The sequence below is a fragment of the Cibotium barometz genome, chromosome 65 (genome assembly GCF_041138505.1).
Source record: "Cibotium barometz isolate CiBa-2024 chromosome 65, ASM4113850v1, whole genome shotgun sequence".
In the NCBI taxonomy this organism is placed as follows: domain Eukaryota; kingdom Viridiplantae; phylum Streptophyta; class Polypodiopsida; order Cyatheales; family Cibotiaceae; genus Cibotium; species Cibotium barometz.
The window spans coordinates 13,024,702-13,274,605 of NC_141110.1; the positions used below are offsets into that span (position 1 = coordinate 13,024,702).

Sequence of the window (249,904 nt, forward strand, 5' to 3'; positions counted from 1 at the left end):
GCTAAAATGTATGTATAATATGTCAAAGGCGATCAATTCAAAAAGTCTCTGCATATATTACATGTGCAGTGCAAAGGTGTTTTTGATAAGAGATATTGGAAGAAGGCACTAGATAGGCACTTGAAAGACCCAAATTACAAGCTAGTTCTTGATTCCATTGTCGAGAGTCTATATTTGTACAATGTATGCTCCTTGCAAAATCATCGAAAAACTCTTGTTTTCATACATATGTTTTGCATGGACTCTACAGTCTAATACAACAAAGGTTAAATCCATCAAGGCATAAGAGAGTTCTACGAGACATTGACTTACATGGTGGACATGTAAATATTGAGTAAGATAAAAAAAGGTCTAAAAATGGAAAGGATGTATCTAAGAAACCTTCCATTGTGTGAGTTAAAGTAAGAAGGTTTCTATCTCCATTAACACCAAAGGATAATCCTCGTGATGGAAGAAGACAATCATTGTAGACTGTGAAATACAACTGATGGAAGGGCATTCACAATGCAGTAGTAGACCATGCAGACAATGGGGAAGCAAGAACACATAAAGCCAACGTGTGAAAATCTGTAAACACTATGTTTAAGCTCTATGACAAGAATATGTCGAAGAAGACGGACCATGACATCTTTCAAACAGCGTTAGACGAGTTCAAGAGATCAATGATTGATGCATGGATAGATCAACACATTAGTGATTATATAGTATCCAGTGGATTATACATTAAATAAATTTTTATATTGTATGTTGAATAATATACTAATTAATGTATTGTTTTATTCTTTTACAGCACATTATCTACAATCATACTCCTTGGTTTGCAAAGAAGATATGTTGTTTATCAATATGGTCAACACAAGGAATAGAGAAGACACATTATCAAGCACGCTTCGATTGTTTTAACCATATAAGATATGGTGGAGGAGCAGAAAAAGCTAACATCTTAGAAGAATTGCATCAATAGACATATAGGAAGCTTCTTCACTGAGCCAAAAAGAAGGAACAATTTAAAGCATTAGAAATTAATCAAGCAGTGAAAATTATGAGCATAGAAAGAAACCAAGATATATGAAGGAGATCTAATACAAGTATTAAGCATACGGAATGGCGACGCACAAAACAAAGACATGGAAAGTTTTGGATACCCATAGATCAATGATTAATATTTAAACTTTTGTAGAAGTGGTTATTACAAGAGATAGGAGTCTACTACTACTTCTCATCTTGATGTGCATGAACCCTTGTCCTTTTTGAAGATGGATATGTAACATCTTGTAATTGTAAAACTGAAGGAACCCTAGGTTTTTAAATCTTAGAAGCTTCCTTTTTCCATAATCACTTAGCATCTTGGGATCCTTGATCCCACGTCAAACCGTATGCAGTATATGTTAAGAAATATTTACTCCTTAGTGAATATACCCCAAGGCCCTGCCTGAAGATTCTTCGCAGCACTAAAACTACTTCTCCAAAAGCATAACTTTGTCTCCATTCCACTTGACGGAATATCCTCCAAGGTATCTAGATAATGTCTTGATTGTAAACAAAGGGGATTCTACATTGTCCTTTGAGAATTTACTGTGAAAAATGATGAGTTGTAAAAATTTTAGTCGACTAATGTACTCTTTTTCTTCATATCTCATTACCACTTTTCGACCCTATTTAGTTATACGTCTCTGGGTACTTGCTGATGCATGATTTTATACCTTTTTAATAAATAATTAGAACGCAAGGTTGAATGATGGCTGTGCCAAATCACTATAACGCGAGAAGGGCATGATAATTTTGTCTAATGGCATCATATTGTGTTGTTATTATCTTTTTTTTAAAAATAGTTTCAATGTCATTTGTCACCAATTAATGCATTGTTATGCTATTAGGGTACTTTTTTATTCAAATCACTACAACGTGATATGATACCTCTCAAGAATCTCGAAGACCTCGTATCGCGTTGTATTGATTTGTCTTTTATTCTTATCCTTTAATGTTTCTTGTCTCACAGATTCTTGTGTGATGATGCATTTCTTTCTATCTTTTAGATAGCTCCGTTTAGTTATACGTATTTGGATACTTGCTAATGTATATGTTTACACCATTTTAACAAATAATTAGAATGCAGGGTTGAATGATGGTTGTGTCTGATGTCTCCATATGACAAATCACTACAATGCAAGAAGGGCATGATGATTTTGTCTGATGACCTCATATTGCGTTGTTATGATCTCTCTTTTTTTGATAGTTTCAATGTCATTTTTGACTAATTAATGCATTATTGTGCTATTGGGGTTCTTTTTTATTCAAATCACTACAACGCGATATGTTGCCTCTCAAGGATCTCAAAGACCTTGTATCGTGTTGTATTGATTTGAGTTTTTTCTTGTCCTTCAATGTTGCTCATCACTTAGGTTCCTGCATGTTGATGCATTTTTTGCCTTTTATCATTTATATGGCTCCGTTGTAAATTAAGATCAAGCCTGATGTTGATGTTGAAGAAACCCCTGAGGACAAATTGTTCGACTTCTTGCACAAAGTTCACTAGCATCATCGCCAGCTGAAACTTTCACACGTTTGACTGTAATTTTTCTATCAAAGACATGATCTTGTTTGTACGCTTGTATCTCCAAGAAAAAGAGCAACGATTTCAAGAAATCACTTCAACTAATGCAATCATTATGACAATGTTCAATATATGCATGTCGATGATCTTCTGGTTGCAACATCCCAAAGACAGAAGTTTAAAAGAGATATCTTAAAGGTGTCTGAGGATAAGAAGAAGACAAACAATAAGTGCCTCGGTTCACAATAAAAAATGTCGTCTCTTAAACTATCACTGCGATTTTATTTGCTATCTTCATGTGCTACTTGAGGATGAGCAAGTTGGGAAGGAAAATGTTGAGCGAGCAAAGGAAGCTCCGAGGACAAAAGATGATGTTCAAGAGATTGTGAAGGATATGAACTTGGCTCTGCAGAGAGGGAGTTACGTGGACAGGTTAATATTGATGCTCTCAGAAGAGAAAACACTGAAGTGGTAAATAGGTGATGAGAGGAGGCATCAGTGGAGGAACAAAGGAAACAAATGGCTTTTCCCTCCCGCTCCTCTTTGTATTTCCTATTGATGATAATGAATATGTTTTAACTACATATATTCAAGTTGTGTTTAACATAAGGGAGGACTACTATCTTGCCATCATTGCACAGAATCTTGAGAAAGGTGAAAATTTTATCGATCTAAATCTTGATAAATATCTCTTACTAGATTCAAATGTCAAGGACAGTTAGTTCCATTCTTCTTCCAAGACATTAGCTATGATGTACGTGGATGTAGTTTAGTATGAAGCCAAACTTCCCACTGAGAGGAGTTTCAAGCTATTTTGCGAAGACTGAATATTTCTCATATGAGAAAGAAAGGGGAGTCCTCATCAGTCCACAAGACCAACTCAACAATCAACATATGGACATATAATTTACTTGTTAATGACGAGAATTTGAAGGTATGTTTACAGCAATGTTTATTATTGTGCTGAAGTTCCTAATTACATTTGTTATGTTGACTCATGGACACTACGCACAAAAAAAATTAATGAGAGTAAGAATGACCTTAGTTCATGCAATCGAGATAATGAATGTGGGTACGCTTTATGTAACGGCAGTCGTGCATTGGCCACTATACCTCACGTAATCTTTCACACGTGTTGGAGCCACGTCTCAACCATGCATTGTGGACACATGTTACACATGCATTGGTTATAATCATTTCACATCATAACTATTTAATGCGTATACGTGTCATTCTACTTCTCTCTTTCACTACTTCAACTATTCTACGATCTTGTCTATGCTTCGTGGGCTCCACCTCTTTATCCTCAACACTTACTTCAATCAAGGTAACTACAAACAAATCACCACAACACGAGATAAGACTTTCAATGTTTTTTGAATTTTCTTTTCACATTATAGTGTGTTCGTTCATTTTATGTATTTCGATAAATTTATGATTTATTTTATACATTTGTGATACATTTAATACATTTTTGATATATCATTAAGTGCCGATCACTACTACAGCGCAAAGTAAGTGGCATGATTCCACCTAACTTACGTCCTCGCATTGTTTTTATCTTATATTACCAATTGCCACACAGTGATAGATATTTGTTTCTTGCGTTTGTGTGTTAATTCATTTGAACTGATTTGCATGAGAAATGGCTATGTTGTGTGTTAATTCATTTGAACTCCTTTGCATGAGAAATGGCTACGTTGTTAGGATTGCATGATGGTTTTTTCTGACATCCCCATGTCAAAAATCACTACATGACAAATCACTGTAACGCAAGATAAGGCCTTATAATTTTTTTGAAGATGGAAGAATATGTCTACACTATCGACAATGAGTAAATGGAGGTATGAGCAGCATAGATCCATCCTCCTTAAGCTGAGAAAGGTGCAGAGACACATGCAAAGCGCCATCCCGAATCTCCCTTTCCAATGCCTCGTAGAATCCACTTTTGCAAGATTCCCTCCTTTCCACTGTGTTGATTTCACACAAACTTCCCTCGTAGATGTATACCCATGGTTTAGATCCATTAATTTTGATATAGCTCAGCTCCTCCTAATGGCATATCATCAAGAGTAAGTGATATGAAATCTTAGTATAGTGATATTGATTTACTTTGTATATTTTTATGTCTTTTTCTTTTTCTTCTTATATGCTTAATTGCCTTCCATAGTTTGCATTGAAGTTTAATCACTTATGATATATAATTGAAGCATTATTACTTGGCCAATTCAACCAAAGGCTATCATGGCACAATTAGACAGTAAGTCTACATAATCATTTTTGATATATCGGAGAGAGAGAGAGAGAGAGAGAGAGAGAGAGAGAGAGAGAGAGAGAGAGAGGCTTTCAGTATTTATAACCATGAAGTTGTGTAGATCAATTAGAAAGTTTATAAGCAATCTCGAGTCCATCATTCTCTCATGGAACGTATCTAATTTTTCACTTTTGTGTAGAATCCATCATTTTCAGGCTACACGGATTTGGATTTGCACTTGTTCAAGGCCTATACGATTGAGAACTTTATAAACAATATTCAAGATCGGTCTCCTCCTGTCCTAGTTGCATTTGTCCCATCTCCGCTACGGTCATGTCCATGTCCACATTAGGAAGTTTTTGGACCCAAAGAGGGCCTCTTGGATTAACTTTTGATTAGGAATGGACCAATAGGAAGAGGGCTGGGTGCACATTTTTGACTTCTTTGACCCTAGGGGGCCTAGGCTTTGGCTTGCTAATGGGGCCTAATTACTACTCTTGTCCCCCTACCTCTTGGGCCCAAACTTAGAGGTCTCCCCACCTAGAATCGGGCAGATGAAAAACCCTAAAAATTGAAAATTTTTAATTTTTTCCCAAAAGTGTGTTTTCCCTCTCAAACTTCCCCCCAACATACTCTAGGTTTGGAAAGCTCATTTTGAACCTCTTTCTTCCTCTTCTAAGCTCTCCATTGCTCTGCAAAAACTCCATACCTCTCAAGCTCTCCCTCCTTGTCAACAAGCTCCCTCTATCTCAAGCTCCCTCTCAGAAACTCCATCTCTCTCAAGCTCTCCCTCCTTCCCAAGCTCCCTCCCTCTCAATCTCCCTCTCTCTCTCTCTCTCTCTCAAGCTCCCTCCCTCTCCATTGCTGCAGAAACTCTTATCCCTCTTTAGTCTACCCTAGGTTCAGGAAGCCTATTCTCAAACTCTAACCCTCTTTTAAGCTTTCCATTGCTGCACTGAAAACCTTGAACTTTCTCTCCTCTCCACTCTTCTGTTGTAAAACAAGCTTTTCTTTTCCCTTCTTCTCTTTTCTTACCACCATGGGCTCTTCCAGTAATGTGAGAAGACCTAGGGAGAAGGTGGAAGAGCTTGTGCTGCATAACACAAGAGATGAGAAGACCTAGGGAGAAGGTGGAAGAGCTTGTGCTGCATAACACAAGAGATGAGAATGGAGTTTGGGCTCCAACAAGATTCAGGGTTGGGGCTTGGGTCTACATGCAGCCAAGCTCTAAGGGACCACATCGAGTGCGTCAACTGGGGAATATGCTACATCATTGGAAGGGGCGACTACAAGGCTTCAAGCATACTAAGAAGGAAGGATTGGTTGCCATAGTGCAACATGTGTATACCCTAGGAGACCTGTACATTCAAGGCCAACGACCAAGGTTTCCTTCAAATTGTCAATGTAACATAAACACAGCTTTAACAACATGCTAATATTGGATTTTTTTGTTTCAAATTTTCTTATGATTCTCCATTTTCTTATGTCTCTCTATAGATATTTTTCCCTCTAATTATGTTGAGGAACAACGACTACAAAGCCTCACTGGAGTTTTCTATGCTATGCATGCATCCATTGGAGAGACAATGTTTGTATCTCAAAGCCCAAGTGATCTTGTACACAGAACAATATCTTTTTCTTTTCTCACTCATATTTTGTAGATAAAAAACCAAGTTTATTTGGCAAGCTAGAAGAGATCCCCAACCCCCCTCTTAACAATCTCGAATGGCCCAAACCTGATGCTTGGACCATCTTATGCTTAAAGTTTAAGATGGTAAGTGATATCAAGACATCACTCAAGTTTTCAAAGGCATCTAGGTTAGTAGGGCTAAATTAGTTTTGTCCTTTACATGTTTTTGTGCACATGTTCAATTCCATGCCAATGCACCAAACAAAAATAATGTATATTTGTAAGGAGGTACGGTTTGACCTCATTCAAGGATTACTAGGAGAGGGTTGGGAGGTTAATGAGGGGTCACATCAAGGTGATGTGTACAAGTGCAAAGTAGTAGATTCTACAGTGTCTTTCAGGTTCTTGAAGGCACGCTCTATTTTGTACATGCATCTGCACTACCAAAGATGGATGCAAAAGCACGGGACATGGATCCCACTTCAAGCCTCAGAAGAAGAAATTATGCCTATTGAGGTAGCTGTGATGATGCAAAATGGATGGATTAAGCAAGTGGCAGCAAGCAAGAATTGGAGCCCAGCAGACCTGCGTCAACACTTTAGCATCATGGGCTTTGACAATGTGGAAGAGTCAAGTTTCAAGTTGATGAGAAGAAAGGTATATCTGATTCCACTACATGTCTAGAGTTAACCCTTACACTTTCTGGTTATTGTGCCACTTTCTATATTTTTACAGATTGGGAAGCGTAAGGAGAAGACAACCATGGTCTCAGAATCATGGCAAATGGGGGACCTTGAATTTTCAGCAGCAAGGTGCATAGCCCTACCAACACATAGTAGGCATGTGGAAGAGCTTGAGAAGAAAGGTATATCTGATTCCACTACATGTCTAGAGTTAACCCTTACACTTTCTGGTTATTGTGCCACTTTCTATATTTTTACAGATTGGGAAGCGTAAGGAGGGGACAACCATGGTCTCAAAATCATGGCAAATGGGGGACCTTGAATTTTCAGCAGCAAGGTGCATAGCCCTACCAACATATAGTAGGCATGTGGAAGAGCTTGAAGATGAACTGAGTATATGGAAAAATAGCGTTTGTTCTGATGCACATGAGGGGCAAGAGTTTCAGGATCGAGGTGAAGGTAATGACAAGCTTTCAAGTCAACAAGGAGATGGAGATCAACATGAAGTAAATGTCACAAGAAGGGCAAAAAATGAAGACATTATAACAATTTTAGATTAGATTACATGCTTGTAATTTTGTAGCAAGCTCTTTTTTAACCAATCTTTATTTAATTAAAATCTTAATATTTTTGCAAACTGTAATTTTTTTATCTAGCGGTCTAGTGTGAAAAGGCCAAACTTTAAATTTTAACTATAAATAGCCAAAGGTGCCTTCTTTCTCATTTTCACGCGATAGAAACCAAGCACGAGCTCACACTATCTCTTTGCATTCACATGGCTACCCACTTTGACAACTTCTGTGAGTTCCTCTCCACCACCCTGTGGGCGGGCAAGAGCAAGCTCTTTGTCATGTTCTCTCGTGAAATCGACTTTGAAAAGTCGCTCGCCCTTGCATCCCAACATTATGAGACGCAGATTGCATACATGGAGCAATACTTGGCTCCCCACTCCATCTCCTTTCCCCATTGCCCCAATGATCAATGGGTGCCTATTGAGTTGCTTAAGTACATTCAACAATATGCCCGCCCCTACATCCAGCACCTTGAATGCTTCATCGACATCTGCATCCCCGCAGGAGCTTAATGTACCTACAATAAGTAAGAGGTGAAGAGGTTGGGGAAGGGCAATTTAGGAACTAGGTTCCTCTCGTGGCTCGCCACTTTTGCGTTCCTCATCAGCGAACGATGAGGATTCAGATGAGAAGGTAGAGATGCCTGCATTGCAGTTGGTAGGGTATTTGAGGGGGATGACAAGGAAGTGAAGGCAGTAGGAACGAGTGTTGGTGTAGAAGAGCAGCTTGCATATCAGAGCACTTTCCACAGGGTGCACAATCTGCAGCTGAACAGCCCACTGTAGTAGAAGATGCGAGGCCATCTTCCCCACACCAGGAGAGCAAGGTGCTGCCAGAGCTTGAGATCAATCTCTTGAGCACCATTGTGGTGGAAGGTGAAGAATACTTATTTCTTCATGACCTTGAAAAGACAGCTGGCTTGAGAATGGATGAATGCATGGGCATTATATGCACACGATGTGAGGTGGACCTTGATACGTCCAACCTTGGTCCTCACCTAGATAGTGCTATATTACCCCTTGGAGAACCTATCTCGCAGAGACATTTGCTTTGGTCAAGGAAACTGTGGTTGGGACCGCGGAGCAAGCCCTAGTTCCAGAGGAGGAATTCACAACCTTACAAGACAAGCTAGAGGCTGAAAAGGATACCCTTGCTCTGTTGGAGCAATGGAGGAGACAAAGCACCAAAAAAGGATGAGGCTAAGTCCTCGATTGACCTCTCAGCCCCCACCAGCACTTTGGCAAAAGAAGACATTGAGCAAGAGGTAATAATCGACCTTTTACAACCTAGAAACATTTGTAATTATGTATAGGAAAATATTTTGATTTTTCCTTTGATTGCAGAGGGTGGTTGAAATTGACGCATTTGCTGGGAGAGGCGGCAACAGCAGAGACTAGGCCAAGGTCCATGGACATGTGATGCTGCATTGGCGCATTATCTTGGTCGACTTCTTGTGGATGGCATCACCATTATCCATAGGGACTACACCTCTCAATCTGCCTTCACTCTCTTCTTTTTGAAAGCCTTCTCTAAGGTGGTCTGTGTAGCCTCTATGGCACAAAAGCACCAAATGTATGGTTCTAATTAAGAAATCCCTTGCCTTTGATGTTTTTGGTTTTGGATTTAGGGGTAAGCTTCTTGCTCGTATAGGTATAGCCAAAAGCATAGGCATAGAGGATCCTCAAGAAATAGCCCAATCACTCCTTCAGCAGACTCTGCGCCCAATAACAAGAGAAGGAAGCTCAATATTGTACGAAAGCTTTTGTACGAAAGTATAGGTATAGCCAAAAGCATAGGCATAGAGGATCCTCAAGAAATAGCCCAATCACTCCTTGAGCAGACTCTGCCCAATAACAAGAGAAGGAAGCTCAATATTGTACGAAAGCTTTTGTAAAGATGTATCATTTCTTATTATGAATACAATTAATGCAATTTTTGTAAACTTATTTTCATCCAGTATATCATTATTTTTTTTGTTTGTACCATCAATGTTTTTGTGAATGCATCAGAAATGACCTTGGGAGCCTGGGGGAGTAGTGCTAGAATAGCTTCCCCAGCCCTCAAGAGCATGCATTGGATGATAAATAATGTATTTTTACACATGATTAAAGGTATTTTTATCTTGTAAATTATTGTTTCTCATAATCAATATACTCAACTTGATTATAAATGCATCAAAAATGATTCTGTGTGGCTAATTTGTCTTCAAATCTCCCCCAAGATGCCAATCCACCTTGAACTTTCCTATGTTTTCTACATCTAAAAGTTGACCATCAATTTGCTTTTTAATTACATCTGTTATCCAGGGAGTCCTTTCAAACATCCATGTCAATACCTCATGTGTCTCCTTCGGTACCTCGAATGCACCAAGCCACCAGACCTCTTTCTCAAATTGCACACTAAAACTTAGTTTGGTAGTCTTTTCCCATGCACAAATCATGGCCTCATTCATCATGAGCGTAATGCTCATACGTTCTAGCTTCTGACCTTTCACAATTTGGCACTCATCTAGCTTGAGCACAAATGAAAGTGTGCTCCCCAAAATTGCAAATAAACGGTAATTTACAATATTCAAAACAAAATAATCGTCTTCATTTTCTACTAAAAACATGAATAGTAGTAGCAATTGCAAGTTCTCACCTTCTGGTGAAAGACCATAGAACTTCACCATAGCTTGTAGTCTCTCAATATGAACAAAGATGTTATTGTAAACATCATAGTGAAATTCTATACTTGTTATCTTGATTTTCTTTCTGCTTAACCCTGTGTCTAATGTTAGTGTGTCCTCAATGTGATAAAACTATCCTATAGCTCGTTGCACATCATCATTATTGATACGCTTGACATTGTGAATCACCTTGAGTGTAGGAAATAAAGTGCCAGTGATTCCTTGTCTTAGAAATGCATCTTTTACAACCTGAGGATTGCTTGGTACCCTTTCATGCTGATTCCAGCCTATCACAAGCATGTTGAATTAATGAAGAATCGATGGAGGTGGTAATCTCGCTCACTACATTGCTGATAATAGCTTGGCATATTTTAGGATGATGAGGGGGGTCAGTAATAATTGAGAGAATATCCTTGGTATTCAGAATGGCTTTGACCAAATCCTTCCATCCCTCTTCATTAGAACCACACACCTCTTTCCTGGCAGAACACAAATCATGACTATTTTGTCATAATGAAAGTTTATGTTACTTACTTTGTTGTACGAATCCTTTTCTTCCGTGCTCCACCTTTAAACGCAAGAGATTCTATACCAGTCCCAATGTCTTTTTGCGTTCACGGAGCACCATTTGGCGTTGCTTTGAGTCATTCCTCTAGCCTTTGAATCTTTGCATCTTTCTCCACATTCTCTGCGAGGATCTCTTTCATTTTATATGATGATGTTTAAAGTCCTTCTCTTGACATTGTAAAAGGCTGAATTGTGATGCTTGCAATTGAGATTTGAGAATATGGGTTTGCCAAGCTCCACTTGTAGTCAATTTTCTACAGTATCCTAACAAGCCAAGCTCTCCTTCACCAACAAATTGCATAAAAGATGATAAATTATGGAAAGGAGGGTTTGCTCTTAATGGAGGGTCAACTTGATAGAGATGCCCATCAACCCAAAGATCTATATTTTTCTCCTTAGCTATCCTACGAGCTTGGATAGATTGTGCATCAGTAGGATGAGTTTTTTTAGAGCTGCCATACTCTTCAGGAATACGAATGTGTAAATCAACCTTCCGTTTTCTAGCTTCACAAGGGGCTATACACACAGCTTGCAAACAAAGGCTCCATAGCTAAGCAGAGGAAGAAGCTAAAGCAAAGAGAGAGAAAGAGAGAGAGAGAGAGTGAGAGAGTGAGAAAGACTATTAAAACTTTGCTGTTGTGTAAGTTTAACACAAATCCGTTTTTCTAAGTAGAAAATGATCTTTTTGATAGACAAATATACTAACATGGAGTTTTTCATTAATAAATTACATTTATGAGAAAAATTAAAAAATAATAATTTTTGGGGTCCCCACAATTTCGAGATGTGACAGTTAGTTATGTTTATGGAGTTGTGGGGACCTGGCAGTTAGTTATGGATGTACTGGCTCCAGACAGCAGCAGGCTTCTGACGTGACCCTTGAATTACAAGCTTTTTGGAGGGAAAATTTTATTTTCATCATACATATTGGTTGGGTGGTTGTTACATATCCGTAGTAACGCCGCTACGGGCATTACCACAAGTGGGGACGGGGCCTCTGGCTCACCACCCACCAGTCATAGAGGAAGAATGAGGATTGCCCCTCATCCCCCAGGCTATATAGTGTGTGGCCTGCCGTCCACACTAGCCTGGCCACCCATGACTCCACACGGGCATCCTCTCCCACTGAACCCCGGACATGGCCATCCGGTCTGCCGGCCGCCGCCGCCGTCGGTCATAGGCATTACAGCCTACGTGACATTATCCCCCCCTTAAGAAGAGTTTTCGTCCTCGAAAACAAACTGGGGAAACCTTTTGGAAATTGCACTACGGCGTTCCCAGGTAGCTACCTCCTCATCCCTATCTGTCCATTTAACAAGTACCTTGTGGTACACTTTATGTCGGGTTTGTCTGTCTCGATACCCAAGAATCCTTTCCGGTTCATGTGGTATCTTTGGTGGAGTGATCAATTCCACCAAAATATCTAGAGAAACTACGTTCTCTAACCCGTGAAACTGATTTCTTCAGTTTACTAACATGGAAGACAGGATGGACTTGAGAACTCTCCGGTAACTCAAGTTTATATGCTACGTCCCCAATCTTCTTAAGGATTTTAAAAGGACCACAATATCTCGGAGAAAGTTTATCACACTTTCCTGTTTTCATGGTTTCTGACTGCGCAGGAACCTTGAGGAATACAAAGTCACCTTCTGCAAAGGTCACCTTTCTTTGTCCTTTATCGGCATAAGTTTTAGCACGATCCTGAGCGCTACAAATGCTCTCTCGTGCGGCTCTGAGCATATCATTCATATCTTCAAGGAAATCCTTGACAAATCGAATCTTCTCCTTTTTTAGGCCTACAGCCATCGGAGATCTGTTTAATATCATATGTTATATTCTTGAGTCCTTCCAAGAAACTCTTAAACATCTTGCAACGAAGATGTGGTATAGTGTCTACGCACATATGGTGGTACTATTGATAAACTGCTTTGCAAAAACAGATCAGTGGTTTCACACTTGTAACAAAGTGCTTCATTGTTGCATATTATTACCCTTCATAAGTGGTTACACACTTATGAATTATATGGGTGGGTTGTACCATCTATCAAGAAAAAATCCAAACTACTAATAACCACATTATCAATCCACAGATAATGACTGAGCTTGCTACGAAGCCATAGGTTGCTAGATAATTGATGGTAATTACACAAGCCCAATGTCTCATTACATCATATATTCAATATAAATGCAAACATCATAGTACTTCGTGATGATGAACATATGTTGCTATGTCTTCTACTTCTTCTTCATGTGACACATCACTTGTGGTAATCAAAGATCTTGATACGCATACTGCGGATGAGTGGATTGCCGACAGTGGTGCTACCTCTCACATGACAAATAGTTCTTCCTTATTGGAAAACCATAAGTCTATCTCTTCATCAGTACACATTGGTGATGCTTCGTCTCTCCCTGTGATTAGTATTGGTGATGTTTCGTCTCTCCCTGTGATTAGTATTGGTGATGTTTCTTTTGGAGATGCTATCTTACATGATGTTTTGCATGTGCCTAAGATGTCTGCCAACTTATTTTTTATCTCTAAGGCTACTTCTAAAGGTCTTGGGGTTTACTTTGATGATGAAGTGATTGAAATCATTAATAGACAATCACTTTCTTGTGTGGCACATGGTTATCAAAATGCTGGGCTTTATCATATAAGCTCTTTTACAGCATAGTTGCCACCACATGAGTCTCATCGTCATCAATTATTTGCTTCTCCTAAAGCACTTGTTTCTGAAATGAAGATAGTGATCTATGGCATTTCCGCTTTGGCCATGTTCCTCTTGCTACTTTGCAACATCTTGTCTCACATGAAATGGTTACAGGTCTACCAAAGCTTCAGAAACCTCGCCATCACATTTGTTCTTCTTGTGCTCAAGGAAAGTAACATCGGGCTTCTTTTCCAGAGGAGGCTACTCATAGGGCCACACGCATACTTGAGCTTATTCATGCTGATCTTGCAGGACCTATGGTACAATCGCTTGGTGGATCCAAGTATTATATGCTTCTTGTGGATGACTTCTCTCGCAAATCATGGGTTTATTTCTTACCTAAGAAGTTTGATGCTCTTTCTCGTTTCAAGGTTTGGCTTGCCCAAATGGAGAATCAAGCAAGTCAAAAGGTATCTTTTCTCAAGACTGACAATGGAGGTGAGTTACAGCATTTGAGGATTTTCTAGCTTTAAAAGGCATACAACGACAAAACACCATACCCTACACTCCTCAGCAGAATGGTGTGGTTGAAAGAAAGAATAGAACAGTGAAGGAAATGGCCCGCTCCCTCTTACATCATGCGATGCTACCTTCCTCCTTTTGGGGTGAGGCTATAGCTACTTCAGTTTATCTTCTCAATCGCTCTCTTACAAAAGCAGTGGACGGCATGACTCCAGAGGAGGCTTTCACACACGGGCCACAAGCCTACTATAGAAGGGACTCTTAACTAATGCATGAGTACAACACCTCCATTATCCCATTTGTTATGTCATTATGCTTTTCATTTAGTTGATCATGTGATTAGCATTAATCTCTCTCTCTCTCTCTCTCTCTCTCTCTCTCTCTCTCTCTCTCTCTCTCTCTCTCTGCTTTGAGAACCTGAGCATTGTCATTAACATCATGTGCTTAACTCATTAATTGGCCTTGTAATGCTTTTCAATTCAAGGCATCTATCTCTTTATAGCCTAATGATTAGTACTAAGATTATGAAACTCAAGTTCTATAATATTTAATCTAGCATGCTCTACATGCATCTCTAAATTTAGGGATCAATCCAATGCTCATGCATTTATACTCAAGTGATATCTTTGGGCTTGATAGAATCATATGAACATGTCCTCTCCTACTAACACAAATACTTGATTTTCAGTTTGATCTAGCCTCTATGAGACTTGTACGATTAATACGTTGCCACTAATTGGTCTTAGGATAATAATCTTAACCATTTAGTTCTTATTTCAAGACTCTCTTTAAAAATCCATGAATTGTTCAAAATCTTGACTCACCTTGACAGAGGTTACAAACAGGGTAGTGTTTAAGAAGCCTACACATACATCAATTTTACTTAGTTCTAACTAGTTTATCTTTTGGATGGATGCAGGAGAGTTGCTACCCCTGGGGTGACAAGTGGTCAATTTGTTTGGAAGGTTATTGAATTTTGCTAGAACACATTGCAAAGTGTTACCATAATCTCACCAACCATGCTAGTGGCTATAAGTGCGAAAGCTATCACCCAAGCAGGGCATCAATGTATGTAGCACTAGTTGAGCTCGATATCTCAACAGTACAATTGGTGAGGTTATGGTTGATATATCGCTAGTGGATGACAAGCTGTGTGACAACTAAAGCATGGTATAGTTATAGCGCTCGTTCATATTATGGATTGACCTTGTATGTTTTAGTAGGAGAGTACTCTCCCTGTCAAATAAGGAAAGTCTATGAACTTTGTGTACATACTTGCTTAAGACTAGTACTAGAGGCTAGTTATGTTTGAAGATTGGGCAACCTAGTGTAAAAACTAGTCATTTATATATAAGACATTTTTTGTAATAAGCAACGGCTAATCATTCCCTTGCAATAGAACACTTGTGAGCTCTTCTCTTCCCTCTTCTTGCTTGCATATATGCTATTGAATCTTGCTTGAGCTAGTGTGAAAACTAGTCATTTATATAAGACATTTTTACAATAAGCAATGGCCAATCATTCCCTTGCCAATAGAATACTTGTGAGCTCTTCTCTTCCCTCTTCTTCTTGCTTGCTTGATGGATGCATACTAGATAGGTTTGTTTGTAAGTTTCCCTTTAACAATATATTCCCCTTCCTCCCTCGTCTTTTATGAGAGAACCGCCGCAAAGATGAACCTCTTTTTGCCTCCATTTACAAAGAGCTCTTTCTTCACCCCATTGGCAAGGAGCATTTCAATGATAATGGAGACGTGATGGACAAGCTAGAGCACCCACATCAAGAAGTTACATTTACACATGATTCGATAAGGCTAATGTAAGCTCTTGACTTGAATACCATGAGGGTTGAATTGACGAATGCCTATAAGCTGGGGTATTAAGGGAAAGAAGGGTCGCCTTTGGGCAAGGAAGTAAGGATGCAAGGCACTTCTTAAAGGATGAACCTTAATTGACACTCAAATAAGACCTAGTTCAATGATTTGATTTAAGCAAGTTTGAGACTTAGATTGTGGTGCTACAAATGTCCTATGTCATTAGACTCATGGTGGTTACATTAAGCACAAGCTTGTGGCTTGATACACAATAACAAATTAGACCTAATCACTTCAAGATGTTTTAACATAGGTTGAGTCTTGGTCTAAGGCCATTACACCCCTCAATTATGCTTCATTGGCTGAGTGTTGGTATAAGACCTTTATGCACCTTAATATATGCTTTATTATGCCATACACTTGAAATTTAAGTGCTTAGCCTTGACATAGTGCTAAGTAATGAAAATGAAGTCTCAATCTCTTGAACCTATACCACCAAGAGGACATGTATTTTTCCAAAGAAAGTATTTTTTCAAAGAAAAGCACAAAAGTTCCATTTTCATGTGACTTCTATGATGACTCTCAAGATACACATTAAATTTCCTAAAAGATGTAGTTTAAGTGTTATAGATACACATGTATCAATTTTCTTATTTATGTCAGTTGAGAGAAGGGAAGAGAGATAAAGAAAAAATATATATAATTATTTATTGCTTATATACACACTAGTCCTCAACCTACACATTGCTACGATATGTAAAAGGGAGGCAAAATAGCTCCAACAATTAAGTGTTTCAGATTTTTTTGGTGAGATTCATTTTAATTAGGCAACCGATTGCTTCACATACCAAGATTTCTCTTTTCTCTACTCTCTTTGTCCCAAAGTTGTCCATGGCTAATATGTGATAGATATGATGAAAGAGATCAACTACTTTTACACTCCTTACTGTTTATGTACTTACCTCTTCCACTAAAAAAACGTTCTTTCAATGCGTCAATTTTCTTTGCTTGTTGCTTGTACATATTTTTCTTTTCAAATTGCATGCTACTTTCTAATTTTGGCCTGTTATTTATTACTATAGTTTCTTTTTTTTATATTTCCAATATAAAATCTCACCAAGGTTCGAATTTAAGAAACTTAGGTACAAAGCTATGACTAAGCTCACATAGATAATTGTTAATAGCTAATCCATTTAAGAGCACTTAAGCAGAGACTTGCTGAAACAAACCATCTTCCTTTTACAGAAACGGCACTTGCAAGCAAATTTAAGAAGAAACCTGCTGAGACTCAAATTTCTTGAGACTTAACATCCTATTACAAACGCTTTTACGGGCTGACCAAAGCTCTATGCCGTCTGCGTCTAGATTCACAGGTAAAAATTTCGCCCTTTTGACACCATTCAAGCACGATTGTGTTACTGTCCAAGATACATGCAGCCTTTCAGATGGGCTGTGTGCATTAAGAGTTAACCTCTTCATCTTCCTCAATCTTGGGTGCCAGGTAAAATCTAATGTAGCCCATTTCTGCGATCTTGTACTCCACCACAACAGGCAACTCACTAGACATGCTCACGGTCACCGTGTTGGAGAGAGGGGTGGCCTTTGTAAATGAGTTCATGTAGCGAAGCGCAAACGTCAAGGAGACAGGCTGCTGGATCTGAATGACAGTGGCATCCTCAGGCTGCAAAGAGAAGATAGAAATGCCATTCATGCAATAAATAATAATGTTCAGTGTAGACATAAAGCTCGACCGCTTGGCCAATGGACACAGCCTTTGATCTTTTATACTAATGAAGGGCAGCTCATACCTTGTCCACTGAGGTGTTTTGTCGGCACACAATGTTGGCACTCCCTATGTCACCCTTTGTAGAGAACTTGACTCCCTCTTTCGTTGCTGAGATCACAACTGCCAAAACAAGAGCCACATGCCTAAGCACACATAGGGACTGTAGCACATAGGCATGGGTGAAAAAGGCCAAAATGAGCATCAAAGCATCCCACCAGTGTCCCCAATTGAGCTAAGATCCCGGCAAATTCTTGCAAATTCCTGAGATGGCATCCTTATGATGGCCTCATACTCTGTTTCTGGAATGCCCAGATGTTCACTATCTATGTCCATCAACTTCATCTCAAAATCTGAGATCTTATCCTGGTCTGCACAACATCAAGAAAACTCACTGGATCATACTTTTGCAGTGGGCCATTAACATTCAGCATGATTTTCTTCATCCAGAAAGCAAGACTTGCTTCACACAAAACACACTTTGAGACCTCACAAGAGTGGACCCATTGGAGACTACTTCTGCATAAGAAACCTCCCAAAACAATCTCCCACAAAGGACTTCACATGCTCCCACAGACCAAAGATAGGCATCTTAGAGTAGATTACAAAATATGGTTTTCAGTCCTGAGGATCATAAGCATGCATTAAGGAGAGTAATTTGCAAGGGCCCATATATTGCAAAGTGAAGAGTTCAACCTCAATCTCGTGAAGGTCCACTGTCAGCTTTATGATTCGCTTCAACACAAGACATGTAGAAGCCTAAATATTCAGATGAAGCCCATGATATTACGCATGAAACCCCAATAAAATGTTCAGTACTCAGTTTCCAGCACATCAGAGAAGAGGTTCACTAGGCTTACACCATTCTTTAGATAACCGTGGTTTGAACTATGAGAGAAATACAAGCTTTAGGGGACCAAGACAAACTCTAGATAAAGCAAACATTTAGCCTTCCAAGCCATGGATTATTTCCTACTTTAAAACCTTAACTGTAGTCAGTTACAAACTGTCCCTAGGTATGCACAGACTAACAAAACCCTGGACAATGAAGCTACCCATGTTTCTTAGCTATGAAAGGTGCCCTAGATGTAGAGAAATCAAAAGCCCAGACTATTGAAAACAGACCTTAGACTTGGACAGCACAGCATAACCCTAATTCTTTGAAAGCAGGAACCCTAACCATGATCTGTAGCAATAATATGATGGAGCGCATGCCAAAATCATCTGGAAAAAGAAACCCTAACCCTGTCCTGTAATTCAAACCCTACTCTGTTGCATTCTGAAAGCATAACTCTACTCTGTTGCATTCTGAAAGTATAACCCTACCCTGTAATTCAAACCCTACTCTGTTGCTTGAAAGCATAACCCTATCCTGTTATTCAAGCCCTACTCTGTTGCATTCTCAAACCCTAGTCCTATCCTGTAATTCAAACCTTACTCTGTTGCATTTTGAAACCCGTACCAAAACAGAAACCATGTCCTAAATCAATTAAGAACAGAATCCCTAGCCCCACTGTGTTGAAAACATAGACTGTAACCCGAGTCACTTAAACAGAAACCCTGACCCTAACGTGTTGGTAACAGAAATTGTACACCAAATTTGCTGAAACAAAAACCCTAGCCCTGACCCAAACCCCGATCTGTTGAAGAGAAGAACAGGAGACATACTTGGGCTTTCGAACATGAAAGTGACTGTATCACCGCCATCATCGGCCTTGATGGTAATGATATCATCGTTTCCGGCACATTTGAGCATCTTGGCCATGTTGTTGAGGTTCATGCCCATGGACAGGTTGCGGTCACAGCGGTAGTGCTCGAAGCCCTCAGATCTGAGGAGGAGGGCCACTAGGGCTACGTGGCTAGAGTCCATGGCCTGCAGGGAGAAGCCAGTGGCAGAGCAGTCGAAGTTGGCATCGGTCACGAGGTCCTTGATGGCCTCCAAAACTTTCTTCAGGAGGCTGCCTTGAAGCAATCTCAGTTCCAACATGGTGGCTGAGCCTGGTGGGCTGAATAGGAAGAGATGGAGAGAGAGCTGGAAGGTGAAAGATACAGGTGCCCAAATCAACTGCGCAGCCCCCTCTCTCTCTCTCTCTCTCTCTGTGCTCTGGGTCTATTTGAACCCAAAGACAAATGCGCGGGAAAAAGCGGCTCTTTTGGGAGGGACTGGCCTTTGAGAATATGTTTTGGTCCTGGCCCAAAATGGTCAGTTGTGAAAGGGACCATTACGTCCTAGGCTTGTTTTTTGACTTTAGCTTAAGCTTTGCCAAATTTTCCAATGAAATACATTGAAAACGTACAATAATCAATGCAAACCCTATGTGCAAGACAGTCTTTGTAGAAGTGGCTTTCTGGTTCAAGATAGACAAATTTATGGTTGATTCTAGAATTTGATCTTAAACTAGGGGCGAGTAAGTGTAAGGGGGCGTTAGAGAGCGCCCACTTGCCTGCAAGCAGAGACCCACACAAACCTGGCAAGTTTGTACCCTCAATGCATGCACATGCCGTACCATGCACCCCCAGTGCCCACATGATTGTTGTCATTGACTAATCACAAGCTGGGTCCCTTGGGAGGCCCCTCTCCCAAGCTAGAGTTCCACACACAGAGTCCCATAGAAATGAGCCACAATCCCAATTACATAGCCCAATAACTAGTTCACACTACTATGAGAATTGTGTTCACTCTGATCACGACTCTTGCTATGTCCAAGCACAAAAGACTAGGAGATAAAATCTGGATACTGGTTATGCTAAGATTGAGGCCTCCCCTTATGCTACCTTTTTGATCAAGGTCTAGAAAGACAACATTGGACTCTCATATTGGCTATGCTCAGATTGAGGCATCCCCTTATACTGCCTTTCTAATCAAGGTCTAGAAAGACAACATTGGACTCACATAATGGAACTGCGTACCCCATTTGGTGGTCTTATTTGTTCAATCCCCCTCTAGTTGAGATTGACAAATCTGTTGCTCTAGAAGGCTTAATAATTATGGCATTTCTCATTTTAAAGACTTGTGAGATGTCAAAGTGGCTGGCTGGAGGGAGCTTGAACAAATTAAAGATTGTTACAGAGTTACTAATAGGAAATGTGGGTGATAAGATTGGCAGTGTGCATTGGGTTAAGGATTGGGGGACACCCATGGGCAAATGTACTACTAGTAGAATTTACAAGGAGACTGTCTTCTCTATTTACCTAATAGAGTAAATAGATTTGGAGGTTGAACTGGGTCAGGCAGTCTGGCAGGTGTGGAGGGAGAGATCAGAGGATCATGATGGGTACTGATTGGTGAGAAACTATGCAATATTAGTGGAAGGTGCCCCAGATGGAAACTATGCAATAGGAGATGGATTGGTGGAAGGTGCCCCACATGGTTGCTTTGAAAATGTCAGCTCTTAGAGGGGTTTGGTCCAAGGTGAACAGATTTGTCTCCCGGGTGCTGCAGGCTAGAATTTCTTGGACTCGCTCAGTTTTAGGCTAGAAAGTTGGCCTTGCTCTAAAGTCTCAAACAATTTTGGCTTAATGAGATTTAAAAGTGTTATGGGAAATTTGGTGTTCAAGGAATGAGCTAATGTATGGGGTGTTATGCTTGACCACACCTCCAAGAGGGAACTCTACACATTCTTCACCTAATGGATGAGCAATGAAACACAACCGTCATGGGGTACTTACCAATGCTTCGAGCTCGTGTCTCTTGAAGCCTCCAAGCTCGCATGTATGCTCCAAACTCCAAGCTCCACCTCCACACTGTCACCGTGGAGTTGCTCACACCATCACATAGGCCAATCACACTCTCTCTCACTCTCTCATACACGCATAAACACACAAGCATGAAAGAGGCACAATGCTAGAATGCTCTCACTCCTCACTCTCTCACAAGTACAAGGGAAGAGCTCTCAATAGCACAAAGGGGATTGTGTCCTTTCATTATGAGAAAATACCTTATATATAATTGGCTCTTATTCACACTTGGGCGCCCAAGACTTACTAACTAGGCCTTGGGTGGCCAATGTCTCATAATGTACAACCTTTATAGTGCCTTTACATGACACTTATTAATGTCCTCAATTGAGGATCATGGTGTTAATCCAAATGGGATTAACATTCCCCCTTTCTTGAAGTAGGTTCTGTCCTCAGAACCTGGTACCGAGGTCTAAAGACCTGGACATCGAATTCGTGGCGCTCGATAGAAGTTGTAGCGAGACTGAAGTTTTCTGAGTGTGCGACGGAATGCCGAATGGGATTTCCAAAACCCGGTGTTGATCATGTCTTCAAATGTTCTATGCATATAACCTGGAAGACATCTTAGACGATGGTAATATAGCATTATACCTCTGTTTGATGGCCCTTGGTTCATGTCGAACTGTAGATGCTGAGCCTCATAACCATCATAAGGTTCTCTAGGTTGGTCTATCAGAACCACTAATAATTTCATGAACTTGACACTGGATTGCAGGATCTGGTATTTTTCGCCAAGCTCTGATCCAATTGAGCAGTTGTTGTCTTTGTGCTTGAATATTGGCAAATCTTGTTGGGTTGAATATTGGAAAATTGTAGCAGATATGAGAATCCCTTTCTTTTGCAGCTTGAAACTCCAGCGGTGTCCACCTCCTCTTGATAGGCATGTAGAGTGGATCCACTCGTAATGTTGGCCGCACACTCATGTAAATGCTACTGTATATTCAGTTACTGTTAAAAATTCCTTTCTCCATGAAGGTTGCACTCCAAATTCCTGCAGCTGTGGTGCCTCTTCAGTCGTGTGGATGGTGGTGTATCCAACTCTGGATGTTTCCTGCTCCATCTCCTGTAACAATAGCTGATCATGAAAGTGACCAGGCGAATTTCCAACAAGTCTGAGAGGTGGGGGTTTGCCATCCTTGTGTGTTTTGCGACATTGGCCCATAATTTTCCCTCTCCAGCCACCAACGGCAGTAATTCCTCTAATTCTGGACGAGTGGCCCAGAGGGGGTACGGCACATAATGTTGCCGTGTAGGGGTGACTGCAAAATATGCCTATGGAAGAATCTTTCTGGTAGGATCGAACGGGGTAATCTGCATCAGCGCCTTGAATATAAGCTCTAGCTTTAACATTGGATTGCCTTGTTGTATGCACTCTTCATATTCTCCAGCTGCATGGAATCCAAAACATTATTGTCACTGTAAGGTGTAACATTATCAACTGGAGGCAGATTACGTACCTCCTGAGGTTGCCTTGGTGGAGATGGAACATGTGCCAATATCTCCTCGGGGGCAAGAGTGTTAGTGGGAAATTCTAATTCTGGTGGGGAGAAGGAAGAGTAGATGCATCTAGCTTGTGAAGAAGTAGTAAGAGGTGTGCTTGGATAGGGATCAAGAAGCCTACCGGTGATATTAGTATACACAGGGTAGGTGTTGGGTTAATTCTTTTAAACCTATATCTTCAGCTAAGTTAATGTCATATTGAAGTAATGAGAGTGTTAGTGTAGACAAAAACAAGGTAAGAGTTTGAGAAGGGACCCGAGGAGTTACTGGCAATTGTCCCAATTTCGAGGCGCGCTCAAGGAGGGTACATAAGTCATCTGTAGGCTCCGGCCTTTGACTCCTTTCCTGTGTGGCCAGTTGGCGGGCCAATTCTTGCATGTGGATATCAGCTCTTGCATGCAGATATCAGCGTTGTTGAGTTTTGTAGAAATGGTTGTTTCTCTGATCATCCGTTCAGCATCCAGCGTTTCGAATCTTCTTGTTGCCACTTCTTGTGCTCTTCTGGTAGTAGCTTCTCTTTAATTGGCTTCAGTAATTTGAAATACCTATTGTGTTGCCAATCTTTGTGCATCCTGTAAATAATTGGTTTTCTAGTTGTGATATTGTTTCTTAGCTTCTTTGCGCTGCTGTTTGGTTAGTGATGATTATTTCAGTGAGAACCTTGAGTTTTTCCGCATGTGCTTTGTTAACCTGCTCTCATTCCTATTGCAGTCCTTGTACTCTTTCTTGTTCTTCTTTGAGGTTGTGAGGGGCTCTATTTGTTGTCGAAGCATATCCTCGGTACGCTTTGCGCTCTCCTGGTACTCCTGCATTTCCTTGGCATGCCTATTTGTTAGGCTCTGTGTGTGAGCTATCTCCTTTTGTATCTGCTCCTTTGCTTGCTCTAGCCTTGCATTCAAGTCAGTATTCTCATTTATTTTTTGTATAATGGTTTGACTCAAAACCAAGTTATTGCTCTCCAATGCGCTGTATCTTGTTTCCTGTTCTTCTGCAGCATGTAAACTCTTTATGATTACTTCTTTATGAGTTTCCTCTGTTGCCGCCAAGGTATCTTTCACATTTTGTGTTTGCGCATTGGCCTCTTCTAGATGCTTCCATAGGCTGGTGTTCCTGTCGTGCAGCATGTGTGTTGTCAACAAATGGCAACGCCATAACCTTTGTTCCTGTTCCTAGTTTGTACTAGTGGCTACACTTATTTTTGTAAGGGGATCATGGAGGAGTGTGTTGAGGCCTTCCAAGGTATCTTGGAGGAATTGTTGAGAATCCACCTCCTTGAAAGAAACAAGATGCGGCAATGGCTCGTCTTGATCCAATCTTCTTTGTTTGGCATGGCTCTCGGGGGGGTGTGGCCTCTTACTAGATTCTGCTGGCTTCTCTAATTCTTGTTATGTAACTGATGCCTCCTCATATGCTGGTCCTTCCAAGGTATGATCTTTCTGTGTTTGTTCTCCAGCTTCCTCTGTGTGTATCTCCGCTAGTTGTGAATCCTTGAGTGGGGAGAGGTCTTTGAATATTAGTTATGCAGGGCTCGTTTTGGAGGGGAGAGCTGTTGGTGTTATTCTTGCATAGTAGGGCTTTGTAGTTTTTCTTGGAGAGTCTCTTGGTATGTCTTGATCTTTGATGCCACGACTACTTCCAATTGCTGAGATTATGTGGTGGCATCCACTAGTAGCCCTCTTATCCTTTTATCAGTCTTCTTCTTTAGATCTTTCTTGATTGACTTTATGAGTTGTTCTGTCTCCATTAGCACTGCTTGTCCTTCATCCACCCTTCCAGTAGATTCGGTAGGTTGACTAGGGGATTAGGGCTAGCGATAGGTTTTCCTCTAGTTCATCTTTCACCCCACTGGCCACTGTGCCACATGGTTAAGTATTTGTGTTAATAGGTATGGGTTGCTAACCTTGGACTGATGTGCCTTGAGATAATTTTCCATTTCTTTGTGCATAAAAAAGACCCAATCGTCCTCCTTTTCTTCATGAGCTTTGGCAATCCTGTCTCAAGGCTGACCCTGTTATACCTGTCAACTGGTTTGATTTGCATCATTGTTAACCCATGACGGACATTGAGACGTATTATGTTTTACGTCATTAATTTAAATATTCTGAGTCATGGGCCGGGCTTGTCGGCACCATATGTTAAGGATAAAGGGATTGGGTGATCGCCGATGAGAGGCGCACCTTGAATATCAGCAGGGTTAGGGTTAGGATTGGTCGGCCATGTATGGGCGCCCATGTGTGAACGGCCAAGTCACCTATAAGAGTCAAATGTAACCCTAAAATCCTCATTCTCATGTGTTGTGAATACAAGAGTGCTCTTGCCTTATCTCCTTGGTTTCCTTCTCCTGCGCGTGTGTGTGTGAGAGAGAGAGAGAGAGAGTGAGAGAGCGATCGAGCACTGTGTAGCGGCACGGCGGCGGCGGCGAGGCGGTAGAGCGACGACGGCGGCTCCTCCTTCACGGCTACGACGCGGGAATCCTTCAAGGCGGCAGCTAAGCGGTGAGTGACACACCTTTTTGCATTCTGTTTGAGCTTGCCTTCCTGGTTGTATGCTTGCAGCCATTCGTGGCTCGCATACGGTGTTCGGCAAGTCCCCAGCTACGACCTGTGCGGCAAAAGCGCACATTTTTAGCGTTGCTGCCGAGGAGTTTCCCTGCACCAAGCTCTAGTTTGCAGCTCGGCTGCTGCGTGAAGTTTAATCTACACTATAGGAAAGCGACTGTGTGTTTGTTGTTGAGGTGTTTCTGTGTTTTGCAATCTGTTTCTGCAATTTGTCTTCTGCATTTCTGTTTCTTTTGTTATTTTTCTGCTCCGCGCGTGGGCGTGCATTCTGTTATCTAGTTTTCTGCATGTGGGGGGGATTTCTAAATCCCCAGATCTGTGCTGTGTGCGAACTGTGCCGCGGCCTAAAGAAACCCTAGAAAACTTATCTTAAAAAAAACAGAAAATAAAAACTAAAAATTTTTTACAAAAAACAAAAAACAAAAAATTAAATTTTATTTTTAAAGAAAGAACCAAACGTGTGGAGAGGAAAGATTTTTTAATTGGAAAAAAAAAATTGAAAAGAAAAAACCCCCAATTGACCCACGGCCCCAGCCTCGGTCTCGATCATTTGATATATATATATATATATAGGAGAGTGAGCCTCCATAGCTTTCTTTCAAGTGAGAGCTTATGGGAAGTTGTGCCCTATATGTAGCCCACTCCCCAAGGAGTAAAGTGAGCATATGGGATAAAGCCCTCACCCTTTCCTCCACAAGCAAATAGGCTTTTGCCCCTTCCCCCATAGGGAAACGAACTGTTTTGAGGACCACAGGAGCTCTGGATAGGCAAACACCGTGCTGTAAAGCACGCTAGGACCCTTTGAACGATACGCTCGTTTTCGAGCTATCACACGCTGTCGTGACGTGTGCGGTCTAGCTGGGAACACACTGGGTGTCTGGCTATGAGAGTTACATCCAAAATCCCAGCAAGGAAACCAAAACATGTAACTCTTCAAGAGGCACCACCAGCAGAAGCTTAATTGCTTTTGTCCTCCTTCCTAGTAGGTTAAGAGTGCGAGTAATGGCAGCTTTCACTCCATCCAAATGAGTTTCACCATCACTTGTACGAATACTATTTGCTTAGCCCAAAAAGTGTATCTGTATAAGCATCTGCACACCATTGAAGAACTACATCGACTATTATTTTGTCTATCTCTTTTTTAAACGAAATGGGATCATTCAATGGTTTATTAGCCAAGGTGGGCAAGCCCTATTGAAAGCTACGATCAAAAAGGCCTCATAGCAAATACACCTTATGGCTTGGATTAAGCCTCAAACAATACACTGATTAAGGTCGTTTACAGATCAATCCTTCATTTTTTTTATGGGAAGCACGAGCAGGCACGAATAGGTATTAGTGTTGTGGGCTCAAGGCATAAGCTTGATTAGTGTAGAGGAATCAGTTGTTGGGTGATGAAGATGGGTATAACAGCTTTGTGTGAAAGCAGCCGACTGGAAGTTGCCTTGAGTTGATACAGTGCCCTACCTCAATCATGAAAGCCTCCGCCACCTTTCAGCTTGCTGCCGGCTCTCCTCTTCAGAGCCCCCACAAGGCGATTCTTCTGTGCATACCTGCAGCAGCTGCGCTGCTCTTCAGAGTCGCCTTCCCTTAGCCCTCCTTTTTCTCTGTCTTGCAGCCGCCCAGAGAGCCTCTCAGCACCCGTGACCTTCTTCGCCTTGCCCAGCCAAAATACCCCCAATTCCCTCTCAGGCGGCATACACCCCCCTTCACTGCTGAACCCCGGCTTCCCAAAAAACCAGGTAGCTCCCTTGTCCTCCACGCCTTCTGCGCTAGCTCGCCAGCCTTCTAGCCAGTTCTCTTCACGTGCTGGCGGCTACGTTGGCCCCTCACAAAGCTTCAATGTGGCCCTTTATATTATTGGCCACTTGTATCATATATTTCATTTATTTTTCTTGCCTCAATAATGGCCACTCACATCAATGCTCCTCACACATGGTAACCAAATCCCACTTTATCTCCGGGTACAAAAATGGTACCACAAAACCACCGCTGGCCGCATCCACATGAATTGGAGTGTCCCATCCTGTACACCTTCATACAGCTTCCAATGCCACTGTATCTGAGTGAATACCTTCCATATCTGTCCTTGCTGCTCAAGGCCCAGATTCCACATAAGTTGTTCCATGAACATGCTTTCACTGCATAGACGTGCCACAGCACGACATCGACCCCCTCTAAACCTGCACATCCTCCGGTATGTGCCACCAAGTTGCTATATAGGCTAATCTTCATTCAAATTTATACTGATTTGCCTTCATCTTTATATTGATCATCCTGCTCATAAGAAGCCTATTTTCAAGGGTTGTTAAAACTCCATCTCCATTCTCTTTGCCAGCTAATGCAACTTGCACAAGTGTTGGTTTGGCATCCCCCTAGTTGAAATCCTCACAGCTTTTACTTTCATAAGATACAGTTTGATTGTTCTCAGAGCAGTCCACAACTGTGTTTCTAGATTCCCCATGCGTGTTGAGAATATCTGCAAAAGATAGCATTGCATCGTAGTATTGCCCATCTTGCATGGTTAAGCCAACATCATCCTCGTTCAAACCTTCTAGTGATAATGGGGTTGAACCCCCATTGATATTAACCTTCCCTGTTGTCTCAGAGGCTGGTGCCTTACGCTCAGGGTAGTCCATAAGACCACATCTCGCTCTGACAGTTTAACAAACGACACCCATACATCCTCCACACTTGCACACTTGCCGTACATGGTAACAATAGCTGTCACCACTGCAAGCATATAGTCAAACCCAACAGCAACAATATGGGCATGCAGCTCCTGGCCTTCCTCAAGTGATCCTTTGCTTGCACATGCCAAAAGAAAGTTTATATAGGTGGTCCTGTCTCTTTTAGGCATTTCATCAAGTATACTTTGAGCATGTTTTAGCCTGCCCCAGTTTTCGTACATGTTCACAAGGGCATTTCCCACAGCAGTATCTAAATAAAGTCCTCTGCCAAAAATACTAGCATGCAATCGCTCACCGTTACCTTGAACAGCCTGGCTGCCACATATCTCAAAAATGCTGACGAGTGTGATACTGTTCGGCAGTACTCCCTCTTGCTGCATTTACTCAAAGCTTTGGAGACTACGACTATCTTTGCCATGCTGGGCATAGGCTGCAATGATGACATTCCATGAAACAACATCACGATCGCGTAAACTGCAGAACATTCTTCATGAGCCCTCCAGATTGCCACATTTTCCGTACATATTGACAAGGGCATTCCCCACCATGGTATCTGAATCAAATTCACGCGCTGAGAGGAGAGCATGAAATCTCTTGCCTTCTGCTAGAGCCCCTTCATCAGCACATGCAGATAGAGTGCTACAGAAAGTGAACTTATCCAAGACTAAATCCTCCTGCCACATTCTGCGAAAAAGCTGAAGGGCGGCCTTACTCTCACCATTCTGCACATATGCTGCAACCATGGCATTCCAGCATACCCCATCCCTCTCGTGTATCTCATCAAACATCCTCCATGCTTTGTTCAATACACCACATTTTCCATACATGTTCATGAGGGCAGTCCCCACCACAGTGTCTTTTTTGTACTCACTAAACAAAACATGCACATGGATCTGCTTGCCTTCACTTAGGGCCTCCATGCTACTACATGCATCGAGAATGCTGATGAATGTAACATCACTCGGCAATGTTCCTTCCCATAGCATTCTACAGTAAAGCTCCAAAGCATCTACAATGAGCCCATGCTCAATATAGAGAGCAATCATTGTATTCCAGAAGATGGCATCTTGTTTTTGCATTTGAACAAACACTCTCCGTGCATCTTCCACGCTGCCACATTTTCCATACATGCCGACCAGTGCTGTGCCAACATAATTATCATCCATGCACCCACTGCTTACAACTTGGACATGCACTTGCTGGCCTTCAGATAAAGCCGCTTGGCTGGCATATGCAGATAAAAGACTAGAAAAAAAAAATGTACTTGTTTGGCATCAACCCTTCTGCTTGCATTCGTCGGAAAAGGAGAAAAGCATCTTTGCACTGCCCCTGCCGGGTGTGTGCTCTTATCATGAAATTCCAAGAGTATAGATCCTTTTCACCCATTTGAGCAAAAAGCCCATCTGCCATCTCCACAGAGTCGCATTTTCCATACATCTGCAAGAGGAGGTTGTTAAGAGGTAGAACTTGATCAAGCCCATTTCTGACAATGTGATCATGGATGTACTTGCCATCACATAAGGCCTTTAAGCTGTCACACCTCTTCAAAAGAGAAGCATAGGTGGCAGCATCCCATGGAGACCCTCGTTGTTGTGACCGACACATAAGGTTTTGATGGGTATGTAAGGCGATATGCAAAAACCTCCTCCCTTGATGTGTGTCACATGATTTCACATATGTGTGAAGAAAGAGAAGGACAAGTGCCAAGGAGGCAAGGGTGGCAAATGTACCATTAGTCGTGCTGTCTTCTTTTATACTGCCCCACTATGTACTTCCCTTCAGGCTTAAACAGCTTTGCTGCACAATTGCCTCTGCACACTGCGCTATAAATATTTGATAGTGTCACATATGGTGAGGCCTTCTCCGGAGCCAGCTCATACACATTCTCTGCAGCGCGTTCACCTCTTGGTACATCAAACTGGTCCTTGCATGCCCCAAGCAGAGTTGTCCAAGTTATTGAAGTGGGAGTATAAGGCATTTCATTAATAAGAGTCTCTGCTTCTTCAATCAGTCCTACTCTCCCTAGGAGATCAATCATGCAATTGTAATGATCCACCACCGGTGTGATGCCGTAAGTTGTCTTCATGGATCTGAACCGCTGGCGACCCTCATCCACCAAACCAGAATGGCTACATGCATTAAGTATACTAACGAAGGTGATTTCATTAGGTACCACTCCTTCCTGCCTCATCTGGTCCAAAAGTCTCTGGGCATCCTTGGCATGCCCGTGCTGAGCATGTGCTGCAACAATGACTGTCCATGCAACTGCATCCCGCTGGGGTATATTCTTGAATACTCTGCGAGCATCCTCCAACATACCACACTTGCCATACATGTTCAAAAGAGCTGTTCCCACAACAAGGTCTGACTCAAATGCATTGACCATAACGTGGTTATGCATGCGCCTGCCTTCCCCTTCCACCGATGCCCTGTACTGCTTCAAATCACCATGAGCTTCTTTTCAAAGACTCTAACTGGTTGCAGCCATTAACTGGCACATAGTTTATTCACGTATTACAAATGAGCATTCCATGTGTACATATAATGCCATCATATATGGCTTTCCTGAACAACGAGTAGAGCTTTAATCTCCATGTTCATACACTCAATTCTCCAGCCTTCTGCATTGGCATTCCTTTTATCCTTCTGATGTTTTGGGCTTTCTCTATGTCAAACAATTCATTCAGATTATCATTGCATCCATTTAGCCCTATTTTTCAAAGAGTTTCTTTCAGATATTCCGACAATTAGAGTACAAAGAAGTGTCCACCTTTCCGGCATTCATAAGTTCTTAAGCATTCTAACTGTTTTGCAACTTGTAGGGAAGACCTCAAGTCAATACAAGCTCCTCACCTTCTATCAAAAAGGTGAGTGTCGTAAGCCCTTGAGACAAAGGGTTAGCTTCAAGTCACTACAAGCTCCTCTCTATCCTTGGTTATTGGAATAGATGAGTGTCATAGGCCCTTGAAGTGGCAGGAATGGATCAAGTCATTGCAAGCTCCTCTCCTTCCTCAGCTGTCGAGAAGGATGAGTGTCACAAGCCCTTGTTGCCCATTCTACAGTCCTAAGAGAGAACTACAAGTCTATACAAGCTCCTTGTTATCCCCTTCTCTTGAGGTGAACAAGTGTCATAAGCCCTTGTAATCCTTCTTCTTCCCTAATCCACCTGGGTCAAATGGTACCAACAAATCATACTGGCTCTGCTGCCTGTACCCTTAAGGAATACCCTCTAGATCATAGGCCATCAAGGTTTTCTGCCTCATACATATGCTGAAATCATCACATACATAGTTCACGGGGATTTCACCACACTCTCACCCCAGCAGTTTCACGTCGGGTTCACCAAAGCTGTCGTGACGTGTGCGGTCTAGCCAGGAACACACTGGGTGTCTGGCTGTGAGAGTTACATCCAAAATCCCAGCAAGGAAACCAAAACATGTAACTCTTCAAGAGGCACCACCAGCAGAAGCTTAATTGCTTTTGTCCTCCTTCCTAGTAGGTTAAGAGTGCGAGTAATGGCAGCTTTCACTCCATCCAAATGAGTTCCACCATCACTTGTACGAATACTATTTGCTTAGCCCAAAAAGTGTATCTGTATAAGCATCTGCACACCATTGAAGAACTACATCGACTATTATTTTGTCTATCTCTTTTTTAAACGAAATGGGATCATTCAATGGTTTATTAGCCAAGGTGGGCAAGCCCTATTGAAAGCTACGATAAAAAAGGCCTCATAGCAAATACACCTTATGGCTTGGATTAAGCCTCAAACAATACACTGATTAAGGTCGTTTACAGATCAATCCTTCATTTTTTTTTATGGGAAGCACGAGCAGGCACGAATAGGTATTAGTGTTGTGGGCTCAAGGCATAAGCTTGATTAGTGTAGAGGAATCAGTTGTTGGGTGATGAAGATGGGTATAACAGCTTTGTGTGAAAGCAGCCGACTGGAAGTTGCCTTGAGTTGATACAGTGCCCTACCTCAATCATGAAAGCCTCCGCCACCTTTCAGCTTGCTTTCGGCTCTCCTCTTCAGAGCCCCCACAAGGCGATTCTTCTGTGCATACCTGCAGCTGCGCTGCTCTTCAGAGTTGCCTTCCCTTAGGCCCTCCTTTTTCTCTGTCTTGCAGCCGCCCAGAGAGCCTCTCAGCACCCGTGACCTTCTTCGCCTTGCCCAGCCAAAATACCCCCAATTCCCTCTCAGGCAGCATACACCCCCCTTCACTGCTGAACCCCGGCTTCCCAAAAAAACCAGGTAGCTCCCTTGTCCTCCACGCCTTCTGCGCCAGCTCGCCAGCCTTCTAGCCAGTTCTCTTCACGTTCTGGCGGCTACGTTGGCCCCTCACAAAGCTTCCATGTGGCCCTTTATATTATTGGCCACTTGTATCATATATTTCATTTATTTTTCTTGCCTCAATAATGGCCACTCACATCAATGCTCCTCACACATGGTAACCAAATCCCACTTTATCTCCGGGTACAAAAATGGTACCACAAAACCACCGCTGGCCGCATCCACATGAATTGGAGTGTCCCATCCTGTACACCTTCATACAGCTTCCAATGCCACTGTATCTGAGTGAATACCTTCCATATCTGTCCTTGCTGCTCAAGGCCCAGATTCCACATAAGTTGTTCCATGAACATGCTTTCACTGCATAGACGTGCCACAGCACGACAACGCCCTAGTCCAAGTTTGTAAGGGGGTCAAAAACGAGTTAAAAACAATCTAAAAACAAGTAAAAATGGGGTGCGGAACACCTAAGAAACCACTTGTGTGAGTTTCAAGGATAGTACCAATGCACATAGGGTACCCACGTCACATGCATCTATGTTCTGGTCGGGTGCTAGAGCCTGAACCACTAGAAAGTGTTTCAGTTTACGCAGGCTCACACCATCCCTCCACGTTGGCATCTTGGCCTTCGGCTGGAACCCATCGGCTGGAACCCAAGGGAGTGCAACCCAAGATCCACGAATAGTGGATAGTGACTCGTCCTCTGACTCAGAAGCCATGGAAGGGCACCCTACCAAGAACCCTGAGGAGACAAGCCAAAACATGCCAGTTTGGGCCCTACAACTCGGATCTAGCATGTTTAGTCGTCTAATAGAGACCTTTAGTAGAGCTACACGCTCTGAGCATGCGACAAGCGAAGTAAATGAAGAAGGAGGGGTAGTAGATTCACCATTTATATCTTATGTAGACCCTACCCTCCCAAAGAGTGTCCATGTGGATATTCTACCCGCTTTGTTTGAGGGCCCTACTGAGCTACCAACTTCGTTTAATGAGGGCTCTCTACTGAGCTACCAACTTCCGATGCTCTTCCTAAAGTAGAGGTCCCTAGAAGCCAATCCATAAGAAGTGAATTTGCGTCCACTTCAAGAGAACCGTTTGGCACACCAAGTCTGGATGGGATATTTCTCAATGAAAATTGGGAATATGATCTACACACAGAGACTCTAACTGACCTATACACGGGTTACACATATCATGTAGGTTGGTTAGAAGTCCTATGATCTACATCTAGCGCCACTAATCTAGAGGAGCAACAACAAATGATATGTGAGGTTATTCATAGAATAACCAAATTGAGAGGCAAAATAAGGAAGTGAACTTAGTTTCCACTGGCCCTATGAGATTTTTGGATACGGGCAAGGCCAAACAACCAACCCTATCACAATTGAGTCCCATAGACCCTTCGTATGTTGTTTCGCTTGGAGTCTCAATGCACGTTGAGCCCACGAGCAGTAACTTTAGCTTTCCAACCTTGGCTCAAAGGAATCCACAATGCCTACCCTAATGATGAGCATGACAGAAAGCGCACCTGTTACCACTGTAGTTAGTACGACACCGCTACCTAGTGGAACAGTACCTACAACAGTGCGTGCCAGTGCCTATCGACCCTATGTACCTATCGCTACTCATGCTCATGTAGCTCCTACGCCTCTTAGTATGCCAATGGCGTATGCTCCACGACTGCCCTATCACAACCCTTATCCAAGAGGAGCTAGGCCTAGCCACATATCCTACGTCATTTGCCAACATACTCAGACCAACGCCAACTCCTATCAGCCAGGCTATCCCAGAAGTGCCTCCACCAACTATGCTTGCTCACCTAGGTGATCTCGCAGCGTTTGCTCAGACGATTGGACGATCTATTGCGGAAAACATGCGGGGTATGCCTGAGAGAGAACCTAGAAGCAAGGCAGTACAAGTAGCTAAGCTTACTCAAAACTTTAGTGGTGGTAACGAGGACGTTAGGAAGCACATTGAAGTCTTTGGTGATTCCTTGGAAGAGCACAATGAGCTGCATAAGTGTAAAGCCTTAGGCTTAACTTTGAGTGGGAAGGCCGGAGATTGGTATCGAACCTTAAGGGTTGAAGAGCGCACTCACTACCCCACTCTCAAGAGATTGTTCTTGAAAGAATACATACGTGAGGGTGTGCTTTGGGGAGTAGCATCTCAACTCCAAAAAACTGAACGCGAGGAAGGGGAGTCAGTGAGAGACTTTATAAGTCGATTGAAGCATCTAAATTCTTGCTGCACTCCCGAGCGCTTCAATAATAACCAACTGCTTGATAGATTCATCCGAGGATTGCGCCACGAGGACATTTACAATGGCCTAGTCATTAGAGGTCTTACAACGTGGGAAGCAATCTTTCACTGCCAATGCAATCCAGTTAGAAGACAACTTGATGATTGCAGGTAAAAAGGTGTCTTCGGAGACCCAATCCGTTAGTTCGCAAGTATCTGGGCACGAGCCAATGACGGTGAAACCTATTGCCAAGGAGCCCAAGATATCTGAAATGTCTGTGATGACCGACCTTACTAAGGCTCTCCAAGAACACTTTAGGGGTAATCGAGCTCCTCAGAATAGCCATATGTACCCAAGGAGAGAGCAACAATGGTGTTCGGTGTGCTTAGGACCACATAGCACGAGTGAATGTCCCACATTCAGAGTCAAATTCAATGGGAATTGCAATGCATGTGGTAAGTATGGCCATCAATCTAAAGATTGCCTAGTACTTAAGCGAATGTTGGCGAATCAGGCACCACTAGCTTGGTCAAACACACCTCAAGTACCCGCGCTAATGCCTGCACAACCTGTTGAGCAATCGTCACAGCACATAGTTCCAAGGAATCCGAATGTAGTCCAGTCTGTGTGCCGTTACCACCGCCAGTGCTAGTACCACAACCTTCACATCCAAGGATTACCCCAATAAACCAGATGGGTTGTGAGTCACATAGTGCGTGTGGGGATTATGAAGAGGAGATAGACCCCACTGCTCCATACGGGATTGATACGTTTAAAATGATTCCCCAGTACTACATGGAGGATCATTTCTAGCAAGTCAAGCATGTATATCAAGCGGCTGCTCTCGCCACAAGAGGACAAAACCTTAATACCTTGGCGAGGAGACCACCTCTTCAACGCTATGATTGTGGTGGACCGCATCGTGTAGCGGAGTGCCCTAATAGGCTACAGATCGCTACTCAAATGCAACCAAATCAAGGAAGCACATCGGGAATGCCGGTACTTACATGTAATCGTTGTGGCATAGATCATTTGATCGCTCAATGTCCACATAATCCTAATGCACCCAAGATTATGCCATTGAATTTGGTTGAGGTCACCAACCAAGCACGAGGAACCACACCCATTGTACCTGTGAATGTAGTTACACGCTCAATGCTTCAAAATCAAAACTACATTCTTGAAGAGAGGGATACTACAATCGCTCAGGCAAAGAAAAAGAAAACACAGTGAAAGAGATCGCTTAATGCCACGAGCTCCAAGCCCAGTTCAAAGACTAACATAGGGACAGGAGACGACCCCGTGTATATGAATGATCCTGAAGATGATTCTGATTCAATAGAAACCATGGGGACCAAAGCCACTACCTTAAGGGAGGAACCCACTTGGGAGCTCAATGAAGGAGAATCAAGCAAGTACATAAATAAGGGGAAACAGAAGGAAACTTCCTCGGCCCCACAACCAAGTCAGTTAATGCCCTCTCGACCACCCAAACTGACTGAGACTCCCCAAGACAAGCCACGTGGGCCAAAAACCCTCAAGAAAAAGATTGGAACTTACCCAAACCCAGTTGAGGAGATTGAACAAGTGCAACACTTAAGGGGTGTGGTGGAAGAAACACAAAGAGAACTGGAGCCAAACTCGAGAAAAATCAAAATTCCAGACACAGTGTTTCCTACGCAAGTTCAGCCTCACCGGAACCATAAACCGTTAGCTATACCTAGTATCATTCGGGAAGAAAGTGAGGATAGGAGATCAGGAAGTGGGCAAACATCCTTTTTGCTTGAAAGAATGTTTAGTGAGGGAATGCCTGACCCCATCTAAGAGGAAGTGATTCCATCTTCACCAGTCCCTAGTCAAGGGGTGATATCTCAAAAAGTACCGTTGAATGTGTCCAAGTTAATGGATTTCATGTCCTCAAAAATCAGAACCAAGATCATATCCAAATTATACGGAGATCCTGAGCTATTCTTAGCTCTTCGGGCATTTCTCAATGGAGAACTAAAGGCGGGGCTACCACAATTTGTAAATATGGATAGACCCGACACACTTCAAGATGAAGGGGAGCATTGGGATCTACAACCCAACTTAGATGAAGATTCGGTCGTTGAAATACCTGTTAACAAGTTGGGACAGTACTTTGAAGGTGACGAATCTAATGCAACCCTCCCCATTACTACCAAGGGATTAACTTTAAAGGGAATCCTTGATGGTGGTGCTGGCGTGAGCATTGTGACGAAAAACTGTTGGGAATCTATGGGAAGACCTCACCTCGAAGTCACAAACATAGTGGTTAAGATGGCAAACGGAACTATTGCTAAACCTATTGGAATGTTAAGGGACCTTAAGATCAAGGTCCTGGGATACAAGGTAAAACATACCTTCATTGTAATGGATTTCTCCAAGCATCCTATGTCATATCAAATGATCTTAGGACGTCCTTTCATGAGGGAAGCACAAATGGTGCATGACTGGTCGAAAAACCATGTCTACCTACAATTACAAGATTCTGTCATTCGAGTTGATCTCGAGAATGGTCGTGCACATCCTTTAGAAAGCAAGGTTATCATCGATAATCGATCGGATACCACTGTTCACTCCGCCCCATTAAGGTATTGCTATACATGCAAAAAAGAGACTGATGATGGGAAAGATTCTCCTTATATGGATGTCCTATCGAGTATGACTGAGTCGGATAACGTGGATTGGGTACACCTAGCGGCAACCATAGACACATGGGGAAATAGAGGCACAAGTTGGGTAACACCTGAGGGGCAAGATATGCCACCGTTAGTGCCAATAAACATGATAGGTGTTATGCACTTGACTCCTGATGGCAAGAAAGTGGCAAACTCAACTGACAGTAGCGAAGACTCTGACCAATGCAACTCTGAGTATGAATCTCAAAAAGAAACTGACTCTGAGCCTAATGGGGGGGATAAATCAAATATTCACCCAAATGTGGAAGCAATGTGCTCAAGGCCTAGGACAGTGACCTCCTGCAGTTCATCCGAAAGTGAAGATCGACCAAGTGAGTCCGAATCTGATGATAGAAACAAAAATCAACAACTTGGCAAGAAGAAAACGAGACATAAGCGCCAACGCTATCGAGCTAATGTACGAATTGCAATAAACAAGGAGCGATCCACTGCAGAATGGCTTAGTTATGTAGGAGCTATGGATGCTCATCGGAAGATAGCGGATAATTGGGGACAATACCTCCAAAGTGTCATGTGGTGTATTCCGCAACCTCATGTCGTCGCCCAATTAGAAATCAAAGAGAAGCCGAAACTAAGTCGTACTGCAAGAAGGCGGCAAAACCAAGAGTTGGCTCAGCAACAAAAGGAAGCAGAATTGAAAGAAAAAAACCTAGCACAACAAGAACCAGTAGACTTACACCCTGCACTCGAGCATTTCAAATCATTTACCACAGGGGAACGTAAAGTGGTCTACACAAAAGCCCAACGAACGCCTACCAATGGGAGTAGCGGTGTCTACGATGGCCCTGCGGTAGTTAAGGAGATAGACTTAGCAGATCCGGGTGAGGAGTCTAAACCAGTTTTTATTGCTCAAGACCTCACCGAGGCAGAGGAAGTTGCACTTACAAAGCTTCTTAAGGAATTCAAGGACATATTTGCTTGGACATATCATGATATGAAGGGTGTTCCACCCTCGGTGGTGCAACACACGATTCCAATGATTAGCACTGCTAAACCAGTCCAGCAACGTCCCTACCCAATGAATCCTAAGTACGCAAAGATTGTACAAGAGGAAATTGAAAAGCTTATAAAATGTGGATTCATATACCCTATTGAGCACTCAAAATGGGTTTCTCCGATAGTCATCGTACCAAAGAAGAATGGGAAACTCAGAGTGTGCGTTGATCTCAAAAAGGTTAATGCAGCCACCAGAAGGGATCATAACCCCTGCCATATTTTGAACATGTGCTTGAAAGAGTGGCAGGCAAGGAGGCATATAGCTTTTTAGATGGGTACTCGGGTTACAATCAGATCACAATTGCAGTCGAGGACCAAGCTAAAACAGCATTTATCACGGAGTTTGGAGTGTTTGCCTTTCGCGTCATGGCCTTTGGCTTGACCAATGCACCTGCAACATTCCAACGATTGATAAACACGGCCTTTAAGGAATATCTAAGGGACTTCTGTGAAGCTTTCTTAGATGATCTTTGTGTTCACTCCTCTTGGGATGAGCACTTGATGTGTTTACGAAAAATGTTTGAAAGGTGTAGATTGTATCGCATCTCCTTGAATCCTTTCAAATGCCAATTCTGGGTTAAACACGGAGTTATCTTAGGGCATATAGTGTCCAAAAATGGGATTTCCACGGACGAGAGTAAAATCAAGGTCATCTGGAACTGCCACCACCCACCAACTACAAGGGAGTCCAACGCTTTATGGGCCACGTTGGTTATTATCGAAGGTTTATTCTCTTCTTCGCCAAGATTGCTCGACCATTGTATAAGCTTCTCATCGAGTTTATTTGGACCGAAGAATGTGACCGTGCCTATGAGCTATTAAAGAAGGCCTTGGCGAGTGCTCCAATCTTGAGAATGCCTAACTGGGATTTACTCTTCCATGTGCATATTGATGCATCAAACTTTGCTATTGGGTGTGTGTTAACTCAACCTGGAGAACACAAGCTAGACTACCCCATTAGCTTTGCCAGTTGCCAGAGTTGAACGATGCTGAGATGAACTACACCACTACGGAGCGAGAAGAGTTGGCAATGATATATGCAATAATGAAATTTCGTTATTACCTCCTTGCCACCAAGTTTGTTTTCTATGTGGATCATCAAGCATTGTTGTATCTGGTAAACAAACCATGCTCCACAGGAAGAATCACACGATGGCTATTGATTCTTCTTGAGTTTGATTTCACTGTTGTTATGAGACCTGGCAAAAAACATGTTATGACTGATCATTTGTCCGCATACCTAATGGTGAGGCTCCTATGGGAGTTGATGATGACTTACCTGACACTTCCCTGTTCATGGTGGAGACCATGCCTGAATGGAGTGAGAAGATTGTTAACTTTTTGGTTAATGGCTTTCCACCCAAGGAGCTTCGTAAAGATCTAGCTCGAAAGCTGATCACAGAATGCGAACCCTATTGCCTGATAGCAGGGACTCTTTATAAAAGAGGAAAGGATGACGTTCTTAGGCGTGCTCGAGAGGATGAGTATCTATACATTTTGCAAGAGGCACATATGGGCGTAGCCGGTGGTCACTTCTTAGGAGACTTAACTGCGCGAAAGATCTTACAATCAGGGTATTGGGGGCCCACTATGTTCCAAGATGCATCACTCTTTGTGAAGGGTTGCGAGATGAATGCCAACGATACAAGAAACCCCAACGGAAAGATCAGATGCCCCTACATCCAATCAAAGTAAACCAACCATTTGAAAAGTGGGGTTTAGACTTTGTAGGTCCAATTAGCCCAACGGCCCGAAACACACAATCTCGCTATATTATTGTGGCCACTGACTATATGACCAAATGGGCTGAAGCGAATGCGACACGTAAGGCAGATGCGAGGACAACAGCCAAGTTCCTCTTTGAAAATATAATCACACGCTTCGGTTGTCCTTTTGAACTTGTGAGCGACAATGGTATGCATTTTATAAATGAAGTGATTAAGGAGCTCACAACAAATTTCATGATATCCCATCATAAATCTACTCCTTACTATCCGCAAGCGAATGGCCAAGCCGAGAGTACAAACAAGACATTAATCTCTATTTTGACAAAGACAGTTAAAGCTCATCACACGGATTGGGATCTAAAGCTTACGACAGTTTTATGGGCCTATCGTACTGCGTACAAGGTGGCTATTAATTGCACACCATTCAAAATGGTATATGGCCAAGAAGCACTCATGCCATGGGAATTTGTCATTCCTAGTCTTCGTGTTGCTACTCAAGAGGGTTGGGATGGTAATCCCTTAGTAGAGCATCTATATATCCTTGAGCGGCTAAACGAAGAAAGACAATTGGCTGTGTACAATGCCCTTGTGGAGAAGGATAGAAGGAAAAAATGGTTTGATCGCCACCTAAAGGACAAGGACATCAAGGTTGGGGATAAAGTCCTGATGTATGGAGTGCGAAACGAAAAGAAGAAGCTCAAATATGCTGGTAAGGGACCGTATAGAGTATGTGAAATTACCCCGCAAGGTACCATCAGAGTGGAGACTCTCGACGGAGTTGAAACCATTGGATTCCTTAATGGGAGTAAATTCAAAAGATACTATGACCCCCTGAGCCAAGAGGAATTACATGCAATCCATCAAAAGAAGGCAGCTAAAGAACAAGCTGAGCTTAAAAAGATACAAGCTGAGCTTAAAAAGATACAAGCGAGAGTCAAAGCCAAAGAACATCAACAGCGTGCTAGGCGACAAAGAGAAGCCAACTTGGGAATTACACAAGCATTTTTCGAGAAGGCAGACGAGGATTCACTGGAATCTGACCCACCTCTAAGATACCCAATTGAGTTACAGAGTCCTTACGGGGAGGTGCTGTATAATGCATTATTAGATACAGGAGCGCAACACAATTTGCTATCATATGGCGTGTGGTGTCAACTGGGAAAACCACCTTTATCCAAGAGTTCTATCCAAGTTCAAGGAATCAACAAGAAGAAAACCCTTGTCTCAGGAATTCTACACACTTCGGTTGCTTATGACAACAGAACCATAATTCAAAGCTTTTTGGTTATGCTCTGCTGGTACCATGGAAGGGACTGTAAACTTAGGGCGCAAATGGATGATGGCCACCAAATGCAATATCGATTGGGCAACCAGACGAGTCACGATGCAAGAATCAACACTAGGTCTGACCTCTCAAAATCCTGTTCCTAAGCCATCGACTCTGGACAAAATGTTGGATAACGAAAAATCACAAAGTCCAGTGGTAAAACCATCTTTGATTGTTTTCCACCCCTCTAACGCTTCAACGCCAAGAGTGGAAATAGGCAAGGTGGTCTCTAAAGCTCCGCTTACTATGCCAAAAAACACATACAAATGGGTCCCAAAGGCTTCGTTAATAGCTACTTCTCCCCTGCTCAATCTCGTTCAGCCACCAAGAAGCCTCGTAAAAGGAAAGCAGCTACCTACCCGAGAAAGGGCAATGTAACATCGCGATGGATCCCTAAAAAATTATTAGTAGCCCAAGGGTACTACGAGGGGAATGACCAGATTTGGGTCCCTAAACATAAGCTGAATCCCTCTACATCACCTATAAAACCTTGCAAACCAATTGTTGCCACCCCAACGACAATTCAAGACCGTGGTAAGGAAAAGGTAACAGAGTGCTCCGCACCACTTCTTCCAGAGCTAGTTTGGATTCCCAAACGATATCGATCAATACCACCTAGCTCATGAAGGGGGGAGTCACATGAAGCTTCTAGCTCTTCATGCCAAACACACATTGATATAGAAGTTTCTTCATGCTCTACACCTACTCTTGTCAACACCCAACAAGAGACCAATGAGTCTATGTCTCCCTTTGTAAAAGTATCATCGGAAACCATTTCCTCCATTCGTCAATGGGAGCGTACACTACCATCTCTGCAATTGGATGTGGCTACAAGGGTCATAAAAAGCTATCTGTCCACATCACAACCTATGACCCGCTGGACAAATTGGTTCCAATAAGCTGCAACATCATTGTAGAAAATATGATCTACCCAAGGAAAGTGGGAGCATGTACTCACGCTTAACATTCTATTGCTTCCTCCCTAACCTTCTCCCTTGACCATGTAATTGCCAAATTCAAGGGGATGTATATTTATAGCTTCATACACAGAAAAGAAAAGAAAAGCAAAAAATAGTAAAAAGAGCAAGAGCACAAAAACAAGAGAAATATCCGTATACAATTAAGAACTAGATTGACTTGTCATAAACCTACTGATGCTATATCTGTGTTTGCAGATATGGAAGATGCCCGATCATCATACACTTCATCCACTCCTACCTTTGGTGAGAGGTATCATCTGTACCTTTCTCAGATATTCCACATGTGCTATCCTGTAATTGAAACTGAATGGGATCATATAGATGTACTAGCCAGAGAGAAAAATGTTGAGGAAATAGAATGGCTAATTTGCCTATTGACCATGACTGACCCCTACTTTGTAGAGGACATATCCCCGATAGCCCAATGCTTTCCTTTTCCCCACAAGATGACTATCCTCGCATGGTTACATTCTTGATGAGTTTATGTGGATGGGAAAATGAAAAGGAAATATCTGACAATGATGAATGGACGGATGAAACTCATGGCACTACTGAGGTTGACTTTATTTGTTTGGATGATGCGGATAGAGGCTAGCCTTAGGGCTAGAGCCAGGACTCTACAACATCCTCTTACCGTATCCTCAGTAGTAGTGTGGTGACTGGTAGGTAGGTTAGTGTTTTCAAGTTTTTTCTAGTTTAGATTCCTTAAACGAGTCTTGAAATTTTCACACTGATGTGCCTCTCGAGGTATAGTGCTTGTTAGTTGATTGTACAGGTTGAAAAGTTTGAGGTGGGTTTGCTTTCTAGTCCTGAGATAGCCGCAACGCTCATACATAAATATCTCATCAAATTGCGGGCATTTCTCTCATCGCATCAAGGAGATCTCCAAAATACAGGTGTAATTCTTCCATACCCACTCTCTTTCGTTTTTTCTGTTCAATTAATTGCATGAACTATAATGCATGCCCACATGGAAATTGTCAATGCAATACTTAGTTTGTGAAGTTGCTTGACGTGCTAGTGTAAATCATTAATGAGCTTAACCTTATTGGATATATTCCTGAGAATGCAGGACGTCTTTAGTTAACCTTGGAATACGATTGTCTTAGGTCTAGGGTCGAACCATCTTAATGTTTGACACCTGGCCATGTGTGTGTTGACCTCTAGGACATAGCTTTTACCCCTTTGTCGAAAGAATGCAAGACAAATTATAGTTCAGGAGCGAAGATCAAAAGAAATTATTTTTTAAAAAAAAGAGCCTACAATAAATGGCAAGACAAGTCTATGATGTGCTTTAATGTTGGCCTATCGCCTTATTGATACTTGGTAGGCGAGGAGTATTCTACTCCACACCGATGCCTTGGTTGATAGGGGGTAGCCTTGCCTAAAGTGAGCTAATAGATTCCTGGATAATGCCTTGTGTTAAACATGGTACCAGGATCGATGTTAGTTTTGCCTTGTTGTTGGTTCATTGATCCTTTATGTTCCTGTTCTATCAATGGTAATTAATCTTGACCGAGTAAGCAAGTCCCTCATTCTATTTTGATCTCTTTTTACATCAGGTGTTTTAAACTTCTTTTTTTTGTATGTTTGTATTGGCGATATCATTCAGCCTGAAGATTTCTGTGCACATTGCTTTGGCAGCACTATCAACACTAAGTACGGCAACGTGAATACAGATCATATGCTCTTTATTTGTAGTGGTGCTTTTCACTCTTGTAAGCCAAGTGATACCAAAAAAAAAAGGCAATAGGCTCCTGTAACTCTGATGTTTCTTGTGTCCCTAGGCTCGTGGTATTAACTTGTTCTTAGAGTAGACACAGTGTGGTCATCTGTTTATTTATTAAGCTTGGTTATTTTCCTTGACTTAGGCCAGTTATAAACCTTGATTAACCTTTGACACCTTGCTAACTCTTGCTTTACTTTCAATAATTTTAAACTACTGTTAATTTGCTACACTAGCTCATTCATGTGACCCTTAAACTAAGTTCTCATAGCAACATCCATTGTGGTCTAACATGCTTGAATTTATACACTTTATATCTTTTGAATTCCAGCATACTTTCACTCTACTTCCCTGTTTTGCAGACGGTCCACCACAACAACCCTATCGAGCTTACCATACCATAGCTTCCGAGGACGGAATCTACATCAAGAAGGGGGGCATGTTAACCCATGATAGACATTGAGACGTATTATGTTTTACGTCATTAATTTAAATATTCTGAGTCATGGGCTGGGCTTGTCGGCACCATATGTTAAGGATAAAGGGATTGGGTGATCGCCGATGAGAGGCGCACCTTGAATATCAGCAGGGTTAGGGTTAGGATCGGTCGGCCATGTATGGGCGCCCATGTGTGAACGGCCAAGTCACCTATAAGAGTCAAATGTAACCCTAAAATCCTCATTCTCATGTGTTGTGAATACAAGAGTGCTCTTGCCTTATCTCCTTGGTTTCCTTCTCCTGCATGTGTGTGTGTGTGAGAGAGAGAGAGAGAGAGAGAGAGAGAGAGAGCGATCGAGCACTGCGGCGGCGGCGGTGGCGAGGCGGTAGAGCGGCGGCTCCTCCTTCACGGTTGCGACGCGGGAATCCTTCAAGGCGGCAGCTAAGCGGTGAGTGACACACCTTTTTGCATTCTGTTTGAGCTTGCCTTCCTGGTTGTATGCTTGCAGCCATTCGTGGCTCGCATATACGGTGTTCGGCAAGTCCCCAGCTACGACCTATGCGGCAAAAGCGCACAATCATCAACGACATTGCCCTACAAGCTTTCTATGTGGCTTCATCCTTGATGTTCTCATACTCTACCCCATTGGAGTTATAAGAATCTCAGCTGTAAAGCGTCTCTGATGAGGTCTTCTATTATGAGTAGCTCTTCCGTGGTACCATCTGCATTTGTAATTTTTCCTCTCTTTGTCTACTTGTCATATGTACAGAGATATTTTGCGCAGAGGTTTGTGTCGATCCCTCTAGGTAGCACTGTAGCCATTCTGTCGAGGCTGACTTTTTCCAGCTTATCCTTTACTTCCGCATCTTCCAATAAATGGAGGCACTCCTTACTGTGGCACTGCAGAGTGATTTTCCCATGTGGTGTAGTGACATGTCTTCTGATGAGAGTTTCCTGGAAGGACTGGGCGTAAGGGCCCAAGAAGTTGCTCCTCAGCTTGTTGGCACTCTGGGACCCTGTCACACTGCTAGTGTTGCCATTACGATTTCTTTGGCCAGCTATCTTCCACCAATGGTCCCATCTCCTCTACAATGTTGGTGAACTCTTTTTTCCTCTACAATGTGAGGAAACACCTTCTTGTAATAATAGTGTTGCCATTACGATTTCTTTGGCCAGCTATCTTCCACCAATGGTCCCATCTCCTCTACAATGTTGATGAACTCTTTTTTCCCAATGAAATGTGATGAACCACCTTCTTGCACTAGCGCTGCTATTATGATTTCTTTAGCCACACACATTTGTACCTTCCTTCCCCCAGCATTGCAATCTACCCCTAGCACCCTGGACACCATTTGCCTTGTCCTATCAGTTGTGCCTTTGATGTGCCTGTCCGTACATTATGTTGATGCAAACCTATGTGTATCATTAATCAACTCATCGTCTCGTCGGAGGGCATCACTTAATAGATGTAGCAATGCATGTTGCCGGCACTAAGCAATAATCGCAAAGGATCTTTCTAGACACATTGCTGCACTCCTCTCCGGTGGTGGTCAGTGCCTTTAGCATGCTTCCAATAAAATGTGATGTATTTGACACCCTGTGGTTCTTTAAATGCGAGCAAAGTTCATTCACACACTTCAAACTACCTAGGCAACTCCAAGAAAGGCAATGTTAGAGGTTTGCGACTTTGACTACAAGTGGGGATCATGCTTATGCTCCATGGAGTCCATTCATAAATGTGTTCCCATGGTTCATGGGAACTCAAATGCAATATCACCATTATACTGTCTAGGAATTTCCACGGCCTTGATAACCTCTTTGACATTCAACAAAATCTTTGTTAATGGGTTTCCCTTCTTCATGCTCCAAAGGTATTTTAAAATGCTCTTACCATCTCCTCTTGCAATAGTGGATGAGCCTGATGCATCGGTTTTGTTGTTATCTTGAAAGGGGCTACATAAATCTATCACATTAGTCTGAGTTGGAAGTCCTCTGGGCGGGCGGGGTGTCTAAGATGGCTATTGGTTGTGGTTTTGAGTTCAACAAAGCATCAACTATTGCGGGAGTAATTGGCTGAAAGAGAGTCAAGTATATAAAACTCCTCGTGATTAGAGGTTACCTCCAGAGGGACATGCAATTCTCTAGACCCAATATTTACTATGGCTTGCAATCCATAGAATGAGTAGGGAGCTACTTGTCCTTGTAAAAACTTTACACTCAGGAGAACTCGTCCATTTCTGAAACTTAGATTCTTCTTAAAACTTTACACTCAGGAGAACTCGTCCATTTATGAAACTTAGATTCTTCTTAAAAGATGGGAATGTTATTATACAACTCATTGTATAATAGGAACAAAAAGGAATACACAAGAACAAGAAAGAATAACACAATAGGTACCAAGTACACTAGTAATGAATGGTGATTAACACCCTTAAATAATTTGGCCATTTTTAATTCAAGAATTTTGAAATAATTATTTTTAAAAAATATTAATTCTAAAAAAAACAAGTTCTTATTATTTTTAAAAATTAGCATCCCTACATTCTCTCTCTCCCTACATAATTCCATGCTCTTAATACTTATAGCATAGTCAATTCTAGATATATATATAAAAATCAACACTCATGTCTCTCCCTCCCTTCTCTCTCTCCTTAATAGTAAGAACTACCTTGCCTCCCTTCTCTCTCTCTCCTTAATAGTAAGAACTACCTTGCCTCCCTTCTCTCTCTCTCCTTAATAGTAAGAACTACCTTGCCTCCCTTCTCTCTCTCCTTCTCTCTCTCTACCTTGCCTCCCTTCTCTCTCTCCTTAATAGTAAGAACTACCTTGCCTCCCGTTCACATCGTCATCAAGTGATTATGTAAGTTTGGTTCATGCCTAATCATAATTAGTGTCTTTTTGTGTTCATCTCAAAGCAATTTCTACATATACTAGTTTATGTCCCTCATGTTCATGATGTTTTGTACAAGCTTTGATCCACCTTGAGTATGTTTTGATCAATATTCATAGTTGAATTATCATATCCAGCATCTCTCTCTCTCTCTCTCTCTCTCTCTCTCTCTCTCTCTCTCTCTCTCTCTCTCTCTCTCTCTTCTACACTGCCTATGTGGATAAAAGTTTCACGCAACAAATGCCATGTGTAATGCCCGAGTTAGGGCATTACACGTGGTTGTCTGCATGGAAAGTGCTTTCCACATAGGCTGACATGTGTAATGCACATGGTCGGGCATTACACATGGTGTCAATGATTTGGCGCCACATGTAATGCCAAGCCACATGCATTACACGTGGCCAGGCACTCCACGTGGATTGCCCAAGGTCATGCATTACACATGGAAATATCGCATGGCATATTGCCACGCATATCCAATGGCTTTAAAGCTATTGGACACCCACATAAGGGCTCACAAAGCCCTTTGTGAGCCCTCCCTGAACGCACCCCCTCCTTCATTAACGTGCCCCCTCTCCTTCCTAAATGCCCCCTCTCCTTCCTAAATGCGCCCTCGCGCCCCCCCTCATTCCTCAACGCGTCCTCATGCCGCTCCCTCATTCCTTCAATGCGTTGTCCTAGATTTCACTCTTCCAAAAAGGCACCCCCGAATTTGTCAACACTCGACACGACATCGTTCAAGGCGACATCTTTCAAGACAAAATGCCTCCCCAGATTATTTTGCAATCGAAGGGGTTCACTGGAAATCAAGATGAGATAGCAATATTGCAAGATGTGGGCATATCACAAGTGGCCACATCAAGCGAGGTAACGAACACCTCTCAATATTGCAGTTGGCTTTGGGGGCTGTTTCTTCAATGCTCGCCAACAATCGTGTGGCCAGCAGTAGTGCCACGATTGATGAGGAGTCCATAAAAGAGAGTTTGGGCCAAGTGGTTGATCGACACATCTCCAAAAATTAGGTGGAGGACCACTTGGTCGATAATCATAACCGCCTTCCTAGAGTGCCACTTTGTCACCAAACCCAGTAATCCATACGAACGAGGATTCCACGAGGGGTTAATCAAAAGCATGGAGGAGAGCACATACCAATCGACAATGGCGGCATTCATTGTCTCTGAGGGATTCCCTGACAAAGAGCCCTTTCCATTCAACCCGTCGAAGTGTAGTTGGTCACACGACTTATCGTTGTGAGTTGAACTTGACATGATACTAGAGGAGACGGAAGGATGGCAACACATGGTTTGGAAGATGTTTGTTGTCTGGGATAACCATCGACTCAAAGCATGGCAAGAATGGGCAAAAACCAATTGAGTTGAAAGAGAGAAGGTTCCCAAGGTGATTTGTAGAGTGGTCCAATTCCTTGAGGAGGAGGAGAGGCAAAGTTCTTGTTGGTGTTGCGCATGATAAACAAGTAAGTGGATTGTACATTGTTTTTTTGTGTATCAATTAAACAAACATTTTATATGTCATCATTTACCTTATTTTATCAATTAAACAAACATTTTATATGTCATCATTTACCTTATTTTATATGCATTCAAAATTTCTAGGGTCACTACCATATTTATAATGGGCCTTGTCGATCCACAATCCTTGTTGTCAAAGTTCAATGACATTGATCATGCATAGGCCGAGAAAGCTATCACTCATCGGGGACCTAAAAGATCAAAGTGGCTGAAGCTTCCCATGGCATTCCTCTCACAATTAGTTTTCAAGGTATGTGCGCTCCTCATTCTCAAACCACAATAAAGCCATGTTTTGATTTTGAAATATGTTTCTTAAACATAAAAGCATTAGAGTTGGAGTTCAATGCTACATACCAAGCTAAGATCAATGGCTTGCCTGAGCGAGGGAGTAGAGAATATCTTTTGAATGTAGAAATGTTCGACAAGAACTACAGAGATGCCGTGAAGGAAATAGAGGCACTATTTACTAAGAGGGGACATGAACTGGCACATATTGCCAATCCCGACTGTGGAAAAGAGTTTTTCAAAAAAGTGATCTATATTGAAAAGGGTATGACCCTCACCTTGTAAATTACAACCATAATCCCTACCCTTGTGTAAAATTTGAGGTCATATCTACATGGTGTGCCTATTGTATAAAGGCAACTAGAGTGGGTCCATTCATGGCAAGTACTTTAGGGTGTAGACTCTAGCACATGATAGAGATAGGAATTCATCACTTGAAGGGGGTGGATGAAGGGAACAATAATTTTACACCAAGGGAGGGCATGCAACCTTAGGATATAATGAGGTAGATTTGATATAGCTTGTGTGCATAAAAAGGAGTACAATGTGATCAGCCCCAAACTAGCTCAAAAGTAGGTGGTGTTGAGATTCAAGCTCGATGTCAGTGTGAGCCAGCTGTGCTATGTGCTAGCAGATTAGGTAGGAACATGTATGAGACATAAATGACCGCGTGTCCAGCTGGTCATAGTGTGTGGAGATGTCAGTGTGAGCCAGCTGTGCTATGTGCTGGCAGATTAGGTAGGAACATGTGTGAGACATAAATGACCGCGTGTCCAGCTGGTCATAGTGTGTGGACATTAGCTAGGGTTAGATGAGTATGGACACAACTCATAGTGTGTTGTGTGGATTATGGATTAGTGCATTATGCTTTGTGTGAGAGTGGACATGGCTTCCCTCTATGGTTAGGGTTTGCAATATACATTAGGGTTTGCTCCTGTGTGTGTGTCTCCTTCCCCTCTACCGTTCTTTCAACATGGTATTAGAGCCTTGTGCTGTTTATTAGGGTTTATGAGAGTGAGTGAAGAGAAGAGGGAGAAGAAGCTGTGAAGCTTGCCATTAGAGCTATGAAGCTTGCCATTAGAGCTATGAAGCTTGGAGCACACCAAATACTATCAGATCTGAGAGCTTGGCCTACCGGGTAAGGTCTTCTAAACATCCTTGAGCGGATTGCAGGTGATACAGGCAAAAACAAAGCAAGTTAGAGCAAATTAAAGCAAAGCAAAATTCTGTTTTTTGGAAGCTTTCCATTAAAGCTTGAAAGCATTGATGTATGGTGGAAATACATGTAAATCTAGCAAAGCAAACATGTATCTGACAATGAGGGATGTAATGGCAACTTCTATGCAAGCCCTATTGTGTTTTTGGAGCAATTTACATGCATTTGATTGTGTGAAAAACTCTAGTTTTTGAGCTCTCACAAAACAGAGAAAAGGAAGTCACAAATTGATGCATTTAGAGTGTGATTTCACCAAAAATCCGACCATTGGTGGATTGCACATGTACCTAGGTGTCTTGGGGACTTATTACCATCATCAATTATCAACACAAACTCTCCTAAACCCCCATACAGCAGGCGGCACAGCCAGAACAGAGGAAACAGAGCAGTTTTTTGACTTTTTGGCTACGAGGAGATCGATTTCTACTTGGGTGCTTGGTTCCTTTCACAATTGCTTTAGCAATTGGTTGCTTTATACTTTGGAGAAGAGGGCTATGTGATTTGTTTGGTCAATTATGCCTAATTGAGCTGGGAATGAGCTGATTAAAACAGGCTGTCCACTGGTTGCAGAGAAACAGAGCATTTTAATTGAGCAATTAATTTTTGGTCTTATACAATTGGACAAATTCCTCTTATATGGAGTTGATGGACACTATTGCTAAGCTAATGAATGCCTGGTTGCTCAATTTGGACAAATATTGAAGAAATTAGAGCCAAATTACTACTGGTTTTTCTGGTTTTTCCCAAAACAGAGAAAGGGGTTTTTAAAAATTGATATGTACACATGTCAGATGGTGTTGATACTCTACATTGAGGTTGATTAGGTGTCAATGCAAGTTTCCCATACTTGATTGCACCATTACATTGTGATTTGGAGCCGTGGAAGCGCATCAAAACAGGGTATCTCGGACTACGTGAGACATTCATCTTGGATGCATACAGGTTGATTTTTTACATCAAATTTGGAGTTTGTTGGCTACCTTAGAGTATCTGGAACATTCATTGGAGTGTGGTTGAGTTGAGGAAGGCTCATTTATAGATTTGAAGTGTGCGGAAGGTGTATGCATTGAGCAAACATGTCGGACAATCCAGTTCAGATTGTTGGTGAAAAGCTAGATAGGAAGAACTTCCAGGCATGGAAGTACAAGATAAAGAGTTTCTTGAAAGGGAAAGGATTTTGGAATCTCATTACATGTGCTGAGCCAGAGCCTGAGCTACCTCAACAACCTACACAGCAGCAGCTTATTGCTCATAAGCAATGGTCAGAGAGAGCATTCAAAGTGCTGCATTATTTGTCTATATGTATTTCTGATGCTATGCTCATACACATACAGGATGCTGAGAATCCCAAAGATGCATGGGATACTTTGGTCAAGATGTTTGATACAGATACGAGTGCTCGCAAGTCTTAGTTTGATACAGATACGAGTGCTCGCAAGTCTTAGTTTGCGATAGCAGATACATAATGTGAAAAGGAATAAAAGGAGCATACATGATTATGTGCAAGAAATCAAGAAGTTTGCAGATGCATTGGCCACAATAAATGCCCCCATGCCTGATGATGATTTGGTGGATATTACCTTGCGTGCTCTTGGCAAGGAATATAAATCATTTGATACATCTATCTCAGTGAGGAGTACAGGTTTACCCGACTTCGATGAGTTGGTTTCACTCTTGTTGGTTGAGGAAATCAAACTCAGTGATTTATTTTTGGATGCATCTACTAGCCATGATGATGGCAGAAATCAGGCTTTCTACCGCAGAGAGGCTTTAGAGGCAAGGGGAGATTCGCATCATGTGGACGTGGTGGTAATGGTCGTGGATGGCAGGACAGGCCTCCACAATAGAATTTTCAGCCTTCATATGGTGCTCGAGGTGGTCGTGGATATACCCCTCAAAGAGACAGAGGTAACCCCCGTGGTCGAGGACGTTGGCAAGGCCAACAAAATTCTATGCAAGATGTTGAATGCCATTATTGTGGGAAATATGGTCATATGGCAAGAGATTGTTTCCACAAACAGAATGATTTGAGAGGAGGTAGAGCACAACGTGGTGGTCATTATGGTGGAAATTATGCACAACATGGTGGAAACTATGCATCAAGCAGTAATGATGGCACTGCAAATCATTTGTTTGCAATGAAGCATGTTGTGGGTTCTATGACGACAAATGCTGAGAATGATGACACATGGTATATGGACTCAGGAGCATCAAACCATATGACATGTCATGGTGAATGGTTTGAGCATATGAAGCCTATGGATGTAAAAGACTATGTGGAAACAGGTGATGATACCCAGCATGTCATTACACATGTTGGAAGTGTACCATTGGTCATGCATAATGGTCAAACAAAGTCTATGTCTGATGTGTTATACGTGCCTTCTATCACAAAGAGCTTGGCCTCAATTGGTCAAATGGTGGAACAGGGATTACAGGTTCGTTTCAACGAGCATGGATGCTTCGTTGAAGATTTCAAACATGGATGTAGAGTAATTGCTAAAGGCAAGAAAGAAGGCAGGTTGTTTAAGCTGGATGCTAGAATTCCTGAGCTAAAATCAGCCATGTTCTCCAAAAGTAAAAATGTGGTACATGACATTGATATGTGGCATAAGAGGATTGGACATGTCAATATACAGAGATTAAAGAACATGCAAACAAGAGGCATTGTCAATGGATTGCCTAGGTTCAAATATGATGGACATATGCATGTTTGTGAAGCCTGTCAGTTTGGAAAGCAGGCAAGGTTGAGGTTTCCTAGAGAAGGAAATATGAGTAACAGGCCACTTGAGATCGTACATAGTGATGTATGGGTTCCTGCACAAAACTCATCTATCAAAGGCAATCTATACTATGTGACATTTATTGATGACTTCAGCAGGATGACATGGATATACTTTCTGAGAGAGAAGAGTGAAGTGTTGGAAAAGTTCATGGATTTCAAAGCTTTTGTAGAAAAGCAATATGGCTGTTGGATTAAATGTTTGAGGACAGATGGAGGTGGTGAATACACCTCAAAAGCTTTTGAGCATTTCTTGAGGAAGCATGGAATAAGAAGACAGTTGACTTGCAGGTATACACCTCAGCAGAATGGTGTGGCTGAGAGAAAGAATAGAGTTATATGTGAAGTGGCTAGTGTTACCATATTATAGTAGTGATGTGTGTGAACACACTTAGGACCGCCGGGGCACTTTTTCCCTCACTAGGAGGTTTTTTCCCCCGTGCATTGTATATACGCCCATTATCTTCTAGGGCTTGTTATCTTTCATTTTTGGCACTCATAATACACTACTGTGTTGTGCTCAAGCTTCCTCATCTTCTTGAAGTTGTGTGTGCATTCCTGCAACCCTAATTCCAACAATTGGTATCAGAGCAGGCTTCCTCCTCCCGGGCAGCATCACCGGCACCTGCCGCTTCATCTCCTCCGATTGCGACGAGGTTTCACGAGCGTCTGCAGGTTAGTATATGCCGTGGGAGTGCCCGTAGGGCTTGGTCGTTTCAGAATTTTGATCTGAAGTCATTTCGCCCTCCGTTTTTGCATTCCAAGTACTGCGCAGGCAAAATCGTCCTACTGTGCAGATTTTCTGTCAAGATCAAAATCTGCAGGACAGGTGCCCATTCGTTTGTTTTGGGCTGTGCTGCATAGCACAGGTCGATTTTATACAGGTTTACCTCTTACAGACAGCATTTACATCTAGTAGTACAGTCATTGGCCATGGCTGACAACAATGATGTGTTCCGCATGTTGGCTGCTGAGGATAAGTTGGATGGCACCAACTATCCATTGTGGGCATATATGATGCGACATGTATTGGTAGCAAAGGGGTTATGGAACATTGTGCAGGGTATTGATGCACGTCCTACTGTGGCTGGGAATGCTGCAAACACATCAGAAACAGGTACTGTTGATGATGGTGCAGGCACAAGTGCTGTAGCAGCTGTTCGAGAACCACCACTTTCAGCAGAGCAGATTCGTTGGGATGGTAGAGATGCGCAGGCTCATGCCTTGATTGCGCTGTCTGTCAAACGTACCATTATCCCACATATTCGCTCATGCAGGACTTCTAAGGATGCTTGGGATGTACTTGCCACATTGTATCAGGCAAGAAATGAGGCTCGTGTTGCTTACCTCCGAAAACAGTTGGAGAGTGAGCATATGAACGAAGGTGATTCTATGGATAGCTTTTTGACAAAGATCAAGGATTTCAAAGAGCAGCTCATTTCTGCAGATGAAATCCTATCAGACAGTTCACTTGTGCAGACTGTTTTGAATGGTCTACCAGATTCTTATCAGGGTTTTGCTTCCACTCTTCGCTTGATGATGAAAGGCAATCCCAATGCCTTATCATTTGAGGAGTTAGTTTCTGTTTTGCTGCAAGAAGACCAGTCAAGGCAAAACAGGAATATTATGCGTGTCGCAGATCAAGCTTTCGTTGCTAGTCAGAGAAGCGGGAAAGGTAAAGCTGGCTTTTCTTCTAGTAAGCAGAAATCTGCAAATGCTGCGCAACCAAAGAAGGAAGACAAAGATGAGAAGAAGGGTGACAAACAGAAGACATTTTGCAAGTACTGTAAAGGAAATGATCATGTCATCAAAGCGTGTCCTAAGCTGGCTGCGAAAGAGGCTAAGAAGAAAGAGGCTGGTATGGCTGTTGCAGATGCCTCTCCTTCTAACAATGAATCTGCTAATGTTGTGCTAGATACAGAATGGGCATTCAATGCGCAGTGCAGTTATGACCCATCTTTGCATGACACATGTATGTCTGCAGTAGATTCAGATGTATGGTACTTTGACAGTGGTGCCACTAAGCATATCACCTCGCAGCGCAGTTTATTCACTTTCCTTGAGTCTGCTCCCACAGGGAATACTGTCACTTGTGCCAATAACTCCTCTTATCCCGTTGAAGGAGTTGGACAGATTGTGCTGAATGTTGCAAATGGCAACACCTTTACACTTTTTGATGCATTGTATGTGCCAGGGATCAAAAAGAATCTGCTGTCAGTCTCCGCATTTGCCAAAACAGGTTTGGTTGTAAAATTTGTGGATGACAGATGTACTGTTCATGATCTCTCTTGTGGTGACATCATTGTAGCATCTGGTTCACTATGTCGAGGGCTGTATAAGCTCAATATGGATGGCAAATGTGTAGAGGATTCAGCATGTGCTATTATGGATACGCAGGCTATTTCAAATGCAAAACTGTGGCATGCACGTTTTGGTCATCTGAATTTTGCAAGTTTGCTGCGCCTGCAGAAATCTGAAATGGTGTCTTCTTTGCCTAAGCTTGAGGCACCTGTCAAGCATGTTTGTGAGGGCTGCATATTGGGTAAAATGCAGCGTGCTTCCTTTCCCAAAGATGGATCAGTGAGAGCTGAACGCAGATTGCAGCTTGTTCACAGTGATGTTTATGGTCCCATGCAAACTCCATCATTTGGAAACTACCTTTACTTCGTGACTTTCATTGATGATTTTACCAGGCATGCATGGGTATATCCTTTGAAGGCAAAGTCCGAAGTGTTTTTGTGCTTCAAACAGTTTTTGGTTATGGCTGAAAATGTGTCAGAATGTAAGATGGGCACCCTCCGTTCAGATCGAGGGGGGGAGTATATGTCTTCAGAATTTAATGCATTTCTGGCTGAGCGTGGGATAAAACACCAATGTACAGTGCCGTATACGCCACAGCAAAATGGTGTGGCTGAGAGAAAAAACAGGTCTCTCATGGAAATGGCAAGATGTATGGTTAAGAGTCAAAGTCTACCACATGGTTTTTGGCTTGAGGCTGTCATGTGTGCCACTTATGTACTAAACAGGTGTCCCACCAAAGCATTACAGGTTGTCACTCCATATGAGGCTTGGCATAACCGCAAGCCATCTGTTGGCCATTTACGTGTTTTTGGTTGCCTGGCATATGCATTAGTGCCTGTGCAACATCGCAGGAAATTGGATGACAAAGCTGTCAAATGTATTTTTGTTGGATATAGTGCTGAGAGCAAAGGCTATCGTTTGTATCATCCACAGACAAAAGCGCATTTTGGTTAGCCGTGATGTTGTATTTGTGGAAGATGCAGTTCAGCCCTTGGTTTCATGTACTAAGGAGACAGATATCAGCTCACGTGATGTCTATGATACATTGTTGCCTCTTTTCAGTGGTGCACAGTCAAGTGCAATACCTCATGAGGCAGTTTTTCAGCCTATGCAGGTTTTAAATGATGGCACAGATCAGCCTATATCTGATGCAGATGTGCATGATGCACTTGAGGATGAGAGACAAGAGATTGAGGGCTCTAGGAACATGCCTAGATGGCTGGTGCAGACTTTGCGTGACAGCAAATTGGATGCCCCTTTGTCTAGTCGCACTCGTTCTGGCTCTCATGGTGCCTCTTATGCGTCAGATTGTTATGCATTGGCTGTTTCTAGTATGTGCGATGAAAGTGAGCCTGTTTCATTTGATGAGGCACAAAGTTCAGAAAATTGGATGGCTGCTATGCAAGCAGAATACGATGCTATTATGAAGAATGGTACATGGTCTTTATGTGACTTGCCCCCTGGCAAGAAGGCCATTGGCACTAAGTGGGTATACAAATTGAAGCGTAAGCCTGATGGCACAGTGGATCGCCATAAGGCTAGGCTTGTTGCAAAAGGTTATGCTCAAGAGAAGGGCATTGATTTTGATGAGACTTTTGCTCCCACATGTCGTATGACCACTGTTCGTAGCATCTGTGCATTAGCAGCTCATAATGGTTGGAATGTACATCAGCTGGACATAAAGACTGCGTTCTTAAATGGCGATTTGCATGAGGAGGTGTATGTATCGCAGCCTCGTGGTTTTGTTCAAAGAGGGCAGGAAAACAAAATGTGCAGGTTAAAAAAGGCTTTATATGGTTTAAAGCAAGCTCCACGAGCTTGGTATGAAAAAATACATGCATATTTGACTGCACATGGGTTTCAGAATAGTCCAACAGAAAGCACTTTGTATGTTAAACGTGTGGATGGTGTACATCTAATCATTGCTCTCTATGTCGATGACATGCTGCTCACAGGACCAAATGAGAGTCATATTGCTGATTTTAAGGCTGATTTGAATGCCTCTTTTGAGATGTCAGATTTGGGGCATTTGCATCATTATTTGGGGATACAATTTAAGCAGTGTGATGGAGGTATTGCTTTGTGTCAGACAAAGTATATTGAAACATTGTTGCGGAGATTTGGCCTTGAAGACTGCAAGCCTATTGCTACTCCAATGGAGACAGGTTTGAAGTTGAGTCTTCATGATGCTGGAGATCACTTTGATGTCACACTCTATCAGACAGCTGTTGGTTGCCTCATTTATGTATGCATTACGAGGCCAGACATTCAGTTTGCAGTCTCACAGGTGAGCAGATTTATGCATAGCCCAGGCACTAAGCATTGGCAGGCAGTGAAGCGTATCTTTCGCTATTTGAGTGGTACTCGGCATCTTGGGTTGTTTTATCCCAAGGGGGGATCATTGCCGCCAGATTTACATGTTTTTTCAGATTCTGACTGGGCTGGTTGTTATGACACACGCGTGTCCACGAGTGGTTTTTGCTTCATGCTTGGAAGCTCATGCATATCATGGTTGAGCAAGAAGCAGCCTACTGTGGCCACTTCTAGTTGTGAAGCTGAGTACAGGGCAGCTTTCACAGCTACGGTTGAGTGTGTGTGGCTCAGACGCCTTATGGCTGATTTGGGTGTTGGGCAGCCATCTGCCACCACCATCTTCACTGACAGTCAGAGCGCATTGGCAGTTGCGCGGAACCCAGTGTTCCATGCTCGTACGAAGCACATTGAGGTGCACTACCATTATGTCAGGGAGAGACTCTCTGCAGGAGAGATCAGTTTGGCTTATGTGCCAACACAGGATAACCTTGCAGACCTTTTCACAAAGGCTCTGCCTCGTGAGAAGTTCGAAGCTTTTCGCAAAGCTTTGGGCTTACTCCCTTTTGTGGATTCGTCCACATAGCTAGACACTTCCCTATACATGAGTGCTAGCTCTTGTTCACCGCATCACTCCAGGGGGGATTTGTTACCATATTATAGTAGTGATGTGTGTGAACACACTTAGGACCGCCGGGGCACTTTTTCCCTCACTAGGAGGTTTTTTCCCCCGTGCATTGTATATACGCCCATTATCTTCTAGGGCTTGTTATCTTTCATTTTTGGCACTCATAATACACTACTGTGTTGTGCTCAAGCTTCCTCATCTTCTTGAAGTTGTGTGTGCATTCCTGCAACCCTAATTCCAACAGCTAGGGCGATGCTCAATGAAAAGAGCATGCCAGATTACTATTGGGCAGAAGCATGTGCTACTGCAGTGTATATATTGATAGCCATTCATGGAAGCACGCCAAAGATGCAGCTTACAGGTTACAGGCCAGACATTGGACACCTTAAAGTTTTTGGATGCATAGCTTATGTACATGTGCCTGATGAAAGAAGAAGGAAGTTGGATCCTAAGGTAGAGAAATGTGTATTTGTTGAATATGCACAGGATCGAAAGGCATACAAATGTTATAATCCACAAACTAGACAAGTGGTCATCTCACGAGATGTGTTTGATGAGCTTGCTAGTTGGTACAAAGCAAAAGATGAGGGAGTCATTGAGTCACTTGAGGCTAATGTGCCTGTGAACTTGCCACAAGCAAGTTCTAGTTCTACTACTATGTCTGGGCCAGCAAAAGCTGAGAGTAGCAGTGTACATCCATGGTCAGGACGTTTGAGGCATGAGAGTGTGAGCACTGGTGGGGGAGTAGTGCTATGGATAAAGACAAGAAGAAAGTCGAAGGAATTGGAATCACAGGTTATGAGTCATCAGAGAGTTTGGATGAGGAGCTTGGCATACCTGTTTTACGCACACCTGGTGCTAGGCAGGACAGATATGTGCCACCACATGCTAGAGTTACAGGCAAGAAGAAAGTCGAAGGAATTGGAATCACAGGTTATGAGTCATCTAGTTCAGAGAGTTTGGATGAGGAGCTTGGCATACCTGTTTTACGCACACCTGCCTGGTGCTAGGCAGGACAGATATGTGCCACCACATGCTAGAGTTACAGGTGTACAGAGTGACCCGCAGGCATTGCGGAGATCCCAGAGAGTCAGATATCCTGTTGAACAGGTTGACATATAGAGATTTTGCCATGCACTATGCATATATGACATCTATGGTGAAGCATGTGGAACCTACATGCTATACAAAGGCTATTGAAGAGCATGTATGGGAGAAAGCAATGGATGTAGAGATGGACGCATTGGTCCATAATGATACATGGGATTTGGTTGCATTACCAAAGGACAAGAATGTTATTGGATGTAAATGGGTTTACAAAGTGAAGTGCAAATCTGATGGTTCTATTGAAAGACATAAAGCAAGATTGGTAGCAAAGGGTTATGCACAGACCCAAGGTTTGGACTATGATGAAACCTTTAGTCCAGTGGCTAAGATGGGCACAGTGAGAGCAGTCATTGCTATGGCTGCAACTAATGGCTGGGAAATGCATCAGATGGATGTCAAAAATGCATTTCTAAATGGAGATCTACAAGAGGAAGTGTACATGGCACAGCCAGAAGGGTATGTACCCCCAAGATATCCCACTCACGTATGCAGATTGAAAAAGGCATTGTATGGTCTGAAGCAAGCACCTCGTGCTTGGAGTGATAAGATGAGCTGATATCTTATCTCACTTGGTTTTCAGATTTCTACAGCAGATTCTTCACTTTATGTGAAGAAGACACAGCATGGGATTGTTTTACTAGTCATCTATGTGGATGACTTGATTATCACAAGTGATCATGGTGCAGATGTGATGCATGTCAAGAAAGCTTTGAGTGGGCAATTTGACATGAAAGATCTTGGTGAGTTGAGATACTTCCTTGGAATTGAAGTGGTAAAAGATCATGCAGGTACTTGGTTAGTACAGCGTCAATATGCATTGGATATGTTGGCAAAGTATGGCATGAGAGGGTGTAAGCCTATGAGTACACCTTTGGAGCAAAATGTGAAGTTGCGGGCTGATTATGGTGAGGAATTGGATGATCCTTCTATGTACAGGAAGATGGTTGGTAGTCTCATATACATGACTATCACACGCCCGGATTTGAGTTATGCTGTGGGGCTAGTAAGCCAGTTTATGCAGAGTCCCAAAAAACCACATTTGGATGCAGTGAGACACATCATGAGATATGTGAAGACCACTGCACATTATGGTCTACTTTATGAGAGTGGTAAAAGCTTGAACATACATGGCTACACAGATGCTGATTGGGCAGGTAGCGCATATGACAGGAGGTCTACTAGTGGATATGCTTTTACACTTGGAAGTGCCGTGGTGAGTTGGAGTAGCAAGAAGCAACCTACAGTTGCTTTATCCAGTACAGAGGCTGAGTACAGAGGTGTAGCCATTGCTACTTGTGAGGCTATATGGTTAAAGAGTCTCTTGACAGATTTATGTGAGCCTATTGATGGCAAAGTTGTCATTCATTGTGACAACATGAGCAGTATACGGTTGGCAAAGAATCCAGTGTTTCATGCGAGGACCAAACACATAGAGGTCCATTATCACTTTGTCAGAGAAAAGGTGCTGGATGGTACAGTTGATCTTCAGTATGTGAAGACTGATGAGCAGGTGGCAGACATCTTTACGAAGCCACTTAGTAAGGAGAAGTTTGAGTACTTCCGGACTATGTTGGGAGTACATGGGATGAGCTTGAGGGGGAGTGTTGAGAGTCTTGATATCCCAAGCTCATCTACATCTTCATCGGCAGTACATCATGAGCTTGAGAGGGGCTGTTGAGATTCAAGCTCGATGTCAGTGTGAGCCAGCTGTGCTATGTGCTGGCAGATTAGGTAGGAACATGTGTGAGACATAAATGACCGCGTGTCTAGCTGGTCATAGTGTGTGGAGATGTCAGTGTGAGCCACCTGTGCTATGTGCTGGCAGATTAGGCAGGAACATGTGTGAGACATAAATGACCACGTGTCCAGCTGGTCATAGTGTGTGGACATTAGCTAGGGTTAGATGAGTGTGGACACAACTCATAGTGTGTTGTGTGGATTATGGATTAGTGCATTATGCTTTGTGTGAGAGTGGACATGGCTTCCCTCTATGGTTAGGGTTTGCAATATACATTAGGGTTTTCTCCTGTGTGTGTGTCTCCTTCCCCTCTACCGTTCTTTCAACAGGTGGATGAGTTGACATTTATTGCACCTAAAAGTGGGGGAAGTGACCCTTGATTAGTGGGAGGAGGTGGCTCTTTCTTTGCCGACTCATCTACTAGTCCTTCAAGTGGACTAGTAGATGAGTCGGCATTTATTGCACCTAAAAGTGGGGGGAGGTGGCCCTTGATTAGTGGGAGCTTGATTAAGCCTGATTATGAAGCCAAATTAGTGGCTACTTATGATGTATTCTTACCCTATTTAAGAGACTATCGTCTGATGCAATGTATGTGTGTTCATCTCAAATAATTGCCTTGTTATTTTACTACTCCAATTGTTAATTATCATTAATACTCTATTATGCTAAAACCACTCCATAGTTTGCTTCGAAGGTGGATTTCCACAATTCTAATAGGTACCCATTTTTAAGTAGAAGTAACAACATCTAGAGAGGATGGACATTAATACTCATTCTAGAAAAAATGAGAACATCCATCGAATCATGAACACAAGACAATACAAGAAAGAAAACACAACTTATATTGGTTAAAAAATACAAGATGAATAATACGCATTATCTCTTGCAATATAGGCTTATAGATGACTCATCCATTGAGATTTTACATGATAACTTGTTCAAGGATTTGAGAACATTGGAACTCAAACCATATAATAACTCAAACCAAGCATGAACACAAGACAATACAAAAAAGAAAACACAACTTATATTGATTAGAAAATACAAGATGATAACAATCAAGAAGTGACTAATTAAATCAGTCTTCATCTATTTTTGAACCAATACTTACTAATTGATTTGAAAGTATTAAGATGACTATCAAGAGGTGTGGAGGACTTCATTGCCAAAGCCAAAAACTGTTGTTTCAGAAAGATCTTTGAATCCTTCACCTTTGCTCCAAATATTTTATCAAGGCTCTTCCACAGTTCCTTGGTTGATTTGCAAGGTCTACATTGTGTATGAACTCATCCAAAATGTAAGTATTGATGCAAATGGTTTGTTTTGTTGCTTTTCTAACTTTTAAACAATGCAAACAACAATTTCAAATGCTAAAACAATAAAAAATAGCTCTTCTTTTTCTTTTTGCTCCCTCTTTCCTCACAAACTTATCCACAACTTATCCTTTTATCAACCAATCACACGGCTTCAAGGAGCCATAGTAAGGGAAAAGGGGCTTGTAAGAATATGACATGGAGTGCAAATAGAGTAGAAATAGATCGATAGCATGGCGCCAAAAATGTTACAGGCTACACCATCCCTCTCTTAATGCAATGGACAATGCTTACCTCAACACGTCATTGGAGAACTTGCCGGTATCCAAGTTTGTATCTTTGAAGACTCCAAGTTATGCTAGTGGTAGCTAGCTCCACTCCTTTGCATCCTCCTCAAACTGTCATCATGAGGTTGCCTCTTTACACAATGACACTCACTCCTCTCTACTCTTACACTCATAAACACAAGCATAAGAGGAACATACACCAAGAACAAAGCTCTCTCTCCTCTCTCCTCTCTCCTCTCTCTCTCTCTCTCTCTCTCTCTCTCACCATAGACACAAGGGAGCATGGAGATAACACTATACTCAATTAGCACAAAGGGGGATTGTGTCTTACAATATGAGAATGTTATCATTTATACAATTGGCCCTTATTCACACTTGGGTGCCCAAAACTTAATGAAAGATGAACTAAATGATTACAAGATACATAGTTTTGTGGCACTGCCAAACCATTCTTATAGTTACAATGTTTATAATGCCATTTTATTATGCTATCTCTCTTATGTAACAAGAGATGCTAGGTTAACCTCAAAATGGAGTAAGGGCCTCAAAATAGCAGTTGTGGACATCAGTGAGGGAGACCCACCTTTGCTCGAGACTCACTTTCACAACTCCGTAAACATGCCTAGGTTTGTCCTTTAGACTCCTGATTTGATATGTGGTGGCTAGTTTAGTATACGAACTTGATGCTGCCTAATGGGTCATGCAACAAACTAGGATGCTTGAAATAATAATGTGAATCTCCGTGGTCTTGAGGTCTCTCTTGACCTGGTCCATAATCGTTTGTTGTAGACCCATAAAAACCTCATTTATGTGTGAAGGGAGATGAGGGTAACAGAGTTGTAGCAAGGTCCCCTTTTGGTCGAGGGGGTATGTATTACTGTTAGATACCCGTAACACCACTACGGGCGTTACCACGAGAGGGGACAGCCTCTGGGCTCACCACCCAGCCATAGAGGAAGAATGAGGATTGCCCCTCATCCCCCAGGCTATATAGTGTGTGGCCTGCCGTCCACACTAGCCTGGCTGTCTGCCCATGACTCCGCATGGGCGTCCTCTCCCACTGAACCCTGGATGGCCACGTCCTTGGCCATCCAGTCTGCTGCTGCTGTCGGTGTTAACCTATCCAGTACCACCCACACCGAGTCATTCCCTCGACTCGTCTTGGGTAAACCGGTAATGAAATCCATGGAAATGCTTTCCCAGTTCCCTTGAGGAATCTCCAGTGGTGGATGGAGTAGTCCTCCAACCTTAAGACGTTCATGTTTATTGACCTAGCACTTATTGCATTTCAGCACATAAGTCTGGACATCCTTAAACAAAATAGGCCAATAAAACTGTCTTTTTACTAGTGCATAGGTCTTCTGAATCCCGGGATGACCCGCACTTGGACTATCATGACTTTCTTTAAGAATTTGGGCCCGAAAGTCACCAATAATTGATACACATACTCTACCCTTGTAGACTAAGTACCCGTCGTCAATGAAGTAATTAGCAGATTTCTCCCCCCGACGAAGTTTATCACTTCCCTTTGAAGCCGTGGCAGTCAAAGGTGATGAAGGGCCTATGTCAGAGCTCTCCGGCTCCAAACTATACCCAGAAGACACGGCTGGTCTCTCCGGACTAACTCTCGCTTCCCTTCCCGTTGCACCTTCGGCCAGTCTCTCCGGACTAGCAATCCGTGCCAATGAGGGAGGTGGTCGCGTCTACGAAGAAGTGCATACGCATACAGCGCCAGACCTCTGTAAAAGATGGATTGTGCTCACATAAACCACGTAGTGACTCCAAGAAATCATTCTTGAAGACTGTGAAACTAAGTTCATTAATCTGTGGCATGCAACTAAGTGCATCTGCCACCACGTTATACTTACCTTTCTGGTAACGTATCTGAAGGTCAAACTCCTGTAGAATCTCCGCCCACCGAGCTTTTCTACCCTTAAGTTCATTTTGACTTGAAAGCCATTTCAGACTTTCATGGTTCGTCCGGATCTCAAAAGAAGCACCATACAAATAGTGTCTCCACTTTTTCAGTGCATGAACTATCGCTAGTAACTCTCGCTCATAAGCCGAGTAGTTACGCTGCGCACGATCTAACTTTTTACTCTCAAATGCAATTGGGTGTCCCCTTTGCATAAGTACGGCCCCAATGGCCTCATTACTAGCATTTATTTCCAAGACAAACGGCTCATTTGGATCGACAATAGTCAAAACAGGTGCAGTTGCTCTACGGTCACCTTGAGCTTATCAAAGCTCTTTTGTTGGGACTTCCCCCCAACTAATGTTTTTAGTTTTTGACCGTAAACTGGTTAGTCTCAACAACGAGAGTGCGATCTTCGCGTAGTCCTTCACATACTGTCGGTAGAACCCTGACATGCTAAGAAAAATCTGCAGTTCCTCAAGATTCTTCGGCGCTGGCCATTTAAGAATAGCCTCTACTTTTTCTGGCTCCATCCGCGTACCATCGGCGGATATAATATGGCCAAGGTAGTGAATTTCTGTTTCAAAAAATTCACATTTGCTCTTCTTTGCAAATAGTTTGTGCTCTCACAACAACTCGAATACTAGACGCAAATGCTCTATGTGTTCTTTCTGTGTCTTACTGTACACAAGAATATCATCCATGAAAACTACTATGAATTTTCCCAGATATGGACGTAAAATGCTGTCCATCAGCGTCATAAACGTCGCTGGAGCATTGGTTAGCCCAAATGGCATAACCAAAAACTCAAAATGCCCGAAACGGGTCCTAAATGCTGTCTTCGCAACATCTTCTGCTTTAATTCTAACCTGATGATACCCTGATCTCAGGTCTATTTTTGTGAAGTATCTCGATCCATAGAGTTGATCAAACAACTCATCCATGCGTGGCATCGGCGGATACTTGTTCTTAATTGTTATCTGATTAAGAGCCCTATAGTCTATGCACATCCGCATAGATCCGTCTTTCTTCTTTACTAGAAGAATAGGTGATGCCCACGGACTTGAACTAGGCTGAATAAAGCCTTTGTTCAAATATTCCGTTTATTGTTTTTCCACCTCCTGTGCCTCGGAGTGGCTTAATCTATAAGCATGTTTGCTTATAGGTTTTGATCCTGGCATAACTTCGATGCCATGGTTTACTTCTCTCGATGGTGGTAAACCATCTGGCAAATCATCAGGAAAAACATCCTGAAATTTCTCTAATAAATCCATTAAAGTATCTACGTACTTTTTCTTTAATGTCTCTTTCACGGCTGCTGGCTTTGGTGGCCGCCTTTGGGCGTGGTTGTGGTTGGGCCTGGCCATCGTGGCTGGCCACCGACTGCTGGCTTTGGTGGCCGCCTGTGGGTTGGCCGCCCAGGCCGCCCGCTAGGCTAGGCCAGCTGCCCTCTCTCAGGGCTGGCCCCGCCGACGCGTGGCCTGGCTAGGCCTAGTCGTGGCTGGCCGTCGGGTGTGGTGGCTAGCCCCCACATATAGTGGTTTTTGCCCTCTCTGCATAGCATTTTTCAAACAGCAGTTTGCCGTTTTCATGGTCGCCCTCTCTGCAGCCACCAGGTTTTCTCAAGCAAGGCTGGCCGCGGAAGACTGCGGTTCCGACGAGAAGCTGGGCAGCCATAAGGATCAACGGATTATAAGGGATGGAGAAGCTTAGCCTGCCCCCCCCTAACATGATTCGCTTAACAATACGGCTAGCTTGCTCGGGCTCGTCGGAATAATAATCGAGTTCGCCGGCGACCTGGACAAACTCAACTTCCCTAACGAGAACGCACGCTGCTATCATGGCCAGGCATGCGGGGAGAAGGAAGCTCCACATACCCTGGACCGCAATCTGACGGGTCCTCTCCCGGGCAGAACACTCCAGGGCTCTTCCTTTCCCGGAGACCTTGTTATAGGCAAACGCGAGCGGGTATGCCGCGTAACCCAGAAGATCGCGAACACCTTCTGGGACAGCCTTTCTTATGAGCCATAGCGGGGGAGAGGGCTCGCCGCCGCCGCCGCCGCCGCCGCTGCGTGGTCTGGCTAGCCGGGTTGGCCACCAGCAGCAGCAGGCATACTAGCGCCAATTCCCTCCAGCACCAGGCCTCCTCCGTTCTTTCTCTTCGCATCAAGGCTGGCAACATTAGGCAGCCGCTTAGTTTCTTCACAGCCGACCTCATCGACGTCTCTCTTCAGCTATTCTCGCTCTACACCAGATGACCTCTCTCTCTACACCAAAACGAAAACGTTTTTTTTTTTTGCAAACAAGCTTCAAGCAAAAAAAAAACGAAAATGCTTACCTGGCAGATTATCGCTTTGGTGTGTGCGACGGACGGAGAGAGAGAGAGAGAGAGAGAGAGAGAGAGAGAGAGAGAGAGAGAGAGAGAGAGAGAGAGAGAGAGAGAGAGAGAGAATTCTTCCTTTCAGTTCTGGCCGCCTCCCTCCACACAGTCCATTGTGTGGATAAGGATAAGAGTTTTGAATGGTTGAAAACCATTGAGTGGGCTCCGATCCCCCTGTCACGCACGAACCTTAACCCAATCAAAACTCACGCTCTGATACCAGTGTTAGATACCCGTAACACCACTACGGGCGTTACCACGAGAGGGGACGGCGGCCTCTGGCTCACCACCTAGCCATAGAGGAAGAATGAGGATTGCCCCTCATCCCCCAGGCTATATAGTGTGTGGCCTGCCGTCCACACTAGCCTGGCCGCCCATGACTCCGCATGGGCGTCCTCTCCACTTGAACCCCGGATGGCCATGTCCTTGGCCATCCAGTCTGCATCGGTCTCACAGGCGTTACAGCCTACGTGACAATTACAAAAACCAATGAAGATCATGTTGAAATATACAAGTGAATGGGTGTGTGCGGGAACAAGACCTTAGCAAGAGGCTGTAAAAGAGAGTCTATAAATAAGTGAGTAGCAGTGAAAAGGTGAGAGGTATCTATTGCGAGAGAATAAAGGGTAGAATGAGAAGATCTAGGATGTGTGGAGATATTCTGGGAAAAGTGAAGAGGTGGAGAGAATCAAGCAAAAGAGGTGGAGTGAATCAAGGATGAGGTGTCCCCCCAGATGTAGGGGAGGTGGCACAAATCAAGGAACAAATCAGTGGAGCGACAAACTTGTATAAATTGAGGCATTGGCCTAATGAGTAATTTTTTGGTTTTTTAGTATCCATGCCTACATTAAGCTATTAGTTAATTACTCACTAATCTTGTCTTAATCATCATATAATCACTTACTAATGATGTTGATTCTTGCATTTGATCCATCATAGCTCATCACTTTGCTTGCATTTTAACATGGTATCAGAGCCTAGCTTAGGATCCATCCAATTTATGAGCTTATTTATCTTGCTAATCACCCTATTAATTAGGATTAAGAGATAATCAAAATTTTAAACTATTTTTAAAATTTTAAACTATTTTCAACTAAACCCCTGCACCCCCAGCTGGTGGAGGGGCTTGATCTCCCTCTAGCCTCAACATTAGGCAAAGAGGTCTTAGGTACACATAGCCAGCTCATCCACACTCCAGCCCATCATGTCAGATCATAAAATCACCATCGGCTGCTCTTGATTTTCGCTGATTTGCAAGCGCTAGAGTTTTGAAGCAATTTGTAAATCTTATCTCTTACAAATGGAATTGGTCTAATTCCTCTTGGCCCTAGAGGTTTTCAAGGGTTCTCTACATGTTGGTGATGTCAGGTTTGTGAAATTCCTCAAGGAGAAGTGGCATCAAGCTCTGCATCAAATCTGCACAAGTGACTTTAGTAAAACAGAGATTAATCATTCAATGTTTGGTCAAATCTTTTGTTTCTTGGCTTGATCCTCTACTAGACTAACTGCTATTGACGCCTTTGAAAGGATTTGAGCTCATTTGAACTCTAAGGCACTAGATTTGGCCTCCCTGCACACACTGTTTTTTTACACATAAATAGGAGATTATTTCACTAATCAATGCATTAATCATAGTATTTTGGTGCAATTGAGGGTTCAAATTTACCATTGGGTATCTGATACATATTCCTATAACTTCAGATTACAATTCAGAGATGGTTTGATACTCCAATCATTCAGTACAGATTTGTTACCCTCGGCTCTATGTAATTTTTGGTGAATTTATGCTGATAAATCTGTTGTAATCATCATTTAACACCAGATTTGAGTTGTAAAAGGGTAGACACTGCCCTTGAATCATGAATTGGATCAAGATGTAAGACCCCCTTCACATCATCACGAGCATGGCACAAGAAATAGCTAAATTTAATAGGGAGCAGTTTTATACATGGCAAACAAAGTCCATGTATTTGCTCATGAGAGAAAAAATCTGTGGGGGCTAGTTGAGGGAAGAGATGAATACCGAGAGGTGATTGGGGAGAATAAGTGGAAGAGCAGGAATGAGAAAGCATTAGGACTCATTGCACTCACTTTAAATGATGAAATCATTTAAAGCATTAGGACTCATTGCACTCACTTTAAATGATGAAATCATTCACAACATCACAGGGATACAACGGGCCAAAGACGCATGGATGAACTCAATAAATTATTTGGCAGTCAAGGAAAAAATTCAAAGATAAATCTAGTTTCCCTCTTACTTGGTATAGGGTCCAGGTGTGCTAGGATTATTCTCTCCCAGTAGATACCTCTCATCTTTTCACTACTACTCACTCATTTACAAACTCTCTTTTACAGCCTCTTGCTAAGGTCTTGTTCCCACGCACACCCATTCACTTGTATATTTCAACACCTTCCCTCAAGTGAATAATCCTAGCACACCTGGACCCTATACCAAGTTTCCCTCTTACTTGGTAGCCCGTGACCAATGCCTCGAGTCCCTAACTCATAGCCCTTGACACTCTCTCTCTATGTGTCCAAGGCTTACTACAAGTGCCCGTGACCTTGACTAAAGTGCTCACATATACATCTACCATATGGCCTACATCATCGGTGGCTCAGAGGTGGTTTTACTCTGTTGGGACAAGTTACATTAGGTTGTGGGGTTTCTCTTTCTTTTTCTCTCATGTGTCCTGGCTTCCCACACTTGTGGCAAGTGAAGGTCCTTCCTCCTCCCCTGCCTCTTCCTTATCCATGTCCTGGTGAGAATCCTCCTTGGGTGAAGAATGCTTTTTCCTCTCCAGTTGTTGGGTCCACCCCTTTCTTCTCTTTGACCTTGGTCTCTTGCTCTAGTAGAGCTCCTTCTATCTCATGCAGCTTCAATTCAGGTACATTCTTTAAGGTTGCCACAATGTTTTCATATTCTCCTTTGTCCACACTCTTCAGAAGCACTGCTAATGTCTCATCATCCTCTACCTTCTTACCAATGGTGGCTGCCAATTGTTGCTTAATGCTTTTGTATTTGTTCAAGTGTGTGATTAGAGGTTCACTTTCCTTCATATCAAGTTTGTAGAATTAGCCCTTAGCAAGAGGCTATAAAAGAGAGTTTGTAAATGAGTGAGTAGCAGTGAAAAGGTGAGAGGTATCTACTAGGAGAGAATAAAGGGTAGCATGAGAAGATCTAGGATGTGTGGAGATATTCTGGGAAAAGTGAAAAGGTGAAGAGAATCAAGCGTAAAAGAGGTGGAGTGAATCAAGGATGAGGTATCCCCCTAGATGTAGGGGAGGTGGCACAAATCAAGGAACAAATCAGTGGAGCAGATCATGGACAAACTTGTATAAATTGAGGCATTGGCCTAATGAGTAATTTGCTGGTGTTTGAGTATCCATGCCTACATTAAGCTATCAATTAATTGCTCACAATAATCTTGTCTTAATCATCGTCTAATCACTTGTTAATGATGTTGATTCTTGCATTTGATCCACCATAGCTCATCACTTTGCTTAGATTTTAACAGATCCCCTACTAGCATGTGAGCAGGGGTTAGAGACAGAGAGGAGTGCTTCCCATTGTTTGAGGGGGCACATGCTATAGAAGGTGATAGGCCCCCTAGCGCTTGAGGGGTTGGAACTATATCAATGGATAGAGGCCCTCCGTTGTTGGGGAGGGCCAGGTCTTCGGAGGTGGCAGCCTCCCGATTGTTGGAGGGGACAGCCTCTGATTGAACACCAAACATAGCAAAGTCGCTCATGAAGGCCGCATATATGGGAGGGCCTTCCTTTGTTGGAGGGAGTAGATGCAACAGAGGCTCGGTGGGTGGATGTTGCAAAATCCAGGGGAGGCCCCTCTTCGTAAGAGGGGGTAGATTGTGGTGTCACAAGGTAGAGCCCCTTTTTGGTGAAGGGGGCTGGGCATGCAGATTTGATCAAGATTCCCCCTTTCTTGGAGCTAGAGGAAGCACTGCATTTGAGGTGGAGACCACCAAGGGTAACGTGAAATTGGTGACTTTCAAGGTGCTTGTTAGTAGGGTGATCGATCAATTTGAGGCAGATTTGTAGCTTTATGAAAAAATCGTAGAGGTGCTCCATCAGGTGAGGCAACAGAAACAAGTGAGCACCCACGATAACCCATGAGAAAGCTTTGAACCATGTTGGAAATAGTGAAGGGGCTGGGCACTGGTTAGAATGCAGCCACCACGATCTGTATGCACAGAAAGCAACAAGTTGATAATGAAGATCAAGATAGGATTAATGTTGTGAAGTACAAGTTTTTGTGTCCAAAGGGCACCTCTCCTAATATAGGGTGAGTGTTGGTTACAAGGTTGTTGCCTAACGGACAAATGTCCCAGAACGTGTGTGAATGCATGGGTATGCTCTATCTATCTATCTATTAACTGAAGGTTCGAATTTTGAAATTTCTAAAAGAGAAGCTAACACGCTTGGGTATGCTCTATCTATCTATCTATTAACTGAAGGTTCGAATTTTGAAATTTCTAAAAGAGAAGCTAACACGCTTGGGTTCACACCTGGGAAAAAATATATGCCATTCTAGTAGCAAATTAACTCCTTGAGGTTCTCTGCTCAGCAAATTTTGCCTGAAGAAAGAATGGCTCCCGAACCAGAAGACGGGTTGAAGGACAAGAATCCTCCCCCTCTGGACGAGGACGACATCGCGCTCCTCAAAACCTATGTATGTCGTCCCCTGTGTCTGTGCGTACTTTAGCGCGGATTCAGCACAGATTCTTTCGCCGTCTTCTTCTTCTGCTGATTGTTGTTTCTCATGCTTGATTTCTATCTCCTTCGCCAGGGCCTTGGTCCATACGCCACGCCCATCAAGAAAGTAGAGAAGGAAATCAAAGACATGGCGAAGAAGGTTAATGATCTGTGTGGTAAGTGGCTTCTCTCTCTCTCTCTCTCTCTCTCTCTCTCCCCTTCTTTGCGTGCATTTGATCTCCGCTGTGAGATTTGGCCGAACTGCAGAGGCTTTAGAAATCTGGAACTTATAGTTCTTGAAACTTAAGGCAGGGTAGATTAGGGCTTTAAATGTCGGATCTAAAAATATTTTGCTTTGATGTCAAGGTCTAATTTCATTTAGGCTTTTAGTCATTATTATTATTGATTTTGATTGGATTTGATTAATTTGTTTTCTCATTTGTTCATTTTTTGAAAATGTAACTTAGGGTTTTGGGTATTTGATTTGGGTCAAGTATGAGAGTTGACACAAAGGGAGAAGAGGTTAATGTCTGAGCACTTCTTCGATTCTGGGAAATGCCTCTGACTGAAGTAGTAGTGCAAGTTTTCGGAACCGGAGACAGTGCAGTGTGCTGAGTATTTGCTAAGAGTTGGTAAATGCCTTTCATTGAAAGGCGTTATTGATTTGGTCTCAGGGAAATTTCATGGGGAAAAAGCATAGCCAGGTTAGAATTGGACCTTGATGCTGTTTGGCTAGTTCCAAATTTTCCTGGTCCCTGGCACGTCAGCTTACAATCGCCAGTCTTTAGCCTTTTAACCTTGAAGGAGTGTTGAAGGCAATCCACGTTTTTCAATTTCCAGGTGATGTAGCTATTTTGAAAACAGCCGAGACAGCTTTTTTGACGTCGGTAAGTTTGTTGAAGTTGGCTGTGATTAGTGCTCTAGCAGTTTTTAAGTTATGCATGTTTGAGCTGAATATAGTTGCAGATTTGGGGAAAGGAAAGGCAAGCAGTCACATAGAAAACATGGCAGGTCGAGTTACTCCAGAGAAAGGAGTTGTGGTCATAGTTGTCAAAACGTCTAAACATAATGGAAGCGGCAACCTTGAAAGCGAATGAAAACAGAAACTGATCCATGTCATAGGATTGGTCGTATTCCATAGACATACTTACATGCACAAGTAGGATTTTGTGCAAGATTACAACACGATAAGAAGTTATTTGAAGGTGCACAACAATGGCAATGCCATAGTTGGGCTTGGTGCGATGCTCATGATCTCTCTATTGACAACTAGGTAGGACATTATTTTCACAAGTGAATAATGCAGACTTTCCCAACTTGCCAACCAACGCTTCCACCGTTGCTATCAATGGGGTTGGAAAAGGTTTGGTGGCAAGTTGGGATGCAAATGTCTCAACGCAGTTGGCAATGGCTTCTCTTGGGCAAAAACGTGAGAACAGGGTTTGGTTGCCAATTCCAAGTTTTGACAACTATGGTTGTGGTATCTCTTCAAGAAACTTGGACACCCATCCCCTCCCCCCTCTCCTCCACTAGTCGTCACCAGGATCCCTTCCTAGATCCTTGCTTTGGTTATCTCCGTTGAGGAGTTAACACAGCATTCTTGAATTGTAGGTACGGGAAGTAGAGCTTCACATAGGCGGCAGCCTGCGCTGTCGCACTAGAGGAATGGTGGTACGTGGAGCACTAGCGATACCTTGCAGTTCTCAACGTAAGGACAATACTCGCAACTTCTTTGACTCATCTTCACGAGAAGGTGAAATTTAGTAAATATAACGGTAAACTCAATTTCACAACTCTGTGTTCCTGGAGTCATTAGTTTAAAGCCTACTTTGCTGATGGTAGGAAGTCAGACCTAGAGAAGGTGGTATTAGCTAGTTGCTACATCGGGGGGAGGCCATCTCATGGTGGACTCATTGGGCCTAGGGCAATTCCAATTATGGAGTTTCTGCCTATGAGTGGGACCATTTGTCATTGACCTCAAGAAGTGGTTTCTATCGTCTCATTATCTTAAGTGACTCGAGAACGAGTATCGAGGATTGCACTAGAACGTGCTACCTGTCCTCCAATTTGCAAATAAAGTCTCTCATTTGGTTTTACAGTTGTAGAAATCGGATGCGAACAAATGTGGTCAATTCCTCTACGGTTTGGACACGCAAATCTAGTGGGATGTGTGCATGTTTGAACCAGACTTTTGATTGGGCACTTTCGCTTACGCAAAGTGCCAAGTTGAAGTATGACGGAAAACTGAAAACCTCCCAGCCCGGAGTAGCCAAGGCAGCCATTGCCTTTGCCAGGAGTATAAACGAAACGAATTGCTCAAGTCATTTGGCTACATAGGTGGCAAATGAGTCGTCTTGTTTGACAGTGGTAGTACAAAGGACATGGTCATGAAGTAAGCTGCTCGCCGAGCCTGTATTTTGTTGATCTCGGTGGATCAGAAAGTGGAGGGATTTAGCACGGGCATGACAACGAGCATTAAGTTTGAAGCTTGCAGTGCAAAATTGGTCATCCGGGACACATAATTTGTGCGCGATTTCATGGTTGCCTCTTGTAGGTGAGGTGTATACATAATCTTAGGGATCCAGTGGTTTCACAAGTTTACCCGAGACATTGACTGGGACTAGCGCACGGTTCGTATTACCCAAAATGTGTCAAGGGTGCGTGTGTTGTCATCCCCAGATGGACTTTCCCATGCATATTCATGCTTGTATCTGGCTCCATATGAAGCCTTGCATTGGCATATCTTAGCAGAGATTTTTCAACATTTTTTCTATCATTTTTTGGGTATTTTTAAGGCACTTTATAGCACTTTTTGCTACAGCTGGCCGACCAGCATACTGAGGTACTATAAAAGGGCTGCCCTCATATCATCTCATTTTTCAGCTTTTGCAGTGATAGGCAGCATCTACGGGACCTCCCTCATGTTGCTCCACATGATGTACTACCTTTTGTGATGATATTCATCAGTAGTGATCCTTCTTTTCTCCTTTATGCTTGGTGTCCATATACAGTGTTGTACAGTTCTTGCAACATTTTTGAGTGGGTATCTTAGCATAGTACCCATTCTTTCAGCGTGTGATCATTAAGTGTGAACCAGGGATACCTAAACTTTCCTGTCATTAGCTATATCCAGGCTAAATGGAGATTCGGAAAGGGGCACAATGTGTGGTGATCAATGTTCAGACTCTAGATAGTGATGAGTGGTTTGGAGAAGTACAAGGCCCTACATGACCAATTTCAGAAGATCTTTCTTTGGGACAACTTGCCTCCCAAACCTCCCCCATCTAGATTGGAGGACCATAAAATTGAGCTCCTCCCAGGTTTCAAACCCCAGAGTAAGTTTTCATACTGCTTGCCATGGAGATGGATTTGGATCGGTTATCTCCATGAATTGTAGCAATCTGGTTTCATGCATTCTAGTGTCTCCATTCATTGCCCTGATCCTTTTTTTCCCCCTCCTGGCTTTGCGTAGATTATCGAGCGCTCAACAAGCTGACGATAAAGAGCAAGTTCCCTATGCCTCGGATTGATTACATCTTAGAGAGGCTGAATGGAGCAAACGTGTTTTCAAAAATTGACCTCAAAAGTGGATACCATCAGGTAAGAATTGTGGACAAGGACATTTCCAAAACTGCATTCCAAACTGAGCGGGTCCACTACGAGCTCGTGGTTATCCCTTTTGGATTAACAAACATCTAGCTACATTTAACTGCATGATGATGCGGGTTTTTAGGGACTTGACAGAAAAGTGTGTCTTTCATTTTTTTGGATGACATTGATTTTTTTAGCTACGGAAGAGCAGCACGACATTGATGTTGAAAAAGTGATAAGCAATATCAAATTGGCAGATAAAACTGAGGGTTTTGTCTGTGTAACCATAAGCACCATCATATGGTGTAAACAACACCATCCTTCCTGCTCCTTTGAACTCCTCTCCTTTGCGCTTACCTTTCTTCCCTTTCTTTCCATGCCGTGGAGAGGGTGACCTAGAAGGGGAAGAAGAAGAAGAAGAAGAAGAAGAAGATGATGAGAAAGATGACAGCTCTTGCACCTTTTTCGACCATGTCGACTGTAGCGTGCAGTAGGTTGATCGTCGTAACACGCAACAAAGCCTTCTTTATACCTGTGAGGCTGTGCAATGTTGGTCATGTCCGCCTGGCCTGTTTATGGTGTGAACTCGCTCTATCCCCGGGCACTTTTTACCTTGACTGGACATGGGTTTTTTCCCGTGGGAACACACTCTTGTGTGTGGACACTTTGCCCTAGAGTACTTTAGTACTCATCCTTTGTACTTTTATAGTATCATTATTGAGTACATCTTTTCCAGCATGCATGTTTTTTTGTGCTTGAGGTTGTGTGTGTGTGTGTGTGTGCAGGCTAGCTGACCTCCTACCCAACATTGGTATCAGAGCTTGGTTAGGGTTAGGGTTTGCTACTCCTGCAATACATTTTCACAGCTCGTCACTTTGTTGGCATTGGATCTTTGCTCGTCGTCATTTCCTCTACTGAAGCCGTCATCGCTTGTTTCCCATTTGCAAGAGTTGAGTGCAAAAGGCTTACTAAAAAGCCTCTAAATAAGGCTTTCGTAAGGTTTAAAAAACCTTAAAAAAACGCCAACTTCAAAGCTGCCGCCACCTTCACCTGAAGCAACCGTCAAGCACCTCGATTGAAACTATCGCCTTCTGCGCCACATTGTCTGCAACGCAATCAAAACCTGTTGCCTTCTCCTTGTGCCGACTGTAGATTTGTTTCTGTGCGTGCCTTCTGCACCTCCTCGAAATCTGTGCCGATTGCAACAATTCAGTATTTTACTGTTATTTTTGCAAATTTTTCAAAAATTCAGAAATTGCTAAAACAATTATCAAATTAGGTGCATTAATTTTGGGGCTTTTCACCGCTGAGCCTGAAATTGTAATATTGGCACACATTGGCATTGATTTCATCAGATCTGGTGCATCAATGCACTAGAAATTTGTGGATTTTGCAAAAATTGGCACTATTTGTAGGTCTATTATAGACATTTGCAGACATTTTGAGTGATACAGGCACATTCACTTGACATTGCCAATTTTTTGGGTGTTACAGCATTGGTACAGGTGATAAAGACACTTTTAGGACATTTCTCCCAATTTTTCAGGTGTCTCAGCATTGGGTTACTGTGCAGATTTTTTGCATTCCAGTTGATGTGGTTTATGCCTATGTATTGAGCAAACACAGTGGTACACTTGAATCATATTGTAGTTGACGCCTTGATTCAGTTACACTACCTGTTTGTACACATTTGTGACAGCCATGTCTGGGAATACTAGTGATTTGTTTGGTATGCTCTCCATTGATGTGATAAGTTAGATGGCACCAACTATCCTATGTGGGCATATATGATGAAACATGTACTAGTCGCAAAGAATTTGTGGGTCTATGTATCAAGGATTGATGTCAGGCCTATTGTTCCTGCACGAGCAGCAAGTACTTCAGGCACTATTGATGTAGGTGATGATGTATCTTCAGGTGGTGCTACATCTTCTGCACCTTTGCCATGCACTCCAGAACAACTAAGATGGGATGCCAAGGATGCTCAGGCACATGCTTTGATTGCCCTTTCATGCAAAAGGTAGGTTATACCGCACATTCGTTCATGCACTTCTGCTAAGGGTGCATGGCATGTACTTGCTTCTTTGTATCAGGTTCACAATGAGGCTCGTGTTGCCTATCTTCGTAAGAAGATTGAGTTTGAGCATATGGATGAGGGTGATTCAATGGACAAGTTCCTTATCAAGGATGTGAGAGCAACTTATCAACACTGATGAGGTTATTTCGGATGGTTCACTTGTATCTATAGTGCTTCAGGGTTTGCCAGAATCCTATCAGGGTTTTGCTACTACTCTTTGTCTACTCATGAAGGGTAATCCAAACTTGTATACCTTTGATGAGTTGGTGACTCTCTTATTGCAGGAAGAGGAGTCTCGTTCTAACAAGACTACTATGCTTTCTACTGACCAGGCATTTGGTGTCTTTGATTGAAACAAGGGTAAATCTGGGGCTTCATCTAGTGGTAAGCCTAAGGGCAAACCACCTGCCCATTCAGATTCTACCTCGTCTAAAGAGGGTGAAACCAAGAAAAAGAAGAGATGCAACTATTGCAAAAAACCTGGCCATCTCATTGAGGAATGTAGGAAGCGCATTGAGAGTGAATGGCCAGGGTTTTTGCAACTATTGCAAAAAACTTGGCCATCTCATTGAGGAATGTAGGAAGCGCATTGAGAGTGAAAAGAAAAAGAAGCAGCAAGGTTTGGCTGCTACAGTGGACACTAAAGAAGAGGCTAACTTTGCTCATGAGGGCTATGCATTAGTAGTTACATGCAATTTACCTGCTTCTTGTATGTCTATCTCAGCTGGAGATTGATACTTTGATAGTGGTGCTTCTAATCACGTCACTTCTTGCAGGGATCTATTTGCCACTTTGCAGGATTCACCTCCAGGTGGCATAGTTATGTGTGTCAATGATGCCTCTTACTCCATTAAAGGCATTGGCAATGTGGAGCTAATAGCATGTAATGGGGACAATTTTACTCTTAGTGACACTTTATATGTACAAGGCATTAAGAAGAATCTCATTTCTGTTTCAGCCCTTGCATTATCTAGGTTTAAGGTTTAGTTTTCTGACCATTGTTGCTCAGTTTTTTGACCATTGTTGCTCAGTGTATGACAGAAGAGATTCAACTTCTCTTATGCTTTCTGGAACATTATGTAGTGGCTTGTATAAGCTTGATTTGTATGACAGGAGTACTCATTCTCATGATGCTATGGTTGTATCCACCTCTTGTGTGTTGAGTGACACTTGAGTTATGGCATGCTCGGTTTGGTCACTTGAATTTCCCATCACTCGTATGCTTGTAGAAGCAAGGTATGGTGCATGAGCTTCCTCCTATGCAGGTTCCATTCAAGCATGTATGTGCGGGATGCATTCTTGGAAAGATGCCCAGGAATTCCTTTCCTAAAGATGGTACTATGAGGGCTGTTCGTCCATTACAGCTCATTCATAGTGATCTTTGTGGTCCCATGAGGGCTCCATCTTTTGGAGGACACTTGTACTTCAGCACTTCATTGAAGACTACACTCCGTTTTGTTGGGTGTATGGTTTGAAAGTGAAGTTAGGTGCTTTTGCAGCATTCAAAGACTTCCGTCCCATGGTTGAAAATGCTTGTGGACACAAGCTTGTTACATTGCATAGAGATCGAGGGGGGGAATATTTGTCAAATGAGTTCACATCTTACATGGTATTTCCCATCAGTGTACTACCCCCTATACTTAGCAGAATGGAGTTGCAGAGAGACGTAATCGTACACTTATGGAGATGGCACGTTGCATGCTCAAGAGCAAGGATCTGCCCAGTAAGTTTTGGCTTGAGGCGGTTGTGTGCGCCAATTATGTGCTTAACCGTTGCCCCATTAAAGCCTTGAAATCTGTGACTGCCTATGAGGCATAGAATGCCAGGATTCCAGTGGTGACTCATATGAGAGTCTTTGGGTGTTTGGCATATGTGCATGTGCCCACAGAACAAAAACATAAGCTTGATGCAAAGGCAATCAAATGCATTTTCATATGCATCTCAACCACTTCTCTCATGTACAAGACAGCCATCTATTGGGCAGGACGATGTGTTTGATACTTTATTGCCTTTATTCAATTCAAATGTAGATAATGTACAGCCAATTTCGGCTCATTTACCCCAAATTGATCTTGAAATGCCAGCAGTTGAACTTGCCCCAAATTGATCTTGAAATGCCTTAGATTGATCAGGATTCCTTGGGTGATGCATTGGTAGAGGAAGATGCAGATGCTAGGAAGTCAAAAGTTGTTCCTAGATGGCTGGTTGAGACTTTGTGTGATAGCAAAGAGTCTACATTTATGCTAGGTCGTACACGTGGTGCTTCTCGCCATGCATCTTCACATTATGTGGATTCAGCTCTTCTTGCCACCGCATGTTATGAGAAACCTATTTCTCATATTGATGCATTGAAGGATGACAATTGGGTAGCAGCCATGCATTCGGAATTGGAATCCATTGATAAAAATGGTACTTGAGAATTTTGTGACTTGCCTCCTGGCAAGCGTGCTATTGGCACAAAATGGGGTAAGCCTGATGGTTCAGTTGATCGCCGTAAGGCTCGCTTGGTCACCAAAGGGTATGCCTAACGTGAGGGCATTGACTATGAGGAGACCTTTGCTCCCACTTCGCGTATGACTACCATACGTACTGTTATTGCATTGGTTGCACACAAACAATGGCATGTACACTAGTTGGATGTCAAAAGTGCCTTCTTGAATGGCCATTTGCAGGTATGTATCTCATGTCAGAATGCACAGCGGAAATGAAGACAACTGCTGAAGAGAGCAAAACACAGATGAGAGAGAGAGAGAGAGAGAGAGAGAGAGAGAGAGAGAGAGAGAGAGTCATGTGCATCATAGATGCCATGGACAATCTCAGGGCTAGATCCAGAGGGGGCAAACAGATAAATAGTATGAACCATATAGAGTCAGAGTGTGGAGCACAAGATACAGAAGTGGCCAGGTTGGACTTGGAGAAGCACCAGGGGGCAGTTGGCTGAGTACAGGAGCTGTCGGCTGTACCAGGAAGCAAGGTGGCTGAAGGCGCATGATGACAAGGCAAGATAACCAGTCGGCTGAATTAAGAGGCATTTAATTCATGTATGACTGGCCGACCAGCAGTCGGCCAGTTTACCAGCAGTCCAAGAAGTCCAAAAGGAGGTATAAAAGGCAAAGGGTGCTCCTCATTGTAAGCATTCAGCCCACTAGGGGTTTGGATCAGTAGGGTCCTAGTCTAGGGCAGAATTTTGGGTGTTTTACCACCTTTTCAGGAAGGCAGCCAAGGGCTCCAGACATGTACCCTTTTTGTACCATAGATTATACTGAATTTCCAGCACTTCTCTTGCATATCATGATTGTATACTCCATGCATATAGCTTTGCATTCTCCTAGTAGTAGAGCTCCATCCCCTGCACACCCAGATTCAGCTTTTTTTTGTTCAGTACTTTTTCATTTTTTTGGGATGACAGAGGATACCCCATACAGGTACTCCGATTTGTCTCATAGGCCGAGTTCGGTCTTTTGGAAGACGTTAATAAAATCTTTCTTTCTTTCTTTCTCTCTACTCTCTCTCTACTTGCGTTTTTGCATCAGATGGTGCGTTTTTGCATCAGAAGGTTTCCAAGAGTGTTTAGGGCTGAAAGAAGACTACCTAGAGCTTCCGCACGTTACAGAGAGAGAAGCTGTGTAACTCTGCTATATACACATAAGAAAATCCCGAATACGACAATGGAGAGTGTGGGGGGCAAGGGGCCATTTTATATGGCCCCAGGCTGCTGGTCGGCCAGTCTAAAACAGGCTGACAATAGCAAATGCTGACGACTAGCATAAGGGATGCTCACAACCAACAAAACCCTGGTCGGCCATGACAACAGATTAGGTCGGGTAGCAAACAGACAAGTCGGCCAGCAATAGAATCAACCGACGGCCCAACCACACCTCAAAAAAACGGGAAAAATACATGGAGAGTGACGAAAAATGGGGAGACACCAAAACTGTGCGGGCACACCCACAACAGAGGCCATGGTGTCCTGTACAGACAGGAGATGATTGCTGCTGGATGTGGAACCAACCTCAGTGAGCTGGAGTGCCATCGGAGCATAGTGTGAGGTAGAGACTTCGTGAAGAGGTCCGCCGCATTGTCCTCCATCGAACAATAAAGAAGCAAGATGTCACCAGCCAAGATCTTCTCACAAACAAAGTGATATTGTATCTTTATGTGCTTGGTTCAGGCATGGAAGACCGGGTTCTGAGCAATAGCGATACAGCTCTGGTTATCGCACTGGATGACCGTGGGCTCCTTATGTGGGAACCTAATCTTGCCAAGGAAACTCCGCAACCACACAACCTCGCAAGCAGTACCACAAGCAGCCCGGTACTGTGTCTCTGTAGACAACAAGGCAATAGTCGGCTGCCTCTTGTTGCTCCATGAAACAGCTCTTGAGCCGAGGGTAAAATTGTAGCCTGATGTAGATCTGCTCGTGTTTGGATCTCCTCCCCAATCTGAGTCACTCCAGCCTTGGGGTCGGGCTCGGTCCTTCGTTTCACCTCCAGTGTCGTAGAAGAGTCCAAGATCCTTCGTACCCTGCAGATACGGCAAGATTCGCAATCCTGCATCCTAGTGAGACTTAAAAGGCGTCTGCATGAACGAGCTCAACAGCCCCACAGGAAAGCTCAAGTCCAATCTGGTGTTCAGTAACTAGATCAATGAACCAACCAGCTTCCGGTACACAGAGGCATCAACCGGCTCACAAGGATCATTCAGGGTAAGCTTTGTGTTCGGGTCCATCGGTGACGTGATAGGCTTGCAGTTCTCCATCCCAAAGGTTTCAAGCAACTCATGGACATACTGTTGTTGAGAGACAAAGAACCCCCTCTGGGTCTGCTAGATCTCTAATCCCAAGAAGAAGTGGAGTAAGCCTAAGTTGGTCATCTCAAACTCCTTTGACAAGGCAGTTCGTCACTGAAATGTGCTCCACATGACCGCCAGTGAGAATGAGGTCATCCACATAAAGGATGATCAACGTGACCAAACCGCGTTCCCGAAAGAGATATAAGTTAGGATCTGCAATTGATCTCTGAAATCCAATCCGTAAAAAGAAGGAATCAATCTTCTGATTCCAAGCCCTGGGAGCCTGCTTAAGACCTTACAAGCCCTTCCGCAACCTGTAAACCATTCCCTTTGATCCTGGAGCCTCAAAGCTTGGAGGCTGCCCAACATACACCTCCTCTTGCAGGTCACCATTAAGGAATGTGGATTTCACATCCATCTGATATACGGGCCACTGATGAGAAGAGGCAAGGGCAAGAACGGTCCGAAACGTGGTCCTCATAGTCGATGCCAGGCCGTTGAGCATAACCCTTAGTCACAAGTGAGGTTTTGTGTTTGTCCACCGACCCATCTGACGTATACTTAGTCTTAAAGACCCACTTGACACCAATGACTGACCGTTTTGACGGCCTCGGTACTAACTCCCAAGATTTATTCTTCTCTATGGCATCCAGTTCCACCTGCATGGTTTTCCTCCAAGTATCCTGTGAAAGGGCTTCCTTGACGGAAGTGGGCTCTTTGTCCTGCATGGTACGAGACATCAAGTCATAGTTTACCTGTAAGAGCTCCGTTGTATGTGCGATCTTCGAGGTCTGTTCTCTGTGGTCCACTCGGAGGGAAGCTCCGTAACACCTGACTCCCGAAGGGTGTCTAACAACCACCTGGGTACTCGAATAGAACGCGGAGCCTCCTGCCATTGCGGGGGCTCATCTCCAGCGGCGGGCTCAACCTCCTCAATTGACTGAGGCTGTCTAGCTGGAACAATCGACTGGGAATCATCATCAAACTCATCTAGGTCTCCAAGAAGTGGTGGCTCATCGACAATGGATATGGTACGGCGGTCTATTTGGTGGGATACTCCCCGGAATAAGATCAATAGCATGATCTTCTGGCCTTTCTAGAGAAAGTTCTCCTGGCATTGACTCGGAAAAGCAATCTTGATACTCACGTAGGAAATCAGTCCTGTCTTTATCTAACATAGATAAATTAGATTGAGATTCATCATCTTTTGTATCCTTTACAAAAACCAAGGACGCGGAAAGATGCTTTTTCATTACTGATGAAATGGCTGAAGCCGATACAATAGGAACAGATTCCCCTTTAAGCTTTACATCCAAAATATGCTCTTTTCCTCTATGAGTCAAAGTAATCTTCTTGTTGTACGTATCCACCACCGCATGTACTCTATGACACCATGGCATACCGAACAAAACATCACACCCATCAAGTGGCATGATATAGAATTCCTCACTGTCCACATAACCTTGCACATGAAGCCTCAGCTTCCCAATAATAGAGCTAATGGGTTCTGCATACCCAGGACAAACCATATTAGCCTCATACAAAGGCCCCATCTCCTCTGCACGGATCCCCAATCTGCCAGCCAAATCTGGTGAGATAAAGTTGGCTCTAGCACATGTGTCAAAGAAAATCAAAGCATTCTGATCTCTAACTTTGCCCCATTCTCTGCACAACTCAGTCTCCTCACCACCTGGCTGTTCCCCAACAAGATCAGGAACTAACATTGCAGAAGGCTTTGCTTTCTTAGACTTGGGCTCCCCTTTAGTGTCAGAGTCCTCATTGGACTTACGCTTGGGACAATTGAAAGACATATGTCCCTCTTCGGTACAGAAAAAGCATTTCTTGGCATCCAACAAGGCCGCCTTCGAGTTCTCTTGGGCATTGGTAACATCTTACGCCGCTTCTCTGCAGGCACTGTTGCATCACGCGATGCATGCCCTAACTTCTCAGTTTTCTTGCCAGTGCTTTCGTTGCCCTTAAATCCAATTGAAACCTCAGTGAGTAACACGTTTGCCGTCATGGCATTTTCTATCATCTGCAACATATATGTTACTCAAGTCTTAATGCAAGTCACGCACTTCCTTGGGCAACCCACAACAATACTTCTCAACCATGCCTCCCCACTCCATTGTATCTTATTTTCAGGAATTTTCTTGTGTATATAGAGCAGAGTGGCACTCTTCTGGGGTTGCCCTGATTTTGGCGTGGGGGACCCTAATTAGACTGATACGAGGGAGTCTGTCTCTGAATTCTAGGACCCTAGCTTCCTTGGCCTACAGAAGGAGATGGGCAATCCTTGAGCTGGTGCCCAAACCCCTGACATCCGAAGCACCTATTCTCACTTCGAAGCTCTTCCCTCTGCATTCTTGAAAGAGCCAGAGTTCCTGAGAAAGAACTTCGAGGGAAAGGTCTTCCTTCATTCCTAAAACTTCTTGACTCCAGATTCTGGTTGGGACCTTGGTGTCTCTTTCGAGGCGGAAGTTTTGGAAGAACTTCCCGGTGTCTGGGATCTCTTGAATTTACATGTCTCTCTCTCTCTCTCTCTCTCTCTCTCTCTCTCTCTCTCTCTCTCTCCATTGCTGTATTTTTTCTGCACTTACTCGTGTTCTCAGATTTTGTCATCATCTCTGCTACATATTCTGACTTGGTATCAAAGCCAAGGTCACCGCGAAACGTTTCACTATCGAAACGAAACGATGCTGAAACGATTTATTTTGCAACAAAACGTTTCAACACTAGGTAGGTGGACAATGAAACGTTGGACCAAAATGATCATATACATAAAATGTGAAGGTATTGGCCAATAGTTATAAGATGATATTAGCATATTTATCATCAGTAAACAAAGAAGACATACAAAAGAGAAGAGAAAAGAACAAACAGGATGAAAGAAGGAAAGAGAAAGAATAATAAAAGCTAAAAAGCACACAAAATCACAACCTTTTTTCCCACATGAAACGATTTGGTTTCAATGTGCACATGAAACGTCTCAACACTGAAACGTGAAACGAGTTTCAAAGCCACCGAAACAAGTTTCATGGTGACCATGATCAGAGCTTTAGGCTCTTGATAGATCTTGGGAATTGTGTGAGCAAGAGGGGGACTATTGTGTTGCTAATTGGTGGACTGTTTTGGACTGTTCGAGAAGAGGAGAAGCAAGAGGAAGGCGGGCTGATTTGCTGGACAGCCACTTGCAGGTTTAAGCTCTTCTTTTTTTCCCACCCACCCACCCTTTTCAGTTACTTTCCTGCAAATGGCAGATTTACTTGAAATGGCTGAGAAGCATGTGAAGATCCCGACACTCCCCACGTTCCCAGTGGACGGTCAGTTAGACGGGAATAACTACGGCATCTGGAAGGTAATGATGGAATCTGTTTTGGAGTCTTATGACCTTGCTGATGTTATTGTTGTTGGGGTTCTACGGTCGGAGGTAGAGGAAGGGGAGCTACCCTCGATTTGGAAGGACCGCGAGGCACAGGCACAGTTGTGGGATCGTGTCAGTGCTAGGGTCCGTTCCTTCATCTTCCTCAACTGCACACCGCAGGTAATCAATCATATAAAGCATATGACGCTGGCGAGAGGTATATGGTAGCATTTGGCTTCTCTTTATAACAGGGTATCGCCCATGAAGAGGATTTCCTTGGAAGTACAGATGCGGGTTATGGATCCTGCAAAGTCATTGACGATGCGGGAGCACATTAACAAGCGGCAGGCTCTTCAGCAGGAAGTTCTTCAGGCTGGGAAGGAGATCTCGTTGGAGGATATGGCCATAACGTTGCTGTCACATTTGCCCTCTCAGTACTGAGCATTTTACTCGTCTTTGATTACTAGTGGGGCAGGCTCCGCACTATCACGTGGGAGGAGCTTGTGCCCATGGTCTTGGACCAGGAGGAAAGATTCTCGAACCCTCCATAGGGCGGAGGTTCGGAGGTCTTAACTGGTCAACGATCGAAAGGCCGTAACATGGGCAAAGGGAAGGCTTCATCGGAGAAGTCTTATGAGAAGAAGTCCGACTCAGACCGCGAGAAACTGAAGGCAGAGAGGACCTGTAATGATTGTGGCGAGAGGCCACTATTGGAGGCAGTGTCCCAAGTGAAACACCGAGAATGGTGCAGAATGAGCAACCATGAAGACTCCAGCTTTTGTGCACTTAGAGGTGATGAACACCGATGTTTCATTTTCTTCAGGCAGGGAGGAGGTTGGAGGACTCTCCGCTCTACGGATACTTGGGAGTGGATTCTAGACAGTGGTGCTTCTAGGCACATGACTCCTTCCCGTTCAGCTTTACAGGATCTCTGCAGGTATTTTGGTCTCATTCTTATTGGGGATACATCCACTATCCCAGTTCATAGTGAGGGCAGGTTGGAGATAGTTCCTGATGTGGCAGAGGGGGGAAGCATTCCTCCCAGGTGTTGTATGTTCCGTCACTTGGTTTTCATTTGTTGTCAGTGCATCAGGTTTGCAAGACTGGCGTACGGGTGGAGTTTGATGAGCATTTTGTTGCTCTCCGGGACAAGGCAATAGGCCAGGTAGTTTGGGAAGGCGGAGTGGAGAATGGAGTTTACAAACTTTTAGCACTCTCTCTCCGAGGTCCTCAATTTTGTGATGAGTGGCAGTCTGGTAATGGCCACTTAAGTGTGGATACGCTGCAGGTGCAGGCTTTCTGGGACCAGATGGAGGATAGCTTGCCAGTGGATGGTAGCAGTTGGCAGGAACTTTCCAGTACAGATGTTGGTAGTTCTTGTGTTCGTCAGTCAGAGGAAACTTTACAGGTAACTTATGCTCTGATGTCTCGTAGCATTCGGGACAAAGAAACTCCTGTAGATGAGGAAGTTCTTTCCACTAGGACCTATTGGAAGGCTAGGCAGGTAGCAGTTGATTACTTGCAGGTGAAGGTGGATGTTGCACATTCTCCATGCTTTGTGGTTCCGGATTCAGAGGGGGTTGGTCACAGGTTTCCAAAGGCCTTGAGTGGTCTTCAGCAGGTTTCCAGGACATGGCATCCCACCGTAACAGTTGTTGATCCTTGTGAGCTGTATGGTGCCTCTTTGACTCGGAAGCAGATTCCAGAATGGTTCATTGATTTGGTTGATGATTGCCCGTTGAGGCTGTTGAGCTCATGTTTGCAGAGGACTCTTTGGGAGGCAGGATTGCATATCTTGTGGTTTCTACAGCATGCGAAGGATCTTGGACTCTTTTACACAGGAGGGGGATTGATGGATGGAGTCAGACTCCACGGTTGGAGTGACTCAGATTGGGGAGGAGATCCAGACACGAGGAGATCTACTTCAGGTTACAGTTTTACCCTTGGCTTAGGAGCAGTTTTATTGAGCAGTAAGAGGCAGCCATCTATTGCCTTGTCGTCGATAGAGGCAGAGTACCGGGCTGCTTGTGCTGCTGCTTGTGAGGTGGTGAGGTTGCAGAGGTTACTTGGAAGGATTGGGTTTCCACTGGTGGAACCCACGGTCATCCAGAGGCATTTTGTTCGTGAAAAGATTGTTGCTGATGACATCTTGCTAGAGTTTTGCTCGACGGAGGACAATGCGGTGGACCTCTTCACGAACTCTCTATCTCAGGCTCTGCTCCGGTGGCACTCCAGCTCCCTGGGGTTGGTTCCACAACCACGCGCTGAGAGGGGGTGTTGAAGTCATCTCCTGTCTATACATATACACCAGGGTCTCTGTTGTCGATGTGCCTGCCCGTACTAGGTGTTTTCTCATTTTTCCCCACTCTCCATATTTTTTCCCCATTTTTCCCTATTTTTCCATGGTGTGGGAGGATGCCTATGCTGACAGGATGATCCAGATGCAAGCCGACTACTGGCTGCTGTGCCGGCTGCAGCAGGCCGACTTCACAGGTGCGCATCTTGTCCATTTGCTGCTGGCCGACTGGAGCAGATGCTGGTCCATTGTATCTTGTTTTCGGGATTTCTTTTGTGTATATAGAGCAAAGTTACACGTCTCTCTCTCTCTCTCTCTCTCTCTCTCTCTCTCTCTCTCTCCATTGCTGTATTTTTTCTGCACTTGCTCTTGTGTTCTCAGATTTTGTCATCATCTCCGCTGCATATTCTGACAGAAACAGTCCGTAATCTCCTTCAAATCAGTCCAAAAACTTGCCCTGTTTCCACCCTCCAAACTGCCAAACCCTCTTCTCACAAAGGGCCAGGGAAAACAACTCCGAGACAGTCACGAGCCAGTGAAAAGAGACACCCGGATAGGCACTTCCTGCAGTCCCACCTGCTCGCAAAGAGAGAGAGAAACTTAGTCATTGTGTCGCTTTCCCCTAGAGAAAGAAAGAGAGAGAAGCCTGCCAGTTGTGCACTTCTGTGGCCACCAGCAAACTGCCCACCTGCATGCATCCGGTAGAGAGAGAGTAAGAGAGAGAGAGAGAGAGAGAGCAGTTGAGTCCTTGTGCTTGCAGCCAGCCAATAGCCAAAAAGCACAGGGAGTTCTGTACAGTCCACGCTTCTCTGTGGTCCAGCCGACTTCAGCCAGAGAGAGAGAGAGAGAGCTCCCTCGCGCAGCGGACTGTGTGCCCAAGGAGAGAAGACAGCTAGTCGCATGTCTGCTGCCCCGCCCCTCACAAAAGTGTGAGCAAGAAAAACACCGTATGCTGCAGCCCTGTGCGCCCAACCGAACAGCTCCTCTCCTCCGCAAAAAAGCCAGCTCCCCCACGTATGCTGCAGCCACCTTTTTTCCAAAGAAACCCCAATAATAGCGTGGAGCCTCCCAAAAGGGCCACGATGCTCTAAAAGTGGTATTATATTATTTTTAAAGGTTTTAAACCTTTATTCCCTTGTCCCCTCCACACATGGGGTTGTTTAAATACCTTGTCCCCTCCACACATGGGGTTGTTAAATTACCTTGTGCCCTCCACACATGGGGTTGTTTAAATAAGACCTTTGCCCCAAGTATGAACCTTAAACATATATCTTGCTCACCGACCACCATGCTCACACTTATGTTGCACAAATTCACAGGGTCATGACATTATGTAACATGCAGAAGCTTCGGGGGAGATCGGTGACTTCAATGCTCAGAAATCAGCACACGTTTCACGACGAGAATAACGCACAAAACTGAAAATAGATGTGTAGAAAAATAGAGAGAGAGAAATGAAATGAAATGATATATTAACGCCCTCAAAAGGCCAAAATGACCTATGAGACCAAAAAGGTTACAACAATTGGTGGATCTGATACAATGTCTGTGAAAGAAAAGCTAAAACAACTAAACAACTAACTGAAACTGAAACAACAACTATGAGGAAAAGTAAGGTACTAGGAGCTCCTAATGGATAACATTTGGGAAGGAAAACTCCAGCAAGAAAGGTAAGCATCATATACATTGACAAATCCTGGCCTCAGCTGGTACTCCTCTGAATCTGCCAGTCTCAATCTCTGGCTGGTGTGAGGATGTGCGTATCTGACCAATAGCACACCGTACCCCATGAGAAAGATGAGTATCCATGTAGCTGGGTCTAATCACAAACCCATCCTCCGTGAGCTGGAGAAGATGATCTCTATAGAAAGCCATCTTCGTACCAAGCTCGTGTGTCGGCTGTATCCATGTCCTCCTAGTGTCCAGCTGAGTCAAGTCCTGCCTGATAAGTCTGGTAATCTTTGCCCGTGTGAGAGAGCGGGAGGGTGCATCCAGGGAGTATTGAAATGGAGGTAGCTTGTCCATACTAAAGCCATGCAGTTGGAACCAAGCTGTCATCTGTGCATACCAACATGATCCGTCTCCCTGTGATGCCAACTGTCGTGAAGACTCCAGGGCTAAGCGAGCATATCTGTCTCTAGGGAGAGTCCAAGTGCTATGTATAAAGGAGACTGATCGAGTGAGTGCCTCTACTACCAATGGGGGGGCAGCCATCTCTGCACGGATAATATCATGTGGTACGGAGGCCTTGGCCCTAATCATCCGGGAAATCATAGAAACCAAGGGCCTCTCCAAACATCTCCATCCATCAGTGCTACCAGCTCGGCTGTGGTGATCCACTGAGGGTCCCCATATCTCCATGAGCCATCTTGTCACCATGCACTGAGTGCAGAGTGCATGTGACATGGCTACCAACAAATTACGGATCATGACACTCCAGAGGAAGTAGTTAGATCAGTCCAACTTGTCCTCCTGGGTGAGCACACCAAATACATCTGTAGCATTTTGAGCCATGTCAACAAAATATATCTACAAGCAAACCATTAGATGAGCTCACTCAGACATTGATAGAGACGCTTCATGCTGCAGCATCAGAGGCATATCCCCATAGTCAACCTACACGGAGACGATCTGGGAACATGCCCCAGAACAGCTGGTATGATGAGGAGTGCAGAGAGATGAGGATCAGATTACAGAGAGAGGTGCTCATGGGTGTTACCACTCACAAACAGTCACGGATTACCTTCCGGCGCCTAGTGCAACGGAAGAAGAGGGCTTATCTTGCTCAATTAGAGAAGGATTTGTATCAGTTATTTATGAGTCAGGACTCAGGCGAGGCATGGAGACTATTCCATGAGCATTCACCATCACCAGCCATTACCTCCACAGAGATTTGTGGTAAGTATGCAGCATCCCTGTACACAGCACCAGGACACCCGCCCTTGCCAGACCCATCGGAGCCATGCCCAGAGACATGTGCTTTCTTTACTGCTGAGATGGTAAGGAAAGCTATTGACAGGATGAGGACTCAGAGAGCATATGATCATGATGGTTTGGTAGCAGAGCACTTTATTCATGCCAGAGATATGCCTACAGAGCTTATTGCTATGATGTTTAACCGAGCCATGTGTGAGGGTTTTCCTGAGACTTGGAATATGTCCACGATTGTGCCTATCTTCAAGTCAGGGGATCCCATGCTTCTTGGGAATTATCGTACCATCATGATTGGTCACACATTGGCTAGATTATATGCATCTATTCTTGAGCAGGAGTTGAGTAGATGGGCAGAGAGAGAGGGCATACGTGCATCAGGGCAGGTAGGGTTCAGGAGAGGTTTCTCCACTCTTGACCATATCTTGACACTCAGAGCTATTATTGAGAAGGGCAGATTATATGGCAGGAGGATTTATAGTTGCTTTGGGGATTTCCGCAAAGCTTTTGACACAGTACCGAGAGCCAAACTGATGCGCAGACTACAGGAGATGGGAGTGCCCACAGAGCTGATTTGGGGAATCATGGCTTTATACAGGACAGTTGTGGGTACGTACTACTCAGGGTATATCTGAGATGGTTCACTCCACTATTGGGGTGAAACAGGGCTGCCCCCCTTTCTCCCACCTTATTTGGGATGTGTGTGGATGAGGTTTCAGACTATGTAGAGTGGGAGGGTGACAGAGGAGCACAGCTAGCACGGACATGGATTCCGTTGTTATTGTATATTGATGATATTGTGCTGATCTCAAATTCTCCAGAGGGGATGCAGCGTCCTTTGGATGCATTGCACACGTTTGCACAGGACAGTGGATTGTCTGTTAACCTTGGTAAAACCAAGGTGATGGTGTTTAACACCACAGCACAGACATATGGTCAGGAGACAATGGAGTATACAGATGCATATACTTACCTTGGTGTGGTTTTCAGTGGCCCACTATTTTCCTTGAGGAGAGCAGCGGAGACCAGATTGACCAGAGCTTATGCAGCATTGGGGAGACTAGAGAGGATGTGTTCGCAGGTTTAGTTTCAGGAACCTCGAACAAAGCTCTGGCTCTTTGACACTTTGGTGGCCTGTGCCTCTGGATCCGCCGCCCCAGCCTCGCTGTGTACTGAAAAAAGGGGGTGCCTGGGCTGGTAGGGGCCAAATAGGGTCTCGCCAAAGCCACTCGCCTGGATCCCACTGAAGGCGAATAAGAGGCCTGCTGTCCCAAGCCCATAATCTCCAAGAATAGTCCTCCCCTATCGAGGCCGGTGAGGGGTCTACATGCCACTGTCTCTGATGAAAGCCGACCACCCGCACCCGCTGAAAGATACAACCCTGGAACTCATCCAAATCTAGTCGGGTCCTCTAAAGCTGGCCTCCCTCTCCCACCTCGAAGGTGAGTGGGGCGACTCTCTCTGCTGAGCCGCAGACCGCTAGAAGGATCTCATGCCGAGTAAAGACGCCCATCCACTGTGGAGGTGGAGGGTCCTGTACTGGAGTCCGCCACTCCCGGGGGATGGCCGCCTCAATGTCCTGCCTCATCAACTCTCTGCCCCTCATCCCGCTAGGCCTTTATGACAGCATACGGCCCACAGTATCTGGGAGAGAGATTTTTGTACTTCCCTAAGGATAAGGAACTTCCTTGTACAGTTTTAGAACCCAATAGGATGCTAATTGTCGTACGCCGTGACCCCATTGTACATCCTCAGTCCAGGATAAGTCAGGCACGAGCTACGTAGGTCATTCCTCAGCCTTAGTGGGTCAGTTAGTCAGTCAAGTCCCTTAACCCACTTGGAGAGAATCATTCATGCATGTAGAGTCAGTAGAAGCCTTAGGGTTTGCATCAGAAAGCACTCTGCATCCTGCATAATATGCATTCATATGCCTGTGCATCATTTAGAACATCCCCGAAGCCTTAGGGAATTTACTGGGATTTATTTGGTATTTTTTCCATATTTATTAGTATTTATTTAGCATTATTTGCATTATTGGGCATTTATAAATATAAACTTTATTAAATGACCAACCTCTAGTTAGTATAAATAGGCTTGCATAGGGCTTGTTTTCTCATTCAGTCTTCATTGTGCTAAGAGCTCTTCTCCTCAGTCCTAGGAGCATCCTTGCCTTCAGCCCTAGACTAATCCAGCCCTTGGAGCTCATAAGCTTGCTTCTCCAGCCCCCTAAGATACCCTTGCTTCAGTCAGCCCTAGGCGCCTGCCTTCAGCATCCTTGCCTTCAGCCCTAGACTAATCCAGCCCTTGGAGCTCATAAGCTTGCTTCTCCAGCCCCCTAAGATACCCTTGCTTCAGTCAGCCCTAGGCGCCTGCCTTCAGCATCCATACAGCCCTGATTCAGCATCGATTCAGGCCCAGATTCAGCATACAAACCAGCCCAGTTCAACGCCAGCAGATCTGCGTTTCTGTCCAGCCGTACAGCAGCAGTCTGCAGCCTCAGTTTTCTCATGCGTTTCAGTCCAACAGCACCTCTGTAGGTCTGCGTTTCTGTCCACAGCAGCTTCCAGCCCTGAATCAACAGTCTACAGCAGTTTCCAGCCCTGAATCTGCAGTTTGCATCAGTATCCAGCCTTCTGTGCATCATCCATACATGCAGCAGTCATCTGGTGAAGGTAACACAGCATTCATAAGTGTTTTCAGCATTCTAACATAGTGTAGAACAGTCCACCTTCTTCTTTTCTCAGCCTCAGGTGTGCAGCCCTTCCTCATGCCCTTGGGAAGAGTGCATAGGCTCGAGATCAGGTCATCGAGGTGTTTCTACAGCAATGTACAGATCAGCCACTCTCCGATCCTCCGAGATCTTGCGTTTGGCTTATCTACAGTCCATAGTCATTCTCTCTAAAGACATAAAGCAAATACTATCTCGTTATTGGGATAGGGGGCCCTTCAGTGGGTAATTCGGGACCCAATCTGGTGTACAGTTCTCATCTATCTCTCTCATCTCTCTTTAAAGTTTGAAGTATTAAAGTGGATTGCTAAACTCACGAAACTCAGGATAGAGAAGACGGTGTGAGCATTTGTGTGACAGGATCTTCCAATACAAAGACTTCCGTTGCATATCACATTGGTATCAGATTCAGATTGTCCACACACACCGTATCCTAGCGTGGGGGCATCCTTGGATGGTTAGATTGCGTTCCGGCATGACCACCGACTTCAGCATCATATGTCTACAATAGAGAGTACTCATCAGCCGGAAGACGTCTACCCCGAAGGAGACCTTGTTCTTCCACCTACAGCAGAGACCATAGCTCTTCTTAGAGCTCAGAACCAACTACTCATGGAGCGTCTCCAACTCTTGGAGGCAGCGTCCTTCTACATCTCCAGCAGCACCCGACTACATCTCCCTCTTCTTTCAGATGGAACAACAAAGGAGGGAGGACGAGGCTCGAAGGAAAAGAGAAAAAGAAGAAAGACGGGACTATGAGGAAGCCCAACGCAGGATCGACGAAGACTGGCGTCAGGCTGACCTCGTCGCGCTGGGGAACACCAACGTGAGCTTGATCGAGAACGTATGTTACTCGAACACCAACGGGAAAAGGAGGCCACACACTCGAGGTATCAGCAGCTCTCCTCAGTGCAGCTCTCCCCAGTCATAGGTGTCACCAGCCAGCAGCCCGCAGCAGCATCAACCACCATCATTTGCAGTCAACCAAATTTCAGTAAGTATGATGGTAAGTGTGATCATTCATCAGTTAATCAATTTATTCATCAGTTTAATGCTCATTTTCCATTAGCTAGGATCACAGACCCTCAAGACAAAGTCCACTTAGCGGCTCCTCATCTCACTGGTGAGGCAGTCACTTGGTGGCAGCATTGGTCTAGTATTCATACTGACCAGGCCACAGGTGTCACAGCCTTTGACTGGGACATCTTTGTCCATGATCTGAAGACCATATTTCTCCCACCCTAGTACATGACCGGTCTGAAAGACGAGTTCTATGGACTCAGACAGAACGGATCCCCAGTGCTTCAGTTTTTCGGTAAGGTTATTACTTTAGCACAGCAGTTAGGGCTATTTGAGCAGGCCAAGATGGAGCAATTCATTCGTGGATTGGACTCCAACATTTGGTTCACAGTTCGTAACTTTGAACCAAGTATATATGACCGGGCTCTGACTCTCGCTCAGAATGAAGAAATGAAGCTGAACGGAGGCAAGCCCAAGCAGTCATCTCAGTCCAGTGTACCAAACCCCAACAGGGGAAGGGTAATTCGTCTTCTAAAGACACTGAGACAGGCAACAGTCCTAGCTCTAATTCAGGGGGTAAGGAATCCAAGCCTAAGAAGACCCCTGAGGAAAAGGCTAAAGCAAGCACTGGAGGTTATCTTCCTCCAGAGGAGCAAAGACAGTATCAGTCAGAAAACAGATGTTTTTTTTGTCTTACCATTGGGCATGGTAAGAAGGATTGTCCAAAAAGACAAGCGGAGCAAGCCTCCAAAGAGCCTTCGGCCACAGTTGCCGCAGTATCCCCCGCTCCTCCAAACCTGCCTGCTACCACCAATGCGGTTCAGATCTTACCTTCTATGCATTCCGTGCCATCTGTGGTACTTGATGCTAAGCAGGAGGGTGAGGCAACAACCACACAGAAAAGCCTGATCCGAGCTTATGGCTCTGCCAAGGGTCGACAGTTCATAATCCTTTTTGACATGGGCAGTTCTGAGGACGCCATCTCTCCCCAGTTGGCTACCAACATGAGCTGTATCTTAGTGCCCTATCATTTGGAGGTAGACGGGTTTACACCTGGTCTCCGCACCCACATCTCTCAGAAGGCACAACAGTTTTCTTTTCAAGTTCAAAAGGCCTCATTCCAGCGAGATTTCATTCTCTCCTCTTTGGGATGTGACATGATCTTAGGAATCCAGTGGTTTCGTCAGTATGAACCTATTCCCAATTGGGGGGGCAAGACACCTTTATTATCTCTAAAGGTTTTCCTGAGCCTGTCATGATTCGGGGGGATAGGAGCATTCTTGGCGTTCCTATGATTTCTCATCTCCAGGCCCGACGAGCTATGTGCAAGGGAGCAGAAGGAGCATTAATTTATGCTCAGACAGCTTCTATCTCATCAATAACCGCTGTCTCATCATCTTCAGTCCCTCAGTTAGTTGATCTCCTTTCTCATTCAGACATTTTTAAGGATGATCTCCTACCCAGTATTCCACAGTTAGCAGAACCTCCTAGCAAGTTTCCCTCTTGTCTTTCCAAGACTTTCAAGGGCAAGCTAGAACAGCAGTCAGTTCTCAAACATTTGAAACATGTTCCTTATGGACACATTTTCACAGTCACCACAGACCACCAAGCACTTAAGTGGCTCCTGATGATGCCAAGTGCCCAGTGGAGTGCTCAGCACACTAGACAGGGTCAGCTCTTCCACTAGGTTGGAGGAATGATCAAGTACATCCCTGATCAACATAACCCAGTAGTAGCAGATGTTCTTAGTAGAAAGACCAGCATCCCGATCAGTCAGGAGTCTACCATTCTCAACATCTCTGGAAAAGACTTAGAAGATCAGTATGTCGATTCCGTAGAGTTTGGTACTCAACCCAGGTTGGCCCTCAATTTTGAGCCTAGCCATCATTCAGTTCACAGACAGGCATGTAAGTTTAGACGAGATATCCACTTCAAGGAAGGGGATTGGGTCTCTCAGTGCATCATGAAACAAAGATTGAAACAAGTGGGCAAACATTGTCCCAAGCTTTCATTCCGTAGTTTTGGCCCTTTTCCAATAGTCAAAAAGTTAAGTGATGTCTCCATGAAGTTAAAGTTGCCTGCCAGTTGGACAATGCATGATGTTTTCCATGTTTCTTGGCTAATAAAACCATATGTTGGTCGAGAAGTGTTTGATGTTTCAGATGAACAGCAGCCAGACGTGGTAGACGAGGCAGAAGTTATTAAGCCTGAGCAGATCCTTCTTCATCGATGGAAGCATGGTTCTGGTCGACGGATTCGTCAGTTCTATACGAAATTCCAAGATCGAGGCACCCACGAAGCCGTATGGCTCGACGAGGAGTTCTTCCAGGAGTACCCCAGTTATTGGTGGACTACTTGGAAGCCATGAACCTGCCGCCAAGCTAATTAGGAGGGAATGTCACATGCACTCTGCACTCAGTGTATGGTGACAAGATGGCTCATCATCAGAAGTGCAACAGTTGTACAGTTTTAGAACCCAATAGGATGCTAATTGTCGTACGCCGTGACCCCATTGTACATCCTCAGTCTAGGATAAGTCAGGCACGAGCTACGTAGGTCATTCCTCAGCCTTAGTGGGTCAGTTAGTCAGTCAAGTCCCTTAACCCACTTGGAGAGAATCATTCATGCATGTAGAGTCAGTAGAAGCCTTAGGGTTTGCATCAGAAAGCACTCTGCATCCTGCATAATATGCATTCATATGCTTGTGCATCATTTAGAACATCCCCGAAGCCTTAGGGAATTTACTGGGATTTATTTGGTATTTTTTCCATATTTATTAGTATTTATTTAGCATTATTTGCATTATTGGGCATTTATAAATATAAACTTTATTAAATGACCAACCTCCAGTTAGTATAAATAGGCTTGCATAGGGCTTGTTTTCTCATTCAGTCTTCATTGTGCTAAGAGCTCTTCTCCTCAGTCCTAGGAGCATCCTTGCCTTCAGCCCTAGACTAATCCAGCCCTTGGAGCTCATAAGCTTGCTTCTCCAGCCCCCTAAGATACCCTTGCTTCAGTCAGCCCTAGGCGCCTGCCTTCAGCATCCATACAGCTCTGATTCAGCATCGATTCAGGCCCAGATTCAGCATACAAACCAGCCCAATTCAACGCCAGCAGATCTGCGTTTCTGTCCAGCCGTACAGCAGCAGTCTGCAGCCTCAGTTTTCTCATGCGTTTCAGTCCAACAGCACCTCTGTAGGTCTGCGTTTCTGTCCACAGCAGCTTTCAGCCCTGAATCAACAGTCTACAGCAGTTTCCAGCCCTGAATCTGCAGTTTGCATCAGTATCCAGCCTTCTGTGCATCATCCATACATGCAGCAGTCATCTGGTGAAGGTAACACAGCATTCATAAGTGTTTTCAGCATTCTAACATAGTGTAGAACAGTCCACCTTCTTCTTTTCTCAGCCTCAGGTGTGCAGCCCTTCCTCATGCCCTTGGGAAGAGTGCATAGGCTCGAGATCAGGTCATCGAGGTGTTTCTACAGCAATGTACAGATCAGCCACTCTCCGATCCTCCGAGATCTTGCGTTTGGCTTATCTACAGTCCATAGTCATTCTCTCTAAAGACATAAAGCAAATACTATCTCGTTATTGGGATAGGGGGCCCTTCAGTGGGTAATTCGGGACCCAATCTGGTGTACAGTTCTCATCTATCTCTCTCATCTCTCTTTAAAGTTTGAAGTATTAAAGTGGATTGCTAAACTCACGAAACTCAGGATACAGAAGACGGTGTGAGCATTTGTGTGACAGGATTTTCCAATACAAAGGCTTCCGCTGCATATCACAAGCCAAAGGGCTTTGGGGCATCGTGTGTGGTGATGACACACGCTCACTTACCATACAGCCGGCTACGCCTCGAAGGGGAGGTGCTCAAAGAGCTCTCGAGGTAGAACCTGCTCCGACAAAAGAGCAGAAGAGATGGGACTCTAGGGATGCACATGTCATGTCATTGATAGCCCTTTCAGTGAAAAGGACTATTATTCCGCACATTCGTTCTTGCAAGACATCGAAGCTTGCATGGGACACATTGGAAGCAATGTATCAGGTACGCAATGAGGCAAGAGTTGCCTACTTGAAGAGGCAATTGGATCTTCTTTCTATGGATGAGGGTGACTCCATGGGGCAGATCATCTCACCAAAGTGAAAGATTTGCAGGAACAATTACACCTCTCTCAACCTCTCTATATGAGAGAAGGTGGTGGTCCCGTCACTTTTGAAGAGCTGGTGGGTTTACTCTTGCAGGAAGAGCAAACAAGAGCAAACTTATCTAGCAACCGTGGTGGAAACAAGGCATTTACAGCCAAGGATAAGGGTAAAGCAAAGAGCTTTAGGCATGGGGGACAACAGTCTAGCAAGGCTGGACATGGACAGCCCTCTTCTGGTGGTGAAAAGTCTGACAAAGGGGATGCAAACAAGCCCCAAAAGAAGGGCAAATGTCTCTATTGGCATAAGCCTGGACACTACATTAGTGAATGTAGAAAGCGGATTGCAAAAGAGGAAAGGAAAAAAGTAGGCAATGTAGTAGCAGACTCTTCTGATGACAAAGCACAGCAATCAGCTAGTGTAATTCAGGAAGAGTACACTTTTTTGGTCACATGCACTAGTGACACACCAAGTGCTTCAGACAATGATATGTCTTGCATTGCATCTGACAGACAGAATGTATCATGGTATTTTGATAGTGGTGCTTCGAGCCACATCACTTCATGCAAAGATGTATTTCAGCACTTGGTTTATGCTTCAAATGGCCGCACTGTATCATGTGTAGATCATACCACATATCCAGTAAAGGAAATTGGCAATGTCACACTTATTGTAGCCAATGGTGCGAATACATGTATGAAAAAATTTATTGTATGTTCAAGGGATAAAGAAAAATCTGCTCTCCGTCTCAGCCATAAACGACCAAGGTTTAAAGGTTGAATTTAGACGAAAAATAGATCTCTCATGGAGATTGCAAGATGCATGGTGAAAGCACAAAAGTTGCCTCACAATTTTTGGATGGAAGCTATAATGTGTGCAACTCATGTGTTGAACAGGTGTCCAACAAAAGCTTTGAAAACCATAACACCATTTGAGGCTTGGTATAGCCGAAAGCCAACAGTGGATTATATGCGTACATTTGGGTGTTTGGCATATGCACATGTGCCAGAACAACTCCATACAAAGCTGGATGATAAAGCAATGAAATGCATTTTTGTGGGCAACAACAATGAGAGCAAAGGATAGCGTCTTTATAATCCAACAACATGAAGGATTTTTGTCAGTAGAGATGTGGTATTTGCTGAAAATTCAGAACAGCCCATGTACAGCTTGTATAAAAGTAATGATACAGGCATATAGGACGTGTTTGATGGACTTTTACCCATTGCAATTAGGGGAAATTCAGATCAGCCAGCCCCTACACAAGAAAATCCTCATATAGAACATGCAGAACAGCCAGCCATTTAGTCTCCTTCTATGGAAGAAGTGGAAGATCTTGTCAGGGAAGAGCAAACAACCATAGACACAGCCAAGCCAGTGCCAAGATGGTTGCTGAAAACTTTGCAAGAAAGCAAACTTGCAGTTCCACTCACAGGTAGAACAAGGGCTAGTTCCAGCCATGCATTGAATATGCATCATGGGGAGTCTGCATTAGCCATGGGTGGTCTCTTTGATTCAGAAGAGCCTTCTTCTTATGAAGAAGCACATGAGAATGAGCATTGGGTGCAGGCTATGCAAGCTGAAATCTTTCGATCATGAAGAACAATACTTGGGATCTTGTGGAATTGCCTAAAGGCAAGCATGTCATTGGAACAAAGTGGGTGCACAAAGTCAAAAGGAAGTGTGATGGTACTATTGACAGGTACAAAGCAAGACTCGTGGCTAAAGGCTACTCCTAGAAAAAGGGAATAGATTATGAGGTGCATCAATTGGACATTAAAACTGCATTCTTAAATGGGGATTTACAGGAAGAAGTATATGTAAATCAGCCCATTGGTTTTGTAGTTCTTGGTGAGGAACATAAAGTATGCAGGTTACACACAGCATTGTATGGGTTAAAGCAAGCTCCAAGAGCGTGGTATGATAAAATACATGCTCATCTAACCAACCAAGGTTATGTGAATAGTCTAGCTGAAAGCACATTGTATGTGACAAAAACCGGTGCCGACATTCTCATAGTCATCTTGTATGTAGATGACATGCTCATTACAGGTACTAGCAAAGCACAAATTTCAGATTTCAAAGCTGATTTGAAAGCTGAATTTGATATGTCAGATTTGGGGCCTTTACACTACTATCTCGGCATACAGTTTATGCATACAGATGATGGCATTGTTATGCAGCAAACTAAGTACATAAAAAGTTTGCTAAAAAGGTTTCACATGGATGAATGTAAGCCCATTTCTACTCCAGTAGAACCAGGTGTAGGGCTTACTATGCATGATATTGGAGAGCCTTTTGAGGCCAGCATTTACAGCCAGGCAGTGGGATGCCTCATTTACTTGTGTAACACGAGGCCAGACATAGGGGCACATGTTTTTTTTTTGAAGTTCATGTAGAAGCGCAAGCTAGTCGTTTGTATTACAGGAACAAAAACGTTTTTTTTTGGTCCATTCTAGGCTGGGCGCGTTTTCTTTTTCCTTTGTGTAGGTGGTTGGCCATGGGCGGCTGTTAGGGAGCTGGCCGATTCGTTGCTTTTTCTTTTTTTATTTAAAATGTTGGCTGCCAGTGGCATTTATGGAGGGCTTAATATAAAAGCCTTATGTTATAAGGCTAGGCTTAATAGCCTTAATGTTTTTTTAAACATTATTGGTTAAAAAAAAAAGAATAGTCATGGCTCCATATGAAAAGGTGGTGATCCTTGAAGAGAACGATCCAAGTTGAAGAGGCATGAATCGAGCAACCAAAGTCCGGAGAAGATAAGGAGGAAGCTTGCCAGCACGAGGATGAAGGCCGTGTGTGCAGGGGTAGTTCTCAGCTTCCAATGTTTTTTTTTGTGTTATAGAAAATTGGGAAAAATATGGGCAAAGGGGCCAAAATTGGCCAGTACATTCTCTCCTGCTCTTCCATACAACCCTTGCTAAGGCTGATTTTAGGGTTAGGGCCGGTAAATTCTCTCGTGCTCTTCCACACAACCCTTGCTAAGGTTGATTTTAGGGTTAGGGTTGGCTGATTTTTAGGGTTAGGGTTTGGTTGTGGGCATCCTACAGGTTGGAGTTTGTTTGCTCTGATACCATTGTTAAGCTTTTAGCTTAATTAAACATGATTAAAATATCTTAATGCTTAAATACTTGAGTAAACATGAGGCAAAGAGTGGAAAGCTGTGTGTTGTTGCATTGAGACACAAGGCCTTGTTGAATAGGGCTTGAAGAGGTACAAATGAAGAGGCACATCCCTGATGAAAGGGTGTGACTCTTGAATGAATAGTTATATCCTTTGGACGCAGAGATGTGTCCTTTGGTCAATAGATGTGTCTCTTTGAAGAGACGTGTCCTTTGGTGATGACCCATGTGACAGGGTGTGACCCTTCGTTGGTGTCTTTTCAATGAGTAAAGGCTAATTAAGGGTAATTAAGAGAGATTAAGTCACAATCATGACACCTCCGTTCAGCATCATTTCTTGATTGTGAGCAAGAGTGAGAGCCCTGTGGCTCAAGATTACGTACAATAAACGTAATGTTAGTATCCAGACCTCTAATGAATTGTTTTAATTTATCCTCCTCGGATATGCCTAATTGCTATGCTGACGTGATTACTTTATTAGAGTATGTTAGCACGGGTGACCCATTTTGGGAGAGCTTGTAAAACCCATCCTCAAGGTTGGTCATGTACTTGGGAGGGAGAAATTGTTTCTTGAGGTTGGATACAAAGGTGTCCCATACATACTGTGGAGTCCTTGTGAACGGGTCTTTGACCAATGCTGCCACCAAGTGACGGCTTCTCCAGAAAAGGTGAGGTGCCGCCAGGTGGACTCGATCTTGTGGATCTGAAAGCTTAGCCAATGGAAACTATGCTCCAAACTGATGAATAAATTGTAATACTGCAGCATGATCACACTTAACATCATACTTACCGAAGCTCGGTTGAGCTTGTATGGTGGATATTGGCGTTGCATAGCTTCACGTTCAAGCCTTTCTCAGGGAGCTTGGTCTGTCCATCCTTGGTCTTCATCGTGCGTTTAGCGTCCTTGGCCCTTCATTCATCCTCACGTCGAGCTTCTTTGGCCCGTTGTTTTTCCGTCTTTTTGGCGTCTTCTTTGTGTGTTGCTGCGCCATGAGAAGGAATAATTTTTCCAATTTCTTTTGGCTTTTTTGCTTCTTCTTTTGCTTTTTCAATTGCTGCTTTGGCTTTTTCAGTCTCTTCTTTAGCTTTTTTTTCTTTGGTTTTGCTTCTTCTTTGGCCTCGATTTGTTACCTTAGCAACCTGTTTTGCTCCAAGAGCAATTTGATGAAGTCTTCATTGCTTTGTGGAAGCGTTTTTGTAGGAGTTGTGTCTTCCCTGTGGATCTGTTCTTCAATATCTTCTTTGTAGCTTGTTGACGATGGCTCTCCTATCATTGTGGAGGCTTGGGGGTTTTTGTTGACCGCAGGTTTACCATCCACAGAATGCTCACTTTAGGGTAGTCAAGTTGGTTACAACCTGCAGCTCTGATACCAATGTAGCATGCGATAGGTTGATCGTCGTAATGCGCAACAAAGCCTTCTTTATACCCGTGAGTGTGCGCAATTCCAATTTGAGAGAGAAGAGAAGAGAGAAAATGAAATGATTTATTAACGTCTCTAAGAGGCCATAGTGGCCTATGAGACCAAAACTGAGAGTACATCTGAAGTTGGTGTCTCATCAAAGAGAACAACTAAATGAGACTAAAAAGTACAATAAACTGATTGTCCTATAGTTATAGGAACAGAACTAGTTATAGGAATAGAACTGTAAGACTCCGAGATGATACTGAGTAGAAAATACTGGAAAATATTGAAAAATGTATATCAGGTAGATCCATGTATGCTGATCAGTTGAAGTGTTGCCCTCTCCTTAGATCAAGTATCTCCGCCATGGGGGTGTCTAGAATGGAGAGGTCGTAGAAGCGAGGTAGGTGCCTCCGATGTTGAGCAATAATGGCTCTGATCTGGCGATGGTGAGGATGCCGTGGTCGGGATCCTGGTGGGTGTGTAGTCGACACATTATTGGGTCCCAGTTTACCCATCGAAACTACCAACCCCCCCCCCCCACCATCCACATGAGGGCTCCCTGCTTATATTTCTTTGGAGAACTTTGACAATGAATATGAATGATGACTGAGGATTGCCAAACGCAAGGACGAAGTAGACCAAACGCAGGTTGATCCAGATGATGTCCAAGCTCCTTTGAAATGTTCTTCAATGACCACTATGCAATCCCAAAACTGAGGGATGCACCTTTTCTTGCTGAATGCTGAAGATAATCTTCGTGGAAGACTTGGGAATGCTACTGAAAGTATGCACAAGGGAGCCGGTGGCTGTAGCGTGTAGGCACACTTGGACTGCTGTAAATGCTGTGAACTGAATTTGGATGCTGTATGGATTATGCTGAATATTCAGCGCTGTTTATATACGGATCCCTGCTGATGGTCGGCCATAAGCATGCTGTCGGCCAGGTGCTAATCGGACAAAAAATGCTTAAATCAACATGAAATGCTGGCCGACTGGGATCGTTATGATGCTGGCCGACTACAAGCCTGGGCATCTGGAGGCTGGCGACTGGCTGCCTATGCCTCATTTAGCCTTTGCTCTGGACAATGCACAATGGGAAAATGAGTCTTTCTACCACCATTATCTTATGCTCCTCTGGGACAATGCACAATGGCAAAATGAGTCTTTCTACTGCCATTATCTTGTGCTCCTCTAGATAATGTAGAATGACAAAATGAGTTTCTTACTACCTACTTAGCTAAGGGCTTGCCATGCTATGGGCTAGCCCATAGGCTTGTCTACCATGTACTATATGCAACTACTGCTAAGGTTCGACCCCTACATGCCCTAACTGATGAATTCTTGAAGTGGGTAAGAGGATTGACACATGGAAACTCTCTATGGTTGTGGAGACTGACCTACATAGCTCGTACCTGATATGTCCCAGACTGGGGCTCACAATGGGGCCACGGCATACGACAAATATTCCTAAAAAGGTAAAATCCTATTGATGATGAATGATGCACTGATGTAGAGCCGGTGTGCCACAGCACACTCCAGTGCAGGGTGCATGTGACATCGACTTTTCCCACGATGAGAGTGGGCTGATTTGGAATGGCTCTTCTTTTTTCCATGAGAAGGTTGAGGATTGGGTGATCTCTTTGATGAAGACTTTTGATTCTTAGTTGCATCTTGCTTGGTTGGTTGCTCATCCCTTTTCTTCATTTGCTTGATCTTCTTCGATAGTTGCTTAAAAAGTCTCATCAAGTCGGGATCTTGGAGAATAGTGTCCAAATCGATCATAGTTTCTTTGACCATGTGGGTTCTTGGGTCTTCTTGGGTTTGCTTTCCACTTTTGGAGGCTTGGTCCTCTTCTTGGTGGTGAGTGCTTCCCATTGCTTTAAGAAAAAGCAAAAAGCACCGCGTGTAAAGATCGTTATTCCTTGTAGGAGAGAGATGTAACCTTCGCTCTGATACCACTGAAACAGGCCTTCGTAAGGGGCCGTGGCACGGGTACTTAGCTTATCTTCAAGAAAACAACAATTTGAGTCGTAAAACATCGAGAAAATCTAAAAATAAACAAGAGAGAGAGAAGACACCACACTAAGGATCGAAATAGCCTTGGGCCTACCCTCCCCCTCCTTGGAGTTATATTAGATAAAACTTCTTGGAGGAATCCTGAGTACAAGTTCTTAGAGCTAGAGAGCTCTCTTGTCTTTTTACATGTCTCAACAATGTGAGAATAGCTGAACTTATAGTTCTTGCCTAAACTCACTTATAGTCCAAAAAGCAACTTTTTAATAATTAAAGCTCTTCTCTATCTAGTAGTTAAAAAGCTTTTAATCTTTTGCTTTCCTAAAGCTAGTCGCATCATTCCAAGCCCTTGTGTTGCTATCCTGTCACACGTGTTAGTGCTACATCACTGTCACCACATTCTAGCGCCATGTCACCACATTCTAGCTCCATGTCACTTTTTGTTTTCCCAAAACTTTTAAGTTAAAAAAAAAAAGTTTTGGAAAGAAAAAGAGTGGCATGGCGTTGATGATGTGGTGATGGTGATGTGGCACTGACACGTGGTAGGATAGCACTGTAAGGTTACCTTACAGGCTTGGAATGATGCGACTAGCTTTTGGAAAGCAAAAGATTAAAAGCTTTTTAAATACTAAAATAAGAAGAGCTTTTATTATTAAAAAGATGCTTTTTGGACTATAAGTGAGTTTTAAAGCGTTTTTCTCAAATGCTTTTGGGCAAGAACTATAAATTCAGCTATTGCTCTCTAGCTGTAAGAACTTGTACTCAAGACTCCTCCAAGGAGTTTTATCTAATATATAACTTGAAAAGGGGGGGGATGTCGGCCAAGGCTATTTTGACCCCTAGTGTGGTGTCTTCTCTCTCTCTACTCTCTCTCTTTTGTTTATTTTCAGATTTTTAGAAGGTTTTATGTGTGAAATTGTTGTTTTCTTGAAGAAAAGCTAAGGACCCGTTATGAAAGCCTATTTTAGGAGCTTTGTTAGAGAAGCGTATTTGTAGTATATTGTGGTTAGAGACTGAATTTTTTTAGTACTAACCTCGGTTGGATTTAGAGCAAGCTACTTTGAATGTGGATCCCATCATTGTGGCATCTCATACTTTTTTGACACATAAGATTATATTAGTCTTTTTAAATTGCTGTGTTACTTCTTCCCTTAAAAGGTTTTTGTTTTAAGGTTTTGCAACAGTTAGTTGATTTTGCTTTTTTGATCATGGCTTGAAATTATAAAAAAATATTCATTTGAGAGATATGTACTATTCTAAAGAATCATTCTACTCTAAAGCAATATAAAACATGTTTGCTTTGTTTATAGTCTTCAAGTTGCAACCTACACAATCATATGACGTATGAGTTACAATCCACCTTTTCTACAGGTATTAAGGAGTCTGATACGGGCTTAGCAGCACCTAGTCAATGGGATCTTGTTTCTGACAAGCAAATGATGCAAGAAGAGCAGCCTTTACAGGTATATATATAAGAGTCTACGAGAGAGAGAGAGAGAGAGAGAGAGAGAGAGAGAGAGAGAGAGAGAGAATAGAGATTGATTCTCTTGGGTTTTCGACTGGTTGGGTCTTTTGGCCGTCCTTTGTCTCTGCTGTGTTGTGACGGTTATTCTCTTGCTGCTGTCCTGCGACTTGCTGTGCTGCCTGTCGTTTCTTCTCAGAGCCTTCGCCTCTTCTTTCTATCTAGTCTCTTTCTGCTGTTGTTACCTTCTTGCTCGTTGGCTATAGCCTCTTCTTGTTACATAATTGCTGTCTGCCTCTTTGCTTTTGTGTGTGTCAGTGAGAGTTGTGTTGTGTCAGTGAGTGTCACCTCTTGTTCGCAATCAGACACTGGTGATTGTGTTGGCGGGATACCTGGACGTGGCAGTTTCATCGACATCCTTGGAGAGGTGCTGAATTAGGGTTTTCAGGTGCTGAATTAGGGTTTGAGAGAACGGGTTTTCTTTGCTTTTGTACATGGATTTGGATGACCCGGCTGCTGCTGTTGGTGGCATGACTGCCAATAGCCTTAACATGGATCTTATTGAGGAGATGATCGAGAAGGATGTGGGTTATGCTTCAGATGCCTCGGAGCAACAAAAACGTCAAAGGCTTGATGTTGATGCAAGCTACACTCCGGTGAATGTTGGAGAGAATGCAGAGGAAAGTTCTCAGGTACCTTCTCCGGAGTTTGCACGTTTGCTGTAGATCACTGGTGAGCTTCTGCAAGAATATGTGAAGGCAAATAGCGTGCAAATGGTTGCCGTAGATAATGGTGGTGTGGCTGATGTATGCATGGAGACTTCTTTGTTGCTACAACTGCTAGCAGATTTTCATGATCGTGCTGCTATCTTCTTCTTTATTGGGCGTATTCCGTTGTTGCCTCGTCTTAGAGCATGGTTGGGCCGCTTGGTGTCGCCTGAGGCACTTGAGGAGATTTATGATGGTCCGAGAGGCTTTTATGAAATACTTTTTCGCACTTCGGAAGCCCATAGGGCAGTCTTGGAGCAGGTGCCACTCTTTTTGGAGGGGCAGTTGGTTCATGTGGTTCCGTGGAAGCCTATGGCAGAGTACCAAGATATGTTGCGCCAGGCTTGTCCAGTTTGGGTTGAAGTGAAACAATTCCCACCAATGTTTTGGCGTGTTTTACCAGGTCTCATGCGAGGTATCGGTGATGTCTTGGTGGTGCCTTGAATGACATCTAGAAACTGAAATCGTCTATGCATGTTGTGGGATACTGGGAGACCTAGGCCGACACATTTGCGTGTCAATATGGCTGGGCTGCAACCTTTAATGTATGAATTGAGGTGGGATACATTTGCTGGCCACTGTTTCAAATGTGGTGAGATGGGCCACTTTGTCTCCGAATGTCCTAAGAAAGAACAAGTTGTTGCTACCAAGGATATCGTTGATGGGCAGTTACCCGTGGAAGATGAGCATGATGCTCCTTTACATGATGCCCAGCACATGGATGTACATGTGGATGTTCAGAATGAGGTTGAGCAGCCATGGGTGGAAGTACGTGGTAAAAAGACACGATTTGTTGCCCTGCGGGGGGATTTCTCAGATGCTGTTTGGCGGGGGCCTTTGCGTACTCATCAGGGGCCCTTACATATATGTGCTCGTCGCCCTTTGGGTTCAGGTGCCCAGCAACATAGACCAGGATTGAGAGGCCGGGAGGCCAACTTTCTTAGGGTACAGGGGATCTTGGGGTGGATAGAGTAGAACGCTATTCTATTAGAAGTCGCCTAACAAACGAAGCACAACAACAATTGCCTCTTGTGTTTGGTTCGAAGGGTGAGGTCATCTCACCATGGGATGGTCATTACCCTTCGGCACGTGCTTGGGAACTCCAAGGGCAGTCTGAGATCACAAATACCATGTCTAAAAATGCAATGCTTCAAAAGGTTCGTGATTTGGCAGATTGTCCTGGGCCTAGTACACGGCCTTGTTGATTCCTTTTCTGGGAAGGCTTATGAAAATTGTACAATGGAATGTAAAGGGTATTTCTTCGCGCCAAAAGCAGTTCAGGCTTTGGCGTACAACTTTTTTTCATGGTTGGGATGTTTTGTGTGTAGTTGAACATAAGGAGCATAAGTTGGCTGGCAAAGCCTATGTATATAAGGGGTTTCATGTTTTCTACAGCGGACACCCTGCTTCGCAGTCAGGTGTTATGTTTGCTGTTCGTTCGCAGTTTCAGCCTTCTCTTGTGATTCAAGATGTTCATGGAAGATTTCTAGTGATACAGATTGTTTGGGATGATACGTCTTTATGGTTGTTAGGGGTGTATGCTCCAAATAATGCTCGTGTACGCCGTTTGCTGTGGAATGACTTGTGTGCTCTTTCAATCTCTCATCCTAGCTTTGTGATGGGAGACTTTAATATGTGTGTCTCCAGGGAGCAAGCCACGTCGCCTCATTCTGTAATGGATGGACGGAGAGAATGGCGTGGGAAGCTTTTGCAGCAAGGTCGCTAAAACAAGACATGTGGTCTTGGTTGCATCCAGATGAAAGGGGTTACACTTATGCCTCACAACAGTTTTGGGACACTTATGCTAGATTGGATAGGATGTATATTTTACATCAAGATCTCTTTTTGCCAGAGGTTCTTACTATGATGGTTGATCAGCAACAGGTTTTGTCGGATCATTGGCCGCTTGTGTTTGAAATGGTCTATCATCCTGTGGATGCATATAAAGGCTTGTTGGGACGCTTGCCTTTGCGCTTACATCACACTTTTTTGGAGCATGAAGTTTTCGATGTTTATATGCGTCAGTTGATACGACATTTCTCCACAAGAGTGTCCATGGCTGATTATCATGCTTGGCCAGTGTTCCTTACCAACACTCGGAAATTAGTGCGGCATTATGGTCTTGCTAATGCCTCTATACAAAAACAGCATGTGGCTCTTCTTGAGTCACTTTTAAAGGGCTTGCAGGCATCCATGTTTACTGACTTTATGGATGGTGAAGTTGTGGATGCCATAGAATGGCTGAAAAAGGAGCTATCTAGGGTGCAGGAAGCACAATATGTTCCCTTTAAATAAACTACTTGCACGTCTTGATGCTTTGCGGGATGCTAACTGTCAATCTCATCGCTTCTATGATAAGTTGCATCAAAAACATATGCGTGGGAATATTGTTAGGCTGATGGATGCCCAAGGCAATCTTGTTACTCAACCTTCTGAGGTTATTCAGCATTGCATCAGGTTTTATGAAGATTTGCTTGCCCCTTGAGAGGATGTCTCGCCGGTTGTCCTGGCTGCAAGGGAGTCATTGTTTGCTGAAGTACGATATCAAGTTGACCCTGATGTGGCGGTTCAGCTTGATGCTCCTGTTACTCAAGGGGAAGTGGAAGCTGTTCTCTCCAAACTTCCCATGGGAAAGAGCCCTGGTTGGGATGGTTTGACAAATGAGTTTTTCCGAAAATATGCTGATCAGCTTGCAGAGCCTTTGATGCTTATTTGTCAAAGGGTTTGGGATGAGAGATATATGCCTGCCGATTGGAAGTTGGGCATATTTCGTTTGTTGGTTCACGAGAGAGAGAGAGAGAGAGAGAGAGAGAGAGAGAGAGTGTGTAGAAAGAAAGAAGAAAGATATTAATGAAAAGATCCAAAGGGTCTATGAGCCCAAAATGATGTATACATAGTGTGCATGAAACCTCGTCATGGTCTATGAGAAAGAAGAAAGAAAGTTATATTAACGTCTACAAACGGCCAAAATGACCTACGAGAGAGAGAAATGAAATGAAATGAAATGATATATTAATGTCTTCAAAAGGCCAAAATGACCTATGAGACCAAAAAGGTTACAACAATTGGTGGATCTGATACAATGTCTGTGTAAGAAAATCTAAAAACAACTAACTGAAACTGAAATAACTATGAGGAAAAGTACGGTACTAGGAGCTCCTAATGGATAACATCTGGGAGGAAAACTCCAGCAACAAAGGTAAGCATCATACACATCACTATCCAAAGAAGTCTGTCATCGGTCGATGGCGGATATCCTCAATGTCCTCCATGGTGAGAGAGAGAGAGAGAGAGAGAGAGAGAGAGAGAGAGAGAGATATTAACGTCTGCAAAAGGCCAAAATTGGCCTATGAGACAAACAAGTAGTACAATGATGTTCCTCTAGTCATCAAGAGGAAAATGTGGAGTGAGAATAAAATGTACAAGTATGACAACATGACCATAGGGGACTCAATGGTGGTGTACAAACGAGAGGGTGTGGATGGAGTACTAGGGCTACTAATGCATCTCTGTACCCTGAAGGGGTGATACAAGTATGATATGTTATCTACTCCTAACTCCATCCAGTCCCATAGTCTGGGTACAATATGTCATACATCCGATCATAGGATGCCGTGAATGTCTGGAACATGCGTCCTGGATCAAAGCGAAAATGTGTCAGCTGCTCCTGTACCTCCTGCTGGTGTCGAGACCGGATGGCTGCGATCTCTCTGTGGTGTAGCCGTGGTGTCTGGTAGCCGGCTAGTTTGGGTCGTCGCCTAGCTCGAATCTCCTCCGCTCGCTGAGATGTCACTCCCAATGTGTGTGGCTGGGCTATTGGTGCCAATCTCTGGAAGAAGTCAGTCAAGAGAGAGTAATATTAATGTCTTCAAAAGACCTAATGGATCAATTGAAGCCCAAGTTGATAAAAATCATTGCTTTTCTCAAGTGTTGGCTTCTCTTGTTTGGCTCAAACTTCCGACGCACACATGGGAGAGAACTTGGTTTCCCTATTGCTGGAGTAGAAGCCCACTAACTGATTGATTGTTGAATGTGGGAGCTAAGGGTGTCACGGTTTCGGATTAGTCTCTGATTATCTTTGTAATATTTTTAGTTTTTTAATAAACGTTATTTGTTGCCCATTTTTATTCATGGATATGTTTACACTAGTGGATTCAAGTGGTACGATCGTTGGAGTCTAGCTGTGAAAGGATCATCCCATGATGCCAACTTCAAAATTGGTGACTGAGAGGCAACTTTCTTCATTGCCTAAAATGCTTCTAAAGCCTTGCCCGTGGTGGACACTTTTTGGCGATGATTCTTCACGTCCTTGAGCAAGTCGGTGAGAGGTGCTGCAAGGTCAAAAAACTTGTTCATTTGCGTGATGTAGGCTTGCTGAAAGAAAGCATTTAATGAGGGTTAACTACTCTAAAAAGAACACTTATCTATAAACCTTAATGAGAAAAATGTCAAGGCCTAACAAAGCCCCACAAATGAGTAGATTTTCTGGGTTGTTGGGGACTATCCCAACTGAGAATGGCTTGTACCTTTTCAGGATGGAGGCTAATACTTGATGAATTGATGATGTATCCCAGGTAATGGATTTCCAGTACTCCAAACTCACTCTTCTTGGCATTGATAAACAACTCATTGTCTTGCAAGAGTTGCAAAACTTGTGCCACATCTCGCTATGCTGCTCTGCAGTCCCTGACAAGATAAGGATGTCATCTAGGAAGATGAAGACGCATTTGCCAATGAGATCCCAAAAAACCCAAGACATCATTTTGTTGAATGTCGTTGGTGCCTTGGTTCCAAAAGGCATCACCACAAATTCATAGTGGTCGTGCTCGGCCATGAAGGTGGTTTTTGGAATGTCGGCCTCAAAGATCCGAACCTGATGGTAGCCACTCTTAAGATCTATCTTAGAGAAAATTTTTGCACCATTGAGTCGTTCTAGGATGTACTCTATTCTGGGCATGGGGAATCTATTCTTAACTGTTAGCTTATTGAGCGCCGTGTAATCCACATACAAGCGTGTGGTCTTATCCTACTTTGAGACAAACAGGATGGGGGCGGCAAATAGAGAGGAGGAAGGCTAGATAAATTCAGATTGGAGTAGCTGGGATAATTGTTACTCTAGCTTGCTCTCCAATGCCTTAGAAAGGCGGTAGGGGAACTTGTTGGGAGACTTTGAACAAGGAACGAACTCTATGCAATGTCCTCAGGTCTACTAGGTGGGAGATTGGGTGAGAGGTTATCTCTGAGCATGATGTTGCTGTATTGAGACAAAAAACCAGCCATCCTTTGCTCCAATGCCTTAGAAAGGCGGTAGGGGAACTTGCTAGAAGGCTTTGAAGTAGGAACCAACTCTATGCGATGGTCCTCAGGTCTATTGGGTGGAAGGTTATCTCGGAACATGATGTTGCTGTATCGAGACAAAAGACTAGCCATCTTCTGCTCCACTGCGGGTGCTGTCTGAACTACATTAGATTGAGAGCGGACATAGCAATGCACACTCTGCTCCTTTTCTTTTGGCTTGTTGGGTTTGAATATTGAAAATGAGTGGTATTCCAAGAATGCTCTGATCCCCCGCGAATCATGATGGGCTCGAGAAAACCTTTCCTGCCTCCAATCAGGAATTGTGCATACTGTCTAAAGCAGTGGATCTTGAAGATCATGTCACACTCTAAAAGCGGGATGAAATCCCGTTGGAATGTTGCCTGAAACTGCTGAGCTTTATGAGAGATGTGTGTACGTAGACCGCCCACATCTAAATGGTAAGGAACCATGGTACAACTCATTTGGTTTGCAAACTGCAGAGAGATGACATCCTCAAAACTACTCATGTCGAAGAGGACAATGAACTGTTGTCCCCTTGTAGCCATGGGCACGGATGAGAGCCTTCATCTTTCCCTCCGCCTCAGCCTCACCCCCCTGCTTATCATCGAATACCACACTGGTGGCGCGGAATTCAAAGCGGGCAATAACTGAACGACATTAGAGCTTGATGGCAGAGGTGTGGATGGGGATGCTACTGTCGCTACTGTGGACGTGGATGCCTTGGCAATCTTCACATCCTAAAACTTAGTGCAATCTTTCTTCCCGTGTCCCAGAGTGTGGTAGAAGAAACAACGGTTCTCTGTCTTGTATCGTGTTTGTTCATCTGGTTGGAGATAACGTCCAATGATGCCCTCTTTAGCTTTTTCCTCATGAGTCTTCTTGTAGAATCTTTCTTATTGTCCAATCTTTCTTTTGGTCCTTTTGGTCTTTGTTGTTCTGAGCCCCCTTTACCTTGGGTAGATGACTATTGGGTAAATGATTGTTGCTGGGGGACCTGGGGCTTAGGATTAGACTGTACCTGCGTGGGATTTTCTGTTCTTGATTCAGAGCGAGGGTCAATGCTCGTGCATCATGACTTCTAGTCTCTCTAATCATGTGATGTGAAATCTACACTGTCCAAAATGGTTTTTCATACATAGTTATTGGTCTAACTAGTGAGTTGAAGAGAAGGGACTTTGTTTGGACTTGTTGAAACTGTGCTTGGAAGCATTGGTGCGAGTGATGCATGTCCCCTGACTAATCTTGCCTATTCTTGTCATGTGCACAGAGTGTATCTACCGTATGCAACACGCACACAAGACTAGCTTCAAGGCTTGGGGAAGCTTGGAGCTAGGTAGGTTGATTGGCGAGCTCGGCTAGGGATTGGGCTAGGGATAGACTAACGGGCGAGCACCCAAGTGTGGATGGACGGGTGCCCAAGTGTGGACGCTCGGTGACCGGCCAAGAGCCTATAAAAGGGTGGCCAAGGTTAGTCAGTTGGTCATAGAGTTTTGTGAGTCTTTGCGAGAGCTCTACGGTCAGGAGCTTGGATCTAGTTCAGACGTGCACCTGCTTCGTGCAATCGAGGTCGGCAGCAGTCTCGAGGCCCGCGAGGGTAGCTCCGTGGCGGTATGGGACGTCACGGGGTAGAGATTGGTCAGTGCGTCTTGCTAGTTAGCTCAGCTCGTGGCTCGGTGGGGACAGCCAAGACTTGTGGGCTTTGCCATGGCTGTCATGGTTGGGTGGTGAGTCAGGCTTGTACCCCCTTCATGTTGTTTAGCTTTGTTTTGCAAGTTTCGAATCGTGTATCAAGATTGCTCTACGAGGAGATCCGTGGGGACTTGACAGTGGTGTCAGAGCATGCCTCGAAGAGCGTGCAAGTTGGTAGGTAGAGAAGAAAGAGGTATGAGTTCGAGATGACCGCTGTTTTTTCATGTATACTGCTGTTTTCTCAGAATTCAGCGTATGGGTTCTTGTTTACGTCATTGCTACCTGGGTTGGGTTGTGGTCTTTCAAAGGGTCGACTTGAATTGCATATGAAGAGAGTTGTTTATTGGCAAGGAGAGAAGCAAGAGACTGCTGTGAATCTGCAAGCGAAAGAAAGAAAGAGAGTTGTTTATTGGCAAGGAGAGAAGCAAGAGACTGCTGTGAATCTGCAAGCGAAAGAAAGAAAGAAAGAAAGAAAGAAAGAAAGAAAGAAAGATTGTATTAACGTCTCTCTCAGGCCAAAGAGAACTGGCCTATGAGACAAAACCATGTACAATGTATGTGGTATCTCTGAGTATCAGATGGTGCTAACTGAAACAAAACTGCTACTGTGGTGTCGGGATGTATGTACATATATAAGGATGGAGCACTACCGGGGTAAATGTACAACTATATGCCAGGGTGATACAACGATGCTCAATGTAGGCATGCTCCTAGTCAGCTTCATCATGTGGTGAGGGGGGGGGGGGTGTAATATGTTATACATGTCAGCACCTTTTTTACACGCCTAGCGTGGTTTAAAAAAAAAAATCATCGTAGCTTTTATGTGTGGCTTTTGCAAGCCTTATGTGTGGCTTTTATAAAAGCCATCTAGCATGGTTTTTTGAAAAAAACAAAAAACACAAAAGCAACACATTAAAACACACGCTTTTGGGAGGCTTATAAAATATCCCTAGAGTGGGTTTCTAGCCACACATCTCCTCGAGCTCTCTGGCACCATCTCTTGCTTGTAGCCATGATTTTCTCTCACTTTCCCTCTTCGAGATGTCGACCCAAGAATCGGAGATGGAACCCGTTCCCGAATGTGAAGACCTGCCGGCTACCGAGGCCGCCGATGGCAATCTTTTCGAGGATTTCGTGACTAAATCTGATTTCCACTTTCGAGGCTTCTTTCACGGAGCGTCAGGGACAGGTCACCGTGCAAATGCAGGCTTTGCAAAATTCCATCTCTTTATGGACCACTACCCTCTCTACTCTCTCGGGTATATGGATACCTTGGCGTCTGCTTTAGGTCGCAATATTACTCCTGAGCAGTTTGAGGGGAAGCAAAAGCAGCGTATGAAGGAGATTGTGGACACGTGGCTATATAAGTGGCAGGTCCACTTTCAGTTTCATCCATATGGCAATGACAAAGAGATTTAGTTGGCAGCAGGTTTCTTCTCGGGCAAAGCTTTACTCTGGTGGAAAAGCAGCGTATGAAGGAGATTGTGGACACGTGGCTATATAAGTGGCAGGTCCACTTTCAGTTTCATCCATATGGCAATGACAAAGAGATTTAGTTGGCAGCAGGTTTCTTCTCGGGCAAAGCTTTACTCTGGTGGAAAGAACTCAAACCTAAACCAACAACCTGGGTACAGTTTAAGGAAGTCTTCAAGAAAGATTTCCTCAAGGAGGAGGATGACTACGATATAGTTGCGTAGTTTGCCAGTTTGACCATGATCTAGGAGAACCTCACTTATGAGGTCTACCTCCAGAAATTTAGAGACTTGCAGATGAAAGCTATGAAGATGGATTCTACTACTCTTTTGGGTTTCTTTGTAGCAGGTTTACCCAACTCGTACCGTTTACAGGTCAAGAATAACAAGTGCAAAACTTTGGACGAGGCCATTCACTCTGCTCGAATTTATGATGATACGATGGTCTCCTCCAAAACCAAGCCCGTAACAGAGTAGGGAAACAAGCACTTTGCGCCGATAGCTTGCACGACAGAAGGGAAGTCTTCGAACTAACCTTCGAAGAATTCTCCTTCGACTCCGGCGAAGAAAAATCGTCTCCTTAAGGCTTTGAAGCTCAAGGAAGAGAGACGTTTTATCAGCGAAGAAAAAGGACTTGCGCAACGAGTGCCCAAAGAAGAAGGGTGCTAAGACCAATGTAGAACCCAAGACGAAGGCAACCAACCAATTGTCTTTGATAGGTACTTCAGTCACTATACTTTCTTGCCCTGGTTCATGTTTTGATTGTCTATTTAACTCTAAAGTTTTTGGCTTGCACGATCTTCTCCGAGTTTATGGAGAAGTGAATGGCCATAGAATCCACATTCTTTTGGACCCCGGAAGCTCACATAACTTTGTTAATTACAAACTTGTGTAGAAATTGGGTTTGGACACGCCGCCTAGCGAACATACCTATGAGGTACGCCTTCCTATGGCTCGGTAAGTGTGGGATCGAAAGGTGGAGAAGCTATCGATCCGCATTCAGGACTACAAAGATATTCTGGAGTGCTATGTTATGTACCTAGAGCATGTAGACTTGCTATTAGGGATTGAGTGGTTTAAGACTTCAGGTCAAGATAGATTGGTCTAGTTATACTTTTTCTTTCGAACATAGGAACACCCAGTATTGTATCCTAGGTGATTGTATACATCCCTCTCAGGGACCTCTTGTAAATACTGTTGATTTTGGAAATATAATGGATTCTTCTTTGTATCTTGCTTTCCAGTGTGTCTTGATTCTACGTTCTTCATTTCTCATGAGTCATACCTACTATGGATGTTAATGAATTAAGTGTAATTGAAAGCAAAGAATTAAAGAAGTTACTTGACTCGTTTCAAGATGTATTTCCTAAGAAGCTGCCATCTGGCTTACCACCCGAAAGGGTAGTGGATCATCGTATTTATCTAGTCCCTGGTGCTCAACTTGTTAGCATTCCACCTTGCAGGATGAGCCAGGCTGTGGACGATGAGTTGGCTAAACAACTCGCAGATTGTTTGAGGATGGGCCAGATCCGTCCAAGTAAATCATCTTGGGGTGCACGTGTGTTACTTAGGAGAAAGAAGGACAACACTTGGTGAATGTGTATAGATTACAAGAGACTGAACAAAGTGACAATCAAGAACCGCTATCCTCTTCCTAGACCAGATGATCCGATTGACCGTTTAGTTGGAGCTAAGTATTTCGCAAAGATAGATTTACGTACTGGCTATCACCACATACGTATTCGTGAAAGGCACATTGAAAGAACGGCCTTTCGGACTAGGTCATAGTTGTTTCTCGTACCGGTAGGAATTGGTTCGTACGGTACGAGTCGTACGGTACGATATCGTACGGTACGATATCGTACGGTACGAATAGCCGTTGCGTTGCCCGTTTCTTGCGCCTTTTTGTGACCGTTTTAAGGGCCGTTTTTTGGCCGTTTTTGGCTTGCTTTGTGGCCCATGTGACATGTCACATCAACATGTCACATGTGCTTAGGCCTTTGCTTGGTCCATGGCCCATTGAACATTCCTATAAAATGCCCACCCCCTAAGCTTCTCTCAAGGCTCTCATTACTTAAGTGACCATCAAGCCCCCCTCTCTCTTGAGTCTTGCTCAAGTGACCATCAAGCCCTCCTTTCTCTCTCTCTCTCTCTCTCTCTCTCTCAACTTTAGGCTTTCAAGCCACTCTCTCCCCCATAGGCCATCTCTCAAGCCTCTCTCTCTCTCAAGCCTCTCTCTCTCTCTCTCTCTCTCTCAACTCTCAACTTTGAAGCCACTCTCCCCCCCATAGGCCATCTCTCAAGCCTCTCTCTCTCTCAAGCCTTTAGGCTCTCTCTCTCTCAAGAGTCAAGACTCAAGCGTCACTCTCTCATTTTCTCAAGCAGGAGGTATGTCCGAGACTATTGCTAGCACCATGGGTGTAAAGCAAGGATGCCCACTTTCCCCCACGCTATTTGGGTTATACATTGATGAGGTGGCGGAGATGGAGTTAATTTAACACGTACCTCAATACATATTATGCTTTATGTTGATGATATTGTATTAGTGTCTGAGTCTCCACATGCACTCCATGATTTCTGCACACAGAGGGGTCTTATTGTGAACCTTGGGAAAACCAAGGTTATGGTCTTTCATACATCGAGACAAGGTAGGAGTCAGCTGACATTCACTCTCGCAGGACGCTAGGTGGAGGTGGTGAACTCATACGTGTACCTAGGGGTTACCTTCTTTGCAGTAGCCACACGCTTCACCATGGGTTCAGCAGCCAGAGCTAGATTGACGCGGGGATATGCAGCATTGGCTATGCTAGAGAGACAGTGCCACCAAGTGCATTTTCAGGAGCCTCGGACGAAGGGGTGGCTATTTGACACATTAGTCACACCGGCATTGATGTATGGAGAGCGTTATGGGCGCTAGGCCTTGCTACCCATTGGTGGACACAGATAGAGAGACCACAGGTCCTCATGATGGCACGCATGATACGCAGCAAACCGTCAGTACCTCATGATATTATCCGGCTCCTATGATGGTAGAGGCCATATTTCAGACTATATGCCTGCTAGACAGATTTAAAGAGATGCCACAGGACAGATTGTCATACAGAGCTTTTGAGGCATCTAGACAGCTGGGTGAGGCAGGAGACAGAGGATCATGGTATGCACAGGTCACACATTGGTTCTCACAGCATAGCCTAGACATGGATCATCTACCACCATTCCACCTATACCAGAGAGAGATGACAGAGATCTGAGCTCAGTTTCACAGAGAGGGTGCGGAGCGACTGGCTCGCTTCAGAGCACACCCAGGCATGTTCTTCAGGGAGTTGTGGACACCCCCTTCATTGATGTATACCATTTTATACCTCCAGTATGGTACAGGATGGATCTAGCTAGGTTGCATATCATGATTGTATACTCCATGCATATAGCTTTGCATTCTTCTAGTAGTAAAGCTCCAGTCCCTGCACCACTCATTGTACCTATTGCACACCCAGATTCAGCTTTTTAGTTCAGTACTTTTTCATTTTGTTGGGATGACAGAGGATACCCCATACAGGTACACTGATTTGTCTCATAGGCTGAGTTCAGTCTTTTGGAAGACGTTAATAAAATCTTTCTTTTTTTCTTTCTCTCTCTCTCTCTCTCTCTCTCTCTCTCTCTCTCTCTCTCTCTTCAAAGAAAACAAGAAGATGGTCGACTCTTCCGTTACTGCAATCATAAACCGCCTCTCCAAACTCGAGAAGGGATTTGACAAAATCCAAGAGCTCGAAGAGAGAACATCCAAGCAAGAGGTTGAGATTTCAGCCTTAAAGGAGGAACTAGTGGAGACCAAATTGCATGCTAAAAGTCAAGCGGCTGAAATCTCAGCCCTCAAAAAGGATTTGGAAGCCACTTCAAAAGGCAAGCTTGAGGATGGAAAATTTCAGCCCTCCTTTATTGAAGAGCTGAATACTATCAAGGAACAAATGAGGATCATTTGAGAGGAGGAGGAGCAACATAAAGAGAAGACATCTTCATGGGTGGAGGTGATCACAAAAACACAAAAGAAGATGGACGAGGCGGAGAAATGGATTGAGGTCGCCAAGAAAGGGAAAGGTAAAGAATCGCCACCCATCCCCACTCCCACCATCATCAACATGACCCTTGAAGAGGAGCAAAGGAGGAAGACCCGGGCCTTACATGTACGAGTGTCTGGTCTAAAAGATCGTGATGATGCGGAAGGGGAAACCAAGGAGCTCTTCTCTATGATGGGCATTGAAGCCACGCACGCAAAGGCATGGAGAGTGGGAAAGAAGAGAGAAGGTAGTGGCGAATCTTCTAGGGAGAGAGCACTTATCATTCGTTTGCCCTCCATGGAAGCGAAGAAGGACTTCTTGAAGAGACGTCCTACACTCAAGAAGACGGGAATATTTCTTGGAGATGACCTCACACTCTCGCAACTTGCCCACATGAAAGAAGTTATGCCCGAGATAAGAGCAACCCGAGAGAAAGGGAAAGTGGCCTTCTATAGAGATGGTAGAGTGGTGATTATGGAGAGGCGCTCTGCATGACGGCGCGAGACCTATGGGACTACACTCAAAGTTGCTACTTGGAATTGTAATGGATCTCTACGCGTTGATGTAGGGGCTTTTGAGGATAGTTTCACTGGGAGGGACATCATCTTCTACTGTGAGACGCATTAGGCTGCTGGACAGTTCATGCCACATGTTAGTGGATACCGATGGGAGATAGCTTGTAGACAGGAGACTCGTTCAGAGCATAGAGGATGGGGCTCTGGAGGAGTGGCAGTATTGTTTAGAGAGGAGCTACAGCCACTGATACATATAGTCCGCAGAGATGAGCAGGCTAGGTACATGTGGGTTAGACTGAGGGCAGAGACGGGCATATATCTCTACATTGCTATATGCTATTTTGCTCCTAGTACATCAGTTTATGCATCACCTAGCGGGCAGTCTCCCTTTTCTATTTTGGATGATGACATTTGGGAGTTCTCCAGGGATGGTGACATCATTCTCCTAAGAGACTTCAATGCCAGGACCGCCCATAACTAGATAGTATTTTATGATACCTCAGAGGAGATATTGACGGAGCTTGATGTTAGGGATATGAGCCTATCTAGACTCTCACAGGATGAGGAACATACAGTGTATGGGCGGTATTTGATAGACATGGGGATTGCACATGGATTGGCCATCCTGAATGGCCTTCAGAGATTCCCGACTGTGGGCGGTTTCACTAGCTTTCCACATCGGCATGGTGCTAATACAGTGGACTATGTTATGGCTCACCCTAGTCTCATTTGTTGGGGTAAAGGCATTATGCCCACCCTTGTAGTGTGTACAAGCCCATAAGTTATAGTACATAGTACATTTAGTACTTTTAATGTACTAAGTGCACTATGTGTACTAGTGCAATATACATGTGTGATAGGGGAGTCACACACTCACACTTAGTGAGTTGACTTATCCCCACAACTCTCTCTCCGCCATCGACCGATGAGAGACATCTTTGGATAGTGATGTGTATGATGCTTACCTTTGTTGTTGGAGTTTTCCTCCTAGATGTTATCCATTAGGAGTTCCTGGTACCGTACTTTTCCTCATAGTTGTTTCAGTTTCAGTTAGTTGTTTAGTTGTTTTTAGCTTTCCTTACACAGACATTGTATCAGATCCACCAATTGTTGTAACCTTTTTGGTCTCATAGGTCATTTTGGCCTTTTGAAGACGTTAATATATCATTTCATTTCATTTCATTTCTCTCTCTCTCTCTCCCTTCTTCTCTCTGTGTATGTCTCCCACATGAAACCCTAAACCCTAATTCATTTCCCATTCAACTGGTATCAGAGCCACGGTTGTGTCCGTGTGTGTGCGGGTGTGCGGAGTCATCTTCATCGCGACGAAGAAGCTCGGCTATGGAGCCTTGAGCTTGGCACGAGCAGAGGAACTTTCTGGCCAGTGTGAGCAAGGCACAGGTGCTGCAAAGCAGCGCACAGCATGTAGCGAACCATCTACAGCATCACAGCAGTCATAGGCATTGTGAGCAAAGCAAGGCGCTGGTGGCCACAAGGCGTAATAAAGAAGCGAGGCAGGAAGTCACCGCTCGTGCGCTTGCAGCGAACGAGTTGGGCATTAGACGGCGTAAAACCACCGAGCGGAGTTTACATTTGCGCCCAAATCTCCATACGGTGGCGTCCGTGGCCGAGAAACCTTCGTCGTTTGTCTCCGAAATCACAACCCAATTCGTCGAAATCCTCCAGGGGGGCATCGGCGTGGTACTCGGATTCGAGTGGTGGCCCATCAAAGCCTACCGCCCCTTCTCTCGCGTCCCCGCTTGCTCTCTGCCAGCAAGCTCGTCCCTTGTGCAGTTCAAGGTTGCCCAGCCAACCAGGCGCAGCCAGGCGCCTACAGCAGCAGTAGCAACCAGGCGTATCCGTACAACTGCAGCAGCAAACAACATCAGCATCAGCATCAGCATCAGCATCAGCATCAGCATCAGCATCAGCATCAGCATCAGACGTGTCCCCCCCCTCTCCTGCAACAACAAAATTCAGTCTGCAAATCTCAGAGAAATTCAAAAATTAAGAGGTATTTGCTTCAATTCTTTGGGAATTTCTTATCAATTCAATCAATTGAGCATGTACAAGTGCCAAAATTGCTCAAATTTTGAGTAAAATTGGCAAAATTGGGTGACATTGGTCACAATCACGATCAATTTGCAGGAAATTGGATGTCTAAATTTGGGGCTTTTGATGTAATTGTGCAATTAAGCATTCATACATGCTGTATGATGTGAGAAATCGCACATTCAGGCAAAATTGCAGCAAATTGCAGTGCAAATCAAGGGGCTTTTGTGTCGATTGGATTGATTTGCATGCAGGCACTCGCATTTGATGCTTTGGGCAATGTGTTGATGCATGTCAAGCACTCAATGTGCCTGTAAATCAAGGTGCTTTCATGTATTGGATGTATATGTGGCTAGGGGGAAGCATCGTGAAGACTCTGGATGCCTTCATGTGCGTTAAGTACCATGTATGATCAGAAATTGATCTTAAATCAAGGGGCTTTTCAAGATTTTATGCTTGTTGAGCTTGGCAAAGCAGCATGCAAGACTTTTATGCCTTGAATACTCAAAAATCAGCTTGCAGTCAAGGGGCTTTTGCCCAATTTTTGTTCGGGACTGTTGTATGCAGTGGTCGGGACTGTAAAAGTCTGATTTTCACTCATTTGGACAGCCAGGAGAGCATTTATTGCTACTTTAACAACTGTGAGCACTTTGTGTGCTTTTGGTGCAGTGTTTGCACATTTTGCAGGGAGTCAGGCATTGACATGTTGCATATTGCTATGGCAACCACAGGTGAGAGCTCTTCATTGCTTCACATCAAGAAGCTTGAAGGCTCACATAACTATGATATTTGGCAAACCCAGTGCTATAATGTGTTGCTCCAGAAGAAGCAGCACAAGCCTATCAAAGAAAGGGGTGTAATGCCCGCTTCTCTTACTGCTGAAGAGTGGGAAGATATGGATGAGCTAGCAAGATCTACCATCATGTTGTCTGTGTCAGACACTTTACTTTTCAGCATTCGTGAAGAGAAGACAGCTTGGGGAATGTGGCAAAGATTGCAGGACTTGTATGCCCAGCAAAGTGCCTCAAGCAAAGTGTATTGGTTGAAGAAACTCATAGGTCTTCAGATGAAGGAAGGGGCGTCTATGACAGCCCATCTAAATGAGTTTAATGGTATTGTCAGCCAGGTCATTAATCAAAAGTTGGCAATGGACGATGAGTTCAAAGCCACTTTTCTCTTATGCACTTTGCCAGAGAGTTGTGATACATTCAGTACAGCCACTAGCAATTCGAATGCTATGTTGTCATACATAGTTGCAAGCATTCTTTGCATTCGTGCATTCGCATTCGAGAATGCCGAGTTTGCAAAAGAATGCATTGAGGGTGGATGCATTCGCACTCGTGGGGCAGGTTAAAAAAATAATTTTTTTGGGCATAAATAGAATGTTCAAAGTCAATGCTTGAAAACACAATGAAAAACTTGAAAGCTTGAAACTTAAAAGATGTTAGAATTTAGAACTTAAGACTCAAGACTCAAGAGTGCTGGAAATGTACTCAATACTCATATTATAGCATAAAGAGTGAAGTACATAAGTCAGAGTACTAGACTGTAGTCCCAAGGCAAAGAGCCCAACACACTAAAAGTGAAGTGTGCTCACACGGGAAAAAACCCTTGTCCAGCCAAGGTAAAAAGTGCCCGTGTGTGAGAGGTCATGTACATGGTGAATCGTGATCATTCATCATCTTCCTCTTCAGAGGAAGAAGATGAAGTAGCATCCTCATCTGTCTCAACAATATCAGCTTCAGCCTGCTCAGTACCAACTGCATGCATGTCCTCTTCTTCCTCATCCTCCATAGACTCACGAGCCTCTTGTGAAGAAAGAAGTCTCTCATCATCTTTCTCCTTGTTGATCATTTCCAAAGTTACCCTTTCTCATACCCTCTTGCCTTGATTTTGGAAACAAGTCGAAGGTTGGTATGTATGTATACCAATTTCTCAGTGTTTGAAGGTTTCAACTTGTTCCTCTTTTTGGTATGAATGAGTGAGAAAGTGCTCCAATTTCTCTCACATGGGGAAGATGTAGTTCCTTGAGAAAGCACTCGAATGGCAAGTTGTTGCAATTTAGGGGTGCTTGCACCAAAAGACTCCCACCACTTTACCCCTTCATGCATTCTGCTTTCATCTAGAGCAAGTGGGCGAGAAAAATACCTTTCAATGACCTGTAATTATCCAACTCATCCATCAATGCACCTTGCTCAACAACATCTCCATGCGTATAACGCTCAATAAATGTCATCCATCCATTTTGCACCTCTTCATCTGCTTCTTGTCCCTTGCCTCTCCAAATTGGATGCAATACATAGCCTGTGGCATGAAGAGGAGGAAAAAGTACCTTTCAATGACCTGTAATTATCCAACTCATCCATCAATGCACCTTGCTCAACAACATCTCCATGCGTATAACGCTCAATAAATGTCATCCATCCATTTTGCACCTCTTCATCTGCTTCTTGTCCCTTGCCTCTCCAAATTGGATGCAATACATAGCCTGTGCATCATGTCCCAACGGTCAACACATAAAGCCTTTACTTGGTTCAATTTGCATTCATCAACACCTGTCATTTTTTGTATGCTTTCCACCATCCTATCTGTGAGCTCATAAACTAATCCCATGGTGGCTCCCTCCCTATCAGCCATGCGAAGAATCTTCAAAATAGGTGCCATTATTTTCACAATCTGTCTTGCATCCTGCCAAAATCTTGTCTCTAACACTTTGCTTGTAATCTCCAAGCCAATAACTTTGTTCTTCACCTGTTTTGCATTTGTCCATTCATCGCTTACAACCATCTTCCTCAAGCCAGTGTAGACTCTCTCATCTAGCAAGTTTGACAATACAATAAATGTGTAAGCAAAACGTCTCTGCTGGCTTTAAAAGCTCCTTCTTGCTGTACCTTCGAAACATGTCCAAAAGAGTTGGCTTCCTTAATATAAACTTCACAATATTCTTTGCCCACTCAAGAACGGGGGAAACCCATGTCAAGCTGCCAATGTCTTCAAATAGCAAATCCAAACAATGGCATGTGCAACGCGTAAAAAAGATATGAGGCCATTGAGCCTCGACAAGCTCTCCCGCCACACAATTTGATGCATTGTCCATGCATACCTGCACAACATTGGTAGGACCAACATGAAGAATAGCATCTTTAAGGATACCAAAGATGAACTCTCCTGATTTCAATTGACCGCTTGTGTCAACAGCTTTTAAGAACACACTGCCATAAATACATGATGCCAGCACATTAATGATTGGCCTTTTCTTGGTGTCGGACCAGCCATCACATACAATTGTACATCCATATTTCTTCCATTTATCTCTTATGCCAAGCAAATCTCTATCTATGCATTTGACTTCATCTCTCAACTCCTTAACACGCAATGCCTCATATGAAGGTGGCTTGTATGAGGCTCCGGCTTCGCCAATGGCTTTGACCATATCCAAAAAATACGGACTTTTCACTTTGCAATGAGCAATGTCCTCTGCATAGAAGAAACGCCGCACTGCAATTGTTGCATTTTTTCTTGCTTGCAATTGCCATGCTGCTCCCAATTTTCCTTGAGAATGGCTACCCTTAGAGACTCTTTGTCTTTTGTTTGCAGAAACTGCCTCGTTACATGTACTAGAAGAACCACATACATTTGACATTGAAGCTGCCACATTTGATACATCCTGAGCAGCATCCCCCAAATCCCCCACCGCATCATCAATTGCCTTTTTATCATACATAGGGTCAGCTTTGACATGCAATCGCCTGCATATATCTTTCACATCCTCTAGGGCATGCTCACATTTGTCCACACCGTGCCCTGAAATGGCTAGGATGTGAGCACGAATTCGCAAAGGCCCACCTATCCACTCATGAGGACAAAATTTATACCTGCACTGATACATCCCTCTTCCTTTCTTTTCCAAGCGGGTTACATATTCCCACTCCGGTCCCGAGGATTTTCCCATTCTCAAATCTCCAAGGCTTGAAGGCAGGAAGTCCTTCACTCGGTAGTAGAGACTCGAGAGAAGCTCGGGAGTCGGAAGCTCGCGGGTCGGAAGCCCTTGGGCGGCTGGGCCTCGTTGTGGCCTGTAGGCTGTGGGTGAGTAGAGACACGCAAGGGAGCCCGGAGCAGAGAGCGTAGGCGTGCAGTGCTCACTGCTCGCTCTGGAGCCTGGTCGACACTGGACAACGCGCAGGGAGGGAAGAGCGTAGGCCTAAGGTGTGCGTCGTGTAGTGCTGGTCGACAGCGCGCAGGGGGCGGAAGCGCTTCCGCGTAGGCGCGTAGTGCTGGTCGACAGCGTGCAAGGGGCGGAGGTGTCCGCGTAATGTTAAAATTGCCCAAAAGTGGCCCAATTCGTAAGTGTTAAAAAAATTACAGGTAAAGTTTGCAAAGGGATGCAAACTGCAAACGTTTGCAAACGTTTGCAATGCCTTGCGTTCGCGAATGTTTGCAACTATGCTGTCATATGCAGATGTTGAGGGTGCTCTTCTTCAAGAAGAGATGAACAGGAAGAACAATTCTGTTGGAAAGTCCAATGCAATGAATGCACGTGGGAGATCCCAGCAAAGGGGTAAAAGCCAAGAAAGGGGAAGGAGCAAGTCCCGCTCCAAAAAGGACTTGGAATGCCATTATTGTGGCAAGAAGGGACACATCAAAAAGCAATGCTACAAATGGAAAAATGATCAAAAGGAAAAGGGAAAAGGCAAAGACAAAGACAAAGATGAAGCCAAAGATGTAAAGCCAAAGGGCAAAAGTGGAGTCAAGATTGAAGAAGTCAATGTGTCACATGCAGGTGACAGTGAGGATGAGGTCCTATTCACGTCTTCACTTGATGCCCATTCACTTCTTAGAGGAGATGGTCATGGTATGCACTCATGGATCATTGATTCAGGTGCCTCCTTTCATGTCACAGGTTGCAGAGACTTGTTTGTCAAGTATACTGCTGGCAATGAAGGAGTGGTTTATTTGGGTGACAACCATGCATGCAAGATTCTTGGCAGAGGTGATGTGAGGCTTGTGTTTTCAGATGGCTCACAGCTTATGCTCCATGATGTCAGGCATGTGCCTGAGATCAAGAAGAACCTGCTTTCTACTAGACAGCTCGATGATGTTGATTATGTTACCACATTTGGTCGTGGAAAGTGGAAGATTAGTAAGGGCTCATCACTGGTTGTTGCCAGAGGCTCTAAGGTGGACACTCTTTACTTCATGCATGCAGGTGTTTGTCACCATGCTAATGTAAATGCAACCGAGCTGCCGGAAATCTCTATGTGGCATAGCCGGTTGGGACACATGAGTGTCAAGGGAATGGAGCAATTGTCTCCTTTGGGTTACTTGCCTTCTCTAAAGTTTTCAAGTTTTCAGTTTTGTGAGCATTGTATATATGGCAGGCAACTCCAGTGCCCCCACAAGAAAGCTCTTGGACAGAAAGATGCTCAGTTAGAGCTTGTGCATACAGATGTATGTGAGATGCCTCAGCATTCTTTGGGAGGGGCAAAATATTTTTTGTCATTTATTGATGATGCCACACGCAAGGTGTGGGTTTATCCTCTTCGTTTGAAGAGTAATACATTCTCAATGTTTCAGAAGTTTATTGCTCATGTTGAGAATCAAACTGGCAAAACACTGAAGGCTTTGCGTTCCGACAATGGTGGAGAGTATATGTCCAAACAGTTTCAGGACTTTTGTGATGCTAAAGGCATCAAGAGGGAGCTCTCTACTCCTTATGATCCTCCACAAAATGGGACAGCAGAGAGGATGAACAGGACCATTTAGGAGAAGGTCCGTTCTATGTTGTCACATGCTGCGTTACCTCATGGTTTTTGGGCTGAAGCTGTTATGACAGCCGTTCATCTTTTAAACAGGTCACCTAACACGAGGCTTGGTGGGAAAGTGCCAGAGGAAGTATGGACAGGGAAGCCTCCGTCATACAAGCACTTGAGAGTGTTTGGTTGCGTTGCGTACGTGCACATACGCAGGGAAATGCGCACCAAACTTGATCCTAAGTCTCACAAATGCATATTCCTAGGATATGGTGACAGAGGTGAAATGGGGTATAGACTTTGGGATCCCGTGAATAGAAAGATTATACGCAGCAATGATGTCATTTTTGATGAAACATGCATGTATAAGGAGCGTGCAAGGCAACAGGAACCTGGTAGAGTCATCTTTGATGATGAATGACATCATGGACAACAACAAAGGGCTGTAAATCAGCAATTACAGCAGCAAAACCAGCCCTTAAATGGTGCTGAAAATGGTCCAAATGGACAGCCAGACATGGCAGAAAATATCCCTATGGATATGCCACAGTTAGAGGAGATACCGGGCATGATTTTTCAACTTTATGGCATGGAACAAGAGCCACCAATAGGTGATATGCAGGCTGGACAGCAACCTGCAAATGATGGTCATTGGGTACGGAGGTCCACAAGACCCTCCAGAGCCCCTGACAGGTTTGTTCCAGGGGTTGACTACTTGATGCTCACTGACCGTGGGGAGCCCTCATGTTATAAGGAGGCTTTACAGAGGGCAGACAAGGCTCTTTGGGAGCGTGCCATGAAGTCAGAGATGGATTCTCTGCACAAAAATGGAACATGGAAGTTGGTGCATTTGCCTGCAGGCAAGAAGGTTTTGCCATGCAAGTGGGTTTACAGGCTCAAAGTTGCACCTGATGCAAAACCAAGATACAAAGCCAGGTTAGTGGCTAAGGGCTTCAAGCAAGAATATGGTGTGGACTTTGATGAGATCTTCTCTCCAGCGGTCAAAATGACCACACTTAGAGCTGTATTAGCTTTGGTTGCTCATGATGATCTGGAATTGATTCAGATGGATGTGAAGACTGCTCATGATGATCTGGATTTGATTCAGATGGATTTGATTCAGATGGATGTGAAGACTGCTTTTCTTCACGGTGATCTCCATGAGGAGATATATATGCAACAGCCACAGGGTTATGCAGTAAATGGAAATGAGAAGCTTGTATGCAAGGTGAAAAAGAGTTTTTATGGGCTCAATCAGGCACCAAGGGAATGGTATCATGAATTTGATACATTCATGAAATCCCAGGATTTCAAGAGAAGTGACATAGATCACTACTTATACACCAAGAAGGCTTTGGATGGCAGTCTATTGAACCTCATCTTGTATGTTGATGATAGGTTGATTGCCGGGAAATCTCGTAAAGAGATGGATGCCTTGAAGAAGAGGCTGCATCAAACCTTTGATATGAAGGATTTGGGTGATGCAAATCACATCTTGGGTATGCGGATACTTCGGGACAGAAATCAGCATGTGTTGTATTTGTCTCAGAAGGAATACATTGGCAAAGTTTTGTAGAGGTTCAATATGGACGGGGGGAAGAAGACTAGTACTCCTTTGCCTCCATATGTCTAACTCAGTGCTATGGACAGCCCACAGTCAGATAGTGGCAGGGCTGATATGGCCAAGATTCCGTATGCTTCAGCTTTGAAGGCAGAAGGGGTGTTAGGGTTAGGGTTTGGAGAAGCTGCAAACAGGCGTGGAGGCCAACAGAGAGAGAACACGACTTTAGTGTATTATGCTTGATGAAAAGTGAAGTACAATAGCCACATAATAGTGACCTAAAGATATGTGTTCACATGTCCGGCCATAAAATGTGCCGGGTGGACCAAAACACCTATAAACTGAATATAAGTGAAACTAAGCTAAACTGGGGGAAAAAACCTCCACTAACTGAAGTAAAAAGTGCCCCAGTAATCTACTGATGATCACTAGCACTCCTCTGGGTGCATACACAGCATAAAACCCAACAAACGCCCGTGGAGTGATATGTGATCACTGGACATCATCCACCAAAAGGAAACAAATTCAAAGCACTGCGGAATGCTTTAAATTTCGGACGTGGTAATGCCTTGGTGAAGATGTCTGCCACATTCTGATCTGTAGGACAGTAGATCAGACTGATATCTCCTGCCTGGAGTCTCTCCCGAACAAAATGATAGTGAATCTCAATGTGTTTCGTGCGAGCATGAAACACAGGATTCCTGGCCACAGCAATGGCACTCTGACTATCAGTATAGATAGGTGTAGGCTCCTCCACTGAAATATCCATATCAGTCATGAGACGACGCAACCAAACACTGTACTCAACAGTAGTAGTGTAGGCTGCTCTGTACTCTGCCTCACAAGACGAAGCGGCCACTGTGGTCTGTTTCTTACTTAGCCAAGAAATGCATGAAGAGCCAAGAAAGAAACAATTTCCACTAGTGGAATGTCTGGTATCAAAATCACCAGCCCAATCTGAATCACTGTAAGCGTATAACTGCATGTCACCCCCCTCAGGATAAAGCAATCCAAGAGACAAGGTACTCTGCAAATAACGGAATACACGCTTCACAGCTTGCCAATGTGACAACCGCGGGCTGTGCATGAACCTCCTCAACTGAGAGACTGCATACTGAATATCTGGCCTTGTATTACACAAGTAAATGAGGCACCCAACAGCCTGAGCATATGTAGTGGCATCAAAGGAAATACTGTCATCTTGTAGTGACAGTTTCATCCCAGGCTCCATAGGAGTACTAATAGGTTTGCAATCCTGAAATTTAAACTTCTCCAGAAGTTTAGCAACATACCGTGATTGCAACAACCCAATGCCTTTGTTATCCTGCACAAACTGTATGCCCAAATAGTAATGTACAAGCCCCAAGTCAGACATGTCAAATGTCTGTTGCAGTATCTCTTTAAAAGCTGCAATTTTGTCATCATTTGATCCCATGAGCAAGAGATCATCCACATAAAGACTGATGACCAGCAGATCTGTCTCTTCTTTCTTTACATACAGAGTGGCTTTTGATGGACTGTTCACAAATCCCTGAGTGAGTAGGAAAGCATCTATTTTTGCATACCAAGCTCGTGGAGCTTGTTTCAAACCATACAAGGCCTTTTTCAGCCTGCATACTTTCGCCTCATGACCATGTTCTGCAAATCCCATGGGCTGAAATACATAAACTTCCTCCTCGAGGTCCCCATGTAGGAATGCAGTCTTTATGTCCAACTGGTGAACAACCCAACCACGATGTGCAGCCAATGCAATGACACACCTAAGTGTCGACATACGGGATGTAGGAGCAAATGTCTCCTCATAATCAATGCCCTTCTTCTGTGGATAATAGCCCTTTGCAACTAGACGGGCTTTGTACCTGTCAATGGATCCATCTGCATGTCTTTTCAACTTATAGACCCATTTAGTACCAATTGCTTTCTTGCCTTTGGGCAGATCAACCAAATCCCATGTTTGATTCCTTTTAATAGAATCAAGCTCATCCAGCATGGCTTTGTTCCAATGCACATTATCTCGTGCATCCACAAATGAATCAGGCTCATCATCATCTTGTAAACTGGCTGCCATAACCAGATTCAAATCCATGATGTGTGCATGCTCATTGGTCCGTGTCTCCCTACGAGTACGACCAGCAAGAGGACCCTCTAAATGGCTGTCCTGTAATGTCCTCAAATACCATCTAGGTATGTGTCTGACCTGTGGTGCCTGCTGCCTGATATTTGGTTCAGCTTCTGGCTCATTTTGCTGCTGAATTTCTGCACCACCTACATCATTTGCTGGCTGTCCTGTTTCCTCATGAGTTGGATCACCAACTGTGGAATGAAACTCCATAGGTAGTAGACCTTCAAACACATCATTTTCAGCCTGATTTGCCTCATAACCAGCCATGGATATTTCTGATTTTTCATCAAAAATCACATCCTGACTAGTGAATATCTTCCTGGATAGTGGGTCATATAATCGGTAGCCCTTGCTCTCACGGCTATACCCAAGAAAAATGCATTTTGTGGCTTTATCATCCAGCTTCCTCCTCAACTCTTTGGGTATGTGTGCATATGCAAGACACCCAAAGATACGAAAATGTGATACAGAAGGCTTGCAGCCATGCCAAGCCTCAAAAGGAGTAATGGATACCAATGCCTTTGTGGGACATCGATTCAAAATATGACAAGCACACATAACAGCTTCCACCCAAAAGATATGTGGTAGCCTCTTTGCCTTTAGCATACATCTGGCCATCTCCATGAGTGACCAATTCTTCCTTTCTGCAACCCCATTCTGCTGTGGAGTGTAAGGAGTAGTATACTGATGTTTTATACCTCTACTCCCAAGAAAGGAATTCAGCATATGTGACATATATTTCCCCCCTCGGTCAGAACGGAGAGTCTTGAGCTTGCATCCTGACTCTGTCTCAGCAAGTGCTACAAAGGCCAAAAATGCATCATATACCTGTGATTTCTGTGTCAAAGGATAGACCCAACATATACGAGAGAAGTCATCAATAAATGTTGCAAAATAGAAGCAACCACCTAATGACTTCGTCTGCATGGGACCACATAGATCACTGTGTATAAGCTGCAACTTTGCAGTTGCTCTTAGAGCCTGATCACGTGGGAAGGAAAACCTATGCATTTTTCCCAAAATACATCCTTCACAAATGTGATCTGGAGGCTTCTCCATGAGAGGTAGATCTGTAAACATGTTATGTCGCTGCATAAGCATAAGACTACCAAAATTTACATGCCCCATGCGAGCATGCCATAACTCCGCATCAACCATAGCTGGAGTAAGAGTGAATGCATTATAAGCAGACTGATCCACTGGCTGAAATGCATCCAATTGATAAAGTCCATGACATAATGTACCAGTACGCATCAAGGTCAAGGCATTAGCTTTTTCTCTGACCATGCATTTATCATCATCAAAGTGGACTTGCATACCACAATGTGCTAAAGAAGAAATGGACAACAAATTCTTCTTTATCCCTGGTACATATAAGGCATTTGTAAGGCAGAGAATGGAGCCATCAATGGCTGTGAGCTGAATCTCCCCAATGCCACGAATTGGATATGAAGCATTGTTGGCACACTGAACAGTTTTGCCAACAGGGGCAGGGCCAACATGACTAAACAAATCCCTGCGAGATGTGATATGCTTTGAGGCACTACTATCAAAATACCAAGTACATGCATGCTCTGTCATACTGAGTGCCTGTGAAGACCAAGAGGCATCATAGCTGCATGTATAAAAACAGTAATCCCTGTCCTCAACAAAAGAAGCAGTCTCTGGAGGAGCTTTAGAAGCATCATTAACAGACATCCCAGCTTCCTTTGCCTTGTCTTTGGCAATCCTCTTCCTACATTCAGTGATGTACTGACCTGGCTTCTTACAGTAATGACATTTGCCCTTCTTCTTGGGTTGTCCATCACCTTTCTTGGTATCTTGTGAAGAACCACCATCACCTGAATTTTGATTTGAACTCTTTGGCTGAGTTTTTCCTTTCCCCTTTTGACCTGTAGTAAATGCTTGTTAGGCATTTGTGTTCATATTCATATTCTTCCTCATTTGCTCCTCTTGTAGTAAGAGAGCAACAAGTTCTTGATACTTGAGGGGTTCAACAGCATTCCTCATGCTGAGGTTCAAAGAGGTATGAAAAGCCAAGTAAGATCTTGGCAAAGAGTGCAAGATGGTGGACACAAGCTGTGTCTCAGGAATAATCTCATCCACATTGATGAGTTGCTCTCTCAAATCCTGTAGCTTGTTTAAGTGGCTAGACATATCATCTCCTTCATTCATTTTCTGATTTTCCAGCTCTTTTTTCAAAAATGAGATCCTAGCCTCATTACGAGCAGCATACATCTGCTCCAAAGTCACCCATGCATTGTGTGAAGAGCCAGCTGAACGAATATGAGGTATAATGGACCTCTGTACTGACAATGCAATGAGTGACAAAGCTTGTGCATCCCTGGCATCCCATGTCTTTTGAGCATTTGTTCTTTGAACAGGCAATGGTTGCCCTGGAGCCTGTACCTGTTGTCCTCGTCCACGAGCACCCCCTTGGGGAGGAGTCTCTGGAGCCAATGGACCTGGACGTGGTTCATCACCACTAACAAAATCCCAAAGACCTTTTGCCACAAGCACATTTTTCAGCATAAAACTCCACAAGGAGTAGTTCGTGCCGTCCAATTTGTCTTCTTTAGACAAATAGGTGAATACATCACTCTGCTGTTGATTTGCCATTATGCCTACGCACAATGTTGTACCTGTGTATCAAAAAACCCAATAGCAAGAATCCTGAAAACAACTGTACTCCACTGAATACAGTTCACCCAAATATGCCTGCACTCTCAATCCTGTGAATGTGCAGCTCAATGCACCAATGACTGAGTAGAGCAGCAAATGGCGTACACAATGCCAAAATGCCCCAAAAATGCCCAAATTTACTGCACCCAAACTGTGCAAAAAAACGTGTATAGTTCTTTGCTAGAAAATCTGCCTGTTGTGCCTGTAGTTTTTCACAGAGAAAATAGTATTGCCCAAAAACAGAATATTTAATGCTTACCACAGATTGACTGAGCAGGTTGTGGTACATATGCAGGTACAGTCCACCAAAAAGAACACGTACTGTTGACTGTACTGTGCAGGTACAGTCGATTTGTACTTTACAGGACTGAAGGCGACTGCAGGCTAATACTTTGCAGGTACCGGTGAGGCGGCGCTGCTGTGCAGGTACTGACAAGGCGGCGCTGACGTGTGCTGACTGGTACGGAAGGAAGGCGACGCCTGATAGGTACTGAAGTTGCACAGTGTAGAGTAAGGCAACCAGGTACAGAATATGGGCAGGCAGGTTCAGTACGGTGCTGCAGAGCAGTCGACTGAGTACAGTCGACAGTCGACCAGCGCTGACAAGTACAGTCGACGTTGACTGTACGGAGCACGTACGGATGCTGTCAGGTGCAGTCGGCGCTGACAGTACGGGCTGTACGGAATGTACGTTTCTGCTGACGGCGGCGAACTGTGTACGGGCAGGTGTACGGGCAGTTGTACGGGCAGTTTATGAAAGCGACTGTGTACAGCAATGGCAAGCCTTCAATGCTCTGATACCAAACGAAGGCAGAAGGGGTGTTAGGGTTAGGGTTTGGAGAAGCTGCAAACAGCCAACAGAGAGAACACGACTTTAGTGTATTATGCTTGATGAAAAGTGAAGTACAATAGCCACATAATAGTGACCTAAAGATATGTGTTCACATGTCCGGCCATAAAATGTGCCGGGTGAACCAAAACACCTATAAACTGAATATAAGTGAAACTAAGCTAAACTGGGGAAAAAAACCTCCACTAACTGAAGTAAAAAGTGCCCCAGTATTCTACTGATGATCACTAGCACTCCTCTGGGTGCATACACAGCATAAAACCCAACAAGCTTGTGGCAGTCTCATGTATGCCATGGTTGCTACTAGGCCGGACATTGCATTTGCAATGGGAGTGGTTAGTAGATACATGGCCAACCCTGGCAAGAAGCATTGGGAAGCAGTGAAAGGTGTCATGAGATACCTGAAGGGCACACAGGATATGTGCATTTGTTTTGGCAAACAGGATGCATTAGTGCATGGTTACACGGATTCGGATTATGCCGGTCATCCAGATAATCGAAAGTCTACTACCGGTTATGTTTTTACATTCACAGGAGGTGTTGTGTCATGGATATCCAGGATGCAGAAGTGCACTGCCTTATCTACTACAGAGGCCGAGTATATTGCAGCCACAGAGGCTTGCAAGGAGGCATTATGGCTATCTCGGTTAGTGGTTGATTTGGGTTATACAGGGGATATTCCATTGTTGCATTCTGACAGTTAGAGTGCCATCCAGTTGGCAAAGAACCCTGTCTTTCATGCAAAGACGAAGCATGTGGATGTGAAGTATCACTTCATCAGAGGTGATAGAGAACAAGCAAATTCAGCTTGTTAAGATTCATACGGATGACAACCCGGCTGATCTGTTGACAAAGAGTTTGCCCCCGGAGCGGTTTGCTCATTGCAGACACTTGATGGGCATTGGGGTGTTACCACTGGTCAGGCATTTTTCTGTAAAGGTGTTTTGAGTCCGTGTACATATGGAACGCGTGGTTTGCAAATAAACTTTGCTCTGAATGCCCTGGCAAATGTACAGGCCGGGTGGTTTTGCAGTAAGCTGGTGTATGCACGTGTTTTTTTTGGGAGCAGATGCTGGAGTCTGGAAGTTTTACGGCAACAATATGGTGTGCGGGTTATTACTAAAAGCAGGGCACCGACTGAATTGGTCATGTTTGGTAAGTTGAGATGCTGATGATGGTGGCCGTGGGCAGCTCTTGTACTGGACGTATGGGCGCCGCACGTGAAATTGAGAAAAGTAAGGTAATAAAGATAAAAATGTGGCCATTCTTGAGGCTTTGAAGCTTTAAGAAATAAATAAAAATACATAATACACGTGGCCAATAAAACCAATGGCCACTTGGAAGTTTTTTTGGGCCGCCACCTCGACGTCTAGAAGGGAGGAGAGAAAGAGATGGTAGCCTCTAGTGAGAAGAAAGAAAGTGACTGGTGAGGGTCGAAAAGGTACAGAACAAGGAAAACCGCCTGGAGGGAGATTCTGCAGACCACGATGCTGGTGAGAGGAGTCGGGGGGGAAAAAGCAATCACGATGGTCGCTCTCTGAGGATTCGGTAAGGAGGGCCTAGCTGGGGAGCAGTGTGCAGCCACAAGCAGGAGAGAAAGGAGCCAGTGGGGGCGGGTGCTTGTGCGGTTGGTCACCTGGTGGAGTTGCTGCAGAGGCGAGACGAAGTAAGGGAGCCGCCTTGAGAGAGAGCCTTGCACAGACGAGGGAGAGCCGATTGGAGAGAAAGAGAAGAGTGGCCGCAAAAAAAGAGGGAGCCAGTGGGTTGACGGTGGCCGGAAGGCGAAAGGAGGAAAAGGAAGGGTCCCAGGTTTTTTGATGTTTGGCTTAACTGCTGTTCGCAACACACGGAGAGAGGGTGCAGACGTCGTGATTGCTGCAGAAGGACTGGTGACGGGCTGGCACTGGTGGTCGTGTAGATGACCGTCGTGTGAGGGATTAAAGGCCGCCTTGGTGAAGTCGCAGAGGGCGCCGTGTGTGGTAGCAAAGGCGACTGTGGGCAAAGCAGCAGTTGGATGCGTAGAAGAGAAATGGGTAGCACAGCTGACTGACACGGGGAGAATTGCCAGAGGACAGGAGGCTTTTGCGTATGGCTACTGGCGAGCTCTAAGGGACAAGAGGCGACTGGGGGAGCCGCCTGTGGCTGTTCATTGTGGCTGTCTAGCGTGGAAGGTGCCCGCTTTGTATCAGGAGGCTTCTTCGGTGAAGTGTGCAGCGGTTGCCGTCAGGAGAAGCTGTCTGGTGTTTGGGGTAGCGTGTGCTAGGGGGCTGAAGGTGATTGTGGCTGCTACAGCCACAGACAAGGGAAACAAATCTATTGCAAGATTGCAAGGTAAGTGATGCTGTGTGAGCTATGAGAGGGAGTGTGTGATGTGTTAATAACAAAAGTGGTGGCAGTTGTGAACTTGTCTTTGTGTGATTGCTCGCCTGCTGATGTGATCAGGCTGGAGCTCGACAAGCTTCTATCACTATTTTCTGTGTTTGTGTTTGGACAATTGTAAGTTCCCTCTGTACTCCGCCGATTGAGTTGCAGATTAAGCAATAGAAGTGTCTTGCTTTTCGATTTGAGCTTGTGGTGTGTGATAGTGGTGAATGGATGAGGGTATAGGAGTAGGGATATGAGGAAAGGTCTGGTCTGCTACTGATTTTCTTTCCAGCTAGAGAAGCTGGTGGTGCCCCTTGTGCTTGTGAGTGTTCCGAAGGTGGTGAGTCGGCGAGCTATAGTGGCCTTCCTGTGTTCTTGAGCTGCCTCACATCTTTCTGGTGCCCCCACTGAGGATTGCTCAGGCATTGTCTGACTGAGGATAGCTCTGGTATTATCTTTAGTTTACTAGGGTGTAGGCCCTAGGAGTTGAGAGTTTTAGGGAAGGTGCTTTCTTGGGAATTGAGGTGAAGTTTGGGGGTTAAAATGATGTCTTATCCAGAGTTTTATGGTAGCCCTAATGAGGATGTGGCTGATTTCCTTGAAAGGATGGAGGTTGCATGTATAAGCAACCATATTAATGAGTCGGTACAGGTGTTGCGGCTACTGAGCATTTGCTTGAAAGGGGATGCAAGGACCTGGTACAGGGCTTATGAGGAGTCATTGAGGGTTGCTGTTCCACATCTTGATATGACTGAGAATGGATTAAAGACAGCACTTAGCAACAGGTTCAAGAAGGTAGAAGACCCCGACAAGGTTTGGCATGAGGTGCAAGCTCTGACACAAGGTGAGTTGGAATCTATTGATGATTATGTCAAGAAATTTTCTTTGCTATGGGAGACTCTATGCAGGGCTTTAGGAGAAGACCAGGTACCTCCTAATATGATGAAGAAAAACAAGTTTGTAGCCGGGCTTAAGAGGAGGATTCGCTGGAAAGTGGAATTGAAGAAGCCCAGGTCTTATGAGGATGCGGTGGAAATTGCTAAATCAAAAGATTGGAAGCTGCAACGGATGAATCAGCTGGGGATGATTCCAGTTGTAGCACAGCCGGAGATTCGTAGAGTGGAGGCTACACCCATGAATGCAGTGATTGAGAGGATGAAGCCCACTGAAGCCCAAGCTATGCAGATGGTGCCACAAGCTAGTCAAGGAGTACCTATGGTTCCTGTAGGTTCTGATGAGGGATTGCGACAGGATATGAAACAGATGGTTGATCTTATGAAGAATTTGAGCTTAAATTTAATGGGAAGTACAGGTGGTGGACGTGGTAGAGGCAGAGGCAATAATCATGAAGGGGGAGATGGACAAGCAGGGTATGGACGTGGTCGCGGTAGGGGCCGTCGTTTCATCCCTACATGCTGGAACTGTGGTGAGCTTGGTCATCTGAGTACAGATTGTGATAAGCCTCAGCGAATGGGAAGTACAGGTGGTGGACGTGGTAGAGGCAGAGGCAATAATCATGAAGGGGGAGATGGACAAGCAGGGTATGGACGTGGTCGCGGTAGGGGCCGTCGTTTCATACCTACATGCTGGAACTGTGGTGAGCTTGGTCATCTGAGTACAGATTGTGATAAGCCTCAGCGAATGGGTGGTGATATGTACCCACTACCTTCACAGTTACCTGACAGGTCAAATGATTATGGTATTGATATCAGGGATCAAGCAGGTCCCAGTGGAATCACAGCTGAGGAGAAGGGGAAGACAAAGGTCATGAATGTTGTTACTCTGGAGAATGTTCAGGTGAGAGAAGAAGGGGATGTGATGCCTATTGGCAAGCGCACAACAGATGAAAGAGAAGGAAAGGGTGTGGCTGGGCCCAGCCGTAAGAAGGGGAAGCAGCAGGAAGGAGAAGATGTGAAAGCCAAAAGGAAACGGAAGCCTCGTAGAAGGTTCCAGGTGTCAGACTTCCCACTGGGGGGGATGGGCAAACCAGCTATGACTTGAAATCTGATTTGGTGAACAGGAAGGCAAACATCACCTTTGGACAGTTGGTGGAGATGGTGCCAAAATTGAGAAGACAATGGAAGGGACTTATGAATCCAATGGAAAAGGAGTCAGAGAAGAGGTCAGTCAAAGTACTATCTTTAGAAGAGCTTCCAGATATTTGCCCTATTGTGGAGGTGTGGAGCAAAGGTAGGAACCTTGGTCAGGCTTATATAGATGGAGGAGCTCAAATCTGTGTGATTACCCAATCATGTGTGGAGCAGTCAGGCTTGAGGGTGTCTGGGGTTTCTGGTTTTCGAATCAGGATGGCTAATCATCAAAAGGTAAAATGTCTTGGTATGATAAAGGAATTGGAAATTGAAGCTTTTAATGTCAAAGCTACTGTAGATTTTCATGTGATGCCTGCGGGTCTTGGTGCTTTTCCAATTATTCTTGGACGACCCTGGTTGCTAGTGGTGGTGCAGTACAGGATTGGAGGCATGGGACCATTTCTTTGCATAATAAGCAGGGGAATAAAAAATCTTTTGAGATGCATAGTAGGAGATCTTTGAATGATGTGTGGGAGAGGCCACAGGATTCGAGTGAAGAGGAAACTACCACCAGTACCTCTGAATCGGAGATGGATTCATCGACTACTGCTTCTAGTGAAGAAGAGGCAGATGTGGCTTTCCTAATATCAGAGCAACAAGGCAATGAAGATAAAGAAGTGCATGAAGTGGGTGCTGAGGGAGAAGACACTTTGGGGTCATATGAAGTGATCGAGGAATTACTGCAGCCAAAGATAGAAGTGAAGAAGCAGGAGCTGATTGAAGGAATGTTGAGTCCGGATCTCTCGAGTGGAGAAAAGGTTAGATATGTTAATATGCTGTCTCATTTTCCAGAATTGTTTATCACCTCTTATAGGGAGATTCGAGGATTTAAAGGGCCAGACTTGAGGATTGAATTGAAAGAAGGTGTAAAAACAGTTAGGCAGAAGCTTCGTAGGATGGGACGAGAACAAATGCAGGCCCTAAGAGAGGAAGTTAATAAGCTGTTGAGTGCAGGTTTCATTACACCAGTGGATACAGCTGAGTGGGTAAGTCCTACAGTGGTGAGTCCAAAGAAGGATGGCAGGTGGCGTATATGTGTGGATTTCAAGCCTTTGAATGCTGCTACAAAGAAGGATCCTTACCCCCTACCTTTTTTGGATGAGATCTTAGATACTGTAGCTGGATATGAAAGGTATAGTGTTTGTGATGGGTATTCAGGTTATTTCTAGTTCAAGATTGCAGAAGAAGATCAGCGTAAGACGACTTTCATTACACCGTGGGGGTGTTTCTGCTACAAAGTTCTTCCTTTTGGATTGATGAATGGGCCAGCCTACTATCAGAGAAGGGTAAATTGGGTATTATCTCCTTTTTTGAACAAATTTGTGAAGGATTTTATTGATGATTTTTGTATATACAGCTCCAGGCAAGAGCATTGTGATAAGCTAGCTACAGTTTTTCAGCGTTATGATGAGTGTGGTGGTCAATTAAATCCAAAAAAGTGTTTTTTGGCTCAACCGAGAGTGAAGCTCTTGGGCCATGTTGTTTCAGAGAATGGTATTGATCCAGATCCTGATAAAGTCAAGTCTCTTCTTCTTCTTCCTACACCAAAGAATACAAGGCAACTGGCTACTTTTGTGCAAAAGGTGAAGTATATGGCTCGATTCATCTCTCTATCTTCACAGTTGTTATATCCTTTGCAGCAAGCAGCAAAGCATGATCCTTTGCATTGGACGAAGGAGTGTGGGGTAGTTTTTCAAAAAGTGAAAGAGGTGTTGGGAGCTATTCCTACAATGCAGGCGCCTAATTGGGAACAGGTATTTTATGTCAATCCTTCAGTGGGTGAAGATGCTATTGGAGCTATGCTGTTACAGAAAGGGAAAGAATCACATTATATGCAACCAGTCTACTGTGCTAGTAGGGTAAAACTTGCCAGAGAAAGGTTGTTATCAGAAGTGGAACTTGTTATGGTTAGTGTGATGTATGCATGTAGGCGGTTCCGCCATTACTTGTTGCCTCGCTCCTTTGTGTTTTTGACGAGCTACACTTTTTTGCCTCAGTTGATAAATGGCACAAATTTATCTAAGGCTATGATGAAGTGGGTGATTGAGTTGCAGGAATTTACTTTCTCATTCTTGGTGGAAGAGAGTACCAGGGCTACCTTAGCTGATCTACTGACATATAAGGAGAGTCCTCTTCTTATTAAGGAAGAGACCATCAAGAAGCCAGTTGAGGATGCTGCTGAGTTGGTGAATGCACACTTATTATATTTTGATGGTTCTTACAGGAAAAGCCATGATGCAGCCTCAGGAGGTTTGGTGCTTTATGATCCACAGGGTTGCCTTGTTTTTAAGAAGGGTATTAAGGTGGATGCACATAGCAATAATGAAGCGGAGTATCTGACTTTGGAAGTTGGATTGCAAATATGTTTGAAGCATGATGTACACAGGATTCACATTCGTCGAGGAGATGCATTGCTTGTGGTAAAACAGGTATTAGGAGTTTGGAAGTCAAAGAATGTGTTACTCAAAGAAATGTGTTTCAAGATTAAAGGTTTGTTGAAGGAATTTGAAGCTTGGAGTCTTAAGCATGTGGATCGAGGCCATAATGAGGAGGCTCATGAAGCAGCCCAGGGAATGATTGGTGAAGTTTTTGTTCTTAAAGCTCATGCATCATTTTATTGTGGCAGGGAGAATTTACAGGATGTTGAGGAGTTTTTGTTAACAGGGATGATTCCTAATGGTATTGACAAATCAAAAAAATATGGTTTCATCAGGAAAGCTGCAAGGTATGTGATGGTTGGTGATGCTTTGTATTTGAAGGGAATTGATTTGATAATGCGACGGATACCTTGGAAGGAAGAAATCTACAAAATTCTTAAGGAAAACCATGAAGGAGCATGCGGTGGACATTTTGCCTCAAAGATTACTTTGCATAAGGTATTGCAGGAAGGTTATGTATGGCCAAGTGTACATAAGGATATTAATCATTGGTGCAGGTCATGCAAACAATGCCAAGCTCACAGTAGACGGATATTAAAGCCTGAGATGAGGAAGACAATTCTTGCTTATGATGTTTTTGAAAAATGGGGATTTGATGCTGTGGGACCATTGCCTTTTACTAGCTGAGGGAAGTGCTACATCTTGACTGCAGTTGATTACCTTTTTAGATGGGCGGAAGCAAAGGCAGTGAAACAAATTACTGCTAAGGAGGTGGCAAAATTTGTATATCAGGATATCTGTTGTAGGTTTTAGAGCAGAGCTTATGGACTATTTGTGTACAAAGATGAAGATCAGTCGCAGTTTTACCACACCTTACTATCCACAGTGTAATGGCTTGAATGAGCGTTTCAATGGTGAATTGATCAAGATTTTATCTAAGGTGACAGAGCAACAAGGCAAGAATTGGGATCTGGAATTGCCTGCTGCCTTGTGGGCATACAGGACAGCAATTAAGACTGGCACGGGTTTCACTCCATTTCATCTTGTTTATGGGAAAGAAGCTTTATTGCCTATTGAGGTGGAGATACCAGCTTTAAAATGTTGGAGAAGCTTTTGGAAGAACCTAAAGATGCCCTTAAAGAACGGCTGTTATATTTACAAGAAGCACAGCTGAACAGGGATAATGCTTTGAAGCATTATGAAGATATGCAGGCGAGGACGCTCGAGAAGTTAAACAAAAAAATTAAAAGCAAAGGAATTATGAAGGATGATTTGGTATTACGTAATAATAACATGCTGGATAATTCCTTTCATAAGAAGTTTCAAATTAAGTGGGAGGGACCTTTCTTGGTGATGCAAGGATTTGCAAATGGTACCTATCAATTGGCAGATTTAGATGGGACTTTACATGCTTCCAGGGTAAATGGATACAGGCTGAAGAAGTATTATGCACGTTTGATGATGATTGTACAGGATGCAGTGTCTGAAGATGCGATTTCAGATGAAGGACAGTTTTTGGATATGGATTTAGGTCTTGAAATGCTTTTTACTGCTGATCATGAATGATTCAGCAGGCTGGGGGTTGGGCAAAGTATGTCAGGCATTTTTCTGTAAAGGTGTTTTGAGTCCGTGTACATATGGAACGTGTGGTTTGCAAATAAACTTTGCTCTGAATGCCCTGGCAAATGTACAGGCCGGGTGGTTTTGCAGTAAGCTGGTGTATGCACGTGTTTTTTTTGGGAGCAGATGCTGGAGTCTGGAAGTTTTACGGCAACAATATGGTGTGCGGGTTATTACTAAAAGCAAGGCACCGACTGAATTGGTCATGTTTGGTAAGTTGAGATGCTGATGATGGTGGCTGTGGGCAGCTCTTGTACTGGACGTATGGGCGCCGCACGTGAAATTGAGGAAAGTAAGGTAATAAAGAAGAAAATGTGGCCATTCTTGAGGCTTTGAAGCTTTAAGAAATAAATAAAAATACATAATACACGTGGCCAATAAAACCAATGGCCACTTGGAAGTTTTTTTGGGCCGCCACCTCGACGTCTAGAAGGGAGGAGAGAGAGAGATGGTAGCCTCTAGTGAGAAGAAAAAAAGCGGTTGGCGAGGGTCGAAAAGGTACAGAACAAGGAAAACCGCCTGGAGGGAGATTCTGCAGACCACGATGCTGGTGAGAGAAGTTGGGGGAAAAAAAGCAATCGTGATGGTCGCTCTCTGAGGATTCGGTAAGGAGGGCCTAGCTGGGGAGCAGTGTGCAGCCACAAGCAGGAGAGAAAGGAGCCAGTGGGGGCGGGTGCTTATGCGGTCGGTCGCCTGGTGGAGTTGCTGCAGAGGCGAGACGAAGTAAGGGAGCCACCTTGAGAGAGGGCCTTGCACAGACGAGGGAGAGCCGATTGGAGAGAAAGAGAAGAGTGGCCGCAAAAAAAGAGGGAGCCAGTGGGTTGACGGTGGCCGGAAGGCGAAAGGAGGAAAAGGAAGGGTCCCAGGTTTTTTGATGGTTGGCGTAACTGCTCTTCGCAACACACGGAGAGAGGGTGCGGACGTCGTGATTGCTGCAGAAGGACTGGTGACGGGCTGGCACCGGTGGTCGTGTAGATGACCAACGTGTGAGGGATTAAAGGCCGCCTTGGTGAAGTCGCAGAGGGCGCCGTGTGTGGTAGCAAAGGCGACTGTGGGCAGAGCAGCAGTTGGATGCGCAGCAGAGAAATGGGTAGCACAGCTGACTGACACGGGGAGAATTGCCAGAGGACAGGAGGCTTTTGCGTATGGCTACTGGCGAGCTCTAAGGGACAAGAGGCGACTGGGGGAGCCGCCTGTGGCTGTTCATTGTGGCTGTCTAGCGTGGAAGGTGCCCGCTTTGTATCAGGAGGCTTCTTCGGTGAATTGTGCAGCGGCTGCCGTCAGGAGAAGCTGTCTGGTGTTTGGGGTAGCGTGTGCTAGGAGGCTGAAAGCCTGAAGGTGATTGTGGCTGCTACAGCCACAGACAAGGGAAACAAATCTATTGCAAGATTGCAAGGCAAGTGATGCTGTGTGAGCTATGAGAGGGAGTGTGTGATGTGTTAATAACAGAAGTGGTGGCAGTTGTGAACTTGTCTTTGTGTGATTGCTCGCCTGCTGATGTGATCAGGCTGGAGCTCGTCGACAAGCTTCTATCACTATTTTCTGTGTTTGTGTTTGGACAATTGTAAGTTCCCTCTGTACTCCGCCGATTGAGTTGCAGATTAAGCAATAGAAGTGTCTTGCTTTTCGATTTGAGCTTGTGGTGTGTGATAGTGGTGAATGGATGAGGGTATAGGAGTAGGGATATGAGGAAAGGTCTGGTCTGCTACTGATTTTCTTTCCAGCTAGAGAAGCTGGTGGTGCCCCTTGTGCATGTGAGTGTTCCGAAGGTGGTGAGTCGGCGAGCTATAGTGGCCTTCCTGTGTTCTTGAGCTGCCTCACACCACTTACAGACTGTCACGGATTAAGTTTTCCTTCCTAGATGTTATCCATTAGGAGCTCCTAGTACCTTACTTTTCCTCATAGTTGTTGTTTCAGTTTCAGTTAGTTGTTTAGTTGTTTTAGCTTTTCTTACACAGACATTGTATCAGATCCACCAATTGTTGTAAGCTTTTTGGTCTCGTAGGTCATTTTGGCCTTTTGAGGACGTTAATATATCATTTCATTTTATTTCTCTCTGGCCAACCCTCGAGAAGGAGCTTTATGTTGTGATTTATATTCTCAAGGTTTGGAGGCATTATTTATATGGCTCCAAGTTTGTGGTATTGACTGATCATCAGTCAATTGGTATTGACTGATCATCAGTCAATCAAGTATGTGTGTGATGTGGATGATTTGAGAGGATGAAAAGCTAGATGGACGGAGTTAATGCAAGAAGCTGTCGAAAGGGGTCCATGAATAGTGTAGTAGATGCGCTTAGTCGGATCAGAGAGGTGAATACTTTATCGTTCACCGATATTTCCACTGACTTATTTCAGTCATTGATAGGGCTTTGCAGGACTGATAGTTATTTTGGTCCATATTGGCAGAGGATCCAATAGTGAAGCTCATTGATTGGCCAAGACTCAGTGACTGAGTAGCCTACCATTCAGGCTGCGGGAGGCCAGTGGATGATTTGGAATGGTTTACGGTTTCATAATAACAAAATTTGTGTACCACAGGTCCTGGTCATTAGGTCCAAGATTCTTAAGGAGTGTCACGACGCTCCTTCTGTTGGACACCTTGGGGTACACAGGACATTAGCTTTAGTGAAATACACTTTCTATTGGCCAAAGATGAAAGGTATGTAGAAGATTATGTCCTCAAGTGTCAAATTTATCGAGCAAATAAAGTTAAACGCTTTAGACAGGCTGAGATGTTGCATCCTTTGCAAATCCCATATAATAAGTGGGAAAGTATTTCCATGGATTTGATTTTCGGATTGCCAAGCACACGTCAAGGCTACGATTCTATTTGGGTTGTGGTGGACCTCTTGACAAAAATGGCTAGATTTTTACCTACACGGAAGACTGTTACAGCTATGCAATTAGCAAGGTAGTTTATCGAGAAATTGTTTAGACTGTATGGTTTACCGCAGGACATAGTCAGTTTACAAGTGACTTTTGGAGGCTTGTTTTTGAGAAGTTGGAAACAGCTTTGAATCTGAGTTTCTCAGATCATCCTCAATCTGATGGCCAAACTGAAAGGGTGAATCAGACTTTGGAGAACATGCTTCGTGCATATGTCTGCAAAAGACAGGGTACATGGGAAGATTATCTTTCTATGTTAGACTTTGCATGTAAGAGTACTAAGCATACAAGTACAGGTTTTAGTCCTTTTATCCTTATGTACGGATTTCAACCTAGATCACTTGTTACTATGGGATTTTTCGGACTCCAGCATGATGCAACACGTACTTTTTTGCAAGATATGCAAGAAATGTTACAAGTTGCGAAGGAATCTATTAGAAGTGCTCAAGATAGAGACATATTTTATTCTAATAGACATCGTTCACCGAGAGAGCTCTTTGAAGGAACGATGGTGTATTTGCGAGTTTCGAAAGATTCCGAGACTTTACGGACGGGTCGATGTCCGAAATTATCCCCTGCACGCGTAATTGGTTCAGTTGCATATGAATTGGACTTGCCTGTATTTCATGTCCTTAGACTTAAGGAAGTACTGGGTGAAACAAACCAGTTAGCTACTGGGTGAAACAGACCACTTAGTTACTTCTCAAGAAGTCATAGATGTCGAGGATATAACATTTGGGCCACACGAACCGGAAAAGATTCTTGGATTTCCTGAAAGACGATTGCGGCATACGCTACTCACGAAATACAAGATCAAGTGGAAGGATCGTGTTGAGGAGGACACCACCCTTTAGAGAGACTACCCTGGATTTTTACTGAGCTCAAGAGTGAGCTTTTAAAGGAAGGGAAGTATGTCATGTGCACAGAGTGTATCTACCGTGTGCAACACGCACACAAGACCAGCTTCGAGGCTTGGGGAAGCTTGGAGCTAGGCAAGTTGATTGGCGAGCGAGGCTAGGGATAGATTGACGGGCGGGCACCCTAAGTGTGGACGTCCGGTGAGCGGCCAATAGCCTATAAAAGGGTAGCCAAGGTTAATCAGTTGGTCATAGAGTTTTGTGAGTCTTTGCGAGAGCTCTATGGTTAGGAGCCTGGGTCTAGGGTGCAGACGTGCACCTGCTTCATGCAGCCGAGGCTGGCAACAGTCTCGAGGCCCGCGAGGGTAGCTTCGTGGCGGTATGGGACGTCGTGCATTAGGATTGCTCTACGAGGAGATCCATGGGGACTTGACACTTCTGCTGGTTTCATGAGGAATTTAGGGCCTGAGAATACAACTACAAGGTATGTGTTCTCCTCTCTACTTATGTTAAAATGTCTTCTTGTGTCCTTGATAACTTGTGTGGAAGACCATGACCTACGTCTTGTAAAGGTTAACATGCAAGTCCCATTCCTCTAAGGAAGAGTGCAATGTCTGCAACTTTTCTGCTGTGTGTGACAGTAGTACTATATCGTCTGCATAGAATAGAATAGAACAGAATAGAGAGAATGCCATCTCAGCTTAAGTTGAGGTCTTGCCCTATTAGCGAAATACATTTAAATACAATTGAGAATAGAGGATTGAATTTTCTTAGTGCCCCATGGTGCCAATCTATCGCTGCTCTATGTGATCAGAAAAAATGGGAGAATGATGCGCTGTTGGATCCCTTCACTGGCCCCTTTCTACTGGATAGTAGCAGACCAGCTGCTCAGAAGCTGACCTTTGGTTTTCTTAAATCAGGGTTTTCTTGCTCCATGACCTAGGTGGCAGTATAGAGGCATGTAAATTGTGTGAAGTCTTAGTCGTGCTTGTCTACATGCATGGGACAGGGTTGGGGTTGGTTTAAGTGCTTTTATTATGAAAATTCCTTTGAAAGGTGAAAGGTGTGCTTGAAGCCTTTTATATATTCTGTTGTAGGTTGCTCGATGCACAAAGATTATAAATCCTGGGGCTGATGACTCAAAGTATGTCATAAATGTGAAGCAGATAGCAAAGGTAATGTTCTGATTATCAAATTTTTTGCTCTTTTGAGAAGCACGGAAGTCTTTTGTGAATGTGCTGATGCTTGTTTCATTGCAGTTTGTTGTGGGTCTAGGGGATAAGGTTTCGCCCACAGATATAGAAGAAGGCATGCGAGTTGGGTAAGTATCTCTATTGGAAACGTGTTGTCACGACTCTTGATTTTCAAATCATGTCAGCATGGTTTATTCAGTGCTTTTGTAATTTGAATGCTCAGTTTGGGGTAAGGTGTTTTGACCTTTGTACGGAGGATCAGCACGATAGTGGTCAAGACTTGGTGTTGGCAAGAAGGTTCCATGCTAATTTTCTTGCTTGAGAGAAGCTGTTGCTAAGCCGGTTGAGACATTGCATCCCCACTTGCCAATTAATGCTTTTTGCAATGGTGGAAAACATTGGTGTGAAAGGCACATTGGTTAGAATGCCAGCTCACATTAAGCTTGGCCTTAGAAATACAATATCCTATCTCGGTGTCCATGATGAGATTATGAGCACCTCTGCTTAGTGTAAGCATACGAATGCTATTTTGGTGTGTCCTCAACCAACTCTTTCTCATGGTAACCTCTGCCCCTGGCTATGGAGAGCAACTAGTGATATGATGTGGCATGATGACATGGCATTTGGATCTGTTCATCTTTAATTTTTGTTGGTTGCTTATTGAGAATGTGGGAATGTGGGAAGAGCTGGTCCCAGTTGAGAGTGAACAAGAGCACGATCGAGTGTAGAGAGAGATTGATGTTGACCAACAAGATAATCAGCACACTTAACATATGATTATCTGGGGATTAAAGGGGAAGAATAAAAGAGTCGTGGAAAGCATGTTTGTATTATGATAATTGGTCCTTTTTATAGGAAATCCCCCCTTTACAAGGTGTGTGCATATGCTACCACTACACATGCCACATGTCAAGGCATGCTGCCAAGTTTCCCTAAGAGGTGTCTGTCACCTTTACACGTCATTGCTTACATAAGATCCTTCGAAGAGGTGGTTCTTACACACAAAGGAAACCACACACTAGCAATTGTTCACACACACTAGCAGTTGTTCACACACACTAGAGCTGCTGTATTTGAATCTAAGCTTACAGATGCTAGAGTTTTAGTTTACACAACCACCTACCACTGGTTTATTCCCACATTAATTGTAACTACACTAGCTAGGTGTAACTGTCCTTCGGCACCATCGGGTGAACAATACGCGCGTCAACACTTAAACTGTAATACCCACAATACACAAAACAACTAAAAGATACATCACTGCATAAGATAATCTGCAAGAGACAAGTGCTGCATAATACCCCACCACTGGGGCCGCGAATGGGCTGTACAAAGTTCCAAGGGCTTGCCAGCGAGATAATCCAATGCAATGCAAATATGAAGACAGGTTACCCAAACAGAAGTGTGTTGGAGTAGATTGTCAATGCTGGACTTGTCGAATGAGTCAAAGTAGCCTGGCCACCAGTCTCATGCATCTAGAGGGGAGTGAACGAGAAACTGTCGTTTTGAGACCACGCACAAATAGGCGCTCTTGTACCAGAGCCTGGCCCACACCCTTACAGAGACAGTGGCTCAAGCCTCCTTGGTGCAAGTACACAAACAGGTACATGCACACGAACAAGTACAAGTACAAGTACACAAACATGTACTAGTGCACAGTTTTCAATAGTGGGTACTCAAACAGGTACCTTCAGAGTCGATTCACAACCGGTACATCTGGTGCAGTAGGTAGTACTGTAAGTACAACGGCTACAATAGGGTTTCCAGCAAGTACTTCAGGTACAGTAGGGTTTCCAGCAGGGGTGCAGTAGGGTTTCCAGCCGGTACTGCAGAAACAGTAGGGTTTCCAGTAGGTGTACTTGCAGGTACAATAGGCTTTCAGCAGGTACATAGGAGTTTCCAGCCGTTATTTCAGGTACAGTAGGGTTTCCAGCAGGTGTACCTGCAGGTACAGTAGGGTTTCAGCAGGTACTGCAGGTACAATAAGGTTTCTGGCAGGTGAACTAGCAGGTACAATAGGGTTTCCAGCCCCGGTACTGCAGGAACAGGAGTTTCCAGCTGGTGTACTTGCAGGTACAGTAGGGTTTCCAGCAGGTGCACTTGCAGGTACAGGCAACACAAGTACAGGGCAGCTAGGCGTGCTATCTTTTTGGTGTCAATTTGCACCATAGCAGCTATAAAACACTCGACGGGACGTTTTTTTTGCATAAAAAACATCCTTTTGAAAAAAAACGTGAGGTTTTTTTTTAATTAAAAAATTTGGCAGGCTAACGTTTAATGTTACGCCTGGGCTTTTTTGGGATCCGCGTGCGCTCTGTTGCTTCTCGAACCTGCACGCCCAACCTCACACAATACTCTCTCTCTCTCTCTCCTTCACCCCCTCTCTCTCTCATCTCCTCTCTCTCCCCTTCTCCCTCTCTCTCTCTCTCTCTCTCTCTCTCTCTCGTGTGCACACATTTCTCACGAAGCTCCCTCTCTCTCTCTCTCATATACTCTCTTTCTCTCTCTCATCTCCTCTCTCATCTCTTCTCTCTCCCCTCCACCCTCTCTCTCTCTTGTGTACATGTTTCTAGCGAAGCTCTCTCTCTCTCTCTCTCTCTCTCTCTCACTCTCTCTCTCTCTCTCTCAGAGTTTCATCACACCGATTGGAGATTGAGACTGGCAGAGCAGCACGGATCCCCCGAGAGGAGAGGGTATGCAGATTGTGCAGAGAGGAGGTGGAGAGTGAGGAGCATTATGTATGCAGATGCAGAGCATATACAGCCATCAGAGAGAGATATCCCATTTTATTCAGAGAGCCACATTCCCTACGCCAGATCTTTGAGACAGCAGACCAACGCATACTGGGGAGATACATTCTAGACATACAGCGCCACAGAGAGACATTATTACAGGCTCAGACAGCTCCAGAGGGGGGGCGACAGACACAGATTACTACATTTTTTCAGAGATCCATACCCCTCCCAGCCCCTACACGGCAGGGAATTACTCTCCAGAGAGCAGAGACACTTAGAGCCCGCAGGAGACAGAGGACACCTGGCTTTCGGACACCACGCCTATACCAGAGAGAGATGACAGAGATCAGAGCTCAGTATCACAGAGAGGGTGCGGAGCGACTAGCTCGCTTCAGAGCACACCCAGGCATGTTCTTCAGGGAGCTGTGGACACCCCCTTCACTGATGTATACCATTTTATACCCCCAGTATGGTACAGGATGGAGCTAGCTAGGTTGCATATCATGATTGTATACTCCATGCATATAGCTTTGCATTCTCCTAGTAATAGAGCTCCATCCCCTGCACACCCAAATTCACCTTTTTTATTCAGTACTTTTTCATTTTGTTGGGATGACAGAGGATACCCCATACAGGTACTCCGATTTGTCTCATAGGCCGAGTTCGGTCTTTTGGAAGACGTTAATAAAATCTTTTTTTTCTTTCTTTCTTTCTTTCTCTCTCTCTCTCTCTCTCTCTCTCTCTCTCTCTCTCTCATAGTACATACTCTCCCTCTCTCTCTCTCTCTCTCTCTCTCTCTCTCTCTCGATTGAAGATTCTCTCTGTCTTGAGTCTTGACTCTTACATTCTTTCTTTCTTTCTTTCTTTCTCTCTCGAGTCTCAATACATATTACATACTATCTACACACACACTCACACACGCGTACTTATTACTACCTACAGGCTACACGGGCGGCGGCACTCATGTGAGACGCAACATGGGGAGAAAGAAATTAGCGGTATGGGATGAAGTGATCGAGAACAAGGCTGACAAAAATTGGCGGTGCAAGCATTGCAACATTGTCTACACCGGCAGTGCACCGTGTGGTAGAGCTCACCTTCTCCACATTACTGGCCAGGGAATTGATGTGTGTCCCAACGACATTGCCGACGATGTCATTCAGAAATTGGGTGAAGATCCAAGTGTTGTTCGTTCCAGAAAGAGAGCCCGAGTTGAGGTTCAAGGTAGGGCACCTTCCATCATAGATTCCTCCCAGACTTCACCACAACGGGATGTTCCCGCATCATTAGTTGCCGGTTCTTCTCGAGCTCCAACCTCTTCTCATCCACATAGCGGTGGTGCACATCCATCTTTCACCACAAGCCCTCCACCTCCAAATGTGCCAAAGAAGTCTCTTCAACAAAGTTGGGCCAAAATCAAGCATGAGAATACAAGACGAAGAGTTCGGCAATACCTCTTCCAGTGCAATGTGCCCTTTGACCATGCTCGCAAGCCGGCTTTTCTACACATGCTTAGTGCGGTGGCAGATGCGGGGCCCGCATTCAAGCCTCCATCATATGAGATTCTTCGCACCAAAGAATTGAAGGTAGAGGTCATGGACATTGAGAAGGAGCTAACACCAATACGGGCGGCATGGGCAAGGTATGGATGTACTATTATGTGTGACGGGTGGTCGGATAGCCAACGCCGCCCTCTCTTAAATATCCTTGTCTCTTGTTGTCTCGGCACCATGTTCTTGACTACCATAGATGGCTTGGAGGAGGCACATACAGCTGAATTTATCTATGGGCATCTAAAGGCAGCAATAGAACAAGTGGGAAGCGAGAATGTGGTTGCGGGCAGTTACAGATAATGCATCCAATTGCAAGGCTGCCGGCGCACTAGTGGAGAGAGACTATCCACAAATCAGTTGGGTTCCTTGTGCTTCGCATTCGATTGATCTTCTAATTGAAGATGTGGGAGCCATACCATGGGTGGCGGATGCGGTGAAGAAGGTCGAGTTTATGGTAAACTATTGGACAAGAAAGCAACGAGCTCTTGGTATCTATCGGGCAAATTGTGAGACGGAGCTCGCAAAGCCTTTTAGTACTCGCTTTGCCTACCTCTTCATTGTCCTCCAAAAATTGGTAAAATGTCGATGTGGTTTGCGGCGTATGATTACGGATGACAGATGGATCTCATGGGATGGTAGCCGCACCGAAAAGGGCAAAAGATTTGAGGATCTCATCTTTGAGGCAGTCTTTTGGCATGATGCGGAGTGCATTGTAGCATTCATGGAGCCATTGATCGTAGCACTACGCCTTAGCGACTCGGAGGGATGCACCATGGGCCTCATCTACGAGTTCATGGAGAAGGTGGGCGCGGCCTTCAATGCAAGCAACCTCTTTGATGATGATAGGTATGCTACTTGCAAGTTGTAGGACGTAAGTCGTTCTTTGCTTTTGACTCTAGAGTCTTTTTTCTTATAATGTATTCTAGATTCTAATTTATTGTCTTTTGTTCTAAACTTCTATGTCAATAGAATGGATGAAATCAAGGAGATATTGAAAACACGATGGGATTGGTTTCATCGTCCAATTCATGCTGCTAGCCACATCTTGTATCCACTTTGGAGACAAGATGCTCAGAGACATGATCGCGAGCTAAATGTGGGATGGAGAGAGTACACCACCAAAGTGGAGAGAGACCCAGTAACGCAAGATCTTCTCGAGACCCAGCTTCTTCGGTTTCGCGACATGCATGATGTTGATTTTGGCTCACCACGAGGTAGTCTTCGAGGTGCCCAGCTTAAACCTGTCAGTTGGTGGGAGATGTATGGTGGTGACTGTGCCGAGCTACATCGCATTGCTATGAGGGTTCTCTCACAAGATTGCTCCTCCGGCGCTTGTGAGAGAAATTGGAGCTTGTTTGCGGCCATACACACAAAGAAAAGAAATTGCTTGTTGCCTGCACAATTGAAGCGTCTTGTCTTTGTCAATTCCAATCTGAAGCTTCTTCGAAAGAGGGAAAAAATGAAAGCAATCAATGAGATCAATCCCGACACTTTCAAGGGTGAGATTCGCATGGAGGAGCTAATGCACCCTCGTGACGAAGAAGATGAAGTGTGGGCTTTCCTTGTAGCAGAGAGAGCCTCTTTTGCACATTAGACTCGCACGAGAACCGGCACCATAGGCAGGGGTAGAGGCAGGGATAGAGGCAGAGGCAGAGGCAGGGGCAAGGGCAGGGGCAGGGGCCTTGAGACAGAGGCAGAGGCAGAGGCAGAGGCAGAGGCAGAGGCAAAGCCCGAGCAAGAGGGAGAGGCCAGCATTAGTGATTGGAGTGTTAGTGAGGAGGACTTGCATGACTGTGACCATGGTGGAGATGATTCTAGCTCAGAGTTCGAGTCTTGACTCTGAGTCACATTTTGTATGCCACATTCCAGTATCTACAGACTAGTGGCTCATTTTTATGTATGACATATGTTCATTGTTAATATGTTGCGGCTTCGTCCTTATTTATGTTAGGATTCAGGATTCAAGATTCCCATTTTGTGATTTTAGATTCATGAGTACTCAGTACATTTCATGATTATCTTGTATTCTCTAATCTCTTTAAGCATGATAATGATTCATAACTCAAGTCTCTCCTTGTCTTTCAAAATTAAAGTTTAAAGTTTAAACGTTCATAAGTTCATAAGTTATAACTCCAATCTTGAGTCTTGACTCTTTGGTCTTTTAAAGTTCAAAACTTCAAGTTTCAACTTTAAACATGTATGTGACATGTCTCGACCAAATGTAATTAAACTAGTGTTTTTTAATTCGAAGTTAGATTTGGGGCAAAAAAAAAAGTCAAAAAAATTGCTTGAAAAAAACGCGCTTCCTACAAGGAAACGTTTGTGTCACTATTTGGTTCACCTCCGTTTTTGGAGCCATTTCTATGGGACTGTCACTCCATAGAGCGGTCAGATTTGTACCATGTTCACATGTGGCTAGGCTAGTGTCCCATGTGAAAGGATCAGTCATCTTGTGTCACATGGACGGGAACCAGTTTTGTGCCATCCGTGTGTGATCGGTATTGTGCCATATGGACGGGAGCCTGTTTGCTGTCACCCGTATATGACCAGGATTTCATCTTACTCATGGGACTGTCACTCCATGGTAGGACTGGTATCTGTGCCGAGCGTTGTCTATGGGATTGTCACTCCATAGAAAGGCGCGTGCCAGGATTTGTGTTTTGCCTATGGGACTGTCACTCCATAGGAAAACAAGGACTTCACATTTTTGTTGCGCTAGTTTTGTGCCCGACAAGAAATCTTTGTACAAGTTCATAAAAGGGAGATTTCGTCCATTACATGTGCACATGCATTCATGTTTGCATGCATAAACTTGTTTTCGCATGACTTGTTTTCGTGTGTTTGCTTGCTATGACGTGCTAGTACATTGGACGGGAACGCCCGCAGTGTACTGTGGGTGTGCTGTTTGCTGACAAGTTGATGTGACATGTGAACAAGTGGTAAGTATTGCCCTTTTTGGCCTTTTCAAATGTAAAATCCCTAAAGTAATGTAAACCTTAATATTTATAAGGTTGGGTGTTCACACATATTTAAAATATTGTCTGGACACCTTTTATTGTGGGTGCCCAAGACTTAACCTTTGATTAAGGTCTAATCAAACTTGAGATTAAGGACTGCATGGGAAGAAATCCTCCCCACACGTGGATGGTAAGTGGGGGGTGGTTGATGGAAAAGTAGGTGCCTCCTTCAACCCGCTTGGTTGCTGCCCTGAACCCGTCTCCTCCAACCCGCCTGGCTGCTGCTGCAACAGTACCCGCCTTCTCACATTCGATTGGCTGCATCTGTACCGGCATGCAGTTCAGTACCCGCCTGCTATCTAGTATCCGCTTGCAATTCAGCACCTGCCTGGTGATCTGTACCTACTGCAGTACTGTACTCACCTATGAGCTGAAGTTCTGTACTTGCCGGCTGCATCTCTACCCGCCTATTGTACATGTGGCTGCTACCTTGTACCCGATTACTGTACCTGCTGGCTGTCACATCTGTACCTACTGGCTACCACACCTGTACCTGCTGTTTGCACCAATTAGGAGTACATTAAAAGGGGACGGTCTTCTCTCCTGAGATTTGAATTTAAATATTTATCCAGGTACTTGTTTCTATATTCCAAATTCAGATAATAATAAATTTAAATGTTGTTTTACAAGTCTTGTGTTGGCAAGCATCACCCCCAGTTGCCTTCACCATGGAAGGCCACCGAGATGGTGATCTTTCCTGTGATTACCTTGACCGCGCCCTTACATTTAGAGGAGCCAGTGAAGGTCATTGGGGTATGAGGAAAAGGTCGGAGCAAAGCTTACTTGGGAGCACCAAGTATCACTCCCTCCGCGGTGTTTCACCCTGCAAGGCGGTAGTATGGGCGTGCCTGTTGGTGCACTATCCCGAAAGACCAGTGAGGGGCGGGTGTTTACCCAGTGAAGGTGGGAGACTGCTTGTGATTTGGTCTACTCCGACAACCGATTCTTCATCGACAAAAATCTTATGGTTATTTTAGTTGTATTCACTTCATGTCCTTAATCTGGAGTCGACTAGATGCTGCAAACTGTGTGTACTTTGCTGAATACCTGAATGAAGAAGCTTTTGCAAGCAAAGGAGCAAGAGCTGAAATTTTTGCATGAAGATCCCCATGTACAAAGTGTCATTGAAGCAAGGAAAGCTGATGTTATGGTGGATATGACCTTTGAGTCTATGGCTCATGAAGTGGGCAAGAAGTCAAGGGAGTTGGCACTCTCTTATCTCATTCGGAAGAGTGATCTCAAGGAGAGGATGGGGAGTTAATGTTCAAGAATCCTTCTCGTTTGAAGCATGGAGACCAAGCATCTCAATGGTTGAGGTCTTTCATACACAAGGAAGAGGTATCCGTCACTTCTCACCATGCATCTACTCCTCATGGGACAGGAGGAAACAGATATGTGCATGTTGGAGCTAGTGGGTGACATGATGCCCTTGTGGATTCAAAGCATGTTTATCATGGAGAGAGTGGTCCGCATGTAAGCCGAAAGACTTTGCCCATTGAGTTATCTCGTGGTGAGACATTGCATCATTCAAGGAAGTCACATCCTTCTGGGCCACAGATTCATAGAGTACATGCCATGGTACCTTGTGAAACATCTTTGGTTGCTTATGAAGCCCATGTAGATAGGGCTACCCTGTTGGATAGGGAAAAGAGAAAGAGTGAAGAACATGAATCACATCCCAAAAAGCTCAAAGAGTTTAAGGCAGGAGACAAGTCCGTGAAGTTTGATGTCTTTCATGGAGAGTATGAAGTCTCCAAAGTGCTTGCTTTCGTCATTGCTTTCAGTGATGAGGACTTCATTGAGAAGTCTAAAATTCGTCATGCAAGCATGTTTTTGAAGGGGACAGCTGCCCATTGGTGGAACACTGAAAAGACCACCAAAGATCCCATTTGCACTTGGAAAGAGTACAAGGACAGATTTTATGCCCAATTTTTGTCAAATGTGGAGCAAACTCTCACACAAAAGTGGGATAGACTTGAGCAAAAAGACAATGAGAGTGTGCAACAATATGTCAACAAATTTTTGAAAGTCCTACTTGAGTTTACTCTCTTTATGCAACTCTCCGAAGATGAAAAGAAAAGGAATCTCCTGGTTGCAACCAGCTTGCCGTTTGGGCATCGAATTGCATCCGAAACACACCCTTTAACATCTCATAGCATTTGCTTTTGCTACGGAGCAATTGGTGCTTAAAATTAAGCAGGATCAAGGAGGTTCTAAGGGCAAAGAGAGGGCTGTCCCGAACCTGCAAAAAGGTGAACAGCCACCTAAAAAGAGCTTTCTGAAAGCCCAAATGGGAGGTAAAGCTGAAAATACTTCATCCAAGGACATTGTACCCAAGAAGAACAAGTTTGGCTTGACCCCCGAGAAAAGGGAGCAATATGCAAAAGAGGAGAAACAATTTTCTTGTGGAAGTAAAGAGCACATGTTTAGGCAATGCCCTACCCGCAAGCAAAAGCAAGAGGACAAGCCACCCAAGGCAAATGTGCATGCCATTCCCGATGGTAACACTGAGCATGATGGCAAAGGGAGGGTGGTATGCAAAGCTTGGAGACAAATCAAGGATCAGCCTGTCTTGTTTATGTTTGATGATTGTGCAATAGATCCCAACATAGGAATGATGCTATTTGGACCATAGTTGACAGGTTTAGCAAGCAAGCTCACTTTTTGCCCATCAAGACAACCATTAAAGTTGGTCATATGGTGAAGCTTTTCCTTGCTCACATATTCAAGCGTCATGGTATGCCTAAGTCCATTGTTGGGGATAGAGATCCCAGGACTACGAGCTTTGTTGGATTTGTTGAAGTGTTATGTGGCAGATCAAAAGAGTGCGTGGGAGAAGTATCTTCCACTTGTAGAGTTTGCCTATAATAACATAGTACATGCCTCCACGAGAAAGGTTCCATTTGAGATTATTTATGGCAGAGTGATCTTGCCACCTATCCTTCGTACAAACGATGAGATTTTTGCAATCGATGAGTATGTGTGTGACTTGGATGTAGCCTTTGCTTAGATGCGGACATCCATTGCACGCTCTCAAGACAAGCATAAGAGGGCTGCTGACAAGCATAGAAGGGACATGCAAGTCAAGGATGGTGATTGGGTATTGCTGAAATTTGAGAACGCTAGGCTTTGGAAGAGGCCAGGAGGAGAGGGATCATATCCAAAGCTTTCTACTCGATATTATGGACCCTTCAAAGTGATTGAAAAGATCAATGAAGTGTCCTGTAGGCTTTCTTTGCCCAGTCATTGGAAGATTCACAATGCTTTTCACGTGAGTCTTTTGCGGAAGTATGTGGGGCCTGATCCGGACGAGCCTGTCATAGAAGATCCGCCCAAGATTGATGAGCTTGAGGAGATCCTCCAGCCAGAGTAGATTGTATTTCACAAGGAGAGAAAGCTACCACATGAAAAGCTTTCCAGGAGATACCTTGTGAAATTTAAGAACTACTTACCCATTGATGCAAAGTGGGTAGATGAGGATTATTTTACTGATTACCCGCAGCCTTTGCAGGAATATCTTGAGGCTTTTCAATTGAGGTCAACTGTTTATAAGCTGGGGGGATGTCACCATTTGGTCCATTTCCATTTCTGGAGCCATTTCTATGGGATTGTCACTCCATAGAGTGGCCAGATTTGTACCATGTTCACATGTGGCCAAGCTAGTACCCCCATGTGAAAGGGTCAGTCATCTTGTGTCACATGGGCTGGAACTAGTTTTGTGCCACCCATGTGTGACCAGTATTGTGCCATATGGACGGGAGCCTGTTTGCTGCCACCTGTGTATGACCAGGATTTCGTCTTACCCATGGGACTATCACTCCATGGTAGGTTTGGTATTTGTGTTGAGCTTTGTCTATGGGATTGTCACTCCATAGAAAGGCCCATGCCAGGATTTGTGTTTTGCCTATGGGACTGTCACTCTATAGAAAAACTAGGACTTCACATTTCTGTCACGCCAATTTTGTGCCCGACAAGAAATCTTTGTTCAAGTTTCATGAAAGAGAGATTTCGTCCGTTACATGTGCACATGCATTATGTTTGCATGTATAAACTTGTTTTCACATGACTTGTTTTCATGTGTTTGCCTGCCATGACGTGCCAATACATTGGATGGGGATGCCCTTAGTGTACTGTGGGTGTGCTGTCTGGTGACGAGTTGATGTGGCGTGTGAACAGGTGGTAAGCATTGTCCTTTTTGGCCTTTTCAAATGTAAAATCCCTAAAGTAATGTAAACCTTAATGTTTATAAGGTTGGGTGTTCACACATATTTAAAATATGGACTAGACACCTCTTATTGTGGGTGCCCAAGACATAATCATGATTAAGGTGTAATCATACTTGAGATTAAGGATTGCATGGAAAGAAATCCTCTCCACACGTGGATGGTAAGTGGGGGGTGGTTGATCGAAAAGTAGACGTCTCCTCCAACCCGCTTGGCTGCTGCCTTGAACCTGTCTCCTCCAACCCGCCTGGCTGCGTTGCAACAGTACCCGCCTTCTCACACCCGATTGCCTGCATGTGTATCTGCCTGCAATTCAGTGCCCGCCTGCAGTTCAGTACTTGCCTGCTGCCTAGTACCCGCCTGCGGTTCAGCACCCGCATGTGGCTGTTGCCTTGTATCCGATTACTGTACCTGCTGGCTGTGACATCTATACCTACTGGCTGCCACGCTTGTACATGCTATTTGCACCAATTAGGAGTACATCAAAAGGAGAATGTCTTCTCTTCTGAGATTTGAATTTAAATATTTATGAGGTACTTGTTTCTGTATTTCAAATTCAGATAATATTAAATTTAAATGTTGTTTTACAAGTCTTGTGGAGGCAAGTATCACCTCTAGTTGCCTTCACAATGGAAGGCCACCGGGTTGGTGATATTTCCCGTGATTACCTTGATTGCGTTCTCACATTTAGAGGAGCCAGTGAAGGTCATTGGGGTATGAGGAAAAGGTGGAAGCAAAGCTTACTTGGGAGCACTAGGTATCACTCCCTCCACGGGCGTGCATGTTGGTGCATGGTCCCGGAGGACCAATGAGAGGTGGGTGTTCACCCAGTGAAGGTGGGAGACTGCCTGTGATTTGGTCTACTTCGACAACCGTTTTTTCATCCTCGACAAAAATCTTAATGTTTTTTCAGTTGTATTCTGTCCATGTGATGGAGAAATTTGGCCTTGGGGTCCGTGAACACTTGTACATATAAATACTCCAAGAAATACAAATTGTATTGAGGGGGTTGTCGGCCTTTTCTTGCCCCAGTGATGGTGTCAAGTGTTCTTTGTCATTTTCAGTTTTAATGCTGCGAGTATTGTCCATTGTTTAAAAAGCTGTGCGCTAACTGGACTACCTATTGCTTGGTTGCGCCGCCCTTGTAACGCCTGTGTACTTCTGTGTGCCGCTTCTACCTGTAGCAGCGCCACCCTTGTTTTGTTAACTTAGCGCCGCCTTGAGAAGAGCTGCCTTGAGAAGAGCCGCCTTGTAGCCAGCACCTGCCCCACTTGTTGCGCTGCCATTTGAATTACAGTAATAGCGCCGCCGTTTCTCTGCTGCGCTGCCGTCAACAGCATCACCTTCGCCTCTACCAGAAGTGCTGCCACTTGCGACGCTCTGCCCTGCAGCGCCTCCAGCAAACTCACCGCCTCTGTGTGGTTCTGTGCGTTGTCTCTACCCTGCAGTAGCTTAGCCAACCTGTGTGCTACCTACTGTTATAAAGAGCAGCACTGCCTTCTACTGCTACCTGTGAAAACACTATTTACACCAGAAGTACCACCCTGATTTTTACTGTGCTCACTCTCAAAAACCCCATTGAAGTGTTATCATCTCCTCAGTGTGGGGGTATCTTGGGATTACCTTGTCCGGATTGGATTGAGAACAAACAGCTTTTTGTGGATACTTGGGAACATTAGTTTGATTCATTGGATATTGGTACTAGCTCGGTGCAAGTCTTTTATGGGTCATCCGCGTGGTGAGCTCGGCATCAGTTATCTTGTGCCTCGACATCGACCTCAACCCGATCTCAACATCAATACTTTTGTTTGATATTGTATTCATTTGTTGTATTGGTCCCGGCTTGGAAAAGCCCGTGGATTGTTCCTGAAATGAATTCTTGAAGAGGGGGCGTGGCCTGTTCCCCGCTCAGCGTGGTGTATCGTGTGAATCCCCTAATCCCATCTCTCTCTTCCCCTTTTCTCTCTCTATCTTCATCTCTCATACACGTGGTTGCATTTGTCACTGCACACTCTGTTGGGCTTACATGCGGAATGACTAACAGAGGTCATAGTGGTTGAGTACTTTAGGTACAGTACAGTATGCGTATGAGTACGCAAAGTACGCATCGGGATGAGTACTTTAAGTACGTTCACTTAAAAAAAATGCGTGTATAAAAACAAAAAACACATATTATAAATCATTCATAATTTAGCAACACTGGTTCACAAAGATGCACAAAAAACGATTAAAATGCAAACATGTATGCTATATAAATGTCAAATGAACTGTCAAATGAGCTGCACTGCATAGAACATGAAGGACTGTCCTACTGAAGCTGAAATCCTAGTACATACTACATACTACAAAGTTAGACTGCTGCAAGTTACAATAACGGCACTTTCAATGACGGGTGCCTGAACCTGTTGATGATGTGCATTTAAGTATGATGGTGTGTGCAGCCCAGTAAGGATTTGTTGCCTTTGGCATCTTGGACAAGCTGCAATTTAAAAAAATCAACATTAGAAGCCACATAAATGGCTGAATTTCTGAAAATAGAGGAATTCAGAAATGAAGATTGGAAAAAATACATTAAAAAAGGATTGTTCAAGGGGCTGAATTTTTGAAAATAGAGGGAATGATTGGAAAAAATACAAAATTAATAGAGGGCTGAAAATAGAGTCTGTGTGTCACCAATGATCATTCATGAGAGAGAGAGTCTACAGAGTACTAAGTAGTAAGTAGAGACAGAACCAATGTGTGACCTGTGCATACCATGATCCTGTCTCCCGCCTCAGCCAGCTGTCTAGATGCCTCAAAAGCTCTGTATGACAATCTGTCCTGTGGCATCTCTCTGAATCTGTCTAGCAGGCATATAGTCTGGAATATGGCCTCTACCATCATAGGAGGCGCAGCAAACTCTGCTCGGATAATGTTATGAGGTACTAACGGTTTGCTCCGTATCATGCGTGCTATCATGAGACCCTGTGGTCTCTCTATCTGTGTCCACCAATGGGTAGCAAGGCCTGGCGCCCATACCGCTGCTCCATACATCAGTGCCGGTGTGACTAATGTGTCAAATAGCCACCCCTTCGTCCGGGGCTCCTGAAAATGCGCTTGGTGGCACTGTCTCTCTAGCATAGCCAATGCTGCATATCCCTGTGTCAATCTAACTCTGGCTGCTGAACCCATGGTGAAGCGTGTGGTTGCTGCAGAGAAGGTAACCCCTAGGTACACGTATGATGTCACCACCTCCACCTGGCGTCCTGCGAGAGTGAATGTCAGCTGACTCCTGCCCTGTCTCGATGTATGAAAGACCATAACCTTGGTTTTCCCAAGGTTCACAGTAAGACCCCTCTGTGTGCAGAAATCATCGAGTGCATGTAGATGCTGCTGTAGACCTCCTGGAGACTCAGACACTAATACAATATCATCAGCATAAAGCATAATATGTACTGAGGTACTTGCTAAATCAACTCCATCTCCGCCTCCCCGTGTAATGAAGTCAGCCACCTCATGAATGTAAAACCAAATAGCGTGGGGGAAAGTGGGCATCCTTGCTTCACACCAATGGTGCTAGCAATCGTCTCGGACATACCTCTTGGACATCTGACTCGCCCAAAAACCTGCTCATATAATGCATAGATGCCCCATGTCATATTTGCTGGTATGCCAAGAGACTGCAGGCACTGAAAGAGCCTCTCTCGGGTACTATGTCAAATGCCTTGCGGAAATCCACAAAGCAGGAATAGAGCTTTGTCTTCCTCACTCTGGCCTGATCAATCATACATCTCAAAGTGAATACATGGTCAGTGGTAGAGAAAGCTCTCCTGAAGCCTGTCTGCCTTGATGAGCGTAAACGTGCTCGCTCAGCATATAAGTTAAGCTCTTGCTCCAACACTGCAATGAGAGAGAGAGAGAGAGAGAGAGAGAGAGAGAGAGAACGGCCCATGGGACCCCCACGAAGTAAGTACAAAAGCTGTAAACAAAGCCTCCTCCTTTCATGGGAGGGGGGGAAAAAAAAGACTAGTGTGTGGCCAATTGCGTTACAAGGTAGTCACGGTGCTTGAGAATTTTGATGAAGTATATGCCAAGGGCAGCAAGTTGGCCATGCGAGAGCAAATTCACTAAGTCGGTGTATCCCTCTAAAGTGGTGTTGAAATCTCTCCTTATGTGCTGATATTGTGGGCATGTTAAAAGAACATGCTCCTCTGTCTCCACTGCTCCCAGACTACATAGCCGGCGTAATCTTCTCTCTCTCAAGACACCGCTCCATGCTCCTCTCTCAATCTCGAGAGTCTGTGACCGGGTGCGGATGAGCGCAAGACCTCGCCTAGCATTAACAGGAATGGGTGTGCTTATGTATTTCCGAGCATTATCTTCTTCTTGTGAGTATGTGACCCACTGGTTTGGATTAATGTGCGAACAGTAGTATTCATATTTAGCCCTTTTTTCTGTTGATTGCCATTGGCAATGTAGTGCTTCCAATAATGCCTGGTGGAATGCTATCTCGTCTACTTTGTCTAGTGATGTATCTAGGTACGAGGCTACACCCCATCTTTGGAACCAGCCCTTGATGTCATGCATCCATCCTGATGATAGCATCTTACTTTTGTTTGTCTTTTGTGGTCTCTTACTTGCTTCCCATGCTTTCCTCGCTAGTCTCTCTACCTTCATGGATTTGACCTTCCTTATGTACTTAAAAACCCTTTCAAGTGCTCGGAGCTCAATGGGTCTGCTGCCTGTTTCAAGGAGTAATATAGAGTAAGGAGTGGTAATTTTGAATCCCAAGTGTCTTCTAAGGAATGCCTTTTGCATTTTCTCAATGTCATTCCATGTTGATGGAGAGATACTGCCACCCCATACCTCAACTCCATAGAGCACCGTTTGTAAGACATATGCATCGAATAATATGCGCCTAATGTGCCATCTCTTGGTGTTACTGCTGCTACAATCATTCTCAAAGTGGTAATATTTCCCCCACCCAGCATCAATCCTTCTTTGTACATACACACTGATTCCACCTGTGATTTGCCGGGACATCAACTCCGAGATACTTGAATGACTGCACCATCTCAATTTGCTGTCCGTTATACAGAATGCATGGATAGTTGGTAGGCTGAATTATTTTCACTACCATCATTTTAGTTTTGGTGACATTGACTGCTAGGCCACTTTCCTTACAAAACTCATGGAGCATGTGCATCATCTGCTGCATGTTTTCTGCTGTGTATGAAAAAAATACTACATTATCTGCATATAGTAGCAGTAGTATAGTGTATCCAAAAATTTGAGGGGCATCTTTCAGTTCAGCAGGCTCTGTTTCCCTGACCAACTTTTCCAATCTATCAATGCATAGGCCAAACAAAGTTGGTGAGAGAGAGAGAGAGAGAGAGAGAGAGAGAGAGATTAACGTCTACGAGAGGCCAAAGTCGGCCTATGAGACAAAAAATAATACAACTGTGTTCTTCCGGTCATCGGAAGAAAAGAAACAAAAGAAAAAGTGTGCATGTGTCTGGATACAACTGTGAATCATCATGGATCGGTGCATCCCATATACAAACAATATAAGGGGGGTGGGGATGTGGATGGAGTGCTAAGGCAAGATGCATCTCTATATGCTGAAGGGGTAGTAAAAGCATGCTATGCAGATCTATGTCTAACTCCATCCAGTGCCATAAGAGGGATATAAGATATCATACATCGCCGATGCTGAGGTTGTGAATGGCATGAACATGTACCCCGAGTCTGAATGAAAGCGAGCTAGCCTCTCCTGTGTCTCCATCTGGTGTCTCATTCGGATAGCTGCTATCTCTCGGTGACGGAGTTGGGGTGCTCTATGTCCAGTCTGTCTAGGTCTCCTCCTGGCTCTCAATTCCTCTGCTCTCTGTGTAGTCACCCCACGTGGTACATCAGGTGGCACTGGCATAGCTCTTTGGAAGAAATCTGTGAGCTGGGACTGTCTCCCACCCCTAGTGGGAGAGGGTGTCTGGAGGAGTCTCTCTCGAAAAATATGAAGCTCTAGTAGTAGTCTGCCAAGCTGTCGTCGCTGGTCCGAGGCCTCCATCAACTGATGTAGTGAAGAGTGCTCCTCAAACAATCCTGCATATCTATCTCTGACCCCCTGGTGGGCTCTACATCTACATACAAAGTGATCCTCAGTCTCCACCTCCTCACGGCACAATCTGCATATCCGCTCAGCTCTAGGAACCCGTGCCGCTCTCCCAGCCTCTATCTCTAGCTGATGTGATGAGACTCGTAGCTGTCCAAAAGCAACGCGAGAGCTGTGTGGCATGTATACATCCATGTACCGCGGTCGATGTATAAACCCATCCCATGAGATGCTCATAAAGTGGTCTCTGTAATACAGCATCTTAGAGAGAGAGAGAGAGAGAGAGAGAGAGAGAGAGAGAGAGAGAGAGAGAGAGAGAGAGAGAGAGAGAGAGAGAGAGAGAGAGAGAGAGAGAGAGAGAGAGAGAGAGAGAGAGAGAGAGAGAGAGAGAAAGAAAGAAAGATTTTATTAACGTCTTCCAAAAGACCGAACTCGGCCTATGAGACAAATCGGAGTACCTGTATGGGGTATCCTCTGTCATCCCAACAAAATGAAAAAGTACTGAACAAAAAAAAGCTGAATCTGGGTGTGCGGGGGATGGAGCTCTACTACTAGGAGAAAAATGCAAAGCTATATGCATGGAGTATACAATCATGATATGCAACCTAGCTAGCTCCATCCTGTACCATACTGGGGGTATAGAATGGTATACATCAGTGAAGGGGGTGTCCACAGCTCCCTGAAGAACATGCCTGGGTGTGCTCTGAAGCGAGCCAGTCGCTCCGCACCCTCTCTGTGAAACTGAGCTCTGATCTCTGTCATCTCTCTCTGGTATAGGCGTGGTGTCCGAAAGCCAGGTGCCCTCTGTCTCTTGCGGGCTCTAAGTGTCTCTGCTCTCTGGAGAGTAATTCCCTGCCGTGTAGGGGCTGGGAGGGGGATGGATCTCTGAAAAAATGCAGTAATCTGTGTCTGTCTCCCCCCCTCTGGAGCTGTCTGAGCCTGTAATAATGTCTCTCTGTGGCGCTGTATGTCTAGAATGTATCTCCCCAGTATGCGCTGGTCTGCTGCCTCAAAGATCTGGCGTAGGGAACGTGGCTCTCTGAATAGAATGGGAAATCTCTCTCTGATGGCTGTATATGCTCTGCATCTGCATACATAATGCTCCTCACTCTCCACCTCCTCTCTGCACAATCTGCATACCCTCTCCTCTCGGGGGATCCGTGCTGCTCTGCCAGTCTCAATCTCCAATCAGTGTGATGAAACTCTGAGTTGACCAATAGCCACTCGGGAGCCGTGTGATAAAAAGCCCTCCATGTATCTAGGCCTCTCTATAAATCCATCATCAGTGATACTCATGAAGTGATCTCTGTAGTATAGCATCTTCGGTGGAAGAGGCTGTGTAGGCGATATCCATGTCTCTCGTGTATAGAGCTGCCATAGATCCTGTCTCAATACTCTGTTCCTCTCACTATGAGAGAGACGGATATGTGGTGCATCCCTATCATACTGGAATGGTGGTAGATGATCCATGTCTAGGCCATGCTGTGAGAACCAATGTGTGACCTGTGCATACCATGATCCTCTGTCTCCTGCCTCAGCCAGCTGTCTAGATGCCTCAAAAGCTCTGTATGACAATCTGTCCTGTGGCATCTCTCTGAATCTGTCTAGCAGGCATATAGTCTGAAATATGGCCTCTACCATCATAGGAGGCGCAGCAAACTCTGCTCGGATAATGTCATGAGGTACTGACGGTTTGCTGCGTATCATGCGTGCCATCATGAGGGCCTGTGGTCTCTCTATCTGTGTCCACCAATGGGTAGCAAGGCCTGGCGCCCATACCGCTGCTCCATACATCAATGCCGGTGTGACTAATGTGTCAAATAGCCACCCCTTCGTCCGGGGCTCCTGAAAATGCGCCTGGTGGCATTGTCTCTCTAGCATAGCCAATGCTGCATATCCCCGTGTCAATCTAGCTCTGGCTGCTGAACCCATGGTGAAGCGTGTGGCTGCTGCAGAGAAGGTAACCCCTAGGTACACGTATGATGTCACCACCTCCACCTGGCATCCTGCGAGAGTAAATGTCAGCTGACTCCTGCCCTGTCTCGATGTATGAAAGACCATAACCTTGGTTTTCCCAAGGTTCACAGTAAGACCCCTCTGTGTGCAAAAATCATGGAGTGCATGTAAATGCTGCTGTAGACCACCTGGAGACTCAGACACTAATACAATATCATCAGCATAGAGCATAATATGTACTGAGGTACCTGCTAAATCAACTCCATCTCCGCCTCCCCGTGTAATGAAGTCAGCCACCTCATCAATGTATAACCCAAATAGCGTGGGGGAAAGTGGGCATCCCTGCTTCACACCAATGGTGCTAGCAATAGTCTCGGACATGCCTCCTGGGCATCTGACTCGCCCAAAAACCTGCTCATATAATGCATAGATGCCCCATGTCATATCTGCTGGTATGCCAAGAGACTGCAGGCGCTGAAAGAGCCTCTCTCGTGGTACTGTGTCAAATGCCTTGCGGAAATCCACGAAGCAGCAATAGAGCTTTCTCTTCCTCACTCTGGCCTGATCAATCATACATCTCAAAGTGAATACATGGTCGGTGGTAGAGAAAGCTCTCCTGAAGCCTGCCTGCCCTGATGAGCGTAAACCTGCTCGCTCAGCATATAAGCTAAGCTCCTGCTCCAGCACTGCACCATACAGTTTGGCCAGCACGTGGCCAACCATAACCGTCCTGTAGTTGCTCGGATCGAGCATATCCCCTGTTTTGTGAATCGGCACAATGGTATGCATCGTCCACTCTGCAGGCAAACCCTCTGCTAGTGCCCTGTTAAACAGGTGTGCAAGAAAAGGAGCTAAAGAATCTACTGCATATATGAGATGCTCACCCTGCAGGCCCATATGGTCGGCGGCCCGTCCATGCTGTAGGCGGCGGATAGCTTCCTGTACCATCGAGTGGGTAAAGAAGCTAGCTGTGGTAGGTCGAGGCTCCTGTGGCTGAGGTATAGGTGGCTGCTGTGGGGCATGGTATAGTCCCTCTGCATATGTGTGCCATGTCTGTGGGTCTGCAATAGGTGTCGGGGTCCGGGGCTCTCTAAAGTGCCGCCATGAGACAGGGCTATCTCTACTCATGAAGAAATGAAAGATCTCTAGCTCCTGTATCTCTGCGAAGGCCCGCCTTTTGCGGCGAGTAAGTCTCCTCATCTCTCTCCTCGACTCCTGCTCTGTGATGGCTCCCAAGGCTCTCTGTATGCGCAGCTGTGAGTATAGGGCTCTGCACTCGTCATCATACCATCTGTTCTGGGGCATAGTCCCAGGTCTCGCAGGCTCTCCTGAGTGTACACGATGTGGGAAGCTCTGTAATGCAGCCGTGTGTAGGAGTGATGCGAGCTGGGCTGTAATGGTATCCATAGGTGCCAGGGGATCCATGAGTAGGAGCCCATCCTCTACTCTGCCAGTGTATATGTCTGCCATGTCATGTGTGAAGTAGATGGTAGTGTGTGGCGTCGGTATGTGGGGGGCTGGTGATACTGGTGATCCGGCTAGTGAAAATGCCAAGTATGTATGATCTGCCCCAATAGGACGAGGTGGAATGGAGAATGAGGTGACAAGCTGTGATGCCTCCAAAGACCCCATAATGTAGTCTACCACCGTGCCTCCGGTCCGTGTATGACCCCCATGTGGAAAGCATGTCAGCCCTCCTGATCCCGGCCACTGTAGCATCCCGTTATAAATAACGAGACGATGCCTGGCTCCCAACTCTAGTAAGTGGTCCCCATAATGTCCTCTATCTGGTCCAGTGTCCTCTGATGCCCGACTAGCCCCTATCTCCTCTGGATCCACAGGGTGGAGGATCTCCATGTCATCATAGTCATACACCTCACACTGTCTGCTCTGTGTGTGGGCATTGAAGTCGCCCGTAAGAAATACTTCCCCTAGTGTAGAATAATGCATAATCTCCTCTGACAGACAAGTGTATGGCGAGGCTCCTGTCTCCTCCTCCTGTGGCATGTCCTCTGTAATGACATAGGAGGATCCTGATGGAGAAAAGTAACATAAAGCTATGTATATAACCCTGTCCTGTGAGAGCTGTAAGCTGATCCACATGTATCTAGCCTCTGGATCCTGTGCTACCACTCTCAGTCTCCCCTGTAGCTCCCGTCTGAATAGGACTGCTACTCCCCCCGACCCTCTCGAGGTACCCTGGCGTGTGGTCCTCCTGTATGCTGACTCCCACTGGAATCCCTCTACTCGAGGTAGCCCTCTCTCTGGGCTCTGATGTGTCTCTGTCAGAAGTATGATGTCTCTCCCCACCATAACATGCTCCAGTCGTCCAGGCTGCACCCATAGTGAACCATTACAGTTCCATACTGCCATGTGTATCTCTGTCAGTGGCCTGGTCTGTGTCCCATAGACCCCAAACCGCTAATCCATGGGCCGGCCATCAATGATGACCCGACCATCTCGATAGAAGGCCTTCTTGCCTTCTCTCCTCGCGTGTAAGACTCGTGGCATGCAAGTTCTCCTATGCTCAAGCTGCATCCTCGTGAGATCATCATCCAAGAAAATAGGAGCTCCCTCTAAACCCCATAGTACGACCCTCTTCCTCATGAAGGTGACCCTCTCCATCTCTCCTGCAAACTGCAGGATGAGGGCTCGCTTGCGTGTTGAGTCTTTCCCGGCTCTCCACGCTTTGGTGAAGGGGAGAGGGTGTTCTTCCTTGTAGCCGAGCTTCATGCATAGAAGCTGTCCATCTTTCTCGGGGGTGGAGTCGGGTGTCTCGGCTATACCTGTGACTCGAATGTTGAGGCGGCGAGCATGCCTCATCTTCTCCTCCTCAATGGTGGTGTGAATGATTTGGTGTTCTTCCCTTTGAGTCTCCTCCCTCACTTCTTTTCGGATGTTCTTCTTCACCACCTCGACCCATCCTGATTGCTTGGCTTCGAGCTTTCCCTCCATGTCCTTGGTGATCTCCTTGGAGATCTCTTCTTTGATGGCCGTGAGAGTGTTGTCATTGATCTCCCCTTCTTCCTTCTCAGCATTCTTGATGGCTACCATTTCCACTTTCAATGCACTCACCTCCTCCTTGAGTGCTGTGTTCTCTTGTTCGAGGTTTGTGACCCGTGCTTCGAGAGCTATGATGTGCCGATGTAGTTTGTTTTCCACCTCATTGAGGTTGGAATCGGCTGTCTTCTTGTTCTCCTTGATTAGTGCCTTCATTGCCATCTCGAGGGCCTCGAGTTTCTCTTGGAGACTCGGGGCCATTCCTCCAGATCACTCTGCAGTCCTTCCCACAGGCAGGGAGGAGAGAGAGAGAGAGAGTTATGTTGCTGCCTTGGGGGCCTGAGCAAGGGTGGGTGCGAAAAGGGGGGCCGCCAGAGGTGAAGTAGCGAGCAGAGCAGAGGCGGGCAGAGGCGAACTGTGGAAAGGGGCGGCAGAGGCGAAATGGCTTACACAGGCGAACTGGCGGGCAGAGGCGAACTGTGGAAAGGGGCGGCAGAGAGAGAGAGAGAGAGAGAGAGAGAGAGAGAGAGAGAGAGAGAGAGAGAGAGAGAGAGAGAGAGAAATGAAATGTTATATTAACGTCTTCAAAAGGCCATAATGACCTATGAGACCAAAAGTTACATCATGGTAGAGAGAGAGAGAGAGAGAGAGAGAGAGAGAGAGAGAGAGAGAGAGAGAGAGAGAGAGAGAGAGAGAGAGAGAACGAAAGAAAGATTTTATTAACGTCTTCCAAAAGACCGAACTCGGCCTATGAGACAAATCGGTGTACCTGTATGGGGTATCCTCTGTCATCCCAACAAAATGAAAAAGTACTGAACTAAAAAGCTGAATCTGGGTGTGCAATAAGTACAATGAGTGGGGGAGGGGATGGAGCTCTACTACTAGGAAAATGCAAAGCTATATGCATGGAGTATACAATCATGATATGCAACCTAGCTAGCTCCATCCTGTAGCATATTGGGGGTATAAAATGGTATACATCAATGAAGGGGGTGTCCACACACCTCCTCTCTGCACAATCTGCATACCCTCTCCTCTCGGGGGACCCGTGCTGCTCTGCCAGTCTCAATCTCCAATCGGTGTGATGAAACTCTAAGCTGACCAATAGCCACTAAGGAGCTGTGTGGTAAAAAGCCCTCCATGTATCTAGGCCTCTCTATAAATCCATCATCAGTGATACTCATGAAGTGATCTCTGTAGTATAGCATCTTCGGTGGAAGAGGCTGTGTAGGCGATATCCATGTCTCTCGTGTATAGAGCTGCCATATGACCTGTCTCAATACTTTGTTCCTCTCACTATGAGAGAGACGGATATGTGGTGCATCCCTGTTATACTAGAATGGTGGTAGTTGATCCATGTCTAGGCTATGCTGTGAGAACCAATGTGTGACCTGTGCATACCATATCTGTCTCCTGCCTCAGCCAGCTGTCTCGATGCCTCAAAAGCTATGTATGACAATCTGTCCTGTGGCATCTCTCTGAATCTGTTTAGCAGGCATATAGTCTGAAATATGGCCTCTACCATCATAGGAGGCGCAGCAAACTCTGCTCGGATAATGTCATGAGGTACTGACGGTTTGTTGCGTATCATGCATGCCATCATGAGGGCCTGTGGTCTGTGTCCACCAATGGGTAGCAAGGCCTGGCGCCCATACCGCTGCTCCATACATCAATGTCAGTGTGACTAATGTGTCAAATAGCCACCCCTTCGTCCGGGGTTCCTGAAAATGCGCCTGGTGGCACTATCTCTCTAGCATAGCCAATGCTGCATATCCCCGTGTCAATCTAGCTCTGGTTGCTGAACCCATGGTGAAGCGTGTGGCTGCTGCAGAGAAGCTAACCCCTAGGTACGCGTATGATGTCACCACCTCCACCTGGCATCCTGCGAGAGTGAATGTCAGGTGACTCTTGCCCTGTCTCGATGTATGAAAGACCATAACCTTGGCTTTTCCAAGGTTCACAGTAAGACCCCTCTGTGTGCAGAAATCATCGAGTGCATGTAGATGTTGCTGTAGACCACCTGGAGACTCAAACACTAATACAATATCATCAGCATAAAGCATAATATGTACTGAGGTACCTACTAAATCAACTCCATCTCCGCCTCCCCGTGTAATAAAGTCAGCCACCTCATGAATATATAACCCAAATAGCGTGGGGGAAAGAGAAAGGAAGGCTGAAATTAGGGTTTTCAGCAAAAAGACCAGAAATTACAGCAAAAATGAGAGCTGTTTTGTTGAATTTCAGTCATTGGGAGTGAGTAGGAGAGTGATTAGCACTTGGAAACACTCTTGGAAGCAATAAAAACACCCTAGTAAGTTGGGTATGGCTATGGAGAGCTTGGAAATGGAGAGAAATGGTTGAAAAACAGAGTTTTCAGCCCCAGTTTATGAGTATCTCAGCAGATGGATTCATACAGAGACCTGAATACATGGATGTGTACATGGCTCACAATTCGGAGTGATGATTGGCCAGCTCAAAGTGTCATCACACCAGCTTGAGATTGAGGCAGGTAGGGCAGCACGGATCCCCAGAGCAGAGAGGATATGCTGACTATGCGAGGAGAAGGTTGAGAGTAAGGAACATTATGTATGCAGATGCAGAGCATATATTGTCATTAGAGAGATACACCACCATCTTCAGTGGACATCCCTCACTCCGCCAGATCATGGAGTCCGCAGACCAGCGCAGATTTGGCCAATTCTTGCTAGAGACACAGTGCCACAGAGAGACACTGCTACGGACGCATACCACAGGGCGAGGTGGGTGACAGCTCTAGCTCACTGATTTCTTCCAGAGATCTATCCCAGTGCCTATTGTGACATAGAAGAGGGTTACACTTCAATGCGCTGCGGACGTTCGAGCCATACGGAGACGGTGAGCACCAGGCTACCAGACTCCCAGACTACATCAGAGGGAGATCACAGAGATATGGCCTCGACATCAGCACCATATCCAGGAGCAGCTAGCTCACTTACACTCACACCTGGAGATCATGCTCTGAGGTATTCTTGCCTCGCCATCGCCTATGTATCACATATTACACCCCCATTATGGTACTAGTTGGAGCTAGACAGATCTGCATTGCATTCTTGTATACCTTGCGCATATAGGTTGGATACTGAGCCTCTAGCAGTAGTGCTCCATCCATCACACCCCCCCACTAGCTCAGTACTTTCATATTTTCTTTCATGTTAATTTTGTCCTTTTTTTTCTGGAGATCCAGAAGACATTGATAGTTGTACATTGATTTGTCTCATTGGTCGAGTTCGTTAATACAGCTTTCTTTCTTGTTTTCTTTCTCTCCTTTCTCTCTCTCTCTCTCCCCTCGTGCAAGTCTCTCTCTCTCTCTCTCTCTCTCTCTCTCTCTCTCTCTCTCTCTCTCTCTCTCCCTCTCCCTCAGGAACCTCGGACAAAGCTCTGGCTCTTTGGCACTTTGGTCTTTTCAGCCATGCTATATGGAGTGGAGATATGGGGACCCTCAGTGGATCACCACAGCCGAGCTGGTAGCACTGATGGATGGAGACGTATGGAGAGGCCCTTGGTTTCTATGATTTCCCGGATGATTAGGGCCAAGGCCTCCGTACCACATGATATTATCCGTGCAGAGATGGCTGCCCCCCCATTGGTAGTAGAGGCACTCACTCGATCAGTCTCCTTTATACATAGCACTTGGGCTCTCCCTAGAGAAAGATATGCTCGCTTAGCCCCGGAGTCTTCACGACAGTTGGCATCACAGGGAGACGGATCATGTTGGTATGCACAGATGACAGCTTGGTTCCAGCTGCATGGCTTTAGTATGGACAGGCTACCTCCATTTCAGTACTCCCTAGATGCACCCTCCCTCTCTCTCACACGGGTAGAGATTACCAGACTTATCAGGCAGGACTTGATTCAGTTGGACACTAGGAGGACATGGATACAGCCGACACACGAGCTTGGTACGAAGATGGCTTTCTATAGAGATCATCTTCTCCAGCTCACGTAGGATGGGTTTGTGATTAGACCCAGCTACATGGATACTCATCTTTCTCATGGGGTACGGTGTGCTATTGGTCAGATGCGCACATCCTCACACCAGCTAGAGATTGAGACTGGCAGATTCAGAGGAGTTACCAGCTGAGGCCAGGATTTGTCAGCTGTGCCAAATGGAGCTAGAGACAAAATTACATTACATATGTCACTGTCCAGTATATTATGAGATACGAGGCCGTTTTCACTGCTTGTTTAGAGAGGGTTTCGGACCACTTTCTAGAGTCATGAGATACCAGGATCAGAGTTGCCTCGGATTATACTTGCTGGAGCTTCGTAGACATAGAGAGGGTCTCTTGAGAGGGAGGGGATCAGAGAGGGAGGGGATCAGAGAGGGAGAGACACCTACAGAGGTAGATTACAGACTTCTTTCGACCAGAGATTGAGCAGTCAGGCCAGCAGGCATTGCAGCTAGCCCCAAAGTATAGCCGCACCAGAGGTACACTGATTGATCGGGCTATAGAGCTGGGCCGGTCCAGGCGCCCCAAGATGAGAGGCCCATCTCGACACCGGCAGAGACTACAACAGAGGATCAGGACCATCCTAGCACGGCATGGGAGACGTCCAGTCAGAGTACTCACCATGGAGGACATTGAGGATATCCGCCATCGATCGATGAGAGATCTTTGGATAGTGATGTGTATGATGCTTACCTTTGGATAGTGATGTGTATGATGCTTACCTTTGTTGCTGGAGTTTTCCTCCCAGATGTTATCCATTGCTCCTAGTACCGTACTTTTCCTCATAGTTCTAGTTGTTTAGTTGTTTTTAGCTTTTCTTACACAGACATTGTATCAGATCCACCAATTGTTGTAACCTTTTTGGTCTCATAGGTCATTTTGGCCTTCTGAAGACGTTAATATATCATTTCATTTCATTTACTCTCTTGTGAGCACAGATGCAGCCACTGCATGGCGCAGGATGAGAGTGCCTCGCCCTCGTACCCCGATTGAGGATCCACACGTGGCACACCTATGCAAGGAGCCTCTACCATTTCCTCAGCAGCTGCCCATACCACAGCCACAAGAATCCCTCTACCACCTCTACTTACTTTACTGCCTCGATGATAGAGAGAGCTATCCGCTAGTTACAGCATGGGAGATCGACTGACCACACAGGTATACAGAGTGAGCATCTTATTTATGTAGCTGACACACTGGGACCCTTTGTTGCTCACCTCTTTAATAGGGCACTAGTGGAGGGCCTACCAGCTAAGTGGACTATGCACACCATCGTGCCTCTCCACAAAGCGGGAGACATGCTAGACCCCAGCAACTACAGGACTATCATGATTGGTTATACATTGGCCAAACTTTATGGCACAATGCTCGAGGCAGAGTTGAGCTCATATGGAGAGAAGGAGGGACTGCGAGCACTAGGGCAGCCGACAAGCTTTCTCCACTATTGACCATATATTCACTTTTAGATGTCTGATTGACCACGCTAGGGCGCGGGAGAAGAGATTATACCGCTGCTTTGTGGATTTCCGCAAAGTATTTGACACGGTGCCATGAGAGAGACTCTTCGAGCACCTACAGTCATTGGGGATCCCATCCGAGATGATTTGGGCCATCTATGCTTTATATGAGCAGGTCTTCGGATGCATACGATGCCACGGGGGGCTATCTGATGTTATTGCTAGCACCATAGGTGTGTGAAGCAAGGATGCCCACTCTCTCCTACACTATTTGGGTTATACATCGATGAGGTGGCTGACTTCATTGGTAACGGTGGTGGGGACGGGGTAGACATCTTAGGTACCACAGTCCACATTATGCTATATGCAGATGATATTATTCTGGTCTTTGAGTCGCGGATGGGACTACAGCACCATCTCCATGCACTCGATGACTTCTGCACACAGAGGGGGCTCACAGTGAACCTTGGGAAAACCAAGGCCATGATTTTCCACACCTTAGGGCCGGTTGGACGACATGCCATCTTCACACTAGCAGAAGGACAGGTAGAGGTGGTAGACTCATGTGTACCTGGGGATTACATTTACGACTCCGCCAGGAAGATTTACTATGGCACAGGCAGCCAGCTCTAGCCATGCTAGAGAGACAGTGTCACTAGGCACACTTCCAGGAGCCCCGCACGATGGGTGGTTGTTTGACACACTAGTCACCCCTGCTTTGATGTATGCTGCAACAGTATGGGCACCTGGGCTCGCCACCTCCACATGGTCTCAGATAGAGGCCTCAGATTCTCATGGTCTCAGGGATGATCCGCAGCAAGCCCTCCGTCCCACATGACATTGTCCGGACGGAGTTTGTTGCACCTCCTATGCTAGTAGAGGTCCTCTTCCAGACGATCTGCTTCATACAGAGGATCAGAGATATGCCATCAGATCGACTCTCACATAGAGCTTTTGAAGCATCCAGGCAGCTCGCAGAGAGTGGAGATAGGAGATCATCGTATTCACAGATGATACAGTGGCTTAGTCAGCATGGTCGCGACATAGATCACCTGCCACCTTTCCGGTATGATATACATGCACCACACATCCAGCTCTCTCACAGTGAGAGGAACAAAGTCCTTCGGCAGGATTTATCGCAGCGATACACTCAAGAGACTTGGATTACACCCAGTCAGCCTCTACCGCTGAAGATGCTATACTACAGAGATTAGTTTATGCGTATCTCAGCGGATGGATTCATACACAAAGCTGGATACATGGATGTGTACATGCCTCACAGCGCCTGAGTGGTGATTGGCCAGCTCAGAGTGTCATCACACCAGCTTGAGATTGAGGCAGGTAGGGCAGCATGGATCCCTAGAGCAGAGAGGATATGCAGACTATGCGAGGAGGAGGTTGAGAGTGAGGAACATTATGTATGCAGATGCAGAGCATATAGTGTCATTAGAGAGAGATACACCACCATCTTCAGTGGACATCCCTCACTCCGCTAGATCATGGAGTTCGCAGACCAGCGCAGATTTGGCTAGTTCTTGCTAGAGACACAGCGCCATAGAGAGACACTGCTACGGACTCATACCACAAGGAGCGGTGGGCGACGGCTCCAGCTCACTGATTTCTTTTAGAGATCTATCCCAGTGCGTGCCCTGACACAGGAGGGGGTTACACTTCAACGCGCTGTGGACCTCCGAGCCAGACGGAGACCGAGAGCACCAGGCTACCAGACTCCCAGACTACATCAGAGGGAGATCACAGAGATATGTGCTCGACATCAGCACCATATCCAGGAGCGGCTAGCTCCCTTACACTCACACCCTGAGATCATGCTCCGAGGTATTTTTGCCTCGCCATCGCCTATGTATCACATATTACACCCCAATTATGGTACTGGTTGGAGCTAGACAGATCTGCATTGCATTCTTGTATACCTTGCGCATATATGTTGCATATTGAGCCTCTAGCAGTAGTGCTCCATCCATCACACCCCCCCACTAGCTCAGTACCTTCATAGTTTATTTCATGTTCATTTTGTTCTTTTTTTTTTCTAGACATCCAGAAGACATTGACAGTTGTACTTTGATTTGTCTCATAGGTCGAGTTCGGCCTCTAGTAGACGTTAATACAGCTTTCTTTCTTTCTTTCTCTCTCCCGCAAGGCTTTATAGTATTAGTAAGTGCTTTAATGTTCATTGATGAATCTTCAAACTTCATATTCCAAAAGTTTATAAGTAAACTATAAATTTTGTATACATATATATCGGGGGCAACGTTCACTATGTTTGGAATCTTTTCAGCACGTTTTCCAAACGTATCGTTCACTACGTTTGGAACCACCTTGCTGCAATTTATGCTCCAATTGTTCAGTGGGAAGAGCTGTTGCTATATATAGTCTTGCAAGGTAGCATTGTGGTGAGTATCAACACTTGTTGTAGACCAGTTTGTTGGGGTTTCAGAGCAATTGTGTGTGTATTCACTGTGTCCCCACTTATTTTTTTGAACTGCCGCTAAAGGGCTAAGTGAATGTGCTCTACGTGTGTGTATAACGTCATCCATGTATATTTGTGGAACACTTGCTAAGATGCGAACACTCCTTATATCTAGATAAGATACGCGTGCTTTGTGTCATATTCCCATATGTGAGTGTGATAGGTAAGTGTCAAAAGATAACCTTCAAAAGCGTGTACTTGATTTCATTTTTGGCTATTCATAGCATTTGTGCTGCATTTTGGGGATTGGGGAAAACTTGTGAAGTGGAAACATCCATAGGCACTCTAGTACAAGTGCACACTCTAGGCACTCGAGTTCTTGTGTCATGTGCATGCACATGGACATGCCTAATCCAAGGCTAATCCCTAGTAGGCAATGGATAAACATTAGATTAGGGCTCAGATTTCTGCAGAAGACCTCCACGTGAACAAGGACAGCAGTCGGCCAGGTGGACAGGAGCCTACAGCTGAAGTCGGCATTATTACGTGTTTTAATGTTGTCCATGGAACTAGCCAACAGCAGTTGGCCAGGTGGACAGGAGTCTACAGCTGAAGTCGGCATTATTACGTGTTTTAATGTTGTCCATGGAACTAGCCAACAGCAGGTCGGTCACTTGATTAACTGTGCCAAGGGCCTATAAAAGGCATAACGTTGGCCATTTTAGTTCATCTCACTCCCTGGTCATAGGAATTCAATTTGATACCTCTTTTGGAAGGCCAAAGGCTTCAAAGTATTGTACCTTTTTTATACCATATGAATATATTGAATACACAACGATATCTCTCTCTCTCTTTCTCTCTATTCTCTGTCTATGTTGATTGTTCTTGCATCAAGAGCTCCTATGGAGTGTTTAGAGGTGAAAGAAGAAAACCAGAGCTTTCGTATGTCACAGTTAGCAGGAGGGGATGTCATGTGCATGCACATGGGCATGGCTAATCCATGATTTGCAGCAGATAAAACATCAGGATTGAGCAGTAGCAGCTGTCAGAGGCATGAGGAGGCATGATGTGTGGACCAAGACCCTGTTGGCCAACAGATTAGCATTTAATCTGATGTTGTCAGCAGCATAAGTATTTACTCATGTCCATGCAAATGGTCGACAGCAGGTCGGCCAGTTGATCAGTCCACCTACGAAAGGCACCACATTGCTCATTGTTAGGCATCCCACTCCCCTATGGAGTAGGATCATAGCTAGGCTTTCTGTTATTGTTTTGAAAGGCCAAACAGCTAGAGAGAGAAACAACGTGGACTGGACCATACAAGATCTAGAGGAAAGTAGGGATTAAAACTTTTGAACTACATGCTCTGCTGGCTGGAAATGCCTCTAATCCCCCTCTTGATGGCTGCCACAAGCCCCCAAGAAGCTCTGACATGCGCGTGATGTTTGTACTTGTCTGTACATCCCTGCACAACCTCTGTTCCGTCGGTGTATTCGTTTGTACTGTTTGTACTTACAATTGACCTGCACCCGATTGTACCTGCTCATACACGTGTACTTGTAGTACTCGCTCGTACTTGCTGAAGCATTTCTGTAGCATACAGAATAGGGTTTCAACACAGATTGGGGGGTTTTCGCAAAATTGACCTCAGACGCCTCTGAAATTGACAATTGAGGTGTAAGCTCTATCCCTAGACTTAAACCAAGGGTGTTTCATTGTATTAGGCCACATGCACAAACAGAGGAAGTATTCAGGTAGGTCTTTGAGGGAGAATCTTCACAGTTGGGTTTGCGCTAGGTGGAGAACCTTCAGCCTCAGTGGTGGTTGCTGTTGGACTCAGAGAGTGTGGTCAAGTATTAGGGTTAGGGCTAGCTGCAGAACAGTACACAGAACTTGCAGACTCCTTATGCGTTGGGATGTGAGGGGTAATCCTTTGTGAGGTCTGCTCTTGGAAGTAATTGTCCTTGGTCGGGCCATGGCCCACCACGAAAGTGGTTTTTTTTTTTTTGGGGGGGGGGGGGTGTGGTGGTGCTGATGTAGAGGCAAAGGCGGGTTCCTCCTTTGAGGCAAGCAAGCCTTGCTTTCTGCATAGGAGGGGAAAGGGTGCGGAAGCGGAGCTAGGAATCCATAGTTTTGTGCAATGCCGGACCTGATGTGACCCTTGGCGAGATGGGGCCGGACGCCAAGGGGGTGGCATGAGGGAAACTGAATGAGTGCGTTCCATATGAGAGGTTCCGAAGGTGCTCCTTGTTGCACAGAGAGGGATCTAGTAGAGGGTCGGGCGAAGTATGTATGAAAGAGGCTGGCCGCAAACTTATCGTGCTAAGCTTGTGGTGGATAGGAGCTGTCCAGGATATTCACCTGATGATGCTGGGGGGACATGGGCATCCATGAAAGGGGATGCGGGCCAGGATGTGGGTGAGAAGAAAACCCTTCCACAGTTCTCGTCTTGGCTGGAGACCACGGACACTTAGCTTGCCCAACCACCCTTTGTGGTAGGGTTGGACAATCATATGCCAAGCCACCTTGGCCCTAGCAGCGTGCCCTGTGCCCATCGCTGCCGGACCACAAGAAGTTGTGGATAAGCTTCCGAATCTGGCCGATGCATGAGCAGGAGGAAGCCCAGCACGAAGTGATGTACCACATAGTAGGCAATAAAACCTGGTTGGCCACAAGAATCTGGCTGGAAAGAGTAAGGTGAGATGAGCTCTGGTATAGTAGCTTCCTCTAGATGTTTGAGGTCAAACGTAGAGATGACCCTTGCACCATTGAGCAGTGCCAAGATATACTCAATATGTAACGTTGGGAATTTGTTCTTATTAGTGAGCTGATTGAGGGCGCGGTAATTGACACAGACACATGTGGAACCCTTCTCCTCGACGAACAGGATAGGAGGTACAAAGGGGGGAAAACTTGGACGTATGAACCTTGACCTTAACAACTAGTTGGTGGTCCAGCTCTACCTTTATGGAATGACTGAAGAAATAGGGGAACTTACTTGGAGGTTTCTAGACTGATGGGAGTTGGGATGAGAGGTGGTCCTAAAGCAAACTGGCTAAACAAGCTTTAAAAAAAAAACAGGGGAACTAGCCCCATCTTGGTTGCCTAGCTGTCTAGTTTGCATGCTTGACTCATAAGCTGCCTTGATAATTATACACACTTTAACTCTAAGTAGGTTAACAAAATTGTGGGGGACTTGGTACACTGACTGACTGAACTACCCTGGCTTACCGTTGATTGTGATTGGTCCTTGGATTAGTGCTGACAAAAATGCTTAGTGCACATCACTAATTCAAAGCCTGCACTTATGGTGTGGATATGAATATGTCCATGTGCCACTCACATGTGCTACACAAGTGCAGTGGGTGCACATGACACGTGTTGGCGGTGTTTAACGAATTCTTTTGCAATGACACTGCTTTTGCCTGATAGCTTGTAAATTATGGTTTACTTTCTTTCTGTTGCAAAATCTTAACATTTTATGTGTTGTTATCTGGTCCATGTATACATTTTGCAGTGTTGATCGCAACAAGTATCAAATCCAGATACCCTTGCCTCCGAAGATTGATCCAAGTGTGACTATGATGACTGTGGAGGAGAAGCCTGATGTCACATACAATGATGTTGGTGGTTGCAAAGAACAAATAGAAAAGATGAGAGAGGTAAATGTTTTTGTCTAGGCTGAAAATTCAGAACTGATTGTGCTTTTCCAAAAATGTTGGTCAGATGTTACATGGCCTCACAATTGTTTTATTCAAATTGCTGCCAATGTGGTCGTTTGACACACGGCTGGATGCGGAGACCCTGGTGGCCTCCCAAATCATTTAGGCCGCTTGTGCACTGTGTGACACTAGGGTGGGCTAGCTATGAAGCAGGCCGCTTGCAAAGATTGGGTGCATGTATTCCTGCTGCTGTGAATATCCAATGGGAGGTGCATTCATTGTCCTCCAATAATCAATTTTTGCTGCAATAGTCGACCTCACCCCACCATATCTTGTCTATAAGCCTTCGTGAAGAACTGGGCTTTGCATATATGCTCAATTGCTCTTGTGAGACTCCTTGCTGTGTTCTTGAAACTGTAACAGATCATGCCCAAAGCGTGTGTAAGAAGCACCAGCATGAGGTAGTGCACATCAGGCTGCCATTGCTGTAGACCTATTGGTGCTATGAATGTGTTAACAAAGAAAAATGAACAGTAGAATACCTGTGCAAACACAATCATACACTAGCAATCTACGCTGCATGATTTGCCAGACGGAGTCTAAAATCTGAACTAGCATTCAGCTTTAACCCCAATAGGAGGCTTAATTGATTGATGATTGAATGAAGATGGGAGGGGGCCTATTTATAGGTGAATTCCCCTGGTCATGGCTTGGTCCGCCAGTTCTATGCAAGTTGTGGTCTGGTCGGCTGGAATATTAGCAATAAAATACCTTCAATTGAATGTATATACATGTAGGTGTCTGAAACTGGCTGGCCCAATTATGGCTGCACGGGCTTGAAATGAGCTGCAAACTGGGCACCCCTTTGCTTGCTTGTCTGCTGCCCACGTAGCTGCCTGCACTGCCGTGGGCCTGGCTGCTCGCATTCAGCCTTGGCTATTCTATTGCAATTGTGCTATTTCAAAACTTTTGTGAAACATAAATCTCTCAATTAAATCTAAAGTTTTTACAGACCCATTGTTTTTCAAACTTTGTGTCTTCAGTTTATTATAATGTTGTGTGTTTATCTAAATTATGCTGAATCAGTGTGAAGACATTAGCTGGCTGGCATTAGAGTGACACTTACAATGGAGACATGTTTTCTATCTTGTGCTAAGCTCTGTGCAGTGTTGTGCTAGGTCTAGGGCAAAGACGAGGGTCTACATTAACTCTAGTGGGCAGGAGTTTCTGTGCAACTCCTTTTTGAGTTTACGGTTTCAAATAGAGAAATTAAGACTTGAGGTCTTCTACAGTTTTGATGTTGTCTTTTTTTAACGTGCCTTTGTGAGTTACGGTCATCTATGTCCACTCTATTTTACTTGGTCATTATTTTGTGAAGGTTGCACAGGCTTGTTGTTATGCATGTAGTGTGCAATTCATATCGCTTCTTCCCTTTATTAGTGGTACTTCTATTGGATTGGATGTGCTGTATCAGGTGGTGGAGCTCCCCATGCTACATCCAGAAAAATTTGTAAAGCTTGGCATTGATCCTCCAAAAGGGGTGCTTTGTTATGGACCTCCAGGGACAGGAAAAACACTCCTAGCCCGAGCGGTGGCTAACCGGACAGATGCATGTTTCATCCGTGTTATTGGGAGTGAATTGGTACAAAAGTATGTGGGGGAAGGTGCACGAATGGTCAGAGAACTTTTCCAGGTTCCGAATTTACAGCAGTATAAATGGAACAAAAATCATCGTGAAGAAGACCTGCATGTTTTGTTTATTGCCATCTGAAAGTTATTCACTTTGCAGATGGCCAGATCAAAGAAAGCGTGTATTGTTTTTTTTGATGAAGTGGATGCTATCGGAGGGGCCCGCTTTGATGATGGTCTAGGAGGTGATAACGAGGTTCAGAGAACAATGCTTGAGATCGTAAACCAGTTGGATGGTTTTGATGCACGAGGGAACATCAAAGTGCTGATGGCTACAAACAGGTCATAAATTGTTTTCAAGTTCAGCATGCAGAATTCTGGCAAAGCTTTGTCAATGCCAGAGCATTTGTGCTCATGTCGAGATTGGGTGTTCTGTAGACCTGACACGCTTGACCCAGCACTGTTGCGACCTGGTCGGCTGGACCGGAAGGTAGAGTTTGGATTGCCGGACCTTGAAAGTAGAACACAGATTTTCAAGATCCACACCCGAACGATGAACTGTGAGAGGGACATCCGGTTTGAACTACTTGCGCGCCTTTGTCCCAATTCTACAGGTGTGCATTTTCATCTGGTTGGGACCAATTATGCATGCCATGATTGACCGGTGACTGAAACTCTTTTGTTTTACTAGGTGCTGATATTCGAAGCGTTTGCACTGAAGCTGGCATGTTTGCTATCCGTGCTAGAAGGAAAACGGTGACAGAGAAGGATTTCTTAGAGGCTGTCAACAAGGTCATCAAGGGCTATCAGAAATTTAGTGCAACTCCTAAGTACATGGTGTATAACTAAGTATATGGATAACTTTTAGGGCATATGGGTAGTTGTATCAGTCATGAACCTCTGATTATGCTGGCTGAAAGTGTTCTATGTGAAAATTCAACCGAGGCATTATACTATCAAACTTGACATAAGGATGGTAAATTTTATCTAGATCACGACCAAAACTTGCTGCATGAAAATCAGTAGAATTTAGTGAATCTGTGCCACTGGAAATTTTTCATTAATGTTTCTCCTCTTGCTGTTGCTAGGACACTCTTCAAACTGTTACTTTTAATCTGCTGATTCTAATGTGTGTACGAAAGGGTGCTCACATAGAACTTTATACATCATGGTTGCAGTCACTTATCTAGTTTTTATCTAGGACACTCTTCAAACTGTTACTTTTAATCTGCTGATTCTAATGTGTGTTTGAAAGGGTGCTCACATAGAACTTTATACATCATGGTTGCAGTCACTTATCTAGTTTTTAGATGTAGCTAGCATATTTCAACTCAGCTCGAGAGTGGAGCAAATGCCCCTTATATAATACTATACCATGCCCATGCTTTCAGCTACAAGATAGTGGTAACCACATCGGTCCTAGTTCTCAATCAATGTGCTATGGAATCACCCTTGGTAGTCACGAATATAATGTAGCCCATGATAGAAGCAATGGGGAAAGCATTGGCATTGTCAGTTCGAAACCTTCCATAAACAGACAGACAGTTTAGCTGTGTGGTTCCACTGAAGAAAACCGCAAACAACACATTATATGGAACAACTTGCATTACTGGTTGGAACTATACATCAGTGCTTGGCGAGATGGAGAGCATCAGACATAATTGCTAGGTTAGGAGAGAGCTTCAGAGTCGAAATTTTGATACCTTCTATTTGGGAAGAGGTAGGGCAGCTAAGAAAAAGAGGAATAGTACAAACAAAAGAGTTAATGTCAAAGCTTGGATTGGGCTCTCTGAAACAAGCAATGAAGAAGAGGGTAAAGACTACCCCCAAGCACCCGCTTTCTATTTCCCCACCCCTGTCACCAATTGGCCGACCATTTGGTCCATTCCTAGTTTTTGCGTCTCGTTCACTTGAGGCCAGGCCGGTGTCTCATGTGAAGAGGCCAGTATTTTGCTGACATGGACGGGAGCCAGACTGGTGCCACCCGTGTGTTAGCAGGATGGTGTCGTATGGACGGGAGCAAGACCAGTGCCACCCGTGTATGACCTGGACTGTGTTCGATCCATGGGACTGTCACGCCATGGAAGAGCCAGTATTCGTGCCGTGTTTTACCTATGGGACTGTCACACCATAGGGAAACTCGTGCCTGGAACTGTGTCTTACCTATGGGACTGTCACTCCATAGGAAGACCAGGATTTTATGTTTTTATGTCGTGCCAGTTTTGTGCCGACAGATATTTTGTACATGTTCCATGAACGGGAGATATGTCCATGTTATTATTTGCACATGCACACATGATTTGTATGCTTGAAGCTGTTTTCGCATGACATGTATTTGTGTGTTTGCCTGCTTGACGTGTTACTTACTGAGCGGGGACGCCTGCCAGTGAGTCGTGAAGTCTGCTCTGTATTCTGACGAGTTTCAGTGCATGTGAACAGGTGGTAAGTATATGGTACATGTTGTTTAATGTTATTTTATTCTAACCCCTTTATTTATAAGGTTAGGTGTTCACACTTATTTAAAAGTGGGCACCCCCTTTGGGCACCCACTTTGGGGCCAAGGTGGGAAGCCTCACTTTTAAGTGAGTGTGGGGGTGGGCATGGTCACCTACCCCCACTAATCCCCCACATGCATGCGTGGAAATCTTGAGTTGTATCTTCACATTAAATTTTATTAAAAAGGTTTCCCCCTTCAAGCGTGGAGAGGATTCGTTTCTTTCCTTTTACGAAAGATCACCCGGCGACCATCTTGGGTGCATGTCCTCAGGCAACGCCATCTCCATCACCCTTAGAACTGCTGCGTTCCATTGCTGCTGACGGCTGCACATGCTACTGGTGGTTGCGCTAATCCTCCTAAGGCGGCTGCCATCTCCTACAGAATTGCAGCGCATACTCCCCAGGCGGCCATGAAGCTGCTGCGCATGTTTTTCACAGGCAGCTACTACTGACAGGCTGCCCTAACCTCAACACCATAGGCTGCAGCCAAGCCCCTCTACATGCTCCTACAGGCGGCAGCATATTGGCAGTAGGCGCTTCCTGTTTTTCTTACAGGAAGTCGAGGGTCCTCTCCAGCAATCTACGCTTGTTTCTCCAGCAAGCTACCTTCTACAGGAAGCTACGCAGGCTGCAGCCAAGTAGCTGTGCACAGCAGCCTGGTGCCTCCTCCATACTCGGTGGTTTCTTTTCTCTCTCAGGCGGCTGAGCTTACAGCGGGAGGCTATCTTCAGTTGGCAACTACACAAGCCTCTCCTTCTCTCACAGCAGGCGACTGTGGTCTTTGCGGTGGTACCTGTCGTGGTGGCTACACTAGGTTTATCTACAAGGCGGCTGTGCCATCTCAACAAGGTTGCATATCTTCTCCACTACAAGAGGACTTCACATCTATTGGGTGGCTACATCTTTTACACAAATACCACGGGTATTGGTCTTCTATCGGCCATCCACAAGTAAGTGAATTCCAGATTTGAGTAAAGCATTTTATTTATTAATCTGATAAGGGATTCATCCCTCTACGGCCACACCCGTTCGGTGCCGGGTTGTCCAAGCTTTATTGGAGAACCTCGGTCCAAAGGTGCTGAGATCGGGAGAGCCAGGCGTTAGTACGAGAGCGCCTGTTTGTGCGTGGTCTCGGAACACCAGTGAGGCGCTCTCCGCGGAGTCCAGTGAAAGCACAGGACCGTAGCGATTGGACCACACTAGTGGTCGTTCTGCTTCGAGTTTTCTTCATCGAAATCCGAGCCTATTTGTTTGGTACTGTTTTCATATGTACATGGACATTATCTGGTTCTCAGAACCCATGGAGCATTGTATTCATTAAATACTCCCAATAAATATATCATATATTGAGGGGGGGGTCGGCCCGTTCCGGCCCCAGTGCTGGTGTCCATCTTTCCATTTTTGTTCATTTAAATTCAAGTTGTTTTAAAGTTGTCCATTTCAAATTTGTGGTTTTAAAGTTGTGCTATTAAGCGTGTGGATGTCCAACGGAGTCTTTCCCACTTGACGGGATCGGTTTCATTGGCATCAGAGCACGGTTGTTTCCCTCTTCCTAGTGGGGAAACGAACCTGTGTACTGGACATCCCGCTTTTAGCAAACTTAAAACACAATGGACAGCCAAGGCAACCCTTTGGAAGTACCAAATTCGAAGGGTCTATCTAGTGCTTCTCGTGGGTCTGATGCCCTGCGTGGTAGACACAAACCCCTTGAAAGGGTTATGGATAGTGAATCAAAGGGTCAACTGTCTCCAGGAAAGACAGTTATGCTTGAACAAGAGCCTGATGCTATGAGGGCTGAAATGGAATATATGAGAAAACTTTTGCAGGCTCAAGAGCAAGAATTAAAGTTTTTGCATGAAGATCCCCATCTACAAAGTGCTATTGAAGCCAGGAAGGCTGATGCTATGGTTGATGTAACCTTTGAATCAATGGCTCGTGAAGTGGGCAAGAAACCAAGGGAGTTGGCACTTGCCTATCTCCTTCGCAAAGGTGATATCAAAGAGGGGGATGACGGAGAGCTAAAATTCAGAAATCCACCTCGTTTGAAGCATGGAGATCCCGCATCCCAGAGGCTGAAATCTTTTATGCAAAAGGAAGAGGTGACTGTCACCTCTCGACATGCATCCTCTCCCCAAGGCATGAAGCCTGACAGATATATGTATGCCAGTGCTCATGGAGGGCACGAAAGTCACATGCATGCAAGATATGTATCTCATGGTGACAGGTCTACTTCCAGAAAAATTTTGCCTTCTGAGTTGTCTCATGGAGAGACTATGCCATATGCAGGTAAGTCACATGCATCTGAGCTTCGAGTTCGTGGAGCACATGCCACCGTGCCCCATGAAGCTTCTTTGACGGCCCATGGAGCCCATGCAGACAGGGCTACCCCGTTGGATAAGGGGAAAAGAAAAAGAGAGGACCATGAGCCTCATGCTAGGAAGCTCAAGGAGTTCAAAGCAGGTGATAAATCTGTCAAATTTGATGTCTTTCATGGTGAACATGATGCTTCTAAGGTGTTAGCGTTTGTGGCACAGTTCGACATTGCTTTTAGCGATGAGGACTTTACAGAAAAGTCGAAGGTGCGCCATGCTAGCATGTTTCTGAAAGGGACTGCTGCCCATTGGTGGATCACCGAAAAGATCACCAAGGATCCCATCTCTACTTGGAAGGAATTCAAAGATAGATTTTATGCTCAGTTCATGCCACCTAATGCGGAGCAAACTCTCACTCAAAAGTGGGACAGGCTGGAACAAAAAGATAATGAGAGTGTGCAACAGTATGTTAACAAATTCTGGAAAGTGTTGCTGGAAGTGACTCCCTTCATGCTAATCTCTGAGGATGAAAGAAAGAGGAAGTTTCGTTGTGGATTGCAACCTGCTTATAGATCGGGTATTGAATTGCACCCAAAACATACGTTGCAACAACTTACAGCTTCTGCTCTTGCTACGGAGCAATTGGTGCTCAAGATCAAGCAGGATCAAGGAGGTTCCAAGGGGAAGGACAAGGCTGCCCCAAATCAGCAAAAGGGCGGACAACCATCTAAAAAGAACTTCCGGGAGCCTTACAAGGGTGGTAAAGCTGAAAATAACACATCTAAAGAACAGGGCCCAAGAAAGAACAAATTCGGATTAACCCCGGAGCAAAGAGAGCAATATGCTAAGGATGGAAAATGCTTTTCTTGTGGTAGCAAAGACCACATGTTTCGGCAATGCCCAGATCGCAAACCAAAGCACGAGGACAAGCACACCAAAGGAAATGTTCATGCAGTTCCTGATGTGCAAGGTAATACAGGTCATGATGCTAAAGAGCGTATGGTTTGCAAGGCTTGGGGGCAAATCAAGGATCAGCCCGCACTATTCATGTTTGATGACTGTGCAACTGACAATTTCATCTCTATGCAAATGGCAGCTGCATTGGGAATTGAGGTTGAGAACATGGAACCTCAGATTGAAGCCGAAGCTGCATTTATTGGTAAAGAGGTGCAGGTTACCCCTTTGATTGGGAAGTTGCGTATCCATATCCAGGGCTACCTTGACAATGAGCATTTCTTAGTTGCTCCACTGAATGGATGTGATGTATTGTTGGGCAAGCCGTGGCACCATAGACTTGAGCCCCGCAAAGACTACAAGTCTAATATGATTTCTTTTATGCATAAAGGCCGCATGCACTTTATTGATGCTGGCAAAGAAGGGGATTCTATCCCAGTTGTATCACACATCCAAATTAATAAAGCAATGAAAAAGAGTCTTTCAGCGTACTTGGTTTTTGTGCGTGATAGTCTTGTGCCAAATCATCAAAATGTGGATGCTATGTCTAATGATAGGCTGAATTTTCTTAATGCATTCAACAACTGTTTTGCTGACTCGTTGCCAGGTGAATTACCTCCCCAAAGGCCCGAAGATCACCGCATAGATATTGTGCCAGGTAGTTCTCCACCTAACAAACCCGCATAACGAGTAAGTGTTGCACAGCAAGAAGAAATTATGAAGCAGGTAAACGAGCTTTTAGAGAAAGGTTTGGTTCAGCCCAGTTCCTCACCTTACTGCTCTCCTGTACTTCTTGTTCAAAAGAAGGACGGATCATTCCGTATGTGTGTGGACTATAGAGCTTTGAACAAGCTTACCATCAAGAACAGATTTCCTATTCCACGTATTGATGATATCCTGGATAAGCTTGATGGTTCAGCTTGCTTTAGTAGACGATTTGAAGAGTGGTTATCACCAGATACGCGTGGTACCACAAGATGTCCATAAGACTGCATTCAGGACAGCCTTCGGATTATATGAATTCTTGGTAATGCCTTTTGGTCTCACCAATGCTCCTGCTACTTTTAATCGTATGATGGATAGGATATTCCGATCCCATCGCAAGTTTACAGGAGTCTTCTTTGATGATATCTTGGTTTTCTCCAAGAATGAGCAGGAACACAGAACTCATTTGGTCACAGTGCTCGAAGAGTTGCGGAAGCATAAACTTTTTGTCAATGCCAAGAAAAGTGAGTTTTTCCTTTCAGAGATTCATTATCTAGGTCATATTGTATCCAAGGATGGAGTTACAATGGATCCTGCAAAGATAGAGACTATTCGGAATTGGCCCGAATTGCAAAACGTACATCAAGTACGTAGTTTTCTGGGATTATGTTCGTACTACAGGCGTTTCATAAGGCATTTCACCATGATTGCCACTCCTCTACATGATCTCACGAAGAAGAAAACTGCTTTCAAATGGACTTCAAAGGAACAGGATGCTTTCTTGCAGCTCAAGCATGCGATCATATGTGGTCCGGTATTGATTGTTCCTGACTTGCACAAGTCATTCGTGGTTGAATGTGATGCTTGTGGTGATTGCATAGGAGCTGTCCTAAATCAAGAAGGGCATGCAGTTGCATACGAGAGTCATCGTTTGCATGATGCTGAGCTTCATATGGATATCTATGAGAAAGAGCTCTTGGCTGTAATTCACGCCTTAAAGATATGGAAACATTACCTTCTTGGGGCTGAATTTGTAGTCAAGACAGATCATCAAAGCTTGAGATACTTTCTATCTCAAACCAAGCTTTCAGAAAAGCAGATGAGAATGGCAAATTTTCTTTCCATGTTTCATTTTCAGATTGTGCATACTCCAGGAAAGAAAAATGTGGTGGCCGATGCACTATCTAGGAGGCCTTATGTTGCTGCAGTCTCAGTGGCCTCTCATGGAGATCTATCTGCTATGAGAGATTTGTATCATTTGGATGCTGATTTTTGCCATATATGGACTGATTTGATGGCTGGTCATTCACATGCCTCTTATGTTATCAATGAGGGTTATCTAATGAAGGATAATTGCCTATGTGTGGTGAAGGATTTGCGTCCAAAGGTTATGGACGAATGTCACGCTCCACCATATGCTGGTCATAGAGGTATTATGCCTACTACTCGCATGATTCAGAGGTATTTCTTTTGGCCAAGCATGCGTAAAGACATTGAGGCTTATGTGCGTGCATGTATTACTTGCCAAAAGGTGAAATTTGACAGGCAAAAGCCTCCAGGTTTGCTTCAGCCATTGCCTATTCCCTCGCAACCTTGGGAAAGTATCACCATGGATTTCATTATGGATTTGCCTAGATCCCAGCAATCAAACTTCAACGCATGTTGAGGGGCAAGAGAGGACAACCGAAGAAGTCCTAAGTCCTCCTCCACCACCTCTCTAACTCCACAAGAACCTGCCACTCTGGAACTACATGAAGAGGCCATTCTCCCCAGCATGCCATGCTAGGAGTCTCCAGTGTTGAGCGAGGCACAAAGCCAAAACGAAAGCCAGCCTTTGCCACAAATCAGGGCCCATTGTACCTCCTTGAGATTCCCTCGATCCATTCGAATTAGAAGACTTGATTCCCCGAGTTCAAACCCAAGCCTCCGTAGAACCATTGTCTTCCAAGAAGCATGTATCAAGTTGACGCCATGGTCAGACAAAAGTGCTTTTTAGCAAAGCACTTGAGTTATTTTCTACTTAACAGTGTGGGGAATCACTAGAAAAAGCATTTTGGATGCTGGAAAGCACTTGAAAGTGATATGCAAAAGCACTTTCAGAAAGTGCTTTCCAAAGCACTTGCAAGTACTTTTGAAGAAAAGCACTTTGAGAAAAGGCTTTCCAAAAGCACTGCAGCTTTTAGAATTTTCCCCAGTTTGAGAATTGGTGCCCTTGGATTGTTTTCCCTTTGTCTCCTTGTAGCTACGCAGTTGAATAGCCTTAGCCTCACATTGGCACTCACTCCCCTATATAGCACCAAAAATTGGTTATTCACACTAGTGACTTTCTCAAGGTTGTTCACGTGGATAACTATACTATTGTCCTCAGGCTTAGAAAGGCCTAAGGTAGTAGTCCATTAGGCCTGCCCGTTTCTTCCTCTTCTAGATGTTACCCAAAAGAGCCATGCAGAGCTAGGACTGGAGATTCCATTATAAGACTACTTACTCCTATTCCTATGGGTTCACTTTTGACAATCTTGGCCTATCTAGACTACACGATGGCTACTCTTTTTCTCTTCATCCAAACAGGTGCTCATGACCTCATATGGTTTCTTTGGGTATGAGAGAAGGCTCCCTTCCATTGCTCAAATCGGTATCATGAATGAGAAGAGGTGTAAGCCAAGTAGACGGGCAAGCTACTAGCCAAGTCAAGGGGCAAGCCAACAAAAGCAAGTCCTTCATGTGCTGGCAATTCACTAAAAAGCTGGGTGGAGAGAATAGAAAAGGTAGATCTTGTTGCTCAAAATCACCTTATTGCCCATGAGTCAAGGCCTATTGTCCACCCTCAGTGGACAGTAGGGGGTGTACATAGTAATTTTACCTTACCCATGAGTCAAGGCGTATTGTCCACCCTCAATGGTGAATAGGGGGTGTACATCATAATAATTTTAACTTACCCTTATACCCATGAGTCCTCTCAAGTCTCTACCCTTAGTGCTTTCGGGTATTTCTTTTGGTTTCCACTCCACATTCGACCACTCCATATATGTAGTGTTTGCTAGTACACAAGGCCGCTCATTGTGCTGTCAAGCAATAAACACGTCCAAGGCTGAATTTTCACTCCATAATGAGGAATCGTTTGAATGTTAATTAATTCTTTCCTTAATGCTTCTTGATCTAGTGAGGGCACTTTGCATTCTTTGGGTTGGCCTTTTGGCAATGGAATGCTTGCAGCATGGCTCAACACCTGTGTGAGGATGGAGGGATTTACCACTTTGTTGCCATGCTTATTGAGGTAGTAGCGTGTGAAGTCCCCATGGATCGTGCTGGCCCAGTCATCCTTTTCCCCCTTATGCAATCTATACACTTTGTGCATGTCCACTCTATTATACTTGTCCACGGGCTTAACGTGCATAATCATTGAGGCAACCCTACATGCCTTCTCTCACTTGGGGTCCTTTTTAGAGCAGCGCAGTCGGCTTCATCATTGTTGACCTTGTTGGGTGGGATTATTGAGAAATCAAGCTTCTTGGAGAAGGGTGTGGGTTTGGTTCCGAAAGGTAGCCGGAGAGCGTCCCTGATGGGCTTCTCGAGGCGTTATGAGGATGGCTTTTTTGGATCCATCAGTGTCTATGACCATGCTTGTCTTGGAGCCCTGTTGGTACAAAGCCAGAAACTTGGCGCAGAGCTTCATGTTGACCTTGCACTACACTGTCTCTGTTAGATTCTCAAGCTCGGTTTGATCCAGCTTCTCCTTATGTACTGTGATTATGAAGTTACTGCATTGCCTCTGCTAGATTCTCAAGCTTGGTTTGATCTAGCTTCTCCTTATGTACTGTGTTGACCTTGCATTGCACTGTCTCTGCCATATTCTCAAGCTCGGTTTGATCCAACTTCTCCTTATGTACCGTGATTATGTAGTCTTGGTGATGGTTGGGGCCATGATTGTGCAGACTGCATAATCACAGGTTTGGGAAACCATAATATTTGAGTTTTAAGGGATGAAAGAAGTGTTAAGAGATGTCAATTAGTTGATTTGTATTCCTACCTGGTGGTGGTTGCGTTCGTGGAGGTTGAATGTGAGAGCAACAAGCAGAGGCACATGCGTATATGATTATGCGAGTGAAGAAAAAAGCTTGAAAATGGAGAAAACATGATCATGGTTCGCATTTCAAGCTTGGGGATCACGTCGGCTGGAAGTTTAATGCACGTGATGTGGCACCATATCATTGGCCTTGGAATGCGGGCCATGACCATGCCAAACATTATCGTGATCACGTCAGCAACAATGGTCGTGATCACAGTCATGAATCACGGTGCAATCACGTCATATGAGAAGCATAAATATCATGTAATTCCAAACTTACTAGTCACAACACATCCTGAGGGTACAATATAGATAAGTTTTGGCTCATTTTTTGTGGTGTGATTCTACAGTTTTTAGAATCAGAGCCATGATTCATATATAATCACGGTGACAGGATTGTGTATTTATGGGCATGTTAGGGTCCATAGTGGATCATGATGCATTGTAGGAGTCATTTTCGGCTTCCGAGATTAATTTGAGAAAATGTGACATATTTTGGGGGTCAAGAATCATAGCCCGTGATTCTACATAGTGGAGACTTTGATTGGATTATTTAGTGAAGTGATTCTCATAGGGTTGTTAGTAATGTTAGAATTTATTTAGTAAGTTAGTTCCCCATAGCCTGTGTTGTAGGAGTATTTGCATTAGTTTACTGGCATGATCCTCCATTGGTTAGGCCCAATTATATCTGGATGAAGCTCTTGATATAGAAGGGGTGTGTTGATATAACACTTGCTGTTCTTATGTGGAACACAGTACTTGTGTGTCTGCTACGTGACAGCTTTACCTTTAGGGCAAGGAATTATGCAATTCACGTGTTTTACCTTAGTTGTGTGACATTGAGTTGGGAAGTTCTTGTGGCTTTTGTTTAGGTTCTTGTGGCTTCTCAATCACATATTCAATGGGCGATGATTTTCATTGCCATTCTCACCTAATATTGACCTTGCGGTTGGAATTAGTGAGGTCAGGTTTTCGACTTGGTTTATTTTTGGGCACCCACACCTTCTTTGTTACTTGGCTTGGGAGCGTGGTGTTTTTGACAGGGTCCCATTCTTGCCTTCCTTTTCTTTTCCAACCCTTCTTAACTGGTTTGGATGTGGTAGTTTGGGCGTTTTGTGACTGATGGCGAGGTTTTTGCATTATTGGCTCTACTTCATTAGTTCATTGTTTGGGTAACCATATCTTTATGTTCCCTTCATAGAATCCTTGTGCCTTTAATAGCCATTTGGGAATCCAACATTGATGACTATGAGGCTACAAATTCTTAAAGGTTTGGTATGAGGCGTGATCTTGCCTTTGCTTGATACACTAACCTCCTTTTCCTGGGCTGCCTATGGTGCTTTTGGTGCACGAAGACATAATAACATCTTAGGTGGCTTTGATTGTTCAGACTCTAGATTGTTGCTTAAGTCTAAGGAACTCCATAATGACAATGCATATCTACATCCCCCAGATGACAAGCTCCCAATTCAGTTCATAGTCCATAGCTGAGATCCAACTTCATCCAAGCGCATCATTTCCTCTTCCCAGGCACCTGCAGAGCAGCAGGCATGACAAAAACCTCACACAGCCACATGTTATTTCTGGTGGAAATATTAATCTTTAAACTTCCTACTATTTCTACACACTTTTAACTTTGGCTGATGATTGTAACTTTGGCTTCTCACCTTCACCCATGTTTCATACGAGAGTAAGTTGTGACTTTCTTGTGTGTCAATCATTGTAAGAAGATTCGTTGTTTTCTCCTCCATAGAGACTCCAACTTTGAGATGAAAAGGCTCTATGTCAAGGTTATCTTCTTCGATTAGGGTTAGAGTAGCCATGTTTGTTTGTAGTGTTAGCCCATTTTGTTTTACTTTGGCTTTGGCTCCCCTTGCCCTAGCCTCTTCCTGTGCCTCTTTAATGAGGCTCTCTTGTTTCTTTTTATGTAACTATTCTAACATGTCTTGGTTTAAGGGTCTATAGTATTTTTTGAGTTTTCTACCATTCATGTAGCCCTGCATCTCACCTCCATCGATGCGAGATGCTCCTTGGGAGGTGAGCTCTACAACCCTAAATGGCCCTTGCCCTTGATATTTTAGCTTTATTCTTCTGGAAGAAGAACTGATTTTGTACATCAGTACTAGGCCTCCCTCCTACAACTCTTTAGATTTAAGGTTTTGATTAAACCATGATTTGTGCCTAAGCTTCTCCAGGAGCATCCCATGGAGAGAAACCACTCTAACTTAATTGAGCTTTTACAATTCAAGAAACCTTTCAGCTAGAGTGTTCTCCCTAAGATGTTCTTTCATTGCTATCCTTAGGCTGGGCAATAAATATTTCAAAGGCATCATTGCCTCAATTGTGTAGGCGAGCTGGAAACGTGTTTGTCCGATATAGCTACCTTATAGGAAGTCCTATAGGACCACAGTGGTGCTGCTATTGGCTTATGCTCCCAATCGTTATCTCGACGACTAGCTTCTAGAGTCTTAGTTAGGATAATACCACAAAGGAATTTATTAGTACTTTTTGCCTACCCATTTGCCTACCCATTGGCTTGAGGATAGTATGGTAATGACTTTTGGTGCACCACCAAAAATCCGATGTTCAATAACCTCATTAATGAAATGGGAGCCCTTATTGCTAATCAGCTCTAGGGGACACCCAAACCTTGATATAATATGCTTGTATGAGAATCCGCCTTTCGTGTGGCTTTCACTTCTGCCCACTTTGTGAAATAGTCGGTGGTAACGATTATATATCGGCTTACGTGGTAACGATTATATATCGGCTTACGTGGTAAACGATTATATACCGGCTTCGTTTGTTGCGTAGCTGGGCTAATAGGGACGAGAATGCCTCTGGTCCCCATTTCTCAAAAGGTTTTTGCATGATGATCGGGACCAGAGGCATTCTGTCTTGTCCATGGGAAATGCTAAAGTGTTGGCATTCATCACAATGTTTGGTTGACGAATTCCATGGCATCATCAAACATAGTTGGCCACAATAACCTTCATTGCAAGATCTTCCTTGTTCCTATTACTTCACGCCCCGCAAAATATCCACTAACGATCCCACTATGAGCTTCTTCTAAAACGGTCAGGAACTCATCCTCCATGACACACTATCTCAGCACACGTGATCTTTGCCTAGCTTATACAGTTGATGACCAGCTGTCAATTGGTAAGGTGCTACCGACTTAATAAGTCGTCTCATCCTATCCTTGCCAAAATGGTTTGTCCCATGGAAATCCATAGGCAAGATACTCGGAGATTTCTTTACTTCACTCCAATACGAGATCTAATTTCAAAGTGCAGCATTTGGTAGTTTATCATCAACGCATGTTGGCAGGTTCTCCATTAGGTATTCTGGATATATGTGCTCTGCCAGTACGTGTTGTGAATCTTTTCTCATTGTGATAGAAAAGTTGAACTCCATTAATAGCAACAACTAGCAGGCAGGTAATTCATCCAATCATGCAAGGTTGGTGACAAGATACAACAAAGCTTGATGATCCACAAAGAAGGCAAACTTATTAGCAAACAGATAGTGCCTATACCTTCCCTCTCGGTTGTGGTATAATTCATCTCAGCTTCATTGAGTTGTCGACTTGCGAAAATAGATTGAGTAATCTAATTTATGCTCTCGTGGTTGTGCCAAACACACCCAATTGCGAAGTTTCATGCATCAATATGCACATGGAACATGAGATTCCAACTTGGTTGTCTCAAGATAGGTGCACTAGCTAATGCCCTCTTCAATTCATCGTAAGCCTATTGCTGGGGTTGACATTCCTTAGTCCATTCAAAGACAATTAAAAGCTTATACAATGGCTTGTAAATATCAGCATAGAACAAAATGAACCTCCAATAATAGCCTACGTGACCCATATACCGTTGTTCTCCCTTGCAGTTGGTGGGTGGTGGCGACTCTAGTATGAGTTTTACCTTAAATCCCTTTCTTGGAGACACTATATCCCAATATCACTGCATGCTTTATCCAAAATTGGCATTTCAAAGGATTTAAAGATATATGATACAATTGACATATTTCAAACACCTTTCTTAGGTAAGCCAATTGCTCCATCCATTTTGCGAATACAAAGAGAGATCATCAATGAATACCTCTAACCATTTTTTCAAGTAATCCTTGAAATTTGTGCTCATTAAGCTATGGAATGTTGCAAGAGCATTGGTCAGTCCAAATGGCATGACCTTACATGCAAAGGTTTCCCATGTGGTGGTGCAAGTAGTTTTATGCTGGTCCTATGTTGCAATGGATACTTGGTTGCATCCTGAGAATTTGTCTAAAATACTATAAGCTTCTACTCGAGCCACTCTTTCGAGCACATGCTTCGTGTACAATAATAGGCAGTGATCCCTTTGCGGGTTGCTGCATTCACCTTCTTCAAATCGACACATACACGAAGCTTCCCATTTTTCTTAGTACAATCACAATTGGTGCTGTGTGCTCAATCTCGTAAATGAAATCCACAGCAATGAGTTTGACAATTGCTTAGTATTTTAGTTCATTTGGTAAGGACACTGCTTGATTGGCCTTGAACCTTCCATGATAGGGATAGTGTGCTACACCACTTCTAGCAGCACTCGCTTCATGTCTTTACAGCTCTAAGAAGACATGTTTGATGTCTTTTCACCAAAGGCTTTGCAATATCCACCTTCTTCACCTCTGTAGGTCCATCGTATGAGACCCTTATTTATTCACTCTTCAAGTGTTGTCCCATAGTTGAGCCACCTTCCTTTCATTGACACATCGAAGGTTTTAAAATGGCTTAAATTGTTTTGCAATCAAGTATGGCTCCTCCTCATTCTCCTTCTTTCCATCCAACCTTTAGCCAATGCTTTGTTGTTTCCTTCTCTCCGATCATGTGAGCTTGGGGGTGTCTTGGCTCACTTTTTTCTCTTGAGGTGGTTTGTAGCATTATCCAGCTTAACTCTTCTCCCCCAATTCTTAGAGAATTCCCCGTGAGTTTTAATGGCTTTGATGTATCTTAGAGCCATTGAGCATCCATGGGTTCTCTTTTAAGAATCTGACCATCGTGATTAACCCGATAACGCTTCTTCTTCAACCATTTTCAGAACTTCAACCTTGTTGGTGAATCCGAAGCTTCTTTCCCACAATCACATTCAGACTCTTGCTCTTCCAAAGAGATTTCCCATGACTCATCCACCACTGGTGTTCTCATGATGCATACCATGGACTAACATCTGATCCTTCCAATCTGGTTTCACAAACTTTGTTTTAGAAGTCTTTCCCATGACATCTATTGTGGCTAGTATATGCATCCAATTATTTCAAAAATCATCATTTGGTAGAGAAACATACAAGTTATTATCTTCCTATGACACTTATGGTTGTTTATGAGTTGCACATAGTTGTACCAAGGTTATTCTATTCAATATTTTAGAATCATTTCCAAACAACCTCCTATCCATCTGATGAATCTTCCGAGTCCGTACGTCTACTTTTAGGATTTTTTTTTGATTTGCCTTAGGCCCAAGATCCTCCCCGTAGTTATTGTTTTTCCACCACCCGTAGGCGCTTAATTATCTGTCCACCACAGGTGATGTTGTCGAGGACGCACCAAGGGAAGTTTTGAACACATAACCTCTTGGTCCTAGGCAAATACCTTCACCACTTGAGCTATCACCTCATTGGCGTGTCTACTTTTAGGATTTTGAGTCCTTTTGCCGTTGGTAAATGGGATATGTGGCCCAATCATGTAGTACCAGCTTGGCACTTCTTATAAAAGGTCTACCAAGTATCACATTGTCATACGAATCCATGTGTCTAGTAAAATTCATGACCGCAAATGCATGGTAGTAGCGGAATGAGAAGACTTTCATCTTCAGGTTCTACAAAACTTTCATAGGTCGCGACATGGTACCGTCAGCCATTTTTACAATGAGGTTCATCTGCTCTAAGGCTAGTTTACTCCATTTTTCCCAACATTGCTTTATGGATGATACTTACTCTAGCTCTATCATCAAGGATTGCAAGATCTTGATAATCCTTATTTTCCACTAGAACAAGTATTGCATTTGTGTGATCACTCCCACAATACTTTCCCATCTGATTAACCAAAATTTGAACTAGTAGGGTAGGTCGTTCCTTCCTCCAACCAATTCTAATCTCTCTTCGAGAGGCAAAGGTAATTCCTTGGTGGTTGATGGATTGGCCTGTATTTTGTCTTCCACCTAATATTTTAAATCAGCCCACAGTCAGTGGTTTCCTCTTGGCTAGGTTTCAATTGGCATTTTGATCTCTCTGCGGAGAGATATGTTATTAGCCTTGCCACATCTCTCGTGTGATTTTACTGACATACTGAGCACCATACTAACTCTCATTGGGGATATGTGGTTCATGGGCACATCCCTTACCTCTTTTAGCTTTATCTTATCTAGAGGTGCAATTCTTAGCTTATCTAGAGTCATATCCTTTATTTGTATCCTTGGTTGTCGTGCTTGTTTGGCCCAACGCATGCGATGGAGCTACCTAATGAGAGATTTGGTGTCATCAAGTTGTGGTGGTAACTCAAGCATGTTATCCTCAAATTTGATAGATAATTTCCAACAATCATCATTGAGCGATGTTGGCTTGCCCAACAATAAGTAATCATGCATCCTTGTATCCCTTACTTCCTGGTAATAGTTGCTCATCTGTTAACCTTTTCCTAGGCTTACACCTTGAGTTCAAGTTTTTCAGATATGAGATATAATCTCTTATAGACTCATGCTCCTCTTGCTTGATATTTTATAATTGAGCCACAAGGCTCCACTTATCTTTGCTTCGTGCAAAACTAGGTATAAACACACTCTTAAGCTGTGTAAAATTAATCTTATCATTCGGCTTAAGTGATCAATATCATTGGTGTGCTTTTCCTTCTAGTGTAAGGGAGAATGCAAATATTCTTGTTTGGTCAAATTGATCTGACCCACAAGTCTCACACACCGATTCAAATATCTCTAGGTGTTGTAGCCATCACACCTGAGAATTTTGACACTAACCTTGCCACATGATTGTGCTTGAGTGGTGTTGCTCTTTCTGGTGCCGGTGTGGTACCTATCTCCCGTTTCTATTTCTTTAGCCATCCTTTAATAGGTTGGTAGGATGTGTTGCAGCTTTCATATGAGGGGTTACTCTAATCAGCTCGTGTGTTCGGTGGGGCCTCGTACGCCATCCTTCCTATAGCTGTCCCACCATTGCCTCGGCCTCTTGTGGCTCCAGCATGTTGGTTTACATGTACCCTTGTGTAAGGTGTTATTGGAACAACTGTTACATTCCTATTTACATCATTGTCCAAGACGTTTCCTTCTTTGCCTCTCATGTACTCTTGGAGCTCTGAGGTTCTTTTAACATTGCATCTACTTCTATATTGGTGTAAGTTTTCTCTGAATTTTTTCTTGACAAGTCATTGTTGCTTGAGAGAGGTGCCACGAGAGCGATTAGGTCTTTTTGAAGCTTCTCCACCAAGATAGGATCTAGAGGTGGCATACCCTCCTTCATTGCCTGTTCAATCTGCCAGCACTTCCTCGTGCAACCAAATCCTCTTCATGCCTCAATCCACTAAGGTTGGAAGAACCTACTCCGCACATTGCTATATCAAAAGCACATCTCTCGGCCAACTCCTTGTTGCGGAGATCTAGGTTGATCTTCTCTTGTGTAAACCTCCTAAGTTGGGCTTGTCCCTCCCTCATCCTTTCCTTAATCTCTAGCTCTTTGGAAGTGGGGAAATACAATGCCCCCATTCTTTCGGAACTTATTATATCCCTTCAAATTCTCGAAGTATGTTGTACCAAGGTTTGAGGATTAATCCTCCTGGTAATGTTTCCTCCCTTAGTTGTGTTGTTGCCCTGTACTTCCAGGTCTTTCAGTGCTTACTTCTCTATCTGAGCTTGATGGGCTATCCCTTGGTAGCCTGTAGAGCTTGATGGGCTATCCCTTGGTAGGCTATAAAGCTTCCCTTTGAGGCTCATAACTTTATCCTAGGATTCCTTAGGCTAAACCCATGAACCTTTCAGACAGTGGAGCAGGAGTACCCTTCTTCCCTTGCCACTTCCTCGTTTGTTAAAAGAAGATTCTCCATGGTTCCTCTTAGTACCAACGATTCAAAAAAGAATCCAGTCTTTGTAAAGAAAACACACTCTTTTGTGTGCTAGCCATGCAAGCTGACCCTAAGCTTCTTTGGTAGAAGGATCCTAATTGGTTAGATTCACTATCCTCATCAGTAGTAGGGACGATGTCATCACCGGCAAGCCTTCCTCAACCTTAAGTCTATAAAATGATTTTAATTGGCCAAAATATGGATTTGCACACACTTGGAATTATCAAGTTTTCAATTACTAAATTTTTGCAGAATCACAGTCATGATAAAAAATCACGGACGTGATCATGACAAAGATCATGACAAAAATCACGGACGTGATAAAAAATCACGGCAAAATTGCTATTTATTCTCAGCTATTCACAGCTTCCCCTAGTGTCAAGAAGACCCTAGAAACACCCCTGAGCACATCTCTTAATGATACTCAAGGTATTAATTTTTGACGTGATCTTGTAGGGTTGAGAATCATAGCCGTGATCCTCTACAAAATCATAGTGATGATCTTCACCCAAGCAAGTCCAATGAATGTTTAAAGAAGTTCCCTAATACCTCTATTAACTCTTCAGAGATGACCTTCTTATCAAATTGTGAAGTTCTATCACTGTGATTGGTGATGTGGCAATCATGATGCGATTGTTGATCACGGGCGTGATCTATGACACGATCGTGATTGACAATCACAGGAGGCCGTAATCCATGATCCATGAATCACAATTAGATAAGATGAAATTTGTCTGAGAGATAAGGCGCCTTTAATGCATAATCTTGGGGTTGGTTGGAAAGCTAGATTTTTTAGAGAATCATGGCGTGAGAAAATCATGGGCGTGATTTTGTAGATTGTAGAATCACGGGTGACATGATTCCGTAGGTTTTGACCACAAATCACTAATTTAGGGATGTAAATCTTAATTTTTAAGTTCATATTTTTGAGATTGTTCCTTTGTAACATGAATTTTCAAATGTTGTTCCTTTGTAACATGAATGTTCAAATGATATCATGCAAGAGGATTGTTCCTTTTTGCAAGATGAATGTTCAAATGATATCATGTAAGGGGATCAATGGCTCTTTATTTTTTTTAAAATTTTGAAGATTTAAAAAAATGCAATAAATGGGTGTTCCCTGCATAATCACACGTGGTTATGGATCACCTTGCAAGCATTGATGCAAATGCTTTGTTTGTTGCTTTTCTAACTCTTAAACAATGCAAGCAAAAAATTCAAATGTTAAAACAATAAAAAACAACCCTTCTTTTTCTCTTATTTCCTCTTTTATTACAACCTTATCCACAACTTATCATCTTCTCAACCAATCACACAGCTTCAAGAATCCATATTAAGGGAAAATGGACTTGTAAGAAGAAAATGAGTGTAAATAGAGTAGAACGACCGGTGACTACCCGACAGACCAGGGCTAAAAATGACTCCTTAGCAGTGGTGCTAAAAAGGTTATAGGCTACACTATCCCTCTCCTATTATTGCAATGGATAATGCTTAACTCAACATGTCATGGAAAACTTGCTGGTATTATCCAAGCTCATATCTTTGAAGACTCCAAGCTATGCCATAAGTATCTAGTTACACTCCTTTTCCTCCTTCTCAAGTTGTCACCATGAGGTAACTACCTTTCTTCTCATAATAGGGACACTCAGTCCTCTCTACTCTCACACTCATAAACACAAGCATAAGAGGAACATACATCAAGAATGAAGCCCTCTCTCATCTCAACTCTCTATCACACCATAGACATAAGAGAGTTAGGAGATAAGACTAGACTCAATTGGCACGAAGGGGAATTGTGTCTTGCATTATGAGAATGTTGTTATTTATACAACAAACCCTTTTTCACACTTGGGTTCCCAAAACTTAAAGAAAGATGAATTACATGATTACAAGATACATAGTTTTATGGTAGTGCTGCCATTCTCACAATTATAATGTTTGTAGTGCCGTTTCATGACACTTATTTTGCTCTCTCTCTTATGTAAAAGAGATGCTAGGTTAAACTCAAAATGGGGTTAACAGTCATAGTATTTGCTTATTGCACTGCACCCTAAGCACCATCTCTCGAGATTTGGACTCAAAATTGTTAGAGAATCCTTGTAAGCTCTGTTAGGGCATTTAATGTTTACGTGGGATCCACCACAAGTATAACATGAAAACAGAGCTCTCCACGCCAATGAATTAATGTCCTTCCCTCTTGTTGCAGAAGCAACCATGTTCACTAGTGAAGTATACTCTTTAGATGGAATTATTATGAATATGCAAGAGGATTTGTGAAAAATTGAGGTGTTTAGAGACTCTCCATAGTCATCTCAAAAGGTGGTTCTTGGGTAAGGGTTCGACATCACTGGTGGTGGCAACTCCAAGGTTCTAGTTCTTCCCCTTGTTTACACTAGTACACTTGGTGGTGAAGGAGGTAAGTCAAATGACCTATGTGGAGCGGGCACTGATGCAAGTGCTCCACAACTATCTGATTTGGTCTCAAAGCAATATGCAACAATCATTAATATCATGGTTTCCCGTATGAGCACAATAACCACACCACTAATTAGGTATAGGTTAAAGGTGTTGACACTCTGTAGTAATTGTGTTTGTATTACCAATTATGTGGATTCTTTGAGATTCTCTTTTTCTTCAATGATTTGGATAAAGAGTCACTCTTTTAGCCAATAGTTAAGGTTTTACTTCAAGGCTTCCTTTGCGTAGCCTTTTATAAAGTCTAGATCCTCATCAATAGGGATAGATGGAAGGGAGTCACAAGATGATGAGTTAGAATCATCGTCTATTTGACCTTGTATTTGCATTGCTAACATGGACATGCTTTTTCTTCTTATGAATTCATCTTTTGGCACTCATAGAAGTGGAAGCTTCTAAGAGTGGAAGTGGAAGGTTGTAAGTCCCCAAACTTTACAATTTGAGCTTGGGCTCTAGTCTCATCATCACTGCATTCACAACAATAAGAAAAATGCTCTTAATATTTTGACCTTGGCCTTATAGGAACACTCAATATGTTAAGTCATGTGGTCGGTCCAGAGAAGATCGTAGCATTTTCTTGTTTCACAGTTCTATGAGGGCAATCTTTGAGCAAGTGCTCTCAACACTGCACCCTAAGAATGATCTCTCTAGAGGATTTGGACTTACAACTATTGGAGCATCCTTGTAAGCTATGTTTGGACTTGCAGCTATTGGAGCATCCTTGTAAGCTATGTTTGGACATTTAACCTTTACATGGAGTCCACCACAAGAATAATAGGAAAGCATGGCTCTCTGTGTCAATGAATTAATGTCCTTGCTTCTTGTGGAAGTTGTTGAGATCTAGTGAGGCGGTGGACTAAGGCAGTGGACACTGATGACCCGCCTGGGGGATAGGCCCCACACTTACACCACTGGCAGAGTTGGTGAGATCATGGGTGATATACACCACTGGCATGGTTGGTGAGATCATGGGTGATATATGCGGCCAGTCAGATGATAGGCTGTGTGTGATAGCCATTTTAGAGACTGGCATAGTTATAGCGCCAGGTCATTTAGTTGGGTTCACACTATAGAGAATCCTAGTATGTATTTGGTTGCGTACCTTTTCATATTGTGTGCTCTTATCCTTGTATATGGTGTGTTGAGTGTTGATGAGTAAAGAAGAAGAAGATTTTCAGCCTCTCACCTTGTGTGTTCTCTTTTAGGGTTTTGTGAGTGTGTGTGTGCTTGCAAGAGCTCAAGCTCTCTTCTCCCCTGCATCTTTTCATGGTATCAGAGCCTGGTTCATGTTGCTAAGGGCTGAACTGTTGCAAGCAAGAGAAGCACAGGAAGCGGTACGAGGGTAAGAGCTTCAACTACTCTTCCCTATTTGTGTTGGCAACTACACCCTTGTCGGGAGCTCTACGGGAGGCACCGGCAAATGATCTCTGATTGAGGAGCTTTCTTCGTGGGAGTAAAGCTATAGGGCAACTATACTGTCCTATAGGACCACATTTTAGGGGCCGAAAGCGCGTTTCGGGCATGTTAGGACCTCCGTTTTTTGGAAAGCAGGTGATTTCAAGCACTGCGGGTAAGTCATCGATTCTCTGCTCTGCAGAACTCTATTTTAAGAACTGCAGGAAGACAGATTGGTTGTATAGACATTGTGTGTGCTGCAAGTAGGTCAACAGTTGCCATTGGGTGCATGTATGCACATTGAGGTCACTGGTTGTGACATTTGAGTGTAGTACAGTACCATTGCAGAAAATACAGCAATTTGTGCAGGACAAACCAGAGTGCTGTTTCTGGTAAATTTGTGTGTTTGGCAAGATGTCAAATGATGGCATAAACCAGATTGTTGCTGAGAAGCTTGATAAGAACAACTTCCATGCTTGGAGGTTTAGGTTGACAAATTTCTTGATGGGAAAGGGTTACTGGGACTACATAGAAGGTGAGCATGAAGAGGCACCGGAGATATCAGAGATCAATCCGACTGCTGCAAATGTGAAAGAGTGTAAGGATTGGAACCAAGGAGCCAGAAAAGTTATGTATTGGCTCTCTATCAGTATACACGACACCATGATTGGGCACATACATGATGCCGAGTCCCCCAAGGAGGCGTGGGACACCTTGGTAAAACTCTATGAAACGAATACCAAGGCGTGAAAGATACAGTTGAAGAATGAACTTCATACTATGGAGAAAAAGAGTATGTCTATGAATGACTATGCATTGAAGATCAAGGGTATTGTGTAATCCCTTGCATCTATTTGCGTTTCAGTAGATGATGATGATAAGGTGGAAGTCTGTCTACGTGGTCTCGGGCCACAATACAAGGCATTCAAGACGTCTATTCAGACTCGGGAAAACATTCCCAATTTCACAGATTTGGTGTCTATGTTGATTATAGAAGAGAAGAGCTTGGGTGAAGATCAACAGTCTTCACAAAACAGAAACAGTTCAGAGCAACAAGCCTACTACACAAGTTTAGGAAGAGGACAAGGTAGAGAAGGCCGCGGACACGGCCAAGGAGGTGGCCGAACAGGTAATCAAAATTATGGCTAGCAGTAGCAACAACAACAGTCCTAGAATTCACAAAAACAACAACAACACGCACGTGGAAGAGGGCAATTCAGAGGCAGGGGGAGTCAAAGAGGTCGTGGAAATTGGCAGAGGCAGTATAATGGTACATGTGGATACTTTTATTGTGGTAAGCCTGGACATGTGTAGGGAGATTGTTATAAGAAGCAGGCTGACATGCAAAATGGAAAATTGTAGCAAAACAACTATGCATCCTCGAGCAGAAATAATGAGGATAATGAAAGGTTGTTTGTTATACAGTATGTTGTTAATGCCATGTCAGCAGCACATAAAGATGATGTATGGTACGTTGTTTCAGGTACTTTGAACCACATGACAAGTCATGCGGAGTGGTTCAAGGAGATGAAAAACCTTGAAAGACCAAGTTTTGTGGAAACAGGGAATGACACTACTCATCCAATTGCCCATGTTGGAGATGTGCCATTGTCTATGCAGGATGGCAAAGTGAAGTACCTTGCAGATGTACTTCATGTTTTGAACATAACAAAGAATCTGGTTTTAGTTTGCCAGATGATTGAGCAGGGTTTGCAGGTTCGGTTTTTAACCCTGATGGTTGTTATGTTGAAGACTTTAAAGACAAGTGCAGGTTGGTTGCAAAAGGCAACAGAGTGGGCAGAATGTTTACATTGAATAAAAACATGCCTGAAGTGAGTACTGCGATGTTTGCAAATGGTTCAGGAATTGTTGCAGACACAGACATTTGGCATATAAGAATTGGACATGTGAATGTGCAGAGAATGAAGTCTATGCAAACTAAAGGAATTGTGATAGGGCTGCCAAAGTTTAAAGTTGAAGGTATGCAGAAAATATATGAAGCATGCCAATTTGGAAAGCAAACAATGCATGTATTTCCACATGACAGAAGTGTGAGCAAAAATGCACTAGATGTTGTGCATTCAGATGTATGGGGTCCTACGAAGACCATGTCTATGGGAGGCTGCAGGTATTATGTGACATTTATTGACCACACAAGGAAAGTGTGGGTATACTTCATGAAGGAGAAGGGTGAGGTGTTCACTTATTTTCAAAATTTCAGAGTTATGGTTGAAAAGCAAACAGAGAAATATGTAAAGTGCCTAAGGTCAGATGGAGGGGGAGAGTACTCCTCCAATGAGTTCTCTGAATTTTTGAAGAAGAATGGTATTCGGAGATAGTTTACATGCAAATACACTCCACAGTAAAATGGAGTTGCTGAGCGAAAAAATAGGCACATTGCTGAAGTTGCGTGAGCATTGATGTTGGGAGAGAAGAATATGCCTCATAGCTATTGGCTGAGGCTGTTTCTACAGTAGTTTACATCATGAACAGGACTCCAACTGCATCCATACATGATGTAACTCCAGAGGAGAGGTTTACTGGTGGCAGAAAACTTGATTTGTCTCATCTTAAAGTCTTTGGATGCATTGCATATGTGCATGTGCCAGATGAGCTGAGAACTAAGCTAGATCCAAAAGCTGAAAAATGTGTGTTTATTGGGTATTCCCTTGAGCAAAAGGGATACAGGTGTTATAACCCTGCTACACGTGAGTTGAGGGGTAAGCAGGGATGTTGTTTTTGATGAGATGAGGAACTGGTATGCTGCTGAAAAAGAAGCTGTTGGGGCTGATGTGAGTGGAAATGTGGTTGCACAGAATGCAAGTCAGTAGCAATCACAATCTTTCAGTGGACCAGGAGAGAGTCCTCATCTAGTGGTTCAGTTTGATAGACCATGGAGTGGCAGGCTGCATCATAATACCAGTCTTGCAAATGTGATTAGTACATCACATAAAGGCAAAGAGAAAGGGGTTGAGCCCCTTAGTATGCCTGACATTTCTGCAGGGCATTCTCATGTTAATGGAGAGTCTAGTGGCTCAGAGATGAGCCTTGATGAGGATCTTGGGTTACCAGCTATGAGAACACCTGCTGGTGTAAAGAAGGCTATGGAAGCCATGAATGCAAAGCTGCGAAGATCTGGGAGAGTGAAGAATCCTGTGTAGAGGTTTACCTATGATGGTTATGTGGCACATCACTATGCATACATGGCAAAAGTTGTACAGGTTGTAGAGCCCACATGCATTGATGAGGCTGTTGGAAATGTGTGTTGGGAGAAAGCTATGGATGAGGAGATGGATGCACTATATGGAAATGAGACTTGGGATTTAGTGCAATTGCCTGAAGGCAAGAAAGCCATTGGATGCAAGTAGGTGTACAAAGTAAAACATAACAATGATGGAAGCATAAGCAAGTACCAGGCTAGATTGTTGGTAGCCAAAGGATATGCACAGACATATGGCATTGATTATGAGGAAACTTTCAGCCCAGTTGCCACCCAAGATGGCAACAGTGAGAGTTGTGATAGCAGTGCTGCGTCAAAGCAATGGTTTTTAAATCAAATGGATATAAAGAATGCGAATGCATTCTTGCATGGAGATTTGTAGGAAGAGGTGTATATGTTGCAGCCACGTGGTTATGAGGATGTGAGTCGCCCCGAGCATGTTTGCAGGTTGAAGAAAGTCTTGTATGGCTTAAAACAAGCACCAAGAGCATGGTCTGACAAGGTTTCTGAATATCTTGTCACTATTGGCTTTCATGTAGCCAATGCAGATTTCTCGCTGTATGTGAGACACAGTGATAGAGGGGTTGTGCTTATTGTCATCTATGTAGATGACCTGATCATTACAGGGGACCATGATGTAAAGATCTTTGAAGTAAAGATCTCGCTTAGACAGAAGTTTGAGATGAAGGATCTGGGGGAGCTCAAATATTTCTTGGGCATTGAGGTGATTAGGTCACCACATGGTATTGGATTACTGCAGAGACAATATGGCTTGGACATGTTGTCCAAGTATGGTATGACAGGCTGTAAGCCTATCTCAGTGCTATTGGATTAGAATGGTAAGTTGAGTGCAGATTCATCAGGAGAGATTTTGGAGGATCCTACTATGTATAGGCACATAGTAGGAAGCTTGATCTACATGACGATCACTGGACCAGATTTGAGTTATGCTGTTAGGTTGGTGAGTCAGTTTATACAGGTTCCTTGGAAGCCGCATTTGGATGCATTAAGACGCATACTGAGGTATGTGAGGTCTACTTTGCATTGTGGACTATTTTATGAAACTGGGATAGAGATCTACATGGGTACACAGGTGCTGATTGGCCTGGTATAGTATCTCAGATAGAAGATCTACTAGTGGCTTCATGTTTTCTTTGGGGAGTGCTGCTGTGACTTGGAGCAGCAAGAAGCAGCCTACAATTGCTCTATCCAGTACACAGAGGCCAAGTACAGAGGTGCTGCTATGGCAGCATGTGAGGGAGCTTGGTTGAGAAAGCTACTTGCAAATTTGGGTCTTTCAGTGGGATAAACAAGTTGTCATTTTTTGTGACAACATTAGCAGTATTATACAGTTGGCTAGGAACCCAGTTTTTCATGCTCGTACGAAGCATATAGAGGTCCACTACCATTTTGTCAGAGAGAAGGTTTTGGCACAAGAGACATTGACCTTGTTTATGTCAGCACACAGGATCAGGTCGCTGATATCTTCACCAAAGCGTTGGGTACAGAGAAGATCCGCAGATTCAGGGCTTCACTTGTTGGTGTACATGAGATGGAGTTGAGCTCGAGGGGGAGTGTTGAGATATCGAGCTCATCTAGTGAGGCGGTGAACACTGATGACCTGCCTGGGGGATAGGTCCCACACTTACACCACTGGCATGGTTGGTGAGATCATGGGTGATATGCGGCCAGTGAGATGACAGGGTGTGTGACAGCCATTCTAGAGATTGGCATATTTATAGCGCCAGCTCATTTAGTTGGGTTCACACTATAGAGAACCCTAGTATGTATTTGGTTGAGTACCTTTTCATATTGTGTGTACTCTTATCCTTGTATATGGTGTGTTGAGTAAAGAAGAAGAAGATTTTCAACCTCTCACCTTGTGTGCTCTCTTTTAGGGTTTTGTGAGTGTGTGTGTGCTTTGCAAGAGCTCAAGCTCTCTTCTCCCCTGCATCTTTTCAGAAGCAACCGTGTTCATTAGTTAATTATATACTTCAAATAGAATTATCGAATATAGGAGGAGTTTTGAGAAATTGAGGTGTCTAGAGACTCTCCCATAGTCATCTCAAAAGGTGGTTTTTGGGAAAGGGTTCAGAATCACTAACTTGTTTAGCCCCAATTGACGGATTTGAGTTACTCTTGGAGGAGTTGGTTGAGGTGGTAGCACTGGTGGAGGCAACTCCAAGGTTCTTGTTCCTCCCCTTGCCTGCACTATGAAAAGATGCAGAGGAGAAGAGAGCTTGAGCTCTTACAAGCACACACACATTCACAAAACCCTAATAGAGAACACACAAGGTGAGAGGCTGAAAATCTTCTTCTTCTTCACTCAACACTCAACACACCATATACAAAGATAAGAGTACTCACATATGAAAGATACTCAACACACCATATACAAAGATAAGAGTACTCATATATGAAAGATACTCAACCAAATACATAATAGGGTTCTCTATAGTGCGAACCCAACTAAATGAGCTGGCGCTATAACTATGCCAATCTCTAGAATGGCTGTCACATAACCTGTCATCCCACTGGCCGTATATCACCCATGATCTCACCAACCATGTCACTGGTGTAAGTGTGGGGCCTATCCCCCAGGCAGGTCATCAGTGTCCACCGCCTCACTAGATGCGCTCGATATCTCAACACTCCCCCTCGAGCTCAACTCCATCTCATGTACACCAAGCGAAGCCCTGAATCTGCGGAGCTTCTCTCTGTACCCAATGCTTTGGTGAAGATGTCAGCTACCTGATCGTGTGTGCTGACATAAACAAGGTCAATATCTCCTGCCAAGACCTTCTCTCTGACAAAATGGTAGTGGACCTCTATATGCTTTGTACGAGCATGAAAAACTGGGTTCCTAGTGGCCAACTATATACTGCTAATGTTGTCACAGAAAATGACAACTTGTCTATCCAACTAATAGACCCAAATCTGCACAAGTAGCTTTCTCAACCAAGCTACCTCACATGCTGCCATAGTAGCTCCTCTGTACTCGGCCTCTGTGTACTGGATAGAGCAATTGTAGGTTGCTTCTTGCTGCTCCAAGTCACAACAGCACCCCAAAGAAAACATGAAGCCACTAGTAGATCTTCTATCTGAGATACTACTAGCCCAATCAGCATCTGTGTACCCATGTACACATATCTCTGTCCCAGTTTCATAAAATAGTCCACAATGCAAAGTAGACCTCACATACCTCAGTATGCGTCTCAATGCATCCAAATGTGGCTTCCGAGGAACCTGCATAAACTGACTCACCAACCCAACAGCATAGCTCAAATCTGGCCTGGTGATCGTCATGTAGATCAAGCTTCCTACTATGCGCCTATACATAGTAGGATCCTCCAAAATCTCTCCTGAGTCTGCACTCAACTTGCCATTCTGATCCAATGGCACTGAGATAGGCTTATAGCCTGTCATACCATACTTGGACAACATGTCCAAGCCATACTGTCTCTGCAATTAGTAAACTTTGTGCAAATCCATAATTTTCAGTCTAGGAAATTGTGAGTGAAGGAAAAGACCTATGTGCATTAATGTGCACAATTTTATTCTCTCTAAGAAATTGTGAAGCAAAAGATCGATGTGCATTAATGTGCACCGTTTGAATACACTTAAATGATAGGCTAAGGTCATGGAATAGAGATTAGAAGATTGTGACCAAATTTAGAGAAGAGATAAGTATTTAAAAATACGAGAGAATATGCAAGAAATAATGTAGAGAGAGAAGTTGCTTACATGTGCTACTTGTGTATGTGTAAAGTATGACAAAGGTTAGGTTAGATATTCAAACTCATTTTTAATCAATTTATAAGCCAAAATTAGTATTCTAGGAAAAGAAAATACTTATATCTAGAGAGAGAAGATCCAAGACGTAGAAAGAGAATCCTTTTATTTTTTTTAAAAGATCCAAGAAATAGAAAGAAAATCCTTTTAAAAAAGTTTGGAAGCCTACGATGATAGCATTGTCAAGTTGCAGACATAAAAGGTTAAGCCCTTAATTATTTGAAAGATCTGAATAAAAATTAGGTAAGGTATTTGAAATGTTTTAGTTAAAAAAGACACTTAACCTTATATTGCTTAGAAGTGCACTAAAGTAGGAGATGACAAGGACCACAAATCTCTTAAAGAACCATAAACCTTAAGGTGTTGAAATTCACATAAGAGAGACATTGTAATTGACCTTAGAAACTCCCTCACTATACTTGAAAGACTCAAAGTTGTGAATGGATGGTCGTTTGGCTAAGGATCCTAAAGAAATATTATATATGATAAAAGAATCAGAAAGGAATGTACTGAGAGAAGACCTTACCAAGATACATGCAAGTGGAGGAATTCCACTTACTCGGAGTATCGACTAGAGAGTTGTGATGTCTCCTCTACTACTATAGATATGAGTATGTTGATTCATGTTGTATTTATTGGGGAAAAACTATCATCAAAAATTATTACATGAGGATTGTTCCAGTCAAACTGAGGGAATGGGATAGCCAAGCGTCATGACATCGTGATATGAGCATATGATGTTAGGATGTGATTTATAGCATAATATGTGATGTGGAATAAAAACTTATAGTATTTTACTAGGTTTCTCTTTCAAATGGAATAGCAGATAGCAAGGTTATACCTATGAGGATTCCCTGGACTTTCAAAAGAAGACAATATGATAATCTTCACCTTTGAGCATCTCCCTTCCCTCGCCTCATTGTGTAGAGTAAACTTCGTTGGTGAGATATTTTGCGCACCTCTATCACATACTAGAGACATAGATGGGACAACGGATTATGATGCTCTACAGCTAGAGAGAACATCGCTCTCATAATGATACATGTTTGACTAGACGTGGTGATAGGGATATGTCTCTATGGGCCTCTACGGCGTGATCTTAGAGTTTATGCACAAATGTATAGAACTCTTAGGAACTTTATTCCTTGCATAGAACTTTGACTACAAGGCATGCCTTTGACCGTGTTTACTATGGCACATGTATCGCCGCTCCATGAGAACTAGGCTTGACCATTCATTGCTTGACATACTTAAATAAACTTTTGGAATAAAGAAAATATTGCTTTGACTTTTGTAAATTGTAAATCTTATCTTTTAAGTAATAATGCATAAAATCAAAGCATAATCTAATCTAAAATTTACCTTCCATGTTGAAACAATAAGCCATCCAGGTTGCATTTGAGCATATAGCCAATGATAGACTAATGATAGATGCCATCACTTATGATGATAATTTCATGATACCTCCCAAGTAATCTTTGGCTTATATGCATCATATAAGACGAGATCAGAAAGTAGCAGCGTAAAGTGACTGCAAAATTGATGAGAAGAAAGAAGATATGAATATTTTTGGCACTAATGTAACAATTGAAAGATGAATTCAAAATCACTCCTAAAGAGGCAAGTAATCCCCACCTCTATTCCTAAACGGGACATGGTTTGGTGTGCATACTGCAAATCTAATCACATAGCTACTACAGAGTATTTGCACCTTAAAGCCATACCTTATTTAGTGGTATGGTTATTGTGCTTGTAAGCGCAACCATGACACTAATCACTACTGCGCATGTCTAGTTTAGTCCTACATGAGATTGAATCAGATAGTTGTGGAGCACCTATATTACCCACTCTGTATAGTCCACTTGCCTTACCTGCACCAACAAGTGTAACCCCTAATCTAGTGAGTTGAGATATTGAGCTCATCTAGTGAGGCGGTGGACACTGAGATGACCCGCCTAGGGGATAGGCCGCCCCACACTTACACCACTGGCATGGTTGGTGAGATCATGGGTGATATGCGGCCAGTGGGATGACAGGCTGTGTGATAGCCATTCTAGAGACTGGCATAGTTATAGCGCCAGCTCATTTAGTTGGGTTCACACTTTAGAGAACCCTATTATGTATTTGGTTGAGTATCTTTCATATGTGAGTACTCTTATCTTTGTATATGGTGTGTTGAGTGTTGAGTGAAGAAGAAGAAGATTTTCAGCCTCTCACCTTGTGTGTTCTCTATTAGGGTTTTGTGAGTGTGTGTGTGCTTGCAAGAGCTCAAGCTCTCTTCTCCCTTACATCTTTTCATGGTATCAGAGTCTGGTTCATGCTAAGGGCTAAGCTGCAAGCAAGAGAAGCACAGGAAGCGGTACAAGGGTAAGAGCTTCAACCACTCTTCTCTATTTGTGTTGGCGACTACACCCTATCGGGAGCTCTACAGGAGGCACCGGCAAACGATCTCTGATTGAGGAGATTTCTTCGCGGGAGTAAAGCTATAGGGCAACTATATTGTCCTATTGGACGATATTTTTTGGGACGAAAATGTGTTTCGGGTGCGTCTCGACCTCCGTTTTTCAGAAAGCAGGCGATTTTGAGCACTATGGGTAAGTCATCGATTGCAGAACTCTGTTTTAAGAACTGCAGGAAGACAGATTGGCTGTGCAGACACTGTGTGTGCTCCAAGGAGGTCAGCAGTTGCCAAAGGGTGTATGTATACACATTGAGGTCACTGTGGTTGTGACATTTGAGTCTACTACAGTACCGCTGCAGAAAATATAGCAGTTTGTGCAGGACAAACCAGAGTGCTGTTTCTGGTAAATTTGTGTCTGGCAAGATGTCAAATGATGGCATAAACCAGATTGTTGCTGAGAAGCTTGATAAGAACAACTTCCATGCTTGGAGGTTCAGGCTGACAAATTTCTTGATGGGAAAGGGCTATTGGGACTACATAGAAGGTGAGCATGAAGAGGCACCGGAGATACCGGAGATCAATCCGACTACTGCAGATGTGAAAGAGTTCAAGGACTGGAACCAAGGAGCCAGAAAAGTTATGTATTGGCTCTCTATCAGTATACAGGACACCATGATTGGGCACATACAGGATGCCAAGTCCCCCAAGGAGGCGTGGGACACCTTGGTAAAACTCTATGAAAGGAATACCAAGGCGCAAAAGATACAGTTGAAGAATGAACTTCATACTGTGGAGAAAAAGATTATGTCTGTGATGAATGACTATGTATTGAAGATAAAGGGTATTGGGGAATCCCTTGTATCTATTGGTGTTTCAGTAGATGATGATGATAAGGTGGAAGTCTGCCTACGTGGTCTCGGGCTACAATATAAGGCATTCAAGATGTCTATTTAGACTCGGGAAAACATTCCCAATTTTACAGACTTGGTGTCTATGTTGATTATAGAAGAGAAGAGCTTGGGTGAAGACCAACAGTCTTCACAAAACAAAAACAGTTCATAGTAGCAACTGGTCTTCTACACAAGTTCAGGAAGAGGATGAGGTAGAGGAGGCCGTGGACGCGGCCAAGGAGGTGGCCGAATAGGTAATCAAAATTATGGCCAGCAACAACAACAACAACACTCCCAGAATTCACAACAACAACAACAACACGCAGGTGGAAGAGGCCAATTTAGAGGTAGGGGGAGTCAAAGAGGTCATGGAAATTAGCAAAGGCAGTATAATGATACACGTGGATGCTTTTATTGTGGTAAGCCTGGACATGTGCAGGCAGATTGTCATAAGAAGCAAGCTAACATGTAAAATGGGAAATTGCAGCAAAACAACTATGCATCCTTGAGAGCAGAGCCATTTTAGCCTTATTATTCATATTTAGCCTTCATAGAATCTTACCCTAATGTAGAAATAGACCTTCCTAGGATAAATTGTATAAAATTAAATATAGAACTATTAAATTAATCATTCAACTAGAATCAAGGTATTCAACTCAATTTAATTATAAGAAATAACAAGAAAAATATCAATTTTTGAATATGAGAGGCGATTATACCTTTTTGACCTAGCTTTGGAGTCGGAGTAGGATCTAATTGTGAAGTCTCTTGAAGTCCATGAGTTTTTCTAGAGCTGCTTAATGTGCAGAAGTGGTCCCAAAGCTATTGCACAAGTGCAATTGAAGTTCCCAAAGTGCAATACTATGATTGGACTAGCTAAAATGATATGTAGGTGCTAAAAACTATGCAAGTACATTCTCATCTCCCTGATAAAAATTCATTTATTGTTAATGAGGAGGGAGGCCTTTTTATACATGAAAGTTATGGCTGAGAACTAGTAATGCACTCCCACATGACTCATGCATGTAGCCCACCAAATCCATGCAACTAAACCTTAATCTCCATGCAACCTCTCCTTTCTCATGCATTCAACCACTCTCACATTATCTAACTCTTACATTAGGTTAATTCCCTCATTTAAGCATGGTTAGAGTTTTCTATTAGTTCTCAAGATTATCTCCTTATTTTGATTTTTATTTTACACCCTAAAAATTAGATCTTAGGTTTTACATTTTGCCATGAAACCTTAGACTTTACATTTTATCCATTCAACCTTAGCCTAATCAACAAATGTGCAATCTTTGCCAAGGCTAATGTTTGCACACCCTAGCATATTTTATTTAAATATGGATTACTATTATCATTGACTTAATTGTCTTGAAATAACTCATTTATTTCTTTCACAAAATTTTCTAATATCATTTTTCTCTTTCTAACTCTAATGTGTGCAAGGGGTTGCACATGGGAAGGGCCCAAATAAATTTTATTTTTCTTTGACTTTTTAAATGCAAATGATCTCTGATTAATAAACCTACATTCTCTCACTAGAATAAACACTAAAGAACAATACTGTGCTATATTTTATCGCATAGAAAGAGGGATCTTATAAGCTTTGCCCAATGTGATTGCCCATGTCAAGATTCACCAATGCACAAGACCATAACAGAAACTAAAGTCTTTTACTTGCTATAAATAGAATTTACCCAGGTTTCAACACTCTTGAAGCAGAATGACCAAACCTTGTTTTTTGGTTTTCCCACTTGGCTATCTAAAGGACAAAATGGACTCACACAGATTGGAGATTTGGTATGGGGATTAACAATAATCTCTGCTATAGGCTAGCAATATCTCATCCCTCTCTAACATCAACATGTCATTTTTTCAATTATTCAAGACACACCTTAGACACCAATGTAAACACCACCATTCAAGGATGCCGATAGTTTTTCCACTTAGACTTTTGCGAGGGTTAATTGATTTGGTTGATGCCAACATTTAGTACTTGTGGCCTACAAGAATGGTAATTTTCAACCCCAATCCAACATGTGGATGACTCCGTCTGTCCTTGCTAGTAGGGAACTTGAGGACTACCGACACAAACACTAGGGTTGGGAAACAGGGAGCGTGGATCCTCTGAGGGACGTATACCTGCCAAGAATGAGTCAACCTCACTGCCTAGACATGCAAGACCTATGCTCTACAATGTCTACCATGCTCTCTGACCACCACCTAGCACCGCAGTATCCGTACAGGCCTCTCACTCACACCACACCCACCATTAACCACTCACTCACCTCACTCACAGAGAGAGAGAGGCAAAACACCAAAGAGCGCAACACTGTATACCAAGCTGTAGACAAGAATGATACAAGAGAGATTGCTCCAATAGAGAATGTGTTACAATGAATGTCCTACAAGAGAGTGTCTGTTTGTGAGAGTGTGTCCAAGAGAGTGTGTATCCCAAAGAGTGCTCCCCTTATCTCCTCCTTGGGTATCCTCCTCCTCGAAGTCCCAACCCTCATCATGTAGTGTAGAGGGAAGATCTTCCATCAAGAAAAGGTAGATGGTGCTCAAAAGGATCTCGCCATTCCTCAGGAAAGGGAGAGGGGTGTTGCCTCCATGAGTGCCATCGAGTTGGCCATGCACTCGGAGATGTCGGAGGGCACCGACGGTGATGGCAGTCGGAGGTGCACTAGCGGTGACGACGGTCAGGGGGCATTGGTAGAGCAGTGACAGCGGTCAGAGATGTTGAAGGGCACCAGCGGCGATGGCAGTCGGAGAGGTGCACTAGAGGTGATGACATTCAGAGGTGGTCAGAGGGCATTGACAGTCAGAGCATTAGAAGGGCATAGATGTGATGGAGTTGATGCATAGATGTGTATATAAATGTTGGTTTGTATATTATGTTAATAAAATGAATGATGGTGTGGTGGTGCAATTGATCCATGCCCTATAGACTGAGATTAGATGACCTGATCTCTTGCTGAGGAGATTCTTGTACATACTAGGTTTTCCTAAGAGATATTATCATGTGGAAGGATTGTACAGGGCTGGATTTGAAGGCAAAACTTCCCAATTTTGGGCTAAAGACCAAGAGATGGTATTTGAAGGAGAAGCAGCCAGTTTACACATTTGTTTCCTTCATTTTGAGAATCCCTTGGGTAAAAGACCAGTGGTGAAAATATGGACTAAAGGAGAGTATATGGAGAAGCAATCTCCAAAAGGCTATACCTTTGAGGCTATGATTACATTTTGTATGCAACTAGGTTATCATATTTCTTAGGAGAAATCCTCCTTTGTTTGGGAGGATAAGAGATGGGAGTTTGTTGAACAGTGAAAAGGTGGGAGGTTAGAAAGTGGTATATTTGGCTACTACTATGCTGAGATTTTAATATAACTATTTTATGTTCCCAAAAAAAAGGAGGAGGAGGAAATCTAGCCTTTTGCACAATATATGTAGGCAAGCTCTATTTTGATGGGCAGTGCACTTGTTGCAAAAAGGTGTTGCTCCTCCTAGTACCTCTAGGACTAAATCAACCACTAGAACAAGCGCCCGATTCCTTTATCGCATTTTGCTTTGAAGCTTATGCAACATTGGTAAGGTTGTTGTTGCTGGTGTGCTTGCTCTCTGTTGGGTTAGCCTCTACCTTCTTCTAGGTAGCCTCTTCTTGTGCCTTCTTCTAGGAAGCCTCCCTCTACGTTCTTCCGCGTAGTCTTGGCTTTTGACTTTGACTTCCTCTTTATGGTAAATCCTCTAACTCAGCCTTCTTTTCGTGTAGCTTCTACTTCTACCCTTTTGGTGGCTATTGCCTCCACCTTTTCTTTTCGTGCTGCCACTTTGTTGTCAGTCCTCTTCTTTATAAATGGTGTGTTACTATGCTGCCACACTACCAATCTTCATCTTCTTACAAACATTGCGCCTCATTCTTGGCCAAATGCATTAGTATTTGGGGGCATTGAGTTGTTGACAACTAATGGGTCATGATGAAGTAGATGGATGTAAGACACTATCTTAGTCTTCCTTGAGTTGGGATCCAAATTCTTAGCTCTAGCTATAGAAGAGTATCACCCATGGCACTAGTTTTCTCCCCTTATGCAAACATGTAGATCCCCATTACTCTCTTGGAGAATGTAAATTGTTTTATGTGTGAGTATAAGCATTTGTAGTCTTATGATAGGATCATGAAGACTGACGATCTTGTGTTCATTTAAATTAACTTTCTTTGATCTTAGAGAACATGTTCTTGGTATCTTGTGTTCATTGATATTACCTTGTTTTGATCTTAGGGAACCTATTCATGGTTTGTTTTGTTCATTGATATTACCTTTCTTTGATCGTAGCGAACCTATTCATGGTTTCTTCTGAGAGAAGAAGAAATATTAGTAGCTAAAAAACCTTGGAAATGAAGTTGGGGTTGAGGATATACACACCCATATTAGTAATAGAGGGCAACATTAAGTTGACAACTTGGAGGTATCATAGTCTTCCTTGAGCTGGGAGATCTAGATTCTTTAGCTCCACCGCTACTTATGGAGGATTATTGCCTAGGACATTAGTTTACCCCCTTCTACATAAAGGTATCTCTCTTGGACATGTAAGTTGTCTTATGTGTGAGCATAAGCATTTCCATAGCCTCCAGGCTCTACCAATTGTTGCTAGCTCTACTTTCCCAAGACGCACCTCTCGTTGTCTCCAAGAAGCTGCTACACTGCCTTGCAAGGACACACCTCTCACTCTCTACACTCTCTCTCACAAAGAAATCGGAGAGGCATATGTACTAAGATTAACAAGCTAATCCTCTCAACTCTCTCTCTCACACACACACACACACACACACACACACAAGAACAAAGATCAAAGAGTGCATAAGAGCTCAATTAGCACAAAGGGAGATTCGATTATGTCTTTAGATTATGAGAAAATGACTTATATATAACTAGCCCTTATTCACACTTGGCACCCAAACTTAAATAACTAACTAAGTAGCAAGAACATATCCAACTTTTCTCATAAAGATTAGAGTGTTTTTGGTGCCTTTTCATGACACTTATTCAATAAAAGATGTTTCCTCTATGACTTTACTGAATCAAATGTTATGGGCTTGAAGATTGGAAAATTGTAACATATATGTGAATCTTGTTGGAAGTTGTTTCCCAATGGCCATGTTGAATTTTGTTTCTGGTATGGACATTGGGTGATGGTAATGGTCATGGACATAAGGTGTATGGGATACAAGAATCTATCATCCACCATCATTATGCCTACACCATGAGATCTAAACTCAGATTTGATCCTCCCTAGCATGTGCATTCTCTTTCAATCAATTGCATGCACTCAGCAACGTCTTTGCTAAGAATCAGGCCTTATTCCACTATTAAGGCTCACCCTAACCCTCCTTGAAACACATCCACAAAGAGATTACCTGGTGAACCGCAACTCTCATGAGGATCTTTCCAATGGCCGAGCTCGTAACCCTCGAGGTCTCCAAGCTCTACAACTCCTTGAGATGCAATTCCACCGCACCTCCCGCAAGCATTGTCACACCGCTACGTTGCACTATAGGTACTTATCCCTCCTCTCACCTCACTTCACACACACACACTCACTAGCATGCATTAGGGAGAAAGATTAGCAAGAGGATTAGCAAGAGCAAGACTCAATTGCACAATGGGAGAGTATGTTGTATTATGAGAGAAATTCACTTATATACATGGCCATAAGTGTTCACACTCACTTAAATTGTGACTGGCCGGGCACTTTAGGCTCATAAGAGGCCTAATTCTATTACAATGACTACTCTCATAATATATCCATGAAGTACATCACTTAGGACTTCATCCTAACTTGCTACCACACGCTCTTGAAGCGGGGATCACCATAAATACTCTGTCACATTATTATGGGCGCCTGTCCAAGTTGTAGTTTTGGAAACTATTGCTTCATATCTTGAATGTATGACCCTTGGTGTATCTATCATGACTCCTTGATGTAAGATAATGGTGGTAGATCTTGTTAACCCTAGGAATGGGTTAACATTCATGCAAGCTCACATCAAGGGCGACTTTGGTTTGGTAGCTTCTGCTAGCACAGAGAAGAAAGGCATGCTGCTTGACAGCTCAAAGGTTTTTATTTTCATTACTATAAGGTTTTTATAGGCTATTAAACCTTAATTAAATACCCTAACAGTCTTCAAATAGCATCAAGCAGCAGGTGCATCAAGCCCATTGGCCATGTCCATACATTGTCGAGAGGCATTCTTCCTTCAATGGAGTAATAGTGGCTTCACACCAAAAATCTTCAATGCCTAATTCGTGTGAATCATCTAATGTAAAACATCTTAAAAAAACTATCCAGAACAAAAAGCTCAAAAAACCACTAATCCTTATTACTATATGCATATGCCGAGGCTTTAGGATTTTCAGATTCTCTTTGCAATAATATGCACATGTATGGAGAACGAGAATTTTAGAAGGGGAAGGAGGGTTCTTTGCAATAATATGCACATGCATGGGGAAGAAGGGTTCTAAAAGTCAAGATTTGATCTTTTCTTTTGCTTCCTTGTAAGAGAGCTAGACACACTCCCTCCTTTGAGCTAAAGGTAAGGCTCTCTCATAAATGGTAACTACAGAGCCTCCCATTGAAAAATTTGTAGGTCATGCCTTTCATACTTGGTAAGTAAAAATGAAAATTTTCCTAATAAGAGAAGGTGTTTAGAATATTGTCAAAGGACTAGTTCCCAAGCCTCTAACAATTTGGGGATGTTTTCCTATTCTCATTGAGGGGATTACCATGGAATTGGAGTTTCAAGTTACTCCTGAGTGATGACCTTTAAGAAATTAGCTTGGTTGGCCTTTAGATAAGTAGTTCTCAGTATTTTATTGACCAATCAATGCAAACTATCACCTTAGAACACCTAGTATGATTACATTCACACTACTCTTATAAGAGGAGGGGAGTCATTTTGTGAGAAATAAAAGATTTACTACTTAAACCCATCTAGATCTTAAAACCCCAATGCCCAAACTTGAGACCCCATTAAATCTTCCAAGATTTAATGTTGGATTTAAGTTTAGAAAGATCAACACGATTTAAGCTCAACTTTATCAGTGTCGTGAACATAATCTCATAACCGTTGAACTATAAGAATTATTAGGCCAACCTAAACAACAAATTTATTGTGAGTGGATTCCCTTCATACAAGACATGAATATGTCATGTTCAGTAGGTCAGAAGATGACATGGAATTAGCAGGTTGAAATCTCACATGGCATCAGAAGGATAGAATCTAACATGGCATTAGCAAATCAAAATCTACATGAAATCAATAGGTCAAAATGGGTTGATGCGGATTCTGTAGATCAGAGTCTACAAGGCCATAGGTGGAATGCCGAATGCAAAAGTGAAAATCCAAAATTTGAATGCTGAATGTAAAAGTGAAAATTTGAAATCCGAATGCCCAATGTGGAAGGTTGAGCAAAAGGCCAAATGCTGAAAGCTAAGCTGAATGCAGAAAGCTGAATGTTGAATGTGGAAAGATAATGATGTACAAAGCAAAATTAGAGAATACTATTGCATCAATGATACATTAACCATTGGAGCTTGGGGGAAAAAGTGAGGCACAGATGGTAAGATTATGTATTACATAGTAAACATGTAGAGTTTCTTTATATTACTAAACATTCTAAAATGATAATTACATAGGGTGATACGAACATTATGCATTACATAGTAAACATGTAGAGTTTCTTTATATTACTAAACATTCTAAATGTGTTATGTTTGGCACATGAAGCACATCAGTAAGGTACTTCATATTTTTCCATCCTACATAGACAAAGGGACTTTCCTAATGTGTGATAGGGTGCAATGTATCATTATCTGTTTCTACATAACTTGGTTTTTCTAAATTCCCTTAATTCCCTAAACTAATCACCATGGTTGGTCATGTGGCTAGAGTCACTCAAATTAACATGCCATACAATGCTGCTAAAGCTTTGACTGGTAGCTCTTCAAGTATTGATGCATTTGATAAGATTGTCCTTGTTGTTCATAGTGTAAGGACGTTCTTATTGCTTCTCCTTTTTTTGGAGAGGATTCTTATGGGCTACTTATTGTTATGCTTTGGCCCTGCCACACAATTTGTGGCATAGCTGTGATTCTTCTTGACATAGAAGTTGGTGGCAAGGCTATACTTTCTTTAATGGATTTGGGTACCCAAATGGTGGAATTACCACCATTTCTTTAATGTCTTTGGGTACCCAAATGGTGGAATTACCACCATAATACCTTGAGTAATGAGTAGGCATGTAGACACACATTTTTTGTGGACTTTGTGATGTGTTCATTATCAAGGTTGCTTCCTTTGTGTAAGCTGAGGTCATCTTCTAGATTTCTTTAGAATCCACATATTTGGATTGTCTTTATAGAATCCCTATGCTTGCAACAATTTTTTGGGAACCCATAACTTATGTGAACTGGAAGAATATCTTATTAGACCCTTGTGGGTTTTTGTGGAAGAGGTTGACAAGTACTCCATAGACTTTATAGGCACTTGAGATTTGCACTGTGAGTGTTGTTGTGAGTACTACCTAGGTTGGTGAGGTAACCAAATTAGATTGCCACTCCCATAGTAACCTTGAGACCTACTAATAATTGCTTTTCCATCCAACCCTTGATACCATGAAGATATCTTAAGATTGACTTATGAGGTGTGGAATTATAGGTTTAGTACCTGGTGAGGTAACCAAATTAGATTTCCACTCCCATAGCAACCTTGACCTACTAATAATTCTTTTCCACGCAACCTTTGATATCATGAAGATATCTTGACATTGACTTAGGAAGTGTGGAATTGTAGGTTTGGTATCTTTTTTCTTGGCTTGCAAAATGAAGTAGTGAATTTTTTGGGTTTGGGTAGCTTAATGATGAGGCTTGGGTCTTCATGAGAGAGGGGATGCTGATGGTGAGGTTACTTAGATCAATTTACCTTTGTCAAGTGTAATGATGACCTTCAGTGTTGTGGGTGTTAATGACTTAGGATGGTTTTCAAGAGGGGCCATAGATGACAAGGTTTTTGTGGTTAATGACTTACGATGGTTTTAAAGAGGGGGACTGCATAACAAGGTTTTTGTGATAGAAGCTTTTAACTCCTTTAGTGAGATTGGTGGAAGAGATGCTCTTGGAGTAGAGTCTTCATCATGAGAGGTACAATCTACAACTTTAATATCAATGGCAGTAGTAGCTAGAGAGGCTATACCCTTAGATAAAGGTTCTGAAGTTTACAGGGGGGTTACCCTTGCTAGAGCAAGATTCAATTTGTGCTATTGGTGTGCCGATAGAGTATAAGAAGCGTCTTTCGGGAGTGTTTGTTGCTGACTACAAGGTTATAAATTCAAAGGTAAAAGTCCATAACCATACATTCCTTAAGCCATGGGCGTACGCTACTAAGCATATGGACGTACCATCCTAAAAAAAACTTTTTTTTTTGGAAAAAAACTTGCCATGGTGGCCATTCCAAACATGGTCGTACCTTCCTAAAGCCACAGGCATACGCTCATAAGCATATGGATGTACCATTCCAAAAAAAATAAATAATAAAATTCCACGGCCATTCCACACTTGCCATGGCCATAGCATCCTAAAGCCCCACAGGCATATGCTCATAAGCGTACAGACGTACCGTGTAAAAAAATCTTTAAAAAAAATTTAAAAAAAATCAAAATTGCTAAATCTTTAGAGGTGCTTATGGTCTTCCTCCTCCCTGACCCACTAAATTTGTTTTTACACGTACGAAACACCTTAAAAGACCATTTTTTACCTTAAGGGTGCATTCATGCACGAGATAAAAGAGAGCCAAAACTCCTATTTTGGGCCCATGCACGCACTATTGAAGCTTTTCTAAGCTTCCCCGCACACCATGGACACATTTCGATCATGGTTGCATGCCCCCAGTGCCCCCATCCCATTGGGCGGTACCCCCACCATTGCACATTCACATGTGGTCGCCACCATGCCAAACACGTTTGGCCGTGAGGGCGAAACGATTTATAAAGAGCCCTCATCTAGTGGTGCACCTCGACATCAATAAACACCCCGAGCACACCCACGTATCTCCCCCTCACAGAGGATCTATTCCCATCCCCCCAACCCTTGCACCACCTCCCCTTAATCCCCACATTGACATTTCGAGCTTCGCAAAAGCTCTAGGAAGGGTAGTGGCACAACACTTGCACCCATCACATACACAACCCTTGTGGGCAAAAATTTTTAAACTTATGCCAAAATTCCACGGAGTTGGAGACCCCATATTCCACCTAGAGGTATTTAACCAAATTTGTCAGGCATTTGAAATTTTTGATGATGCAAACAAGGTCAATCTCTTCGAACTCAGTCTTGAAGACAAAGAGGTGCACTGGTTCCAATCCTTGGACCCTTGGCACAAAGGCCCATTCAAAGCAGTGAGGGGAGCCTTCATTCTTGGGTTTGCAACCTACGGGCCGAAATAGAGCCCCATCATTCAATTGTTTTAATTGGAACAAAAAATCAAGGAAACCTTACGCGATTGCATCGCACACATTAGTACCTTGATTTGCATTGTGAAGAGGGGGGAAAATTGAGTGACAAGCACTTAATGGACCGTTTCCTCTTGGGCTTGCACAATCCATGAACTTCACGCGACCACATGTTGGTCAAGGACCTCTCCACCTTTGATTAAGCTTGCAAATGGGCAATCTTTCTCAACGACAACATGCAAGAAAGCTATTCCACACAATTGACCACCGTGCCAATGCCAACCCACAGCTCATTTATAACATTACCCTCCTCTCCTCCCGGGCACCATGCATTACTAGGGTGACACCACCCCCAACTAACCACTCATCGGTTGTGCCACACGGCCTTCTCCACTTCCCATCTTTCCATTCCAATCATTTCCTCTCCAGGTAAACCCCATTTCTCATGGAAAGATTCAAACCAGGTCCATTGCTAAACCCCGAGAGCCCATGTGCTCTGCCACTCCTATGGCACCCTTAACACATCATCTCCCTTTGTCGGTGTCTTCCATGGACCCTAACCCAATTATGAACACTATAGGTGCACCCATAAGGAAATCACCTCTTCAGTGTTTCCTCTGCCAAGGACCTCATAGAGTGGCTGAATGCCCTCAAAAGAGAAGTCTGCTACTTCAAGGATTGACCCTTGCAATTAGTCTCTCACTCCACAATTGAAGGCATGCCATCCCTCAATGTCGTGTTGGAGCTTTTAGCATGGGAAGATATACACTGTCCCATTGAATGTTGTCACATGGTTACATGCCAAACTCAAGAAGGCCAATAAACCCAACTAGTCCAACACCTCAGATACTGAATGTGCCCCATCAAAAAAGAAACAAAACCTCGAAGCACATTAGCCAAGGTGATGATCAAGTTAGCATATGCATTGGCTCAACAAAGACCACATCCTCCTCCTCCAAGAGTGATGATCATGCCGAAATGCCACTCCCCCATGTAGCCCCCCAAAAAACTAGCTAAACGACAAAAACGATTGGCCACATATCCTAATGCCATCCTTGAGAAGCAACGTCTTTAGGAGCCCAAGCACTGGTAGAGCACTACTAAGATCTACTTGAACTACCACTTGCTTTTGTGACCTTTTGACCTAGCACCTGAGTGCATGCCCCCCCATACCTACTCAATGTCTAGGTCAAGACCCTAAACTTCCGCACCACTAGGTCAGGCAAGAACCGCCACTTATGCTCAAGGCCTAGGAAGATCCTTTTGCCAACATGACATTAACAAACAAAGATCTTGCCCCACCTATGCCTCCTAATCCTCCAGTGCCTATTCCATAGGTAGCCAAACCTAAATCCCATGTTCACATCAAACAACTCAATGTGAACAGTGACACGAATCTGACAAAGGCTTACAAGGTGCCCACAAAAAATTTACGAAGGTATTTTACCCTCCTACGGCTCCCAGATCCTCCACCCCCATCAAATAAGGACCACATTGAACTTCCATATACCATTGCTGGTCCACCTTATGAACAAGCTTCCCATCTGAGAAAACTCCTCATCAACGCAACCTTGCTGGCCTCATAAATGCGACCTTGCCGGGCTCTTTGCCTTCCTTTCTTTGCAAATCCAGATGCCCATTGTAACTTTGTTAAAAGGAAATCCAAATTTATGGAATGACATGAGGGATTGGGAAGGAACAAAAACTATAGGCTTCTACGGAGGAGGGAGCTAACTCCGATTCCTTGGATGAATCTGAGCCCCATCCTCTTGAACTCCTCCATCACCACAACCCACATCCCAAGGGTGCACCAACAATTCGAGTAAATGCGTTGGGCCAATACCTTGAAGGTGATGACACAAACACAACCCTACCCATTTCCTATAATAGACATGTGATTAGAGGCATTGTGGATGGTGGTGCTGGCGTAAGCATCCTCACACGAATATGATGGGATCACACCACATTTGCTCATAAAGCTTTCAAAGGACGGGAAATCTGCACGACCCTTGGGCCTAGCGCATGACCTCAAGGGTAAGAGCCTATGACGTGACCTTCCACCTCACATTTGTAGTCATGGACTTTCATAATGCCGCCTATGATAGCATCCTGGGCGGCACACCCTTCATGCGACAAACATGACTGATCCATGATTGGGACACACATCATGTCTACATCCGCAAAGGAACTGAAACGCTCAAAGTAAGTTTATATACTGGCACTCACATCCCATGGCAAGAGGTCCCTTTGCCGAAGACTCTGCGACCACCACCAAGAGCGATGATCTCTTTGTTTGCGATGCTTGTCATCAAGCCCTTAATGACATGCGGGTGCCATACATCGTCACTTCTGTCAATAGTGACGAAGTTGACATGAAAATCTTGGCTACACTTGATACCATCCTAGATCACAAACTCGGCACGCAATTTGTGCTCCCAAATGGCAAGTACCTTCATGAACTCTACAAGGCCCTTACCTCGGTTAACACCCTGAGTGTAAGTCTCTCTCTCCAATATAAAATGACCACCCTTCGGATATGGTTAGATTTCCCCTTTGGTAGAAATATACAATGAAAGCGTGCCTTGTTGTCTCTCACAGCTAGCCACAATCTTTTGCCATGGGTAACATGGGTCTCCCTAGGCAAACTGTCCCTTCACAGTTCCCTTCACAGCTAGCCACAATCTTTTGCCATGGGTAACATGGGTCTCCCTAGGCAAACTGTCCCTTCACAGTTCCCATGCCAAAATTCAATTGCCTAGTGGACAACATATACCAAGCCTTGGGTCTTTTACACACACAGTACATACTATCTCTAACCCATTGGCTTGTAAGTTTTATGTGGTTCCCACAAGTGAGACACATGAAGTAGTCATCCTTAGAGGAAGCTGGGTTGTCCAAAACGCTACAAGTATAACCAACTCAGCTGACAATAGGGCTACCCTCAAGATTCCCCAAGGCAAGGTAATGATGATTCTCTAGGATGGGGAGTGCATCAAATCCAATCCTCTGCCCACACCAACTGCTTTCACAATGGGTGCTCTCACACCCCCCATAATAACTGGTAGGTCTTCCACCGCCCCTAAACTTCCACACAAACTAAACCCACTAAGAATATGGATTAGACTCCCGACTGAGTCTGCAACAACGGTGGTTGGCAAGCCCATATATCCTATGGTCCACACCAATCTCATATTCTTGGAGGCGTGGAAAATTGTTGGAAAACCCAAACTTACACAAGAAAACACTTACATTCAAATTTCACATGAAATGCGTTTAATGAGTGTGGGGTATTTCATCCCTAAAATTTCGATAGGATTTAACCAGTTGGAGTGCAGATTTCATGTCATAGATGCAAGAGAACTCCAAGGCCGGATAATCATTGGAAAAGAGTGGATTGATGCCACTACCTACCAAATCAATTGGCACGAAGAAATAGCCACAGCAAAAAGGCCATAGTCCTCTTGTGTCCTCATGAGGCCTTGACTTCCCTTCCCCCTCACGCCCTATCCTCATCACCGGAAGTCTTCCCTATTCCCACTCCCCATGCCTCACCAAAGCCGGTCGAAAGGCCACTGTCAACACCATCGACAATCAAGTTTCGTCACATCAAAAATCCCCCTCAACTCCACATCCTCAACCACTCACACCGCAAGCACCCCGACCTCGTACCTTTATCATGACAAATCAATGGTGGGTGCCCAAAAATCTTCTTGAGCACACAGGGGTTCTATGATGGCTACACAGAATTCTCGATCCCAAAATGGCCATCTTCGACACCCGCATGCCCAAAGCATACCAAGCCAACAAACACTACCCCCAAGCTAAATCTTCAACATTCACTAGTCCCTGATTGCCTGTTTACGAGCACAAGGCTACTATGAAGACAACACTCACCTCTGACTACCTAAGCATGCCACTTGCTCTCATCCCCCATAACAACTCCCAGAGAGAAGATGCGAGACGAAAGGCTCTAGAGCCAAAAGTTAGGCAACCCCAAGCACAACGTAGCCAACATCGCTGGGTGCCTACCAATGTGCTCAAAGCTCAAGGCTTCCATGAAGGCAACACACACCTGTGGCTCCCAAAGCCACGATCAAAAGCCTATCCTTAGTGTCAACAACCTAATCCTAGCTCAAAGCCTCGTCAACCAAAAACCATCATGCCTCATTAACCCCATGAGCCTTCATCACTTGGCCATGAAGGGTGCCCAAAACACCTCTTAGATGCTCAAGGTTTCCATGATGGCAATTGCATTATTTGGATCCCATGGCATACCCCTCACCAATTGGCCCATACCACACCAACCAAGCCGGTACCTGGCCCATCAATGCATATGGTTTGGCGACCAACACGTCCCCTCTTCATCAACTAAATCCTAAAGACTTGCCCACACCCAATCGAGGGGCACTCAAAAGCTCAATTCTCCTAGCCCTTTCAACTATCTACAGGAGCCTTGTCCACGATGCTCCACCCACCCCTCAATGTCGTCACCGAAGCAAGGGGAAATGCTGCAAATGTCATAGCTTATCCAACCAGTCAAGGATAAAATCAAGGGTAAGATCACAAATTTAGCCAAATGTCTAATCAATACAAAACCCTCTTAAGGGGTGCTGACCAATACGTACATGTAAGTACTCACCTACATAAGGACCATAAAAAAAGAGAGTCTCTAGGTGATTAGGAATATCTAGGTGTTTAGGCACACCTTCTGCTCTCGTCCATGCACAACACCTACAATTCTCATAGGGCTCTATCCTATGTGCACACATCGCACAAAGCCTCACCATTGATGACAGCCATCCAGGTACATCTCTAGATGGGGGGACCATGGTGGGCACAACCCTGTGGTCAATGGTACGACCCATCGCTTGGATTTTCTTAATCACCCCTGCTTCACCCGAATAGCTATGCTTCATGCCTAATCCATCCTACCCATAACTTCTTCTTTGGCCACTCCTATATCAACACAAGATCCCAGTTCCATGAGCATGATAGAAGAAGACAAAGCACCAAAAGAAACAAAGAGAACACCGCAACCCGATAACTCAATATCCACAGGAGCCAAGATACCCATTACGATTTCTTGATAATGATGATAGAGCTTCATGAACATCGCCATTTGACATACATCATCTTAGAGAACAAGCAATTTCCATGCGCGTTGCCTCCTTTTCCCTCTGGAATTCCCCCTCGCCAATTGCTACTAACACCATTGTTTTATTAACCCCTCATTCACGCCACCACCTACCACTTGGATCTTTGTCATTAAGTATTATGTGCTAGTCTACTTATTCAAGTATTATGACTTCTCTTAAGAGGATGTCCAGCCACAAAGGTGATAAAAAAGAAAAACACCAAAAATAAAATAAAGAGTACTATTGGGAACATACAAGAAAGTAAACTCATAAGAGCCATACGACTAGCTGGATACTTAATCTCGCCAATACTCCACTAACTTCTTTCCATCTTACTAACTTCCCCACCCCCTCTAATTTTCGGAGAGATAGGAGAACCAACCAAGTGCAACACTTCCCACAATGCCTCGACAACCTCTTACTGATCACGAGGATGCAATTGAGTTTAGGAAGGGGAGTATATTTAACCATAACACATTCCTACGACAACTATGTCCGCACACTTATGTAATGGTTGCCCACACTATATTGTAAATCCCATCATTTGATGAGGGAAATTCCCTAAAGACGCTCCCAATTATTGATCTTTGAAGGACATACAAGAGGATCTTGGTCAGTTGTTGGTCAAACCATAGAGAAAAGCCTTGTAACTATGTTTTGGGTGCCTCGTGTCACACGTACTCTTGGGTGGCCTAGTGGAAAAAGGCTTGGAGCTGTAAAAGCCAATTTCTCTTGTTTGTAACGGATTCTCCCATTTGTGCAATAGAAGTGGAGTGTTCTCTCTCCCTCTCTCTTGCAACTCTAATCTAGCATGTGTGGTGTGCTAAGGGTAAGGGTTTGGGAGTGATTAGTTCACTTGTTCCCTTGCTTCTTCTCTCCCTCTTGCTTAAGTGATTAGGCTACTATCGTGGTCGTCTTTCGCAAAGATCCCACCACGATCTTTGCGAGGGAGGTTGCACCACCCATTGGATAGAGAAACTGTCTTGGTATGACAATAATGAGTGCAGGAGGAGGGTGGTGAGACGAGTGGCTATGATGGAGCTCTTGAGCCTAGCTTGAGCTCCGCGGATTGGGAACTTCCCACAACAAGTTAGGGTGAGCTTAACAAGCATAATCCAAGCTATCTTCATAACTATGTGGTTCTTGTGTTTAACAATGCCATTTTGCTGATGTGCCATATTTCTCGGTCAATTATCTTTTGATACCTTGCGCCTTGAAATAGGATGTGAACTTCATTGAAGTGATTTCTTCCCCTTGAGAAGTTTGAAATTCCTTTCCACCTTGCTGAGAAGTTTGAACTCTCCGCCTTGAGAAGTTTGAAATTTCTTTAGCTTCCTTCTTTTCTCATTTAATAACCATATTTCAAACCTTCCAAAAGCATTGGCATTACCCTTTAGAAAATATACCACATCTTCCTATTGTAAGCATCTACTATTAGTAACATAAAGTAGGAGGAACCACCCAAAACTATGGTTGGATCTTTCCACAAAGATTGGCATGGATAATCTAAAGAGGAGGCTTAGTTATGTAGATGACCTCTTGTAAAAATGGCTACTATTGATGTTGCTTGCTTGCTTGCCCACCATACAAGCTTCACATGCATTTGACATCTCTGGAAATCATTAGCATATGTTCTCCATAATCCCCCTTTTTTTCATCTCTTTCAAGGGTATAAATCTCAAGAGCCCAAATATCTTATGCCATTGAAGCTCATGTATTAAGAAATATAAAGCTTTGTATCTTTTGTAAATTTAATATACTATGTGCTATGAGCTATGGAGAAGTCTTTTATGAAGATAGGAAATTAGAAAATGGTTATTCATATTTTTATTCCAATACCAAAAGGTAATATCCAAAAGTTTGAATAGCTTCATGGTTTTAGAAATTTAAACCTTTGTAGCTTTTGTAAATGTAATAATATGCTATATGGTATGTAGTTCACATTGGACACTAGTAGTGTGTTCAAATGTGGAAGAACTTGAGAATGTGAATGCATATCAACTCTTTGAGTTTAAACAATCATGAAAATCTTGAGATCAAAAGGTCAACTCAACATTTTTACTCTTCTATTTTTATTTCTATACCTTTGCATGTGTGTGTCTGTGTGAGTTTGCAAGTTCTCTCACTTCTCATTAATAAATTTAAAGCTATTGTTGATGTTTATTTAAAATACCATAGCATTGTCATTGGGATGATCGAGACATCCATGTGCAAACAAGGAAATGGAGTTAAGGTGGAAGTTCATAGAGGTAAAATTCATACTACTAAAAATTTGAGTCACAAAATTTGTTTCTTTTTTTAATAAAAAATGAAAAACAATTACTCATGATAAAAGAAATGAAAAATTTAGGGTTAGCCCACAACAATAAATGAGATACTATTAGAGTTATGGATGGTATATGGTGAAATCATACCATATGATTGTACACAAGAGGGCTGAAAAATGAGACATGTTGTACACTCATGTGCATTCAAACAAGTATATACCATTCATATTGCTAGTATATACAAACAAATTTAGTCTATTTTTTAATCACTTTTTTTAAAAAATATTTTTCCTTTAAAATGCTGATAAGACTCGGTACAACAATGAAGATGTGAAGGATTTTAAAAATTTTCTTTCAAAATGGGTTTACATAGCCATTCAAACTGCATAAACAAGAAGGTATACATTATACATTAGATGTATTATTTTTCCATAATTGTCACTTAATTTCATATGAACTTTTGCACTAAAGAAGTCTTTCACTAGTTTTTACATGGCCAAATCTTAAAATAGAAAAAGGAATCGAAGTTACCACATCTATTCATCAATGATCCAAAAACAAAAGAAGTATGCTTGGAGACATCATTGGTACGTATAGTCTTATAGATATTATAGATTTAGCAAACCTTGTGGTATGTGAGTTTTGATAGACATTAAGTTTGTATACATATGAAATACCATTATATCTATAGGATATTGTTAATAAGAGAAAAGCAACAAGTATTAAGACAAACAATAAGTTGAAAAGATGATTACACAATGCCAAAACTTAATTACATTCAAAGGTAATAAAAGACTTACTTTGTTTGATTTGCTACTACATTTGATGGAAATTTTAACATTTATATGAATGCATGGTATCTTTTGTGCACCCTTGACAACCATATCAACTAGTTGGGAGCAATAATTGCATAGCCTTGACAACCATATCGAGTAGTTGGGAGTAATAGAGAGTAGTATGCAGATTTTCTAGGGAGTGTTTGATGCTATCCATGATATTGGATTGAAAAGTTAGTATAAATACTAGAACCCACATATCTTGCCCACATTCATTTTTATTTTACAATTTTAGAGGTTTACATAAAGTTTAATATTAAAATTACCAAAAAAGATTTAATTCAGAGATAAGTTTGAATCTTGTAAGTTCCAAAACTTTTAAGATTGATATGCTAAAGAATTTAGAATGATGTATAAGAACCAAATGTCTATTTTGGTAGTAAACATGAGAAAGAAATGTTCAAGGGGAAAAGGGAGAAAAAAAGTACTCATATACTTATTCCTTGTGCATCATGCATATGCCTAAGCATGGCATAGGGAGGGATTTTTTCAAGTTTATTTTAATTATTACAAATACACAATGGGTATATTTTGGAGGTAGACATGAGAAAGAAACATTCGAGGGAATAAAAGAATGAATGTAATATCATTTGCTTATGCCTTCATGAATCATGCATACGATAACCCTTGGTATGTAGGAGAGGCATTCTTTCAAATTTATTTTCATAATTGATTGTACACTTAGGGAGAGTTGTACACACTTTTAATTGTACACTTTAGGAGGATTTTTCTTTTTTAAAGAAATTTCAACTTCACTATTGAGAAGTTATGAACATGCTCTCCTTTTTAGAAATGGGAGCATACATAGGGAAAACATACATGTACAAAGTGAAACCTAGTTTGGTTGCCTTGTGCATTTAAGCTTTAAATGCCTCATAATCAATAATATGTGATTATCATTTTTCCTTGAATGCACTAGAGCTCTCGAATAAAGATTTCTTAAGCACAATGTTGCAAAAGCACTACCAAGGATCCTAAAAGCAGCTCTTATTCACAATCTTACTATGAAACATTCATAGCTTCTAAATCATATAATTAATAATAAAATTTCTAAGCACAATGTTGCAAAAGCACTACCAAGGATCCTAAAAGCAGCTCCTATTCACAATCTTACTATGAAACATTCATAGCTTCTAAATCATATAATTAATAATAAAATTTCTTTGCTTATTTAGTATTGATTCAAAGATCTTCAAGAACTATGAAAATTATGTTTGTGAGAGGGATGATAATTTTCACAGCTTCCCAAAAATCATGACATGTGTAATATTTTTGTCCCATAAAATTAATAACCAAATTTCTTGGATTATTGAGTATTGACGTAAAAATCTTCATGCACTATGAAAATTATGTTTGTGCAAGAGATGATAATTTTAATAGCTTCCCAAAAATCATGACATGGTGTAATATTTTTGGCCCAAACAAAAACCCTTATCACTCACTCTCTCTCTCTCTCTCTCTCTCTCTCTCTCTCTCTCTCTCTCTCTCTCTCTCTCTCTCTCTCTCTCTCTCTCTCTCTCTCTCTCTTATAACGAAGGACCTAGGAATAAAGTTGAACTTTATTGCCCCCCAATCTTAATGTTTCAAATTATTTTACTCCAACCAAATTCTTTTAAAGCCATGCTCCACTTTATAGAAAAGACTGATTAATTAGCATTTCAACTAGTTTATTTTATGTGAGGAGGTCTCCATGATGTAATATGTCTCACGTGCTTGAGCTACAAACTTGAGCTACAAAGGGATTAACTAGTTGTATATCCATTTAAGGTACTCATTTTTGGATATTGGAAATGTGCTATAATTAAATACACAAATTCAAGGTTAGCCTATAAGACATTATGATAATTCTATGCTGAAATTGGTCATTTTTTATTCATGATCCAAAATGTATATTAGATTCTATAGAAAGGTTTTTTTCTTCTAGAGTTATAAATCATAATTTTGTCACACTGCATATTGTTAATATGTTTGAGCATCATCATCATGATTGTGCCAACAATGTAGAATGATCAACTATGAGATCATACTTATTGACTTTTGGGGATGTGAAGGGACATGAACGTGGTATGACAAGCAAAGAAAAAAGTTATAAGATGTTTAGAGTAACATTTAACCAAAGAGAATTGACATTGATTCGGATTGCAAATCAAACTCATGTACGCGTGCAAAACTTTAGTCAATGATTAAGTCGAACGCAAGGTAAAAATATTTGAGGTGTGCTGGGTGACTCATAATACTCTTTTCATAAATGAATATTTCTTTGGCTTCAAAAATTCGCGTTCTTAGTCTTAAAAACATGGATATTGCACCAAAGACAAGTAAATTATGCAAGTGCATGGAGTATCACATGAGGGGTTTGATATTGCACAATGCCTTAGGGTGCAATGCCTTTTCCTATTATGTTGGTGCTAGATGTTGTATGATCTTTGGGAATTCAGAAGCATCATGTATGCATCTTTTAAAGATACTCTTGTAACATGAATAATTATTTCACTTAGACTTCAAAGTGTACCAAAAGGATTGAAATAACTAATATGTATTGGTTGTATATTTGGTGACCTCAAATGTCAAGTAATATCCTTTTCTTATTATGGAATCTAGGCATCATACATGCACATCCTTTATGAGTGACAAGTAAGATCTAGGAGGGGTATCAAAACCCCACCATGTGAGTTTGGGACCATTGTCTATTCCAAGGACGAGATTGAAAGAAGGGGCAATGGATTGGTCAAAAGGGAAACAAGGGGCATGGGATTGGTCAAGCTCAGGGTTCAATGTGGGGTCTTGGAACCATGGAATGATGCTACATGAGAAATGAAAAATACTTTAATAGTAAGTGGGGGCCATTGAATAAATATGATTGCCTCAATACATGAATGAATATAGACATTTAAATAAGGATGTGTGGTGATCGTTGATTCACCTAAAAGTCCATGTTATAGCCATTTTTCCTCTTATTCCACGTGAGCTTATTAGTGAACATTTCATATTTGTGCTCTATTTAGTTGAAAATGTTTTTTCCATCATGTGCAAAATAGAACTTTGCACCCAAGTGGTAAGCTAAGGTCTTTTAACTACTTTTGAATAATTTTAAGGTATTTATCATTAATTATAAGAGTTTGGAAACCTTCAAATGTAGAAATTGGTGGTATTTTTTCAATTTTCACAAGTGCAAAATACACTACACCTTGGTTTTGTTTTGTAGCTTTGGTCTAAAAATAAAAAGTGGAACACATTTCACAACAATGTGTGATAAGTCAGAAAAGTAACAAACCTCCAGTCAACTTTTGGCAAATACTTAGCTGTTGGGGGTGTGTAGTGCAACGGATACAGAGTTCGAAGGTCTCGGGCTCTGCACCTAGGTTCAAATCCCCTTGACTATACTTGCAAGCTATTAAGAAAAAGGGTTCGGGTAGGACTTGTCCATGTGTGTGTGTGTGTGTGTGCGCGCGCGTACCTTTAAAATTGTGTACATGCAAGCTATTGTGAAAGGACTTGTACATGAGTGTGTCTTTAAAATTGCATGTGTAGACGTTAAAAATTGTGTACATACAAGGTATTGTGAAAAAAGGGGGAGGGGTAGGACTTGTCCATATGTGTGTTTGTATCTCTAAAAATCGTGTACCTTTAAAAATTGTGTACATGAAAGCTATTGTGAAAGGACTTGTCCATGTGTGTGTGTGTGTGTAAAAACCTTTAAAATTGTGTAAATGCAAGGTATTGTGGAAAAAAGGGTCTGAAGAAGATTGTGTACCTTTAAAATTGGGAAAAAAGAGATTTTTGGAAAATATTCCCATGGGGAGGACACTTGTTGGTAGAGAGAGAGAGGGGGGGAGAGAGAGAGAGAGAGAGAGAGAGAGAGAGAGAGAGAGAGAGAGCTCCCCTCAGGATTCGAAAGAATCACAACTGCCTATATAAAGTCAGTCTTCTAACCCTCAACTACCCATCCACCCACCCCAACCCCCTTTCCATCTCGACACCTTGGCCCAGGCTATAACTCTCTTTAGCTTGGTAGAATAAGCATGTACTATAACCCGTCATTATGCATCAAGCACAGGTATGGAGGCTTCATTAGCCCCCCCTGTGATTATCCCACCTCATACTCTCAAGGAGATTAGTGGAGGATTCATTAGCCTTTGAGTGCATGTTGTGATTATTATCATCTTCAAGTGCAATCATCACAAGCACGCAGAAATCCTGTTGTGTGGTGGAGGAGGAAGCATGATCCAAGAGATGGTGAGTGAAGTGGAAGCAGAAGTGGAGGAGATTTCTGCTGGCATGCTGGTCCAACAAGTGATCTATCTGTACAGCAAGATCTCCGAGCTAGAAAGCCTTCATCCATGTGAGGCTGTGAACACTCTCTTCTCTCAGCTTGTGGGCTTGTGCATACGCCCTTGCAACATAGAAGTGGATGGGCTTGACTCCAACATCCAAGAGATGAGGTCTCACCTGATACACCTGTGTGGGCAAGCAGAGGGCCTCCTAGAGAGCCATTACTCTGCAATATTGGGCACCTTCCCCCACCCCCTCTCCCAACTGCAGCTCTTCCCTTACTACCCAAACTACAGAAAACTGGCCCTCCTTGAATACCAACTGCTCTCCAGCAGTGGTGCCCCCATGCCCAAGAGGCTTGCCTTTGTGGGCTCCGGCCCCTTGCCCCTAACCTCATTGGTGTTAGCCCTCCACCACCTGCCATTAACCCATTTTGACAACTATGATATGGATTTGGATGCCAATAATCTGGCCAAGGAGCTTGTCTCCTCCCATGCAGACTTGTGTGACAGGATGGCTTTCCACACTCGCAACATCAAGAAGGTGAAAGAGAGGCTTGCAGACTATGCGGTGGTGTTCTTGGCAGCTCTGGTGGGCATGGACAGGGCTTCCAAGGTTGATGTAATTGAGCATCTGGCCAAGTATATGAAGGTTGGGGCGACCTTGGTTGTTAGGAGCGCCCATGGTGCAAGGGCCTTTCTCTACCCCATTGTAGATGAAGAGATGCTTGAGCTATCTGGTTTCGAGGTGGTGTCCGTGTTCCATCCGTCTGATCAGGTTGTTAACTCCATCATTATTGCTCGCCTTAAAGCAAAGAGCTCATCAGAAGAGGATAATGACGACGACGAGGAGGAGGAGGAGGAGGATTATGAAGATTAGCATGGGCAATCACCATGTTAAATCTTCGTGTCGCCATAGCCCACAAGCTAATCCTCTTGTTTGATCTTTCCTCCTGTCTTATTGTTGATTCACCTTCAACCAGAGTCAACTACTTTACCTGTATTAGAATAACACCCACTACCAGGCAAAAGCCGTCTGGGCGCCTGTTTAAGTGATCTCAGTGCTAACCTCACCTCATACAATAATAAGTACAAGACAGGCGTTAAAAAGTTTCAAAAAAGTCTCCAATATTATCCAAACTCTTAAGCCATTTTACTTGCTTGCTTTTTGCTACATTAAGTACACTTGGTTATGAAGAGTAGCTCCTTTAATTCACAATAATATCTCTCCTTTGAGCACTTATGTCAAGTATGTGTGTGAAATGTGATGATAAGTAGTGTGTTATTATTGTTAAGTCTTTGAAGTGTGGCACTAGGTATGGCTTCTATATAAAGCATGCCATCTATACTCGCATCTTGTAATTATACATATATGGTGGTGTATTGAAGTACCCTTGTATTTCAAATTTCCCTTTATAATTTTTTTTTAAAAAAAAACATCTTTGTTGAGACAACACAATGTTTGCATGCGTTATAGTTCCAACAAGCATACATGGCTCAATAGCCATTTTCAATAAATACCTTATAGAAGTTGATGGGGTATCATGTGTTTATATGAAGTACCACATGTTGTGTGCTACTACATTATCCATGTAAACTATGTATAATTTACCATATCACATATTTGAACAAGTTTGTAATTTGTCTCCACATCAATGAATCGCCTCGATAATGCATGCAATGAATATAGTCTTTCCCTCATATGACCCACCATTTTTCTAACAAGCCAAATGGCTTTCTTGTAAGTTGTATACTAAAGTGTTGCTCCTTTATTGATGCATGCAATTTCACCTATTTTAGCACTAATGTGAAGTATTATGTTTGTGAAGTGTGATGATAAGAATGGCATTGATGTTAAGTGTGTTATTGTTAAGTTTTTGAAGTGTGGCACTAATTATGGGTTCTAAGACTAAAAACATTTTCATGATGTGAATGAAGCATGCCATTCATTTTAATTTTGAGAGGAATAGGCATGACACATTTTGTAATGACATATATATGGTGGGCTGTGTGTGTCTGTAAAGTCCTTGCACTTTAAATTTTCCTTTTAAAAAAACAACATAATGTTTACATGTAATATAGACCTAACAAACATTCATGGCCCAATAGCCATTTTCTACAAATACCTATGAGTTAGAACATATTATGTGCTAGTCCACATATTATGAAGTAGCACATATTATGTGCTCTTAAATTATCCATGTATACTATTTATAAGATATACCATGTTAAGAATTTGAATGACATGACTCGTTTGTCTCCACATTAGTTAATCGCCTCAATAATGTATGCGATGAATAAGGTGTCTCCCTTATATAGGACCCACCATTTTCATAACAAGCCAGAAGGCTAAAGGTAAAAGTTTCCCATGTCATGGAATTTCTTTACACGCAAAAATATGGGCCGCATCTATCTTACTAGTTTTGATCATCGACAACATGCAATCTAGCATCTCCATGCCTCCAAAAAGTAATGCTCTAGTGCAATAATATAAGAATGGGAATAATGATGAAAAGCATTATATTCAATGGCATGACCATGTTATAAATGTCGCAAATCATTTTCTCAAGATACAAGAATTATTATCTTGCACACCTTGTTTCCACATGCTCACTTAATCTCTCCTATTGAGACCAATTTGAAAAAGGCTATTTAAGTAGAGGTCATAAAGAATATAAGATAAAGGCATGCATCAAATATGTACTCCAATTGTCAATGTTGTAAAGGTGGAGATTTTAGTGCAATTGATAAGATGGATTCTAAAGTTTGCCTTTAAGCATAAATATCTTGAGCATTATAACTTTTTACCATTTTGCAAGGGTCCTAATATTTTGAAAACACTTTTGCCTACTCACGAGGCTTGATGTGGCCCTTAGGAATCTCTCTCTCTCTCTCTCTCTCACACACACACACACACACACACACGCACGCGCGTGTGCATGCACATCCACACTCACACACACACACACACACACACACACACGCACACACACGCACACACACACACACACACACGCGCGTGCACACACACACACATGCATGGCCCTTAGGAATCTCTCTCTCTCTCTCTCTCTCTCTCTCTCTCACACACACACACACACACACACACACACGCACGCGCATGTGCATGCACATCCACACTCACACATGCATGCATGCAAGTATACACACACACACACAAGATATCAACAAAGTTGAAAAAGGAATAATGTATTCACACAGAGAGAGAGAGAGAGAGAGAGAGAGAGAGAGAGAGAGAGAGAGAGAGAGAGAGAGAGAGAGAGAGAGAGAGAGAGAGAGAGGATTAGTAACCCTAGATAACAAAATAAGCCTAAAATTTGAGACTCCATAAAATGAGGAAGTTGTGGTGAAGGAAAAATGAGAGACGAAGGAAGAATTCTAAGAGACCATTAGCAACATTCAAGATAGTCATTAAGGAGTATTTTATGATAGCCAAAATTGAGGAGAATGAGAGATGAAGGAAGAATTCTAAGAGACCATTAGCAGCATTCAAGATAGTTGTTAAGGAGTATTTATGAGAGCCAAAATTGAGGAGAATGAGTCAACTTCCCACCTCTCTCTCTCTCTCCCCTCCACACACATGCACAGACATGCACACATGGCATGTGCATACAAGCATTAGGCTCTACATTTTGCATTAAAAAAATTGAACAAAAGGTGGTGGCAATAGTCCAAATAGAAATGAGAGAGAAATCAAATGATAGTACAAAAATATGTGCATAATTTATACATTTTAACCCCCTCTTCTTAAGTGGGGCATAGGTTGGTCCCTCATGGCAAGGTTTTAAGCTTATAACATACATCAATCTTACATATAACACAAAATTCCCCAATATATGATTAAACTATGTTTTAAATCTTGTTGTTTTTTGGAAGCAATATTTGTTAAGTATCTTCTCTTCACATGGATGACTCTCCTCTCTCTCTCTCTCTCTCTCTCTCTCTCTCTCTATATATATATATATATATATATATATATATATATAGAGTAGAATGGGAGAAAGAGAGAATCTAGAACTTAGTTCTAGGGAAGGCATGACAAGGTGAGACATGATGGGTTAGTATGACATAGTGAGGCATGATTATTAGGAGGGCCTAGGCATATATATAGAGTAGAATGGGAGAAAGAGAGAATCTAGAACTTAGTTCTAGGGAAGGTATGACAAGGTGAGACATGATGGGTTGGTATGACATAGTGAGGCATGATTATTAGGAGGGCCTAGGCATGATGAGTTGGGTATGACATGGTGAGGCATGATTATTAGGGGGGACAAAGCTTGACATTAATTAGTTGCTCAATGGCCTATGCCGCTAGGAGAGGGTGTTATGTGGAGAGACTAGGTCTTTGCCAAGAGGACCATAGCTTATTCAAGGGTACATGAGGTGTGGGGAATGCACAAGTTGAAGCAACCTTACATTGATTTAATTTTTCACAAGATTCTATGTAAACTCCTCCCCATATAAAGCTTGTATATTTGCTAGTAAGCTAAAGTAGGGTTTGCTTAATTTATTATTAAAAAATAAGTATGAAATTTTGATCTAGTAAGAGTTTTTTATAAGTAATAATTATCAGTTATAAAATTTTTGATTAATGATTTAAAATCAATAGTTAATGAGATTACTATTCAATAAAATTAATAGATATAAATTTAATGACTGTCATATATATTTTATATTATATAATGATTATAAAATTTAAAAATTAATTACTAGAGTAAGAGTAGTTTTACTAATTAATATGAATACTTTTAATAGTGATATTAAAAGTAATGATAAAATCACTAGAGTAATAATAGTTTTATTAATTATTAATAATTTTTAATAGTGATATTATTGATCAATAATGAAATATGATTACTATAATGGTTATAACTTCACACACACACACACACACATTAGCCATTTTCAATAATTTCCATAGAGAAATTGATAAGTATATTATGTGCTACTATAATATCCATGTAAACTACGCACATAAAATGCAATATTACATATTTGAGAAATTTACTAGTTTTCTCCATATTGGTTAATCTCTTGTGATGAATTTAGTCTCTCCATGATAGGATCCTTAATGTTCAGGGTTTCTTGAAAATTGTGTGTACTAAGACAAAGGCTTCCACATGAAAAATGGAATTTCTTTACACCCAAATAGATGGCCCCCATCCATCTTAGCCCACTAGACCATAAACAAAATGTCGGATTACACCTTAATGCCTTTAAGGTGATAAAATATATGGTAATGCAACCATGATTAAAAGCATTTATTGTATTGTATGGCATGAACTTTCTATGAATTTGAGAAATCATTTTCTCAAGATAGAAGGATCATTATCTCATAAAAAGTTGGTTGCACCTACTCATTTCAAGTCACCTCTCCTATCTAGGTCAAATTTCAAAATACATTAACATAGAGGTCACAAACTACAAATCCTTTTAAAAAAATATAAGATGAAGGCATGCATCCTATAATTACTTCCATTGTTCTAAAAGTAGGGAATTCAAAATCGTAATGCAATTTATAGGAATGGATTTTGATGTTTGTAATCCTCTCACCTTTTCATAGGGGTTGTTCGAAGATTGTAAAGTCATTTTAGCCTACTTATTTGGTGTGTGACTAGGGAGAAGGAATAGTGGGGCCCTAAAATCTCTCTCTCTCTCTCTCTCTCTCTCTCTCTCTCTCTCTCTCTCTCTCTCTCTCACACACACACACACACACACACACACACACACACACACACACACCACACACTTTTGGTCTTTTCTTTGTTGGATGAGATATTTGTCTTAAGACCCTCATGTTCTTTGTATTATGTCTTAGTCTCACGAGTCATTTTGGCCTTCTGTAAATGTTAATATAAGTCTCTCTCTCTCTCTCTCTCTCTCTCTCTCTCTCTCTCTCTCTCTCTCTCTCTCCTCTCTCTCTCTCTCTCTCTCTCTCTCTCTCTCTCGTCGGATAGATCATATTTGGTCTCTTGGGATTGTTCCTACGACGTTAAAAGAGCTTCTTCTTCTTCTTCTTGTCTCTCTTCTCTCTCTCTCTCTCTCTCTCTCTCTCTCTCACACACACCACACACACACACACACACACACACACACACACACACACAAGATAATAATGTAAACAAACTTCTCTCTCTCTCTCTCTCTCTAACAAACTTCTCTCTCTCTCTCTCTCTCTCTCTCTCTCTCTAACACACACACACACAAGATAATAATGTATTAAGAGGAGGGGGGTCATAAGCTAGAGGAGGAGGGGGGTCATAAGCTAGAGGATCGTCATGTGACCCTAGATAACAAAATAAGTCAAAAAAATGAGACCCCACAGGAGGAAATTGTTTGTGAAGGAAAAAGAAGAGATGAAGGAAGATTTCCAAGAGAGAATCAACAACACCAAGGAAATTATCAAGGAGGACTTATGAGAGAAAATGAAGTCCAAAGTCATAACCAAAGTTATCAAGGAGTATTTATGAGAGAAAATAAAGTCCAAAGTCATAGCCAACATCTAGGATAATGAATTACAATAGTTTATAACCTATCACCATCCACATGGACTAATGGACCAATTACCTAAAGGATGTTGCAATAGTTTATAGCCTATCACCATCCACATGGACCCAATTACCTAAAGGATGTTGAGGACTTTTTAAAGGAAAAAAATATGAAGGCATAACAAAGATTGAGTGGCTTTTATTAGTATTAGTGGCCTAAAAGGCTGTACACATTAAAATGCGGCTAGCCAGTCAAGATGCCCCAAATTAGAAAGATGATTAAGGCTAATTAACCTTCACAAGGGAAATAACCCACTGCAATATATAGAGTTGGCCAAATTTCTTGTTGTTAAGTAGCTCTCTTCACATGGATGAAACACAACTCTCTCTCTCTCTCTCTCTCTCTCTCTCTCAATATTAAAGCAGGTTGGATAGAAAGAGATAATCTAGAACTTCCATTTTAAGAGAGGCATGATTGGTTGTGGGTATGACATGGCGAGGCATGATTACTAGGGGATGCAAATCTTGGCATTGATTAGGTTTCTCAGTGGCCTTCTATATGTCGAGAGGCTATGTCTTTGGCGCAAGAAAAGGGAGTCTATTGGAGAGTAGTAGCATGGGTGTGGGGAACACATTAGATAAAGAAACCTTATGTTGACTAATTTTCTAAAGATTCTACACAACAATAAAGCTTGTATCTTTGCTACTAGCTACAGAAAGAAAATACGAGTTTTTTAATAAATATCAACTAGACATAGTAAGAATTATTAATAGTTATTATCTTATTATAAAGTTATAAAATAAATATCAACTAGACATAGTAAGAATTATTATAGTAATCTTATTTATTTATTATTATAAAATAAATATCAACTAGACATAGTAAGAATTATTAATAGTTATTATCTTATTATAAAGTTAATGATTCATAATTCAAATAATCAATGATATTATTATTCAGAATAAAAAATTGTCATAATTATAGCCATAAATATAATTACTATTTCATATATATATATATATACTATATAATAAAATTTAAAAGTTATTACTTATTAATATTTTTATTTTAATAATGGTATTGATTGATTAATAATGAATATGATTACTATAATGCTTATAAATTCACACCCGGACACAGGCATGCACATGCATATGCACACACATATTTAAAAAACACACACATGCACATACACACGCATGCACACCCACACACACGCACACTTGCACATATTAGCTTTTTCAAAATTAACCTTAGAGAAATTCATAGATATATTAAGCTATGTACTAAAGAAACATTACACATTTGAAAAGCTTACTGATTTCCTCCACATTAGTTGGTCTCTTCATAAAATGAGTGAGATGAATATAGCCTCTCTCCTCGTAATAATGAGTGAGATGAATATAGTCTCTCTCCTCATAAATGAGTGAGATGAATATAGTCTCTTCCCCATAAATGAGTGAGATGAATATAGTCTCTTCCCCATAGGATCCTCATATGAGAAAAGGATTTTTTGAAAGTTGTTGTGTACTAAAGGTGAAGGTTTCCACATTAATAAGGGACTTTTTTCACTTAAATAGATGCCCCCCATCCATCTAAATAATGGATAATGGACTTTCCTTTCACCTAAACAGATGGCCCCCATCCATCTTACCCTAGAAGATCATCAATAAAATGTGGGGTTACATCTTCATGTCTTTAATAACATGGTAATTGAACCAAGGATTAGACGCATTGATCTTATTTTATCACATGAACCTTTCTATGAATATGAGGAATCATTTACTCAAGGCACACAAATTATTATCTTGTAAAGCTTGTTGCCCCCACACTCATTTCAAGTCACCCACCTATTTAGGTCAATTTGAAAAATCTATTGACATAGAGGTCACAAAGTACAAATTAAACAAAAAAAGAAGAAGATAAAGGAAAGCATCCTATTTAGGTTAAGCTATGAAAGCCATTGACATAGAGGTCACAAACTACAAATTTTACAAAGAAATAAAGACAAAGGCAAGCATCCTATAATTACTAGAATGTGATATTGTTCTAAAGGTGGGGAATTTGTGATGTTAGTGAATTTATAGGACAAATTCTAAAGTGTACAATATCTAAACTTTCACCTTTAGTAGCACAGGTATTGTAAATGCATTTTGGCCTACTCATGTGGTGCGCACCTACTAGGAAGAAGGCATAGTGTGGCCATAGGCTCTCTCTCTCTCTCTCTCTCTCTCTCTCTCATGCTCACGACATTGTTATCATGCAATAATCACTTATCATTTCCAAGATGATAGATTGGGGTTATGAAATAATCGAATAAATTGAACGATATGGTGTTGTTGAGGAACCCAGAATAACTCAAGCAAAAGAACATAGAATTAGCTAAGGTCATAGTAGCTTAAGAAGAAGTAAAATGGGTATTTTTTTGTGAAGGTAGAGCACTTATTGATAATTTCCAAAAATCCAAGCAAAAACCTAAGAAAAACCAATACTATGTGATGTTAAGTGGAGGTGATTGTAATACTTGACATTTAGTTTTTGGACCATAGATTCAACTCAAGACCAACATAGTCTTGAAATTATGTATTTGTCTCATAGGTCATTTTGGCCTTCTGCTGTAGACATTA

At 43.5% G+C, this 249,904-nt stretch overlaps 4 protein-coding genes and 1 pseudogene across 4 annotated transcripts; 2 read left to right on the forward strand and 3 right to left on the reverse strand.

Annotated features, from left to right (window-relative positions):
* Nucleotides 1-17,179: 17,179 nt before the first annotated feature.
* LOC147602937 (DNA sliding clamp PCNA) lies at nt 17,180-19,813 on the reverse strand. Its single transcript, XM_086797345.1, has 4 exons — nt 19,366-19,813; nt 17,916-18,068; nt 17,723-17,820; nt 17,180-17,595 (listed from the first exon to the last, which is right to left on the reverse strand). The coding sequence occupies exons 1-4, from the start codon at nt 19,682-19,684 to the stop codon at nt 17,374-17,376; spliced, it is 792 nt and encodes a 263-aa protein (XP_086653471.1). The 5' UTR covers nt 19,685-19,813; the 3' UTR covers nt 17,180-17,373.
* An 8,858-nt stretch (nt 19,814-28,671) lies between these two features.
* Nucleotides 28,672-29,788, reverse strand: LOC147602938 (pentatricopeptide repeat-containing protein At2g34400-like). Its single transcript, XM_086797414.1, has 2 exons — nt 29,463-29,788; nt 28,672-29,407 (listed from the first exon to the last, which is right to left on the reverse strand). Exons 1-2 carry the CDS (start codon nt 29,786-29,788, stop codon nt 28,672-28,674), a joined length of 1,062 nt encoding a protein of 353 aa, XP_086653540.1.
* Nucleotides 29,789-29,915: 127 nt separating this feature from the next.
* Nucleotides 29,916-30,569, reverse strand: LOC147602939 (pentatricopeptide repeat-containing protein At2g03880, mitochondrial pseudogene; annotated as a pseudogene).
* Nucleotides 30,570-71,839: 41,270 nt separating this feature from the next.
* LOC147602940 (26S proteasome regulatory subunit 7-like) lies at nt 71,840-186,023 on the forward strand. Its single transcript, XM_086797390.1, has 10 exons — nt 71,840-72,002; nt 72,120-72,201; nt 106,879-106,970; nt 149,098-149,175; nt 149,260-149,321; nt 183,163-183,307; nt 184,782-185,000; nt 185,097-185,278; nt 185,375-185,550; nt 185,628-186,023. The coding sequence occupies exons 1-10, from the start codon at nt 71,919-71,921 to the stop codon at nt 185,783-185,785; spliced, it is 1,278 nt and encodes a 425-aa protein (XP_086653516.1). The 5' UTR covers nt 71,840-71,918; the 3' UTR covers nt 185,786-186,023.
* A 54,400-nt stretch (nt 186,024-240,423) lies between these two features.
* On the forward strand, nt 240,424-241,926 carry LOC147602941 (nicotianamine synthase-like). The gene has a single exon (XM_086797280.1). The coding sequence runs from the start codon at nt 240,718-240,720 to the stop codon at nt 241,645-241,647; it is 930 nt and encodes a 309-aa protein (XP_086653406.1). The 5' UTR covers nt 240,424-240,717; the 3' UTR covers nt 241,648-241,926.
* Nucleotides 241,927-249,904: the final 7,978 nt, after the last annotated feature.

What these genes read in the sequence shown, in the direction of transcription:
- LOC147602940 (XM_086797390.1), top strand. Translation starts at nt 71,919, where the DNA reads ATGGCTCCCGAACCAGAAGACGGGTTGAAGGACAAGAATCCTCCCCCT. An exon ending in TCGCGCTCCTCAAAACCTAT is followed by an intron (nt 72,003 to 72,119) that starts GTATGTCGTCCC and finishes CTCCTTCGCCAG; the next exon opens with GGCCTTGGTCCATACGCCAC. An exon ending in AAGAAGAGCAGCCTTTACAG is followed by an intron (nt 106,971 to 149,097) that starts GTATATATATAA and finishes ATTCTGTTGTAG; the next exon opens with GTTGCTCGATGCACAAAGAT.
- LOC147602941 (XM_086797280.1), top strand. Translation starts at nt 240,718, where the DNA reads ATGATCCAAGAGATGGTGAGTGAAGTGGAAGCAGAAGTGGAGGAGATT.
- LOC147602938 (XM_086797414.1), bottom strand. Translation starts at nt 29,788, where the DNA reads ATGTGTCGGTCACAACAACGAGGGTCTCCATGGGATGCTGCCACCTAT. An exon ending in CGACGAATGCAAGCAGAAGG is followed by an intron (nt 29,408 to 29,462) that starts GTTGATGCCAAA and finishes TGCATATGCCAG; the next exon opens with CCAAGCGGCTTTATCTGAAG.
- LOC147602937 (XM_086797345.1), bottom strand. Translation starts at nt 19,684, where the DNA reads ATGTTGGAACTGAGATTGCTTCAAGGCAGCCTCCTGAAGAAAGTTTTG. An exon ending in TAGCTCAATTGGGGACACTG is followed by an intron (nt 17,821 to 17,915) that starts GTGGGATGCTTT and finishes TTGTTTTGGCAG; the next exon opens with TTGTGATCTCAGCAACGAAA. An exon ending in AAAACACCTCAGTGGACAAG is followed by an intron (nt 17,596 to 17,722) that starts GTATGAGCTGCC and finishes TTCTCTTTGCAG; the next exon opens with CCTGAGGATGCCACTGTCAT.